The following is a 283,474-nucleotide window of genomic DNA, read 5'->3' as shown; positions in this document are numbered from 1 at the left end:
GGGCCCCTTTGAGATTTCACAACTTGGCTCGAGAGTTGTTGACAGGATTGTCGGAAAGGCGCAGGTGTATCCTTCCACGCCAGCATTTGACTCTCGTGCTCGCTACACATTTGAGAATGGATTTTCTCCGCGAACCAAATATGGTGACTTACAAATAGGTCACTTGGCCGCCGTCAAGCAAACTTTCTTTGCAGGGGCACGGGCGAGCCCATTTTTGGGTTAATGATTATAAAACCTGGAGGATATCCGTATTATAGGTATGCTAATATGTCTTCTAAAGCTCTTTGGGCGTTACATATATGTATTAAAAATACCCAAGCTTCCCGTTTTAGAGAAACAAAACCTTATTGTGCAGCATCAGCCTGACCTTTGAGGCGTTCTGAAGGCATACTCACATATGTCAGTCGTACCGTGCTGGACTTGGCCACGATTCCTCGTGCCTTTCCTGGCCCCCACTGGCCTGCCCTCACGTTGTCCATTCATGCCACCGACTTTTTGCATGACCTATCACTTCCATTCGGCTGTGCTACTGACATTTCTCTCGTGTTGTGGGCAATTTACAGTCTTTACAGTGGTACCCTGATTTTCATTATAAATTTGTTCTAAAACGTCCTCTGAAAACTAAATCAAAGCAAGTTTTCCCATAGAAAATTTCCCAATGAAAAATTAAGAATACATTTTATCGCAAATAATTGTACATTTACCTGCAGAACACTGTACAAAATTATCTTAAATGACAAATGAAATGGAAAAATTAACATTTGACATATTTCTAGGGATGTACGATAGTGGTTTTTTTGCCGATATGCCGATATTGTCCAATTTTCAATTTCCAATTCCAGTATCAACCATATCAACCAATATGTGAAACATCACATACCTCCTGTCGTGAAACACATACCGTATTTTCTGGACTATAAGTCGCCCCAGCGTATAAGTCGCACAAGGCCAAAAATGCACAATTAGGTAGAAAAAAACATACATAAGTCGCACTGGAGTATAAGTCGCATTTTTTGCGGGTAATTTATTTTACAAATTACTTGACCAAAACAGACATTACGTCCTCTTAGAAGGCAAGTTCTAACAATAAAAGAATAGAGAACAGGCTGAATAGGTGTAAGATATGCTAACACAATACTATTCAGCTACACAAAAAATAAACATGAACACAAAAGGTGTCCAGTGTTTATGTAACATAAACAGTTTTTTAATGTATAAGTCGCTCTGGAGTATAAGTCGCAGGAACAGCCAACCTATGAAAAAAAGGGCGATTTATAGTCCGGAAAATACGGTATCTGTTGTGGAGCTAATGGATACAGCATCAGCAATTAGCTTCTTGACGTGGCTGTAAACAACATTGTACAACTCAAGTCATATATTGTATTGTATATTTTGTACGATGTTGCCGCTGTGTTTAATTTTGCAAGAGTGCATGAATTGAAGAACACGTCTTTATTACGTACACAAATGTAGTCACGGGTGAACTGTGTGTTTCACTTTGGGATCATTTTATTTGATTATGAATTGTCAGTTATCAAGTCGTTCAGTGATTCCCCTATGATGCCTGTGCCTAGAAGACCACCTCTTCCAGTCGTGCCAAAGGAGGGGAAGTGTGTCAGTCAAATGTACCGCGCTTTAGGTTCAAGTTAGCCAAGGCACGTAACGATTGGCCTCGTGTGAGTACGTTCTAAATTAAATAGCGATTACAAAGTTTGTGCACGTGTGTGAGGAGTGACACCGTAGCTTGGCTGTCGACACTTGGCGATCAAGGTGTGAACACTGGCATAAATCATCCTCTCTGTGAGAGATGCAGATACTTCAGGGGCATGTCCACAAGGATACATTTTCAGCTCAAAACAGCAACATATTTTATCATTTCAGCCTTTCATTCACATGGAAACGGCGTTATGGGTGGCCTGAAACTGGATATTTTGGAAACGGCTTCTAGATTTAGAAAATCTAAAAACCGCTGATTTCTGAAAACAATGACGTCACCATCTCATTGCCGTCACGTGACCAGAAGTGACAAGCCGAAAAAAATATCTTTTGCTGCAGGGAATAGGTTAGTGAAAGCCGTGAATTATCCATTTATTTTCTTACATTTATTACACAGGGTCAAGCAAAATGATCTGACACATTTGTAGGTTAAATAAAAGGCAAATAAAGTAAAGTTATTTTCGAAAAGTACACATAATGCCTTTCTGTTTCATTAGGTTTTAAAAATTAAATCAGTTCTGGCCGTGAGAGGTCGGGCGGTTGATTTTGATTTCAATGCAAATCCAGTAGCTCTGAAGTTGGTAACCCATAACAAGATGGTGTTTCGAGCTGGTAAAGGATCATGTCTACCAAGATCGAAGTGCAAACGGAAAGCTCGTTGTGATGCAGTTACAGATTCCTATGTTTTGATAAACGTTTCCACAAGGAAAGCGTGATGCTCACCAGTCCAATTCATGGCAGCAACTGAAAAAGAAACAAAAAACAATGGCATTATATGAAAAAAAAAAAGCATTATATGTACTTTTCGAGAATAAAAAAATTTTTTTTTTCTCCTTTACTTTATTTGACTTATTTAACCTACAAAGGTGTCAGATCATTTTGCCTGACCCTGTATATGTTAAACGGCTGTAAAACCACTTTGAACACTTTTATCAGACGGGCATTAAAATTTTCTTACATTTTTCTCTTGTTTAAACACTCTCGGAAAAATTCAAACTTTTGTTTGAATTGAAGTGATCAACCTACTAGGTTGATCATTTCAATTATGAAGTGACTCACGCTTATGTCACTCATCTGACCGTATATATCAACTCAAAAAGTATGACAACACAATCAGTAACTTAACAGATCTGTGAGTGGAGAGATACACTGTCTTGATTTTGGATGCAACACTTGGAGAGTCTTATCTTCACATTTTCTCCACTTCCTTCATCAAACAGAACCCTCAGGACTGGACATGTTCAGCTCCTCTCCTGCCAGGGGTTTTGACACTTGTGTGGAAAAACAGTGTTATTTTTCCCCTCTCTCGCTGTGATCCTTGTGAATCCACAGGATCACATCATGTCCCATCAATGCATGTCTTTTTAGCTTATATATATATATATATATATATATACTGTATTTATATCCAGTTACAAATAGAATAGGGGAACACCACGGTAGTTGCTTAGGAACGATGCAGAAAGTCAAATCATAACAACAAATACCATCAGCCCCCTATCATCAATTTCCATCTGGAGGCAGCAGATAAAGTGAAGATGACAAATTGACTGCACGGAAAAAAAATGCAAGAATGTCATTCAGTAGAGCGCAGACCTCCACCAAGACCAAACAATCCTTATATGCAATCCTAATATAATATAAGCAGCTCCAAATTCTATACTTCCCAACCTACTGTTATTTCTCTTCACTTATTATTGGTTTACTGAGCAGCCAGGACCTGTGTTGCACTTTTTGCTATCATAAAAACACACACAAAAATGTGACACATTTGTAGATAAAATAAAAGGCAAATAAAGTAAAGAAACAAAGTGTTTTTATTTTCGAAAAGTACACATAATGCCATTCTGTTTCATTATGTTTTAAAAATGTAATCAGTTCTGGCGGTGCAAGGTTCGGCCAATTGATTTCCGTTTCAATGCAGATCCAGTAGCTCTGAAATTGGTAACCCATAACAAGATGGTGTTTCGGGATCATGTCTACCAAGATTGAAGTGCAAACGGAAAGCTCGTTGTGTTGCAGTTACAGATTCGAAAAACAATGGCATTATATAGAAACAAAGCAAAATGACATTATATGTACTTTTCAAAAATAAAAACGCTATTTTGGTTCTTTACTTTATTTGCCTTTTATTTAACCTACAAATGTGTCAGATAATTTTGCCTGACCCTGTGTATACGTATATATGTACCACTTTGTAAAGTTGGTGTTGTTGGTGTTGTGTTGTGTTGTGCAGCTGTTGTTTCACCACCCACTACTACTCACTACCCAGTCCATTTATGCATCCAAATATTGTCATTATTATTTGGCCCATCTGTGCCCATGAACATGTTTTCAACGTGTCATCACAAGAGAGAAATAGCTGATAACAGGAGTCTGAGATAAGCCAAGTCAACAGCTTTGTTAATCCTGCCCATAAAACACGTGCCACAGGCCCTTTTCTGGACAAATCCTTTCACAAAACGTCAGAAAATTCTCAAACAATTGCAGGCCTCAATCATCGAAGCTCCTTTATTACCTTCAGGCCTGCTCCTCACTGAGTTTTTATGAGGTTCAAGCTAAGACATCCATAGTATCTACCCTAGGGCGAAAGGTTGTAGGAAAAGGAAGCAAGCAAAGCACCTATTCATAACTGTTAAAAACGTAAGCCTTCCTCCGGGTCTTAGCTGCTGATAGACTTACGTCCATTGACTGATAAGGGGGAGGGGGACGCCTTTCAGCGTGCATTCACCTTGCGGGGCTCACTTGGATGAGGTGCACAATTCTCCATTCAGCCTGAGATGAGCAGAGGCACTGATAAAGGAAAAAAAAAAAAAAACAACGCAGAATTGTGAACGGGAATCTGTCAGCGAGCGAGGGGCAATTTGTCAGGTTTGGAAGTCCGGAGAGAAGCAGAAGAAATACTTTCCGCCGTCTTGGGGGGATGAATGACAGAAAGACAGACAGAAAAGAAAAATTTGGCAGCCGCTCAGAAGCTGTCAGGTACACACGTCCAGTTGAAATGATGTAATAGAGGGTTAGCCAGTTCAACCAGTGGCACCGTGGTGCCGTGCTTTGGGCAACAATAAACCAATTTATTGTTTGTGCATGCAATCACACATTATTCTCACGTGGCTAACTGACAAATTCATATAATCTTAATTATACAATAGCATAATGGGTCATGCTTTTAATTAGTATGACTTTTTGATACATATCACTGTGTCTCTTAGTCTTTATACAGTAATTAAGGTGACATTGCGGGCCAGGTGTGACATGCAGGTTTTACACCCATGCTTATCTTCAGCAAGGCAAAAAATTGTTGATTGCATAAATAAAATAAACAAGGGCATTGACTAACGGTATACTATTTACAAAATTGTATTGAAGAAAATTAATGAAATAATAATTTAATGCAATCACAAACTAAGCAATACCTGTTATGTGCATGTCTTAATGCTTTATTTCTTTGTTAATTAAATATACAATGCGCCTGTTGCAGGTTTTAGTTAAAGTCAAAGTAATACGGTTTTGCCACCCATGCTGTATGTGTTCAGGAAGGCCCAGTTCTGTCTTTTCAAAATCTTGAATCAATCCATCCATTTTTTATGCCGCTTATCCCAATTAGGGTGACTGGGGGTGGGGTACACCCTGGACTGGTGGCCAGCCAATCACAGGGCACATATAAACAAACAACCATTCACACTCACATTCATACCTATGGACAATTTGGAGTCGCCAATTAACCTAGCATGTTTTTGGAATGTGGGAGGAAACCGGAGTACCCGGAGAAAACCCACGCATGCACGGGGAGAACATGCAAACTCCACACAGAGATGGCCGATTGGAACCCAGTTCTCATCTATCACCATGTGCGTCTGCTATATGATATATATAGTATAACTGAAATGGCTGATGCCAACAACCTGTGATTTATAAAGGAAAATATTGAAAATTACCAGGGGCGGGGACGTTGACAGCTTTGGCTGGGCTCGGGGCAGAATAATCTGAGTGCGGATTTCCAGCAACTTTGCTCCTTTTTTTTCTTCTTTTCTTTTCTTTGCTCCTGAATTGTGCATGTTGGTAAACTGTCTCGGCGCTTATTGTCGCAGCGTTATGTGTATTATGTGAATGTATATTGTGTTTTTTTTTAACACCTTAATCAGAACTATTTGTGCATTAGCGGTGTTTGCAGAATTCTTGACTGTATTTTCAAAAACAATAAAGGCTCAAGAACCAGAAATCCATTTTTTGCATTTAATATGGCATATTTTCTCCCTCAAATCAACACATTTTGAAATGAAGCAAAATGATGAATCACATTCATCACACTCCCTGATGCCTGGGCCCAGGACAAGATACCCGTTTGTCTTGTCAACGGCCCTGATCAGGGGCGCCCAAACTTTGTCATACCAGAGCTTGTCATGAGCATGAATTTAACCTTGGAACATTGACAGGATGTAGTTTCCTTTCCAATTGAAACATTTATCTTTCAGTTCATCTTGAGCTGCATTGTTGTCGTCTTAAATAAATGTGCTGTATTGTAGTCATACCCTTTACCACCACAGAGAGGCGTTGTTTTGTGCACTTTGTGAACACTTTCAGAGGACAAACTACTGGAAAGCAATTGAAAACAGACAATTGTCTTGTGTTTATTTATTAAATCTAACAATTCACTTCCCAAATCACAGAAATAATGTATTTCTACCGTGTTTTATTATCCTTGATCTTAAAATGTCAGATAAAATCATACAGGTGCACAACAGTAAGTTGTTTTCTCAAAATGATAAGGCGAAGGTTTGTGCTGACAGATTTAACGCGAGCATTACAAAAGGAAAACCTCCACTCCGTCGTCCCCCGCCTTGTTATTTTGGGGTTTGAGTTACGATGCTTAGATAATGCATCCGTCTTTCTTTACACGAAAAGCTGCTCCTACTCAGCCGTGCAAGCTATATTTACACCCAAGCTAAATTACACAGTGTGCATTAAAACGAGTCAGTGTGTTGAAATGGAATTTGTTTATACAGCAACCGACTAGATTGTAGGGTGTGCGATCGCACCGGGAAGTGCATCGTGAACCGTGTCTCTTTGCCATTTGCATTATGCTCTAAGTATAGTTGCATTTCTTGACAAATACTTCACATCGCACGCATCTTAAATGTTTGTCAAACATAACTGCTGCAAGGCGATTGGTAAACGTTCATTCATTCATTCATTCATTTTCTACCGCTTATCCTCACGAGGGTCGTGGTGGGTGCTGGAGCCTATCCCAGCTATCTTTGGGCGAGAGGCGGGGTACACCCTGGACTGGTCGCCCGCCCAAACAGGGAACATATAGACAAACAACCATTCACACTCACATTCATACCTATGGACGATTTGGAGTCGCTAATTAACCTAGCATGTTTTTGGAATGTGGGAGGAAACCGGAGTACCCGGAGAAAACCCACACATGCAGTCTAGTGGCGGGCGAGTGGTTAGCACGCAGACCTCACAGCTAGGAGACCAGGGTTCAATTCCACCCTCGGCCATCTCTGTGTGGAGTTTGCATGTTCTCCCCGTGCATGCGTGGGTTTTCTCCGGGTACTCCGGTTTCCTCCCACATTCCAAAAACATGCTAGGTTAATTGGCCAGTCCAAATTGTCCATAGGTATGAATGTGAGTGTGAATGGTTGTTTGTCTATATGTGCCCTGTGATTGGCTGGTGACCAGTCCAGGGTGTACCCCGCCTCTCACCCGAAGACAGCTGGGATAGGCTCCAGCACCCCCGCGACCCTCGTGAGGAAAAACGGTAGAAAATGACTGAATGAATGTTCATGTTTCACATAAGGATTGCAAATTACTGTCAAAATTCAAAAAAAGGTGCAGTTCCCCTTTAAGTCCGTTGGCATTTATGACTCCTCACACTGTTAATTAAAAAAAAATAGTTTTGCAGTAATTCATCAGGAAACACTTAAGTCGTTCTCCCCTTTGACGTCAAGCTAGGTCAACTTTGTGTATTAGAGAATGTTATAGGGAAACATCCAAAAAGGTTTAATGTCGAGCTGTACAGGTGCCAGGTAGCTGAATAGTACACTAACCTGTAAGGCCATTGAAGTTAATGGTGGCAGAGGGGAACATTATCCTGCACTCTTGAATAGAGCACTGGCTGCCAATACACGTGCACAACTCCAAATGTCCAAATCACATTATGGCACACTCGCTGTTATTGGTCACAGGAGGAGACCCGCTCACATATTTATGGAGAATGGTTTCATTTATGAAGCGGGTTGTAAAAATTCAGACATTCGGGGTGGTGGAGGGTGAACGGGGTTCTCCTTGAAAATATCTGAACAGCGCCACTTGTTATGTTTAGGGAATAGCACGCAGCAGTTAGCCTCTTAATCTGCATTGATGTGTGTTTGCTTTTCAACGATGTGTGCACGTAAAGCCTTTTCATTTGACACAGCTGGATGTTTTCAGCTGTAAATAAAATTTGGAGAATACTGGCAACATGGAAATTGAACCAAAAGGACAAAAATTAAGAAAAGATGGACACTGCGGCTAAAAAAGTATTTTTTTATGATGTCCGGGCCTCGGAATTTTCCTCATATGGACCCAATTGGTCACCATTAAATGCAGACTGTAATGGTGTCCCCATCCAACAGCAACACATCCTCTCTTAATAATATACTTTTCTATGTTTTTACATTTACGTTGGCCGGAGTATTTATGGTTCAGAAAACTAAGCCATACCATTATCCAGAGGTTATTGGAATATTTTTAAAGACTGATTCCCTACCTCCTTTCTGGCTTAGAACAATATGGCAACAATAAGCTGAGATAAAAAAATCTTACCTTTGAAGTTGGTGCGGTCTGGTTTAATCTGGTTCCTTTACAGATTCCTAGTTTCCTTTCTGGTTCCTAACAATTGTCCATCGTGATGCTTATAAGAGTAAGTTTGAATGGTTTAAATGAGGGTGCTAACCAGAATTCTCCAGTTTGATGATATTAAATTTTTTTAATCGACTTGGCACGAATTGAGAATTGTCTATGAACATAAACAGTACGTGGGCTTATGTTATCACTCGGCACTAGTATGCTTTGTTTGCTGCCTCGATGTTTGTGGAAGCAATTCCTCCTAGAGCCGTAGCTACCATCCTTTATTGAGACACAGTCAATGTTTGTTTTTTGACTTCCTTGATTCTAACTGATTCCGGGAAGTCCGATGTAGTCCGACAAAGACGTGGTCTATCACCGGAACACATTTACAGTACGATACATGAGCATGTCTTATTTATGTCTTAAATGGCTTATTTTTGCTTATGTCAAACTTTTTGGGATAATACAAGTGGGAAGGTAACTATAGGAGTGTTATTACGATTACACATATTACTATTGCATAATACTACTACTTATTAACCGCAATTGTTGATAAATAGGGATAATCAAAAGCAAACATTTTGACATTACTACTTTGACTTTACTTACGCGACCGCTCAAATTTTGGGACCACTTGCAAATGTATTTGTTTTCCAAAGAAAAACAACATTTTTATGCATTTCACAAAAATGTTTTCCATTTCAAACATTTTTATCCATTTCACAAACAATTAAAATGAATCAGATGATTTTCAAAGAAGGATCTCCATTTTTGCATAGAGGCCTACTATCAACAACTGTCAGTCCTCTGCATCAATCTCCTGGTATGGCTGCTAATCCAAGTTCATCATTTTATAAGGCTAATAGATGATTAGAAAAGCCATCTAAAAATCTAAACTAAAATTAAAATCTCTTACCATGCTGTTAACTACTCCCTTCAGAGAGCAGCACAAACTGGGTCTAACAAGGACAGAAAAACGCTGCACAACTGTGCAAGAGAGTGTGTAGTTTAAGACAAAGATGCCTCACAGCTGCACTAAATAGTAGCCATCAAACACCAGTGTCAGTATCAACAGTGAAGCGGCGACTTCAGGATGCTGGACTTCATAGCAGGACTGCCAAGAAAAAGCCATATCTCAGACTGGACAAAAACATTTCCAGGTCATCCCAAACTTTTGAGCGGTAGTGTACTTTGACAACCTACGTTTTGAGTTGTCTTTCTTTGTAGTCGAAATGATGTCAATTAAGCTATTGGGTGATTTCCTTGATGTCTTACGAAAAAGTACAATGACATCCTCCAATCTTCCTGTCAGATTTTGCTGTCGCCCCTCAGTTTAGGTTCAGTACAATATTTATTTAATTTCGTTAACATTTCTACACTTGTGTTAAAAGACATCATTAGCAAGGAAGTCCACTTTACCCACAGTGGGGGATTGTGCCTGCACCATTACACTACCACCACCGTGTTTAACTGCAGGCAAACAACAGTTGACTGTTGCCAGCTAGTTTCCACTAATTTCCAGTAGATAGTAAAGCTGCACTGCTATACAAGCTGTACACAGACTATAATGTCTACCCAAGTTCACTTTTCATCGTATTGTCATTTGAGGTGATGGTTGCTGGAACGTGACGGGTGTACTCACTTTTGTCAGATGAAGTCCATCAAGAAGCTCATTGTCGTTCATCGCAGCATAAAACAGTGTCACCAAGCAAACGTTGAAATCTTACACTTTATTTTGAAATCCTCACAAACCCTGTTGGAAGCCCTATTCTCTGTCAAGAACAGGGAGGATTTGCTGCGCATTAAGTCATTTCGCTTCACTGTCATTTAGCAGGGGGAATAGGACAGAAATGCTCCTCCAGGGGATGAAAGTGTGGAACTGAAACCTAGGACTTGTGTTAATCATGGTGGTCCACAACATCCCTGCGCCCCCTCCCTCAGTCCATCCCTTCCTGCTATACTCTTGTCGTCAGAAGTGGAACCCCTCCATCGCAGACCTCTCCGCCACCTTTCGAGCACGGCAACAGCGCGGCTGGCTGTGATCTAACGGCTATAAAATGCCAAATAAAACTTATGGACGGCCATTGGCAGAGTGCAGGAGCCCATGCAACACAATGGATCATTGTTATGGAATGGATGATGTCATGACTCCGTGCTGCTCTTCTTCGTTTCCCCTCGTTTGTTACAGGGCGGAAGCTCTTTCTGTATCTGTGTGCATCTCTTATGATGTCATGTCTACTTCACTGCCCCTATGCTCAAAACACATTACACGCAGTACTCGCTAAATATCATCACAGTGTCCGTGGATGGATTATTTCCATATGTTGAAGCAAATATGAACATTTGGCCTTTAATGACTGTTGGTTGCCATGCAGCATATAAAACACTAGGGAATTTATTTGAAAGCAAACCATTTATTATCTAGCATAATATTTAAAAATGCATATTTAAAAAATGTTAAAACTGAAATTCCACTGTGTAGTAAATTTTGCATTTTAGAAAATGTACAAAAGTAAACAATGTAAAATTTTTTTTTAAAAGTAATACATACAAAAGCAATAACAGAATGTGCACTGCTATCACTAATAATAATATTGGAAAAATAGTGTCTATATAAAAGTGTCTTTGAATAGATTTTCCTCATAACTTACATAATCTCTTATTTTATATTACCTCACTCACAATGCAAACATAACTAAACAAGGAACATACAATGTAACGGCACCACACCGACTACTTCCTATCGAAATACACACAATTTTACCTGCAAAACAATACTAGCATTAATAAACCGCAAGGTATGCTGAGTAACTTCCTTTTGGGTCTGACAAATATGCATTGATCCACTGTAATTTCCTCATATATTCTCATTTTGCCCAAATAAACTAATATAACATTGCACAATAAAAGCAGTCATAAATGAATTAGTTAAAGAATACACATTTGCTGTAACTATTAAGAAAATGGCTTCCATGTAAATTCTTACAGTTGCTCTAAAGCTCTGTTATAAATGTACTTTAATCTGAAGTTCGGATAAGGTTACTACATTTTTGTTCCATAAATACCTCAGGCTACTATGTAAAGTGCAACATATGGTAGATTTACAGTGGATGACGGAACGGCTAAATAATTCCCTCCCCCAACAGTTTCCTAACCACAAAGCGTTTATCATTCAACACATTTTTTTTTTTTTTGCAAGTTAAGTGAACATTTGGAATGTTGCCACTGGATGTCTTGAAAGTACTGGTGTGTAATAATTCACCTGCAGGATCAGTGGGCAGGTAGTAATTAGGCAAATCAACCTTAAAAGACGTTCCAGTGAATGTCATCGCTATTAAAAATGATGCAAACAAAGAGGTGAAAGGGTTTGGTAAGCAAAGGTGTCTTTGGTAGAACATACTGATTTATGCATAAATCCAATGCGGTTTTATGTCGGGTTGTACCTGGTGAATTATTTTATATAAAGTAAGACATTAGGCATGGCTACTTTCTTCTTCTTTTACTTTCGGCTTGTCTCATTAGGGGTCGCCACAGTGGTTTCGCTCTTGCCCTGTCCTTTACTTCTTCCTCTGTCAGTCCTACCACCTGCATGTCCTCTTTAATCACATCCACAAACCTATTCTTTGGTCTTGCCCTTCTTCTCCTCCCCCCATCTCTGATCAGAGCTGCCGTTTCCAGGTTGGTGTCACTCATGCAAACGAAAATCCTTCCCTTCATTTTTGTTGATGCCCTTTTGTCACAAAGGACTCTATGACACTGTTGACGACAGCAGCCGTGCTTGACATCATGTAGGTATTTATTCCACCTAGCTGCGACTGGCCTTTATTCCTCTGTTCTAGAGTTTATTCCTATGGTTTTGCATGTTTGTCGTACTGACACTCACACTGACTTAAGTATTAGTCAGTCTAAACAAAAACATTTTTTTTGTGAAAATCTATCAAGGGAGCAAAAAAATCAGAACCTATCTATCAGTCTGGAAATGTTTGTAAAGCCATTTCTAAAGTTTCAGGGCTCCAGCAAACCACAGTGAGAGCCATTATTGTCGAAAACATTGAACAGTGGTGACCTTTCCCAGGAGTAAGGTTACAAAAGACCCCTCAACAATATCCAAAGACCTTTAGGCCTCACTTGCCTCAGTTAAGGTCAATGTTCATGACTCCACCACAAGAAAGACAATGGGCAAATTTGGCCCGCATGGCAGAGTTCTGAGACGAAAAACACTGCTGAATAAAACGAACATGAAGTCTCATCTCAATTTTGTCAGAAAACATATTGATGATCTCCAAGACCTTTGGGAAAATGCTTTTTGGAAGGTGCATGTCCTACATCTGGCGAAAAAGAACATTATACCACTGGTAAAATATGGTGGTGGTGGTGTGATGGTCAGGGGCTCTTATGCTGCTTCAGAACCTGGAAGACTTGCTGTGATAAATGAAACCATGAATTCTGCTGTGTACCAAAAAAAGTCCTGAAGAATGTCCGGTCGGTCATCTGTTCATGACCTCAAGCTGAAAGGGTTCTGCAGCAGGACAATGATCCAAAACACACCAGCAAGTCCACCTCTGAATGCGGTCTATCTATTTATCTATCTATCTAGCTGAGCACAGTACATTTCTGTTTTTTGTGTTGTTTTTTTTACTTGATGGAGCCTCACCCTGTAAGTGTGTGAAACCAAAGACCACAGACTTTATCCAAAGCCCTGTCCCGTCTCCCTCATCTCCCTGTGCCATCCCAGTCGGTCGCCACCGTCGGGCCCTCCAACCCACAAGCGAGGACCAGCAGAGCCTTCCACCCTTCAGCCATGCGGCGCTCCGTCACACTGGCGTCGCATGACATTCTTTCCCACAGGCAGCCACATAGTTCCAGCGTCTCCTCATGCGAGGGGGCCTGGGACCGTACAACAGGCGGGGGGCACTTCAAAGGCCGGCCGGCACACAGCTGCAGCCTGTCGCTCCAGCAGCCAGCTCCAGTTTGTAATCATTATTAAAGGCTTGACCTCAGAGGCATCTCTACCGCTGTTCACACCCCCTTTCCAGCCGTGATAACGCTGCATGACGCTCCTCTCAAGGCGACTCCTGTTACCCATCAGTGATGAGGCCGAGCCATTGTTTCACACAATGTTGTTGTGTTGGAGTGTGCCATCCATTGTTCCCATCCCTCTCATTGACATGATAACGACTTTTAGGTACACGGGAAGCTTCACATCCTGGTGACAGTGCTGAGATGGTAGCCTTAATATGAAAGTGATGTGGGATTACTCTTGAAAATCCTACTATAACTAACATTTACAATGTGTGGCGACATAGAGACGAGACAAGACTGAAACAACTTTGTATTGTCCAGAGAGAATATTCCGAAAAGGAAGTGGTCCTTTCATCTGAGAGACGTTGATGGAATTGAACAAAAAAAAAAGATCGTATTGTTTTGGTCACACTGTCCCCACACACTGTGTTTTGGGCTCATTACCAAGTAATGCTAAAATTATGCCAGATAGCTTTTCCGGTCCAGTTTGATATTGTGCAAGATTTTATCATGCCAATGCTTACATGCTAATGTTAGCATGCTATCATTTTTGTGCTCTTTTATATGAACACTTAGCACTCTCATGCTAGCTGTTAGCATGCTAACATTAATATGTTTGCATTGCTAACATTACTCCCAGACATTATTATGTTAGCATGCTAATAGCTAGCATGAGAGTGGTAAGTGTTCATATAAAAGAGCACAAAAATGATAGCATGCTAACATTAGTATGTAAGTATTGGCATGATAAAATCTTGCATAATATCGATTATCATGAATGTGTATTTAAGCAGACAGTGTTAGCATGTAGGTGTTAGCATGCTAACTTTTTACACTTTTAGCCTTTTCAGAGGTAGACACTTATAGAAACACCATTTTTTAAGTTATTAAAATTGATCCATGGCATGTTTTTGTTGTCAAAAAATGTAAATATGTAGATAAAATACATAAATGGACTAATATTAATAGTGTAAGCTTGCCGGATGTCTGTGCTTTTCTCATTGCTTTAAGGGACTGTCGCTGCCTATGCAAACCCTACAAACAGTCGTGCTTGCAACAGCTGACACTTTTGCAAGGCAGCGGGTACAGTTATTATTTTACTTGCTGCTGCGTGATGAAGGAAGACTTTACTGGCACAGTTTACCAGTGTACGCAACGTGTCAAACCTGCTCCCTTGTCTAATGACAAAATGCGGCTGTTCTCGCTTATCCACAACAGCTTTCTTCATGCAAACTCCTTGTACACAATGTTTTTTTTTTAATCAATGAAGAAGTCATGCCAGATGATAAACAGCAATAATTTCCATGCAGGCATTGAAACACCTGTATCTATAGCGCATGGATTGTAAACAGAGTAATCATAAAAGAAACACTTGTACACATCCTGCTGTGACACCGGTAATGTGAGGTGATAACAATCATCAGAAGCACAATGCCCTCACGTGTGTGTTATTCTAAACATCTACAAACAGGTGTTAATGTGCCAATAGCCTCCTTTCCTTTTTATTCCCAATGCAGATGTAATGCTATTGAGTCACTCCAAAACAAGAACAACAGTAATGGCAGGTCAGTCCAATGAGTAGGAGGGGTCTTTAACCAGGTGTGCTCGATAACCCTTTATTAAAGATTCCTCTCGCTCTACGACATCCAGTCAAAGAAGCACATTCGACCACAAACTCCCTGCCGCGCTATACTTAATAATGAATCCGCGCAATAACTCATTGGCTTTTATTGGCGTGGTAGGATGCGCTAACATACGGACGGGTGTTTTCAACGCTGACATTCTCTCAAACAATGTTTGGCGCTGGTTGCACGGGCAGTAAATCTGGGCTGCACCTATGTGTCAGATAGGCGGGTTGCAAGCTACATGCTGTTAATTGCATAGTTTTGCCATGAGGAATGATCTCTTTATGCGCAACATTTACAGTCAACAAATGACAGGCACACATTGTCCTACGTAGAGTGTTTTTAAGCTACCTTTTAATGGAATATTAAGTGTCATGTCATCCATCATCAGGAGATTAGAAAGGCTAATGAATGTCAATACTGCATAGTCTGCAAAATCCTATGGGTTCATCTTCTAGGACAGCCTTAAAGCATGGCCACCTTTGACCTGCTGGTGTTGACACATGACTCTATACACAGGGTAACTTTCAGGATAAATTTCGATGTACTCTGCACAACCAACCAAGGCCGTTATTATAGTATTTATGTGAATGGCTAGGCAGCACATGATGATGCCATCCTAATTGGTACTTTTGTACTTTTTTTAACAGCTGTCCACTTTGTTTCAGACGTTGGTGCACCTTTGATTTGTTTGTTTCCAGTATTTCCCACGGAAATTATTAGATATGGAATTAATCTGTTCCACGGTCAAACTGTGACCACCGTAGATCATACAGTGCAGTGCAAAGAAAAACAAAGTGGCTATTCTTATCACTCGGTAACGCAACTCTTACTGCAGACGTAATATATAATTTATATCATGTATATAATCCTGTCCTGTCTTTTATCTTTCTTTCAATAAAATACAGTAAAAATGGACATATTGCAGACATAGTTGTAAATGCTGATTTAGATTAGATTAGATTAGATTCAACTTTATTGTTATTGCTCATGTCACTGGTACAGGGCAACAAAATGCAGTTAGCATCCAACCAGAAGTGCAATTATATAAGTACCTTGGTATTAAGTAAATGTTTTAAATTTATGTAGTAAATTTATAATGATTAATTAATTAGACTAATTGATTAATTAATTATATTGTATGTAAACGTATTTCTTTAATATTTCGACTCAACTGCAAAAATGACATTATTGTTTGTCATGATATTATGAATCTAGTCTTGTAAAATCACACTTTGTCTTAATATTTTTACTATTATTTAAAAATTACAGCTGTTTTTTTTTTCCTGTGTTTTTCCCTTGTAAATTGTATTATTAATTTTGTATTATGAAAGCTGCCCTGCAATTGACTGGTGACCAGTCTCATCTGAAGTCAGCTGGCATAGGCTCCAGCATACTTGTGTCCCTAGTGAGGATAAGAGGCACCGTAGATGGATGGGATGTGTTGATATTATAATTTTATTCCCATAATATTTTGACCGCATTCCAGTTATATTGTGACTTTCTCCACTCAAATTTGGTTTTGTTTATTTTCCCCTAATATTACAAATGAATATTTCTTTAATATTTCAACTTTTTTCTCTTAATATTTTGATTCTGTTCATGTAAAATTACTGATTTGAAAATTTTTGCTATTTTTCCTTTTTATTTTGAGACCAGCGAACGGCCCCCAGGTTGCACTTTGGACACCCCTGTACTAACTTATGAAACACGCTAAATACAACATATGACAGCACACACAAATGACATTGCATTTGCATTATACGTGCAAATAAAATACATTCATCGCACTTTTTTATGGCACAGTGTTTGTATGTTGTTTTTCTGAAACCTCAAAGGCTGGTTTTGGTCGAATTCAAAAGTGGTGGTGGTGGAAATTGTTGTGGAAGATCAGAATTTCTCTTATTTTATAATGCAAATGTTAACGTGGATGGTGGTTGATGTGGAGTCGTAATAGAAAGCATTCAATATAAACCCACGAGACAAACATCCACTGTAAAGGTTAGGCCACAGCATCCCTGTCGTGTTTCGTGTGTAACATTTTTTTATTGCTTTTAGTACAAGATTTGGCATTCAAACTATGGTTCGCCGTGTGCCAATTAGACGAAAAGGGATATGATCTAATGCACCCTGGGCTATCTCAGCTATTCTGTAGCATCACAGTAAAGACACAACAGGCCCTCTCGGCGTTTAGCGGGCAGGGTGCTGACAGATCCAAACAGATGCCAAAGCCCCTTTTCTGTCCTTCTCTCCCCCCCTCCGTTTTTGTCCACTCTTTTGTTTTGTTGATTTGTTTATTTTTGGTTTCTATACAATCAAGAGCCTATTGAGCACCCGGCGAATAGAGGTGGTGTAGACATAATATGGTGGTGGCAACGGATGAGAAAGGCACCCAGGGACGAGACCCCCCGATCAAGCTGCCTGAGCTGGATGCCAGGAATGGCTCGAGGGGGTCCCAGCGGCACGAGCCTCCGACACTTAACAAGCCCCTTGCAGTTGTGCTAGGCCTTGACCCCGTCTCGTCTTCAAGTGTGTTCGGAGCAAAAGCCTCAGGGATGTGATCAGTCTTATGATTGGACCAGTATCCATGAACTGTATCATGTACCATAAAAAAGTGTTTTTGGGCCCATTTTCAAATGGGTCAGAGCAGTAGATGTATGATGGCATCTTGTTGCGACACCATAGCAGGCTTTGTGTGCTGAGTAACAAGGACACATTCTTTGGCTCACTCTATCTCCTCTGGGAGGCTGCAGGAATCCTGTACGGGAATCGGTAATGTAGGCTGGAGTGAAAGTACACAAGCATAAAATAGAAATGGAAAAAAAAAATTCCAAAAAGTTCTGTTTTGCACCATTTTTAAATGTACTTGTCTCAAAGCTTTTGAGTCATTTAGTGTTTTTTACCGTCCACAACGACTTGCCAGCCACATTGATACACTTCAAAAGAATATACAGTGACTAATGCATGATTTATTTCTTATTTATGTCTTATGTTCTAGACGCTGTAAAATTCCAGGTGTATTCAAGCCAGGGCCTGGCATGCCTGAAATCAGGGAAGAGTTCCCACATGAATACACTCGAGCTTCCAAAGTAGGAAACAAAAACATAATTGACTAAAATATTTGAACAAAACTTCCATCAAATCATCTCCATGCATTGTTATGTGGGACCTCAGTTTAGCATGTTTTGGTGGCTTTTTTGTGGCCTTTATTCAATAGGAAGAGTTGTTGACATAAGTAAATCAGACAGCAGACAGGAAGTCTGATCATCACTTGGTCCCATTTTCCTATTCCCTTCACTATACAGTAGATTAGATAGTGTTACATTCAGGAAACCACGAGTAATTGTCCATAAAAATGTTTGGTTTTGATACAAACTCCCCTGTTAGCTTGACGTTGCCATTGTCAATTTTGGATCAACATTTTCAATACAAGCAAATGTTTTGTTAGATTTAGGAAAATACCTCACACAGTGTGACAGTGTGACAGTGTGATACCCCCCCGAAAAAAATTTTTGAAAATGGAAAATGACAAAATTCACAAATATCGTCTTTAGCATTTAAAGTTATTGGTTATGTGTGTCATTACTAACAGTGGTTGCCTTACTTTTCTGCTTGATCAGTAGTAGAAATACATATTATGCTAGTATTTGTAATAGCCAAGGTACTGTAATAAATTCTAAACCACGTTGACAATGCATGGTATGCTGCATAAGACGATCTATGACAGAATAGCGGGAGAAACCAGCAGCTGACTGGCCAGGATCAACTGAGATCAAAGATCCACAGATCCACAAACCAAAAAATTTGTTGTCGACACGGGTGTCTTCATATGAAAACGCCCTCGCCACAATGATGCTTCACAAATCTGCGTCATTACCAAGAACCGCTCGACGTGCCAGCCAGTTAATGTCGTGGATATTTGCCAAACGCGGACTCCATTGCAAAGTGAGCCGCCCTGTTCTCTGTTGACGCTGGGGAATACACAAATGCCTGCTGAGCGTCGTGCCACACAAGGCCGCGCTTTGGAAAACGTGGCTTTTAATGTTCCTTAATTGAGGGACATTCATCAATTGTGCTCCATCAGCAGAGGCTAAGATGGCCTGTAAGCATCTGCCCACCGTCCAGCTCCGAGACCAGCTGGCCCTCAACCCACGCTCTGCTGCAAGAAATCACTTTTGACTCCATCCATCAAAGCTACATTAATATTCCATCCTAAGCTGCCCGCTGCTTGGACTGCACTCATGGGCTTAATTACACGGCGGCCTTGCCAGTGGAAGGTGACCGCAGAGAGTGAGGCAACTGTCAGTTACCATACACTTATACCCCAACTGGGACTATAGGGACTCTTTCGGGATTGTCTGTCCGCTTTGGCTGGTACATACTTACCGCCTACAAAGGCTGCGAAGGGGGGTTAGGTATCAGAAATCGGGGACAATGGCAACAACTGCGCATCTAATTTAGCTCCTTGTTTATCACAAGTTTGTAATCAGATCCGGCACACAATGGTGCTGAGCACAATGGAATGGTGATCAGGGAGCTATTGTTTTTCAAGCTAATTAGCCCCCGAGTCCCAATCCCGGAGTTAAATGTGGCTACAAGCGGCGTACGCCTCTTGTAGCATTGAAAAAGAACCTTACAAGTGCATGTTATTTCGGGATGCCTTGCATCATGGCCTAGTTATCTGGTCGGTACGGTACACTGCCTTGTAAAACACTACGTTAAACATTGCCTGGACTTAAATGGTTATTGATGGACTGGATGCAATTTTGGATTTCGAATGGTTTCCTCCCACATTCCAAAAACATGCTAGGTTAATTGGCGACTCCAAATTGTCCATAGGTATCAATGAGAGTGTGAATGGTTGTTTGTCTATATGTTGCCAATTTGCTAGGGATCAGTCCAGGGTGTACCCCGCCTCTTCCACGAAGTCAGCTGGGATAGGCTCCAGCATACCCCACGACCCTAGTGAGGATAAGTGGCTTAGAAAATGGATGGATGCATTATTTTTGTATTATTTCTAATGGGGCAATATTCAGTGTTCTGATCGTTCAGTCACCATGATAAGATTTGATTGAAAAATGTTGTTTTTACCAGAATTGCCTGAAAAAGTTACGAGTTTTGTCAGTATAGTCAATCGCCTTGGTCATGTCTCAGCTCATGATAGCAAGTTTATCTACTAACGTTTGCCATCATTGAATGTACAGTACATGAATACCAACAACCAATAACGGCATTCATTTTAAACGAAAATGTATCGCAATTCTATGCAGTTTAACTATTAATTGTGAAAAATATTTTTTAAAAATTGAACAATTCCTGTACACATAATAAAGCTCTTATTGTGACAAGTGTTATAATATTACTGTAATTAAATTATAGAGACGACACTACAATGAAATAATTACAAAATATCGAAACCAGAACATCCACACATCTTTCAAACTAATCAATTTTCTATGCCGCTTACCCTCATTAGTGTCATGGAGGTATGCTGGAGCCTATCCCAGCTGACTTTGGCCTGGACTGGTCGAAACCAAAAGATGTCACTAATAATTAGACAATATGTCAGAATTGTTGATGCTTTTCGAGTATTCCGAGAATAACGTTTTATTGGTCAAATCTAGTCGTTTATGTGCCTTTTCATATCTGTATTGTATTTTTCGATTCATTCATCAATGACGAAATACTATAAAGCTGTCACTGTCAAACATTCTGCACCTTGGGTGGGAACTGTTGCCAGCCCCCTGAAAGGAAAAGTTGGACAACCAACCTTGTGGAAACAACCTTTGACCTCAAAGCATTAACCCCTGACCTGCAACAGGTGGAGACGGTGTCTTTCCAGCCAGCCCGCGCCAAGTGTCAGGGGCCTTTTCGTGACTCCTCTCAGCTCTTTAGACAAATATTATCATTTTGCTGAGGAGCTCCGCAGCCAAACACGGTGTAGGCTACATGTGAGGTCTGATAGCACATGTCAGCCGGGGGTGTCAGTGCTGTGTCTGCAACAAGAAGGGGTCTTAGCTAGGTGACATGCATGTGGAAAACAACTCAAACACCTGTTTAGGACGCAAGACAATGTGTGGGGGGGGGGGGGGTGAAGTGGAGCAAATGGACATCTCAATAGATTCTAGAGACATTTTGTAAAATTCACTTTTATAGAATATTAATTTAAAGCTCATTCTTTTAGCCTAAAATGGCAATTCAATTATTGAATCCCACATTTATCTTAAAATAAACTAATGCAATTCTTTATGTTGACATTCCAATTTGGACTACAGTACCAGCTTGTTGGAACTTAGCATACTCCCTAGCCAAGTGAGTAAAGTATGAGATGATGAAGTACGAAAATAGAGTAGATGTAGGCACTGAAGGTATTTAACAGTATTTAACTTAGTATTTAACTTCCCCACCCTTGATGGAGTCAAATGATTACTGCTATTCTTACTGCAGCTTTTTCGAAGATGGCATTTTTTGTTGTTCAGGTGAAATTCTTGTAAATTTGAATCTGAAGAATTGGAGCCTCTGGACGGGGACAGTGTGTCATTTTAAAGCCATTACATGAAGTAGTGTAATGAGGATGGATTTAGCCAAAGGAAACTGTGTGGGCATGATGATTCAGAGTTAATATTGTTTGAATGACTTAAGTTGATTATGACTGGAGAGTGTTGTACAGGCTGTCTGTCTGTCAGAGCCACTCTTTTTTAACATCAGCGTGAGAAGCAGCAAGAGTCTTGAAGCCTTGGTTCGCTTTAACAATTATTCCTTTCAGAATCCGTCTGGCTTGGCATCTATCAGACTGTTCTCTCTGCAGAGCTTATGTTGATTCGCAATGGAGGCCGAGAGGCACAGAGTGCTCTGTTGGCTGCCGACCAAACCAAAAAAACTTTGATGTGCAACTGTTTGCTTCTTGGGACATGGCGGATTCACAGGCCAGTTGGGAGGACAATGAGGGAGTGTGAGGGGGGGCTCGTCCAATAGGTGTCGGCAATCACCCTCTGCTCTGTCCTCATCACGGGGGGAATGCAAGCAAGTGGTCCCCGGAGAGTCTCTCTGACGTGGCTTTCAATGGCAAACGAGTTTTAATGGAGAGGTCAGCGAGAGTTCCTGACTGCCGGGGGCCGGGGGGGCCAGGTGGCACATCCCAGCGTCCCTGTGTGCAGCTATCCCCAGAATGCGACACAGTGGCGTCGGCAAGTTTGCCTCTGATCAGCGAGGGGAGGGCCGGGCGTCACGGCGCTGCCAAATGCTTGGTGGGCCGTGCCAACTTTCACCCGGGACCACTGCCGTCATCTCTTGGTCAAAAGAACTGCTTATGCACCGCGTAACTCTCAAATCGAACATGGTCTGTTGACGTGACAAATTCCCCTCATGAAAACATACAAAGTGAATGAATTAATTCTAGAATATGAGCAATTTCATTCAAATAAAACCACACATCTTTTTTTGCAGAGTGATCCTGTCACCTAGTGGCCTTTTATAGGTATTGCTTGAATTAAAAAAGCATAATTCATGTTGCATCTTGAACTTTGTTGTTGCTTTTTTGATATGTACCATTTAAGACAATAATAATCACATTGTATGTATTTTCGGCGACACGCTATTTACCTTTATCTGTTTTATTGATATTAGTGTGTGTGTGTGTGTAAGTTGTATTGCTCATATTGCTCTTTGCAACCAGGCCCTTTCCTAGTTGGCAGTGTATTGTAGGAACAGATCTTGGGTTATCATCACATACCCACTGAGCTGAAGTCTCATAGGATTTGCTGACTTAAGAGCCTTTTTAAATGTTTGAACTCATTGGACCACATTTTTAGTAAAAAAAAAAAAAAAAAAAGTCATCCATCCATCACTTTAAATAAACCATTTCTTATTTTGTGTAGTCTAAAGATAGTTAAACAATAGTTAAAGGAGAACTGCACTTTTGGGGGAATATTGCCCATCATTCACATATTTTTTTCACTTTTTTGTGCAGAAAAGGAGTAAATTTGAGCTAGCTTACAATGCCGTATTTGGGATACACTTATTTGGACTATGAAGCCTTGTAAAACCAAACTTTAACAATGTTCCATGCTGTGATCATGCATTAACACGTACACTGATAACGTATAATAGTTGTAGTAACTTGCCATATTTTCATGATTTAAAACAATACCCAAACTTCTTTCCTAGGCTGCGTTGATACGTTGATCCTTAGGTAAAAAATGCTGATGGAAATCGAGCGTCTTGTTGCGTCTTTGTCGTGAAATTGAGTGCTTGGTATCCACTCTTCCGTCTGTGAATGACGCTGAGACTAGTGGTGAGTGACGCGTCTTAGTTAGTTAGTTAGTTAGTTAAGAAAGAAGTTTCAGTAGTGTTTTAAATCATCAAAATACAGCAAGATACTGCAACTATTACATGTTATCATCAGCGTACGTGTTCATGCATGATCACAGCGTGTATATTAAAAAGATGCAACGTGGTTTCAGTTGTTTTTAAAGGGCTTCATAGTTGAAACAGGTGTGTCCCAATTACAGCATTGTAAGCTAGCTCATATTAACTCTTTCTTGGCGCTAGAATGCACAGAAAAGGGAAATAAATCCGTGTTCATGTTTCACATAAGGATTGGGAATGATGTGCAGTTCCTCTTTAACAATCGTTCATCTCGTTTATCCTAGCAAAAATAAAACAGCTTATTGAGGCTGTTCAAATGGGCAAAACCTAAATGGAATGCAAGGCTAATTAAAGTCATGACAAACACTACCATTTACTGTTTAACGATGTCAGAATGACGGCCGTTAAAAAGGTAATTACAATAACAAAGATAGTTGTGTTTGGGCAATTATCCACAAGGTCCTTATTACTTTAATAATAAGCACAATAAAAAAATCTGGAAAAACAACATTTTATATAGATTTGTGATTTGTATTAAAACAATAATGATGTATATGCTATCTATATGTTAGTACATGAAATGGTGCATGTTTTATTATGATGTGGGGGTGGAGGACTATTTTATTGTATGGTATTGTGATCTCTTGTTTAATGACTGGAAATAAAATTTAAAAATGAACAGATTAATTAATAATGTATAAATGAATACACAGTATAAATAATGAAGTAAAAACAACAGAAAATTATGTAATTTTATGTAATTATGTATTTTTGTTGTATGGAATAATAGGGCATAATAATAATAATTAATAAACAATAATTTACTAACTTTTTCTTCGTTTTTATTTTTAAACATCAAAACGCATCTAAACAGCCTCACGTGTTATACAGTGATAACGTAGTGTGGTTTTGCTGCCACGTACAAACAATGCAGTGTGGTGGAGGACGTTTGTTCCATCCTGAAAAGAGACATCACTTGTGACAGGACATCTCGGACAACCTTGCCGCTGTTGACTAATTCAGGGGTCCCATCTACTGGCTGCATTTGTCATTACAACATAGCATTATTGTTGCAATCCTGCTCTTGCCCAACAGATGGCGCAAGTACTGCATGGTTGAGAATATATCTAATATGTATGTCTTCAGTGAATTTTCTTTCCTATTAACTTGTGCAGTGTCGAAGAGTCACTGACTGAAGAAAATATATAAAAAAAATATATATTTCATTTTTTTAAGGTGGAATATAAGTCATTGAATGTCACGTTATATTGATTTTATTGTACAGTATATTTTACAATAAGTTGTTTCTGTATCAGTTGAAATTAAATGACTGGCCACAATATTAGGTACAACTGCTTAACATAATGGAATCCAATGTAAGAGGAGTATCGGGATGCATATAATAATGCTCAGTTTTAATGAACAGAGTGCAACAAGCAAAGTATTCATCAATAATAATTGATTAAAATATTTGATCACGATTAATCACATTTTGTCCATAATTAACTCACAATTAATTGCATTTAGTGCAGCTGGAAATAAGTTTCATCTATAAGTAGGGGAAATTTCTTTGTGGTAAATGATTCGATGTGCAACTACAACAATAATTACATCAAATTGTATGTAAAGCGATATCAATTTGGGAGCTTTGGGCCATTACTTTTTTAAAAAAAAGCCTATTTTTGTATTAGTATTTTTCTTTATTATTAGCATATTAGCTCCTAAACTTGCCCACAGCCGTTCTGCAAATACAAAATGTGAGCGAGCAACATTCATTCATTTTCTACCGCTTATCCTGACAAGGGGTGCTGGAGCCTATGCAGGACTGGTGGCCAGCCAATCACAGGGCACATATCGACAAACAACCATTCCCGCCCACATTCATACCTTACGTCTTGCTACAAGAGCCTGAGCTTTGAAGCTAACGTTACCAATCTAAATATCCTTTTCTTTCTCCATTTCTCATCAATATTTGTTCCAGTTTGTGGCTACAGAGACAACCCTAATAATAATACTAATAGTCATGAATTTCATTTTTTTGGTGCTTTTCAAGGCACCCAAAGCACTTGACGATGAAATGAACCCATTATTAATTCACTCCTCAGTTACACACTTTGGTGGTGGTTATCTACATCTGTAGACACAGCTGCTCTGTTGGTAATATGCTGAAACATGGCTGCCAATTCGCACCTATTGCCAAATATTAATTTGCATTCATACACCAGTATGGGCAGCACTGGAGGCAAGGTGGGTGAAGTGTCTTGCTCAGGGACACAACAACAGTGACTGGGTGAATATATTAAAAACATTTTAGAAAGCACAATGCACACAACATGAAGTCAATTAAAATGCTGAATTTCCGCTAAAGCTCATGTATGGAGTGTGGACCTCATGCTGGTTGACACTGTAAGTTTAACCCCGTGTTTAATAGGTTGTGCTGTGCATTCAGTAATTCATGTAAAAATAATACAAAGCATTATATATAACACTTACATATAGTTTACTGATCTTAGCCACGGATGTGCACAGTTGCATTAATAAAAAAACAAAAAAAAAACTTCTTCACACACAAGACCTCATCATCTGCTTTTTAAAACCCAACCTTCCACCTCAATCGATGAAGGAATTAACATATTCTCCACTTGCTCTGAGCGGCGTTGATGAAACTTAACACCAATCTTCAGCGAGAGTCACTTCCCCTGCAGTGGAACGATGGCGTGGGCGGCTCCCAAGGTCAGCAGAAGATTCTAACTATATTCTGCCCCAAAGGGTTCCGAGGGGAAGGATTGGTGAGGACGCTTGTCTGTGGATGAATATTTAATGAGGAGAAAATATGCTTCTATCTTGTGCGTAGGAATGCACCGGAGCTCCCTCCTTTGTCTCTTGCAGTATGTCTCGCTGAATGTCTACTTAGTCACGACTGACTGGCAAGTGGTCCTCAGATTAACTTAAGTTTTGTCTGTCAACAAGAAACTTGCTTGAGAACCAGTTATAGCGAGGTGTGCCACGGAAGAATAGACTCTGTGCTATCATTAAGGATAAAGATCGTATTGTAACATCTACCCGGACATTGTTAGGATGGTTGGTGAGCATATTTTTCATTGCAAAATAGGGCTGCAGTTAATCATTATTTTCTTAGTCGATTAATCTGAAGGTTGTTGTTTCAGTTCATCGAATAATCAGGCCCTAGACCGGGGTGTCCAAACTTTTATCACCAAGGGCCAAATACTGAGAAATTAAATTTAAAGAAGAAAAATGCATCCCCAGCTTTGTGATATAGGTGAAAATGTCTATTATTCGTTTGAACTTTGGTCTTTGCTAAGGATGTCTGATAATTATGAGTACCAGTAATTAAAATAAAAAATGCTATATGCTTAATATCGGTATCAGATTTTTTTCCGATCATGAAAACCGATATTGAAAAAATTCTGTATACAAAACATGTGTTCATTCCACCACAGGAGATACATATGTCATGTTTCGTTATTGGCTGATATTGATATCGGAAATCGAGAGTTGGAAAATATTGGCAAAAAATATCGGTTTTCGGCAAAAAAGCCAATGTCGAACATCCCTAGTCTTTGTTCTTTTTTTTAAACATTTTTAAAAATATATTTAATATATTTATTTATTTGTTCTTTTTCATAAATCTTTCTAGATGTACCATAAATATACTCATAATATCTTACTTTATTCCAATAATATTCTAGTAGTATTATAGTAACTTTTTCTACAACATAATTTTCCAAATAATTTCCTGGTAATATTTTGAGTTCTAATATTTCAAATTCAACTGTATGCTGCTGAAAAGTGATTATTTTTTCTTCATAATATTCTGAATTATTTTTTGTAAAATTGAGACTCTTTTTTTGGTTTGTATTCAAATATTTTCTCTTTATATTTCTCTCTTTATATATATTTATTTTTATTTCCTAAGGTAATTTTCTTTAAACTTTAAATGTTTAAAAAAATTACTTTCTCTTTAAAATATTTTAACTTAATGGTACTTAAATTATGTTTTTTTTCTTATATTATTTCAATATTATTCTAAAAAAAACAACTTTCCCCTTCTCTTTTATCTTCATAATTTGATTTAATTCCCCTAAAATTACTGCAGATGTGTTTATTTTTATTTTTTATTGCTCTGGTTTCTGTTTTTAAATGTTTTTGTTAAATTATATTAGGCCAATGAAAATGCATGCGTGTCACAAATGGCTTTGGACAAACAGTTTGTGGGTTGGTATGCAAAAATGTTGAGCTCTGTTTTCCAATGTCATAGCTGATGTAGCTGAAAACAAAAAGAGGCTTAAATCAGAGGATATTCATATGTTTAAATAATAAAAAAAAACCCACATTAATTGGATGAATTGTTGCATCAAAAACAAACAGCCCAACCATGCCAAAACAATATCAGCAAACAAGTAATAACCAAGCAGTGTAGTGGTCTCATTATTGATATAGAACAGCAAATTTTTGTATGCATACAAAAAGGTAGTTTACATTCATAAATGTATATAATGCAGTAGAAGTGAGCAATATATCTTATTGAGTAATATGACTGTGATAGCTACACATTTTATTATGAGACGTTCAAGGCAGGCTTGTGCAATAATCATGTGTTTTACTCGCCATCATGTTATGTCACCCGCCAGGTGCATAGTAATCCAAAATAAACATGAAATATATTATTAGACACTGGACTAATCCTTGAAGTTGGTCATTTGTGTGGGGTGTGGATTTGTGGAAGCGTCAATACATACTTGTTAATATTCATGCAAATTACGTCTGCCTGTGACAAGTGCTTCCTGTGTTGTTTTGCACAATTATTTGTGTGCAAATGGGAACAAGCAAAACCAAAGGCAAAGTGCCGTGAGGATTGTTTGGCGTTGTCTCGTTTGCTCAGAGTTCTCGCCTTCATGAAGACTCCTTTCTCATTGTCCCGTGACATTTGGGCACGTGCTGTATGACAGCGGTGTTTGTAGAACAGAGCTGCAAACATCACGAGTGCAATGCTTAAAGTGATGCGCGGTACATCATCATGACTTGGTGTGACAGTCATACCAATGCACGCACTAATGGAATAGGAATAACACTATATCTTTAAAGGAGAGCCCTGAATGCATCTTCGGGGAAGCTGCAAAATGACCAACTCAAAGTTCAGGCATTAAAATAAAAAAATTCTATAACAGCGTGCAAGGCTTACTCATTATTGCTATAATTAAATTTATATTTTGAAGCTGTTGATTTTCAAAATCTGTTCATAAAAAGGTCAAAGAGGGAGTTCTCTTCTACCTTGACATTTCAGTTTGCAGAAAGAAAAACAATGGCACAAGTCTGAATTAATGAATGTGCATAAAACATTTTAACACTTAATGTGTACCAGTGAGGAGAGACGAGGTTGAGAACCTTTTTCTTAATATGCTGCTTTCTTATTTATGGACATGAAATGGTCAAAATACAGTATTACAAAACAAGTCTCAGCGGGAATATAATGCACTTTTACATCACAGACCACAATATTAAACCTATTATTGAATAAATTATTACAGTAATCCCTCAGTAATGTTATAGTCTCTTATTCTACCATATTGGGTAATACTAGTCTAGTCTAAAGGTGACTATGGGGTATTATTGCATGTCTAGTGGGCTCTAATAATATTATATATTATTATTATTATTATTATACATAATAATAAAATTATTTAGAAGTTCTTAAACAGGTTTTCCGTGATCTGTCGGTCCATCGGTCCATCCATTTTCTATACTGCTTATTCTCACTAGGGTCGCGTATGGTCGCGTAAGGTATGCTTGAGCCTCTCCCAGCTATCTTCAGACGAGCCAGCCAATCACAGGGCACATATAGACAAACAACCATTCACACTCACATTCATACCTATGGACAATTTGGAGTCGCCAATTAACCTAGCATGTTTTTGGAATGTGGAATGTGTTTTCCGTCGGTCCGATCTGTCGGTCCGTCGGTCCATCCATTTTCTATACTGCTTATTCTCACTAGGGTCGCGTAAGGTATGCTTGAGCCTATCCCAGCTATCTTTGGGCAAGCCAGCCAATCACAGGGCACATATAGACAAACAACCATTCACACTCACATTCATACCTATGCATGAGAAGAACATTCTACTCTGTCTACTGTATTTATGTAGTAAATATACATAAAATAATACAAACATTTTATTATATAGTACCATGATATAAAGTGATATATTTGCAAGCATTTCCAGTAGTATATTTACTTTTTATTGATTTTATTTTTTTTTTTACCCCTCGTATTACCCAGCTAACCTTGTCTGGGCTGCTGCTATTTTGCGGCCATATGCTGCTGAAGAGCGCACCAATCTATCCTCATCTTCTTGTACAATTATGTCTTATTAACTGGGCGGTTGCTACACAAATCAAATATATAGTCTCCCCCCTCCCCGTAGCCTCTGTGGTCCACACTTGGATCAATAGAGGTGGTCTGGTCACCATCATTAGCTCAACCAATATGGCTGCTTTATGAGCGCTGTCTAAGCCGGGTGATAGTATGCCATTCGTTTATGACACCATATAAGTTTAATGTGGTGCCTCGGCAGTAAATATCCATAGTATTTAGAGCGGGGTATAGTTTAATGACCGCCACAGGTCGCCAAACGCTTTTAGCCAAGGGGCTGACAGTGCGAGCGTGATGCTTCTTAAGCAAAGTGAGAAGACGGAGGAACTTGGCTTGGCCCCGGCTGATTGACCGAGACCCCGGGGACGGACACGGTGTCAAGGAGGCCGCAAAATTGTCCTTGTGAGTCACTAGAGAGGAGCTGAAATGCGTCTTCACCGCTCACGCGCCAACACCCACCATAGCGGCATCCAAGAGTGTAGCCTAATGAGACATGCACAGTAATTAGTCCGGACAAAAGCCTCCCATCAAGCCTTCATCTTCTTTCTGCACATATTGTTTCTCATCGCCTTGCCTCCGCTCTCATATCCTTTCATCTCATCCCTCTTATCACGCCTGCTAGCCTTGGTGCCAAAAAGGATGAAGCTTATTTCAAGTTAAGAAGACAGGAGATATTTCACGGACGAGTAAACAAAAAGTGATAGGGCGGCTATGAAAGAAGACGGACGAACAATCTTTTCAGTGACGGACAGCTCCCGCGTTAACAATTGAAGATTAACCAGCGGTGATTTTTATTTTACCTCCAAGAGATTCCGCCAAGGTGAACGCCGGGCGATGTGATGAAACCTGAGGCAATCTCGGCCTCAGCAGGTGAAAATGTGATAGCCGCCTCCCCGCCTGATTGATGCCAACACGTGACCAAAACAAGCTCATTGTTCAGCAACCGTCCCGGGCGGGACAAATCCATTTGTGTTTGACAGATTTATAGAAAGAGCTCAACTTCAGGGCTCATGCATTAACTTTTCACCTTGATACAAGGAGCGTGTTAGGCCTGCTGGGCTTACCTTCGAGTTATTTGCATGACGCAATGAGGCTGTATTCACTATGGAATGTAATAATCGGTTTATATGTATTTCACAATGTAGCAGCAATAGAACCAGTGTTGGACAGAATAAATAGTGCATTTTAAAGGCATGCAGAGGTACATAAAGCTACTACATGCTAACCACTCAATGTTAATTAAAAACCAGTACGTCACAAAGTTGCCTATAGTTAATGTTTCCTGGCCCAGCGCTAATTTGCGACCCCAGAGGTTAAATGGTAATGGTAATGGTTTTATTTCATTTGAACATGCATCAGATTACAATTGAGTGCATCACATAATCAGTTCACAGTTCCACATGTCCAAAAGGAGTAGGAAGAAGCAAAGCTTATTAAATCCTACCCCTCCATCTGGTACTTTTACAATCAGTAACTGTTACATTTGTTCACTTCCTGCTTTCCTAGTATAATTTAAGTTTTGTTTTTTTATTATTTTATAATTTTTTATTTTTTTGTCTCACATACCGAAGTACGAGGTGATACGACCATGCAATGACATAAAGGGTACCATAGTACTGTCAATATAGTGATACGTATATATAGTACATCATGACTGGTTCAAGACTGTGCATTGTTTGAGGTCCTTACTCAATCCATTCCACTTCAGGTTGATTGTTTTTATAGACGGTGGACCTGGCGACTATAGGAGACTTGCCGTTAATTGGACTGTATCTCAAGATAAGCTCAGTTCAGCGAGCCAATACTGCCAATGTTGGCGGGTGTTTCTCCTCACTCAGAGCTATGATGCTCATTTTTGCTTCCATGGTGATGTTTTTTCTTTTCCTTGGCGCACAACGCCAAAGTATCAGTTTTCTATATTTCTACCGTTCTGAGCTGACCTGTCTTTGTCAAACAGTGCCAAAACGATAAGACCTGAATGGACAAAGCAGTACAACCAAATCAAAGTTCTCAAACCTCACAAGAAGCTGCTCCATGGAGTCTTATCAAGACAACAGGAAGTAAAACCATGCTGAACAAAAACATCACTGTAAAAGATATTCCTTTTCTTTAGCCTATCCTCTCGGCACTTAGGAGAAGATCACACAATTTAAATTGTGTAAAAAAAAAAAAAAATTGGAGCAATATATTTTGTGCCAGTGCTGGGCTCTGCATCGACAAGGAGAGCGCGGAATGAAAGTAAACAGAGCAGTTGTCTTTCCAGAACGCGGAGGGCAAACATCACATCAGCCCGGGGGGGCCACATCAGACGCGCTAACCATCTTAATCTGACCCACCGAGCGCTATCATATACCTTTAGCATCCAAGCTGTATTAGACAACATGACTTGAATCCTACAGGAAATAGTCAGATATAATCTGTAGCTTGTCCAAAAAATGATTCAAACAACACGTCAGCAAAGATGCACAACATAACCCACCCACCAAATATCTATGCAAAATACCCATGCCCAAATTTTCCCCATATTGTGCTACAGCAAGGCATGCTGGGTTGCCGTGTTGCATTCTTGCTTGATTGCAAAATATGGGAAGTAAACAAAAAGGCATGTTAGCATAGTCTTGATAGCCACATTTTACTGCTCATAGCTCATATTGCTGTTGCCGTGGAACTACCCAGCATGCCTTGCAAGCACTTCTTACGCTTCTGCTTATCACCCACGTAGCAATATTTAAAATATGTGATGCATTTGATGACCATACATAATATGGACAGCCCCTTGGCCATATTTTTAAGTCAAAAAGTGTGCCCACCCCTGCTCTAGAAAGTGAAAGTTAAGCTTGTGTGAGTGAGAACAATGCATCTATCCAGTATTTTGCCATCAGTCATATGCAACTGTTGCAGAGAGAAAAGAAGAGAAAAGTTTACTTAGTACTTAGTTCACCCTGTCGACTCCATTTGTTCTTTAAAAACCCTCCAGAGAAAGGTCTTTTGAAATGAAGACAACATTCCTCTTTTAAAAAAATCACATTTGTTGTTATTTTCTTTCTGACAACTACCATTTATTTTGTCCTCCATAGGTCCAGCCATCCCCCACTGTGTTTTTTTTATTTACTTTATTTTGTGGGTGTAGCGCATTCGTATAAAAGGCATTTCAAAGCAACGGGAAATGGTTGCAATAGGGGAAAAAAAAAAACTTCAGCGCTGTAACAAGCGATGAGCTCACACACGCAGAGCTGGTTAGTCATGCGCACGGAAGGGCAGGAGCTTGGAGAAGGTGGGATGAAGGTGGTTGAAAGGTGCCGGGAGTCAAAACCAGTTGAAAGCGGTGATCCGCATTAAGCTGATGGACTGACCCCGTCCAAGAATCATCCTTGCTTCCACTCTAACAACCTCGGGATATTGATCTGCTATCTTCTAATGAATTCTTTTGGAGCAAGTGTAGGAATTTTTTTTTTCCTATCTGGCAACGCTCCATTTGCTGTTTTTTCTTGATCAGAGGCATGCAATTCACTTTACACCTATCAGTTTTCTTTACTAAATTCTGCTTAAAGCATCCGGAACTAACACACAATATAATACTTTAACATTACAGGAAGAAATGATTTTAGTTTTTTTTCTACTTCTCCTGTTCATTCTTGAAAAAAAAAAATATCATGGCACCAAAGATTGCACATTAAACAGAACATGTGCATAAAGTATGGACTTTATTAGGAAGCGTTCGTCTTATGTGTATGTTTTCTATATGCTAGGTATTAATCCACTTGCTTGGTGTACAAAGCCTTCCCTCCACACAAGGCCCCCTTTTGCAAAAGGGGCTGCATTCTCGGCAAATGTGCAAAGGGTCTGCATTGCTGCCACGAGGCATGGCGCACTAAGTCAAAAGGCGGGAGGGAAAAAAAAGAGACAAGTAATTTGACCGCTCTCTCTGCCACTATGAATCGGGTGGTGTAATTCGAACAGCTGCCGCCATTTAAAGCACAGTTTCTTTCTCAACTTTGGGCGTTTTTTTAAGAAATTCTGTTATTTCTTATATTGCACGGCAAACAATTTGTTCACCATGGGTTCATATTACAGTCGTCCATTCCTTTGAACTCCCTCCCTCACTCTATTGCCGGTAAAAAAAAATATTACAAATGGTTAGCGCGCAGGCCACACAGCTAGGACACCTAGGTTCGATTCCCCCCTCGGGCATCTCTGTGTGGAGTTTGCATGTTCTCCCTGTGCATGCGTGGGTTTTGTCAGGGTACTACGTTTTCCTCCCCCATTCCAAAAACATGCTAAGTTAATTGCCGACTCCAAATTTTCCATAGGTATGAATGTGAGTGTGAATGGTTGTTTGTCTATATGTGCCCTGTGATTGGCTGGCAACCAATCCAGGGTGTACCCCGCCTCTCCTCCAAAGACAGCTGAGATAGGCTCCAGAACACCCTTGTGAGCATAAGCGGTAGAAAATGGATGAATGAAATTATCACTGTTTCATGTTTTATCTATTATTTATAATATTTTATTGTATTGGCCTAAAAATACTAGGCAATACAAGTTTTTTTTTTCAACTGTAGTCAACACTGTCCACTAGGTGTCACTAGTGACACAGACTTGATTGCCAATGAAAGGCTTTTATTATTTTATAATGATTTATCTCATAATAATAATAATAATAATAATAATAGTCATCATTACAATAATATGGGCTACTGTTCAGCTAAAACTCAACACTGAATCCCAGACGTCACTTCCGGTTCACACGTCTGGAAGATATTTATTGAAATTTCTTAAATCCCTTATTCTTTCTGATTATTCCTAATATATTGGGTAATATGAGTTTAAAGGTGACTATAGGGGTGTTATTTCACGTCTAGAGGTCTCCAACAATGGTAAAAATTTTTTTTTTAATATTGAATCCTACTTTGCGGAAATTCATTTATCATAGTCAGGTTTGGAATCAGTTACCCGCAATAACCGAGGGGTTAGTAGTCCAAAACATCCATCTAACTAAATTCAGCAAAAATAGCTTGGAATGGGTCAGTTAGGTTTGTTGATGGGGTGATTACAGCTGCTCAGGGTGGCCTGATGCAATAATGTTTTTTTTTTGGTACCAAATAAAATTCCGCTCAGGGCCCCAATTTACCCAGCTAGGGGACACCGCGGTTCAAATGATGGCTTTTGCATTTCACCAATTGAATGGTAATAGCAGAGGAAACTCATCAGAGTTCATTTTAAATACAGCAAACATGTGAATGCACCACAAGTCATGTAGTACTAAAATAAATGTCTGCAATAATAAGTCTGAATAAAAAAAAATCAGGTCATTATGTACCAGACAGGTAGTCAGGTACGTATTTCTGCATTCAGTGTATTTTTATCCAGCCAAAGTGTTATTCCTGTGGAGAGCCGGCTGCCTCTGACTCATAACAGCACCGAGCGACACATCTCCTGACATCTTCTGTGTCTGGATTCTGTTAGCACGGCACAGGACACGAGTCAGTGAACAAGGTCTGACCGCTGAACCGTGCAGTCGGAGATAACTCCCACAGGGGCGGCGGGTGGTGAAGGTAGACCAGGGGGCGGGTTGTGTTGGGGTGTGTGACATGGACTGGGTCAATATGCAATACCAGATTTCCTGACAGCTTGGAGAGCAGTTGACTATAATTCTTGGAAAGATTTCTCTCTTCTGTAAATGATCCAATTAAAATGTTTCAATTAATTACAAATCACCTGGGGCTTTGACTCCTATTGGCCACCGCATAACTCAAACTCTGTGCTGAGCTATAGTTTGTGAGTTCTTGTCAGGGCGAAAACAATTTAGTCCTATTTGACATCAAGAGTCTTTTCCTCTGGAGGAGGTTATCTTTGCCATCCGTGAACCAGACCCGGCAGAAATTGCGTGGATGTTTTGCTCGCCTGCTGCAGATTGAGCAAAGTGAAGACAACAAGCTGCACTCGGCTGTCAGCAGACACCCACTGCAATCTTTGGCTTGCCGCTAATGATGAACGTGTGAGTGCTGTATAGGAACAAACATGTTTCTGTGCATCATGGGAGATACTTTCAGTGGAAGGCGAAGGCTGAGAAATTGGGTGTGACTGATGATGCACCTAGGAATTGGTCTAATCTATGGTCTTGACGTGTGTGTACAACTTGGCCATATCATACTGTAATATCCGCCACGTTGCATTTTAAAGTCAACAAATAATCCACAATCTGTATACACTACCGCTCCAAAGTTTGGGATGACTAGGAAATGTTTTTGTCCAGTCTGAGATATGGCTTTTTCTTGGCAGTCCTGCTAAGAAGTTCAGCATCCTGAAGCCGCATCGTTTTTCTGTCCTTGTTAGACCCAGTTTGTGCTGCTCTCTGAAGGGAGTAGTTAACAGCATGGTAAGAGATTTTAGTTTTAGTTTAGATTTTTATATGACTTTTCTAATCATCTATTAGCCTTATAAAATGATGAACTTGGATTAGCAGCCATACCAGGAGATTGATGCAGAGGACTGACAGTTGTTGATAGTAGGCCTTTATGCAAAAATGTACATCCTTCTTTGAAAATCATCTGATTCATTTTAATTGTTTGTGAAATGGAAAAAAAAATGCAAATGTCAAATGCATGAAAATGTGTTTTTCTTTGGAAAACAAAGAAATTTGCCAGTCATCCCAAACTTTTGAGCGGTAGTGTATGTGTATACAGTATATACTTCACTTTCACTCCCTTCCGCCTTTTTCTTTTTCAAGATTCAGCATGAGGCTCAATGGGAAACAGGGGCTGATCCTGGACTTCCATACAATATTTATTCTTAACTCATTCAATCCTAGACGTTTTTCAAACATTGTCCCTCTCTCTGTCCCTCTCCGGCCATTCTTGATGATTTTGAGGTAGAATATTGTGTTCTAGGGTTATATAGACATAGCATATACCAAAAGTAAGATTCCCATCTTCATTCATTCATTCATTCATTTTCTACCGCTTTTTCCTCACGAGGGTTGCGGGGGTGCTGAAGCCTATCCCAGCTGTCTTTGGGCCAGAGGCGGGGTACACCCTGGACTGGTCGCCAGCCAATCACAGGGCACATATAGACAAACAACCATTCACACTCACATTTAGATTCCCATCTTTCATCAGAAAAAAATAGTTTGTTTCTAGGTTTTTCTGTTCTTTAGTAATCGGCAGTAGAACATAGGTAGGTTTCAGCTAAATATCAGTTCTCACCAAAAAGAAGGGAGAAAAAAGGCTTTTTGTGAAAAGATGAATTTCACGAGCGCTTATCTGCCTACAGTCCATATAAGGAAGTCCGCCCCTCTGTGACATCACAAAGGGGCAGTTTTACCACGCCTTTTGAAACCCAGCGTTTTGAGCCATCCCAAACTTTTTTCAGAGCTCACTTCCAAATGCGCAAACCTCATTATTTGAAACTTTGGCATCGTTTAACACAAAAATATAACATTCTACTACATTTATAGGTCAGAAAAGTGGAAAAATCACAATAGGTCCTCTTTAATGCTAATGGTTATTTCTATGATTTATAACACTACATAACCAAAATGCAGGGGTGTTATAAAATGAAATGCATAATATTTGTGTAATATGTTTTCAATGAGTGGTCAACACACGGTGAGGGGGTACTGGCGTTATAACAAAAGGGTGCAGACAGGGGGTACAGAATGAATCGCTGCCTTAGCAATCTGTCCACATCTCACTGTCGACAGACTTGAGAAAACAAGCTGTGCAATGCTATGAAACCAAGACAACCGAGCAGATAATGAAGAGCAGCAGAGGTGCTTGTGAAGGGTGAGCTCTGTCTGAGGCACATGGATGGAGCCTTATTTATTTATTAGATTCAAGCGCAGAACCCTCTAATGGACGAAGAGGGGTGTGTTCATTTTCAGTTGATTATAATGTATATCCCAGAGGCTGCCATGGAGTTTGGCTCATTAATCAAAGTCAATACCTCCTTGAATGTAAACATGATGTCGGTTAAAGGTGCAAGGGAAGATAAATTAGGCCGGAAATGTGTAATGAGACACAAACAACAAGAGCATTTTATGAAATATCACGGAAAGGTGTTAAAGTTCAAGAGTCTTGCAAACTTTTCTCAGCACTGGTTGGTTCTTGTACTGGCTTAAGCAGGATGTAGACTACTGTAGAAATCATGAAAACATTATTTATTCTCACTCCAAAGCTACATTTGCCTTTGTTTTGCAAAGATACATTATTATTATTATTATTCACCAAATGCAAATACCTCGCTATTATGTCTCTTCAATCTTAAATATCACTGACAATGTTATTTATTTGACTTTGCACATCTGATGTCAGTACCTTTTGTGCTTTTTATGAATAATATTTTCATAATCCATGCCTCAGAGGCACGTTATTATGACTTGAGCTGAGGCAACATTCTTTTATGGCTTCTTCACACTGGAAAGCAAATGAAGGAATTCAGGAGCCCCCAGATCTGGGCTCTGAGGCATGCCGAGGTTTATTGATGACGATTGTTTTCAGGAGTTGAGTCATGTTGTTGTCAGAAGGCTACAAAAATATAAACACAGTCAAACAAATAATGGACACAGTGTGATTCCCTTTATATGCCAGTTTGAAGATATTAAAGGAACAAATCATGCAGCTGTAGCTTGTATGGTAAGATGGTGTATGAAGACTTCTTTTTAACAACTGACTGAAATCCTTCACTGTGGGAAAAACTTGACCTTCCTAGATGGCAGCTGTTCACAGATTGATTTTTGTCGGAGACTAATGTTAAAGCCTTGGAGGTCTACATTGTGTTCTAACTTAACAAATGAACATTTAGCACGCAAAAATGCTTAAAGGCAACAGTGTGCAACATCTTACAGTTGGAAAACTCAAAGACATATTCCTCCTCTTTAAACAGCTGGATGCACATAATAAAACCGGTGGGTAGCTAAAGGTGAAGAAATGCGCCCCATGGGGTGGAATTGCATTAATCTAATGCAGATTTAAAGTCATAAAAACAATGGGATTTTTATGCTGGTATTTTTTTCCCCAAACCACGAGAGAACTGTTCTCTTCGCACTGGTATGAAAATACTGGGTTTAAATTCAAAAGCAGGGCTGCCTTTTTCACCAAACTTGACTGGGCCAGTGCATGTATACTGGGATTGGTCTTCATGCCAGGAATATACAGACTGTTTGCAACTGCGTCAAACTGAGTTCACTGCTGCATGCACTTTTTAGCCTAATTTTTGAAGCTGTCTGCATTTTGACACTTTGCCAGCTGTCGGAGTCTTGATTGTACGAAAACGCAGTGTTCCAAGTTCCTTGCAAAAAATAAGTGGACAGTGAAAATTGGTAACTGAAAGAAGAATGGAGTAAAACATTGACATTCATTCTCCATCCAATGAGCCCAAGATGCGTGCCTAATATGTCAGGAAAAAACTTGGTCGGTGTAGTGGAAATGCCCATTTTTAAAAGGCATTATGAGACAAAGCATAGCATTTTTTCAGGGACATATCCTCATAATTTGTAGATGAAAACAACTAAAAGACATAAATGCACTGACATTGTCATATCAAGCAGGAATCCTCTCACCTTTAAACAACAACAGAGTTGTCACATAGAGCGGTGTGGATTTTGATCCAGGAAGCTATTTTCAGGTGCAGAAATAATGAAAAAATGCATGACTGAAGTGATGGACACAGTATGATAGCAAACAAAAAAAAAAAGGAATTGACAACTAAAGTGAAGCAAATCTCCCTCTTAGATTCCATAGCAACCAGACATACTGAAGTACTGGCTGCAACAGACAGGAGAGCTGGGTTCATATCTCTGTTTGGACATCTCTGTGGGGAGTTTGCATCTTCTCCCCACGCAAGGGGTACTACGGTTTCCTCCCACATTCAAAAAATATGCATGTTGGGTTAATTGGAGACTCCAAATTGTCCATAGGTATGAATGTGAGTGGGAATGGTTGTTTGTCTATATGTGCCTTGTGATTGGCTGGCCAGGGTGTACCCCGCCTCTCGCCAGAAGTTAGCTGGCATAGGCTCCAGCATACCCGTGACCCTTGTAAGGATAAGCGGTATCGGAAATGGATGGATGGATGGATGGTTCATGGAAGACTCTAAATTGCACAGGTTTGAATGTGAGTTTGACCCTGTCTTGATGTGCCCTGCAATTGGCTAGCGACAAGTCCAGAGTGTATCCCACCTCTCACCTGAAGTTAGCTGGGATAGGCTTCAGCATACCCCCGCAACCCTACTGAATGGTTGATGATCTAGTTAAGCAGCTGTGTTGTAGTATAAAAAAGGCAGAGTGCATTGGCACTCAATGTGTGCTGTGATAAATTCTGTTACTTTCTATCCACTGTTGCCACAGCAGTTTTGACAGTAAGATAATGGAAATGGAAATAAATAAGCCTTTAGATACAAAGATAACTATCTAATTCACATTTTAACATGATTAAAAGTCATACAAGTGTAAAAAGAAGTTAACCACTTAACCACACATGGCTTTGACATTGTTTGTTTGGGGGGGGGGGTTTGTGCAAATTTTCCAAAAATGTGGATAAAGTCAAGTCGTCCCTCACCACTTCGAGCGAGTACGTCTATTAGTCAAAAAATGTACACATCAAAATGTATGTATTTTTTTGCCTAAATTAGATATTTCCAAGCATAAGGTGGCCGAGTGGTTAGCGTGCAGGGCACACAGCTAGGACACCTGAGTTTGAGTTCTCCCCGTGCGTGCGTGGATTTTCTCCAGGTACTCCGGTTTCCTTCCACATTCCAAAAACATGCTAGGTTAATTAGTGACTCCAAATGTCGTGTGAATGGTTGTTTGTCTATATGTGCCCTGTAATTGGCTGGCCACCAGTCCAGGGTGTACCCCGCCTCTTGCCCAAAGACAGCTGGGATAGGCTCCAGCACCCTCGCGACACTCTTGAGGATACGCGGTACAAAATGAATGAATGAATGAACAAATATAAGGCATTCAAACGATGCATTCAAAGATGTTGTGATGTCTAGTCGTGTCATTGTAATGTTCAGTGAGACACACAAGCACCAGATCTGATTGCCAGCTTTTATTGCAGGTTTGAATTATCCCTAACATGGGCTTTCTGTGGCAGCCATAACACACAACAATCATAAAAACTTTGAACCCTGACATCACTTTCATAACAACATTCATAACAACACACACAACCAGGAGTCGTATTTATGTTTTAAATTGCTTATCTTTTCTTATTATGTCAGCTGTATTGGGTAATACAAGTGTCAAGGTGACTGACTACAGGCGTATGATTACATGTCTAGGGGGTTCTAATGATATGCCTTTTGTGTGTTTCGGTGTGTTGATCTCTATCTGCTGTATTGTCGACTATGCCTGTGCTGCTGTGCTAAGCGACCCTTGCCCCCCACTGTGTTAATTTTGCGTTTCATAAAACTCCACCAGTTGCAACATGTACATATATAGTATGTATATTGGCGTGTGTGTGCTCATCCTGCTTATGCACAGACACTGTGTGCATGAATGTGACTGACAGCCGCATATAGCAATTTCCATAGACAGTGTCCTCATTTGAATACACCACTTCTTGGGTGATGGTGGTGATAATTACCTGTTGTGCAGTGAGAAGGCCATGTGCTGCCACTGGGCCTTTTTTGTCAGTAAAACTGAGTATTGCTCACCAGGGACCGGTGAGACATGACAGCAGCATGATGACAACTCCTTGCCGCCACGCGGCAGCGTCTGCTATCAACACCAAGGAGGGCCATCACACAGGGAATTCAACAGATGGGATATTTTCAGCAGCGACTTGACAATTTGTGCACAGTGGTGAGACGTCTTTTGACGGCAAGGAAAGGTTAAAGGATATTACAGAGGAGATCAACAGATGCTGGTGTCGCAGAAAGATGTTTTTTTGTGACAGGACAAAGTGAGAGGGGTATTATTGCTGCTTGGAAGTTGGTGATGGCAGACCCTAAAATGAGCGTTACCACATGTGACTGCATCCAAAGTTGTTTATTCCTAAAGCTTGCATGTACCGCTAGGAAGTAGAGATGGTGGTATTAGAATTTGAAGGACATTCATTCATTCATTTTCTACCGCTTATCCTCACAAGGGTCGTGGGGGGTGCTGGAGCCTATCCCAGCTGTCTTTGGGCGAGAGGCGGGGTACACCCTGGACCGGTCGCCAGCCAATCACAGGCCACATATAGACAAACAACCATTCACACTCACATTCATACCTATGGACAATTTGGAGTCGCCAATTAACCTAGCATGTTTTTGGAATGTGGGAGGGAACCGGAGTACCCGGAGAAAACCCACACATGCACGGGAGAACATGCAAACTCCACACAGAGATGGCCGAGGGTGGAATTGAACCCTGGGTCTCCTAGCTGTGAGGTCTGCGCGCTAACCACTCGACCGCCGTGCCGCCCTTCAAATGGACCTATCAATGAAATAAGTATTTTAGACCAATTCTATTGATCAATCTGTAATTAATTAATTGTTTTAAAAATTCATTTATTAATAAATGATCAATGTTTTGTGGTTGACCATGGACTATTAATAGTCAAAACATTGTGAAAGACAAGTCATATGTAGTATTTTGGTCACAAGGCATCAGGGATATTACATTGTTGAGATATTTCTATACTCTAACTGCAAAAATATTCTATTTATTAATAGAAATGCCAACCCACATGGCGACTCCTGGAAAATCAGCCCATCTCCCATGTTATAGATCCTCCCCATTGAAAGGATTCACAAGAATGTTGCCATTATTGTCTGCAGTGTATGTGTGTGTGTGTGTCGCAAAAAAAAACTGCTAATCTTGCTCCTAATCTTGTCAGAAGGTGGCATCTCTGAATTTGATTCGCTGCCGCTCTACCCTTCCTGCCATGGATGTACCGCTCTTCACGCTCCCCAGGTTGCACCGACAAATGGGAGTGAGCGGTTGTCAATTTAATTATGTGTGCCGGCACTGGAGCTACACGGAGCCGTCGACTTGGAGACACAAGCTTCTTTTTATGAACCTTTGTTGCTGTGCAGAGCCAGTGTCATGCATGCCAACCTGCAAACGTACACAGTTGGACATTACTGGGTCCAGCATAGCTCGCTCACGTTTCAACAACAACCGCCAAGACAAACGAGTTTCCCCTCCCCAGCTATCTGTCAATAACATTGGCTTCTAAAGTTTCCACCACCATCAAGCCACGAGAGATAGTCGCTCCTGTCATGTCAAGTTTACTTGAAAAGGGAGGCCAGTCCACCTTCAGAAAGTGTTTTTGGTCTTTCTTGAAGCGGAGCTGCCCTGGAGCTAAAAATGAGAAAGTATTGTGTGTTTTTTCCAACCAAGTTGGTCAGTCCCCTTGCGGTTGAGAAGAGGAGGTTAATAGATGGAGTTGTTGACGCCAGCGAATACAAGCAGTCACAAAGAACGTTCATGAATGACTCTCGTGGTTTTCTGTAGTCAATACTTTGACCAATTTATTAACAATAGAATAGAAATTAGAAAATGATCTATGGCAGGGGGTTCCCAAACTTTATCAACACAAGACAGAATTAATTCTCATACTTTTCATAACTGCATTCAAGACTGGCATGATGACCAGAGAGCTACGTTCCAATCATAAACTGTATAAGGTTGCTAAAATATTGTGACAGGTCAATAACACTCAATAGGTTATTACTTGGGCGTATAAATATTTTTAAATTGTGCAATAACTATTTTACAATAAAATAATTTTTAAAATAATATTTGCAAAAATTAATCATATTTTTAATGACCTCTCAATGCCCACCTGCAATACCACAATAGCCCACCAGGGAACCGCGGCTCACACTTTGGGAATCACTGATCTATGGTATGGGAACAGGAAGTAGTCCATTCCTTGGGGTTCTGGTTGGGGTTAGGGTTAATGTGTTAGGGTTTGGGTGGGTAGGCGGATTTAGTGTTAGGGTTTGGCTTTGAGTAGGATTGGCAATAGGAGAGGGTTGGTATGGGGTTAAGATTAGGGCAGGGATTGGGACACAGTTTGGGGTTAGGCGTAGGTTTTGATGTGTTTAGGACAGGGTTGTGTTTTGGACGGGTCAGGGTCAGGGGGGTCAGGTGCTTATGGGTTTGGAATTAGGGGTTGGACTAGGATTAGGGGGCTTGGTTCAGGAGTTGTGGTTATGGTTTAACAGTTTGGCATGTAGTTAGGATTTGGGTGGGTAGATATGGATTAAAGTGTAGCTGCAGGGATCGAGTTACAGTTTAGGGTTAGATTTAGGGTTACTCTTGGGTCTTACTTTATGCTCATGTTAGGGGTAGAGTGAGATTTTAGGCAATGGTTCATCCAAGTTTAGTATAAATCATTGTTTTTCTAAGCTATCAGTATTATATTTCCTGTGATTTACTTCCTAGAGTACCTACAGTACATGCATTTGCAATACACAAAACAATCTGCCCACTTGTTTACCAATGGCAGCGAGTCAGGGAGAACACTGTTGACACTGATGATGTCTGACATGGAAAGGTAATCTTGTGTGTGCTTGTGGGAACAACAAAAAGGTTCTTTGTGGTCATGTGTGGGAGGTACAGCGCTGGCAACCATAAACCTTGATCGTCATCTGAGACTAACTTTAAAAACAAATCCTATTGAGTACTGCATATGGACCTTTTGGGCAGAAAGTGCCAGGTTTCATTTCCACTCTTAATCCTTGTATTTGTGGATCCATCTTGTAGTTTGAGGCCTTGTGAGGGACGGACGGCGATCATTCCCTTTGATTTCCTCTCTGCTTTGCTAATAGTATTTGCTCCTGACAACATCCTCGCTTACAGTATCAAGTCTTACATCTGAAATATAACAGGGATTTGCCTTCAGGCTTATACGAGTGATTGCATTTGTAATGAAACACTGGTCTTGATATGACTCTCACCATGTCAGTGTGCAAATCCAAAGGCAGGATTTTGGCTTGCATAGAAATCTAATCAATACTACTGCATGTGATCATGATCCAATTTGCCTGCTGCTTGTACAGCAAACACTGTAGCTTCTGGCTTTACTGGATTGTGTTTCTATGTGTAAAAAACAGTGTAACACTCCTTTGTTCTCCCATGCCCATCAAGGCTGCGTCTCAATGAGGCTGCAGAAACCAAAACTCCTTTTCGAAAAGGTCAGAGAGGCAAAAGAAAGGTGACAAGACACCATGCTGTAGTCCTTCAGCGTCTGAGGGAGAATGATGCACACGGTTCTCTTCCTGACCTCAATGACCCGAATGAGGCAAAACGCACACATTGTATTGTTCTGCTTCTTAATGGTTGTTTACAAGCTGTTTTCCACCGTGTCTCAAAACCGTGGAAGCACATTTGAACCTGTTTTGTTCCCACACAGGGTCGCGAAGCTGTCACCCACAGCCTTCCTTCCTTTTTTTTCCCACATGTATTATTTCTTCACTCCTGCTTCGGCGACTGATGCTGATTGAGGTGCAAATGTTTTTTTTCCCCCCACAACATTGATTATTATGTAGAATATTCACCCGAGAAAAGCTTTTAACACCAACTTCACAACACGCCAGCTGTTGTGCAGATACAACACTGAAGCATCGTAAATAAAATGCAGTGTCCCAAAAAGATGCACTTAATATTCCAAAAGACTTGAGAAATGGATGTGCCAAGTGTTAATAGCAAAAGCGTGACGGCAAGAGGGATTTTTTTGGTTTGCCGCTTATTCAATACAAGTAAATGTAAAAAATAGACACATTCCTCTAAGACTTTGTTCATCAGACACAATACATATTGTCACACAAAAACCTAGATTGCAATTGACTAGTTGTGTGTACTGTTGATTGCGGATTTTGAAGGAATTGAAGCAAAATGTAGTGCACTGTATGGCCAGCAGAGGAGCTGTTCAGTCAGCTTGTTTCCTGAAGCACAGTGGAACCTTGGTTTTCATACGTCCTGGTTTTTGTATTATACGTTTTTCCAGAAAAGTTTTATGTTAAAAATATGTCTCAGTTTTTGCACGGCCAACAATGTGCCTAACAAACTAGTCTGTGGAATTGAGTGGCCCAAAGAAACCATCCATCCATGACGGAGTCTCTATGAAGAATGGATAGTGGGACACTATACAGGGTGATTGAAAAATAACTCCTATTTTAAGTACTTATTTCTGAAATATAATTCTTACAAGAAATGAATATAAGAAGAATATAAGAAGTATTGCATGGAGTTTTCTTTTCTCAAGCCTCCTGGGAACCGCATGGAGTGAACTCATGTGGGATGGAAGACATAACTTCTCATATTCGATTTAATTTTAACATATATTTAATTACATCATGGAACATACACATAAAATGTGAACATTTCTTTACAACATTAATATAAATTACATTTAAGTATTTTAGAATAGGGAGTTATTTTTCAAGGCTATGGTAGTTGTGACCGTCGTCTCTTGTCCCTGTAGTCATCCCCTAGCCTGTGCAATGTGGTGTAAACAAATAGTAGTGTAGAAGTGACTATAGGGGTGTTATTTCAAGTCGAGAGGGCTCTAATAATGGTAAGAATTGTATTTAGAAAGTCATAAATAGGTCTTCTTTGCTCTATGAACAACTGTATTTGGTTTTGTTGAGCTTTAAGCTGACTTTAAATTTATTGTTAGGTGGATGCTGATGTGCGTTGTGTTCCCCATTGTACATGAAGTCTGTAGTGACAACAAAACGTTTTTTGACTTGTGCTTTTAGATAGACGCCAATGCAAAACATAGAAAACAAGTGAGATGATTTATTTCCACTTTGAGCCTTGTTGATGCAGAACAAGTCAGAGAAAATACCAAACAACACAGATTACTGTGTTTCCACGTCAATACTCGGAAAATATAGATTCACCGCAAAATATCAGTAAACTATACTGCAATGCAAACTATTACTGGCTAATACTAATTTTACCAGACTTCAATTCTAGGGAGGATTAACTCCGTGGATATGTTTTGCTTTTTTTGTTTTTGTTTTTGGCAACACTAATTCATAAAGCTACCCACATGTCTTGCTTCTCAGGGATTATGTCACATGACCTAATACTGCTCAATTTAAATGGCCCAATGATAAACAATGAAAAGCAGGACATTTTCATCACTTTCTAAAAAAAAAAAAAAAAAAAACATGTGAAAACAGAACGTTTGTTAGCCCTGTTTAACGTTTAATAAATTTAATAGGATTAGCAACGCTTTTATCAGTTTAGCTGTTCTTCTAATAACCTGTGGTCTTAATAAACGGAGCCTAAAAAAACAATCTGGCACTGCTGATGTAATAGCCTGACGACTTTTCTTTGACTTGCATTGATTTGAGGGAGAAATGCCACAATTAAAGCAGCTGTGATTAACTTCGACTGACTTCCGTACATCAGTTGGTCCGTGGAATAATTACTGTAGTATCGCAGATGGAGGTGTTCAATCACCTCCTTCTGCACTCTTAATTACACTTGACATTTTACTCCAAACCTCCAGCTATCAGTAAAATGTCTTCATCATGCAAAATAAAAAAGCGGGGTGTAATTTTTAAGGGCATTTCGCATTCAGATATGCAAATGAGTTACCATTTGCAGCAGAATGCTCTTGATTATCTGTCATGACAAAGAGGAGGTAAAAACTCTGCAACGTGAGCATCTTCATTTTTTTTATGTTGCTTAATCCTCATCATGATTAGCTTTCATAAGATCTGCTTCTTCCTTCTCCTTTTCGCACATGTTGTATTGTGCCAGTGTAAATAAGTGATGAACTTCTGTTTAATACAGCTAAACGTATTCAAAATAAACTAAACTGTTGCCATTAATGAGCATTCAATAAAAAAAAATAAGATAAGCATGCACAACTCAGCCGTTGGCATCATATGTTATAGCATGTGAGCACAGGAGGGCAGTATAGAATCACACTGTCAGTTAGAGCGGCACAAAAAAAAAAAAAAAATCAAATCAGGCTTTTAAAGTATTTGCCTCCATTATGTTTGATATGTGATATTTATTGCACTCAATACCACTTGATATGATTGGGAGCTTCTTTGATGCTCTATTTGTGACATTTGAAAACCTCAAAGGACTGGCCTCTTTTTTTGGTGCCCATGATGTTGTTTGCTTCACATGCGACCAGCTTCTTAAACGGGAATCTTCAGCTCATTAACGAAGTGACTCATTGTTTTGTGTCCTTTCACCGCTCCTGTGTTGAGAACAGGCTTGGTCACAACCCCTGGGCTCAATGCCCCCGCAATGTCTTTCTTCCACCATGTGTGCATAATTCAATAACCCCTCCTCCATGGGACAATTAAGACAATATTACGCCCTCTGCTGGACCTCACGCTCCAGGCTGAGATGTATAAAGGGGTGAGTGTGGAGGGTGGTGCAGTTTTCCATCCCTGCCTGATGCGAAGCATTGGCCGGTCTGACCCATTTTACACTTCCTCCCTGTGGCCCACTTCTACCTTGACGGACGCTCACGCCGTTTTGTCGGCAACCAGCAGGCTGCAACATGGAACCCTGAGTCACATCAGCGCCAGCAGCCGTGCAACGTGGGACACTCATATGGGCTGAGCTTCATTATTAGGGATGGTGTGTGTGTGTTTGTCAGAGTGTGTGCGAGCACCTCAATTACTTGTGTTTTAAAATGGTCCTCCTGTTGTGGCAATGCCTATCTAGCAGGTGAGCGTCGTTAGCTGCCATCATATGCTGAAATAGGGAGAATTGTCACAATAAGGTCCGATTTTTCCTGTATCTACACAAAAAGCAGTAAAACAGCAAACTACCCCACGTAGAATTGTGCTGCTTTTGTTCTTTTACTCCATCCAGTTGAGAGACAAAGTCTCTCCAATGTGTCCTGGTTCTTCCCCGAGGAAGAATTAGAATTAGGAAGAAATGTGAATTCGTCAAAAAAAAACAACATTGCTAATAACAGCTAACGGACACAGGCTATACCTCCACTCCACAACATGGCGGTAGTATTTAAAGTGTCATGAATGGCCAACATCGGGTTCCACTCCAAAATGTGGCCTGGGGGCCATTTGCGGTGCACAACTGTGTTTTTTTTTTTATTAGTTTGGGGGATGTTATAATATTATGGAAATAAAGTCGTAATTTTTGGAGAATAACATTATGGGGAAAAATAACATCATGCTAGTTGCATGAAGCTGAAATATTAAGAGAAAAAAAGACGTTATTTTTAAAGTCGCAATGTGAGAAACAAGCAAATAAAGTTGTAATTTTTGGATGATTATGGGAATAAAGTCATTATATTAGAAAAGAAAGTTGCATTAGTTGGAAAATTTAAAACAAAAAAGATGAAAAAGGTCACAATTTTGCAAGACTAAACTCAAAATATTATGAAAAAATAATGTTGTTTTAGTAGCATAGAGTTGCAATGTTAAAGAAAAAAAAACACTAATAAATGTCCGAATATTTTGAGTAAGAAACAAAACAAAATAATGTAATTTTGTTGTTAGAAAGGTTTAGAAAGTTGGAAAAAAAGGTTACAATATTAAAGTCAAAATATTATGGTAATACAATAATATTATTATAAAAGAAAATGTACCAGGTAGAATTATGTAAGTAGAAAGTTGAAATATTTGGGAAGAATTGTGAAAAAAGGAGCATAAAGTGACTTTTCACCTACCCATATCACAAAGCTGAAATTAATTTTCTTCTTGGAATATATATAATTTCTTACCATACAGCAGCTTGTGTGCATGTGTTCATTACACAATATCAAAGTAGGTTCTTTCACTTTACAACATTGGTTCTGTTGCTGTGTTGCCCAACATAACTTGTGAATAAATGACCATACGGTCAAAGAAAGGCGTTTTCCTTTCCACTTTCTGTGCAGTCAACAGTGCAGGCAGCTGCTTGCGCACACCTTAACAAAAGGAAAGGTCACAAAATCAATAATTCATTAAAGATGCTCCTTCTGGATTGACTGTGCCATTGCATTGTAATCAGCAAGATATATTTATTTATCGTGACGGACTCTAAATCTAAAAATCTCATTTTAAATAAATTGCAATGGCGAATAAAAAAAAAAAAGAAAAAGAGAACAACATGCCACCTTTGGTCGATTTTTATCACCCTCGATCGGCTTGCGCATTTGATTTTGGATTTCTCCCGTAGGAGCCATCCAGGTCCAACACATTAACACAGCCAGCCTCTCTCCATTGTGGAGTAAAAGTAAGGGGAGGAGGAAAGTTATGTTAGTCTTTTCGCGATAGTTTTTTTTGGGCTCTGGACAAGTTTTGTTCTTTGTCGAGAAAAATAAAAAATGCGGGATACTTGTGTAGCCAATGTAGCAAATTGCTATACAGTATGTGCAGTGGAACCTCAGTTAGTGAAAGTTAGCGTACGATATGCTCTCCATCCTGCTGTGTTATTAACCTATTTTTCTCAGAAAATTGCCTTTTTAGCAGCCTATTAGCGTGCTAATATGTGGAACCAGGAACCGTAGTCAGCTCTGTCGCCAGTCTATGACATCATCAGCTGCTGACTCTGTAATTCTTTGCTAACCAACACAGTTATGCCACATATCTCAAAAATGTTAACACAAAATATGTTTTTATCATGTAAATGTCAAATAAAAAGGATGAATGAACATTTAAAGTTACTTTTACCGAGTCAGGCACTACCTGCGTGTCTGGGCATGTGTTATTTCTTGAATTCAGTAGTGTTTCTCACCTTCTTTAACAAATTCATTGGCTCCATTGTGGGTTATTTAGCAGCCGTGGTCAATTAGCAAAACAGATACTATTGGATTCAAGAAATAACTCAAAGCACGGAGATGGTGTCCGTGTTGATCTCACTGCTACACCGCTGTCAATCATACGTAAAAGCAACCTTGAATGTTTATATGCAGTTAGAATTATTTCTGTAGAACTATGAAAACGTGTTTTGTGTTCACATTTTTGGTAACGGATTCATGATATTTACATTATTTCTTCTGGGGAAATTTTTTAAAATGATGTTTCTGGTTGAGGCAGACCTTCTAGAACAGGTTAATGATGTTAACCAAGGTTCCACAGTATATGGATCTTTAGTAAGTAGTGCTTAGTACTCTACATCCACTCGTCTTTGCGTCTGTCTGTGTCGTGCATGCATGCAACGTTTGACCGAAGATGCTGGGATGTTACATAACTGACTCAAGTGCCTCCTCTGATTTAAATAATGCAACCCTGCCTGAGTGGAGGCATCCGGAGGTTAGAACAGTTTAATGCTACAAACCCTCTGAAAGAAAGATTGAAGTCAAAGTCCAGTTGAGCACTTTGTACCAAATGGAGAATATCTTTGCAGGTCTTTTACTTTACCCTAAAAAAAAAACAGTGAAATTCAAAACTGTCAGACCTTTTACTGTGTTCAGATTTTGAGTTCTTCTGTTCTTGTACCAGAAGTTATGGGCACAGCTGTCCTTAGTAAACAACTGACCATAAAGGAGGGCTGTATTTCAGAGGCAACCACATCAAATAAGCAACCGTGGAATATTTGCTTCATCATGTCTTTAAACCATCTTCTTAAACCATCTGCTTCAAAACAACTTATAATGACAATCAATCTGTCAAAACGGCTGTCCAAGAACAGAATGAAGGTACTTTACAGTGAAGATTGTGGTGATTTGATGAATGAGTGTGTCCTTTTTTGTCACACAGGTCATAGCAAAACAATTACTTACTGAAGTACAGTATGTGATAATCAACTAATTGTCTTTATATTTTCTATTGTGATCAACTGGAGTTGAGGGCAATTGTTGGTGTATTGATTAATATGTAGACTAAACAATGACTGGAATCGATCAACTGCATGACAACTGCATGGACTCATGAACTCATTCATAATAATTGAACGTAACAATGTATTTATACGTCTTTTACGTTTTATTGTGTTAAAAAGAGGTGATGATGCAACTCTCCACTAATGCATTTTGCTTCAGAACAATTTTAAGCCATAAAAACGTCCAGAAGGTCCAGGAGTGCAAATTAACAGGCCAATCACACATGACAGGAAGGAGGAAGTGAGACCGCATGGAGGAGTGTAGCGTGCAGATGGTTTTACGAGTGCATACACATAGCTCAGTTCCATCCATCCATTTTCTGTACCGCTTATTCTCACTAGGGTCACAGGCATGCTGGAGCCTATCCCAGCTGTCTTGGGGCCCAATGTGAAAATTATAAATAGTTCATGATGTTATCTTTGTAAATAAATTGCTGTTTTGATGCAAAACAACCCCTTTTTGTGTTGTTTATGTTGGTCGTCGTTTAGATATTTGAGCTGTCACAAAAGCAAAAAATATTTCTGTCAAACTGAAAGTTATGTTTGAAATGTATCTTTTCACAAAAAAGCTGTTTTTATCCCTTTTCTAGTCAGGAACTGATACCTATGTTCTAATTTTGATTACTAAAGAATGGAAAAAGCTACAGACCAAAAGTTTTTTTTTTTTGTTGGTCGGTTCTATGTTTGTATCATAGGACACAATATTCTGTGTGCCTGGAAAGATACTAAGAGAAATTTGTCTAAAATGGCCGGTCCTGAGGGGTTGTCTTTTGAAAAATGGCTGGGATTGAATGAGTTAATGATGGCATAGACATTTTCTTAAAATGGCTTTCGGTCTAAGCGATCTGCTCCAGATGTCACAGCCAACTCACTGCTTCTGGATTAGGACCGGCCAGGTCAGGGGCGATGTCTTCGATGATGTCTGGTCACCATATTGTGGTTGAAGCGTCCAACGCCAGTTCAGATCAGGTTCAGAGTGAAGATCGTGGAAGATCCCCTTGTGTTGGTGGCGTGTTGACTTCAGAAGAAGCGGGAATTGAGTGGGGTGTCTTGCCACTGGATTCTCCAAAGGTTTATGGAACCTGAAATTGGAGTGATGTCGTTTAGCTGCCAGCATCCCAGCCAGAATGGACAGAAGCTCCGTGAGGGTACAGAGACATCTCGTGAGGATCCTTAAGCGTGGGTCACAGTTGTTCTACATGTAAAAAAAGGCAAAAAACACAATGACGGTGCGCATGTGACGTGCTGATTATCGAACTGTAGATTGCCCATTGACCCGCTGCTTGTTTTTTTTTCATGTTGCAAGACAAACTAACACAATTTGTGCATCATCTGCACAGCCAACGTGTCTTTCATACATTGTGCTGGTGTGTCTCTTACTCCTTCATGGTAACCACAACTACATTCTCCACCAACAACAAAAAAGGCAACAATTTGGGGAACACCAAAAATTGCATTGCCAAACAAGGTAAGACACCTTAAAACAATAAGACATAGGGATGCTGACCAAAACGCGGCACTGGTGCTGCCTCATTTTGGGTGCTAATGGTGGCACTGAAAAGACACACGTGTTATATTTAGCACTGTCACAAAATATGTCCCTTATCCAATATTTTTAAGCCCTGGGCCTTGTATATGATAGGATGCAAATGACACCAAAACCTAATAAAACATGTAGCGAACCAACATGAACTCCTCCACTTGTTGATCTGATTGGCATGTTATAAATATCTATCCAGTCATCTTCCTATTTACGTTTTCTTTGTAAAAAACAAACAAAAAAACCCCCACTTTCCATCATTTCATTGCCCGTGATAGGTTTCTGACAAACAAAAACCAATCCGGTGTGTCAGGATTTTGAAAGCGCATCGAAAGCTTACGCCTTCTAAATTTAAATTGGATTCCAACCGCTCAGGTAATCCGGAACAGAGGCCTCTTCAGAGTCATTCATGACACGTTGAACAATACTGTATTAGTTCTGATGATTACTTCTTCCCAGTGGTAAGATCCAAAGAGAGATTTTAAAGCCATAATGTGAGGAAAATGTGTTGCCTGAATCTGTTATGTAATGAGCCGGATCTCCATGTTTCACTAGAGACGTCTCGGTCGCTGTTTTTTTTCTATACTATTTACAAAGCACAAGGCTTTCCAGGGAAATTGTGTTCTTGGCTGAACATTTGTGACCATAAAGATGCAAGCTTACCTTGTGTAGGAACAACACGGTCAGTGTTTTTGTCAGATGTGGAAATGTGCACTGCTGATTTTGTTTACCTCTTGTAGATTGTTTCATGTTTGCATATACGAGAATAACATTACATGTAGTACAGCAAACTCTTGTTTACTGTGGTTAATTGGTACAAGACCCGACTGTGATAAGTGAATTTCTGCAAAGTATTTACAAAAACGGATTTTACCATTATTAGGTCACTTTCACACTCCTATTACTCAATATAGTAGACATACTAAGAGTACATAAGACATGTGATTATGTTTCGACAAATGTGTTCCTATGGGAGCGGAGTGAGTGGAGGACAGGAAGTGATATCAGGGTTTCAGAGTTGAGTTTCAGCTTACAGTGGTTGTGTTTTTATTAGTGATTATTGTTCCTGTTGTGAGATAGTTCAAAACTGCAATAAAAGCCTGTTTTTTGTGTGTCTCGCCAAACATTACAGTAACATTACTGACCTCTAGGGACCACAGTAGAATACTACATACCATTAGCCATTTTTAAGCTTGAAAATGCTTAAATTAGGCAAAAAAACACCTAACATTTGCTTAACTATGGATTTGTGTTCACCAATAATAAGCCGAGTGGTTAGCGCGCAGACCTCACAGCTAAGAGACCCAAGTTCAATCCCACCCTCGGCCATCTCTGTGTGGAGTTTGCATGTTCTCCCCGTGTATGCGTGGGTTTTCTCCGAGTACTCCGGTTTCCTCCCACATTCCAAAAATATGCTAGGTTAATTGGACACTCCAAATTGTCCATAGGTATGAATGTGAGTGTGAATGGTTGTTTGTCTATATGTGCCCTGTGATTGGCTGGCGACCAGTCCAGGGTGTACCCCGCCTTTCGCCCAAAGACAACTGGTATAGGCTCCAGTACCCCCTACGACTATTGTGAGGATAAGCAGTAGAAAATGAATGAATGAATGAATAATAATAGGCTTTATTAAACCATGAGACAGCATGATTAGAGTAGGGAGGTGAAATATGCAGCCGGACAAGATGTGGATGTTGGAGGCGGCTGACCGATCCATGAATTTTGGCCAAGAGAAGAACACAACTTGCGATTTATGGAGTGTTTTATCCAAAGAAACGTACTATATTGCCCCACGGGGATCCAATATAATAAAAGAACAGGATAGGGTCTCTTGAGGTAGGTAGCAAACCACAATTATGACATACGTTATAAATCTCGCAATTGCCTTTGCTGACTCTTACGTCATTCAAATTCAAATCTAGTGCTCAGAAGACAGACCTTGAAGTATTCATTTTGTATGAAAATTGCCCCTGAATCCTCTCATGTGGTGTTTGTTTCCGATGGCGAGGTCGAGCCAAGTGCATTGATTCTAATGTATTATTAACAGAGGGAGAAACATGCGGAAGATCAAGTACTGGCTTCAGAAGGGGCGTTGCAGAATATATAATTAAGCAGTAGCAGAAATCGCTTAGTCGTGTCTTTTTAAATTGACACTACGTTAACAATTTTAGCTCCCTGTGTGATCAAAGAGAGGCTTTGAATATATAGCGGGGTATCTTATGGAAGGAGGTTTGTGGTCAAACCAAGTACTACTGTAAAAATATTTAGTAGGAGCCGAACATTCCCTGGTTGCCCCAGACTTTTGGCTCGCGTGATGGACTTGACGTCAGCTATTGCAGTATGCCCCGTGTGGTCTGTTAATGATTTATGCCATTGCCCCAAACATTGTATATTTCTTGTATTATTTATGGGATATTTTTTAAAGATTTAATTGTGTGTGAACAATCTTTTTTTTTTTTTTGTAATGCGTGTGTAGCAAAGGGAAATCAAGAAGCACAATTAGTTATTGTGTTTGTTTATGTTTGACAGGAAATGTGTTATATTACACACAGATTGAATATTTTAGAATTAAATGTTATAGTTCAGTCCTTTCAGAAAAAATACACATCAGGGGCGTCACTATGTTCTGAGGACAGGGGTGGCTTAGCCCCCCTGGCGATGAACAGGATATGAATGAATGTTGCACACATAAAAAAAAAACCTTAAAAAATATTTAAAAAAAAAAACTTTACCACTTTTGGACAGATTTAGTAGAGATACTTAATTGTTTTAGGCCACCATGAAATTTACACAAGTACACACAATCTACACTGCAAAACCAGTGGACATTCATCAGTGATATAATAATCATTATTATATTATTAATTAGCCTATTATTATTACTATCATCATTCTTCTTCTTCTGATTATTACTAGTATAATACTAATACTAGGCTAGTATTAGCCTGCTTATTGGCTATCCTTGCAGCAAACGAGGGACCATTTTGGGGGGCTTGAATGAAAATGAAAAAAGTCTTTCCTTAAAAGAAAATGTAAAAAAAAAACTAGTTTGTGTGGACATTGCTGTTACAAATGAACACAAAACACAAAGTCAAACTTGACCTTTATTCTCCAAATATACAGAGCAAAAGCATCATAGTCACAGACCAGTACAGTTAAAATACAACCTTATTTTTTCTCTTTAGATACAGCAGGTAGGCCCACTCAATTTAAAAAAAACAAAACAAAAACTGTTAAGTTTGCCCAAAAGAATTCACATATTGACATTGCACTTCCATGTTCACTTTCTCAAACCTGGCTCACTTTTTGTTTTGCAAATAAAAACACGTTCCGTCAAGGCATGTTCTCATTTGAATTACAAATAACTCGTTCATTGTACGCTGCAGCCGCTCCTACTGGGCCTCAAGCATATTCCGTAAAAACCTTCAAATGCTGTTGGGTCAAGTCCATATTTTTCTACTTACAGTGGTACACACACACACATACATACACACACACACACACACACACACACACACAACATACTGACTTGTAGAAAATAAAGTCAATGAGGGAGATTCAGAAAGCACATTGAAGAGTTGGCACTTGTAACAGGCTCCAGTTTCTTATTTTAGAATTTAGTATTATACAATGAGTCTTTTCGGACATGTTGACGAGTGGAAGTGTTCACACTCGATGGATTTTGTTAAGCAAGTATGGAATATAGTGAATAAGGTTACTGACGTCCTGCATATTCTCAACACTGACATTAGGCGCTAGTGTCAAAATATAGGGGGTGTCCCCCCCCCCGCCGCCTCTCCCACTAAAGGTCCCCATCCAGTCGTGTGCAGTGGAGCACAGGCTAGTCTTTGGCATCTCTGAATAATAAATCACTTTGCTGTTTTTTTCTCCACCTCCTATCAGGGAAGGGCAGCACCCCCTTGTAATTGTTCTGGCTCTTTGTGTTTATTCATCTGTTATGCCCTCGCATCTGTGTGCCGCTCGTTGCCAGACAAACAACAACAACCACCAGCCGCAGCGAGCGGCAGTGAGCAGGCGGCCAGGCGTTCACAGGTGAACGGGGACACGGGTCGGGGTGCATTCAGGGACACTGTGTCAGCTGGAGATGGGACAGAGGGTTGGATGAGAGAGAGAGAGAGGTTGTTTTTAGAGGGAAATATGTTGGCTGTCTTCTGATTTCTGATTGAAGTTGCATTGCACAGCCTGTGGGAATGTGTTTCCGTTTGGAAAAATGTATTTTTTAATAAAATTGTTTGGATTATAAAGGTATGGCAAAGTATTCGGGCCAGAGTGAGAGAAAAGACTTTATTTTTGTAAATTTACCACTTTATTCTTAAACTCTCAGATTAGTTTTTTTCTCAATGTAGCCCTAATACTCCTTTGTATAAAGAAGTATTTGGTCACATGAACATAAAATAAAAGTACAATTAAATTTAGGATTTTTTTTTCCTTGAAAGGGGGTGGGGGGTACTTTTTTGCTTTCATTTATCATAATCAAATGTTATGATTGAAAAGTATTTTGATGTTTGGAGACAAACATATTTTATGGGAATGATGTTCCAACTAAAATAATAATAGGGCAAATATATTTTATTATATTTATATTTATTTTATTATTATTTATTATTTTAAAAATCACATACCATAATTACTTTTTTATCATAAAATAAAAATATTTGTTTAAAGATTCAGCTTGTTTTTAACACTTTTTGTAATCACATTTTTTGGTTACTCTGGTACTCTGTAATTCTTTTGAGCCCCTGGTGGGAAAATTAATGTTTATATGATGTATGGCATATGAAGCATAGTGTAAAATAGGTACCAATCTATAAGTAGTTATACAGTAGTTTCTGTCAAATTACTTGTTTTCTGTGTACTTTTTAAAAAATTTTAATATTTTGAACTAATTAATTAACTTTTTGTAGCTCAAATACTCCTTTTATAGCCTCATGACACTGGGCTCTGGGGGAAAATGAACTAGAAGAGTAGCATCACAGATTTATTAAATGTAAGAAATAAAGCTGGACTATGGCTGTGTTTTTTGTTTGTTTTGTTTGTTTCTTTCGGCTTTTTCCTTACGAAGTCACCACAGCAGATTTTTTTCGAGACACATACTCATTTTATAAGTGGAAATACGTATATGCTGCCAATATATTGACCAGTGCAAGGTAGAGATTCCACACAGCGACTGCTCAAAAAGTCATTATAGCGCGGGAATAAAAGAGCGGCAGGCATCTCTGAAAGAGCTGAAGTTATAGATTGCAGTTATAATACCAATAACCTTATACTTCATTTCACTTCAAAGCTGTCCCGGCTAAGCTCTCTGCTTCTCATTTCTACCAGCCTCCTGTGTGTTTTACTGCAAAATAGTCTCCGTCACACCGATAGAGAAACCGCTCACTTCTTTTCATGCACACGTGTGAGAGAAACAAGCAGACTTGATGGGTTTCATGTAAGGAGATAATGATTGTCTGTACAGTTTGGATGTCACAAGGATTTGCTGAGCTTTAATAGTCAAATCTGATGAGTGAGAAAGAAAGAAAGAAAGAAAGAAAGAAAGAAACACAGGAGTGGGGCGGGGGGACTATATACAGAAAAAGACAGCATTTCAAGGAGTTATATACAGTCTGCTAAGTGCCAAGCTGGATTATCAGTGTTGCCTTAAACTGTACAATGGGTACCAATCCATTTGTAAAATTAGAGTCTCACCCAGCAGTGCGCCTTGGATATAATAATCCTTTGTAAAGTGCTTTCAATGACTTGCTTTTAAAGGCTGGATATGACAGTTTTCACAACACAGCCGTTGCCCCCTAAAAATGAGTCATTATTTTCATCATTCGTGAAACTGTGAGCAATCTATAGAGCGATATACTTGCAAGCAACAAAGTTAACGCTCATGGAATTGATTGGAATAAACGGTTCCTGGATTGCAGCAAATATAAAAAAAAACAATCATGATCACATGTTCAAATAAAAAAACAAAAAAAGACAGCATCATCCAGGCCGCTTGATTTTTAGCTATGCTTTTCCCAGTGTTGCTTATCGTACAAACCCAAAAGTCGCAGTTCATTATCACAATAACACAAAGCGCGATGACAACACTTCACTTTGAAACACGGGTAATGAGCGCTTATGTGTCTAGTCGGTCTTTACTCTTAACGAAATGAACAAAATGTAATGTAAACAGAGCAAAACCAAGTCAAATCAATGCATGAGCAGCTATGACAGTAGCATCACATTATGTTTCCAATGCATACACACAGAATTCAGAATTTTGGAAATTTTGCCTCCCTTTGCCTCACAAGATCCTGCATAAAGTATACCACATTACAACATGCTCAGATGGGACGTCAGCATCTCAAAACATTGAATCAGAATGAAAACTTGTTGACCCATAAATGTACGAATATCTATTCAAATCCGTATTTGATATGAAAACCTTTCCAGTGAAACTGACTGAAATTCATTCACATTATTTTTGCATACCGATATAAAAGTACATTTTAACCTATTAATGTAAGATAAATCATAAAAATGATTCAATGTACTTAACCGTATTTATTAGTCAAATCTTCTACAATTTTTGCAGCTTAAAAAAAATAATTCTTCATTCATTTTCTCCTTATGTAATTTGTACTACTTTTTTAAAAATAAATCATAGGGAAATATTTTTGTACACATATTAAATATATATATATATTGACCTATTAACCTAATGAATTCATAATTTTATTTTTTCTGGAAAATTGTAATTTAACAATATTGAATTTTTGCGTTTTTTTTTTTAATTGAAAGCACAATTTTGTTTTCATTATTTGGTAATTTACAATATATTTTTCAAGTAATTCATGATATTCTTTAAAGTACATCATAAGAAAAAGCTAAAAACAATACACATTTTCAAATATTATCATATCTAATATTTATTTGTATTCAGTAATTTATTGTAATATTTTTAGGTAATTCATGGTCAGATATTTTTGAGTCTACTTAATTTAAAACAAATAACATTTGGAAAAACAAAATTCATAATTTCTATGGTGCAGATGAAAAAAAAAAGACATCATTAGCATAAATCCGCAGCCCAAAATCCAACAGCTATATTCAAGACAATCTGTAAGGTCGTACTCAACTCCAGTTTCATCAGTAACACTCACTACGCACTGCAATAACCACAAAGTAAGAATCAGCATGACGGTATGTTTACATATCATTCAACATGTATGATGTTGGACCAGTTAGTTGGACCAGGCTGCAGCTGATAAGGAGTACGCCTGCTTACTCAACCCAAACAGTTCCTCAAGGCCAACTTTTTTTTTTTGGGGGGGGGGGGGGGGGGGGGGGTTTACAACGGCTCGTTTAAGACTCCTCCATAACTTGTCAGAAAATAATTTACAGCCTTATACAATATGTACACTGATAGTGTTTTATCAGAACGTAAAAGTTGGGATTGAAATTGTGGTCTCAGCCCTTCTTTATCTTCTCCGCTTTGTGGCCCACATACAGTACAGCTGTTCCTCTTAAACATGTCTGTGGGCAAGTGGAGAGAGGCCAGTTTTCCTCCACCTACGCAAAGAGACAACTGAGCTACAGTATGAGCAGAGTATGAAAGAAAGGAGGGGTAGTGGTATGGTGGTGAGTTGTGGACTCCCTAAAAACCTTGTGGATGTTCAGTCGTTGTGCTTGACGCGACATGAAAGAGTAGAGGGGAACTGGATTGCACTTTTTGTGTGGTTGTCCTCCATTGCAATTAAAAAAAAAAAAAAAAATCCTGGAGCCTTGCTGTGTCGCTGTCGTCCCAAGTCTTTGTTGGCAAATTTCGATGCAAATTGTGGCACTACTCAAGATCACAGGGGTAGAACCAGGATTTGGGTGATGGATTAAGCAAAAGGAGAATATAAGGCTTCTTGATCCACATTTGAGGACATTGAGAAGTCTGATGAAGTCATTCGCAAACCAACCTCCTGCACCTGCAGAAGTTCAAACCCAAGACTGGTTCTGGTTACACCATCCTTCCCATCCCGGCTGTCAGACATGGGTCTGCATACGCTTCTGGAGGGGCCGGGTTAGGTCTGAGTTCTGCGACGATGACTGCGAGTAGTGGGAGGATGAGGAGGCCGACGCCTTGCTGTCCTTGTCGAACTGCACATAGCCGTCCGGCTTGCTGTAGCTGCTGACGCTGCTGTCGCACTGCGTGTCAATAAATGAGCTGGAATCGCTTATTGAGCCACGCTGGAACTCCCGCTCGCATAGCTCGATGGAGCTGCTGCCCATGCCCAGCACAAAGCGTTGGCTGTAGTCATACAGGCGATTGGGACCTGCTCCCAGGGTGGAGTAGATGTTGGTGAAGGACATGCCTGTCGGTACTCGCTGCTTGCCCAGGGTGCCTGTATTGGTTGGATTTCTTCCATCAGTGGACTGGGTCCCTGCCATGGTTGGTGTCGGGTGCTCATTGAAGGTGTTGACGCTGTAGTAGCCATTTGTGGGGTCCTATTGGGAAAAGAAAATGCTATCATGAAAACTCTTGTATTGACCAAATTGAAACTGGAAAACAACAAAATATTGTTTTTTTTTTGGAGTTAATCTTGTATGAGAAGTACAAGGTTTCTCGCCAACTGTATACTGTATATGCACAGACAAATGACGCACAAACCCATAGCTGATTACTGTCCCAGAAAACCCTGAGCTACAATCAAGGGTGATTGAAACGACCCATCCATCCTGGTTGGTCCTAATGTAGTGGCCGGCATATGGATATGATTACATGGTGTGAAGATCATCAGCTATACTGAGAACCATGAGTGAATCGGCAAAATGTATTTATGTATTTTTTTTTCCATTTCGTAAAAAATACAAATTTGTTTTCAGGACTGTAAGTCGCACTTTTTCATGGTTTGGCTGGTCCTGGTGTGACTTATATTAAAATAGATATCTACTTTAATATGTTTTTAAACTGTTAATTCATACTGACTGTCATGAACAAAAGAGTGAAGTTTACTTTTGAGATCGTTCTTGGCGAGTGACACAGAGAATGAAGAATTCAGTGGATTCAGTGATGTGAAATGAGATTGGGAGCTCGGTGAACTTGATTCCTGGTGACTTGCTTGTTGGACTCGCTGGCTTGTCATGTTAATTTTGCTCAATCAGCCTCCCAGGTATGTACTTTGTGCCCCTGTGTAGCTGAATAACCGATAATGTGTTACATTAACATAGCAGACATCTATTCAGCCTTTTGTGTGTGCGATTGTGTAGTTGAATAATTTGCCCTTCTTGTTTTTGGCCTTGAATTTTATGAAATTTTAAAATATGAGTTAAATCTCAACATGTCAGGTTTTCCTCAGTACATTATGCTTTTTGCTCTATTTGTCCCATTTTTACTGTTTTTTTTTTAATTAAAACTCTAACAATCTTTAGGTCTTCATTCAGGACACACCTTTTTCATCTGGCGTCAAAGCCATGAACAACCGCATCTTTTGTTAAGGTTTTAACTTGGTAGCTTTTTACCAGTAGTAGTGAACATCAGTAGTGAACATTGGTAATTAAAGAGAGGAGTGTTACCGCAGCTGAGACTAATCGATATTTTTTAACATGTGTCATTTGTATTGCAAATGTTGATCCAAAATCGAAGTCGGAAACAAACAGGGAATAAAAGATGCAAGAAGCCAACCAGTCGCAGCATTAACGATGCGCGCTGACACAGCTTCCCAAGCAAGTCTGAGTTTTTCTTCCCGTCACTCACACGCACGCTCCTAAAACTGTGTGTCAAGGTTATTAACTAACAACAGAGCAGTTAAGATGCTGAGTTTGAGGATATTAGCAATCATTGAAGCAGATGAATGAAATAAAATGCAACTGTCTAAGTATGGTGGTACCTCTCGAGTGCAGCAGTCGCAGCATATTAACTGGGGCAAAAAGCGAGTCAAAGAAAATCTTCCATCCAGTCGTATTGTTCATACTGTGCGTGCTAATTGTTGACTCCTCCAAGCTCAACAGAAGCCAGGGTCAAATTGGCAGTAATTACCATTCAAGCTGGAGAATAAATGAGGCTGCACGCCGCCGTGTGCATCACGGCAAGCTGTGACAAACCTCAGCGCTCGGATTTAGTCAGCCCCGTTCTAACCTTAAAATCATGTTTCTCGCTAATTAAGCAAGCCTCGATGATTCATAGTTTGCTATTCGGCGTGTCACTGCAAAGTTCACTCACTCACACACACACACACACACACACCAGCTTTAATTGGACCTAAACACATTGTGGTGTCTGTAGGTTTCATGCGGGCTAAGCACCCAAATTGGCTTTTGTGCCTACAGTGGTGGCACTCGGCACGCTGGGCTGCAGGCGCCACGCTGTCGCCGAGGGTCCAGTTAGGGCATTTGTGTGTATGTGTGTGTGTGTGTGTTGTCATGGGAGCGCATGTGAATGTCAAGCATAGTACGAGGAAAGTCCCAAAAGAAGAATGCTTTTAATAGGGGAAAAATGAAAGCGAGGCAAAGCAAGAGGATACTTGTTATGCTTGTCACTATCAAAAGGAGGACAGGGAGTCTGGCCTTTAGCTCTTGTAGTCCCACCCTTTGGCCCTCACGCTTGCTGCCATTAACTAATGTGGACAAAAGTAGCCCCAGAGAAAGCAAGTCAGCAGGTAAACACGGCAAGAACACACGAGGGAGCTGGTGGCAATGTGCAATTTGTGAAAACCTTTGGGATTTCCTATGAAATGTCCTCCTTAGGGGACAATTAAAGGTTGTTCTCCTGCTTGCAGGGACAGACGGGTGATACGATCTTCGGAAATTGTGCTTTGTGGAATTTGTCTTGGAGAATAAACACCCACTGAATGAATCTGCCCAACTTGATTTACGGCTGTGTTTGGATGGAAAGCACCAAAAGAGAAGTAAACATTCATCTGGCCAATCATTGTCAATGCTGTGTGTCCTGGCCACAGCCTATCCCAGCTTTGTAAGCACCATCTTACAATTTAATTTTATATAAAATAGTTAAAACTGAAATGAGAAAGATGGGTATATTTAAAAAGATCCTATAATCTTGTCAGTCTTTTGGTTAATATGCAGTGCAACAGTGGCAGTAGTTTGTTTCGTGGTATTTTGTGTGTACAAAAGTTTGAGTCCACGGTTGGCATGTTTTTCGGTTAATGTTTCAAAGGTTATTATTGACACTAACCAAGGTTTTACTGTACATACATCTGAGATTTGGGTCAGACTGGGTGAGTCATGATGGACAGACTACAGTGATTTTCTGGTATAACCATATAAAAATATACTGCATAATGTACTGCATATACTTTCTTCAGGTTTATCACAAAGACGATGAAATAAATAAAACAAATCACTGGAACTTGTGCATCCAAAATATATATTAAAAGGTGTTCGCATCGCAAATGTAACTAAAATCTAAAACTGTATGCAAATGAACTGACCTCTGCCTTCATACACAATGTGAACTACACAGTACTTGCATGTTATTTCTGTGTTTTTTCATCAAATTTAGACAATAAAGTGACACTGGTTTAAAGTCAGAAATATGGCATCATCTTCAGGACGTATGTTACCTTTAGGATTTGTACTGATCTATCCATCAAATCAATGCACTTTAAGAAATCCATCATGTTTCCGCAGAAGGTGAAGTGTTACCGTAGTGTTTTTTTTCTCATGTTTTGAACCCTGTGGCTTGTACAGTGATGCAGCTAATTTAGGGCTAAAAGTACACATCCCATGATGCTTAGAGTGTAGCTTCAGGAAGTAGTGAAGTGGGCACTGTTGTTGCGTTTTCAAGTCTTATGCCGCATTTTTTGATCTGACAAATATTAAGTAAATTTGATCAAGAGTAGAAATACAGCAACCATCGGTACTGTAATTTTTGTTTTTTTTTAAATTAAAGTTTGTGAGCTTTTGTGTCGTCAAACAGTGACTATTAACTCGGATGCTACACCATCAAAAACAGGTTTTAAAAGTCTGAAAAGCAACTTTTTCTCAAGTTGAGAGAAACCGAGAGCAACAGCGAAAGAGAACGAGATTAACAAAGTGGGATTAAGAAGAGGACGACTAGAGTGGTTTTCATTCCCAGGAAAAGGATGAGGATGCTGATGAATTACCTTTCTGGTAGGCTACTGTTTAACTAGTCGTATTACACACACAGTTTACATTTACTGGGTGTGGCTTACTTCTTCACTTGTTTTCTTCACCCATTTTCTTACTAAAATAACTTCATTTCACAACACAAAGTAAAGTCCCCTTCTAATGTTCTCCTACTGTTCAAAATTTACTTTTTAATGATGTTACATCAGTGATATGTGCCTCAAGAGCCTATTTGTGAACAATAAACATAGGAAAACAGGCTTTGCTGTGCATCTTAAATTAAAGTTGGGTGGGGACTTTGTAAGTTTGAACATTTTATTTTTCTTCAGCGAATACGCTAACATAGCGTGACATGGTTTCTGTCCTGCTGTCCTACACCTCATCGTTGTATGTGATATATGGCATTTATTACATTGGGCAAGTTGCAATGTATATGTAAAAAGTGGATAAAGGGCTTGGTGGAGACACACACAGCTCATTAGCATTAAAGCTACAGGCACATAAAACAGCGTGGTCCCAGCAGGGCTTACAAAAAGCAATTTTAAATTCGGCTGTCTAAATATGGGCCCCTGTATGATATGCAAATTGGTCTATCATAGTAAGAAAAAATATTGCTTACATGTCTGTTTTTTGCAGTGTATCTCCACTTTCTGTGCAATTGAAAATGTAAATAGTTCTTGTTTTGACAGTAGTGGAGAGAAAAAAATGTAATGGGACAGCAAAAAGGGCTTTAAAGCTTTAAAATGCGCCACGCGGCATTATAGTCGACCGAGGAAGTTGCTGAGAGATAAGCCACACCACAAGACGGGAACCTGCACAGTCTGCCAAATCACTTGTGGATACTCATGGAGGCTCTAAAGCAGGTGCCTCCTTCAGTGCAAACTCATTCATCTATGTCTGCTTATTGGCATGTAAATTGAACCAGCGGCACACATTTATTGCATTGAGCAAAGACACGTTTGGTTGACCAGGTTTTTTAGAAGTCCTCCATATGTGCGAGACATATTGCTATCAAAGGATGTGCGCACACAGCGGAGTTGCTGATCAAACGGCACAGAACTTGGAGTACCATTCTCCTGTTTCTACATTTAGCATCCTTGTCTCTTGTTACCTTACAACAGGGGGCTTCAGACTTGGACTGCGTGACTCATGCTTTCTTTATGCACTGGCACACTGTCATGGTTACATTCCAATATGGGGGGTGATGATTAGATTCATAGATTTGATTGAGCTGCATATACAGTGCATGGCCATTATCAATTAAGGATCAAGGTACATGTATGATGTACAGTTGACTTGTATTCATTCATTCATTTTCTACCGCATATCGTCATGAGGCTCGCAGGGGTGCTGGAGCCTATCACAGCTGTCTTCGGGCGAGAGGCGGGGTACACCCTGGACTGGTGGCCAGCCAATCACAGGGCACATATAGACAATTAACCTAGCATGTTTTTGGAATGTGGGAGGAAGCCGGAGTACCCGGAGAAAACCTACGCATGCACGGGGAGAACATGCAAACTCCACACAGAGATGGCCGAGTGTGGAATCGAACTCGGGTCCCCTAGCTGCGAGGCCTACGTGCTCACCACTTGCACACCGGGCAGCCTTGACCTGTATTAGCATTCATTCATTCATTCATTTTCTACCGCTTTTCCTCACAAGGGTCGCGGGGGTGCTGGAGCCTATCCCAGCTGTCTTTGGGCGAGAGGCGGGGTACACCCTGGACTGGTCGCCAGCCAATCACAGGGCACATATAGACAAACAACCATTCACACTCACATTCATACCTATGGACAATTTGGAGTCGGCAATTAACCTAGCATGTTTTTGGAATGAAACCGGACTACCCGGAGAAAACCCACACATGCACGGGGAGAGCATGCAAACTCCACCTAGAGATGGCCGAGGGTGGAATTGAACCCTGGTCTCCTAGCTGTGAGGTCCTGTATTATCATGTATTTATAAAATAAGTAATTCAAATCTGACTTTTGGTCTAAAATGCCAAATCACGGCATTCTGGCCTTTTTGTTGAAGACAACTCCCCCACCTTTTACACTTTCAGCGCCTCCATGCTGTCATTGATCAAAAGCAGTACCTTAATGTGCTGGTACTCCTTCTCCTCCTCTTGCAAAACCTCCAGCTGCTTCAGAGCAGATTCCTGCTGGAACTCCCCACGATCCACCTGAATGGAAACCAAGCAAAGTCTGAGCAGACTGGTGGAAACTCTTCTCGCCTTCAAAGTACGAGAGAACATTTGAGATGGAAGAATGGTACTTTTATCAGTTGTTCTTCCTGCGGTATTAGTCAGACACCGTCACTCGATGCTGGAAGGGGAGCATTAATAATGCATCCATGAAAATGTTCTCTCCTTAACAAAGTAGAGTTTTGTAAAGTTGGCAGAGCTCATTTTGTCGCAGTGGAAGAATGGGAGGAATCTGTTGCACCAAAGCTTTCTACTACAAATAACCCCGCCCTGGAGCATCATGCACAAAAAAAAAAAAAAAACCCTTAAGACCGGTGTGGCTTCAAAAAGGGTCTTTCCATGTCTGGCAGCTCCACAAGTACACCCACTGTAGGATTACCCTGCCAACACTGCTGCATTATATCGATAAATTTAGCCTCAGCCTTGACTACTTGTCATCTTGTTACGGTCTTACACATAAATAATGAATTCCACAGCTTTGCCCACAATAATGTACATTCATTATGCTAATATCTGCTTAGGAAGCATGTGCATAACAAAGACAAAAAAAAACATGTTGCGATTCTATTTGAAAGCTGCTGAGAAAAGAAGGAATGAATGAAATCACGATCAATATGTTTCCATTGGTCAAAGATCCTCTACATGACAACAATCTAGCTTCAACTGTTTTAAGAACCCGTGCCATGGAAAGGCCAAGACCGTGCAGGTTTTCTCTTCAGCAGGTGATTTAATTAATGAGCTCCTCCCCTAAATTTGAAGGAGGTGTCGACCATTAAAATCACCTGCTTTAGAGATTGGCTGCAAAAAAAACCTGGAGCGTCTCAGCCCTCCATGTCACGAGGTTGACAACCCTGCTCTAGTGTACGAGAGGAACATTGATGTTCTAAAGGACCTACTGCATAAAACAATGCAATCCTGTCTGGCAGGATGTTTTGCAGGTTAAAAAAAACAACTAAAAACCCAACAAGATACACTGCTATTTTTAAAATAATTATGAAAAAAAGGTGTTTTTAATGACATTGCAAAAAAGTACCGAACGCATAAAACCGAGTCAAAGATCCTCGATATAACAGGAGTGTTCTAATGTTTTTATGGCCCTGCATGAAAAGGTCAGTCAAAGATCCTCTATATGACTGCCGTTTATAAGCCCTTACTGCTTAAAACGCTAATCAAAGATGTTCTATAGGGTATTTTTGACAATATAGGAAGGAAAATAATACGTTGTGACACTCACACTCACCATCAGCTGTTTCATGGAAGCATGCTCCTCATTTTCCCTGGCGGCGTTATGGTCTTTGTGCACAATCTCCACCCGGATGTCGTTTTTCGCAGACACCACTCCTTTCAGATCTGTCAGAAACAGATGGCACGTTTATCTCAATAAGCTGCGCAAACACCATTTTGTATTTGTTGACATTCTAATTTCCCCTAGTGTGCTTTGCATTACGACAACATTTTTTTTTCTTCTTCCCATAACAGACCAACACAATACAAAACAATTAATAATCGTTTGTAACACAAGATTATCTGGCCCTGCATACATAGCATATGCAATCTCACACAACCTTGCATGGCGGCTCATTGTGTTTTAGGCACAATGCTGATGATGGTAACTGTCAGATAACAAATTCTTACTTTCTGTTTTAATTTTGCTTGCAAGTTCTCTCTGGTGAGCACAGATGGAGACGGGCAGTGAGGGCATAACCAGGTGCGCTTCCTCTGTAGTATACAGACAATAGACATGCTGAAGGGACCAGTTGCATACTTTTTGCTTGTTTGCTTCTTGGAAAGAGACACTTGCTGACTGTCTCAAACCTGAGTCACTTGGTACATGGATGGGTGGCAGTGAACACAGCGCATGATGCAAATAGCCTGGGATGTGACTGAGCTTGCGTGAAATGAGTCCTTAGCACAATCTGGCTGTGATCTCTGCAGCGCAAAAGATGTCCATCTCAGGAAGTGATCTTCTGTGAAGTGTGACAGTTTTTTTTCTCCAGCTGCCATTTATCTTGGATTCAATAGCAGCTTTTGTTTGATTTAATGAAAAACAAGATCCGCTACGATAGATGGACATTTTGGTGGTGATTGTGAACCCAATGACGCTTTGCCATGCGTGCTTTTCGGTAATGACGGCGGCGGGCGGACATACTTCTCTGTGAGCGGGTACAACAGAATGCTCCGATGGTGCCCATGAGAACGATGAGGGCGACAAAAGCTCCCACGGCAATGACAATGATCACCGCCACAGGGAGGGATTCTGTACAAAAACAGCGACACAGACAGAAATTTGTCTTGAGGAGGACAATATTAATATTTCATGCATACAAAAAAAATCCACAAAGCAAGAAGACCTACAGGGACGTCATTTTATGGACTACATTTAGACAACATGAAGGAGATGTGGTGTTTGCTGCCTTGAACCACTAGTGCCCCATTTCTGGGGGCAACCGGGCTGTGACTATATTGCTATATTAACTCATTTGCTACCAAAGACGTATTTATGTTTGGTTTTTTTTTGCGCAAGAGGCGATGACGCAAGTGCATCATGCATGCACACACACACAGTTCAGTTCCAAATATGAAAATTATAAATAGTTCATGGTATTATATTTGTAAGTGTATTGATATTTTCATGCAAAACAAACCTTTTTTTGTGTTGGTTATGCTGTGGCATATTTGTTTCACTTTGTCAAAGTGAAAGTTGTGCTTTTTTTTGTTGAGAATTGATATTTTGCTGAAACCTACCTATGTTCTACTGCTGATTACGAAAGGTAGAAACTATCTAAGGATGTTAGTTTAATCATACCTTTGGTATGGTCCATGTTCCTGCTCTTAAAGACAATATTGTATGTGTCATAATCCTCTAAAATGGCCAGTATTGGAGGGGGTGTCTTTTGAAAAAACGTCTGGGATTGAATGAGTTAATAATTATAGCATCACTATACCTAGGTTATAGTATTAGTATTAGTATTAGCAGTAAGTAAAGGGTCTTAACCTCAATTAACCTCTGGACATAGAGTCCTGGTGAGGCTGAGTTGGATCAAGTATTGGGAGTGATGCCGTCCCCCAGGCTGCACTGTGGTACTTATTTTGAGAAAAGTTATGTGTTTAGAGTACATATTGTGTTATCATTTTTGTGTTGCCGCCATTATTGTTGCAAGTGTTTTACCTCGCCCTGAACCTCCTCAATCTTTGTGGGGCAAAAACGCAATTTTAGGAACTGAGAAGACATGTCGCAAACAAGCGAACAGTCATGAGACCAGCATACCTCATTAATAGGGCTGGGCTATATTTAAACTTAAACGTAAACAAGCCAAGTTGACGACTGTGCACCATGAGGGATCTATAAGATGAATCAAATGCTGTTGTGAGGAGAAGGGACGTTTGTGTGGGGAAGTATTTACTCGGCAGACCCCTCAGTCATGGGACAAAATTATTCTAAACACTGAACATGCTCCCGACATAAAGTAAACAAGTCGAAATGACGATAAACGCCAGCGACAGTTGGGTGAATCTAGCAGGAATGAGCTTAGTTTTGCATGCTCGTGTGGTTGTGTGTGTGCATCTTGGCCTTGGTGAGTACATTTTCACCATGTTGTGTTTTACAGCTTTAATGTAAGAACTGTTTTATAATGTCAGACAACCGCTTACAGGTTCCGACATCTGGAGCTGATTCCAATCCAATCATTACAACAAGTCACTTTTGTTGCAAATGTTGATTAGAAATCAGAAAAGAACTGAAACGCCAAGCAAACAGGAGGTTTTTTTCATCATTCGTTGGTGGAGTGACAGCTGGGGACCTACTACATATTACATACAAACCAACAGGTGGGGCCAAATGACTTTTCCCCAAGTGAGTGAGAGCTTTTCTTCCTGTCACACACGGACACTCTGTCAATTGACAGAGTGGCAAGTTAGCAAACAATTATACCAGATATTGAAACCTTTTTTTGTCTATGATTCCATCTATTTCAATTTTTTTGACAAAGAAGAGTCATCTTGTAACCATGGAGGCCTGGGGTCAATATGCTAATTATGCTTCCTAAAGGGTAAACATTTGAATACCGTTCAGTTACAATATAATTTAGACTTATTAAAACATTCCCCCCCAAGGCCGGCATATCCAGTGAGCAATCAAGAGTGTAAATAGGTGTGTGTGTGTTAAGCAGAGTTGTGGTTGTGTTTTGTTCTGCATTGGAGGACGTGCAGGATCTCAAACCTGAAGGCAAAACATCTCCATGCGGCTCCGGTGTGTAAAGGTCCTCATCAAACACTTTAATGAGGGCCGAAGTTGCCCACATTTATGACCTCCTTGCAATTTTCCAACTGAAGCCAAACAACCAAGTGCTCTTCCTACACCATTAAAGACTCTTTAATGCCTCCATTGGTCAATGTCACTTTCACATAAGCAGCTTATAATTTATCATTGGCGATAAGTAGAGAGACTAAACAACCTTCCCCGGTGGTACAGAGGGAAAAGGTCAACAGATAGAAGGTATTAATTTTTCTTAAAAGGGTCTCTTAATGAAGAAAGAGAATTTTTATGTGCTTGTTTGGGTTGTTATGTCGGGATGCCTTAACAGCACCACCCTTGGGTGATTATTGAAGCAGCTGTGGAAGAGGCATTCAAAATGTTTCATTCTCTTGACAAGCATAGACGCTGAATGGCTGGTGTGCCCTTGAGCAAGGCAGCTCCGTTGACAAACTAGGGGCCACCTGTGACATGATACCACCCAATTCATCCTTATGTTGTTTACCACGCAGACATCCGGAGCTCACTTTGTTGCCAGATGTGATGACAGACACACACACACACAGACACAGACGCAAAAACACACCACCACCATCTCGTAACATCTCACACCACAAAGCACATGAATTGGAGAAGAGGAAGATGGAACCTGTCGGACCTTGGCTCCCACCTTGTTCCTTAAGGCGTATGATCTCGGTGTCGGAGCCAAAGCTGTTCCACGCCGTGCAGTTATAAATGGTCTGGAAGTCAGCTGGCACGATGTTACTCATGGTCAGCGTGGAGATGACACCTTCCTCCGTGGTGACCGTCTCAACCGTGTAGCGACCGGACGTACCGGACTCCAACACGGTCTCTTTCCAGGACCAGGCCTAAAGAGTAGACACAGCGTGGTGAGTTTGGACGTTTGGAGGAGGATTTATAGGAGAATAGTGACAAGTCAAAAGCAGTAAAGCGACAATAAAGGAGTGGAGGGCTGGAAGCCAACTCAGCCTTCAGTCTATTTAATAAAACGCCTTGTGCAAATGTGTGTGTGTGTGTGTGTGTGTGTGTGTAGCTCTATGGAAATAAATGTCAGTATGTACAGAAGGTCCATCACTCTGGACCAGAATAAAAGACCGTTTGATAGATTGCTATGCCACTGTGTTCAAACATTGGTCATCCGAGATTTAAATCATTTCATCTCTTCAATTGGGTTGATGTTCCCAGTTTCACGTCTATTCCCATTTAGATTTGATTCTTTGCCATAGAACACTATTCCGTTTTTGCTGTTACCTTTTGGGAAAAAAAAGCCAGCTTGTCCCTCTTTAGTCGAGTCCATTGGAATGGTGTTACAGACGTACGAAGAGTTTGTGAACCAACCAATGTGAGCATTCATTAATTCATTTTTTATGCCACTTAATCCTCATTAGGGTCATTGCGGTATGCTGGAGCCTATCCCACCTGGCCTTGCGTGAGAGGCAGGGTGCACCCTGGACTTGTTGGCAGCCAACGTGAACATATTCATTAAAAGTTTTTCCGCACGGTGAACGAGTGGTTAACGCACAGTTTGATTCTCCACTCGGGCATCTCTGTGTGGAGTTTGCATGTTCTCCCTGTGTGTATGTGGGTTTTTTCCGGGTACTCCGGTTTCCTCTCACATTCCAAAAACATGCTAGGTTAATTGGCGACTCCAAATTGTCCATAGGTATGAATGTGAGTGTGAATGGTTGTTTGTCTATATGTGCCCTGTGATTGGCTGGCCACCAGTCCAGGGTGTACCCCGCCTCTTGCCCGAAGACAGCTGGGATAGGCTCCTGCATACCTTAGTGAGGCTAAGCCGTAAAGAAAATTAATGAATTATACGAAAAAAGAAATATGATAGAATGTTGTGTTTCTGTATTACGTTTTTTTCCATTTAATTATTTTGCTTAGGTTTTGTGTAGCTGTTCTCATTATTTAAAAAAAATTATTACAATTTTAAAAACTTATTAAAACTTATTTTCACATGAAAAAACATTACTTTCATGGTATGATAATAATAATAGTAGTATTAGTAAAAAAAAAAAGTTAAAAAAAACATTAGTAATGCATTAAAAAACTGTTTTAAGTAAAACAACTACTTGCTACTAAAAATCATCTAATTGGAATAAAAATCCTAAAAGAAATTTAAGAAGAAGTGCACATGTTAAAATAATAATCAAAATAATTAAAAGCTAAAATACTATCAGAATAATATTTTCTGGGAATATGGATAAAACATAAACATTTTATAACCTGTATGTAGGGTTGAATACTTAATACTTAATAATAATTTTATGTTTGAAGGGATCTAATGATTGCAGTAATTTAGGCGAATCCTTTCATCCTTCAAATATGTTGGAATGTATCAGTTAGGGTGACACCTTGACTGGGAACATTATATTATAGATTCTTCATTATACATTCTTGAAAATGTAACCTCTTCTTTTACTTCCATACACTTTCTTCTTCCCCAAACCTGGGGTTATTATTCTTCAGTGGCTTTTGTCCTAATTGCCAGCCTGTCCCCAATTAGCTGATCTTTAGAAGTATGTCCACAGAGGGTAAGAAAAATCTGAACACACACCTACAGTCTAGTCTGCCTGCATGGAACATGAATAATTAGCACTTCCTGAGTAGCCTGTTTATATAAGGTCCATAAATCCTGATGCCATCCATGCTGTGTAAATCAAACGAACGCCGCTGTTCCAGCTCCTGTTTCGACCTTTTCACGTGGTAACAAATGCTCATCATTAAGCAGTAACGCTGCTTAACAATTTACCTCCAAATGTAACAAGTGGCTGGATACAATGTTTTTTTTTTTTTTAAAGGAATATACTTACAATGCGATCTGGGGGAGGCGTGCTTCGGATAAAACATTTGATTTGTCCTTTCTCGCCGTGCAAGGCCTGTTGTGTCTGAGTGCTGGAGATGGTGGGTGGCCCTGTAAACAACAATTAGGAAAAAAGGCGCGTTATTGGAATGGAAGCATAGAAACATGGAAACATAGGTCTGATTTTAAAAGATGAGATGCAGGGAGGTTAATCAAATGAAGATTCTTTTGAGAGAACTTATTTCTGGAAACAAACAAAACCAAAACAGTCATAATTGAGTCTGCAATCATGATACAATACAGCAAAGTGATGCACAGTTGTATCATTTGTAGAATTTTTTTAAAAATATTTTAATCGATGTAAGCTATTACATTTGAATAGTTAATAGCAACATGGTGCCATCATGCTATTCTGTGGTTGCATATGTCCTAGTTAGTAAAAAAATATATTTAAGCAAACAAATATTAAGAATACGCATTCAAATTGTGAGTGTAATATTCTACATCGTTCACGAGGTAATTGTTCGGTTAAAAAAAGCACCAAACTTGATCGCCTGAACAACAGGCTTTTATTGCAGGTTTTAATATAATAACATCATAACAATAACACAAGCATTTATGTCTTAAATGGCTTATTTTCTCTTATTATCTCTACTATATTGGGTAATGTGACTGTAAAGATGACTTTAGGGTGTTATTTCATTATAATAGTGTTAAAAAACTACAATAACTATAACAATGCATTAGAAATAAGACTGAAGTTCACTTATCACGGTCGGGTCTGGAACCAATTATCCGCAATAAACGAGGGATTACTGTAATTACATTTAATATACGATCATTTTCGAGAAGTTGATTGGTGGCAGCGACCCACGGCGCCCTTAGCGTTTGACTATAGTAGCATGTTTTACGCTATTCCCTTGCTCTTTACCACACAAATATTGCACTTCATTATTTTTGTATTCACTTGTGCTTGGAATCGGAATTGCTTAACTTTTCGCACGATTTCCTACTAAATTCTCCTGAGATTATGATGGATGCAGTGTTCAGTTTTCCGGGACTTTTCATGGGAAAGATGTATTGCGGCGTCTCCTCCCACTGTATTGTCAACCCAAGGACATGCAAGGACTGAATGAAGGGCAATAGACCTCATTCTGGATCAATGTTATTTATTTTTTTGATTAATGGCTTGTTTGATTCCTCCCACCTAGATAAACCTTACTGGGAAGGGCTAGTATGGTACGTCAAGGCGTAATCAGGACAGCACAGACTCAAGGAGAAAAATATTGCCTTTCTTTCTACTTTTGCGGAGAAGATAACACACAATCTACTATGTTTTCCCACTATTGCTTTGCCTGCAGATGATTTGACCTTGAATAATGTAAAAATAATCATCCTCCCCTGCATGAGTGGCATTACATAGGGTTCTTATGACAAACTGTGCTTTATTTAATGTAGCACAGATGCTGCTGCCTTCTTAAATGTCAGGGGCTTAACTCGTATCAGCCTTTGGGTTTCTCTTCTCAAAATTGGAGATGCATCGTTTAAAAATTTCATCAGATCTTGCTTGACGGGGACATTTGAGCCCAAGTGACTGGTCTGCCTGCCATCTGGAGTGGAGGCTGTTCACACCAGGTGACCACGCTTTTATGAAGATGTCACACTTGACTCAAGTCAGCCCTCTCACTTGTTTTTTTTTTTTTTTTTTTGCGAAATCGACAGGCTGACATGTTGCAGTTAATTGGATCTGTATATTAGCTCTTCCAGCCGTGAAGGTGGAGGGTATTTCTTTGTTTGTTAGCAGGCATAGACAAAAGCCACATAAGGATTTCCATGAAACCTTGTAGGATGGCATTTACACACAGGGCTGTGCACTGGGAGGGAAGCTGGGGGGGTAAAACATTAGTATACACACATATATATATGTATTTGGGCACCACATATCCCTGGCGGCACCCCTGTTTAAACCAATAAAGAACTCATTATTTTTAAATCATACATGACAAATGCAGTAATCCCTGGTTTAATTGGTAACTTAATTCCACACCTTATGGAGATAAATTAATTTAATCGAAGTAGGATTCCTTATTTATAAATGAAGTATTTTCATACGGCATAGAATACCTGTTACGACGTTCTACGTATGGTTTTAAATATTACTATAAAGCCGATATATATAGAATATATATAGAAAAATAACCAATATTCAACATTACATTGATATTACACTAATATTACCCATATAGTAGATGTAGCCAGAGAAAACAATCAATTTAAGACATAAATAAGACAAGTGCTCATATGTGCTTCAATGAAGAAGACCTCACATTTGAAACATCAACCCTTTTTCTAGATTTTTCCAACATTTTTTTTAACAATACCATTTGGTTCTCACGATGTCTGCCAAGTACAAATAAAATTTTGTAAAAACATGCAGCCTTTGTGTTACCTGTGCTCTCCTTTTCTGACAAATACAATGGTGCCATAATTCAATACCAAATTTTGACCTCATAAATTGAATTGATTCACCATTTCTGTTTTTTACAAAAAATTCCACTGTGATTTTAGGGTTTTTAGCCCAATGATAAGAAAATCTGATGTTTCATAATTTAAAATAATCCCAGGTTTTGAAATACATGTTACACACTTTGGTAAAACTGCACCAAAGATCAGGAAGTAGAGTATAATTAAAGATGTCTATTAATAGCACTGCCTTATATTTGGGATATTTATACATGAAACAGAACAGGTGTTGCCAAATGATTTATTCCCCAAGTGTGTCAGAGCTTTTTTTCCTGTCACACACACACACACACACACACACACACACATACCAGTGACCAACACCGAAACCGATCTAATTCAAAATATGTCTTGAAAAAGTTGGATTGTCTTATAGTCAGGTCCGGTCGGTGTACAATATAATACGAAACACAACACTAAAGACCGATAAATGACTGAACAACTATTTGGCAGAATTTCACCCTCATTTTGCATGTGAAAAAAAAAACTTTAAGTGACACTTCCACCTCCATCTCCATCTCCTCACTCCTGCACTCACAAAGACAGCGTGCCATTCATTTCATAGAGAATACAGCAAGGACATAATCAAACAAGTCTCGAGTGATGCCTCAGGTTTAAGACATTGTGAGTGGGCGGCGCATGTTGATTAGCGAGACAGTTTGCTTCACTTGCCAACTTCCGCCAAACTCTCTGCCATCTCTCTGACGATTGCAGTTTATCACCTGTCTCTAAATGAATTAACATTTTAATGACTTTGCCAGATGGTGCCTTGGTAAGATACTGGAAAAGCTGCAAAAAGAATGTTGGCACAGTTTGTTTTTTTTGTGTGCGTCTAATGACAGCATTAACACAGTGTGTGTGCATGCTGTGGTTTGTTTGTACATGAAACATGCATGTTCTTCCAGAGCAGGATCAATAGCTTGCAGTTTGCAAAGGGCTTGCAGTCCCGGCTAAAGAGGATCTATTCTATGGATCCCACTTGCAAATGAGAGGCATAATTAGCCTTATCTGCCTGACTCAGGTGGAAAGTATGTAACACTGCTGAGAGCCAAACAGATAGTGGGCAGCACAACACAGCATCAGGAAGGGAGGTCATCAAAGTACGAGGTGCAATTTTTCATTCAATTCATCAGGAGGAGGCGTCAATCTAGTTACACAACTTTGCTGTGGGTGTCAAAAGGCCAGAGCTTACAGTACATTTCCCCTCTTAACTGCTGCAAAATAAAAGGCTTGACATTTTCTCAGGAGTGAACAACAGCTTTGGGTTTTTGTTCTTGTGAGATAAGAGAGAGAAAATAAAGCAGGTACACAAGCAATAAAACATCATCTGATGGACACTTTAAGGAGGAATCCTTTATAATGATGCTGTCAACGTGTAATGTGTGCGTGCCCAAGCTGACAACAAGCGTATGTCTTTAATACTAAAATAGCAATAGGATGTTTAGAGCGTGAGGTGTACATTTCTATGTCAATGCTAATTTAATATTACTTAATACTGCCAAATGGGATATTTTGTGTTGTAATAAGCCTCCACCGCCATGTCACAATTACACAAACCATCAGTAATATACAAACAATGCATGGCATTCCAGAATTGGGCATGAATATTATTCTAAATAAAGCAAGAAACCCAGGTATCGCCCGGTAACCCCTTTATTTCCCAACACCTATGTCTCGACAACTCTAGACTACAAACCTCTACACTACAACATCATCTGCATGAGTAGCTCTGTTTATGTGATGGGGTGTTCAAGCCCGCTGGTAACTTTGAGTGTAAGGCACAGCCTTTCTGACACAAGCATTCGGAGGAAAGAAAAATGCTAACTCCACTATACGCCTGCGAGCTGGCCCTGTGAGGTGAATCTGAAATCTGATTGGTGAAAGAAAACAGTGCTTCTAATCGTGTATGTGACATGGGCCAGCACTGCTAACTCTGAAGGCCCAGGTTAGATTACGACTACATGTTCTCACCGTCATAAACTTGCTATTTCCTTCCCCTTGTGCTGCGTTAAAAGATGTTTAAAGACGGCAGAATTGCCAATTAACAGGGAATGTAAGTGACCTATGGGGGGTTAGGGGGGCTTTGCTGTCACCATTGGCTTTCTAAGCTCAGGTCAAGAGTTCTCCGGGTCACCATTATGCATGCTCCTCCACCTGGACTAATGTATGCACATATAAACACCTGTGGGTGTAATGCATTAAATGCATGAATATGGTCTTTGTATACATAATATCCTTTCGCTCATTCCAGTCTCCTCTAAAATGGATGTAAAAGTAAGCCATGCATACTGTATATATACATATACAGTATATATTTTGTTCGATATAAATAATCAAATGCACGGATGTGCTCATGCCACGTAACCCCATTTGAGGTGCTGACGAGCAAATTCATTGCGAGCGCACGAGAAGAGTAAGCAATATGTATCCATTAGTGACTTAAACGCAAACTGCCTCCACTGCTAGCTGTTTGATTATAATTAAATTATATTCCTCCCCGGGGAAAAGCAGCAATCCTCTTGTCTGCGTGCATCACCGCTGGGAGAGACGGCACGCAGGAGAGAGAGAGACAGACGGAATGACACATGCAATTCAAATGAAGCTGTTAAGGGCTCGGAGGATCACTGCAGGGAAAACAAACAGTAAAGACACATTAGGATGTGCAGCAGAGGCACGTCATAACATGGCCTCCGATGGCGGTGCACAACAGTGGCATGGATTTGTAACAAGTATTGTTTTTACCCATTATTACTTATTATTCAATAAGTATACCAATGATTTCCATGAAACAGGTGGATAGCAGCTTGCCCTCAATAGACGATGCACAACGATGAGCCAATTCAAGAAACAATACAAGCAGTTGATGTTTGCTAAATACAAGGATGAAGAGTCTTGAACCAGTCATGATGTGCTATATATATCACTATATTGACACTTACTATGGTACCCATTATGTCATTGTATGGTCACCTCATACTTCGGTACGTGACAAAAAAAAAAAAAGTCTAAAACCATATTAGGAAAGCAGGAAGTGAACAAATGTAACAGTTACTGATTGTAAAAGTACCAGATGGAAGGGTAGGATTTAATAAGCTTTGCTTCTTCCTACTCTTTTTGGACATGTGGAACTGTGAACTGATTATGGGATGCACTCAATTGTAATCTGATGCATGTTCAAATGAAATAAAACCATTACCATTACCATTGGACTGAATGTAATATTGTGGAGGTTTAGAATGGTGAGGGTGCAGTAGTTCACCATTGGTACAGTCCTGTATAAAGTCTGCGTGGAGTACACGTTTCAGTCTTTGGTGTGCGCTTATTTCATAACCTCCTTTGAAGGTTGGCAGAGTGTCCTCACCATTAACACATCCGAGAGAAATTTTGAGACACTTACTTTTTTTTTTATTTTCGAGCCATTTTGACTGCGTGGAATGACTCCAGGTGAATTTTGCCTGAAGCCGGATATGCATTTTTAAAACATTTTCAAACTGTCATCTCTGTTACCTCAATTAGCATAAAATGGCAGTGCTAAGTAAAAGACGACACAAAATGGCCTATTGAAAGCCAGTGGAAATCCCATTTTCTGACCCTCCATTTATCAATTTGCAGGCTTGGACCTACCAACATCTATGGAGAGCTGCCATTTTTTGTACTTAGGAACAAAAGAGTTAGGTTAAAGGACCTCTTAAAGGTTATTGGAGAGGATGCAGGCTTTATATGCACTTTAGAGGTCCTTACTCTCCACGGCGACAGGGTAAATATCTACAGCGTGCACGGTGTTTACTTTCACAAGTCCGACAATGGGTTTCACCTCCAGCGCTAACTAAAAATGACTTGGAATGCCTCATGTGGTTTGGGAAAAGAATGTCAATTATTCAGGAGAGCAGAAAAAAAAAAACTGGAGGCTTTTGAATGTCAAATGCCATTTGAGGCATGGAAGTGAGGTAAACGCAACAGAGGACAAAAAAGAAAGACAAGACACCCAGATCTCGCTTCAGCAGCGCACAACATAAAAATAATCTGCTATCTCGTGTAGTTCCCGAGCATGCTTGGAATTGTGTTATAATCCTAATTAAAACAATCTGCTTTTTTTTTTGCTTCTCATCGTGTATTCTGTTTACTTATTGCGGCTATAGAACGGCAGGCAGGCCGCGCGTACATTTCAATGACGTGAAAACAATGGAATTAGTTCTGACTTTGCCTGCCGTCATTGCAACCACGTTCATTGTGGTTCATAGAAAGTCCCGGTTTTGATCTGGCGCTGGGGGGGGAATTGTGTGGTATCCCATTCCTTCTGATATGCAAAGTTGACGTCTGGGTGTTGAAAAGGAAAATCTTTACACACCATGCTTTTCTTCTTGATGTATTTTCATCCCTCAAATCAGCACACGCTTGCTTACAGGCAAACTCTTTTGTTAGCTTTCAAAATGGTCCATTGTCAACGTTAAGTATACATCATGTTGCCTGCCTCTAAAAAGAACAACAACAAACCCTCTTGTTCATAACTGGGGTATCCCCACAGACACCTAAGGGCGCACTAACAATGGGCAACCCCAATATAAATACGGTCGCCCCTCGCCAATTTGCGGTTTGGTTTGAATTTTGTGGCTTTCGTGACAATAAATTGTCCTCCACGAGTATAGCGCCTTTCCACCTGCAAGGATTTGTGACACCATTAGCACATTTACCTACCGATGACACAGCATCAGGACCAACTTGGGATTCAGTATCTTGCCCAGGGATACTTCGACATAATCACAGCAAGATTTTGCATGAATTAAACATTTCTAATTGACTAAATGAACTAAAATACAAATGTAAGGCATGTAAAAGACGCATTCAAAGATACGAAGATATGTAGTATTCAACACTGGTCAGTAGATCAGTAGCTAGACTTAAACAACAGGTTTTTATTGTAGGTTTGAATTATCTCACAACAGACCCAATAATCCCAAATAAAAATCCCTAATAAAAACACGGCGTACAGTTGTGGCTGTAACCCACAGCAAGCTGAAACCACGCACTTTGCTCTCCTAGGGAACACATTTTTAGTCTTAAATGGCTTATTTAGTCTTACTATGTCTACAATATTGGGTAATATGACTGTAAAGGTGGCTATGGGGTTGTAATGTCATGCCAAGAGGGCTCTAATAATGTTAAAAACCATATTTAGAAGGCTGTGAACATGTTTTGTATGCTCTAACTGTGAATGAAGAAATCCTGCTTATTCATTACCTACCGAAATTGACTTATCACGACTGGGTCCTTTCCAAAACATAAAGAATCAGAATCAGAATCGCCTTTATTGTCATTGTATTGCATACAACGAAATTTGAGTGAAAATCCACGGTGCATTTTGTAGAAAGTAAAAATAAGGATAAGGAAAAGGATAAGAATAAAACAAGGAATAACAATATGAATAATATAAAAGTGGCAGGTGCTGTTCTAAGCTCTGAGCTAATGAAGTCTTTCATTTGAGGGTTGCCAGGTCTCATACCAAGGCTAATAATCATTAATGATGGTATGTCTGTACAAATAGCTATTATTCATTCATTTTCTACCGCTTTTTCCTTACAAGGGTCGCGGGGGTGCTGGAGCCTATCCCAGCTGTCTTTGGGCGAGAGGCGGGGTACACCCTGGACTGGTGGCCAGCCAATCACTGGGCACATATAGACAAACAACCATTCACACTCACATTCATACCTATGGACAATTTGGAGTCGCCAATCAACCTAGCATGTTTTTGGAATGTGGGAGTACCCGGAAAAAACCCACGCATGCACGGGGAGAACATGCAAACTCCACACAGAGATGGCCGAGGGTGGAATCGAACCCTGGTCCTCCTAGCTGTGAGGTCTGCGCACTAACCACTTGTTTTGGCATCTTAAACCCACGTTCGTAAAACAGAGGGTTTCCGTTTAAAAAGGAAATGTGTGACATGACATCATGTTTGTAAATATACAAACATACATAAGTATTGTTTTTATTTTGTTTTTTATTATATGTGTTTAAATAATTAATAATATATACTAATTTAAACTACTATATATTGACTACATTGATGGACATTCGGCAACCTAACCTGCTGCAACCTAGCCTGCGTCTGATTGGCCATCACTGACTGTATTTTTATATGGACTGACCTTTTTTTCTTTTAACTCTCGTGTGTGTGTGTAGATTTTATTAACCCGGGAGTGTTGATGTGGCCGTCGCCTGTGTCGCTAAGACAGAAAAAGACACATCCCTGTGACTCATGCAGATTAGAAAAGGTGTGAGCATTTCTTGGGAAAGGTCTGCTGTACATGTATAGCTTTATTGCATCGCTGCAAATAGAATAGCTGGCATTTTCATACAAATAAAAACAGTGCCCAGACCAAAATATCATTAAAAATCTGTGGTTGACCTGGAGGGTGTGTGTGTGTATGCACGACAGGTACAGTATTACACTATTTTTCAATATGCAAGTCTTCGGGGTCCCACAATGTGTGGGCTATAGTGCGAGCACACACACACGTTAGGTCAGAGGCGTTATCATGTCAATGAGGACCTCTGCCCTCGTTTAAGACACACACGTGTGTGTACATGTGAACCGGCCAACCGCACAGAGACACATATGAACAATAAAGCTTACCGTTGACAGTCAGGGAAACTTCTTTCTCCCCGGCGCCGACTCTCGGGACCACGGCTCGGCATACATATTTCCCAGCATCCTCCTGCCGCACGGATTTCAGCGTAAGAAGGTTCTCGTTGCTAAGAACCTGCGACAGGAAAAGTATAAATAAAACACACTGTCAATACACGAGACAATTTGAAATATGAAATAGTTATAAAGCAAAATTATAAAGGGGGATGGCAGCATGAGGACTACTGGAGATTATAAAGGGCATCTCTTCTCAATTATTAAAATCCAATTTGAGTTCTGAGCTCAGTGGAATAAAAGAAGGGGGGGCTCCATAAAAGAAAAGGTGGAATGGGGTGATCAAATCTACTGTATAAATAGCATGTGGTCATGGACATGAGCAATATAATTCCACACATACTGTACTACAGTACTGGGGAGAATATACGTCCATAATCACACATAACCTGTTCAGCTGGCATTAAAATATGATTCAATGTGTATGTTTAGATACTGTGGTTACTGATATGGTATTTGTGTAGTATTACATCATCACCATGTGAGCAAAGTTTGAGCAAAGTTAAAGTAGCGAATTATGTTGTTATTCATGTTTTACAGCGCTTAGCTTCTTTTTACATTTGTATGGCCACTAAGAATGTTAAAATTGCAACACGTGAATCGGTATTGTTGTCATTTTATCTGATACTGGTGCCATATTGGTACTTTTGAAGCAATGCCAGTCCATAAAGGGTGAACACTTATATTGTATTTATTGGACTATAAGTCAGAAATAAGTCGTACCAGCCAAAAATATTGGATTTTTTTTTCACAGACCAAGAACAGGCATTTTATCTTAAAAGGCAAGTTATAGTAATAGCAATAAGATGATGAACGCAACATGAATAGGTGGTATGTCAACGTAACATTAACATTATTCAGATAACCGTTGCCTATAACAGAACATAAGTCGTTTACTTACAGCTTGTAATCTGCACAATATGATTTTCTTTTTAAGGGCAATTGTGTTCCGTCCTTTTTAGATGTCTTTATAAGTTTAAAATTGCAGTACATTTTACCAAAAAATAAAATACAGTGCATTGTATCCAGAAACAATTATGGAATTAAAATCATTCCAAACCTTCACAAACACACAAAACAATAGCAAACAAACTCAGTGTGTTTTCCAAATACAAAACATCATTTAGAAACAAATGCATTTTCTTTTTCAAATAAGAAACGTACCAATCAAACAAGCACTGGTTGCAGGTAGTCGATTCAGAATTAATTTAGCACCAAAATGAGGCACAGATAGCCACTTAGGTTTTCGATCTGGTTACTACCGTTTGTTTGATTACTTGGTAGAATATGTGTCTGGATGTTCTGTTTTAATACTAAGTGCAATACCTTAAATGTGCCAGTGGAAACGTAACTAAATGCACTAACCACTCCAGAACCCCTCTTCATCCACACTATGGTCAAAGAGGGATTTCCAGTCCAGGCACAGTTGAAAACAGCATCCGAACCGAGGTCCACCTGCAAGGACTGAGGCTCCGCAGCCATGCGAGGTCCGACTGTTGAGATAAAAGATAGTGAAGAGGCATGTTTGTGCAGTAAAAAGGATGGCTTTTTTTTGTTAGTGGTTACAATAACACTCACAGTAGACATCAACATTGCGGCTGACGTTAGTGCTGCCCAGTTGGTTGGTAACCTCACAGGAAACGGGCTCAGTGAAGAAGGAGTGGTCCACAATCACCTCGTACGTGTCTCCGGAGACCTCCTTTATGATACTTCCCCCTTTGGCCCACCTGGTGAGAGGATTTGAAGGCATGAAGGGGGGGAAAAAAGCAAGGAAAGGCATTCAGTTGTTCCAGCCGTTTTCATGTGAATGGTGCTCTTTCTTTGTGTGAATAAATCATCATTCTCGGGGCAGGTTTTTTTTTTATTGCTGGCTTCAGCATGTTTTTGTGGCAGCCCTCCATGGTGTGACAAGGTCCCTGGCGGGTAGAAGCAGATGGAACGTTTTCCATAAAAGCAAAGCAGAGGGTACATAAGAAAAAACAACAAATCAAAAGTCCAGTCAGGGCAGCACCTCCACTGCAAGCCCCCTACCATCTGGGAAAGTGTCACTTGACACCTATAGTTAAAGGGGACCTATTATGCTCATTTTTTCACCCTTTATATTGAGTCGTACTCCTATAGAGCAGATACACACAATAACCCGCACAGAAAACATTCTTGATTTTCCAGAATCAGCACGTATTCCAGCTGTATTTCCTTGGATTTGTGCTTCCCGCCAAAACTTTTACTTTTTATTTATTTATTCAATTCAGAACGGTAACATAGTATCACCGCTGGTGAGGTAGAAGCTCAGGAGCAGTTGGACTTATAATGCTGCCTCCAACCTCACCTGCTCAAAGAGGAGCACTCATTGTTGGACACACTTTGTCAGAGGCGCTGTTGTTGTGGTGGGGCTCACAAACCGGACAGTGAGTGCGCCGCATGGACGCACAGCGTGTCCGAAATTAATGCACCTACCCCGGCGAGAGCATAGTTTACAAGCTTCTGGCTCCAGCAACAATTTGCCGAATTTTTAAGGTCATGTTCACATAAACAGTCCCGTGTGAAAGGCTGTTTAATATTTTTCTCTTGCTGGGAATCATGAAATATAATAACTTCGTCCTGAGCTTGTTTCATAAACAGAGTAGCAGAGCTTGGGGGAGAGCGGAGAGCTTACAGCCACACCCATATAAGGAAGTCCGCTCTTCTGTGACATCACAAAGGGGCAGTTTTACCATCCTTTTTGAAACAGAGCGTTTTGAGCCATACCAAACGTCTTTCAGGGATCACTTCCAAATGCGCAAACCTCATTTTATGACAGTTTGGCATCGTTTAACACAAGAATACAACATTCTAACTACATTTATAGGTCAGAAAAGGGGAAAAAGCATGATAGGTCCCCTTTAATACAAGTGACAGTAAATGATACAATCGAGCCTCAAAATGTAAACCTCTACTTTGTACAGCCATTAATTGGTTGGTTGACCTGCCAATGCAATTAACACTGCTAATGAGTGAACCCACAAGTCATGCGGCCTCAAAAAGACATCATCTTTTCACGTTATGTTTTCCTTTCCGCTTTCTCATGCACTCCAAATCATTATTAAAGTTTAAAAAGTAACTTAATTATTAATTCTTCACAATGTACTTCTTGTGCATGCATGCCGGCTTGGTACAGCATAGTAGCACGCAGTAACAATGATACTGGTGTCATTTTTTTTTTTTTTTCACACGCTGCCAGTGTTCAGAAGCACAGGGGCTTCACGGTAGAAGAAACTCATTTGTTTCCCATAACTAAACTGGGCCCATGCGTCAGTGAAATGCTATCATTGAAATGAAAAAAAAAAAGATTACTCATTCAATCACTAAGCAAAGTGGAGCAGAATCTTAATTGGACTTTTTTTGCCCTCTTTTTTTTATTCTTCTGATTTTTTGGCAACAACAGTAGCATAGTTCTTTGGTTCCTTGTTCACTTTTTTTTTCTTCCTACAAATATCACTTTAAATATTTGCCCATTTAGCGGTAATACTGTTGTCTGTATCTATATATGCTTTGCAGGTATACATACACAATGTCTGATTAATTGAAAAGCAAATTTTCAAATGAAAGTGTCAAAAGAATGTAATAATTATGTCAAGAGAGATGTATCAATTGCTGCTTATTATATGACAGTGATTATTAAGTTGATTACAATGAAATAATTACATGCGAGGAAGTAATGACACCGATAAGGATGTTGATAGAAATGACTGGTGATGACAGCCCTGCTATCAATCGCATCACAAATTACTGAGTGGGTAGTTTGGGATTTTTTTGTGGAAAGTGTTGTTACTGAATAATTTAGAGATCTCAGGAATACAGATTTGAAGAGAAGAGGGAGTAAAATTTGGAATAATTGGATAAATTGACAGCTATTGTAATACACTATTAAGTTTTCTCTATCCTGCATTATTTATGTATTATACAGTGTTGGTCACAATTTTTTTGTATTTACAGTATTCATTCGTTCAATTTTTATTCCTTGTCCTCACAAGGGTTGTCGGCGTGCTGGAGCGTATTCCAGCTTTCTTCGGGCGAGAGGCAGGGTACACTCTGGACTGGTGGCCAGCCAATCACAGGGCACATATAGACAAACAACCATTCACACTCACATTCATACTTATGGACAATTTGGAGTCGTATTTATCTTTAATACCTGTTCTGTTTATTATTAATATTATTCTGCTTTCCGTATATACAACTATGTTTTTTTGGCATAGTTGTTCCACTAAAGTTTATTCCACCCGTTCATTATCCTCTCAATGTCCGGACAAATCCGTGAGATGTATAACCGGAAGAGTTAACAGCTGTGGAATGGGCAGGTAATGCATTTCCCAGCATGCTTTGCTGTAGTTAAAAAACACTTTTGACTGTCTCATGACTTTTTAAGGTGGTATTTTGTACAGACGGGGTGTAATAGTTAAAGCGCTGCTGGTTGTAGTCATGTACTGGTCTGAATCTGACATCCTTAAGAATGGTTGTGAATTTGATGTTTTTTTCCGGTGATTTCTAGGGTAGAATTAAATTGACCCTGAGTCTTTCTATTCTTTTTTTTGGGGACATGTTGAATTGTGCAGCCTCAATGTAGCTTTGTTAAACACATCCATTTTCTTTAGGAGTAATAGATTGGATGAAAAATACGCTATGAGCGCAAACATCTGAGAAAACAGCCCCGAATCAAGTAATTATTCAATCAGTAGTATAATGTATGGATGCAAGGCCACATGGTTGAGTTGAACCTTAGGAAGGACTTATTTCAGCAACACTTCAACCAACACAACATGAAAAAAACAAATGAATTAGCACCTCATCATGTATTCCTCTTCACAAATTCATTTTAATTTCAACTCCACAGACAGTACTTTAATAGCAAGCAGCCCCACTTGCGAATAAGCGATGTCTGGCAGACATGAGGTCAGTCAAAATCAATTTAGCATCACAACCCATCAGAATCCCAAGCAGCCTAATAATCTAAAGCGTGGCATGCAAATAAATGAGCTTTTGTCGGAGCTTTGTGCACGGTTGTACGCCACAGACATGGGACCTGATTTCCTTTGTTTACGACACTCTCCGGTCTCTAGCGGCTTCTTGTTTATGTCTGAAAAAAACCCCTGTGTCTTCATCAGAGGTATGTTGAGTTGGATGCTTCCCAGTTAACTCCGCTACACATAATAATGAAGATATTCCCACTTTGCCTGATTTTGGCTTTCACATTTCCTGTTTTCTTGCAACCTCTGCTGTCATTTATGTCTTTTTTCCATGTATCCTTTACATTTTTCATATCAGGTCATGTGGGTGATGACAGGGGTCTCAAACGTGCATGCGGAATTTTGGGGACCCCGACCTGACATCAGCATTTATAAATGTGGCCCCTGAACCTCAGGAGAGATGTTCAGACACTTGCTTAAAGGCAGCAGCTCTTTAATTGGGCAAGTAATAGCCAACACTGAACCCTCACTCACTCAATGAACAGGGGGTTGGGGGTCAGCCGACAGAACTGTGTGGTGTGTACTCGCAGGTGCTATATTAAGAGCAGAGTTTTAAGCTTGGGTCTGTTAATGGTAAAAGTTAGATTTATTGAGTGAATGTCATGGTTGTCATCAGTCGCCACTATCTCGGACTCTGCAAGTGTCCGTTGAAGTGGAGGACAGCAAAGTGGTGCAGTGCACACTTGGAATGGATGGCTCTCCCGGGGATGGAAAAGAGGCCATTCATCCAAGAACTACTCTGTCCTTGCGCTTTATCTGATCTGGGGTAGACAGAGTGTATTAGCACTGAATAATAGCCCCACACTGCTTGATCAGCTTCCTGCCCTCCTCTCGCAATGCTCTCCAGAGGGTACGTTTGTGGGTGGGGGCTCTCTCAAGCGAGCATTAAGAGCGCCCCAAAATCCCCAATCTACCATCCACCTCCAAACGCCAATGGTGCGTTGAATGGGGAAGTGCTTATATAAACTGCAGATAAATCTAAGCGGTATATCATCAGTGTGAGTTAGAGTGTGAATAACCTTGAAGTATCAAAAGTCATTGCTCTGTCTGGATATTAGTGAATCTTATTGCCTCAATCACAAAAAGCCAGACAGCTCATTGGCATTGATAGAGACAGAGGTAGGAACACCTGGGGTCTGGTTAGTTAGAACTATGAAATAAAAATATGTCCAAAACATAACAACAACCCTACTGGGACCGCCCCCACCAGAAGTGTAAATAGGAAAGCTATTTTTACAACTGAAGAAGCCTTTTCGACAAAAGGTGAAATGTGTTCCACGTACAAGAAGAGTCCAGTTGCCACTATTCGACCTTTGTGGATTACCATGACCGGGATGACTGAGAATCTACACTCCCCAGTCCAGTATATCACCAAAATATTTTTTTTTCATTTGCATATTTTCGGTCTGCAGCAGGATTTGAACCTGCGACCTCTCTGAACCGAGCCAAATTTACTACAGACTGAGCTACTGCCGCCTCGAGTGATGTTCCAGTTTGGCATGCTGCAAAGTTATGTGGTAAAACTTAACAGTCGGTTTTGGCGAGGTGGTGACTTCAACTTCAACGCTAAAAAGTTCAACTACTGCCGGCTATACCTTGGATAAGTGGGAAGTAGAAACGGTTCATTGTGGTTAATCTCGGCCTGAAAATAATTCTTAGTTGTTGAAGCTGAAGCTTGTTGTTTCGATTAATCAAGTAATTGGTTTGGCCTCGCTGCATGGTGACCAGCTAGGAGACAGGGATTCGATTCCCCGCTCAGACATCTCTGTGTGGAGTTTGCATGTTCTCCCCGTGCGTGCGTGGGTTTTCTCTGGGTACTCCGGTTTCCTCCCACATTCCAAAAACATGCTAGGTTAATTGGCGACTCCAAATTGTCCATAGGTATGAATGTGAGTGTGAATGGTTGTTTGTCTATTTGTGCCCTGTGATTGGCTGGCCACCAGTATAGGGTGTACCCCGCCTCTTGCCCAAAGACAGCTGGGATAGGCTCCAGCACACCCGCGATCCTGGTGAAGAAATACCATAACAGATGATGATTAATTGGATTAATCATCAAATCACTGATTGTTGCATCTCTATTTTTTTATTCATGTCTGCAAATGAAGCCAAATGGAGAGCGCTATTTGATTTGATCGCTCCTAGTTTGTGCCCCCTGTTGTGAAAAATGATGTCATAACGGTTAATGAGCACCAAATATGAGTCACATCTCACTTAACTTTGGAGAGAAGAGCCACTCAAATGGTTGCATGTTTTTAGACCATTATGAAGGGAAAACCCTCCTTCCTTGTGGACATGACACTGCATCTGAGCTACGTGAGCCGGTGGGCTTTGCTACACATCTTAATGTACTCATATCCGTGGTTCGGATCTGAAAGTAAAGTTCTGCCAACTATTCATCAGTCAGGTACAGATCAATAGCAAATCGGCTAAGGTAATATTATGTTGCTGTTAAAATTGCTGTAATATTAGCAAGTCAGCTACAACGTGTGAACCGCTGTCCAACCAGTGCCTCGAAGCATTCATTCATTCATTCATTTTCTACCGCTTTTCCTCACGAGGGTCGCGGGGGGTGCTGGAGGCGGGATACACCCTGGACTGGTCGCCGGCCAATCACAGGGCACATATAGACAAACAACCATTCACACTCACATTCATACCTATGGACAATTTGGAGTCGCCAATTAACCTAGCATGTTTTTGGAATGTGGGAGGAAACCGGAGTACCCGGAGAAAACCCACGCATGCACGGGGAGAACATGCAAACTCCACACAGAGATTGCAGTGGGTGGAATTGAACCTTGGTCTGTGCGCTAACCAATCAACCACCGTGCAGCCTGCCTCGTAGCAATTTATCTTTAAGTGATAGCCAACAATAGTCCGGTTCTAAAGTTTATTGCACAAACTTTTCATAGGATTCCCCTCCTCGATTCTCGTGAGGCCATGTTAATCCCAAGATGTGTTGAAAAGTCCAATGGTGTCTCAACAGGCTTTGGTAGTAGAAGAACACTCAATGCACAGACGGACTAACGGACAACCCAAGAGCAAAAGGCCTCCAGCCATGGATGCTGCCGGTGCAGAGGTATAAAAAAGTAATCACAACTGCCAGTGCGTGTTAGCTTTCGATACCCAAGAGGTGAATTGTACTTCAAGCATTGATCCAGTCTCATAACAATAGAGGTGAAATCTCTTTGCAGGTGCAATAGACATCCTGTCTCTGCTGTGCACCTACACGATCAGATACAAACCCTTGTTTTGCACACCATCACTACCCCTCCACCTCCTCTTTTTCAAAAGGGCAGTATCCATCAAAAAGGCAACATCTCTGTTTTGCCACCTGTGAGTGTGCGGTACATCCGTTTCATTTCCCAGTACCATTATACGATTCACAGCCGGCCAAATCCCTTTGCTATCGATTTCATTCCATTTATTTTTCACCGTTTTTTTAAACTCCCACACAAGAAAAAAAAAAAAAACACATCTCTTGACAAATCAGCTCACCGTTGCGCTTCTCCAGCCTCTGTAACGATGTATAGGCACAATTAGTATCTGCTCATCAGATTTAAAAATAGGAATGGGCAGATTTGTTCCAAGTACACTGTGTATACGACTACTTCATAACACAAGCACATCCTCGTGTGGGCCAAATCACGCAATACACTTGGAACACAAACCAATCTCACCAAAACAGAAACAGCATTACATTTTTGACATATTGACCACAAAGCACAAAAGGCTACACAATCAAATCACCCCACTGCAACACGACACACATTTTATAAGAGCTATACTTGTATTTGTGTTTATATGTGCAGTAAACATGTCAGTCAAAGAGTTACATAAAAAAAAATGATGCTTTTAAAAAGGCAATGAAGCTCAGTTTTGATGGACACTGTCAGACAAGTAGTTGTAATAGTTTACTATCCAAAATTTTAACACCTTTCATTCTGACTGACAAATGATAATACAATAACACCTCTCTGATGGTGTCCATCAAAAACTTGCCTGGATATTTTTGATAGAGCTGAGCTACGGACTTTGTACCAAATGATGTATCAATAAGCAAAGTGTGCAACAGGATATAGGCATTCTACAAAGCCCTTCTTTCTCCACTAAAGTTATATACGTATATATATATATATGAATCGATACAATCATATATACCGTCGTAGAAAGAACCTCACCTGTACAGTGTAACAGGAGGATTAGCCTTTGCAGAGCAGTGGAATCTCACCAGGTTGCCCTCCAGAACCGGCTGAGGCTCCACTGAGAGGTTGACAAGCGGGAGATCTAAAAGAAAGCACAAATATGGAGTAGGAGACGTGTTCTCGACACATAGAGCAGGCTTGTGAATATAAACACATGCACTAATAGTAGGTGTCATATAATAGTAGGCGTAATAATGATACCTATACTAAAGTACCATAAAGTACCAACTAGGCCTAGGCTACTACAGCAGTGATGGAGCAGAGAGTCAGCAGCTAGCTTTCGCACCCACGGTCAGTAGTCGCACCTGTGCTCGTTTTGTGCCATTTGTAGTAGGCAGCGGCTATTAGGTTTGTGGAAAAAGTATTCCGATATTTTTTTAATCCATTAAAAGACGACGATTTTTATAGCATTTGTGCTTTGTGATGATGCTAGTAAAATTACAAAAACAAGATTAGGGAAATGTTTTTTTTTTTGTAATTTAAAAAAAGGCAATAAATGACAAGACGAAAAACACAATAATGTTACAATATTACAATCATTAATTCATGTGTTTTCTAGAAGAAAAGACAATGGCATAATCCATCCATTCATTTTCTATACCGCTGGAGCCTATCCCAGCTGTCTTCAGGCGAGACGCGGGATACACCCTGGACTGGTGGCCAGCCAATCACAGGGCACATATAGACAACCATTCACACTCACATTCATACCTATGGACAATTTGGAGTGGTGGTAATATTGTATTAAAAAATAATAGTAGCTGTTCAGAGTCGTAATTGCCGGTATATCCACACATACTGTATGTAAACAACCGGAAATTGCACAATATAATTATATGTTTATGGAAAATTATGTATAATTATACTCTTAATTTTGCCTGTACTAAAATTATGACTTTAGTCTCATCATATTTCAACTTTATATCTTTTACAAGTACAACTTCATTGCTGGAATTCTATTCTCTTTTTTGGTTTAGTGTAAAATTAAATAAACAGCTAATTAATTCCAAGTCATAAACTGCATTTCCCCGTGCATGAACCTAATTTGTCAGCTTTTCAGGTAGCTAATATAACAGTAATACTACAAGGTGATTTTCTGCTGCATCCCCAGAATGAAGCCATCTCAGGCCATCCACCCATCCAACTAAACCCTGATAAAGTCATGCATTTAAGCAGGAGCCTTGCCTTTTATGATTATTAGGAAGAACATTAAAGGGAAAGTTGACTTTGTAATCAGTTTGAGTAAACGGCAATTTGCAATGGAAAATAACTGAATATTCCACAGTGCAATCTACCACAAATATAACAATGTGCAACATCAGAGAAACATAACAAGCATTCAGATTATGCAAATGGTATAAACAACTTAATGTATCCTAATTGGGAAAGGTGGGTTTCTTTTGAAGGTGCATGTTCATTTCCATTTCAATGCTGTCTCCTGTGGAAGAGAAATAAACCCTGCAGAACCAGATGATGACTGTGCAAACGGGTGACTTAGTTTTACAGCTTTTCTAAACAGATGCTAGCTATATCTTGCAGCAGGTCACAAATGGTGGACATCGTGTGAATGCTTGTGTGTGGCTTTTTACAACTGTAATTGCATTTGCTTTTTTTTTTTTTTTTTTTTTTTTTTTACATGAGTCAATTAAAGAAACAAAATAACCACACAGATACATGTGCAGAGGCAAGTATTTGCCATACACAGCTTCAGCCTACTACAACATCATTACCTTTTGCCATCTGTGGTTGTGGCGGTGTTGTGTTACAGCATCAAGGACAGTAGATTAGTCATTCGGGTAAAGAGCTGGTTTCAGTGTTGATGCTTGTGCTGCCATCTGTTTCAAATGTGCACTGTGTCTTCTGCTCTCTGTGTTCAGCACTTCTAATGTAACAACAAGGGACTGTACTTGGACAGGGATGAAGAGCAGTCAAACAACAGACAAACATTGCTGTTGTGCAGCCAAACAGGACTGTGTGTATGTGTATGGTTGCAAGTGGGGGTGGCTTTAATGCTGAGGGAAAAAAAAAAAAAAAAGATTTTTTAATTTTTTTTACATTTTTCTCCCAGAGGCTGTGCAGATGTTCGGCACTCACTCAGCTGCCACAGAGCTCAAGAAAAGGAAGTGGTCCAGCCAAATGTACTCTTGTGAGAATTTAGTAGGTTGTCATACCAAAAAAAAAAAAAAAAAGCATGCGTCACATTCAAACTGTTTCAAACTGTTTTGTAGTAATGTGAGTGACATTGCCTGTTCTATGGTGGGAAAGTCTAAAAGAATGCCAAACAAACAAATGGGAATGGACAAAGGGGATGGACATGCTGAAAATTCTAAAATAAATTAAACTATAATAATATTTTTAATAAAAAAATAAATTATACAAATAAAAATAAAATATTTGAACAAATTAATGTAATTATTTTAATAGTACAAATAACTATATAAATTATTTTTCATGAATAACTTTAATAAACAAACTATATTAAATGTGGTTTAAATTGATTAATTAGGTAGTCACCAAGTTTTAACATTCCCACTTTAAAATTATATTAACATTTTTATTTAAAATTATAATTACATGTATTTTAAATTATGATTGTCTTTGGTTAATTATAATTATAAATATTGTATATGTACATTTTAATATCTGAATAAAATCTGATCTTAATATTATATTAAACTTCCTTACAACTTATTTAAAATTCCAAAAAAATCAAATCCAGTATTTACAAAAATATATATTTTTTTTACTTCTCTTGTATAACAATGTATAACAACAACAACAACAATCTTGTTTAAAGTACAAATGCATAGTAGTAGACGATGCTTATATATCCAATAGATACTGTATGTCTGCTATAATAGGCTATTAAATGGAAGTCAGCTCAAATGCCCTGAAAAAATGTCATAACTTCTTCAACATGAAAAACTGCATACAGTATTTTCAGTCCATATCGACTTTTTGACAACTAAATGATAATACAACGCATTTCATACCAAATCCCTAGTAAAAAAAAAAAAAAGTCGGATAATGGATTTTGAAAAGTTGCTCCCATGCAGCATTGATTCCACCTCGACTGTGCCAGGTCAGAAATGAAAGCACCATAAACCCTGTAAAGCACAATAAACAATTATGTCCCTTTTGGTAACGATCAGCTAAGTGTATGTGTGCGTTTTCTCTCTGTTAGTCCTTTTCAACGACTATGGGCGCCCATTACACGGCCAAGTGGGTGTGTGTGTGTCAAAGCAATCTATGCTCCGAGCTGCAATGTCAGTCGCCCCGCTGGGTGTTTTTTGCAATGCAAGTGGTTAATTGCGTGGATAAAAATGCGGGCAGAGGGACTCTTGAAAGACGAAAAATGACAGATGCGGTACTGGAGAGGACTGTCATAAAGAACAAATCCAGCCTCTTCCAGCTGAAGAGCAGCAATGCAGACATTACAGAACAGGGGAGACATTGAGGTGGGTCTTTGCTAATAGACACACTGATATCTAAGCCAATTCACACACAAAACGCTGTACTTCAGTCATGCCAAACCTTTTTTTTTTCCTCCTGATCCAGCTGCCAAGAGACTTCCGCGGACACAAATGCACATTACTATCAATCCAGGCACGCGTTAATCTTCTCTTGAAATGACTGAAGCAGACTAAATGACCCATAAAAAGGACCTATCAGGAAGAGGTGGTGCCACCATGACTGTTTTAAAACCTCTGTTACCCTACATGACCCTACAGACTACACTATTGAAAGGAAGCTTGGGAGAAGTCAGTGTACAGCTTGTATAGCAGTGTAGATTTACCAGACACTGGAAATAACACGGCACGGTGATCGAGTGGTTAGCGCGCAGATAGGAGACCAGGGTTCAATCCCACCCTCGGCCGTCTCTGTGTGGAGTTTGCATGTTCTCCCCGTTCATGCGTGGGTTTTCTCCGGGTACTCCGGTTTCCTCCCACATTTCAAAAACATGCTAGGTTAATTGGCGACTCCAAATTGTGAATTTGAAATTATGGATGTGAGTGTGAATGGTTGTCTATATGTGCCTTGTGATTGGCTGGCGACCAGTCCAGGGTGTACCCCGCCTCTCGCCTAAAGACAGCTGGGATAGGCTCCAGCACCTCCCGCGACCCTCGTAAGGATAACTGGTAGAAAATGAATGAGTGGAAATAACATTGGTGTGTCTGCAGTGAAGCGTGGTGCATGAGTGGTGGGGAGAAGGAGGGCGCTGCGGTTCAACACAAATTCCAACATGTATTGTGAGATTCTGAAGCAAGGCTGCAATATATTTTCAGTGGATAGTAAACCCATACCGCTGCACAAACCTGTACAGAGACTACTTTAAATGATATCCAAGTTAGCTGTTTATAGTATTGTCCCTTCACAGGATTTAATAAAATGCTGGCTGAAAGCTGTGGTATGTACTGACATACGGTGTAATATTTTGTGAAAAACAGTCTTGTCGACAGTCTCTTAGCAAGGTTTTTCTTTAACCTTTGACCTTTAAGACACGACAGCAGACTTAATAAAAAACTTTTTTTTTTGCGACTTTAATGTATAAATGCATGAGTTCCATAGCAAGCGGAGCACTGCGGGGGCATCATGCGACAGCACATCAATAATCTAGAATGTTTATTCTTCACTGTCATCAAACGAAGACGAGCAAGGGGAGTGGTTGGGGGGGGGGGGGAGTGGTTTTGGATGGAAAAATGTCTATACAGTTTGATAGGTGTACTGTACGTTAAAAGTGAATACCAGATGGTGTTGTTGGAACAATCCACCGACTTCACGTCTTTTTTTTTTTGTGTGTGTGTATGCGGCGCCAACGTGGATTGTTGTTCTTCCAGCTCGATTTGCAGTCTCTCCAGGTCAGTGCAGACAGCTGTTCTCAAGTAGGATCAGACTCAGACATGAGCGGGCATGGAGGAGCTGTTTGCTGGCCATCTGCTAGTGGCTTGCAGCCTCAACAATATGGGCCCAGCACTGTCATTAGACTAGCTGGCTGACTTCAGGAGGACCACGCCGAGTGGTAACCGCGTGGTGTTGATCACAAGGCGTTGGACCAATTACATGGAAATGATTTCATTATTTCATTTTGGGTCACATGAATGTGAGTGTGAATGGTTGTTTGTCTGTATGTGCCCTGTGATTGGCTGGCCACCAGTCCAGGGTGTACCAAAGACAGCTGGGATAGGCTCCAGCATAGAAAATGGTAGGATTTTTGGCCACATTTTTGGCTGTTTTTTTTTTTTTTATTGGCCCACGCCACATTTGACAAATGTGGAAAAAAGAGCCAAGGTCAAAGTTCATGCCAGTAATAGGCTTTTTCACTTATATGACAAAGCTGAGTTGCCGTTTTTCTTTTAAGTATACATATATACTGTATATAGTATATATCACAGTTAATTGCTTCCACATCCAACTGTGATAAGTGAATTTTCTTATTTGCGTAAAATACGGCTGCCGCTAGCATAGCAAGCTATAAAGCTAACTAGTGATAACTAGTTAGCCTCTCCAATTTACATATTGTTACCTTAAGAAAGGGTTTCAAACAGTGTGGGGGAAAAAGACAAAGTAAGAAGCCATAAACTTACCACTTCCACATGGAATGGGAGGAGAACTTTTTTTTCTACTGTCATGTTGGATTTGCCATGGTTGACTACATGTAGTTTGAAGGTAAAGTAATATACTGGTAATGTCATGTCTCATCAATGCAACATTACTGACGCCTTGTGACCGGAATACTATATATAACTTTCATCCATCCATTTTCTACCGCTTATACTCACGAGGGTCGCGGGCATGCTGGAGCCTATCCCAGCTGTCTTCGGGGGAGAGGCGGGGTACGTTAATTGGTCGCCAGCCAATCACAGGGCACATATAGACAAACAACCATTCACAGTCACATTCATACCTATGGACAATTTGGAATCGCCAATTAACCTAGCATGTTTTTGGAATGTGGGAGGAAGCCGGATTACCCGGAGAAAACCCACGCATGCACGAGGAGAACATGCAAACTCCACACAGAGATAGTACTCGGGTCTCCTAGCTGTGTGGCCTGCCCGCTAACCACTCGACCACCGTGCAGCCCACATATAACTTGTCTTTCAATATTTTTGACTAATTATATATGACATAGTCAACCACAAAACAGTGGTAATTTATTAATTAGTTACTTTTGGAAACAAACATGCCACCGTAAGGAAGCGGTGTTTGAACATGCAATGTAGCAAAAGCATGACACATTATATATACTCTTCTCCTTGCACCAAGTTCTTTTCAGACACCGCAATGATCTCCTAGATTAAGCAGTCAGTGCATGTGGTTCTGTTGCTGGCTCTGCTAAAAAAAATAAAAAAAATAAACAAAAATCCCCAATTGCACATCTGCATGCTCTTTATTAATTAATTAGTCCCAACAAATGGCACATGGCTAGGCTTGTTTGCAATGCAAACACCCAGAGAGAAGCCTGGCAGTGCCTTCATCTCCGACAGACATATTCCCATGTGGGCTGATGCTGATGCTCTGTGGATGTACTAGATATGGTAGCAGAATATTGATGAAGTACAGTAGTGGGCAAGACATGAGGTGGCCATCTTTGCTGTTCTTGTATTGGATCTCATTAGATTGTGTACCTAATGAAGTGTCCAGCGAGGAAGCACAGTAGGATGATTTTTAGTGATTAGTGAAGTCTAAGGGGAATAAGTGAAGTCATGCATCAGGGAGGTAGTCGCCCATCTGCTCTCAATAATTACCGCTGCTTAATTGACTGCTATGGACCGGGCTGAAGTCAGCAGTATATCCAGGATTTACAATCACACTTGTTGGCTTTAAATCCTTCTCATTTCAGTAACATCACCCGTACATGGCGTATTTAGATGCTAATTTGTTTAACCCCCAAGTCGGACAACGCTGTAGGGGGCACACAACTGAAGTGAATGTAAATTGTGAGCATCGAATGGAAAATACTGCTCTTTAAATGCACTGGATATGTGAGAAATTTCCATTTAGATACTTAAAGACAAAGCAGCGGTGAAAAAGTCAACTATATGTTACTCAACTAAAGATTACCAAAAATCGGCACCCCTATAGTGGATCTTTGGATGCTAATTCATTTTTGCGTGCATTGTGACATCCCATGATATGCTCCACAACAAGCTATAATGAAAGAAGAAATACAGTAAACAAAGAAAGACAAGGATGGCAGCTTGTAAATGTGGATGTTAATAATGCACGCTTTCAAATGGCTTTTATGGGAAAGCAAATGCAATGTTTTAATGGCTGATGTTTTATTTATTTTCTTAATTAATATAGTTGAAGTCCCGTTATAATGAAAGCTCATCAAACATTTGGTGCAGCATGTAATGAGAGAGACACATTTCTGATTGGAGGTCATAGAAGACACCAATGTATCCCACCTGGCATTTTCATTTACTCTTGAGTACTGATTGAATTGCAATAACATAGTTGTTAATTTACAGTTTTATCAACCTTTGGTTATTATGCTCATGTTGGTGGTGGGGAGGTTTTTACAGACAGACAGGTTCTCGGGGTGGCCACCAATCACAGGGCACATATAGACAAACAACCATTCACACTCACATTCATACCTATGGACAATTTGGAGTCGCCAATTAACCTAGCATGTTTTTGGAATGTGGGAGGAAACCGGAGTACCCGGAGAAAACCCATGCAATTCCACATAGAGATGCCCGAGCGGGGAATCTAACCTGGGTCTCCTAGCTGTGTGGCCTGCGCGCTAACCACTCAAATTGTCCTATCTTTCCACTTTCTGCAATAACTATTGACTCAATATAAGAACAGGTTTAGTGATATCTACCTGTAGAAGGAGATACTCTCAGGAAAATAGGACGTTAATTGAACATTTACACAAAAATGAATGACAATTGTGACGCATGAGTAGCACATCCTGTTGTATTTATGATGCAAACATATGTTGAGCACTTCCTCTCGTCTGTCTCCCTGGTGTGTGTTATCAGGAGCAGGTGAGTGTGTGCAGAATCCACTCTGGCTGGATGGCTGGATGCTGATTCTCTCTCTCTCTCTCTCTCTCTCTCTTGCTGGCTGTGGCCCAATTCAAGCACAGCCAGAATATTTCAGAGCAGGCAGGCAGGCCATGCATTTTCCATTTTGAGAACATCTCTGAATGTGTCTGAGCCTCTTTCAGCTGGACCGGGAAGGCAAAAACAAAGAAGGTCCCTTAAGTGTTGCTTGGTTAAATATAACACTGGCACCCAGGCAGGTGAACCTTTTGTAGGACACTTAATGAAATACAGAATTTGTTCCAGGAAGCTGTCTGATCTTTGGAAAGACACTTTGGAACCAAAAGAATGCACAGTAAAGAACATAGGCATATAAAAGGGACTTGATTGGGCAGCTTCTGTGGCATATTGAAACATGAGACGGGTGAGTCATGAGTGAGTTGTTCAAAACTTTTTACTGAATGGGGACTCAAGGATCTCCATGATCTTGCTGACTTAATCACCGGCTACCACAAACTAAACTAAAAATAGAAACCAGATAACATGTCACTAATTGCATAGGCACGACAAAACAATTCGCTTGCTCAGCCCGTGAGCTTCAATGACTGACAGGTTCATGGACTTGGGAATGTCCGACAATACATTAAGCTCCACTGACTCACGGGTGGTTGACAAGACCGCGAGTCAGTGCACGGCATTTGACATTATTCAAATGATTTAAAAATTAGCAACACTGGCTGAGGAGGGTTCTGTAGTTTTACAGTAATTTAACAGTAATTACAGCAGTCACTTTTATTATGTAAATCGGAGGAGAATTCAAACTTCAAACTACAGTAAACCTCGGATATATCGGACTCGGATATATCGGAAATTCGCTCACAACAGACAGATAAAAAATAATGCATTTCCAATAAAAATTCATTGCATATATCAGATTTTTAATAACGGATTTCGCCTATTTCGGACAAAATCTCCAGTCCCGTTCCAATGCATTTCCATTAAATTTCCCTCGCATATATCAGATGGCCGCATCGTGGCGCTCCGATTCGCCGAATCGTGACAGGCCGCTATACGACGTCATTTGCAGCGTTTGCAGCGTTGCCTGCGCGTTAAATCCGATATATGCGTAAAACGGACATTTTCCGGTATACGCATATAACGGATTTCGCTTATATCGGACAAAACCAGTGGGAACAATTGAATCCGATATATCCGAGGTTTACTGTAGAAGGGAGGCTTGGAAGGGGAGGAGCTGGCCAGCATTTTGCACAGTGGCACCTCCATGTAGAAGCAGCATAATTCAGGCTTTATTCGTGTGAAAAATAGACATTTTTATGTCTATTTTTCAATTACTCATATTGCGATCCGCAGATGGTCGTGAAATGTAATCCGTTCGAATAACAGGGATTCAGGGTTGCACATTCAGCCAACTTTACTATGTGTTTGTTGGTGCGTCTACATCCTTGTGGTACGTGGTACATATTGCAATTTTCCTCAATAACTCTACTTTCACCTTTGGGGCTGGAACACACTTTTGTATACTACTGCGACCTCGCTTGTTTGAAAACGGACACATCAATATTTACAGTTCAGTCGTCCTTCCACAACATCCTGGTAGACTTTTAGACTGATGGGATTTGCTGTTATTTTGGACAAGCATGAACTTTTACTGCTCTAGTTTTCCAGTATACAGTTATTACCTCCACCAAGGTTGGTATAAAAGCTTTTGGTTGTTTTTGGATGGCTTCGTCTGTAGCGTTTTTGATATATGAGTAATACTGTTTATGGTACTACATGGATGGTGGTTTTCTGTGTCTGCAGCCTGCTCGTATTTGAACAGAAGAGGGTCACGCCACACTTTAAATTGAACCCTCTCACAAAGAGCATGCAGCAATCAAAGCAGTACAAAAATAACAACAAAATATCAGTGCCGCCATTCTTGTTCAAAACCAAGCTGTGCTTCAAATTCCGCTGCTGAGAGCCAAGAACCTTGTAATTGAATAAGGCAGCATGGAAATTAAGCAAATTGATACCCAACACGCGTGAATCAGAGTTCAATTACGGCACTGTTTCATTTTTGCAAGCGGCTTAATTTGGGAAGTGGATGTTAGCACCGGAAAATAAAGCAGCTACGCTGAGTTGTGTTGAGAGCCTTCCCTGCTGAGTCAGTCAAACAGGGGGGGGGGGGGGGGGGGGGGGGGGGGGGGGGGAGCGTGTCAAGGCTAAACCATTTTAGGACGTAGTAACACTAGGCCACCGTTGTAGACTTAGGTCCCCGCTTGCATGCGCTCAAACTGACCCTTCATGCCGCGGCCCGTTTGTTTGTCCCATAACATCTTCTCTGCTGTATTACTGACTTTGTGGATATATTTATTCGTTATTGATTTTGCACAAGGTGTCAGATAACCTGAATTACTTGTGAGAGGAGCAATCGCACTATTGAAACGACTATTATATGCACAAATGTAGTCACAGGTGAGCATGTGCACCGTGTGTTTTCATTTAACTATTTCGATTTATTTTGTTTAGGTCTGCAGAATGAAAATTGAGAGTGCTAGCCATTAAGCTAAATGTCTGGACTGTCAACTAGATGTCTGATGCACTCTTCAAACCCTCAAAACATGTTGGTAAATTCTGCTCTAAATTCGATTTTTATGGACGATTGTCATTTACAACTCATATGACTGCTTGTACAAAACTTACTCAGGGTTATTATTATTTTAAATGACTGTTTGTTTATTATTGATTTTTTTTACTGTACTAAATACATATTAAACAGGTACATTGCGGACTATGCATTATTACACATATTCTAGTTCATGCTTCCATTTTGGAAAACAGCATATTTTGTGGTTTTCCCCAGTGAAAAAAAAAAATCTTAAAAAAAATGAATCTTACGATAAAAGAAGTTTGATCTGAGGTTGTTGAAATGTTTCAATGAAGTTAAAATGGGGGGGAAAGAAATTGCATCACACGGCATAACAAACAAAAAACAGACTGTGTACATATATTTATACTGTTTATTCTGTATATTTTGTATTTTTCGTTTTTTTTAATAGATTTGTCTGCACCTACTTCACCAAAACAAATTCCTAGTATGTGTTTGATCATACCTGGCAATAAACCCTTTTCTGATTCTGATTCTGAGAGGGACCATTTATCGACCTAAGGTTAAAAACTGTAACTTCAGGGGGGCCACAAGAGGTTATGGCGTCAGGCAGTGAGGTTTTACCAACGTACTCTGGCACAGCTGAACGAGCTGGCATCCATTATTCTCACTCATCCAAACCTCACTCGGCTCATGGCGCCAATGTAAGTTGCCTGGTCCTGCCAGCCCCCGTTAAGCCTGGGATCGAGCCAAGGGCCGCAGAATGAGAGTCTGGAGCGCTAGCCATCGAGGTAAAAGCCTAGACTGCCAATTCGATGTTCGATGCGTGGCTCTTTTTACCACAGTCCTCTCACACGGCTACACCAGCTTGCATCTGTTATGCATGGCCAATCGTGCCATGCCATGATGCAACTTCACCAACCCTGCCACTCTGTGGGAATTTTTACTTTTGTTTTTTTTTCAGGAAGGCTAATTTGAGTGCTCCTTCTGTTTTTTGGGAAGATAAATTGCACTTTTAGGAGCAAAACGACACGTGGGATGTACTAGCGACACATCATTACATGCAGGGAGGCTAAATAACAGCATGGGAAAAAAAAAAAAAAAAAAACACAACTGCCCAGATCACAACATGCTTGCCTCTTGTGATACACATTACGAAAAGAAGAGCAGTCTGTCATAATGGCTCTTCTGAATAGCATTTTCTGCTTTATTAGTCATACTTAATGGTGTTGAAGGGGCTGCAAGTGACGGAAAAAATCCCCCATCCTCTCTCTGACTGAGAGCTAAAAAAAAAAAAAGGCCCAAAGTATTCTTGTGCATACTTCTTCTGGCTTTAAAGGGAAATTGCACATGCCCTCATCTAGAAGACGGATGGCCAGAAGGAAGCAATCATAGTGCTGGAGACAGTGAGAGGTAGCAAAATGACAATTGTGTTCATGTTAGATGGATCGTCCCTTTCATATTTACTCATAAATAAAAGGATTCAAATAATCCATCCATCTTCCAGCACTTAAATACAGCAAAGCCACGTGGAAACTATTTGCAAGCTGTAATGTCACCTGCAATCAGATGTGCACTTATTTAGAAACAATTCTTGCCATAAGAAATAATCCAACAAACCGCCCTGCAATTAATCGTAGAGTGCATAACAGTGAAATAGTCAATTAATAATAAAATGTGGAAATAATTGTAGAAAAGCAATTGAAGTGAAACTGACTGCAATATTTGACTGCGGCCAGCAGAGGCGCTGTTCATTAAAATGCAATGATTTTGTTGACCTTCACCGACAATACAGCATTGGTCCCAAATTATTTCCTGCCAAAATTAACTGACAATTACATTAAACACAGCAGCAGGCTAATCCATGCATCATGCTTGTGAATTTTTCAATGCATCAAGCGGAAAATGTGGACACCTCCCCCTGGTATGCTGCCACACCCATTTCGGCGCAGCCCAGTCTACTAGATTACCAAATTGGCAACGCACGGTGGTGTGCTGGACGAAATTACCCCTGCACAGGGTCGCCACATTCTGCCACCCTGCGCCATGAAAAATAGAGCTCTTTGTGTCCATCCTACAACGTATTGAATGTATGACTACTGCAACTGCTTGAAGTACGTTGATGATGCTCGAATTACCAAGAAAGTGCATGAAAAGATCCTTTCTGGTATGCCTCAAAACCCATTTTCCATCCAAAGGAAACAGAGGAAGGGCAAACATACAACCAAAAAACAAAAATGACGTGGTAAAACAAGGAGCTTACGCTGGATGTCGATGGTGACACTGCTCTCCTTGCCGTTGGGGACAGCCTTGTTTGAGGCCTTACAGATGATCTGTTGGCCTGTCTCAATGTTTGAGGGCGACAGGTAAAGAGTGCTCACGGTGGTTTCTCTCCTCCCGTCCCGGAGCAACGTCTGCAGACAGGCAAGATGGGGGAAATATAAGACGTTTGCATAGGTGGTCATGCACATTCCGGTATCACATTATATGTAATAGTCCATTTATTTTCTATTACAGCACATGGACTTTTCACTGCATGGAGTAGGGTCATTTTCTCAAGACGTCACCTTAAAGTGCAGTTTTGTGTACAGTAGCCAGCTATGCTGCCCATATGATAATTAACGTTACCAAGATGGGCTGCAATTCTGCACCATTTAGTGTTGAATAGCATAGTTTTCACTCACTTGTAAAAACATAACAAAACCAGGAACCAGGAAGTTTATAAACACTTGAAATAATATATATTGAATAATAATATTATTAATAATAATATTTCTAATATTTAATATTAATTGTTATTTGTATTAATTATTATTATATTATTATATATCATATTTATAATATATATTATATTTATAATATATTTTTATATGTTTTATTTATCATATTATATTTATAATATATCTTATATTTACAATATTATATATTTTTATTTATTATATTATATTTAATATATATTATTTATTATTATTCATTATTAATAATGAATATTATTAATAATATTTGAAATAACTAGATTAAGCAATTTCAGTGGGAATTGTGTGTGAATGCAGACACACAAAACATGCATAATGAAACATACATAATACAAAATGAATGTCCGGCTAGGGTTGAATTGAAATTGTCCATTTTCAATGAAGGACATGCATACTTATATACAATTAAAAGTCATCTAACATGCATATTTTTGGAATGTGGAAGTAATGCGACGTACCCTGAGAAAAACCATGCACACAAGAAGAGATCATGCAAATTCCACACAGAGATAACCAAAGCAGATTCTGACCCAGATGTTCCAGATCTGAAACATCCTAACTATACATTGCTCATTCATTATGAATAAAAGAAGAATTTCCTGGTGGTACTTAGTGTCAAAAGTTTGAGAGTCACTGCCCGATACCTAACCCTAAACACGTTGAAGCTGTCAAACTGCAAACTGCAGCTAGGAGATTGTGTCAATGAGCCAAGATAAAATGGCAAAGAACAAAATGAATTGCTGGTTAATGCATCACAGTACACCATATAGCGCTCCCCAGTTTCCATGCAAATATGCCCTCAAGAGACTAAATCTGATTGGAATTTCTCATCACAGGCATCTTGTCCTTTAAGGCAGCAACCTTTAGAACTGCGCAGCTTCTTCTTGCTATGAAAAGAAGTAAATGCTTCTCAAGTCTCCCTTTTTTGTGCGTCTTAAGAGCCACGCTCCGCCGCATGGCTTGTCATACTCTGCAAAGAACATCAATCTTCTTTGCAACGCTCATCTTTCTGAGCCCTCCATTGTGGAAGCCATCTGGAATCAGTAGGTAGCGAACGGCGTAGCGCGGGAGGATTCTGGGGAGTGGATGCGAACCAGTGTGGGACAGAAGCAAACCACTGAATGAGAACAAATTGCTTGGGCGACGTGGTCAACCACAAAGTCAAAACACATTTCCTTTAGACGGACTGGCTGTTGTGAAGAATAAAATACCCCACAGTGGCAAAAACACATCATGTCGTTTTTGTTTGGGAAGAAAGGACGGCATGCCTTGACCAGAAGAAGCTTTAGTGAACTTCTACATTTGGATTTATCTTGCAAATCCTAGATTCACAGCATGGTAATTTTCTCCACTTGGACTCTTGGAGAAGACGACTGGAGAAGACCTTTTATGACACTAAAATGCAGAAAAGATTAGCGGAAACATCATTACTGCACTCAGGAGTTATTCTTATTTTGACATAAATGGCGTTTAGTATTTCCAACTCAGACGTTGATGAGAGAACTACCTTGATAATGCCATACATTACTTTGAATTACCTTAATGCACACTTGAGCATACTATTATCAATAATAACTGAAATTGAATTTTCACTTTCATATGAAAAAAACGAATTTGAACTATAGTATTCTTCAAGGTAGCTCTTAAATAACAAAGCGCATGTACGGTATTCATGAAAAACACCTCCAACCTCCAAAAGAAAGGACTTGGAAACCCACATATTAAAAAAAAATACTGTATATACGTACATATTCCACCAACTACAGTATAAGAGATGTAATATAATTGGCAACTGTGCCCAAATCTGATTGTGTACATTGATGTTGTTCAGTTTTTCAAAGTACTTGTAGTAGTACTTTTCTCCGGGTTTTCTCCAGGTACTCCGGTTTCCTCCCACATTCCAAAAACATGCTAGGTTAATTGGCGACTCCAAATTCTGCATAGGTATAAATGTGAGTGTGAATGGTTGTTTGACTATATGTGACTTGTGATTGGCTGGCCACCAGTCTCGGGTGTACCCCACCTCTCGCCCAAAGACAACTGGGATAGGCTCCAGCATACCCTAGTACGACTCTAGTGATGATAAGATGCATAGAAAATCAATGAATGGATGGATTTGTCAGTGCTAGGGATGTCCGATATTGGCTTTTTTGTCCAAAACTGATGTTGTCCAAGTCTCAATTTCCGATACCGATATCAGCTGATACTGATACCCATATGTGTAACATGACATAGTGCCTGCTGTGGTGGAATTAACACATGTGTTGCATTCAGCATGTTTTTAAACACGCTGTATGCAACACAAATACAATACCAACCCATATAATTATCAGTACCGATTATTATATTATATTGGTCATCCCCAGTCAACACGCAGTTCAGCAACTTATGTGTTCTTCATATTCAAGCTGTTGCTGCTGATCAGAGGAAATTAAACTGCTGCCCCCTGCTGGGACAGAAATACATTGCCTACAAGTTTGAAATTCACACAGAAGATGCAGAAGATCTGTAGTTCTGTAGTTCCCGTGGAAGAAATAGAGGTCTTTGGCTGTTTTGTGGTGGAATACAGCTTTTAAAAAACAAAACAAAACATATTTAAGCATTTTCAAGCATTGATGCATAAAGATGGCAATCCATTTTCCCTGTTTGTGTCTACTACATGTATACTGGCTAATATCAATTTTATATTTATCTTTGTCTTTTATCAATTCACTTATTACAGTCGTGTCTGGAACTAATCAACCACATTAAATGAGTGATAACTAAATCTGCATATGTACCCGGATGTTGTTCAGTTTCTCACAGGGCTACATTACAATAGTCAAGACAATGCATGATATGCTATTTGCTACTATTCCTCCAAAACCAATATTTCCTGAAATTATGAAGTGTATTACTTTCTGATACATGGTGATATGAAGTGACATCACTATAGTCAACTTAAATGACCGAACTGCTCAGCCAACTTTAATCCTAACAAGAAGGTGACCTGTGAGTAGCAGATCAGTTGGTGGCTTTAAAAAAATCCAATCAAACGGGATTATCTGCTAATTAAAAAACAGCTGAACCAAATTGATTACCTACTCGATAAAACTTGATGTGCTGCCAGACAAGGTAATTCAGTGCTTGGCCAAAGTGTGTTTACAGTGATGTTATCGTTGTCATTCTAGGTGACGTCAAGTTATAAGATCGCCAAATGTTTTGCTGTAGATGACAATGATTAATCAATTATCCAATTAATCAGCAACTAATCTGGTATTTAGGTCATTTGATTTTATTTCAAAGTGTAAATATCCTATGATGTGAAGCATGGCGACACAAACCACTGTTTGTGTTTGGTTCAAATTGGTTTGGCCCGTTTAGATTACTTGATTAATCAAAACAGCGAGCGTCCAATTAATCAACTAAGAAAGTAATCATTAGCTGCAGCCCTTGTCCTCATGCTCAATACTCAAAACATCAAAACACTGTGTTCACATTTTCTGTGAACAAAGTGTGATGTTTTGTCCAACATCCACTCGGCTTCTTCCCTCCATCCATGTTTTGTAATTTTATTTCCTCCTGCTCTTCATGACGTCACATATAATGGCCATAATGGGATGAAAACATCTTCTCAGGGCATTTGGAGGGGGTATCTGCTTTCTGACAAGTGTTTTTAGCATCTAAAAGTGTCAATCTTGCAGAAAATAACGCTATCTCTGCACAGTTTAGTGTTTTGTTTTCCTGCTCCGGCTATTGGAATCAGGATGTTTTCACGAGGTGGCTGTCATAAAATAGATTATAGAGCAGAAGATTCTCTGATGTGTCATTGGATAAGAGCAGTCTACTGTATAGTGACTGCGTGCATTAGTTAAAACTCTGATGCATTCAAGCATCAGTGCTCTCGGCACAGAAATGCAAATTTCACATGCAACAAAGGGATCCTTCAGGGTCGTCAATGACAAGACACAAGAGGAATTCTGTCGATTTTCCAAGTCGGTTTTCTTCATACAAATGTCTACTTGGATGAAAATAGCAAACCCGATTTTTTTATACAGCATAAAAATGCACTTGCCAGCAAGAACAAGTCATAAAAATGTCATCATTGCTTTCTCCCATGCTTATACCAATAAAGCCATATCACCTTGCAAGCTAAGCGTGTAGGGAGGAGGATTTGGCAGGCGTGGGCATTTTTTTTTAGTACACTGATGGACACCTGGAACAGGACATGTATGATGTATGACATGGTGTATGTCCACGGATCCACTGTGTCATGCTCTAAATGTTATTTTTTTTCTTTAAATGTTCACATATTTCCTCTGTATTTTGTTACTTCCTATAGAGTATTTACTTACCACTGCATGACGTCAGTTAAGGCGTAGCAGCGGGGCACACCTGCCTCCGATCAGCAATGATGTTAAAGAATCGCAAAAATAGTACATGTTTTGATCTGATAAATATGAAGTAACTTTGATCAGATAGAATAATAGAATTGACTACATTACTACAGCTTTTTTCTGGGTCCTGGGTATTAACTCAAAGAGAGTCCGGGTTTACGAAGCATAGCACATTGAGTTTCTTTCCTGTTGCTGATGACTTTTAGAATCAGAGCTACTGTAATTGTGCCAAAAGTTCAAAAAGGGCCTTTACAGGTCAAAATCCATGACCGCATCCGTCTCATCATCGTCATAATTATCGAAACATGAGAAGAAAGATGCATGCAAAAAATCCCCTCACAGCTCTATGCAATATTTCCAATACGGAAAATCATAGATTTGTCATGGTACTGTATAGTCATTAGAGATAAGTGTTCTTGAGGTCTGTGCAGCCGAGCGTGCATCCATCAGCGACATCAGCAGACGTCTTCGTATCTTCCGTCTCTCTGAGAGGAAGTGAAAGGCAGGAAGCGCATCCTGTGCTATTTGCGATCGCTACCTCCACCAATCATTTTATTCAAATAAGCCCGTGGTGCCGTACCACAGTCCCAATCAATGGCATTTATCTGCTCTTTGAAAAAAGCCGATAATGGGATGAGGCAGCCAGGGCACGGTGGTGTAGTGTAGAGAGCGGAGAAGGGAGGGGGGGTGCTCGCGCTCCAAAGTGCTCGGTCTCTTTATGCCATTTGTGCAAATGGAAATGGAACATGACAGCGTTGATTCCATCATTAGCCTTGAGGCTAAATGTCAGAAGTCTACGGGGTGGGGCGGTCAGGCAATCATGACACCAGGCTACTGTCGGAGTGTTGTTGAGTAGGAACATGAAGAAAGGAAATTTCTAAAAAACAAGAACGGTCCATGCTGAAAGAACTGATGACAAAGACAGGCACCGTTACACCTCTAGTTGGAATCAGAGGATTTTGGAAAAGAGTTTGATCAAATAATGAATACCATCAATACACGAATGAAGCGGCACTGATATGTTCCTCGAGATTACCATCTGCTTGTCTGAACTGATTTGTACACTGGACAAAACTTTTTTTTTTTTTTTGGGAAATAGCTTTCAAAGACCCATCTGGATATGAAGGCAAATAACTGGCTAATTATTTAAAGCTAATGCAAAGAAGTTTTTGGTTGCTCATATGTCTAGAACGAGTGGAGAGATTGCATGCACTGTCACCATGAAAGTTGCTCTCACATGTATTTAGTGCAAAAACTGCAAAAAAGTTGAGGGTTTACGGAAGTTGACTTTACTTTTCAGTAATATTCACATCACTGCGCATGCTGTGCGATCCTGATATGATTATGAATGCTGAATGCTCACTAACACATATTTAGATAACACAATTAAAACACAATTTTTAGTGGAGCTCATGAATAATGGGAGAAAATTCAAAAATTATTTGTCTGTAGGTTTTACTTTTAACATTTGATTGTGTAACTTCCTTTTTCTCGTATGTCACACCTGACTATATCTGACTACAGTTAATTGTGATCTTGTAATAACTGCAAATTTCTGATCCCCTGAAGATTTTTTTTTCATTATTATATTATTATTATACATATTATTATGTGAAAATTGCGTCAAAATCGGAACAAATTTATCAAACTCCAAGCAGTCTGATGCTTTTGCATGGAATTCTACTAAACCCACGTGAGAACAGTTTTCCCCATGCAACCCGTATCACATCGAGGTCTCTAAACCTTCGGAAGGACACACACCTCTAGGCTTACCTTGGAGTACATGGCCCCATTTAGGACCTCACCGTTGCGGATCCAGATGATTGAGGCCGCTGGCTTGGCGTTGTCAGCGTGGCAGGTCAGATTGAGCGGATCGCCCGCTCTCAGGCTCACCACGGGCCCACCGCTGATGATGGGGTCCTCGGGCGGAACTGTTGATATAGAGACGCAGAGACATGAGATCGGTGGAGGACAATGGCTGGCTTGCGTATCACTAACAACTCTAATCAATTTGTTGACACTATGACTAGATTTGCTGTATCAGGGCAAAGGGCACCGCTGCCTCACTCAGCAGTTAAAGGACACGGAGAACGGCAAGATAAGGAAAGTGTGAGCTCTCATGAGCATACGACTGATGAATATACTGAATATCACACTCCGAAGGTTAATGGTCAAAATATAGATGTCACGGCCTTCAGATGCAATTTGACGTATAAAAAGCTTTGCATATTATCGTAGACAATCCGCTCTGTCGCTGTTCAATAGATCTGTGCACAAATATCAACATTAATTATACTGTAAATCACTAACCTCCCCCAGACGCACGGCGGCTTTGCATGTGTTTTACTCCCCCATGTTTTTGACAAATACGACGACGAGACGGAAACATCTCAGCAGTGCTATATGCGCGTCTACACGCCATTGATCAAAGTAGCGCTCCTCTTCTACCCATGAGCTGTTTTCTTTTTTCAATCTAACTCAAACTGCAGTGAATTATTGATTGACCCGAATGCTCATTACAATGCAGATCTGGGGCGAGATGAAATCAAAGGCTGTAGGCAGCTGTCGAATCTTTCTACACAAGCGTCATGATTGGAAGGAAGGGCTGTTATGGGTTAGATTTGTGCTGTCAGGCGGCACCGGGAGATGAATGCAAATAAAGGAAATGCAATTTGGGACACTGTTTTGCACATTTAATGACAATACGTATAATTGGGCTGGTTGACAGCTCCTATGAAGGAGAATGTGACGTGCTGCTCGATCTGTGCATACTCTCTTCTTCATTTTTTTTTTATTTTTTAAACTCTTATCTGTGGAGTTTTTAAATGAATTGCTCCATTTGGGGATGCCGACATTATCTATTTTTATTTGTTTGTTGCAAACATTTTTACGACGACTGCACTCAACATGTACCCTGTGGATTACAGTTAAAGTTGCCCCATCCTTTATTGATCTCTCATTGCACATTTAAGTTTATTTTCTAACGCTATATCATAGTGATAATGGAGAGCGATAGCTAATTTGTTACTGATACTTTGTTCACTTGAATCAGGAATACAATAAATATGTACGTATGTATTATGTTTTTATTGTTTATTTTTGGATTGAATTTATTTGTACGCTACCGTTCAAAAGTTTGGGATCACTTGGTGACACTGGTGTTAGATGGGTACTATTTAGTGCCGCTGCCAGGTGACGACCTGTGAGCCGTCTTTGTCTTAAACTACACACTCTCAGATATGTCTTCTTGCACAGTTGTGCAGCATTTTTCTGTCCTTGTTAGACCCAGTTTGTGCTGCTCTCTGAAGGGAGTAGTTAACAGCATGGAAAGAGGCTTTTCTAATCATCTATTAGCCTTATAAAATGATGAACTTGGATTAGCAGCCATACCAGGAGATTGATGCAGAGGACTGACAGTTGTTGATAGTAGGCCTCTATGCAAAAATGGACATCCTTCTTTGAAAATCATCAGATTCATTTTATTTGTTTGTGAAATGGAAAACAATTGTTTCTGAAATGCATGAAAATGTGTTTTTCTTTGGAAAAAAACAAGGAATTTTTCAAGTGATCCCAAACTTTTGGGCGGTAGTGTATATTCAAATATGTATTTTTTTTTTTTAACAATTAAAACAATACATTGATTCATTCATTTTCTACTAGGTACACCCTGGACTGGTGGCCAGCCAATCACAGGGCACATATAGACAAACAACCATTCACACTCACATTCATACCTATGGACAATTTGGAGTCGCCAATTAACCTAGCATGTTTTTGGAATGTGGGAGGAAACCAGAGTACCCGGAGAAAACCCACACATGCACGGGGGAACATGCAAACGCCACACAGAGATGGCCGAGGGTGGAATTGAACTTGGGTCTCCTAGCTGTGTGGCCTCCACGCTAACCACTCGCCCGCCATGCAGCAAAAACAATACAATTATCTAATTTTTTTTTACAAATTTTATTATTTCCAGGCTGGGGCCTTGAGTTTGTCACCTTATGTTATTGGGCAGGGTTGGGCAAACGTTTGACTTGTGGTCATCATAATTTATCCGTATAAGTGTCATACATTCTGTCCCTTTTTTTCAGGAGCACTTGAACATCAGACCCCATGAAATAACGGAATAGAATTACAATAAAACACTATTAAAGAGTATGTGAACATCCCTGACTACCACATGACTCTGACTACTTGAAAGTCATGTTACCAGCTTGTATGTTAAAGGTTTAAATACTTTGGAAGCAACTGGTGGGCCGGATTCAAATGCCTTGCGGGCTGCATGTGGCCCCCGGGCCGTCGTTTGCCCACACCTGTTCTAGGGCTTAAGCGATTGCTTGATTAATCAAGCTTAAGATTAATAAGCAAAGAAATAAATCATTAGTTGCAGTTACTTACTGAATGTCCGCCCCTAACATTATACATACGTAGGCTACGTACGCAGACATGGCAGATAAAGAACGTACTTCTTTTGTTATCTGTATTTTACATTTCACTTTTTGTTTGGGTAAAATAACCCAAAATCAAAAACTGTCTGCAATGTCTTGACTCTGTGTTTTATTGCGAGCTTCTATTTGATTAGCTAGCTTGGGTATACAGTACACCCTCAGGGCTATACTGTGTGTTTGATGCTGTGCGGTGGATCGTAAAAATGTTAAATACCACTCGCTGAAGTTAGCATTTTTCCCCATTTCCTGTCAAACCTGTGCTGCTACAAAAATTCATCAACACACATTCTAGAAAGTAACTTGTTTTCTTTGGATACGGGGGTAAATTGCTTATTAAAGTACCGACCTTGCAGTACATTGTGATTCTTACACCGGGGAGGGCCCATCTTTCAAGTGTTGTGTGCGACTGCTGCATGCAGAGTGGCATTTTGGTCATTTAACAGACATATTTGCATGACAAATACTCCTGCATGACATTACATTGTAAACGACAACACATGCAAATTGCGTTTTTGCTTGCCATCCACGGAGACGTTCAGCTCCGCCACCGTTTGAATGAGCGTTATGGGAAAAGTTTAAGCCAGACAATTATTACAGACTGACTGGACTTCTCATGTTAAGTCAAAGACAATTCCCTCACTGCTTTGCTTTTGTGTGTTTTGAGTTTAAAATGCAGCGTTCATTTAGCCGGCTGCCTTTTATCCGCTCCTCATTAATATGCAGAGGGTTTGTTGGGCAGGAGGATTCTCAGGTCAACGCGAGCAGAGCAGACAACGCTGTGTGTTAATAGAAGCCAATGGGAAAAGAAAACTGTTTGCGAGAATGTGATCACCTTCTTGTCCTCCATTGGCTTTTGGAAAACAAGGTCACTGAGATCTCATTAGTTTGTTCTCCTTTGCGCTATGTAAATACGTCGCGTGAAGATCACGGTGACCCGGAGACGAGCCTAACATTTGTCATTTTAGGGAAACTGAAAAGCAGTCGATTGCGGAGATGTTGTTGAGTTGGTGTGCTGTCAGTGCACACACAGCACTCGGACGTTAATTAAATGTCAAGCATAGAAGGCAGCCATAAAAGCATTTTATGGCAAGATGGCGATGAGAGGATAATCTGACAATGTGTGAACGACAGGACTTGGAAGTCATGACAGCCGTGACACGACTAAATTGAACATACAAATCTTACAAGCCATTTATGGGACAAAAAAACTTGCTGTCAAAGGGAAATAAGCCACATATAAATGTCAGTGGTGGCGCCGCCTATAGGTTGAAAATATGTTAGCACATGTAATTGAGGAATCCATCCATTTTTCAGTACTGCTTATCCCCACAGTGTCGCAGGCATGCTGGAGCCTATCCCACTTGTCTTCGGGCGAGAGGCAGGGTACACCCTGGACTGGTTGCCAGCCAATCACAGGGCACATATAGACAAACAAAGCCCTAAATGTTTATACTTATTACGCTGATGCAGATGGTTCAAAATTACTGACGATAGCGATTTGTCGTTCTGATTTTTCACAAACTTACCGGTTTGTAGACTTATGGCTGTTGGGTCGGCGGAAATGTGATAATTGTCCAAAGTAATAGTATTCCAAAGTCTGAATAATCCAAATATACTTCACGCTTCAAATTACAAAAATATAATAATGAATAAATCATGCATAAGACACATTCAAAGATATTATGACGACACTGTATGTAGTATTATACGATGGTCAATAGGTGTTGGTGATGTTACTGTCATGTTTGGTGAGACACACAAGCACCAGACTCAATCCTCTGAACAACGGACTTTTATTGCAGGTTTGAACGAACTCACAACAAGAACAACCTGTTGCTGATCAATGCTAAGCTAAAAGTCAACTTTTACCCCCAAAAATCGATTCCTATCCACCCCTGACTCAGCGACCCAAGCACCGGAACACATTTACAAAAAACACACATGAACCCTATCCTTTATTTATGTTTTATGTGGTTTATTTAGTCTTCTTATCCCAATATTGGGTGTAAAAGTGGATATAGCGGGGTTATTTTATGTCTAGAGGGCTCAAATAATGTTTATAAAAGTATTTAGAAGCTTGTAAACATGTTCTCCAAGTTAGAACTATGAAGTACAAAACTAAAGACTAGAAATAAGGAATCAAACCTGGCAGAAATGTGCTTATCACGGTCCAGTCCGGGATTCCTGTACTTTCAAAATAAGCCATAGTGAGGGCATAGTAACTACTATAGTGATTTGTTATAAATTGATTAGTCATGTCTGGAGAGTGATGCATTGTGAAACTAGACGTGACTTTAATCACCTTTTGTTATTTATACTAAATAAGCAGCAGACTTTACCTTTATTGTGATACTACTGGTCTGGCCCTCTAAAAATGTGACGACTGATGTAAATATTTACACACCGGCAGACAGAATCGTTAAATGTCAATATGGAAGACAGCCTTGATGGACATTTGGTTTCCAAGTCCTGCCCATGTCCCTGCAAAGATGTTTTGCTTGATAGCGGCCATGTTTTTCAACCAATTTTGCTCAACTTTTGCAGCTATGTGCTTGTTAGTCCCTTGCAGGTGTCTGTCAAATTTCATGGCAAATCTGCGAAACAACCTTGAAGTTACAGCGGGTGTTTTGTAGAGAGTATGAAACTGTCAATCTGACTCATGGTGTTTAATAAGCGCTTCAACATGCGGTGTATTTGTCTGACAAAATAATACCACAGGCGACATTGTTTTGATGTTTCTTTTCAACCTTTTCTATGCAGAGGTGCGGACGGAGAAGAGTTATCTTATATAAACACATGCAATACAACTGATCCATGCCTGCACTTATTATGATTTTTTTTGGTCAAAGCTTGTTTGTGAAATAGCAAGATTACTCAACCAAAATAAAAACTTTGCAGAAACTATTGAACCACTCAGGTTCACAGCAATACCTGAAAGCATAAGAAGTAGTTATATTCTTGTCATTGTGCCTGCTGAGAGAAACTGCAAAAGCTGACCCATAACATATCATTATGACTGACACGAAATTCATTTCATTTCGTCCAAAATGGTCCACTTAGTCCACCTTATTACCGCCAGGTCTGACAGTTATACAGAGTCTAAGCCTTGAACTTGAATCAGCCATCATCATTACTGGGCTGTTTGCAAACTCGGCAGTCCCTAATGGTTCTAAATTAGCTCTTTACTGCAGCTATTCGATAGTCTTGGCATAAGTCGTGTGGTCAGTGGGACAGATTGATTGCTCCTCTTTAATTACAGGGGCTGACTCACTGCAAAAACCAACAGCACTCACTGTATGTGCCTTGTTTCCCCTCCCCCATTGGTCTTATAACGCGACTGCTTTCAGCACTTTCACAAATTTTCATTCTCGGGTGCTGCAATTGGACCCTCCCGCCTACATGCAGGAGGCTGCTGTTTGATAGATCCGAGACAGCAACTACACAAAATAGATGACATGACTTTTTACCTTGTGACAATAAGCAGTAAATATCAACTCCAAGCTACAAAGTATGTGTTTATAGTAAACATTGGTCTATTGTAGTTCATTGGCTCCACACCGAACCGCGGAATGTCAGTTTATGACTTGCTGGCATGCTGCTAATGCTAGCGCTTCTAATACTATTTAGATCCATTCTCAGTCATGGTCGTATTGACACAACCCGAACAAATAGCTGTCCTTGGTTATGCCTGCTGGTAATTAGCAGCTCTTAACCCAAATTTTTATTTGCATTTCAAAGCAAAAAATCAACTGGGAGATGGCTCGCAGAAAAAAAACAAACAAAACACTTATTTGTTGGGACACTTGACACACAATAAGACAAAATACTGACTCCAGTACCTTCTCACTGTCTGGTATTCTCCATATGTCAACTCGCAGAGCCATTTCCTCAACCGACCTTTTTCTTTGGCTATTTCTGCTCAATATTTGTTCCCGTTCGTGGCGCCACAACCACTGCTGCGTTTCCTCAAACTCGCTCGTCAAAAACATAAATATTGAGGCACACAGGCCACACAGCTAGGAGACCCGGGTTCAGTTCCCCTCTTGGGCATCTCTGTGTGGAGTTTGCATGTTCTCCCCGTGCATGCGTGGGTTTTCTCCGGGTACTCCGGTTTCCTCCCACATTCCAAAAACATGCTAGGTTAATTGGCCACTCCAAATTGTCCATAGGTATGAATGTGAGTGTGAATGGTTGTTTGTCTATATGTGCCCTGTGATTGGCTGGCCACCAGTCCAGGATGTACCCCGCCTCTTGCCCGAAGACAGCTGGGATAGGCTCCAGCACCCCCGCGACCCTTGTGAAGATAAGCAGTAGAAAATGAATGAATGGATGGATAAATATATTAACAAGTTAACTTTTACAGCCTTAATTTTTACTTTAGAAATTCATTTTACACACATTTTGGTCAGAAATCAACTTAAGCAACAAAAAAAGTGACCCAAAAGAACTGGCTCTTTTTAGAGAGCAGATTCTCGAAAAAGAGCAAACCTTCCCAATACTGAATGACAATAGTAGATAGTGAACATGGCCTCTGTCCTGATCCTGTAACAGATTATTTGTATTTGCATGATTTCCTAAGGGACAAATAGTTTGCCGAGCATCCATAATGGATTGTTTCTGACATTAGAGGTTCCAATGTACATGAATCACCTATTAGACAAGTTTTACCTTTCAGTGCTAATGTTTCTTCCAAAAATAGAAGTGAATGTGAGGGAACTGGCTGTCATCTTTAGTCAGGTAACAACTTCTGCACTGAATTGAACCCGCTAGGCCATATCTAATTTGGGGGAGACTCCTGCAAAGAAGTATTGGGAGCATTTTGTGAGCACCCCGTGGCGTTCCCAGTGTGTGAGCAATTGAGAAAAAGCAATTTGGAGCTGGGAATGAAGGAGCGAAGTCCCCCCTTCACAAGGAGGGCATAGGGAAAGAAATGCAATGTGGAGCTTCCGCCCGCGCTTTGGCTGACGTGTCCTGAACAACAATGAGCTTCTTGACTTTTCCCGTCTGTCGTCTGCAGAAGAAAGCTCGCGCTGGGCCGTCTGTCACCCTGACTGCGACAGCTTGTTTGTGATAGATCGGGAAAGGAGGCAGTCAAAATGAAGAGGAGGGATGAGGGAATACCCGGTGCAGGTGGATGCAAGGAACATGCGTGACTCACTGGGCCAAATCACCAAAATTGTGTGTGCTGTCATTCTACATCTGTGTGAGAGTTCTTCAGGTGTGCACAATTGCATACAAATAATAAACATGCAGCGTGGCTATAAAAGTGGATTAGGCAGAAGTGCCGAGTGGAAGACTGGAGGGCAAAAACTAGTCAAGATTTAATTATAGATTTAAGAGGAAACAGGCGGAAAACAGTAATCTTTATGTTTAATGCTCATCCTATAAACATGGGGTGCTGAAGGGTCTGAATAATGCTATTGTGTCATAAAAAGATGCTTTAAAAAACAAACCAAAGTAAAATACTAGGCTTTTATTTTGGTAATTTTGGTCCAGGGTGTACCCCGCCTCTCACCCCAAGACAGCTGGGATAGGCTTCAGCATGCCCGCGACCCTCGTGAAGATAAGTGGTATAGAAAATATATTACATTTGTTTTCATCAAACCAAAATACAGTGGTACCTCAGTTTTTGTTATTAATTCATCCAAAAAGTCTGATGAAAACAAAAGTATTTTTTCCGATAGAAAATAATGTAAACCCAATTCATCCATTCCATATATGCAGAAAACAATGCATAAATAAATATAAATCATGACTGGATTGTACAAATGAACATTGAACATAACTTTACGGAAGACTGTTGTGGGCGAAAACAGAAAGTAGCGGAGAGGGTGAAGGATATGGGGACACCATCTTTGTACTTTGTTATGAGTTTCTTCTTGAAATCAATAGTGTTTTTCATCTTTTGTATCAAATTGCTGCCACTTCTTCACACCATTGCAAGGTAAGTAGCATACTGTATTTTAACCGAGAGCATAAACAAAAACTTTCTTTGAAAATCAAATCATAAGGAAAATGTGGCTTTGAAAAACCGACTGTACAGTAATCCCTCATTTATTGCGTTTAATTGGACGATAGACCTGGCCGTGATAAGTGAATGTCAGTGAAGTAAGATTCTTTACTCATAAATGGCATATTTGTGTTGTTACTGCATATAAAAAGTGTTTATGATCTTATAAGTACAGTTTATGACATTATTAGAACCCTCTAGACATGAAATAGCACCCCTATAGTCATCTTTACACTCATACTACCCAACATAGTAGATATAATAAGAGTAAATGAGATATAGTATACGACCAGTCCAGGGTGTAACCCGCCTCTTGTCCAAAGTCAGCTGGGGTAGGCTCCAGCATACCCTCACGACCCTAATGAGTATAAGCGGTTGAAGAGCAAAGCCACAAATTTAAAGCTCAATGTGGTGATCGACAGTTGTATTAGACAAAGCTATATTATGAATATTATATTATAAAGTGAGCATTGTAATATTTGATAAATAAGATGCATGGAAGATGGATATTATGTTTGTTTAAAAAGGCTGCAGGGTGGTAGAATGGCACAATATAATTTTTTTTAAAAGCACATTACCAATTATTTGTGTGTTTTAGATGAAACAATAGTTGATACATTCCTAAAAAAAAACAATGAACACATATTCATTATGCAGTGTTAATTAAACACACCACAGTTTTTCTGCAGTTGTTTTGCAGAGCACACATTGATTCATGCCACTTTTTTTTCTCCAACTGTTGTTTTTTTTAACCTTAAAAAAAACAATACAGTCTGGCTCCAATAATCACACACCTGTTCACAGCCTATCATAGATGTTATCTGTCCATCTTTGTTAGCCTTTGTTTTTCTTCTACTGAGCTTCAGTGTTTGTTTAGACTAATCGATCAACTGCAGGCGGGTACTAGGAAAAAAACAAGTCCCTAAACATAGGCCATATTATAGCACTATTGTACATTAATTGTGTTGCAAAAGCATGATGGCGGCACATGCAGTATAGGGCTCAGCTATCCTTGCAGGAATAGTTGGGGGAAATAGATAGGTGTAATAATATGGTGTGTTTATTAAATATGTTGCAGGAAAGGACTTTATTGCTCTGGTGCAAACAATTTCAACATACAGAACGGACAAAAAATACTCTAATGCTAAATCTTATTACAATAGCTAGGATGCTCATCTAAATAACATGCATAGGGCATTAATTGGAAGAGATGTTGTAATTTCCGAAATGGCAGAACCAATGCTGTATTGTGTATGAATTTGGTGTAAACAACAGTAAGAGACATGTGATACGCACAAGTTTCACCAACAGCTCAGTCGTGCAATAGCGTTTTAATGCACATGCAGAGATATGTTGATGGATCTATATTGATAAATACAGAATGCTAACTACACTTGAAATACAGCTCTTGTCATCTTGTGGCGCTGTTAAAAAAAAATCGAAATTGAGATCCTGGTGGTTAGAAAACTGAATAGAGGTGTTAATTGGAGCACTTTCCAATTCTCACACTCTTAATACTCATGTGTCTATTTACTCTGCGGTTTTGTAATTCTGCAAATACTGTATAAGGGTTTATTATGACTGTTTTGTCAATGCACACCAACAACAAAAGAAACCCTTGAGCGTTAGTGGTTGCATGAATATTTGGCGCCGAAACACAGGTCTAACAAATTAATTAACTCCGCAGGAGAAGGAAAAAACAAATATCCAGCATGCCTCGCGATCACTCTTTAGAATGACAGCTTGGCTATCAATCCCGTGTTTTGTCACAAGGCCACGATCACATTGTTTATCAATCTCAGTTATAAACAAAGCAAAAAGGTCTCCATAGCAACTGGAAATCAAGTTTTTTTTCCCCCTATAATAAAACATGTGAGTTTTGCTTTCTTGTATGGTTAAGTCAGTGACGCTATGTGGCTTTCAAGGGCAACCTCAATAAAACAGAAAGGGGGGGGGGGGGGGGGGGGGGGGGCTTCTGTGTTATGTCCGAGCCCATCACAGTCCAGACTGGAGTTGGCGCAGAGGCTTTTGGACGGATATAATGCTATAAAATATGGAGGTTGGAGTTTTGGATTTATTCTGTTGTGAGCTTGGGGAAGGAAGTGGTTGTGTACTGTGTGTGTGTGTGTGTGCGCACACATATGCACAGGTGTGTGAGGTCGTAGCTCTCTTCCATGTCAATACACACGCTCTGTCTTGGCTGGCAAGTAATTGACAGCTTGGAGTTTGCAGTCACACAGGCCTGGCATATATTTCCCTCCATGCACCGCATCAGCATGAAGCTCCCCCTCGGCACCGTATTCTCCACTCAACTTACTTGGCAGGGGATTTAAACAAACACCTTCCATTAGGGCTTATGGAGGAATGAGAAAGAATGATAAATTCCCCTCGCCCTCAATCAGCTAAATAGGTGATAAAGGCTTCCCATTTCTTATTCCTGATGAAATGCAGTCAACCCTACCACGACACTCCCTGTTGATTGCACTTTAAAGTCATTTATAAGCATTGCCGTTTCTGCCTTTAATTATGAGTATTTGATGAAAGCGCCTCCAAGACTGCTAAAATTTGGAATTAGAGCAAAATCTAGAAAAAGTTGAGCAAGTGGCACAGCCGACATACGGTAAAGTCTACAAAGTAGAGGATTGTTTTATTGATGTTTCACATTGGTTTGAATTTTAGGAACGATGCATTTTATTGGATTCATTTTACAGTAATCCCTCTTTTATTGCAGTCAATTGGTTTCAGACCCGACTGTGATAAGTGAATTTCCTTATACATTGAAAATTTTCATAGTCAGCAGGATGCTTTTGGATTACTATATCTCACAGCTGGCCTGGGAACTCTTTGGTGTCCTCCTGTTGGAGTTGTAGAAGGTGGCCGGGGACCGGCGCGACCCAGACCCGGATAAGCGGGAACCTGGATAAGACTGTAAATAAAACTCATGCTTATGTGTGTTGCTCTAAATGTGTTCTAGTGCTGGGGGAGCTGAGTAGGAGGCGGACAGGCGGTGATGATGGGGGTTAAGAGTTGAGTTTGAGCTTGGCGTTTGGTACTGCAACTGTCGGCAGTTTTAGGGATGTCAATGCCTGTTGTGAGATAATTCAAACCTGCAATATGTGATCTTCCGGGGATCAAGTCGGTCAAGTAACATTACTGAACCTTTATGACCAGTGGAGAAGGTACCCTGGTCATATTCAACCACAAAACAGCATGATTTTTTTGAAAAACCCTCATAGGATGAAGCCACAAAATTCAGTGTGGCGAGGAATGGCTTCTTTTTACGCTTGTGTACCAGTTATGAATGTTACCTTAAATATTACCTTGACAGTTATATGATTTATGCTTGCCCTGTTTGACACTGGAACGAATTAATTAAATATTAATAACTTCAGGGCGGCACGGCGGACGAGTGGTTAGCGCACAGACCTCACAGCTAGGAGACCAGGGTTCAATTCCACCCTCGGCCATCTCTGTGTTGAGTTTGCATGTTCTCCCCGTGCATGCGTGTGTTTTCTCCGTGTACTCCGGTTTCCTCCCACATTCCCAAAAAAATGCTAGGTTAATTGATTAATCCAAATTGTCCATAGGTATGAATGTGAGTGTGAATGGTTGTTTGTATATATGTGCCCTGTGATTGGCTGGCGACCAGTCCAACCCCGCCTCTCGCCCAAAGAAAGCTGGGATAGGCTCCAGCACCCCCCGCGACCCTCGTGAGGAAAAGCGGGAGAAAATGAATGAATGAACTTCTGAAATGGATTTTGTATTAAAAGTCCAAACTATTTGGAGATTGGAAAGTACTAGAATGACACTCAGTAGATGACAGACCTCCAATATGGCTAAACAATTCAGTACTTTGTGCCAACCTTCTGAAAACATTTCTTGGAGTTTTTGGGTAAACCAGATAACTAACTAACCAACGGTGATAAAAATATAACTAATATAATAAGGCAACAATCTGAGATGCTGACACTCAATAACACCATGAGGACAAATGCTAATGTGAGTAAAAGTTTCCAAACGACAAAAAAATAGATTAAAAGTAAAGAATGTGCAAGTGAGCTTTTAAGCTCTGCGTGGAAGTACTTGGTACCAATGATTATTCACTCATATCCATTTGCAGGGCGGCCAAAGAAACACTATGCTTCAATTTGTCTTCCCCTTCTCTCCGTTTCTGCTGCAGCCCTCTCCCTCTTCTACAAATCGTTAGTTTCACTTTTCATTAGGCCGGATCAATAAGGTGGATCAGCCGCTCGTGGCAAGGATACGGTGCTGCAGACACCCCGCGTTTCCAACTCGCGCCTCGTTCGCTTTTTTTGCTCTCTGTTGGCTGGCTGACTCCACGCTATCTTTGAAAGCAATGCTCGCTCCTCCATCCCCTCCAAGGTGGGGAGTCGTGGGAAGCAGCAGGATGCTTTTGTAAGGCCCGATACAGTAACTCCATGCTGGCAAAGTTTAGTAGTGAGGGAAAATTGGTTGGAATTAATTAAGCCAGCTTTTGTATCATGTATCAGAGGAAATATTGCATACCAGAAAAGCTCCAATTCAATGATCACTCACAATCCTTTTGTGAAACATGAACACATACTACTTTCCTTTTTCAGTGCATTATAACACAAGAAAACAAGTTAATTTGAGCTAGCTTACAATGCTGTCATTGGAATACACCTATTTCGAGTTGCGTGGTTTGATATCCACGCTGTGATCATGCATGTGATCAACACGTACACTGATGATAACATGTAATATTTGTAGTATATTGCCGTATTTTGATGATTTAAAACACTACTGAAACTTATTTCCTTGCTGACCGCTAGTCTCGGCGTCATTTACAGACGGAAGAGTGCATACCTAGCTCTCAATTTCGCTACAAAGACTCAACAAGGTTTGCCGTTAGCATTTTTTAACTGAGGACTGAGTCTTGTGCTGGAAGACACAGCCATCCCAAGGACAGCGGACATCCTAAGTTGTCGCTAAGTGTGTGTATCAATGCGCCCTAGGAAAGAAGTTTGGGTAGTGTTTTAAATCATCAAAATACATCAAGATACTACAACTATTACATGTTATCATCAGTGAACGTGTTAATGCATGATCACAGCATGGATATCAAACCATGCAACATTGTTAGAGGTTTTTTTTAATGGCTTAATAGTCAAAATTGGTGAATCCCAGTGACGGCATTGTAAGCTAGCTCGAATTAACTCGTTTTCTCATGTTGTAATGCACAGAAAAGGGAAATAAATATATGTTAATGTTTCACATAAGGATTGTAAATGATGAGCAAAATTCCCCAAAAAAGTGCAGTTCCCCATTAAGAGTTTTTTTTAAGAAAAAAGAGAATAATTATAATAATTAGAAATGCTTCTTCATCCCGTATATTTTTTTAATGTTTTTTTTTTTTATTTTCACAAATATATACAAATATACTAATTCAATTTGCTGGCACATTTTATCTTATTCATTGATTTTATTATCTGGACATAGCAAACAAATCAATAAAATACAAGATGTTGCTGACCCGGAGCTAATTGGAGGCGCTGGTCATGATTTCTTTTGTATATCATAATAATAAAAATGCACCATAATGCAGACTTACCGAGCACAGTGAGGCGGGCAGGCCGGGACCTCATGGCAGCCTGGACAGCCTGGCACTCAAACACAGCATCGTCCATCAGCTCCACGCGCTGGATTCGCAAATGATGTTCTCCTGAGCCGTGGTCGCCAATCACTGTGTAACGGGGATAGCCTGCAGCATAAACACACATATGTGTTAACTTTACACACCCTGTAAGTCAAATACATGAATGCAGAAGATTTGTATATAATAGAAAACCCAAACAAAAATGCCTGTTGTGGGTTAATTGTGTTAATAAAGTCACAGTGCAAACAGGTTTTTATAGCACTACTGGCTGTGTAATGTGTGGAGGTGCTGAGAGAAGACAAATGCTTTGCGGCAACCAGAAAGAGTTAAATTCCACTTGCTTGCACATCGCTCAGTCCAATGATTTGTAGTTTAATAATGCAAAAAAGCATAGGGGATATCTACGAGACGTACATTTCGCACAAGTCAAGCCCAACGGCTTTGGAGATACCCCCCTAAGTAATATTGAAATATGCATTGAGACTGCTTTGCCGAGTGCATCCCTCCATTGGGGTGAATAAGCCCAACAAAGAGCGTGTTTGACGGGGAAGCCAGCTCTTTCTAATATTCCTGGAATTGCTTGTCCCCTCAGATTTATTTCCGTTTTTCTAATTATTGAGAATAGATATGATATTCATAAAAACGCCACCTCAGACTATGTGGCGTTAGATATAATTAAACACCTTTAGATATAGTGTATTATCTCATTGTATTTTCAGTCTAATAGCACTACAACACAACTCGTGGAAAAATACTGTGACAACTCTCGCACACAAGCTTAACTTTCGCTTTCACAACTGCCGTATAGACTTTGTGTACTTTGATTCTGGGCTCTTCATTGATGCTAACGCGGTTCAAAGAAAGACTAAAGAAAATAAAAAGCCAAGACAGTCGGTACTTTTGGAGAAAATCATGCAGTTTTTGTCATGTGGTCTTTAGAGATTGAATCGAGACAGGAAAGAATTTTGATTGAATTTACACCAATTTATTTAATACATGCAGCGTTTACTGGTTAGGATTTAGCTTTGAATCTAACAAGCTAAGTTATTTTGTGTTTATGATTTATTTCAAATATTTTGTATTTATTTTGTATTATTTATTCACTTTTGCTTATTTTAATTTGACATCTGCTGGTCTTGGACTGTTTGTTATCAATGTATGAGTTAGCTTTCAAGCTAGCACGCTAAGTTTTTTTGGTTTTATAGCCATTTTCAAGACATGTACTGATCGCACTGTTCATTTTTTTAGGTTTACTGAGCTTTTTGGTGTCATTCGTCTGGTTAGGTACAGTATGGCATGTGTTTATTGATTAAATTATATTGATAGTTATTGACACAGCAATTAACCCATGGCGTCATTTCCTGTTTGCGCCACCGGAACATACATACATACAGCAACACACATAAATATTTCTTAATCGTATTATTTTCTGTTATTATGTCTACTACGTGCGTAAAGATGACTCTAGGGGTTTTATTTCATTTTTTATTTCAACACAGTATTTAGAAGGTTTCTATTCTCTGACTTTGGATATATTTAAATTATATGCTACTTCAGGGAAATTCACTTATCACGGCTAGAACCAATTAATGGTGATGAAGAAGGGATTACTGTGTATGAACAGGATACATCATCATCATATTTCATGCTAAGGTTGACAAGGAGGTTCTGTTTGTGTCACATTAGCAGATAAGCAATTCATATTTGTATCGGCATTTAAAAGCCGCAGGGGAAAAAAAAAATATGTGAGCCAGCCTTAGAGCAGCTTTGCAAGGAAATACTAGAATCCTATTTTTCACTTCCCTCTTTCCCAAAAGCTCTATAAGTATCAATCCGACAAATTCTGGTGAAGTATAGATTTTTCAGTAACTGCAGTGCTACCTGATAACCACAAAGCCACAAAGACCCCCAAACACCTCTGTTTTTCACTGTAAAGGTTTTTACAGTCTGGGGATACAGTCTGTTCACAAACTGTTCCGTTCCGCAGCAAGTCCTTGGATTTTTCTATTGCAAAAGCAGTCTGCCTGCCCAAAGTCCACTTAATGACGCTGGGTTCATTGAATCCAGTTGTCTTTAATAGAGCATGACACAGGCTTCATTTTATGCCGGAGTGGTGAGTTATAGCCGATTAAGCCACTCTCTGCATTTCATTTCTGCATTTAATCTTAAGGGTTCATACAAGTGGGAGTGCGAAGGACAAAGGAACACATCAACATTAAAGCCCGGGAGATTATAACCAAAGCAGAAAAATATGTCAGACTGAAGGTGATAACGTCTTCTATCTTTAAATTTGGTGACAATGTGCCCTACACTGAGTGAGCTAGCACATTAAAGCGGGCTGTAAAAGTAAAAGGGTTTAATGTAGACCCATCTCATTTTAAAAGCTTCAATTAATAATATTAATAATCATTGACGGGAGAAGACATGTTGCTTTTGCATGAGAAGTGCCTGAAATAGCACACACATCATTATGTGCGCAAGGTCACCCGGATGACCATTCTGCTTCAATTTGAATGGATATTCATTGATGAGATTCAATGCTGTGATGACATTGTGGATCACAAGGGTAATGATCATGACATAATCACAGTGATATACATTAAGTAGACTTTGGAGAGCATATACTGGAAGCCGAACTCAGGCTTAAACGTTGGTTTATTCCTCACTATAAGACGGGTCTTAGATTTATTGAGTTGATGTATACATGCAAAGCAACAGGTGGGGCCAGGAGCTTTTCTTCCTGTCACTCACACACAGCAATGATCTGGAAAAAAAAATATGTCTCTCCAAGATGTTAACAAACAACAGAGAAGGACTTATAGTTAAAAAGTTAAGATAAATGTGATCAATGAAGGACATCCTCTTGTGATTGTTGGATATTTACAGTATATTTATACAAAACCGCAACTTCAAACCAGAGTCTGACTATAAATACTACATTGTCAAAACAAAATATGAGGATGACTCTTAAACTTAATTTCATTTAGCTTTTTGTCACAATAATTCTGATAGTAGCACCGTCCCCAACATGGGATGTTCATGTTCCGGAACATTCCACCATCACTGCTTCTATTCAGCTTTAAATTGTCCAATCCTCTAATCAGTGCCTGTGGCTGTCTAATTAAATCTCTCCACATTATTTGGCTACAACAGGGAACTTCATTTGTAAGGATGCCTAATGTTGGCTTTCTTACCGATTTTGCTGATACCGATATTAGAATGATTTTTAAGTATTTTTCAAATAACAGGTCCTTAAAAAGAGAAGTCGTATACTCAGTTGTATTTCTCAGCTACGGTCCGAGTCTCCTATCTGAGAGATTACGCTAGCACCAAGTACAATACAGCAGATTGCCCACTTTTAAAAGTTTTCAAAGTCAACAAATTAGTGGTCTTACCAGAATCAGAATCGCCTTTATTGTCGTTGTATTGCATACAACGAAATTTGAGTGCAACTCCACAGTGCATTTTGCAGAAAGTACAAATAAAAAATAAGGAAAAAATAATAATATATGTTTTATATTAATAAAAATAAAATAAGGAATAAGAATATAAATATAAAAGTGGCAGGTGCTGTTCAGAATAAATGTAAATATATGTATATCAAAAACAATAACCTATACAGTAACAAAATGTAGAATTGCAGTAAACGGCAGGTCGAGTGGTTAGCGCGCAGACCTCACAGCTAGGAGACTACCTTTGGCCATCTCTGTGTGGTGTTTATGTTCTCTCCGTGCATGCGTGGGTTTTCTCCGGGTACTCCGGTTTCGTCCCACATTCCAATAACATGCTAGGTCAATGAAATTGTCCATAGGTATGAATGTGAGTGTGAATGGTTGTTTGTCTATATGTGCCCTGTGATTGGCTGGCCACCGTTCCAGGGTGTACCCTGCCTCTCGCCCTAAGACAGCTGGGATAGGCTCCAGCACCCCCGCTACCCTTGTGGGGATAAGCGGTAGAAAATGAATGAATGAATGAAAAAGGTAGTATTGCACATATTGTACCTGAATTTCACTTGAATGAATCTATTTCACATAAGTCCCGTATTGCACATTTTGAAGCTTATTGTACATAAAAGTGAGGTGTGTGTTTTAGTAGTGCAATAGTGTTAATTTTTGATTCTTTAATGCAGTGCTGGCTTTGGGAAAGAAGCTGTCTTTGAGTCTGTTACCAAACAATGCGCCTTATAGTTTTAACATAGTGGCAGCGCTACATCAATGTCCCTCATTAGGCCCAGCTTCATTGCTTTCTCTTTAGGTTTTTGTAACACTTTCTCTGAAAGAAACCCCATTTTCCAACAAGGAGTGTTAAAATAAAATACATTCCAGCATCACTAAACGGATCCTGTTCAACTTTAATTTGTCCAATCATGTAATCTGTGCCTGTGGCTGTCTAATTAAATCTCTCTACATTATCCGTCTCCAAAAGGGAGGCCCATTTGCATTTTAGGCGGAAAGGAAACCAAACAAACCATCATCTAATGCACCCCCCAACACACACACACTCATGTAAAGATATGACTAAAAGTGTCATTGTGCACACGGTGATAGATGGTGATGATGACGTACACATGTAGTGTTTGCACATAGGAACATTGATCTTAGTAGTCAGCGAAATTTCAAGAGTGGTAATGTGGTACCCAAACCAAACAATGCAAAATAGGCCCATTAAGGAGTAATGAATCCATTAAGGGGGAATGGATTTGTCTTGAGGCTGGATCAATGATATGTGTGCGCGTTCGTGTGTGTGTGTGTGTAAGCAAACACACACATGAAGCATGGCCTAATGATTTACAGCTTTCACCTAGAACATGTTTCACACAATGTAATCACAAGGGGATAGAAACAGGTGACTGGTGCATGAAAGCAAACACACACACAGACTCGCTGATGAACGTCCACCAACTGTCACATCCTGTTTATGATTCACGTCGTGCATACAAACACTTCAAGTCTCCGTCTTGTACGCTCGCGATGCAACTAAGAATTAATTTGGAGCCGCTTTGTTTGCAGCCACAATCATCATCACAAAAGGAGACGTGTGCCAAATCATGCATATTTATGACAATGATTGCTATTTTCTGAGGGTCTACTTCACTTTCAAAGAGGATATAGGCAGAATTTGGAGAAATGTTTTCCTTTTTTTTGTTGTTTATTTCCACTCATGCATGCTGTTGTAATCACCCAAACCTGTGAATTGGAGACCGATGGTGGCAGACAGGGCACGCCATCGCTTTCTTCACTCGCTTGAATAGCTGAGCAGATGTATATCATTGAGATGCCACATGCAACATTTGCTTTTTTTTTTATAAACGTATACAGCTGTCACTTTTCCTTTCAGCGTGTACATCTTGAAGTAGATGTACCATTACTCTTTTATGGCGCCGTGCCTTGCCTGTCAGTCTATGGAGGCAGGAGCGATAAAAAGGACAGCTGCGCTTCTCTTTATTTCTAGAAATTGTCATCCGGCTCAATACAAGGCGCTCGATCTGCAGCATAGTATATTTTGGGTAAGCTATCTTCTCCAGGCAGGCAGCAATTTCACCTTATATAAGATCTTGTATAGCTTTCATGAGTTTATCAAGGAAATATCCCTTGACATTTTTTTCTCATGTAACTTTCAACTGGTCTTTTATTACTAAATTACGATAGAATATATATATATATTTTATTTTTTTGTTTCTCTCTTTGAATGCATTTTCTTGATGTCTATATGCATTTTAATTCATTTTTATGCTTGAAAATGTCAAATTTAGGCATGCATATGTTTGGTTTTTTTGCTAACAATAGGTTCTATTCAATCATGAATAAAACATAGCTGTTATTTTATAAGAAATTAAACATATTATGAGCCACCCATCCACTTTATTTCTTTACTTACCTTTTCCTATACCCCCCCCCCCCCCCCCCATTAAATGTGGCCCCTGTACTCCACCCTTTAAGTGATCCTGATCACCATAAGCAGATAAAATATTTTTTTAATAGAACTTCCATGCATGTCATTATGCATGGAGTAGTCATAGCTGACGAGCACCACTAATTAGCCAGCTTCAAATACTAACTATGCGCCAGCTGAGCAGCGTGCCATGCTGCGTTCAGAGTGTTGACAGATTCAATTTCATCTCAGTGTTGAAGCAATTTAATTAATAAACAATTTGTTAAATGGTCGGGGTATTCATTCCAATAATTCTTATGGATATTCTTATGGATTCTTAATGTCATCGCTCCAAATGGTTGGAAATGTTTATTCTTGCAATCAGTCAATCAAGTTCAAATAGGCATACATCTTGGATGGATTGCGACAAAGCGGTCAGAGACCCAAATTGAGTATGGCAAGCGGATGACTTGCCAGGGTGTCATCTCTTCAATCGGAGTGGAGTTTTGATTGTGATTTTGAAGCTTCTCCGTCACATATTAGACAGATTTAGGTCAAGCACAATGAGGGAGGCAGTGATGAGTATTTGATTTATTAATAAACATGTGGTGTCATTACGGATATAGCGGAACCTCTAACTTGAATGCCCCTATATTAGAATACAATTGTGTGGACAAATACATCTCAAGACTCGGTTGGATCACATGACCACTTTGGATGGTATAGGCAAATGAGTAATTATTTATTTTTGTTTTATTTAACTGCCTTTTATTACGTGTCATTATACGCAAGTATAGATTATAACTGTGTAAGAGTTTTGCATCAAGATGAAACTCCTTCAGAAACACTCCTTCACGTTCTCATAGGCAAATGAGTAATTATTTAATTTAGTTTTATTTAACTGTATTTTATTACATCTCTTTATACGCATGTATAAGTTATAAATGTGTATGATTTATGCATCAAGATAAACCTCCTTCAGCAACACTCCTTCACTTTCACATAGGCAAATGAGTAATTATTTTAGTTGTATTAACTAAAACAGTTGTGTTAACTGTATTTTACTACGCTCTGTGATTGGCTGGCGACCAGTCCAGGGTGTACCCTGCCTCTCGCCCCAAGACAGCTGGGATAGGCTCCAGCACCCCCCGAGACCCTCGTGAGGAAAAAGCGGTAGAAAATGAATGAATGAATGTATTTTACAACGTGTTTTTATAAGCATGTATACGTTAGAAATGTACATGTTGTACAGACCTCAAAGTGTTTCTTTGCCATTCATATTGTTTCTGATGTAAACACAGGTCGGATGTGTGACATCACAGCATACGTTGTTTCAAATCGCGGAAAATAACTTTGTTTGATGAGGTACCCGCCTACGTGTGGACAGGGCCTCAGTCAACAAGAGTAGGGAGACAAAACCTAATTGTTTCTTACCTGAGAGGTCCCTGCCAACCCCAAGCGCCAGGCCATCTTTGATCCACAGTACAACACCATGGTAACCAGGGATGGAGCATGGTAAGGTCACAGGTTGGCCAGCCACTACCACTAAGTCCTGTGGCTGCTGAGAAAACATGGCCTCTGCACCTATACACACAATCACAGAAGAGAGGGCAGTTTAACAGAAGTATTTTGACATTTGAATATGAATAGGACAAAAATCAGACTCAAGTAGTTTGCGCCCTCCCCAAATGCTTGCTGCCAGTAACTGAAGCGCACGGCATGAAGGGTGTAAAATGAATGGGAAGTGCACCATATGCCGATTTCTACCAAATGTCAACCAGCCACTTGTCAGATGCATGTTGAACGAAGTCTAGAGGGAGAGCTACAAATGTCTTCTATTCCTATTCACCATGCAAAGATACACGCATCCAAGGTGTCGGTGTGATGTCAGCGCTGAAGTTACAGGCTCAGAGACAGCTGTTCCCGCTCAGATTGGTTCATTTATGAAGGATGTCCTCATACCGCCGGGCTGGGCTCCGGTGCATGCTGCAGATAACACCATCTTGTGCTCGTGAGCGGCATACATTAACTCTCGCAGCTCGCACCCGCGTACTCCAGCAGCGCAACTGCTATTAGCTGCTCTCCTCTGCTGCGTATTCAGGCGGAAAGTGGTGTGCACTGAACTCCATTAGAGGCAGAGGTGTGTGTTAATGGAGACCAGTGTGGTGGAGAAGGGTTGAGGGGATGGAGGGTGGTGGTGTTATAGACAAGCTGCCTATCAAAACAATGCCTCCCCATGCACACACAATGAGACACTACAAAACACACATGACAAAACTACAAACTACGGCCCATGGGCCATATACAGCACGTTAAGCATTTTAATCCAAACCACCGGCAAAAGGATTTGCAAATTACCATAAGTCTTGAACTATCAAAATTATTCCAATGGTTTCTAAGCAAGAGACTGCTATCTAGGATATACGAGCTATTATGGTAATCATCAGGACTTCGTCACAGCATCAGGAAGGAAGCAAAGTGGGTGGGGGTCTGTGTGCATAGCATCTGGAGCCCATGCTGAGGTGGTTCTACCGAAAAGTTACATTTTATAGAATGAAGAAGAAGGGATGTTTACATATGCTTGATACTCAATGTTGTCAATGTTATAGTTTATATTAGAAATCCCACTTTCTTAATTAATGTACATTTTGGGCAACACAACCTTCAGATGTTTAAAGTGTCCCTTGGGGTAGCTGATAAAATGTTGTCCTATTTAGTAACTTTACATTTCTTCACCTGAGGATTTATTAATGAAAAAGTTAATTGGATATTATAAACCAAGTCTACTACCCTAAGGTTACATATGAAATGAATTAATTAGACCATTAGCCCTGCCATAGAGATGTGGACGTGAGTTATTGTGTTATTTTCTAGACTTGAAACCTCAATAACTGTTGTGTGCAACACAAACACATGTCGATGCTAACAGGCACCATCCTCCTAATAAGCTTCAAGCTTCTCCATGCATGCACTTTTTTAAAATAAAAAAAAAGATGAAAGCGGAAAACACTGCTAGCAAATTACTTTAATAAGATGAAAACAGAAGCAAACAGTATTTTTTTTTTATGTCTTACGCCTTTATCTTTTTGTATGTATACGCTTTATTTGGAATCATAGTAAATTGCTTTATCATAGCAGCAGACCGGGGACTGGCTTTGTTGTCTCATCTTAAAACCTTTCAAAAGGAAAGACAAAAAGTTTTCACTTTGATTCATGTACTCGGGCCATCGGAGCTGTTTGTCACGCCGAAGATGCAGCTATAGAAAATACACTGTGGCATACCTCTGCACTATTGCACCTTTTATTGTATTGTGACCATGTATGATGGCAAAGTGAGATGCATTATAACTAACTATTCACTGTGCCCTTCAAACCTCAACAACTTTGCTCATGAGCAAGTTGCCTTCCAGCCAGTCAGCATATAGTAAGCTTTAGAGGAGGAATTATGGACACTATCTTGTACTTGATCACTTTTGGCTTTTGTACTTTAGCTGATTTGGAGAAATCTTGCCACGGGCAGCACATTTGCCTTAGAATCACCCCCGGTTCTGAATAAGCATCACCTCTTCAGTTCTTTGTGTTTGAAAAGACAATTTGTTGAGGCACTCCACTAGAAGTTTCTCCAAGTCAATTTTATCCAAAGAGAAACTGAGGATACCCCAAACAATAAGGCTCGGCAGCAAAGTAGAGACGATGGAGTAATATATTACAACATCCGTAACAACGGGGTAAATGCATCTTTGTTTTCCTCATTTACTGCGGTTAATTTTTTTAATTTATTTACGCAAAGTAGGATTCCTCATTTTCATATTGAATATTTTCATAGTTATAGAAAATCTGTCTGAAACCTTTCAAATGCAGTTGTTGACAATATTAGAGACCTCTAGCCATGATATAACACCCCTATAGTCACCTTTACACTCAAATTCCCCAATATTGTTGACATAATAAAATAAAATAACACATAACCTCCCACATTAGTATGTATATTTTTTTTACTTCCTGTTCTGTACAGTAATTCCTGCAATGACTATTGTCTCCTCAATGTAACCTTACCGACACCTACGCTTCTTGTGAATGAATTTCATTTGTATTTCATTTCATTTACTTGAAAATGCTTACTTTAAGCCAAAAAATTTGCAAAAATATGTAGTTTTTTTGCTAATTGAGTGTCTTGAACCAGAAATGAGTCTATAACTGTGAATTGTGATATTCCAACCATGAAGTGGCAAGGTATTACTGTACTGTTGAGCAGATGAAAGCATTTTGGGGGTAATAAATAGACAATTGAGGGAGACAGTTTACCAATGTCTTTTTGGGTGTAAGAAGGCAAATTTCATGCAAAATTTAGCATGAGTTCTATTTGCGCCATCCCTCTGGGACAGTGTAAAATTTTCATTCAGACAGCAAGTTGTAGTCTTTTCCTAAATATAAGATATGTTCCTTCGAAAAAAGTCTGAAATAGTCCCCTATTCAGGGTTTAAACATCCCGTTTTACGTCAGTCATTTCCTGTCAAGCATGATGGATAACACCCACTTCACACCGTGTTTGCACAAGATATTTTCAAGACAAACAAACAAAGCCTGATTATGAATTCATTAACAGTCTCCCAGCTTCTTAATTGACACTAACTGCAGAGGAGGGGGTCAAGATCCATATTCATAGCACTTTATGAAGCATCCTAATGGGGTTTATTCAAGAGTTTGTTCACATAATAAACTGTGAATGGCACTCAGTGGAGCACAGGCCTTCCCTGTAAGACAAACAATGCTAAGATGGATCAGCACTGCATTCTACAACTTAATAAGTAGCCGCCACTTTCATATGCCGGAATACTGTCATACCCGATGTCGCAATGGAGGCCCAACACCTTCATCTTTCTTTTGATGGCTTCCACCTTAACCCATGCCCCATCAATATTTTGTGTAATTCAGCAGAATAACAAAGCAAACGATAATTTAGAGCAGACCTCTGCCAGGGTTGAACAATTCCAATTTGGTTCAGTAGAAAGTGCAATGACAACATACTGTAACTACCTTGGGAAGGTTACAAAGAACCAAGATCAGGCCTGCCAATTTGCAATTGGGTCCTGATTGCATTTGGTGTCACAGAGTGGATGTGTGTGCCCACAGACCGCCCACAGGGAGGGAGGGGGCGGATTAGCGACACTATCAGATAAATGTTTTCCTTAGCAATTTGGATTTGACAAATCATGCATTGTGCTTTGTCATATCCTTGATGGGAGCTTATCCGCCATCATCAGACATCAGCTACATTTCTCAAGATAGCTGCAGGTGTTGACAAGCATCCCCCACCTCCTCCCAAGCCCCTTCAAAATCAAAAAAAGGGGTCAAGGTCAGAGTAGCTAACTTCTTGTTGCGACTTTGTATTCCAAAGTAGCTGTGATGTAACTGCGGATTAAATCTTGGAAGATTAGAAAAAGATGCCACAAACAATCAGACAGCGGGAGGTCGACACAGTCATTATGTATCAGATTTAATACCAGGGTGTTGATAAGCATTATTATCAGTGGGGGGGGGGGGCATTTTGACAAAGTCTTTCCATAATTATGATTATTCGAACATTCACACAATGATTCACCAGTCACACAGACGGGAAAAAGGAAATGTCGAGCACCCATTTAAACAAAAGTTCACCATATTCCATCGATGGAGAATTCAGTGGGTAGTCTGGGAGTCTTTTTCTCTGCACTTTCATTTCTATACTTAGATGTACTGTAGACCAAGGCCAGTTGATATACCAATCTGGAACAGTGTAAATATGGACTCATAAGAGCATATGAGCTTCTTTGTCCGTTTCTTCAAAGTCAATTTTTTATGACCTTGATGAAATTAAGTTTGAAAAAAGGTTGTCTTGCATTCAGGATATGGTGGTAAATGAAACACTGTAATCAAATAAGTATAATATATATTTTTTAAATACAATCTACAAGTTGCTATTTTTAAGAATGTCTCAGTCCGATATTGATATGTGATATCGATTACATATCAGCCAAAAGATCCCCAAAATAGTAATAGATATTATAGTGAGATAAGGTCCAACACTTGCATTTGCTAGCGTGTTCGCAAAGTAGCAAGGGGCAGGAGTGTAGCAGTAAAAAAACATTGCAGCTGAGCGCAAAACTTGTCAAGTGATTATGGTTACAGCAATGGACTCTTCTCATCAATGGTGAAGATCAGGGAAAGAGCCCAGAATGAAAGTACAGCATACCCCTCTATGAAGTCAAAACTAAGCTTGTGCGCCAAGGCAGCGAAAGCCAAGTCAGCGTGAAAGTGAAAGCTAAGCTTGTGTGAGTTGCTACGTTTACAGCAATGGACTCTTATCATCGATGGCGAAGATCAGGGAAAGAGCCCAGAATGAAAGTACACAGCGTACCCCTCTAGAAAGTGAAAGCTAAGCTTGTGCGCCAAGGAAGCGGAAGCCAAGTCAGCATGAAAGTGAAAGCTAAGCTTGTGAGAGTCGCTATGTTTACAGCAATGGACTCTTATCATCAATGGCGAAGATCAGGGAAAGAGCCCAGAATGAAAGTACACAGTGTTCCCCTCTAGAAAGTGAAAGCTAAGCTTGTGCGCCAAGGAAGCAAAAGCCAAGTCTGCGTGAAAGTGAAAGCCAAGCTTGTGAGTCGCTACATTTACAGCAATGGACTCTTATCATCAATGGTGAAGATCAGGTAAAGAACCCAGAATGAAAGTACACAGCGTACCCCTCTAGAAAGTGAAAACTAAGGTTGTGCGCCAGGGAAGCAAAAGTCTGTGTGAAAGTGAGAGGCAATCTTGTGGTGAGTGTGAATGTGCTGAAAGCCCCTATGAGAAGTTATTAGAGTGACAATGCACTGCATATTATCCAACACTGGCACTTGTGTTACCATAAAGAAAAGCCAATTAACAATTTGAAACACAGAAAAAATAAAATAAAAAATGCAAATCGGCGTTGACCAACGGCAGTTGGTTAAGAAATGGGAAGCTACTCCCTCCAGTTAAAGTTTATATTATATATTTTTTTTATATTTATATTTAGTCGGCAGATGAAAGTATACCCAATGGAAGGATCTTATCCAGAGGTGAATATTGCTTGGGTTCGTCCTGGTGGTGAGATTTTTCTAAAACGAGACACACACCACTCATGTGATTTTTCAGTCAATTCTAACAGTCCAAAGTGGATGCAATTAAACATTTACATAAAGCAAAGCCTGGCCAAACGGTCGCTCAGTTCTTCCAAACTGGCCCCAGTCTGTACACAGGCCCATACTCACAAGGCAGGCCAGTACTTTGCATCGTCTGTTGTTGTCGTTTCACTTCAGATAATTTGTTTACCATCGCATTGGCTGGCACATTTTCACATACTCTGAGGTTATTTTCTCCTCAGGGCTAACTGCGCCCAAATTCATCGCTTGGTCAATCAATCAGGCCTGGAAATTATAGTTATGGTCTCACACACACACATCCAAGCCACTTCAGAGAGCAAAATCAGGATGCTGTCTGTGCGCCATGTGGCCACACAACACTACAGCTTAGCCCAAGATAATTATTGCAAACTATTATCCCTCTGGCCCTTTTGGAGGTAGGGCTTTAGAATGAATGACGTTGGATACTTGTGACTATCATTTACATGATGGCGCCAACTTGTATTTAAAATAGAAGTCCCATAGAAATAAACAGCAGGGCAAGAGGATTAATCTCTTAAAAAAAAACAACAACAACATCATTATCTTTCCCAGCAGGAGGACTCAGCAGGTCCATTTGTTTAAACCGCAAGATATACACCTCACAGGGAACTAATAAGCATACTTCCCTATAAGACAGATTATTATTTAATATGTCGCCGTTCCCTTCGCCAACCTTTTCTTCTTCTCCACTGTAGCGGAAAAGGCTATTCTTGTCCTGTCTTGTCTCCAGACAGTGATCAGTCATAAATCCCGCATGCATCCCCTCGCTCGCTCTCCACAAATAGTTCTGATTGTGCAGCCCAGCTTTCCACAGTATAATCAGCACAAGATGAGTCGGTGATGAAATTTGGAAATCTGAACAAACTAGCAAAAATACTGAAGGTATTAGGACTGCAACAGTTATTTGGATCATTCAAATACCTTTGTTACAAAAAAATAGTAGAGTAGTAGATTTAGTTTTGCTTCGAGAAATGACTTACGTCACCAACACGTTTGAAGACGCAGGAAGATTCAAGAGGCTAGAAAACGTGGCAAGACAACAAAAGAGAAGGAAAAGTAATACACCGTGACGTGTATCCATTGTAACACCGGGCTTCACCATCACCACTGTGTGGCAACAATGAAATCCCGGTGGTTGCTGGTGGCTGATGGATTAAACAACGATGCGGTATGATGCACACACCTTTCACAATAAGCTGTTATGTTTTGTGGAAAAGTTACTTGTTTGATTCGCCGTTCGTGCCATGAACGCCATTGCGGAATTGTATTTTTCTCATTTTACGATTTTGGTAATTTGTTATTGCGTGACTGAGTGAATAGTGGTGTCATTGGTTTAAGTTTTTGGTGTGTTACCTTCATTTTGGCCGTTATTTTTTTTCATAATTGTCTCTGTTGGTTGTATCTTTAATGTTAATGCTAATCCTTGAACTGAACTAATGAATGAGCTTTTACCAAAGAGACTCAGGGAACTCTCTTGTGAATGTATTATTTCTCTTTAACCAAGCAAAATATGTTGTTGTTTTTTTTCAGATTACTCGATTAATCAAAAGAAAAATTGGTAGAATACTCAATTACCAAAATATTCCATGAAGAAAGTATTATGTTTGAACTACTTTGAATATACTGTATATATGATTATCGACGAGGCTGCACGGCGGTCGAGTGGTTACATTCCGAAAACATGCTAGGTTAATTGGCGACTCCAAATTGTCCATAGGTATGAATGTGAGTGTGAATGGTTGTTTGTCTATATGTGCCCTGTGATTGGCCAGCCACCAGTCCAGGGTGTACCCCGCCTCTCGCTCGAAGACAGCTGAGATAGACGCGCGACCCTCGCGAGGAAAAGCGGTAGAAAATGAATGAATGAATGAATATCGACACGGGGTTCACACGTGTCATGTTTGGTTCAGCTCTGCTACAGTTGGTTATGAATGTGATCATCTGAACCCTGATCACCAAACTAAACCGCTAAAAAAGCAGACCGAGACTGCTTCAGACATGGAGTTTGGTCCACTTGCAAGTGAACTGGTGCGTTTGGTTCACTTGAGCTTAAATGCGAAAGCAACACCATATTAAAATGACTGCAAAAAATCATGCAGGAAATACAAATACAGTGGAACCTTGGTCTGACAAACAAAGACCGACTCAAACTGAAACTTAAACTGATTAGAATTTTCCCCCGAAGCTGGAAGACAATTACTTTTGATTCCGGTTTCCATAAGCAAGGTTTCACTGTATGCTGTATGTAAGAGAAAATGCCTTGAAAGTGATGTCCCTCTGCTCTCTCCCTCTGTGTGTGACAACAGGCGATGCTGTTGATGGTAGCACTCCCTGTTGCTTTGTCTCGCTGTCCTATTTCTACCTGCCCACACTAGAGCCCTGCTATTCCTGCACACGATACTTATCTGGCCCATCCAGCACTACACAGACGATAAAGGGCCCTCTCCCTTCCTACTCGGCCCAAATGTCCCCCATCCAAACTCCAATCCCAATAAATGTTAATGCGACTGATGCTATTCTCTATCACTGTTTTTTTTTCTCTTTCCTCTTTGTCAGTCCCCTGTTAAACCATGTACAAATAAAACTGCAATACAGCTGGAACAGGATGAGTACACAAGGCTCACCTGGCAAAATAAACGTACAGTCCACCTATACTGTACGACTAAGCTGCTGAAGAGTACCTTGGCCAACCATTAGAATGGGAAATTCCATGTGGCGCCGGGCAAAGAACAGAAATTGCCTTTGCTGGGAACACACCAAAAAATGTCAACCAGCCGCGGAGTGTAGACACAGACAGGACTGACAAGGCTTCGAATATTTGCCAACTGCTGTAGGTGCTATGTGTTATTTAATAAAAATGTTTCCTTTGTATTCCATTCATTTTCATCAGAGGCTGGACTTGGAGAAACTTCCATGCATTATTTTGCCAAGATTTGAGCACCAACTGTGATATGGAACGAGGCCCGATCTTTCATTGAAACTAGGTTTTTGTTACGCTCATTAATATCAAAATGTGAGCCCCTCATTGTATTTGGCAACAACAATGGCAAGCAATTATGAATATTTCATGAAGCTCTATCACTCCCATTAGAGGAGACGAGTGTTGCAGTAAGTTTATCTTTCTCATCGCAGTGTTCAAACCCATCCCTCCTGCTCGTCCCTTTTGTAAAACACACATTGTATGTATGCGGAGTGATAACAAAACAAGCCTATCTGGGATGTGACGCCTGTCATTAGGAGCAAAATGTGTCTGTGGCGATGCAAATTCATAAAGCAGGGAAGACAAACACGGGCGCTGCTGCTACTGCAAGATGTCGTCTATATTCCATCTCTCACACTGTGCATTAGCAGACCATGACAGTCAAGACGAATCGCCTCAAATGATGGCTTCGATAAATTACAAATGGCAACAGCAGGAGGACCTCCAAGGCATGCACTTTATCATTAGCAACGCGCCCAGAGGAAGTGAGATTTCATGGACATCAGAGACTAGAATATCACGAGCAAGAAATTGATTACTACATCTCTTCAAGCTGCATTTTTTCCCCCTAAAACAGCGCCCTGGATTTGGGTTCAAAGGTCATGGAGGCATCTGTTGGAATTAGAGCATGAAACAAATTGTATCTACCTACCAAATGTGCACACATACAGAATAATGTGTGCTTGGTTTAATTAAAAGGAACTCTGGTGCTTCAGCTATATGTGTATGTGTGTATTGTTTAATTATATATATATTGATATATACATTTTTTCCAACTGACTTATATCACCCGCCAAACCAACCAAAAAAAGCTGAAAAAAAACACTGTCTGCGACTGATGCACGATTGTGCCCGTTGTCTTGTGTACCTTGTGTAATTTATGAAACAAGTTTAAGATTACAAGATGCATAATGCAACATATTGAGAAGGGTGTAATATTTTAGCCATATTTTCGTAATATTTTAGCATGTAAAATGCTTGATGCCGCCCTTGTTGTGGCCAGTAAATACAGGTCTGCACAGCACTGTACAGTGCTGCACAGCATGTTGAGGAACAAGTTGTTCAAGTAACTTTGGATCCTAATAAAGCGGGGGCATTGTGACAAACGTCGAGCTGTTGTAAAATTCCCAATTGCACCTTGTACATGAATGAGGCACCGCTGAGGTCCTCTGCTCAAATACGGATTATGACAAAATGTATTTGTTTCATACTCGAATCTGGCCATTGTCCATTGGATACTTGTTAATAACGAGCTCATCCCTAGTTACCATACATTTAATGTTTCCTGCACAATCTTTGTCCCCATGACAAAAATACCGCTTTAAGCGCAAAGCAAACCGCACCAAAATGATCACCAATTATCTTTTTTTTTTCATTTTTAGCCTGGACCCAAGTGTGAACATCGCCTAATGTTGTATAAAACAATATTGTCTTACCACTGATAGCAATTACTGTCTTACTGCAAGTCGTGTGGGTTGGTCTCCACGGTAACTACTGTTCAAAGGGAGCTGCTCATACATTCTAGTTAGCATAAATTGCAAGTCGCATCACCCGACTCCCTTGGTAGGTATTGATTTAAAAAAAAAAGAGAAATGAAGAGACTCATTTTTCAAAATGGGACTACTTGTTTTTAGCAGTACTCTTTTTGCATAATGGGGAAGACATAAAAGGGATGCAAATGAGGGCAAGAGAAGGGGTTTGAGAGATTGGTTGTGATTGAATTGAAAAAAAAAAGGTTCCTTCTGTTTCTTCCACTCCATCCTTGGATCCTTTCTTTGTCAACTTTCACCACATCATTGCCTCCAACCTCTCTGCCACTGGAGTATTTGTGTCGGAGTTTGTTTGCGGCACTCAAGGCCAAGAGTACTATTGTCTCCTTGCAAACACTGAACACACCTGATGATTAGCAATTGGTGCGTGTTTGGGCAAGAGGAGGAAGACCTTGGAGGGCCTACACTGTATCATGCTCATTAAAGGAGACCTATTATGATTTTTCCAATTTTCTGACCTATACAAGCTACAATGTTGTATTCTCCTGTTAAACGATGCCAAAGCATCAGAGTGTGAGGTTTGCACATTTTGAAGTGAGCCCTGAAATAAGTTTTGGATGGCTTTGGACGCTTGATTTTACAGACTTCCACTGACATCAATGTGATCCAGACTTCTTTATATGGGCTGCAGATTGGTAAACGTGGATCTACGGACCCGGAAGTCCTCGGGAGCACTTGGGTGTGTGACCAATCACAGTAAATTAAGCAGACAGTTCGGAATCGGAAGCAGGAAACACTGCAAAATGTGGAAAATCTAGATATCTCTCTGTGTGGTTTTATTGTGTAGCTTCTCTATAGGAGTCAAAGTGTCAAAAATGAGCATAATAGGTCCCCTTTAAGGAATGACGAACATCTCAAATGCAGTGGGACAGTTCAGTTGATAGATACAGCGTTGAGAGGCTTTTAGTCTAATATGACATATAGCGCACCGCCATGTATTGTAGACGAGTGTATCTTTGTTACCGATACAAAAAGCTTCCCTGAGTTGGCAGTATGGTCGAGAAGATCACATTGATACATTCTATGTGTCCAAAACAAAATATAGATCAGATTTCATGGAAAAAAAGCATGTACTGGTAAGTTGTCAGTCAAGTCAGTGAGGAGGCGGAACATATACGGCCCACAGTGGCATTGATTAAACCCTCTAAATCGCAAATAAAAAAAAAATCATGTGGACCCATGGTCACAAGTAAACATAAAGACCCAAAATAACCCACGTTATCGGTGATAATACCCACATTGCATAATAGAAATATTAAATAAACATACAAAGTCTATTTATTTGAAATATTTTGATATATTCATATTTGCTGTTGCAATATTTCTATTGTATCCATAATTCTGTTGCCCGTAAACGTTGACGCAGGGGTCTCACATTTTCTTTCTCATGGGCAGCGATGCAGCTTCGGGGGTGTTAGGTCAGAAGATAGGTACCATGGAGGGAGTGAAAGAATTTATGAGAGGCATTAGAGTCAGATGATTGAAAGAAGAATGAGAGCCCTGCTACCAAGCAGCCTTTCTCAAGGGATGCGGCAGCTAATACTCTCAGTTCTACAGTCGGGGCTGGAATTCTAATTATCCACTTGGAGTGATTAATGGTCTTCTAATTATCTACTATGAAATACATCAACAAAGCTTCTCTCAGAGTCAAATGTGTTGCTAATGATGATGCCTAAAATCGGGGGAACAAGCAAACGTCAGTGAGAGGCAGCACACAGGTAAATAAGAAGCATCTGAAACCATAATAGTGCTGCTAAATGTGTACCACACAAATGTTGAAGAAAAAGAAATCTTTTCATGGCGTCAGAATAAATAACAAATTGAAATGTTCCTCAGAGAAGGAATGCATCGCCATTAACATCAAGGCTTTATGTGAGTCATTGTAAAAAGCCCATCTGACATCTTCCCTACAGTGGAGACATCCATTTACCTCTCATCCTCCACAACTATTTGCTTCCTTCGGAGATGGCCTCATCTCATTGCTCACTGTGGGCTGCTGTGACATCGAAAGAGACCCCTAATCAAAACATTTGTCTTTCTTCCAGCTTGTGCGCGCAGACCGGTGAATGAGAGCTGACACCAGAGGGAGACGTATTTGTCCCAATCAGGGCCTCATCTCCGCGTCCCCGCCGGGTGAGTGTTTCATCTCGACAGGCCACTGATGAATCCACCACTTAGCCTTGATTTGGAGGAACGGCTCACCACCGCCAAAGTGCCAGGTTAAATCACAAGTGACAGCGGCCCGGCGGTGGCCATTACACAAAGTGCCTTTACCATTAATGCATAGAAATGGAGCAAATATCATGTGTGTCTTTTCAAGTGAGTAATTTTCAGATCGTAGTGCAATTATAATGTTTTTTGTGTCCATATTAGTGTTGTATACCTTTGCCAGCGGAGCATAAACATATATAAGGACCTGCTGTAAAATTCAAAAAAGCAATGCAAACACCTTCAGCCACTATGACGTATGAGTTCCATTCCAAACCTCACTGGCTTAGAAGAAGTAATGGAATTGAAATTTAAAAAACAATGATGTGCCTCTCAGTGGAGAAAAATGGCTTTGTGTTACACCACTAGTCGGCCGATGTATTCATCCACCAACACATGCACACGTAACTATTTTTGTTGTGTACATTATTAATAATTTGTGGCACTGGGTAGATAACCACAAAGCGGTGAAACCTAGAATGCCGTAAACCACTTGTATTGCTGCCTCTATTCGAATGGCTGACAAGTTGCCGGGTGTCTGGCCTATTAAAGCAAATAATCCACAGGGTCTTTAATTAGCACACGTTGGGAACATCAACATTCACAATATGGCAGTTGTCTGCATTTGAAGGACATGAAACATCAACATCCAGCAACTTTGCATGCCTCTACATACATTCATTCATTCATTCACGGGGGTGCTGGAGCCTATCCCAGCTGTGATTCGGGCGAGAGGCGGGGTACACCCTGGACTGGTGGCCAGCCAATCACAGGGCACATATAGACAAACAACCATTCACACTCACATTCATACCTATGGACAATTTGGAGTCACCAATTAACCTAGCATGTTTTTGGAATGTGGGAGGAAACCGGAGTACCCGGAGAAAACCCACGCATGCACGGGGAGAACATGCAAACTCCACACAGAGATGGCCGAGGGTGGAATTGAACCCTGTTCTCCTAGCTGTGAGGTTTGCGCGCTAACCACTAGACCACCGTGCCGCCCGCCTCTACATACATGATACATAAATGTTTCCGTGGCATAGCTGTTTGTGTGAAACTAAAGCGGGTTCTCCTCGGCATACTGTCAGTGAACTCATCAGCGGTATTCCAGCTAGATGAGCAGTTTGCTCCTTGTTACAACATTGGTTATGTTACTGCCGTGTTGTGTAATATTTATCAAAACGTTTAATCAGCATGTCTGCCAGTTTCGCCAATTTGCTTATTTTCTGCAGCAGTCCCTGAGCTGCTATAATACAAATGCAATTTAACATGAAAATGGTTTCAAGTATTTCCAGGAGGCCTTGAACTCATTAATTCCTTTTCTTAGTACTCAACATCTACAGTTTAACAACAATTGTCTGATTCACTGGTCACTTCAAGTCGAGGGAAATGGAAGCAGCACACTAAAAAGGCGGAAAGTAAAAGTTCAAGCCAATTAATGGACATGCTAAACACAAAGAAATGTCAGGTCATTTAAATTCTTAATACTTTACTGCTGTTCTTATAAGGTCATGCATTGTTGCTCGGCAATAAGACGCAGAAGATATTGTTTGACCAAATTCCTAGAACCATATAGCTGTGCATGAATAGTACCCGTCTCAGCACGATCTTTTCCCTCGTCTGAGTGTTTATGAGGGCATATTACTACAGTCTTTACCACCCTAAAGACGACAAAGCTCAATGAAGGCTGACTGAGGCGTTTTCAAAGGGGAGATCACTGACGTTCACATTTCATCTCCTGTGTCAGCCTTTCCTTGGGTAGTAGATATTGTACGACTGAACTAATGCCTGTCTGGCTTGCAGGCACAGAAATGCCAACATTTGGTGTTGGCAGTGTGTTTGTTCATTTGTTTTTTTAAAACCTTGTCATTTTTTACAATGTCCAGACAAAAGCTACAGTATAATAGTATAATATACACACAAAAACACCACAATGCCAGAGATTTGTAATTTGTCATTCGGGATGTGGGTAAACAAGAACAATTTTCATGAGTCTTCAACCGAATCCGGAATAGGTGATTGTGACGACTATAAATGTATTCAGGCATTCATGCAGGCCATATCTGCTGCATTAGTGTGCAGTGATGAGGAAGGGTCCTCTTGGCTACAGTAGCTGTCAGCCGACGATCCATTATCAAGGTGAGGAGGATAGAACCGACATGAGACAAGGTACGGGTCTCGACTTTGTTACGACACACCTCCACTAAAAGGATGCTGTCAAGACAAGAATAAAGAGATCCATTTCAGTCCGTCAGATGCTATCATCTTACAAGCCTGCAGAAAGCCATTTCTTTTCAAGTGTACTCTACCTTTAAGTGCATATTAGTCAGTCAGCAGCGATTCTGACCTCTTCATTTTGTTTGTATCCTTCACAAAGCCTTTCTTTGGGATTAGTCCTTGGGCTGCGTTCACACTTGTGGTTTGGTACTCTGGTCTGAACCGAAAATGTTAAACAAAAAAGGGACACTTGGTGGACGTTTACACTCGTATTTCTGGCAAGGGACCAAAGGCTGTGGGCCTTTGCGACATATTGCATGATGTAACTAAATATTCCAAAGCGTAATATGCAGAGTATTATTATTTATTTAAGTCAGACCAAGCAAATGTATCGTTAATGTATTGTAAATATCAAAAAATTGGCTAAATAAGACCACACAGAGCCCTAATGTAGATAAACAGTATAGAAAATGAATGAATGATCTGAAATCAGTTTGTTTCATCCAAACCAAACTTGACAAGTGTGAACACACCCTTATCCTTCCAAATGTCGAGAACATCAGATAGGGTTGAGTTCCTGAGCGACGACTCCATACATCACCAACGAACGTCGGCGTTGAAAGCACAGCAGCATACCCTCACCTCCTCTCCCAGACTTCCACTTTTACAGCAGTAGATCATCGTGCACCCAGACAGCCAACCCCACCACCCCCCCTCCCAGACCCCCCACCTCCCCACCTGCCTCGGACGTGCTTTTGCACTCGCTATCACCTCGTACACACCACCCCTTTCATGGAAATCTCTCAATCAAAGGCTCATTTGCATTTCAAAGTAGCACTTTACAGCCAAGCCGTGGACATAAAATCACATCTGCCTTCAAATAAATAAATGTGTGTGTGTGTGTGAGGGGGGGGGGGGTTGAAAATGGTGTAAAAATGGTGAAAAAGCAAGAGCTGGCAGAAGAATAAGCTTGACATATTTTATGCCATTTACAGTACATTAGCAAATGCCGTAAAAGTGCACAGAGTAGAGACACAGTAGTCATAGGATTTAGGGCGACTTAGAGCAGTAATATAAATGGGAGGGTAATGACAGAAAAAAGGTTTGCCAGCGATGTTGCGGGCAAAAGGCCTGGAAACTAATTGAAAAAGTGTCCGCTTTAACACTTTGCAATTCCCTTTCGTTTTCTAAACAGTCGTTCATCAAATGACTTTGGGTAATTGGAAATCAACGTATCTTCCCTCTGAGGGACAGTACTATAGAAATGGAAGTTAGTAGTCAGTGTACAGCTTGTACAGCAGCAGATCTACTATGCACTCAGAATAAGTCAACACATGGCAATTATTGTCTGAATAGATGGCATCACAATTTTTTGTCTTGCATGTGGTCGAGTACAGTAGTGCTAGTGTCATGGTCTGGTAAACATGAATTCCAACACGTACTGTGGCATTCCGAAGCAGAGCATGAACCCATCCCTTGGGAAACTGGTCACGGTCAATCCCAGTACATGTTTCTTAGCCGGTGAGTAAAGATATCATAATCATCATCATTGCAGGGAGAATTTTTGGCCCCAAACTGATGTAAAAATGGATGATCTGAGGCCTTCATTAGCTGCAGTTGGGAATTAAAGAAGTCCAAAATGTTCATATTTTTTCATACCATATCTTTTCCCCATGCCGACATCTAACTGTACAGATTGAGGCCACCCACTGTGTGCCATGTGATAAAGAAGTCTCACACATCCACATTTACCTCGCCGGTGTCAATCACTGTCACCGCTGAGTTGAACTGGGAGGATCTTTTAAATTGGCGGCGGGGGAATCCGAGAATGAACAGAGAAGTCGTCAGTGGATCACAGGAGAGGCTTGATGCTGAGGCTCAGGTACCTCTCATCTCAGGTTAGCATCGCCCATGCAGCGCTCCTCCTCCTCCTCCTCTCCCTTGCGGAGCTCCTCACCACATCCAACTCAGCGGACTACTTGCTAGACTGTGAAGCCTTTAAAAAAAAGGCCCCTTTCAAGACCACTCATCTCCCTTTTTTAAACACCCCTTGAACGCTTTTTCTGCTGACAGCCTTGCCTGAGGCCATGATTCAGATCCCGTTGGTGCTAGAGCTTTGAACCCCCACAATGTTCCCAATGCTACCTTCGACCCCCTTACCAGAAAACTGTATCTACCTTGTGCTGTCTCATTGTTTTTAATTTCCTATCAACGTGTCCGTCATGCGAATTGCCTGTGCGGGTAAAAACATTTAAACCTCTGGATATTTTGTTCAAATTGCAAAACATTTAAAAACATTTCAAGATTCACACTTTCATGAGTTTGCACAGGAAGCTCAGTGGTTGAGGTCAGTTATTTTGTAGAGTTTGATATTTGCACCCAGACGGTAGGGAGTGAACAAATAGAGTATGCCAATTTTAGCAAACATTTTTCGACTACAGGGGCAGGAGACAATACAGTAGATATGTAACTTGGATATAGCTTAGACTAGTCAGTGTACAACTTGTATAGCCGTATCGATTAACTGGAAATGACTCAACATACAGCTATTATTGATGACGTAGCTGGCAACAGTGTGAGTGTGGTGGCACCGTCATGGTCCGGCTGCATGAGTGCTGTCGGTTCATTGGAGGAAAAACATACTGTAAATTGTGGCAGTGTGGCCTAACCGATCCTCTCTCTTGGTAAATGCAGTGGGGCCCGGGTCTAGAACTACGCTTCTCATACACACAATGCGGGGTGGCCGTTTGTCTCGACCAGCTGGGTTGCAATAGAGAGACAGAGTTGAGGGACTGAAGGGGAAAACAAGGTAACAACGAGCACAGGAAGAACTGTATCACCAACAGTAATAGTGCCATGATGGCAGCGACAATGACGGTAATTATAGGTTATCACATGGTTTGTCTGGTGTCAGGCCAGGTATCAAGCCAGGTATCAGGCCAGGTATGAGCCCGGCACGCGGGGGCATGATACTGGGCCTGATACCAGACAAACCCATGTGATGATCTTATTATCACATACTATTTAATCATGAGCTTATTATCACATACTATTTAATCAAAAGACTATTTTGTTTCCAGAAAATTTTCAGTTTATTACATGTATTATATCTAAACAGTGTAAACACAATAATTGCAAAAATATTTCAACAATAATATTTTATCAACAGTCTTATCTTATCAATGTCTGGCAATTAAAGTTCCATTATTCAAGTTTGGGCAGCAAAACAAACGCTCGTGCGCTGTTCTCTGATTGGTTGTTTCACGGGCACGATACCAGAGCAGCGCGCTCTGAGTGGACAGCTACGGGGGCTGATACTGACATGGTTAAACTCTATATTTTATCAGTATCACTGCACTGGGCTTTGACACAGAATCATTTCGGCCTTTTCCCGTATCATTCATGGGCGGTTTCTAGGGTACAGGGCCAATTAATACTGTAGTATGTGATAATACCTGCTTCCACCCCCACCATCACCAGCCTCACAAAAGCTTCAAGGGTCGAGAAGAGGAAGAGCCAGACAGTGAGATCGGCTAACCAAAGTATGAAGGTTCAGGACACAGCTCATTGGTAATTTCAACTTCAACAGGATAGAGAGGCCAAGCGACCAAGGGAGAGCTGAGAGAACAATAGTAACAACAGCGGTAATAGCCCCATGATGCATTATATAGCAGTCACAGTGAAAACAACAACACCTTGAACAAGTTTTTTTTTAAGTCTAACCGTATATGCTTCCAAGTGTTGGCCAATGATGTTCTTCTCATTTGGAATTCTACAGGGGGAATCTCAGACTCAGTCAACAAAAGACTGGGCTTCATGACAACTTTGGGCTTTGCCTTTATTAGAGTTCATTGGGAATAAAAAGACGACAATATAGAGACAAAATACAGGAAGGAAGTCAGAACACTGCCAAATTCTGGTTATGTTCTCTCCCGAGACTTAATAATACCTTGTTAAAACTGTACAGGATACACAGCAGGTATCCTAAGACTTTCCATTCCTGTCCTTAGTGTGTGTTGATGAATGTTTTGGTAGACTAGCGGGCTATCCACACAGCGAAGTAGTATATTGTTCCAGCCTGTCATCCAATGCAAACAGCGTTCAGGGTACCCTGAAACAGTATTTGTGAAAACTGCTTGTCGTTTCCGTATAGACGAGTGATGTGCTGCTTTTTTGAAAATGATGACATCACTGACTCCTCACCGTCAGGTGACCTGATGTGAGCTTTGACGACAAGCCAATATAATATCTGAATATTTTGAGGGTCACGACTGGCCATAGTTGAGATTCTCTTGGTATTTTATTGTCTTATACTCCCATATAACTCACATCAGTAATTCCACTTTATTGTAAGTCTAGACCAGCCTTGGAAAGTGGAAGACCACGGACCTATACGCATGCATTCTTTCTTCTTCTATAGCAGGAGTGTCAAACTCAATTTACCTGGGGGCCACTGGAGCTAGGGTCTGGGCAAGGCTGGGCCGCATCAGGTTTAAAAAAAAAAAAAAAAAAAAAACGCATTTATTAAAAACAGAAAAATATACAAACTTTTTCAGTGCTTTGGTTCCGATTTTCTACAATAAAAGCTCTGATAAAACATTCCACTGTTCTCAAATATCTTAATTTTTATTTTTTCCTGCACAAAATAAGATGAAAAATAAATAAACAAATCAAGAATAGAGAAAATCAATCAATCAGTAATAAATAATAATAATAAAACGGCAAATAATAAAAACTTAAGAAACCACATATAGTTGGTGGGTAGACAAATTATTTTTTTCAGATTAAAATTAACAAAGCATTATTAGAGCCCTCTAGACATGACAAAACACGACTATAGTCACATTTATACTTTTTTTATTTACAACATACGTATTGCGCAACTGCAGGGTCTTGAGACACATGCTAACTCGCAAACTAGAGAGCTAGCGACCTAAACGGTAGCCTTCAAGTTATTTCCTTTAAACTTAAATAGCCAAAAACTTACCGCTTCCACACATATAGGGAGGATAACTATTAACAGTTATTTAACCTTTAACATGAACATTAATCAAACGTAATCATTTTTTCTGGGTACATGATACCATACAGCATCCATATCAAACTTGCGCGGGCCGCACTAACATTAAACTTTCATATCAAGGCGGGGGCCTCAAACTAGTGTCCTGCGGGCCACATTTGGCCTGCGGGCCACATGTTTGAGACCCCTGTTCTATAGTATGGTGTGTCACGTGGTTCTGTATGCGTGTTTGTTGACATCCCCACACTTGTGTATCACATCGTTTTCACCTCAGTCATGCGTTGCCGCCCGGATGCAGCTATTTACTAACGCAGAGCAGTGTGGATGTAAACGTCTGTCAAAAGCTCAGGAGCATTCCTGTGTGGACAGGGCCTTAAGCAGCTCATCACAGTTTTGAGGACCTTCAGCAGTCATTGTTTGCTTTTCTTTGTAGCGGTTTTCTTGTCTGGTCACTGAGCTGTACTCGTAGAGTTAACCTTGCTTATAACCCTTGGTTGCAGTTGTCGGAGCTTTTGTGCTGTTCCTAGGCAGGAAGCCAGTTGAGAGCTTGGGGAAAGAAAATCTCTCACAAAGCTAAATTCCCCCAGTCACAAATACAGTATGTGTACAGGCTGGAATTACAAGGAGGAGAGTATATCATGACATGTACTGGCTCTTTTGTAGTAATAAGTGGGAATAATGTTAGGGTATTAAAGGTCAATTTAAGCAAGATTCTCTTAAGTCTTGACGGTGCGACCTTTAGGAAACAAATCCTCATGGTGCGACTGAAGGCCTGTTGCAGAAATTTCACCTAAATCAATTCCAAACCTTTTACCAACAATAACTGGCAATATCCTTTTTAAAACAGAAAGAAGAACATTATACCAATGGGTTATTTGTACTGTAGGTATCAATACAAACAATCCACTGAAGTGGATTCATAGTCGTTGCTACAAAAAATAACATAGCTTTACCCAAGAGCTGCTAAATTTTGCAGAGATATTTGGATGACGATCATGCCATGAAACACATTTGCACAAAGGCAATTCTTAATCCCTAAATTTTCCAAAAACAGTCAACCTAATCTCTAGGAATAAAATAACTAGAGCATGACTTTCTCCACACAATGTGAGAATGATGTGCCAAGACAGTGTCTTGAATGTCACCATCCCTCCAGTTTTAATCCTGTTACAGATGCATTTATTGATCAGTGTTAATCCTATAAATTGTTGTGCGCATAACACACTCTCCAAAACACATTTGGTACACGGATGTGTGTGTGTGTGTTGAGAGATTTGAAGGTTGTTTGTCATCCACCGTGGCAGACAAAAACAAACCTTGAGAGGTGTAACTTAGCACCCATGTGGATAGGACTGAAGTTTGTCCACAGAGAACCACAGCACACCTATTGCTTCCTTAAATTGATGTATCATATTCACTGTGAATGTGAGACAGTATTTTTTTCCCCAAGCATCTTATATCCGGCAGCCAGAGATTTAAAAGGAAACGAGTGGGTGGCACTGAAGGACCACTCTTCAAATGGGTCAGAGCTTTTCTCCCTGTCACTCACATAAGACTTACATAACTTACCACTTCCACACGGTATGGAAGGGGGACTTTTTTCACTCTATCATGTCAGAAATGCCATGATTGACTAGTAATGTAAGGTAATGTCTCATCATGTAACATTACTGATGCCTAGTGACCAGAATACTACGTGCAACCCTCGTGAGGATAAGCGGTATAGAAAATGGATGAATGGATGGACTTCCCCAATCGCCAATCCCTTATTGGAACTAAAGGGCTTTTCCGTCTTTCTCCAAGCACATCATAGGAAATGTGTTCACATTTTCTCAATGGTCACAGTGGAGTGTGTTTTTATAATCTCTCAGATTCATGGAAAAAAAAAGAAAACATGACATGCCACAAGTCCACTAATGAACACTTGGCAAACCGGTGTTTTGTTTTTTTTTTGCTGTTTTTTTTCTTTGACTGTTCCTATTAACCCAACTAGGACCACGCAAATCAAAGACATCTTGAGTCTACTCATTATTTATTGGCCATCTAGCAGGGATAAGTATGATTAAAGCAAAGCAAATGAAATAGCATTGAGAAGAGTCATCATGCCATAGGGAAATATATGGCCTTTTTTTTTTACCTTCATGTTTGTTTTGAGCTTTGGGTCACAGATGGCAATTAAATGCCAACACAAAGGCTTTTACACTCGCTGTGAATTTGCCGTGGCACCAAGAGTACGTTCATTAAGGTTTTGCATTTATTAATAATGAATGTTCATCTGTATGAGAGTTTTTATGACTCTGCCATAATAGATTGTGAATAAAAACAATCAAGCAGCAGTAGTTTACATCTTCCATGCGGTGTCCGATTTGCAAAGTACTTCCGAGTACTAATGGGAATGCTGAACTGTGAGCCGTCATGCTTTAGCCGATTAGGACACATGCTAGGGGTGTAATAGTCCATGTATTTGTAAACCGATGTTGTTTTGTTTTTTATGCACATTTGGTACGGTACATACTGTGTTTGAAGGCCAGGAGGTGTAGTATAACTGCCCACTGTCATCAGAATTTCCAAACCATAAATTGCTCTGGACTATTTCAAAATGTATTTCACAAAATTAAAGTCCAAGAACTGGCATTTAATCAAGAAAAGCAAGTTATTCAACAACACAATAGCACACAGAAAATACCGGTGAGGCTGAATAAGCTAAATTGACATCATATAAGCCAGAGAGTCACACAAGCAAGTTACCGGTATGCAAGTTCACCGAGCTCCCAATCTCATAGCAAATTGCTGCATCCATCATCCTCGGTGTCGCTCACCTAGAGCAGAGTTGAGTTTCAGCTTGCTGTAGGTTATGGTCACAACAGTCGCCCATGTTCATATTTGGGTTTATTGTGCCTATATTAATATTGTGCGATATTTCAAGAAGAGTGCAGCACCGCCTTTACCGACAGTGATCGTCATTAGTGTCTCCCACACTACACAACACAATTGGACAAAGCTAGGCAGATAAGATGGGTAAATTGGCTGCAAACTAACTATTAATGCTGCACTTCAGCCAATGTGGGACTTTAAATTTTCTGAAATAATAATAATTCATACTGTTCAAACTTTACTGTTGTTCTTCCTAAAAATAAACATTCTTTCCTTCCGCTTATGCCCACTCGGGTTACGGAAGCCTATCCCAGTTGTCTTTGGGCGAGAGGCGGGGTACACCCTGGACTGGTCGCCAGCCAATCACAGGGCACATATAGACAAACAACCATTCACACTCAATTTGACAATTTGGAGTCCTAGCATGTTTTTGGAATGTGGGAAGAAACCGGAGTACCCGGAGAAAACCCACACATGCACGGGGAGAACATGCAAACTCCTTACAGAGATGCCCAAGGGGGGAATCAAACACAGGTATCCTAGCTGTGTGGCCAACATGCTAACCACTTGATCACCGTGCAGCTCATTCTAAAGCATGATGTAATTTTTTTATTTTGAGATTTTTATTTACATGATAGCAGTTTTCATTTTTCATGTTTATTTTAAAAAAGTAAAATAAAAATAAAAACTGACATACTGTTACACCCACAGTGCATAGAACCATGAAAACGTGCATCCACTGGAACCAAGTCATATGCGGTGGGGCAATTCAGTGTCACTTTAATTAATAGTAAACCCTTCCTCCCACATACGGTATAATCCATCCCGCTTTTTTCACACTCACTACGCCTTCTGCCATTTTTAGTCACAGTTGCTCACAAGTAGGAGAGATTTCAAATGAAATCATAAAGGACACTTAGATTGCCTTTACAAGAAGAGAAGAGGATTCCATACATCACACCCCATTGTGTGTGTGTGTGTGTGTATTGCGTTCATTTCCAGGAAATAGCTGAAAAAGTGTTATAATGAACGGCTGATCTCATCCCCCATCGCTTTGTCTCCAGCTCATAACCACAATGAATATGAACAGAAAGACGGCACCAAGCTCTAATGGCCTTCACTGTATAATGCGACTGATTGGGACACAATTCATATGGAAATATTCATTCCTTCCATAATCCTAAACAAAACATATAGTTCTAGTGTTGGAATTCATAATCCTTGCTAAATGCAAGGAAAAGCGATCAAGAATGTGAGCGTTTAGTGTCTATCAAAGCCGAGCGCAGTGAGTCTTTCGCTTTCCATTCTTGCCAGCTAAAATGTTTGTTTGTGCGCAGGGACTGTAGCAGGAAAGGATTGGAATGATGAGAGGACAGCTAGATATTGAAAGAAGAAAAAGAAGTGAGGGTAAGAGATAAACTCATCTCTGATCTTTAGTGACAATACGACTTGGCATTTTGTCAGGAGGAGTCCATACTGATGAAAGAGTGCATAAATAAAGGATGCAGTGGGGATCTTCGTCGAGCTGCAGAGCGGTGGAAAAGACAGAATGGGGGGAAAAAAGAGAAGGCATGCACGGAAGACAGAGCTCCAGAGTGAACTGTTTGGACACCTCTGGCTACTTTCCCTCGCCCATTACAGAGTCTGGATCTGACTTCACATGTCATTAGTGGCAGTGTAAATCAGCAATTAGGTACACAAATGAAGAAATGTCAGCTATTACCTGGAGCACAACAGGCCGGCAGACCTTGCCACAGAGCATTCCGACACAGCCAGACAGCCTCTCTCACACACACACAAAGGGTCTCCACTCCCTGTTAAATTAGCTTTACTTGGCTGGTTTGGGCAACAGGATCATACCCTATAAAATTGTCAAAATAAGCTGTTTTTATGCGTGAGGGTTCTTGTGCTTAGAATACGATGGTCAAATTGACGTTGATTAGCTGTCATTGTGTTTGGGCTTGTTTAGCATCATATGATAAGCTTCCACTGTAGTTGGGAGGGCAAGGTGACGAGCGGAGAGATGTGCATGTCAGAATTGTCGGCCCATTGAATGGGGAAGATTTGCAATCATGACAGCCAAAACAGATCTTAACAGTTTTCATTAATTGGCAGTAGATTGCCATATTGTCATAGCTACGTAAGAACAGCTCAAATTCAATTATTATGTGCTCATTTGGTGGCCATTGTTATATACTATGCTCAAAAAATGTACATTTAGTTGTGCCGGGCGTTAAAATGAACAAGTAAATGGTTCTGTCAATCTCTATAAAATGGGAAAAAATGCCGGTTTTTGTCACATCTTTTGAAACAAATTAATAACAGAAACTGAAAACCACCTCGGTTAAAAACTGACACAAAATTGTCAGAGACAAGTGTGGATGAATACAGCTCATTAGCATTGATGCTACACCAACGTTCCTAGTAGGAGTGTTCCCAATAGGGCTTATTAAACGTGAAGCTAAATCCCATCATCAAACCTACATTTTGGCCATCACGCAGTGTTTTAGCATCTGAGACGTATTTCAAATAGTCAAGCAAGTGTGGGGACTTTAATGGTGAATTATGATGACCATTTATTTTGATTCTGAAAACAATGATGTGGAAAATACTCTACAGTTGTTAACAACTTGACCAAATGGCTGGTATTTGGTTTTGATGGATGTATTACCTAGTTTTACATTGACCACCATTTATTCACTAAGAACACCTAAGAGCTAAGTGATGTGTTGTTGAAAAAAATGGCTTGAAAAGACGGGCTTTCAAAAATATATGCAGTCATCGGAGTTGTTCTAATTATGCAGCCACCCAAACAGAAGCCCCTCTTATCTGCAGGCAGTCCAGCTTCACAGATTTTCCGTTACGATCAAGAACAGACAAGCCCACACTACAGATATATGTTTTTTTTGTGCAGACTCACCTTGTGCACAAGTTTGCTGCATTAAAGTGTGATAAGATCAAACATGAACGTTTGGTGCCCTAGATTTACTTCATGTCCAAATGTTGGCTCGGCACAGTGACAGATATATAGGATGCTGCGATTGCTGTGACTTCGCTGAGATGGAAGCGTTCGACTGCTACCCTCCAGGGATGTGCTTACTCTAATGCAAGTTATTAAAGCAAACAGCTGCATTAGCCATGGGGGACCCCTCTGTGTGAGTGTGTGCTCCACATAGTCGGGTGTGAAGAGTGTGAGATTGTGCAGAAATGACATAAACATTCAGTGTGGATAAATATGCACGCTACTTCCGGGCTTTTCTCTGACCCTCACGCCCGTACAAAGACCCTGCAGCCAAGGATGCTGTTCCTGGTAATTACATTTATTTATAGTATATTGTCCAGCACTTGTGCAAATGTTGCTGTTTTACACCTACTATAACTACTGTCTCTCAGCCAGGTAACACATTATAATGAGGGCTCATTGTATGCTCACTGCCGTACAACATTTGTGAACGAAAGCACATTTACATCCCATGCGGCACAATCACGTTCAATTGGTGCGATGAAGCCACAAAATTCTTGTCATCCATTTTTGTGTTTTTCTACCACTCCTACAGTCATGTGAAAAGAGTCAGACACATCCGCTGGGTAAATGACAATTGTGGTGCCCTCAAAATGCTTTGGAAGACATGTAATAGATTTTGTTATCTTGCCCAGACAAGAAAACAGGAACCGGAAGTCAGCTCACTCTGTGATGTCACCAGCCGTTGACTCTGTAGTTCTTTGTTTACTAACACAGTTACACCGCAAGTTAACACAACATTGACATGTCTATAAATGATGAATGAATGAGGTTACTTTTGCCTAAAAGGCAACAATGTGGTTGTGAGATCAACACGTACACCGCCTTGGTGACTTATTTCTTGAATTAATCTTGACTTAAATACATTATTTTTTATGGGAAAATGTTGATTTGGTATGGGTACTTTTCGGTTTGACGCTAAACCAGGTAAATAAGTCTTCCCTGTGCCCCTGCAAGGACATTCAGCTCAAAGCTTACAGCATGCTTCTCACTTACTGAAGGTAGCAAAGGCCACAAACAGACAGCAAGAATACGGAGAGATTTCCAATTTCTGGCAAATGCCTTCCTGACACACACACACACTCACATAGCACAATCAGATTTCAACAACACTACACAACACAATAGCCAATATTGTCTTTGTGTCAAGTACAGCCGTAACTCGTTTATCAAGGTTAATTGGTTCCAGACCCGACTTGGATGAGTGAATTTCAGCAAAGTAGGGTTCGGTGTTAATAAATGGAATATTTTCATAGTTCCATAGTTCAATAATCGAACATTACTAATGCCTTGTGGCCAGAATACTACATATTTTAGACCAGGGGTCGGCAACCTTTACTATGAAAAGAGCCATTTCACCCACTTGCCCACTAAAGAAAAATAGCCTGGAGCCGCAAAACGTTGTATGTTTAAAACAACATTGGAGGGAAAAAAAAAGACAAGTTGGAGTACTCTTGCTAGTACTGGAGATAAACTTTTGTTTTTAAATGAGCTCTAATTTATTTTTTAGAATCGTCAAATAACTCATTAATAATAATTAATAACTCAAAGTATTACTCATTTCCCTTCTCATTTCGCTTCATGCTCATTCAGTCACCAGTCAGAACTCAGTCAGGATGCATTCATGGTCTCACACAAAGTTGGATTTTTGTAAACTCATAACAAAGACGTGCATTTTCACCACACGGGTGCTAAAAAATATTCAAGCATTGCAAAGGGAGCCGCAACAAAGAGGCTGGAGAGCCACATGCGGCTCTGGAGCCGCGGGTTGCTGACCCCTGTTTTAGACTAATAATATGTCAGTCAACCACAAAAAAGCAACCATTTATTAAGAGCGATGTACATCTACACTGCTACAAGCTGTACACTGAATACTCCAAATTATATTAAAGTTTCATTTCTACAGTATCGCCTCTTGAGAAGACTGAATAAGTTGTGCTTATGTTCAGCTTGATACCTCCATTTCCTTCTGACACAGCACTCTATTTAGGTTGCAGAAAGCTGGAAGGGCTGGTAGACGCTCAAGATACTCGGAAAGACGAGGGCAGAAAACCACTGTGCAGCTGTAGGCAGCAGCTCCCTGCATATGATGCATCTTTTTAGGCCAAGCCTGGCAGCAAGTGTACACTGCAGCTCCCAAACACATGACAGGCGTGGCATGGAGCATCCCAGATGGAATTGGAGGTAGATGCCTATAAGTCCTGCTGTGAAAGGCATGAAATGATATATCCCCAAAATAAGCTGCCTGAATGACTTTTTACCTCGGCCCGTCTTACTCCCCTTCCTTCTAAGCCTTTGAGAAGAGGCGCTCAAAAACGGTCACTTTTGAAGTTCTGAGTTTTCATGCCATCAGGAAAGGAAAAAAAAAACTCATTCCTCAGGGCTGCGATAACGCCTCTGACCTCGCGGGAGCAAGATGAGACCACCCTGTATATACAACCGTCATTTCACGGAGGACAACTTTGGAATAAACCAGCAGTGATGAGTCGGTCATAGAGGCGGCCCTTTGAAGTTAACGACGGGAGTCGTTTTAAAAAAAAAAAAAAAAATTTAAGCAGTCATTCTTTTCTCATAAGTTTTCCCCCGTTAAAGCCGCACGTGATTGGTCAAAATGTGTGTCTCACCGCTTTGCGTTTCACATTTTGCAGCTTCACTCTATCATAGTTTTTGAAAATTCAGACATTGTGATGATATGTAGTATTGTACACTGGTCACTAGGTGTTCTACCGCTGGAGCCTATCCCAGCTGTCTTTTGGCGAGAGGCAGGGTACACCCAAGACTGGTGGCCAGCCAATCACAGGGCACATATAGACAAACAACCATTCACACTCACATTCACACCCAGTGGCGTCATTAGGCCTATTTTAGAGGGGCTTCATCACTCTTCTTAAGTCCCCCTAAATAATTTGATATTTTTTATTGATTGTTAAACATTTTTTATTGATTTTTTTTTTACAAAATATTCTCTGACAAATTTCATATAATAGGAGAAAAGCAGGCTAATCAGCAATTCAATAAGCAGGCTAATAATAATCAGAACAACCATCCCCACCCACATTCATACCTATGGACAATTTGGAGTCGCCAAATAACCTAGCATGTTTTTGGAATGCATGTTCTCCCCGTGCATGCGTGGGTTTTCTCCGGGTACTCCGGTTTCCTCCCACATTCCAAAAACATGCTAGGTTAATTGGCGACTCTAAATTGTCCATAGGTATGAATGTGAGTGTGAATGGTTGTTTGACTATATGTGCCCTGTGATTGGCTGGCGACCAGTCCAGGGTGTACCCCGCCTCTAGCCCCAAGACAGCTGGGATAGGCTCCAGCACCCCCGCGACCCTCGTGAGGAAAAAGCGGGAGAAAATGAATGAATGAATGAATATTTATAAATGAGGAATTCTACTTAGTGGAAATTCACTTATCATGATTGCATGTGGAAGCAATTAACCGTGGTAAACGATGGATGGCTGTATTGTTAATCCTATTGTTGCATGTACCCCAAAATTGGCTGAGTAAGCATTGATTCCTGCATGACTCTTGACCTTTGCCTGTCTCCTGGTGTGTTTTTTTTTTGTTTGTGTTTTTTATTTAGTTATTTTTTATTATCTGGGGACTTCAGCGAGGCTTGCAAGCCTCTGGGTGTTTCGCCAAAGTGTGGGATGGCTTTGCGATGGCAAAAATCATCATCTTCAGCCTTGGTCGTAAGAAGCGAGCACAAAAGGGGTTAGGAAGATGAGCTTTCGGGCTGCCCCCCCACTACTAAAACAGGGGCTTTGTATGCTAATGAAACTCTGTGTATAAGCAATGGAAGTCGGGAGACAAATGTGCAGGGCATTAAATCATGCCACCCATCGCATTAAAGAATAGTAATAATGGGGAACTCTGAGACATCTCTGGTTATTGATGTGCCTTTTATGACATGCATATTCAAAAGAGAGCGACACTAATGTCTACCCTGTGGCACAGGGAGAAGACGCATTAGAGACAGCAGTCTGTGTTCATTTATTTACAAAAGCGGGGAAAAGTGCTGTCGAAAACACATATATGATCATTTCCAAATCTAATTTTCTCCCTTTATGAGACTTGGAAGAATGTATCAAAGATAACAGCAGCATTAAGACACAATGCAGCGTTATCATATTTTATGTGCGTCTGTGAGAGCGGCTTGGGAAGCTGGAAGAGATGAAGCACTTATCGCCATGGCTGCGAGGGAGAGGGAGCTTAAATTGCAGCAGTTTCTCCTCCGCTCACCCCTGGCCTGATTGCTGCAGAGTTTGGTTTGGAGGAGCCTCGTGCCTCAGGTGCTGCCCTGTCACCCTTGGGCTCAGATGGATCTAAGCCACCATTGGCAGCACTTTGCCTCCATATGCTGTGGAGCGAGCAGGGGGATGCGGGGGATGCTCAGCTGGCTATGTAGAGTGGATCAGTGGAACTGCCCACAGATTTATGGCTTCTTTGTTTTGGATGGCCTTGGGACAATCTTGGCAGCTTGTTGAATCGCATATTGACCAAAACAAATTCAGTGATGGCTCTAGGAATGGGAGAAGGCTAGAGGGACCTGGGATGTTGATATTTATTGTTGCTACATTGGAATTTTGATTTGTCTTTAGTTTATTTATTTTTTCCAATGACGTTACCTGAATGTCAAAAGACGGACTCCAAAGTGTGGCCCACTGCTGTTTTTTATTGGCACTGGGCATAATACTACAGCAAAAAAAAAACTACAGCAAAAAATGAAAATTCAGCAGTGATTTTACAAGAATAACGTCAAAATATTAAGAAAAAAATAATGAGAAATGTGTTTCATGAGGTGAGATTGTGAGAGAAAATAATGTACTTTCAGTGGCATAATGTTGAAATAGTAGAAAAAATATATTTTTATTATTTTTATTTTCATTTTTATTTAATAATTTTGTTCAGTTTGTTATTATTAAATTAATTAGATTATTAAAAAATAATATGATGGTAATAATAGGGGGAAAAATCATAACACTGTATTACAAAAATAAAATGTCGAAATTGAAAGTTGAAATACTTAGACAAAAACAATAACAGCAGACATGGGAAAAAAAAAGCTGTTAACTATACAAAAATAAAATCTAAAAATATGAATAGAAAAAAGCCACAATTTTACAAGAATAAACTTCATAATATAATTATAAATATTATGAGTAAAATTTATTTTGAAGCATAGAGATGACATTCTTTTAAACGTAATATGAGAACGAACAAGACAAAATAAAGTTGTAATTTTTAGAAAATAAGGTTGTGGAAAAAAAATTAGAATATTATGGCCATAAAGTCAAAATATCATTGAATGAATAAAAAGAAAATTTACAAACATTACTAAAGAAGAAAGTTGAAGTATTTGGAAAATAATAAAAAATGTACATTCTCAACTATAGTACAAATGTACATGTGTATAGTACATTTACATGTGTTGTTTTACAAAATATCAACCGCCCTTGCGCCTTTCATTTTTCAGCATGTTGGCCTTGGTGGAAAAAGTTTGGACTCCCCCCGCCCCACACACTATACGGTGCACTCTTGCTCTGCCTATTTAGAATGTCATAGTGGAATTTGCCTCAATGAACCACAGCTCCCCGGTGCCAGCAACACTCGTGCAGCTCCAGGCTTCACTGAAGGCAGAACACAATTATGTTGTTACTCAGTTGCCAGCTATGTAGACAACAATGGCTGTGTTCAGTCATTTTCAGTGGATAGTAAATCTATACTGTTGAAGTACATTAAAGTTTCATGGGTATAGTAGTTCAGAGTTGGGTCAGGTGTCCATCAGTTGTGCTTATGTGCTGTACGTAACTCTTGACTGACCTTCCCCTGAGACCAAACAAGTCCGGCCGCTTTATCACGGAGATGATTTGTCTCCTCTCCCAGGTGACATCACTAGAACAGCATCTGCCGTTCATCAGCAGACACTATGTCCAGTAGCACAGGAAAACTGTCTGCCGCTCGTCTCTTTGCAATATTTGCACCGCACAACCCAAATTCCCAAAGCTCCACCTGTAAGTTCTCAAACAACAGCGCAGAGACGTAGAGCAGAGAGCAACAATGTGATCTCAGTGCGCTGTAGTGTTTCATCAGCTTGCTTGCTTGTTCTCAGGTCACCAAGCTGTGGGGAGTGGCGGGTCGGGGGTGCTGGAAAGCATCATTAAAAGCATATGGGCGGTCTCATAAGAGATGTCAGGTCAGAAAAGGGGCAAGCTTTTATAGACTTAACCTTTGGTTATATGAGTAAAAGCAATCAACATCTTTTGGCTGTCCCAGATGGAGAATTCCTCAGTGTCTTTCCCCCTTCTGTCACGCGTGTCCTTCATTTGCTCTAGCCTGTTTTTTGTTTGTTTTTTTTACATTTTGGTTGTGAGACAGAATAATAAGGCCAAACATTTAATGGATGGGGAAAGGGGTGAAAATAAACAGCAAATTATTTTTTTGCTGCCTGCACGTTGGATTTTAAATAGTCAGATTGTTCCAGCTTGCTGCGTGTGGCGATTTAGCCATGCAGGGCAAAACAATAATAATCATTTTTAAATAGGCTGGAAAAGATAGACATCATGCAGCCATGAGAATGATGTTTTTGAGGCCATGTTTGGATGCCTTGACTAGAATATTTCACCTTTTATTTGAACTGACCCCCATTTTTCATTCATTTCAAAAGTATTGGAACATGTTCATTCATTCATTTTCTACCGCTTAGCCTCACGAGGGTCGCGGGGGGTGCTGGAGCCTATCCCAGCTGTCTTCGGGTGACAGGCGGTGGACTGGTGGCCAGCCAATCACAGGGCACATATAGACAAACAACCATTCACACTCACATTCATACCTATGGACAATTTGGAGTCATGCAAACTCCACACGGTGGAATTGAACCCGGACCTCCTAGCTGTGAAGTCTGCGCGCTAACCACACGACCGCCATGCAGCCCTATTGGAACATGTGACTGACTTAATCTGAATGTGCCTTATATTTGTATTTTAGGTCATTTAGCCATTTTTATGCTTGGAAATGCTTAATTTAAGACATACTACACTTAGCTTAAATAGGAATACTTTTTGACTAACAATAGGCCGTATTTCAAAACCTATGATAGAATAAGGCTGCACAGTGAAGATTGGTTAGCGCACAGGCCACACAGCTAGGAGACTTGAGTTCGATTCCACCCTTGGCCATCTCTGTGTGGAGTTTGCATGTTCTCCCTTTGCATGCGTGGGTTTTCTCCGGGTACTCCGGTTTCCTCCCACATTCCAAAAACATGGTAGGTTAATTAGCGACTCCAAATTGTCCATAGGTATGAATGTGAGTGTGAATGGTTGTTTGTCTATATGTGCCCTTTGACTGGCTAGCGACCAGGCCAGGGTGTACCCCGACTCTTGCCTGAAGATAGCTGGGATAGGCTCCAGCACCCCCTCGACCCTCGTGAGGATAAACGGTCGAAAATGAATGAATGATAGAATAAAGACCCCGGTAGACTAGAATCCACTAGTGCTTATGTTCACACTTTTCATGTTATGTATGTTCAGAAGTGGTGTACTGTATATCATGTCCCGCCATATTCATAAGGTCATCGCTTATGCATGGCAGCCACAGCTTGGATATCGTAGACCTAATGTGTGGACACTTCAGATTAACGAGTGTCAACTGGAGGAGAAAAAGGAGGGAAATACATGTTCAATGACGACAAAAAGGTTTACTGTAATTAACAGGAGTGACTGCGCCCGCATGGACGGACAGTAATCATGTTTGGAAGGATGAGGGGGAGAAAGAGGACGCGGTGACCTGCGAGGGATGAGAGGACGGCATGAATGAAGACCTTCAAGGATGACGTCTTCTCAGCAAAGGCAAGTTGTTTTCAATAATTATACACATAGTAGTGTGCATATTGTAATACATGGGCAAGCTGGAATTTTAAACGTGGTACCTACTGTATGTTCACTGTCTGTCAATGTGGTACCGGGTTTGGGTAATACACGCGATATAACGAGAAGCCACACTATGTTGATTGACAGGTGCGCACAGGTTAACGAGCAAACTCCAAATCAGCATTTTTGCCTCCACAATAGCGCCTGTCAATCACGGCACGCTGGACCGGCCATTATTGACAACCGGAGGGCAAAACAAACAAGCAATCACAATGAGAGCCCATTTGCGCTTTTAGCGCAGCATGTGGGTAAATGCTGAAGAATTTAAGGTATACACACTGTGGTGCAACCTCTCCTCTCGGTGTGAAATGAGCCTTGATGAACTCAGTTGGATGTGATGCTCTCCCTGTTGTCCCTCAATTTACAGCCTGTAATTGCATCCATGCCGCTCACTGGTTCTATTTTTCTTTCAAACACATATATAAATATATATATATACCTTCTTATATACGTATGTATTTTAGTGCTTGTGTCAGAGTTTCTGCCACAAATCGCAGAAACTGAAACCCCCCCTCATTTGTAGGTAGGCCTAATTTGACACCTGCCTCATCATTTGCAATTAGGCATTATGGGATGTAATTGGCCATCTGCCTTTGCCATCTTGTGCTGCTGGAGAAGGGCCATGTTTGTCTGCGGCAACACTTGGGAGATGCCTGTGCTCTCTCGTGACCTTTACACGTAGCATAACGGGGGACGACGCGCAATGAATTAATGCCAACACGTGTTAATGTAACACCTCATGCATACCTTCAATAGCTGCAAAGGAATACGTTAAGTTGATATGTCAAGGGGTTTATGAACCTGAATGATATTTATTATATAAAGGTCATACAGGCTGGAGTCAAATGCCTCAAAAGCTGTGCAAAAATTGACGCAAGACGTCATCTCAGTGAGCATTGATTAACTTTGTAAGTATCTTCAGCTTTTATTTTGGCTTTTTTGGAGTTGACTTGGGCCGCACGGCGGACGAGTGGTTAGCGCGCAGACCTCACAGCTAGGAGACCAGGGTTCAATTCCACCCTCGGCCATCTCTGTGTGGAGTTTGCATGTTCTCCCGTGCATTCGTGGGTTTTCTCCGGGTACTCCGGTTTCCTCCCACATTCCAAAAAACATGCTAGGTTAATTAGTGACTCCAAATTGTCCATAGGTATGAATGTGAGTGTGAATGGTTGTTTGTCTATATGTGCCCTGTGATTGGCTGGCCACCAGTCCAGGGTGTACCCTGCCTCTCGCTCGAAGACAGCTGGGATAGGCTCCAGCACCCCCCACGACCCTCGTGAGGAAAAAGCGGTAGAAAAGGAATGAATGAATGGAGTTGACTTCCAACCACATATTTTATATCAATGTAAACGCCCCTGTTCTGGCTGCTCAGTACAATATGGCTGAGGCATCAATACATCGACTTTAATAGTAAGTTGATGAATGAATGAATCTGCCTCCATCATAAATGTATGATGTATTGCATATGTATATGCATGTATGAGCTACCTGCAGCGGGTAGAAATGTTTCACGCCATCTTGACGGCCCTGTTGTATATTAGACAGACAATATCGGTGAATATGTGACTAATGCAGAGAAAGAGAACATATACGCATTGTCTCCTCAATTATGTTCACCTCCAGTGAATCCCTTGGCAGGTATTGTAATTGCTCTTTTCCCTCTCTGTCAGTCACAGTTAACGGCTCTCTGTTAGCCATATTCCCACTTTTAGCCCCACCTGTGCCCCGTCATCAGCTCGCCATGATGACAGACGCCGCCGCATTCCTGATGACATGCAAGGAAATCTTGAGTGACAGAGGCTTTCATTGCTTCACGGCTGTCACTCAAAGTGCCTGGCCAGTGGGAACGAGTGTTTCCTCTGAGCTTTTTTTTTTTTTTTTTTTGGTCTTCGTACTGTTCGTCCTTAATGTTGACATTGACGAATTGTCCACCCACGGGCCTTAAAAAATAGTTCATATCATAGCAAGTGTTATTGGTGTTCCATCAGTTCTATGATAAGTTATCAGGGATTGCTTATCAAAATTAAGATAGGAGTGAATGTAAAGGTAAATAATGATGAATATGTATGCTACTCGTAGCCTAGATTTTAAATAACAGCAGCAATGGGCAGCCTCCCTGGTATTGCAGAAACATATTAGTTTGAGACATTATTCAGATTTCACCATATTTCCAGCATGACCGTTGACCTCTTGCAGACATCCTCATCTGCATTTTTTTCCGTCTCCCTCTCTACACACTGTGGTAGGTTAATTAGCATAGCTCTCGGAGAATGGAAACACATTCACATCGCCCTGTGAGTTTGTGTAAATATGTGTGGTACTCATGTCAAGTGCCTCTAATGCCGTATTTTATTTTTTTTGTTAACATTACATAAGTTATAGTTTCTGCCTTACCGTTTTAGAATCCACTTTAGTGAGATTCTCATGGCAACAGTAAAAAAAAAAAAGAAACAAAAGATAATTTATCATTAGAACATAACAAACCCGTTTTCAAACTTTTCTGTTTGATGCCAGCAGTCAATGTTGCACTTTGGATGCCAAGGGATACGTAAAGGCTCGGATGAGCGCACCAGGCTGTGCACAAGCAGCCGACTCCTCATCGATTTGTTTCATTTTTGTAGGTTAGCTGGAATCAATTTATTTATTTATTTTTTATTTATTTATCAATACAGGCACAGCAACTCCAGGGCCAACTGAATCAAAGGGTTTTCTTTTTCTTTTGCTAAGATTGTAAAATAAGCACAAAAAATATATATAAATATATTGCAAAGTATTAGCCGGTCTTTCCCACAGTCTGATTCTTTGTGTGAACTCATAATTATGGTATTTGTACCCCTGTGGTTGAAATAAATAGTCCGTCTTTGATCCTCGGTTTATTAAAACTAACAGACTATTGTTTTTTAGGTTTTGCTGCTATTTGTGACTTTTTACATAATGCTCCATGGGTGTGTGAGGAGGGAGAACCTCTAAATATATGACTGATGAAAGGAACACCCTTTTGACTCGACCCAAAGTGGCACCCCCATCCATCACCTGCAAAAAATGCCGAATTTTGAGAGGAGGAGGGGATCCGCATTGCCAGTGACATGTTTTCACCTATTATATTCTCATGTTAAACCATTCCAAAGTTTCAGAAAATGAGTTTTGTGCATTTGGAAGTGAGCCCCAAAAGACATTTGGGATTTCTCAAAAGGTCAGTTTCAATAGGCGTGGTAAAAGTGTGCCTTTGTGATGTCACAGTGGGGCAGACTTCCTTATATAGGCATGGGTATAAGCCTGCGAAGCTCTCTGCCCTTCCCCAAGCTCTGCTTCTCTGTTGTACTCTACTTGTACGGAGTCCATGATTTCCTACCAGCAAAATAAATGCATTTTAATCTGTCAATGGCATTTTACACTGGACTTTTTTGTGAAAATGGGCCAGTATGCAACTGAACCAGCCAACAAACGTTCCAAAATTACTTGGTTGTTGTGTGGAAAAGTCAGAAGAGTCAAGTAGTAAGTAACAGTTTACACTTTAACTGTGTTTATTTTGTGTAAGTCATGGAGCAAAGGTGCTTGCATACAATTGGTGGGCACATTCAATGTTACCGGTGTTGTAGAAAACGCTAAAGGCTAAAATGCTACAGCCACTTACCATTAAGAGACATCTTGAAGTAACCTTTTTTCTTGAGAAACGTCAGACTGTCCAGTCTCTACTTCCGGATCGGATTCGGAATCCAACACATATGCTGTATGTTAAAAGCTGATATTTTTAAAAGATACAACGCCATTTATTATCAACTCCTATCAGCTCCTTCGCAACTAATTAACCAACCATTTTTATTCACGTACCTCCTATGACAATTGGTGTAACCCTGGGGGTATGCGTACCACACTTTGGGAACCTAGGCACTATGCAATAACTATATACAATTGTATTGATTTACATTTGAATCAAATGTGAGCTTTTGCATTTCCACATTTTTGACCACCCCCTGGTATTTTTTAGTGGATCTCTGTATCGCACCTTTGTGCAACCAGGTCACAAGTGTATATGTGAGTTGGCGCCGCCTTCTGGTTGGCATGTACAACTCTCCAGATGCCAAATATAAAACTAAAACATATTGGGTAAACACAATCAATAGCATTTATGTATTTCTTTTCTTACTACAACTCCCAGAATGCACTGGAATAGTTTGTTTGTTGTCATGTACTGCAGCTGTCGCCTACACTGATTAGTAGAGAGCATTGTGCAACAAACGTTGTCAATGTTAAAATGGCCAATCCATAATGAATAACAATAAGTGACTTTCAGGTCTTGACTTTAAGGTCAATTCCAGCGGATGTAGGTATTATATTGATTGCAAAAGAATATTATGTTACCATGGTACAAAGTCCCCACAGCTAAGTGTCCCATGCCTGAATGTGTGTCTGCAATGTGATATGCTGTTTCCTGCCACAGAGGTGGGAGTCGTTGGAGTTTCTGTGCCACCATGACAAAACATGACAGATGTGTTTGGGCAGTGGAGTAGCGGACCTGCCACGTAGCATTAAGCTTACATCGTTATGAGGAAGGGGGAAATCACATGGTGTCGGACATGGTGCTGGTGAGTTCAAATTGAGGAGATGTAACTGAACACCTCACTTGCGTTCGGATCATTTACTTCCGAACGTCACTCATTTTCTCACCTAAAATCCTAATGAAGAGAGGTTTGCGGAAGGTTTGCAGAAGCTGACAAATGAGACGGGTATCCCAACTGCTCTTATCTGCTGTCTGTAACCAATCAGTGAAAAATCAGGCAGCCAATTTTCTATAACATCTGCAAATCTGGTGACAGATCCCTCTTGGAAAAAACAAAAAAAACAAAACAGGCAGCGTTTGATCAATTATGGAATGCAATTATGGAAGTTCTGTTCCCTTTGTTCTCATAGATACTCACCATTAAAATTAGCCATCAGACATCCTGTAAACGCCCATAAAAGAGCTGACGAAGACAGTCTAATGAATCACCTTTTGTCCCTGTTATCAGCTCACCTGTGGTCATTTTTACAGAATGGCAATTACCCCTGATAGCGATTATAACATGGGATAATGTCAGAAAAAAGATACGACTTTGTGAGCAATCTTGGAAAAGGGATGTTTGATTTTCACAAAACACTTTATTGACCGGTTAGAAAGAAAAGCTGGTGTTTCTGCCCTCCGTGGCATGAGTTTGACAACCCTGTTCTAGATCTACTATCGGGACCTTCCCCCAACGAGGCATGCTCAGAACACCTCTCTGGGGAGACTAGATACCTGAGCTGGCTGAGTGGCTCTTTTTTATGAGTTCCTTCTGGATTCTCCTCACCCTATCTCTTAGGGTGAGTCTAGCTAACCCATTTTGTGTGTCTGCAGTCTTGCTGTTTTTGCTCTACAACTTTTGACTGTAGGTGAGAGTATAGCACACAGATCTACCAGGAACTTCACCATGGCTGTCTGGTAATGCGACCATATTACTGCACCCTTTCGGACGTTGTCACGCTCCAACGTTCCAACCAGATACCGAGTTACTTGAACTCGTCCACCTGGGGCAAGACCTCACTCCCAACTCAAAGGGTGAAATCTGCTCTGTTTCGGCTAAGAACCATGGCCTCAGATTCAAAGGTGATGGGTCTCATTCCAGGAACTTCACGCTCAGTTGCAAATTGCCCCAGTAAACACTGAAGAGTCCCCAAAGTGGACATCATCTAAGACTTGACTGCAACTAGAAATTCTGCCCATAAAAAACAGAACAGAACCGGTGACAAAAAGCTTGACTGCACTTCCTGTAGCTGAGGTTTTGACTTAGACTCATACCCTTCCCTGCAGCACTCCGGAATAGACTTCCTCACGGAGGCTGAGGAGCCGAGTTGGAACACATCCTTCTTGAAAATGGGGACCACCAACCTGGTCTGCCAATCCAGAAGTACCGTACTTAATTTTCATGGCAGCATGACAATCTCACAACATGCATTATCCATTCATTGTTTTGCAATATTGATTTTAGAAATCCCACATTTGACCAAGCACGCACTACAACCTCCCGCTCCTAATTGCCGATGGTGGTAATTTGTCATTTTCACAAACAACTACAGAAACACTTTGTGCTATTTATCATGTCACTGGCAGCAGAAAAAAGGGGGAAAAAATCCACACTGCATCTCAAATGAGCACATCCCCTACCCTTCAGGGAAAAAAAAAAACAGACATAAAATCCAGAACAAGTACCAAGACAAACCTTGGACTTCACAGTGTATGTTTTAGCTGTAGATCTCTCTGAGATGAAAAACGGGGAAAAAAAACGTCTGTGTAAAACAGAATTGGAGTCTTTCATTAGTACACGCTGTGATGGTGTGCGCCCAAGATGGACGCTAAATCCTTCTTCTAATCTGGTCTCATCTAAGAAGGAAGGCACATGGTGCTTCGGGAGGAGGGTGTGTGTGAAGTGCAGTTGCTGTCAACACGAGCGAGGTTGCAGCAGAGGTCAGTGCTACTTACGCCCGCTGGGGAGGGAACAGGTTTGGTTAATACTATCAACAGCAATGTCTACTTGACTCCTACTGTTGGGCAACTGTCATTTGTTGCTGTTTCCTGCTTGCTAATTTTCCCATAATTTTAATGTAATAACGCATAATAACGCATAATAATACAGAAACAACTGTTTACACTTAAAATATTATTAAATTACAGTAAATAGAAATGTAAATATAAATATATGGGTGTGGTCTATGGTGACTGGTGTGGTGTTATAATTGCCCTGACATAAAGTCTGTGTGTAATGTGGAGCCCAGTCACAATCACATTGTTCATGCATGTAAACGGTTCCAAATCATCACACCGTTTGACATATAATGTTATGCTTCTATCATTGTGTTTCTTTAAGTCATCCACTTTCATTTCCATGTATACGAGCCAGTGTTGTCAGCAAACAGGTCCATAATTATGGTCGGGAAGATGGTTTCAAACTTTTGAATCAGTGCAGAGCTTTTTTTCAGTCTGACCGTCTTCACAGGAAGTGACGAAGTATGCATCTCATGACAGGGAACGAGAAAAAAAACATGTTTAGATAGTCAGTGTTGTCATAGCGAAGCAAAAGCCTGCAGCTATGCCGTAAACCAGGGGTCTCAAACATGCGGCCCGCGGGCCAAATGTGGCCCGCAGGACACTAGTTTGAGGTCCCCGCCTTGATATGAAAGTTTAATGTTAGTGCGGCCCGTGCAAGTTCGATATGGATGCTGTATGGTATCATGTACCCAGAAAAAAATATTACGTTTGATTAATGTTCATGTTAAAGGTTAAATAACTGTTAATAGTTATCCTCCCTATCCGTGTGGAAGTGGTAAGTTTTTGGCTATTTAAGTTTAAAGGAAATAACTTGAAGGTTACTGTTTAGGTTGCTAGCACACTAGTTTGTGAGTTAGCATGTGTCTCAAGACCCCGCAGTTGCGCAATATGTTGTAAATAAAAAAAAGTATAAATGTGACTATAGTCGTGTTTTGTCATGTCTACAGGGCTCTAATAATGCTTTTTTAATCTGAAAAAAACTAATTTGTCTACCCACCAACTATATGTGGTTTCTTAAGTTTTTATTATTTGCCGTTTTATTATTATTATTATTATATTTATTTTTTACTGATTGATTGATTTTCTTTATTCTTGATTTGTTTATTTATGTTTCATCTTATTTTGTGCAGAAAAATAAAAATTAAGATATTTGACAACAGTGGAATGTTTTATCATATATATATGAAAGTTTCTCGCAACCCCCACCCACCGTCTTCCCATCACGGGGCTGCTTCCATGGTGGTTTTGAATTCCTTGATGAAGGCTGTTTCCCAATGAGATGCTTTGCATCACTCTCATCTGTGAGCTTGTTCATGTATATGCTATATGAGAAGCATACAATTATGTGAGGAATTGCGCATTTTGCTCACAAGGCATACAAGAGATCCTAATTAGACAGCTCATGTTCCACAACAGAGCCATGGAAGGGGTGAGTTTAACACTCACTGCAGCGAGGATGTGACATTTCCCCGGCAAGGGCATATTCACACACCTTTCACCGCTCTCCGCTGTGGGGCAGAGGCTAAATATAATCCAAAGATGTTGAAGTGATTTCACAACAAAAAACCTCTTCTGAGCCACAGTGAGTCTTTAGTGCTCTCTAATTGGCTTGAAGACCTCCTCACCTACTTTGCAGTGTTTTTTTTATTTTTTTTTATTTTTTTTACAGTACTGGGATAATAGCAGCGGTACTGCTAGGTTTTTTTGTGTTGTCTGGGAAAAAGAAATGTCAAGCTGCCTTTGTTATTAATTCAATTCTGCATCTGCTATGTTTCAAATCTCCACTCTGGACACAGTGTTGCAGAGAAACATTGCTTGCTTGCATTCTAGCCTATGAAATATACATTGAAAGAATGCAGCTAAATTGGTATGAGATTCTTAATAGGCCTTTTTTATTGATCGTTACTGGGAACTGAGTTTATACAAGGCCAGATATATGTACAGTATCTAATCCCAGGAGAGCATATTTGCATAGAAAATACAGTATCTTTCCTACCACTCTGCATGAACAAAACAATGTGCATGTACATATCTGTCTGCTCATCTACCAAGAGCAAGTATTGATTGATTCCATTGCTGTTTATATCAAGCACGGCATATTTGATTAGAAGTTTCAGTGACGCGATTCTGATTTAGTTTTCTGAGAAAATGAATTTAAACCGCATACACAGACAGTTCCACACATGTTCCGTGATCAGTATCCATGCCAGGCGCAGCGAGGGCTGGCCGAGAGAGGAAATGCGCCTGAAGGTGTGGCTTCACACCCTCGGGCTGTATTGTGTTCTCAAACAACATGGCCTGCAGTAGCAGGACAGCTCAAAACAACCTAGTAATATTTGCAGGTGTTGTACCAGGTCAAGCCATCATGTTCCGGTGGTCTGCAGCAAACGGCCAGCTTTTTAATCCAAATTGTCCGTCTCAAGCCAAGACCTAGTCCTGCTGGGATGCTGCTTTTATTGCTAGAAACTGAGCATTTCTCCCCAAACAGTCCCTAAAACAATAAGAAAGCAGGGTGGTTGTTTGTTAAACTCCTAATGAATGGACGCTCTCCCTATGAGAAAATGGTAACCCTTAAACACGGCGGGTCAACAATTAATCGGTAATGACTGAGGCATGGATAAGAGGCAGGATTAAATAAGATCTGCTTCTTCCTACTCCTTGTCAGACATGTATCCTGTACAAGTGTAAACCTGTCATGTACAGTGATCCTTAGTTTATGGTGGTTAACTTTGACTTTGAGTGAATTTCTTTAGGAAAGTAGCACTTGTCATTCTAATATTAATACTAATACTACTACTACTAATAATTTCCTAGTTTGAGCGCATAAAACGTAAAAGATCTAATGAAGACGTTGATGTAGCATTATTAGAGCCTTCTAGATATGAAATAACACCCCTATGAGCGCCCAATATAGTAGACATAACAGTAAATAAATAATGTAAGACATAAATCATGGCTGTGTGTGTGTGTGTTGCTAAAAATACGTTCCCGAGAGGAACTGAGTGGCGGGCGGACAGGAACTGATGTTGGGGGTTCAGGGTTGAATTTTAGCACTGTGGCCTGTGTTTTTATTAGATATTTTTATTAGGATTCAGTGTGCCTGCTGTGAGACAATTCAAACCTGCAATAAAAGCCTGTTGGTCTGGCGAACATGTCTGGTGTGTGTGTGTTTCACCAAACATTGCAGTAACATCTTTAGCATCTTTGAACGCATCTTTTGAAAGCCTTATATTGTATGTCAGTTCATTTAGCCATGTGTAATTTTGAAAATGCTGAATTAAGGCAAGAAATACTACACAGCATTCATTTAAAAATGCGTATTACAAGCTGCAAAATTTGAACCACAAAGTAACGAGGTACGACTGTACTGTTAATGTTAATCATGTCTGAAACAAATAAAACATTACCATTGCCATATCTGAACCATCATTTCATTGTTTGTGTCTTCCAAGCAGGTGAAGGTCGTTTGTCCTCGAAAAAACTGCCGCTCATTAAGCTGGCATAAACTGTGCCACGCCTCCTCTCTCCTGTCCGCCGCCGCTTCTTCTAACGAAACTGAACGAACCGCGCTAATCGGTGGGAAGAGGCGACTAAAGCTACTACTAATCCATTCTGGAATTACGGAGAAGAACAAATTAAGAAACTTCAACTCATTATCTGAGCTTTAATTCGCCGGCCCCTCCTGGCGTAATCCCTAAAGTCAGCCCTTCAGTTAATTATACCCCCGTCTCGGATGAGAGGCCATTTATTGTGTTGTGTGCTGTTGTTTTGCTATATGGGGTTGGTGTGTTGAGTGTGCATGTGGATGACATTTTTAGCTGCTGAGGTGTTTATCTTGAGAGTCAGCACTAAAATAGTTAACAAATGTAGCAAAGGCAGAATATGGATAAATAGTATACAGTATACGCTACAGTATAGATATAGTAGATACAATATGTATAGTAAAGTCTGTATATATGTTGTATATATGTTTAATCATCATCATTGGAGGTGTGTTTGAAGGGGATCATGATCTGCTTCAGAATGCCACAGTGCATGTTTGAATGAATGTTTCCCCTCAACGAAGTGTTGGTCCCAGGACTGGCAGCACTCATGCAACTCCAGACCATGACCGTAGCAGCACCATGCTTAACTGGAACAGTAATACAAATGGTTGATAAAAATGACGAGTTCGTTTTTTTGGAAGAAGCAGGAAGCACTTCTGAAGAGCCCAGAACGAATGTAGACTATGTAGTCTATGTAGCAGCTGCCATTGCCCTTTAGCAAGTGAAAGTTAAGTTTGTGTGGACGTTGAGCTTGTGCAGTGGATCTATTGTGTGTCGTCTCCGAGTATGTTACTATCAGTCCTATGTATGTGTTGCACAAATCTGATTGTGCTATGTGACTGAAAAGCTAATTGACAAAATAATAAAATTTTAATAATAATCTACACTAAAATACTTGGATTTTTAAAACTAAAATTCCCAGGTGTTCAATTCCACCCTCGGCCATCTCTGTGTGGAGTTTTCATGTTCTCCCCGTGCATGCGTGGGTTTTCTCCGGGTACTCCGGTTTCCTTCCACATTCCAAAAACATGCTAGGTTACTTGGCGACTCCAAATTGTCCATAGGTATGAATGTGAGTGTGAATGGTTGTTTGTCTATATGTGCCCTGTGATTGGCTCGCAACCAGTCCAGGGTGTACCCCGCCTTTCGCCCAAAGACAGCTGGGATAGGCTCCAGCACCCCCGCGACCCTCTTGAGGAAAAAGCGGTAGAAAATGAATGAATGAATGAAAATTCCCAGGTTTCTTGATGATGTTGGCTATTTTAGGCGAATGGCAATTTTGCCATTTTGTCTGTGATGAGCCAAGACAAAGTCAGCTCAATCAGAGTTAACAAAAAAAAATGTAAAAGAAAAATAAATAATAATAAATAAATCACATGATGCACACTAAATGATTTGCAGCGCTTTGGCAATTCCCCTCAGCTCTGAAAATTGATATAGACAAACTTATGATGCTGTCCCTTTTTCATGAGGGAAGCAGAGAAGCATAAAATGAGATTTGGCACTTGTGTGAAAATGCTTTCAGGTTCAGAAAGGAACATATCCGTGCACCTGAAATATGTGCAACAAGGCATGCTTGTCTTCCAGTACATTCAAACAAATGAAGTCCCTGATAGCTGTATTTCATCAACCACTTACACTACAAGTGCCACTGGATAACTCTTTGGTAGCAATTGGACTGGCACACAACAAGGACACTTTATGACCCTTGTTGCTTGTCGAGACTCAAAGTGCTGCCAGTCAAATCCAAGAATGTTAAAAAGAACTGAAGAATTCTGCGTTTTCATTGTGTTTCTAAATCAAATATTATCGTGTAACTGTATTTGTATATGTAAACGTTCCAAAGGCTTGATAACACCTTGTACATAAATACTACAGCCAGTGGGAGTCATGGCTGGCGATAGTGTCAAAGAGTCGCCACAGCTTGAAAACCTTTGTTAAAGTCGCCTGTTTGGGAACACTTGCTCTCAGCTGAACTGTGATTATGGTCTACCGTTGCACTCCTAAAAATAAATACAAATTGCATGTAGCTGATGCGTCCACCATCCACAGAGAGGATTTCAATGACTCTTCCTGGCTGTGTGGATGGAGTCACATTTGACCACTTTGTCATTACATGGGTGATAAGGCAGCCAAAAGAGAGGCTTTTGTAATTTCAAATATGGATAAGTGGTGGTAGAGGATCAAGCAGGAGCAACGGATGAATAGTTGCATGGAGGGATATATGGACTGCACTTTACAACCACTTCATGTGCATCACTTATGAGGTCTAATATTAAAGCCCTTGTAAATCCTGCTTCCCCTTTTGTTTTTAGCTGCATTTGGGACTATTTGCAAGCTCCGCCTAAATAATTAACCCTAGGCATTGTGGAACAACAGCTCGGACAGTCGCTTGTCGCCCCTCCCTCGCCGCACCACGCTGGGAGAGCATTGATTACTGTGGGGGCCACTCGCCATAGATCTCCCATCAGGCTAATGAGGCTTTGCATGACAGATTTGGTGATTAGGTGAACAGAGCACACTGCTTGTGGCATGTTCTGTCACTGAGCAATATATATCGGTGTTCCCCAGCAGAGCGCTGCTGTCCTCCTATAGGATCTGGGTAAAAAAAACAAACAAACAAACAAAAAATACAGCAGCTTTCATCTATTTTCCTCTATTTTTTAAGCTTAAATAAAAGCACGGACGATGACAAAAATCTAAAAAGGTAGAATACTCCATACTTGGCTAATACTGCAATGAAAAAAAAAGTGAAAGTATTGTTATGACAACTACAATACACTCCCTCGTTTATCACAGTTAACTGGTTCTAGACCGTTCCTCCGTTTCGTTCATCCAGTCTTGAAATTTAGTTTGAATCAAAAACAAACTTTCCGCAGCAGTCCAGTGCCGATTGCTCGCCTCCATTTTTTTTAAATCGAAGAACGTCTCAAGCTGCGTGTTACACCATATCTCAGCATTCGTTGAAAGAACTTACCGGGGAACAGGAAAAGATAAAGTTCAATCTTGCTAATATTTTCTAATTAAACTCGGCACATGTTTTATATAGATATATATTTTCTTTTTTAATAAAACTGGACTTGTGAATAAAGTATAGAAGTGTTTAGATTCTGTTCTACAGATGGCGCTAATGCACACAAAAGCTGCTTGCCAACCGCCAATAAACAACAGAAGAAGAAAAACACCACGAAGAAGAACGTAGTCTGACAACTTTCCGATTGAGCGGGTACAAGATACCTCAATCGGATTGGGGAAAGGAATATTCCACCCCTGTGAATCCCATTATATATTCATTTGGATTGGCACTTTTCTTTCGGAATGAGGTGTATACAAAGGTAACATTCTTTACGTTTGAGCAAATAACCCGAATGCAATTGGAATATTTGGTTCCATGTAAATGTGGCTCTTGTTACAGATGTTACCTCAGCTCATTTTATCCATATTTTTGGATAATGTAGAATGCCGATGCCAGCAACTCATACAGACGTTTGTACAGATCAATAAATAAATATCACGAGGATCTCAATAAAAATTCGAAACCACTACTACAACTATGTGTACATAAATACATGATATAGACTCAGCAATAACTTATTTATAGTTGAATGGAGTTGGTTGTCAAATTCAATTATAAACTTTCTAGTCTTTTCAAGCATCAACAAGCAGAATGGGAGGGGAAAAAAAAACAGCCCTGAAGAATACAATAAAAATCCTTGATCCATAATTCCATCCATAATTAGTTTTCCGCACTGAAAAATTAGCTTTTGTGTGCTTTGGCTCCCTATTGTTCAGCAGTGTGATAGCGTTCATTGTGTACTAATCACAAGGTATAACAGAAGTCACCGCATGCACGCACACGCACACAAAAGACACAACATTTCAGTATGAGGCAATTGTGAGAAAATTTCAACCTGGTTGCAGCCTCGCTCTTGTTCCCCCACCCTGTTAGAGCCGGCCCTGCAGGCTTAATCTGATGCCAGATCAGATGTTATCTGACGCAAATAATCGCGACCACATCCACGCTTCTGCCCAAAAGCTAGAGAGAGTAAATCTGTCTTTAATACCTGAACCTAATTACCTATAAAATCCGAGGTTAATTAAACAAAAGGAGGTTAAATTAAGCGACTGGGATTTAAGTGGTGACGTAACAGATTTAAAACGCCCCCGTCTTTTTGCAACTGAGTCACTATCATACCCCAAAATTTACTTTTCTAGTCAGTCTTGTGTTCATTCATTCATTCATTTTCTACCGCGGGGGGTGCTGCAGCCTATCCCAGCTGTCTTCGGGTGAGAGGCGGGGTACACCCTGGACTGGTGGCCAGCCAATCACAGGGCACATATAGACAAACAACCATTCACACTCACATTCATACCTATGGACAATTTGGAGTTGCTAATTAACCTAGCATGTTTTTGGAATGTGGGAGGAAACCGGAGTACCCGGAGAAAACCCACTCATGCACGGGGAGAACATGCAAACTCCACACAGAGGGTGGAGGGTGGCCGAGGGTGGGATTGAACCCTGGTCTCCGAGCTGTGAGCTGTGCGCGCTAACCACTCGACCGCCGTGCAGTCTTGTGTATTTCAATCAACATCAATGAATCAATGATTAAGCGATTAACAATTGAGGTATTCTTTAACTAATTACAATGAGTATTAATTCTAACTAATTAGAATGAATTAGAATATGTATGACATAACTTGTGACAGTCTGACTTTTCAGTTTAGCCTAAAAAGAGATCAAAACTTGTACGATGTAAAACTGACGTATCAACTAATGGCCATCATAGACGTCTCGAGTGAGCTCATCCTACATTTGAATAAAAGCTTTTGTCTCGCCGTAGTCAACTGTGATCAGCAATAATGTTCTGTCAGCAAGCTCCAGGGTAATGGAGCCACTGCTTAACATGGTTTGGAAGTCGGATACAAGCGGAGAGGTGAATAAGGCTGCACTTGTGGTTTGGTACTCCAGACACAGCAATTATAAAATATACAGTAAATAAGTAAAGTCAGGACTTATCAGGCAGTGCTATTCAGTGACATAACTCACATATTGATTGAATATGTAGGTTATTCTATATTATGCAGCACTTACCAGGTTAGATTTCACAAACAGCTTATAAAATATACTGACTGAAAGAGCACTTCTAACACATTTTTCTTAAATATTTAATTTTCTGCATGTTTTTAACACTGGTCTGCGTCTTTGGTCTGTGTCGCATTGGTTGCATTCACACTTGACCAAACGATAACCGGACCGAGTGAACGTTAATATTTACGTACTAAGTGTTTGTTTGATGTACTAATATAATATATTTTTATCCTATGATTAATTTTGTTACGAATGTTCACTCCCGGGTGGAACAAATTCCCCTCAAACCTTCTCACTGTATCTTCTTCCTCCCTCGGTGGAGTCAATTGTTGACTGAGGTATTTTTGGCACTAGAACACCAGGGATGTGCGTTGTGTATGATATTCTTTCCAAAACTTATGCAACATAGTGTTGATATTCTGTGCCAAATAACTTGGATTTACTGCATTCATGTGACAAAATGCCACAGTTTGCTTAAAAAGCACCGCCTTTTTGCAAAAACGACCTTTTGTGGGTGGATTGACCATACTGTCTTTTCTTTGTTGTTGCCGGGGCTTGTTTATGCCACCTGTGTCAGCAGCAGCAGCCGCTTGCTACGTGTCACCCCAGCATTCTGCAATTTCTGTAGCGTGTGGTGAGAAAGTTCAGCTGTGTATAAAAGAACCTTAATGCCTCTCACCGATGTAAACAACCACGAAAAGGTGAAAAAGTCTCCTTCTGTAAGACAAAGTTTCACCCCCGATAATGGCCCCTGCTGCTAGGTGCCATGCTGATTTCTTCCACACGGCAAAACCGGTTTTTGGTATAATTGTTTTTACATAGAGAGCAAAGGTCCTGCCTACTAGTGGGCTATGTGCCAGAGCTATTAGTGTTGGCTGCAAAGAACCTTCAACACAGAATGTAGCCTGATAATGACTGGATTCCCGTGTAGGTAGGCACTTATTTGTACCACATTTCCTCTCCACCCTGAGTTCATCATTATCAGGTGGAGAGGTCAGTGTATCTCCGGCTCATGACCGCCTCTACATAGTGTGTTGGCATGCAGGGTAAAAAAAAAATGCAACCTCTCCTCTTTCCAGACATTAGGTCTCCCGCTCTCCTACGGAATAAAAGCAATGGCCCGAGGGGGGTCATTTGGATCTGCTGCCCTCATTCCTTGTCTTAGTTGTTTTGCCTTTAGGCCATCTAGACACAAAGTAGCATGGGGGAGTAATAGCCAAGACCAATGTCAAAGCATGCACTAGCAATGGGGGAGCTTCTTCATTCCATCCCTACCTATGTCCGACACATCAGGGCATAGGAAAGCATTGACCTTGCAACTGGTGGGAGGGGAAATCTTGAAGATTTCCATGCAAATATTGATTTGAACATGTGCTCAATTGCCGGGCAAACTTGGTCAAGTATGAACAGTATCCAATTGTTGGGACATTGTGTTCTCGCTCTATTGCGTTTTTGATTTTTTTATGTATTAATTAATGAATGACTGCTATTTAGGGTTGAATGTAATGAAACAAATAATACATATTTGAGGGGCGGCACGGTGGTCGAGTGGTTAGCGTGCAGACCTCACAGCTAGGAGACCAGGGTTCAATTCCGCCGTCGGCCATCTCTGTGTGGAGTTTGCATGTTCTCCCCGTGCATGCATGGGTTTTCTCTGGGTACTCCGGTTTCCTCCCACATTCCAAAAACATGCTAGGTTAATTGGCGACTCCAAATTGTCCATAGGTATGAATGTGAGTGTGAATGGTTGTTTGTCTATATGTGCCCTGTGATTGGCTGGCCACCAGTCCAGGGTGTACCCCGCCTCCCGAAGACAGCTGGCATAGGCTCCAGCACCCCCTGCGACCCTTGTGAGGAAAAGCGGTAGAAAATGAATGAATACATATTTGAGCAAACTTTACGTATTCATGACCTCAAGCATAAAAATGGCTAAATATAATCAGTAGCAGGGCCTGGGAAGTAACATCATGTGGCAAGAGTTGACTTTTAGCACATGCTAGCAGAGGTTAGCAGTGTAGAGAGTGTCCAACAGCAGCTCCTGTGCGAATGTACACTGTATAAGAATGCTCTGCTTGTTAATAAAGTGCATCGTGAGTCTCTTCAGGGTAGTAGTACTACACTTACTACACGATTACTACACTGGTCTCTAGATGTCAGTAATATTACATTGATGAGACAATAGCCACCAGGAAGTATGCTGAAGTGTGAATTTGTCTTATTTATGTCTGGGATGGCTTATTGTCCTTTATTATGTCGACTATATTGGGTAATATAAGTGTGAAAGTAACTATAGGGGTGTTATTTCATGTCTAGAGGGCTTTACAATGGTAAAAGCTGTATTTAGAATTTCATAAACATTGGCATTGCTTGAGCCTTCAACTTGTGAATGGTGCGTATTGCTGTTAAAGCTGAACCATTTATTATGGAAAATCTCCCCTTATTTACAGAACGCCACTGAGAAATGTCCTGGGACTATCCCGGGCAATCGCTGGAATGTGGTTTCTGCAGAAATCCGCGATGAGAATGAATGGATTACACGGAACTAATTCCAAGCTCAATATCACAAGCTATCCTGAAGCCAAGAAAAAAAAAAAGATTCTGATCTCATACTGTTGCTGTGTCCTCCAGCTCTCTGCAGTTGTCTAAGTACCTATGAGACTCTCCAGTGCATAAACCTTCAGTTTATAGCACTATCAAGGTCACAAGTTCACAGGGTTATTTTTCCCACTTCACAGTTTTTGCAATAGGCCGGTAAAACAGCGCAGACGAAGCCTATCCCAGCTGTGTTCGGGCGAGAGGCAGGGTACACCCTGAACTGGTGGTCAGCCAATCACAGGGCACATATAGACAAACAACCATTCACACTCACATTCATACCTATGGACAATTTGGAGTCACTAATTAACCTAGCATGTTTTTGGAATGGGGGAGGAAATCGGAGTACCCGGAGTATACAATAATGGACAAAGATGGGTAGGCATTAGTTAAAAGTCAATGTTTAATTCCAACAGGGAAACAGTTTGGCAGGTATACGTATGCTTCAGTTTATGCTTGAGACATTTTTTTTTTGCAACAAACAAAAGCATTTACGACCCTGTGATTTCATGACATCATAACCTGCGTATGCATGGTGTCCTGCACACAATGCAAGGTGGCCATCTTTATCACGGTGAATGCAACATTCTTCATTTACATTTCAATGGCGGCATTTAAAGGCCGTACAAGTATCCAACACAGCTCTTGTATAATCAGGTACAATTCTGAATAAGCCCTAATTGCGTGGTGCTTCACACCCTATTATTACACAAACACAATATGAACAAAAATGAAGAGGTAAACACAGATTCTGATGCAGTAACAATGATGTGAGGAAGTTTTCAGAAACAGCTATTGTAGTTTGGTAGAGTCGAGTGAATGTCAAAACGGTCATAACTAGGGCTGTGCGATTATTTGATGGGCATCGGTGATAGTTCAACAGTAAAGCTTCACTTCCATTTGGAAGTCGCTCGAAAAGTAAACGGAATGTCCAAACGCAGCGGTGATAGACGTCACGGCTGGCATCTATCTACCTCTGCAATTTATTGCGATGAAAGTTCACACAATGTCGGTTGTGCCGCAGTGGTTTTCAAACCTGCGACAAATGTAGAATATTAATAATAATAATAATAATAAGTAACCATCACGGTATCTTCTGAATGCCTTATGTTTGTCCATACATCCATTTTCTACACCGATAATCCTCATGAGGGTCGCGGGAGGTGCTGGAGCCTATCCCAGCTGTCTTCAGACGAGAGGCGGGGTACACCCTGGACTGGTTGCCAGCCAATCACAGTGCACACTATTCACATTTTAGTTAATTTTTCCATTTTAATGTTTGAAAGTGGTTAATTTAGGTGCAAAAATATGTTCAATTTTCTTAAAGGTGAATATTTTTGACTAATTATGGATCAAAAAGCAGCATGATTTATTCATTGATATATTTTTTTGAAAAATTGTGATAGTGAAGACCTTTTTAAATTAGAAGTAAAATGAAGGATAGAGATTTTGATGTGCTATGTTATATTCAGAGTAGGAGGGAATGCCATGCTTTGGTTGAAATCCCCCCAGCCTAATTAAGTGAAAGATGCTTATGAAGCTTTCAAGTCACCCGGCGACACCCACTAAAGAGCCATCGACTGAGAAAAACGGTGACAGGGTGGATCGACGGAGCCGCAGAAGAATACGCCGTGAGAGAGTATTTACTCGGAACCTGCAGCGTTTGCACAGATGACATCTTAATAAGCAAATGCCCTGTGATACATTTTCTAAGCGGGGTCTCTCAGGAGGACTGAGCACCAGTGCTCACAACTAATTGCTTTTTGCTTTAGTCCACCGGAATATCATACAAGTCTTTTATGAGCATAGATAGATACATGGCTAGATAGATACTGAATATATTAATATTTTCTTACATCTCACAACTTCCACTTGTCATTTATAGCCAGCATAGTCCCCTTTAACAAATAAGACATGACATTAACTCAAAAATGTTGCTCCAGTAGAAAGATCAAATACAACATTGTGTTCCAGAGACTGCTGATTGATTCATCTTTTCCGCACGCAGTGTATCGCTGGCCTTGGATTTGGTCAAAAAGCATCAAATGAGAAGTGACTCACAATAAGGGAACTCAATAAAAGTGATGAAATACTTTTTGCACCCCCCATACGCAGTACATTGAGCCGTTCAGACAACTTGTCTTCATTTGTACGACTAGTGAGCTTTCAAGTGTTTCAGACAAGCCTTGCCACGATGAGCAAGAACACAACTATGATGTTTTCTTCACACTGCTTTTATTTATTTACAGATTTTCTTCCCCTTGTTTATTTTTTGAATGTTCATGAATGTTCATACACATAAAAAAAACAACATAGAAAAGAATGCATCACTGCTATATGTGCCCATTGATGCCTTCTCCGAGCACTCCCTGCATGCAAATTTCCTACCTTAGGAGATAGCCAAGTGGGAGTCAGATCTCTGGAGGCCTGCTGGTTTAGTTGGGGAAGAGAAAGAACTATGTTTAGTCTGCATGAGCTGCCAGCCAATCTGTTAATTAAGCATGCTAATGGTTGTAATTGTAGCTGGTGGTGAACCCAGCTGCTGAGGTAAATGCTAGGTTTAGCCCACTGTTAGTCAGGGTTCACCACGTGTGTCCGCACATGCTCACACATGTTGTGTAAGGGTGGGAAAAATACAGTCTGCTCAGGTAGCGGAAAAGTAAACATTTAACCTAAGGTGCCTTCTTTGCCTCTATGTCATCAGAGCTAATCATACAGAAGGAGTTGACCTCTCCGTGGATTTTCTTTCTCTCTGTGGTATTGGTATGCAGCATGACTGTTGCATATTTACTACTTTTCAAGAGGACTGATGAATTTCAATCGGTTTGTGCAAACACGCTTCTGTTTGTGCAGAAAAATTCAGATTCCTCTGAAACATTGCATAGGGGTGGCAAATGGGTCAAGGAAGAAGTCAGTAAAATTGTCAGTTAGTTTCTGCATAAAGGTGCCAATACCATCCATCCATTTTCTAATAATAATAGTAATACATTTTATTTGTATAGCGCTTTTCAGAGTACTCAAAGACGCTTTACAGTAGAGAAAAAAGAAATAAAAATAGAGTTGAGTAAAAGAGTTGTAACTAAAGAGTAAAAGAAAGTAAACGATGCATTAAAATACAATATCCAAACATTCATTCAGAGCTAAAACAAGGCTAAAAGCGTGGCGGGGCGCGGCAGTCAGGTATAAAAATTTAAACAGGTTGGTTTTCAGTTGTTTTTTGAAGGTGGGAAGGTCGGGGCAAGCAGGGAGTGAATGGGGCCAAGAGTTCCAGAAGGTGGGGGCAGCAATGGAAAAGGCTCTGTCTCCCCGGGTTCGGAGCTTGGTCTTAAAGGGGAGTGCCAGGAGGTTGGAGTCTGAGGAGCAAAGGGGACGCGGGGGATTGTGTAGATGAAGGAGATATATGAGGTATGGAGGGGTCATTTTCTATGCCGCTTATCCTCATTAGGGTCAGTGGGTATGCTGGAGCCTGTCCCAGCTGTCTGAGGCGAGAGGTGGGGTACACCCTGGACTAGTGGCCAGCCAATCACAGGGTACATATAGACAAACAACCATTCACATTCATGGACAATTTGGAGTCGCCAATTAACCTAGCATGTTTTTGGAATGTGGGAGGAAACCGGAGTACCCGGAGAAAACCCACGCATGCACAAGGAGAACATGCAAACGCCACACAGAGATGCCAAGCGGATAATCGAACCCAGGTTTGCCCCATTTCCTGACTGTGTGGCCCAGGTGTCGATACATTCATCATAATTCTATGTTACCTACGTCATCTGTTCGGCTATGAAACTGTGGCCACATGTACAGTATGCGTGCATATCTGGTGTTTTAATCATAACCCATGGGGGGTGCCACTATGTCATTTAGAGTCATTTACCATTTGGGGTGTCCTATTTCGTCATGACTGTACATGTCTATATTGCTTCAACAACAAATGCACTATATATTACAACAGGGTTCCCCAACCATGCGAACACAAATAAAGCAGCAATGATGAACATATGAATTGACACATTTTTTCCAAATTTTGTTTTGGAAATAACTACTGAACGCCTATGAATTTTGGAACTATTACCTAATTTGACAAGCAATAAACAAAGATGTCGTGTCTGGGTCAAAGTTAAGGGTGGAAGAAGTTTCTTTTTTGCAAGTTTTTCCACAATATCATGAAATACATTGTTGCCATCCCCATCCGATGTGGCAAAAACACGCTGCACCCATCACCCACACACATCTATTCTCGTTATTATCGTAGCAATGGTGAGTCTGTATTAATTTTGTGGATTTAATTTGATGTTGTGTTTGAAGACGACAGCATTAGGATATTATAATACATTACTATAAAATATAAAAACCTCGCAGCCACCCTGGTTCCTCAGGGATTTGACACAACACATGCCGGTCCGTGGGGTCAGGGGAGGGCTGTATTTACAAGAACAAAATTGCACAAGGATTCAAATTAAAATGAGTAATATTGTCCGCTCCTGTGTTAATAGTTTTATGTCTAAAAACAACAACTATTTAGCATCCAATTAGAGGCTCTGATTGTCCTTTAATGTGGTTCAGCACACACATACCCACAAGCCGAGTAGACATGTTGCAAATGCAACATCTTCATAACCAGCTGACCTGAGACTTGCGGAGCCGCTAGTGACTCCGGTGAGAGAGGGATAATAGAATTTCCCTTGCCACCTTCCTGTTAATTATAACAAACCTTGGCTCTGAATAAATATTTGTTTAGAGGGCATTGCAATCTCCATACATATTGTACACAAGCCTGCCTTGGATGATTGGGGGGGGGCAAAGGTTGCAAATAAACACTTCAAGATGAATGACAGCAAGTACAGTAGATGTGCGGTAAGAGCAGCTCCTTGAGGCTGCAAAACTCTTTTTTTTTCTTTTTCTGGAACAAAGGCTGATTACGCAGTATTTGTGACAGATTACTTGAAGTAACTCAAGTACTGTGAAACCTTGTCATCGAGCATTGAGAAAGCACTCAGACATGTCTGCAGTTGCGGGAGAAGGGTCTCAATCGTTTATTCAATATCGGTTAGAGTTCTAAAGAATCCCAAGCTTATGCAAGGGATACTTGACAATTCAGGAATTTAGCAAAACTTTTTACGTGAAAACAACTGTTATACTGTACAAGTGTAGACATCTATGAATAGGTGATTATGTTTTGTTATGATCTAAATCTGTGACTAAATGTAGTTACTTTGTCATCAGAATATTGAGGTGTCACTAAAACAAAAAAAAAAATATGGACGTCAGTTCTGCTTTAATTTGTTTCCGTGCAGACAAAGCTCATTTTATCTGTTTTTTGGTGAAAATCAGGTGTTAAAACCACCTTATGTACTACTGATGATTTATAAAGACCCAAAACGGCTAGAAACAAACTCTTTTTTTCTGGTGAAAGAAGAGAGTCTAAAGTTCCAATGTTTATGTCGTCCTAAAACTCAATATTCTGTGGTTCTTGATATTGAAATTTCAGCAAAAATGCCCCAAAACTCTGGCAGTATGGAGTTCTCTTCTTTGAAAATGGCTGACAGTCAATGATTTAATGATGAAAAATGTCACCTGCTGGGTTGAGCACATTCATTGCTTATATATTCCGCTATGTTTACCAACTTTTAAGCACATACGTAAAGGAAGCAGAGCGCAGATAGAGTACTTCCAATGCATTTTTCTTCCATATTAGTAATTCCTGCATGCTTTTTGCTGTCATATTAACACTGATCCGTGTAGCTTACACATGTGAGCATCTCTCAAGTGGTCTCAGTCCACTTCTTTGATGCACACCAAGGTTTGGATGATTACATTCACACTTGACCAAACTGTGCAAGCCGAGCAGAAGCACCAGAGTTCATTTTTTCCCCAAACCAACAGAAGTGTGAACTCACCCTAAATTGCCAATAAGCTAATACTGCTAACAAAAGAGGCACCGAAACACCTTCCCACCCACTACAGTATGTGCAACCTTTTAGAGCTGAAGCCTGATCTTGCACCAAAAAAACCCACAATTCAAATGGCGCACAATAACACCATTTTTTGTTTTCTCCATTATTAGACAGAGATGAAATGTGTGGACATGTAGGGCAGTGAACGCTACACTCCTTTAGCGTTGACACGGTCTCTCTCTTACACACACCACTTTGCTCTGTAGGCCAGGCAACAGCTGTGTTTGGTGCAAGTGGAAGAGCAGCTAATGAACCAAACAGTACACTTGATAATTTACATCTGCTGACACTCTACAGCTGCTGCCAGCATGTTGGCATTAGCTAGCATTCCCTAAACCTGGGCCGAGACCTACAGTAACATCAGGGTAACCCTTCCCCACTGAAACTGTGGTCTCCACGGTAATAAAAAGCATCATTGCATGCCATGTAAAGGCATAAGTGGACAGCATTTGTAAACTTAAAATTAAAACACCATTTTTTTTTTGTTTCATGCAAAACCCATCTGCATACATTTAAATAAATTGCATAAATTATTGCGTGCATTTTGTCACATTCTGTGTGACTTTGTCATACTTCAGTGCACAACCTCCTGTAGCAACAAGCTGCTTGTGCCACCGTCTGCTTTAACGCTCTGCGTCCAGGCTGCACTGTCTGTTGTGTATGCAAAGACATAATTTATAACCAGGTCATAAAAGAAGCAAGCCTCGCTGTCATTGCAAGAGACAGGTTAGTGGTCTCATTCTTCCGCAAGGCCTCATTAGAAGCTTCTCGCAGGACTAACTATGCACTCTACCTCGCTATACTTTGTGTATTCCTCCCACCCCACCCTCAGACTTTTATTGCTTTAGAAAGAGACTGCACAAATCTTAGCAGAGCAACAGGTTGCCGAGCATATACCTCTAAAGCTGCGACGAGACTCTGCCATCAGACAAATAACAAATTGCAGACATAATGCACATGCTGCTCTGCCCACACAGACACCGTAGATAAAATGATGCTCCATCTGCTGCAGTGATGCATCCTGAGCCCAGGCGTGTGTGTGTGTGTGTGTGTGAGTGTGTGCGTAGGGAGGGGGTGGTGGAACTTGGAATTGAAAAATATATGCTTCCAGAAAGTGTTTCCTATAAAACCACCCCCTTAATCATCGACCACTTGTGAACGCTCTGTGTAATGTTCATGGAGATAGAGCCTTTTAAAAGCTCCGACCACCAAAGGATGCGCCGTTACCGACAGCTTACTAAAATTTGCTCTCCTAGCTGGACGGGACATTGACGAGCTGTTTACGACTCTAGCTAAAAATGCTGTGGCAGATGGTTTGTTTTCGCCAATCCAAATGAGAGAGTTTAAAAAGGAAAACAAAATCAAAATGTGAGTTGTGGATTGGCTGGAGTCCCCCATCCCTTAAGGCTCGCTTTTGAAATTCTGTTTTTATAATGAAAAAAAGGCTTCACCACACATCTTAAATTAAAACTCGACATAAGTCATGTCAAGACAGGGGAGCCTCGGATGATGTTGCTTTGACAATATGAATATAATGTTAGCGCCGTAGCTCACATCGCTATATCCTGTCCAACGCCATAATGTCAGGTTGTTGTATGTGATACATAGCATCTATTACATCGGAGAATGTTAAATTCCTGAAAAATAGTGGCAAATCAAACTTTGCAATCACTCTCATGTCACTGATAACGATTGTGATGAAAGGACACAGCATGACAATACATAATTAACGTAAATAACGTTTTACTCATGTGGAGTCATTTGGCCCCATAACTATAGCCTCGCTACTTGATTTGCAGCTGGCGTGTTTTAGAAGCAAAACAGAAGGGAGCGGACACAAAAGGTAGCGATAATTCCAATGTTTCATTAATTATTTTATTAATTAATTAATATTATTAATATTAATATTATTTTTTATTATAATATTATAATAATAATAATTATTAGTTAATAAATTAATTAATTATATTACAACTGAAATTCTGTGCGAATTTTGCTAATACAAATCATTTTACAGGATGAAATTACAGTTCATATCAGAGCCACTCAAAACAGTCAGGGGTTTGTGTCCTTTTTCATATCCAGGATTACATCACCAATCAAAAACACAAAACATTACCCAGTATTCAGTTCAATATCACTATACTAATAATCTCCAGTCCATCTACGCTTTGGTGGGTCCTTGAAGACTTATTTAAAATAGTTCAAAAATGAAGTCAAATGGAAGTACAGAACAGCTACAAGCTGTTCAAACACGTTCAAACACGACATGATAGACGTGTGATGCCTCCATGAACTCAAAATATGACATAACTACAGACAAATATATCATTCCTTTTTGTCATCTTAGCTTTTTCCTCACCCGCTATCTCCCACCAGCTTGATATCTCAATGTAGCCACAAAAAAAAAAAAAAAAAAAGTCTCATCCTTTCTGATTGCAATTTTGTCATGGCTCCTTTGGCAAGCCAGCAAGACGTGTTCCCATCAGCAGCTGTAGCTAATTAGCCGCTATCGCTAGCTCTTTTTGGCTCAGCCTGCGCTACCTCCCTTGGCCCGCTTGCTTGGAAGTAAAAATTATTGGATTGTGGAGATAATCAAGGTTTGGCAAACAAGTTGGAGACCAATGAGGAAAGGAGGGGGGCAAATATTACTGTCTTTCATATTGTGCTAAAAGTAGGTGATTTGCTGATAATAGTGACATTTGTGATTTGGGTTTCGGCAAAGATTGGCCAAAAATTACCCAGAGATTGTATACACTTGGAGCAGCCTTTGCCACATTTTTGTTGTTGTTTGGAGGCTGTTACATGCCATTCTAAAGTAGCCTTAGATGAAGTGTGTTGAAAACAATGGCGTTATTGTTTGAGCTTGTCTGTTGAGCTTGTGGGCGGTCCAAAGGGAAACAGACTTCATTTTCTTTTCTGCTTGGCCCTAGTGCTTGGCATGTCTCCATTTTATATGAAGTAAGATTGTTTTTAGATGGTAAAAAATACAGGGAACCAAAACTTTCTTTTTGAAAAAAGTGTAGGAGACAAGTTCACCATGCCCCCGCAAATTACGGCCATGCCGACAGATCATTCATAGCCCATGAATAACTCCAGAATAGACCTTCAGACAAATAGTTCTCACAGCTTCGAAAAAACGATTTATTTGACATGAAATTGTTGATTCACCGCTACTTTGATGAGGTCAAACTGGTCCATGGCGGAAATTAGATGGAAAAAAAGCTACTTGTAAATGAAATCTACAGTGGTTGCTAAACAAATTCTGTTTTTTACACTCAAAGGTAAGCTTTTATGTGCTTTGTTGGGGCACTCGATTTTGCGGAACAATTTCTCCCTACTCTTTATCCAACATGATGAAATGTGCTTCGCTTTTGAAAATGTTTTTGATACATTTTGGGGGGGGCTTTTTAACTGTTCGCTGCGACCTCAGTATCAAAATATAGTACGACCCAGTCCTACATACTCTTCTATCATGCTGTACTATTCCAGTTATATTTAAACAAACATGACCTTTTCAAGCTGTTATTCCAAATGTAAAACAAGCATACTTTATGTACTGATCATATACAGCATGGTTCTTTGCTGCACCTTATAGCAACATGTGTTACAGCCAAGGCTCTAATGAGGTATGAAGCAGGAATATAAAAGTTTCCTCAGCAGGTGTTTCTTTCCTAATTGAACATATGGAGCGGGCTAATTGGAGTCAAGCAGACATTGCCTTTTAACTGTGAATCAGGTGAGCTAGGATTTTGGTTTAACCAGTTCGACATGCCCACAGGTGATCTTTTATGTGTAAGACTTACACGTCTTCTACAGTCGAACCGCTAAAACGGTCAAGAATTGTCCAACCATACATATATATAGATATCCAGTGTAAAATGATACATATTTGTGACTTGTTGGCAAGTTAGCTGTGTAGCTTAAATGTGTAGAGAGTGGCTGACAGTAGCTCCTGTTTAGATTTTCACTGCATGCGTTCTCAGCTTGTTAATAAAGCTATTGAAGTCCATTGTGACAGTGGCAGTAGAATAGTATTCGAAACTGGGTGTCAGTAATGTTACATTAATGAGACAATGGCCTCAAGGAAGTATGTTGCTGTACTAACTGCTAACATGTGAGTTATTTATGTCTAAGATTGCGTTCTATTATTATGGCTACTATATTGTGTAATACAAGTGTTAAGGTGACTATACAGGTGTTATTTTATGTCTACTGGGTCCTAATAATGGTAAAAAAAACATATTTTAAAGGTCATTAAAAGGTTTTCTGTACTCTAAATATAAATATATTTAATTTATTAATACTGAATCCTACTTTGTGAAAAATGACTTATCGCAATGGGGTCCGAAACCAGTTAACCACCATAAACTGGGGATAGCCATACAGAATGTGGCGGTATTATTAAACCCCAAAGTATGACACTCGCAAATCGAATTGAACGTTCTAACAGAGCTCTATACGTTCAAAAAAATACTGTATATAGATTTAGGATGTTTAGCCAAATCACTACGTAATTTTGTACATACCTTTATGGGAGTGGGAAGCACATGTTTGTAAAATATGAACAAGATTGACTGTAAAACATGGCCGCCATCAAGTAAAATATTTTTGCAGGGGCATGGGAGGAACATAGTAAGTAATTTCTCATCTGTCATTGACCATGGCGATGATACAACTTTGAAGATATCTGTATGACATGTGGAATGTCTTCCAAAGGGCTTCAGACCCCTCGACCCCAGGATTAACAGCGGGATCATTTATATTCATTTATTTATTTGTTGGTCGCAGCTGTCACTGCACATTAACCATCCTGACAAAAACAGAATCTGATCAGAGAGCAAGAAATCACATCAACGAGAAAGGGTCCATTCCAGGGAGCTGTGAGTTGATAAAGTAATAATGAGTTGGATTGGATCATCACTTGGCTGACAAACTTAATACCATTACATAATTAATCCGCCCCTCATCTCCGAAAGTATTCATTTATAGATTTCCGCTAGCTTGTTGGCATCGCCGCTTCCTGTTCTCCATTTAAGCCACTGCTGCTCTATTGACAAATGAGAATGACAAACTACCTCTTTGAGAAAATTCTTCATAAATCACACACAAATTACGCTCTTGTGCATCTCGGCACAACTCCCGACAACACACTTGACGGATCGATGACGCTCGCCACAGGGGGCGTGTGGAATGACATATGTCATTAGGTGTAGGGTAGACGTATTCAAATCAATACTTTTGTCTTGTACAGGAGAAAAATAGACTTCACCTCCATCCCTTGAGGTCTGGACTTGTCAGATGATCACACCTATAGTTGTTTACAAAGCCTCTATGGAGCCTCACCTGCAAAGTGTTGGGAGTGACACACTACAGGGATATTATTAAATGCATTGCAAGACATGCCCTAATGTATTATAGCCTCAGGAATGGAACTCCTTCACAGCCGGAGGACCACCATATTCACACAAGTCAGTATGAGACACTTTTGCAGGATAGAAACTGGCTGCTGCCCTAATTTGCCTATTAAACCTATTTTAGGTTTTTCTTCACCTTAAGGTGCTGATAACAAGTCATGCCTTGGACTGTGAGCTTCATATGTCATTTGTGAAGAAATGTGACAGCGTTATTCTGCTCATCTCAATGTAAAAAGGACCCAAGAAACGGCTGAATGCACCCGAGGCCAACGTTCTTAGCAGTGAAAGCTCCTCATTGGCTTAAATTGATTGTGTCACACTGTCAGGGGGGAGTTGATAAATGGCCCCAAGCTTGGCATTTAGAATAACAAATTTGTCTCAAAGTTAGGGGTGGGGGGAAAGCTTCGATTCAGTCATCCAACTGTGGTCAAATCTCGGGAAAAAGAAGTTGAAGTACAAAGAAGAAGAAAACATATAAAAATCCGATTAGATTACGGCTGATTGTTTTTGAGTAATAGCTCCACACTGTGTTAGATCCCCCAGGCCTGCTGCAACGCATCTGGCCAAAGACAAAGCTAATCGCACAGGACGTGGACGTGAGGGTGTGCGGCGGAAGCGTCCGCCGCGGGGCAGCTACGCTCACGCTGGGTGTGATGTTTGTGTGTGTGGAAGTGTGTGTGTGTGTGTGTGTGTGTGTGTGTGTGGCTTTGATCACAAGCTCATTGTGGGGGTCAGTGCACAAACATGGAGTAGGCTTCACTCCAACTGTGGTTGGCTCTGCGGTTGGCTCGATTTTAGCTGTTGAAGGATGGAATCCTTTGCAATAGCGCCAACGGGGGAAAAAAACAGTTGCCGGTTTGCTTACTTAAGATAAATTGATTGAAATATTTGACCTGATTAATAAGAAATAAATGGACTTTAATCGTACCCATCTAGAGTCCTGAAAAAAATAGGACATCCGATGGGTTAACTCTTGAACCACTGCACATAAATGGGTGAAAAGTTGCCAAAACATGCACCACCACTGTATTGCCAATGCTATTATTTTTCCACCAAATACTCTACAGGGTGGCACTTTTATCATACACTCAATGTCCTCCATAAAACACTGTGTTTCGCTGAATCACCACAAAATTTGGTACATATCTCAGTGGCACTGACAAACACACATGTATAAAACTTTGGTTGAAAAAAATAGTCCCCACCAAAGAAAATGAGCAGAACTTAGCAACTGTCCAACTTTGTCAAATGATTAGATGACATCGGTTTCTAGCACAATTCATGGAGGGGAAAGATTGGTTGGAAAAACATGGTCACCATCAAACAAAAATGTTATTTGAGCAAATGAAACTGGAAAAGAGTACTGCACTAAAATGTAGGACAAAGGGTTGCAAGAAAAGTATGTGTTTTCTACAGCACTACAACTCTAATATAGTCAATAAATGAGTTGTCCGTGCAAATGTAGGCATCATTTGAGACCAAAGTGGAAAAACCTACAGGCATCGCTGATGAGTGAATGATGAGCACATTTCTATTGCTATGCCAACATGTGTTAGAGGAAAGGGATCCGAATAGAAGAAGTCATTTGTCAACTTTGACACCGCGGGGAGGCGTTGTCAGACACCAGTGAGAATATCGAATTAGAGTTGTGAAGGGGAGTACGAAAGTGAGAAAAGGAAGCACTCTGTAGACGGCAAACAGGAAAATGTGGAAAGGGGGTTAGGTGGGGGGGGGTGGGGGGTGTCTGAATAACAAATTAATTAGAAATGGGAGCAAGATAGCTTTGGATGAGCGGCCCGACGGACAGGCATGGGTGAAAAAAAAGCCAATCATGGCGCAGTGAGCTGTGAGCCCCATCCATTATGTGGAGACTGACAAGTTACCAGCAGTCAGAGCAGGAGTTGCACTTAATAAATCAAAGCTGACAACTCTTCCTGGGCCCTATCTCAAGTACAACTTCCCTTTCCACTGTTTCCATTTTGCTTCACCTTCAACCACTGCGTCCAACACCATTTCTGGACTGCTGCTTCCATAAATATGTACGATATTTAAACCGTGGTGGGGACTGAAAAGCAAAACACTTACCTAAATGGACTATCACTACTATAACTATCATGCACACTGCGGCCAATAGTAAAAATAATATCCATTCAATATTCTGTATGGTTGACACCCATTTATAAGTACTGTGGCGACCATCATTAAGGATGTGAGGTGGTCCGTCAAAAATGAAACCAGGTACTGGCGGTCAAACCACAACATTACTTGTATGTAACTGTGAGCTATTGTTATTATTAGTATCGTACTTTTAGATTCAGTCTATTAGCTCAGTGCTTTTTCAGTAATAGCTTCTCTTGGGACACACTCACATAGCACAATCAGAGCTAGGGAACACTTATAGATGACTAATGGAAAAAAATACTGGCATTTAGAGGGTCATGGCAACTGCTTTATATGTTCTGTACACCCGTCACTCTGGGCTCTTCATCGATGCTAGTGTCCGGCTTTGTATTGGTCATTATTTTTTCATAGAGTTTGAAAACATTCTGTGAAAATTGAGTAACTTTGATAGCTTTAACATAACCCAAGGACCACCTGCAAAGTCAACGCAAAAATCATATGTTCACATGTTTTAAAGTCCGGATTCTTCTTTAGTCTGCAACAACTTGAATCACATTTTATATTGCACAACAATTCACAAGCAAAAAAAAACAACAAAATAGTGCCCATAAACTACAATCACCATCAACTACAGCATCTCAGAAGGTGTGGGCTGCAAAGAGGACAAAGTCCTGCTGAATAGATTGATAATTGGAGCAGACACACTGGTTTCACCCCTAAGCTATGGGAGACTGTCTGACACAACTGTCAACTGTATACCTGCAGCATCCACCACAGTCACAGGGTGAGGGATTTTAGAGATTTTCAGCAAACAGACCAACTGATAATGTCGGTCAAAGACAAAAAGGACACAACCAGAACTCAGCAGGATGAGATGGTGAAAGCAACATCATTATCTTTGAAAAGAGAAACTCGTGCAATAGCTTTTGAAACTGTCTTCAATCCGTTGGTAATTAAAAATAGCAATCGCAGGATGCACGATAAATGATTCCAGTGATACAACGTGCATAAACACAACTAACGAGTTTGTTATTCCAGTTCTTGTGCAGGCGGAAAAGCAACACATTTAAACATTAACAGTTATCAGTACCCATATTATAAACACTGAACTTTTTAAAAGACTTCGGAAGAATCATGCAAAGATAATGATGTTTTTGCCTGCAATATGTTTACTTTAGATCTTCATGCTTTGTGAAAAACATCGGGGAGAACCACTTATTATCTCCATGTGTTCCTCAGCAGATTGGTACTCGTTTTGGTTCTACAGCTGCTGAGTATTCAAACCCACATTTTGACTTTTAAACCTTGCTTAAAATTAGAGACATTCGAGCCTTAGCACTACTGCAATAAACATGTAATCTAATGTATTGGACCCATTTGCATTCATACTTTGTAAATATATGTGATGAGTTGAAAAATACCCATCCCAGCAAATCTTGAGTCTCAGCTCAGTTAACATCGAAAAATATTAATTCCACAAAAAAATGTTGACTTTCCTTCAGACAATTTTGTGTTTTTCTGTAATAATACCAGTATTAGCAAAAAACAACTCTCAACCAGGCTACAAATTGTATTGTAGCTTCTACTCGAACGTTGTAAGGATGACGATGAGGTGGTCGATCAACAATCTCTTTATTGCAAAAACAGGCTATTGTTGGCTGAACCATGCCAAAACAACATCAGCAAACACAACTCTTCTCTGTGTGTGCGGTCATCACAAAACTCTAAAACAACACTAACAGAGAATTGAAAGAAACTAATGAAACAAGAGAGAAAAATAACACGACACTGCACGTCACTTTCATAGGAGCAGATCCTTGGAACAGATCATGCTCAAGGATATTGTAGGGACCTGGCAGTTGTGTGTAGTGTTAGACTTAGATTTAGACATAGACAGTCTGACACTACAGGTAACTGCCAAGTCCTTGAATTCAACATCCTTGATTATTTCACGACAGTATTTTTGATCATGTTAAAGGATCTACTCTAATGAAAGTTATAACTTACCAATATACAGTCCTGGCATTCACGTGTAGTATTAAAATTTGATTTTGACGTAGAGAGTAACATTGTAGTATTATATTTAGAGGTTCCTACACAGCCTTATTAGTGTTGTTTTCATTGCAGAAGATCCTTTAACATGCTCAAAAATACTTTACCAACCAGTTATGTCTTGGGTTAAGTCGAAGTTCAAATCCAAGTCCAACACTGCACATAACTGCCGTACAGTATCCTTGAAGATGTTAAAGGATCAACTCACATGAAAGCAACAGTAATTTTTGTTAGTTCCATTTCATTCTTATGTTGTTTTTAATACTGTATTTTATATACTTCATACGGTCTGTGTACAGTATGAGTGACTTAAATGAGTTTCAGTTTACACTAAAATCCGACTTACCATTCATCTTGGGAATGGAACCCAAGCAGTCTCTATACTGTAGCTAAGTTGACAATGACAATATGAACGAATAGAACGTACACCAAAAAGTACGCCTTGTATTTAAATGCCCTCCCGAGGCATCACCACAGTTGGTTTAGGGTTTGTTTGTTTTTGTTTTTGTTTTTTGCTACAGAATGACAATTAAAATGAATTAAAAAAACAGTGTGACAGAGGTGATACTCCTATACATGGTTGTATCTTCCAATCAAAATTAAGGCTTAGAGCATCTATTATCGATTTTACATTTCAATTTAACAGTGGTTAAGAACGTTACTTAAAGTGTGGTCCATATACAGTAGTTAAGGTTGTACTTTGCATGCAAACATATGTAAGAAGCCACTTTCTGCCATCAGCTATTCACCCAAGGCACCACTTGCTATGCATGTACTCCTGAAGAGGAAGAAAAAAAACTTTGTGAAACATGTAGAGACCTCTCCAGTGTGAGACAGGCTGTCACTCTAGCGTGTATGACATTAGCTTCTCCCTTGGTTGAAGTAATTGGAGTGGCTGTCCGTCAGGCCTGCAGGCAATGGGTTAGGAGGGGGCTCAAAGGGGTTGGCAAGGGGGGAACGGTTCACCGGCAGCAGGTATACCCTTCAGAGAGCCTTTCTGATGAGGTCCCGTAAGCTTGGTGCATCTGCCGCCTCAGATAAGCACAGCTCTGATGCCACTGGGGGAGGTAGGGAATGGGAAGACGGATCTTCACTTCATTTCTCCCTTTTTTACACTGAAATGAAGGGTGTACTTCTCCTGGAGTGCTACATGGAAATACACGTGTTGCATGGTCATCCGAGGCCGGGGCGGTGCGGGCTTTACACGACCGCTCTTAATCCGACAGTCCGCTTTCTTGCTCAGAGGATTCCAATGGATTTTCCGCCGTTGTGTAATGTGTTGCCGCCAAACAAGGCTGCGAGTGTGCATACTATCGCAAATCTGATTCGAGAAATGCAAGAAGAATCTACATTTTTGTCAGGTTTGATTCTTCGCTCCTTCCCCACCACCCCATCACCCCCGAGGCCTTGTGACAGACAGATGGCTGCCGAGATTATACTAGTTGGCTGCGCCGCTTGCTTTCTCCCTTAAGTCTCTGTGTTTGATGTTGCAAGGCCAACACTTCCAAAATAATAACAAGCTCTGAGTCTTGCTCATGCCGTGTGACAACGGGAAGCAAACATCTGCAGAACACAAGCACGCTGAATGGCAACAGCTCCAGCGAGAAGAAAATAAAACACTAACCTTGGTCTACAGCGGATGACTTTGCATACAGCAGGAGTTAAGCATTTTTGTGGGGAAAAATGCGAATTGTTAATAAGAAAACGATGCATGCGTTACAGAATAAGGATGTCAAGAGATTTAAACATCACTAGATTATTCGTTCAGAAAGAAACTGTCTCAATAAATTAATGATTCCCATGATCAATGGAAATTGCCATGCTCTTGCGTTGTTTGCTGTCCTCGTCTCTCGTCTCCAAACAGACAGGAAGAGGGTTTGCTGTACATGGTTCAGCACCTACACCAAGGGTGTTCAAAGTGCGGCCCGCCATTTTTTTTTTTTAATTGGCCGCGGGCCCCTTTTAAAAATACAACAAAACTAATAAAACTGAGCAGTGATTTAATTAAAATAAAGTTTAAAAATAGGACACTAAATGATAATAAAGTTGTAATCTTCGAAGTAAAAAAGTTTAATGAAATCATATTATTATGTGAAAAAAATACAATTTTAAAAGCACAAGGAATAAAGTCATAATATTACAAGAAAAACTACATTTCAGAGAAGGAAGTTAAATATTTAGATTTTAGCAGTTGTTGGGCATCATTTACTGTATTTTCCGGACTATAAGTCCCACTATTTTTCATAGAATGGCAGTTCTTGTGACTTATAAATGAAAAAAATAAACTGTTTACTATATTACATAAACACTGGACACCTTTTCTGTTCATGGTTATTTAAAAAAAAAAATGTGACTTATACTCCAGTGCGACTTATGTATGTTTTTTTCTACCTAATTATGTATTTTTGGCCTTGTGCGACTTATACTCCGGAACGACTTGTAGTCCAGAAAATGCAGTATTCAGAAAACGTTATTTTTCCTGTGGTCAATGTCGCACATTAAATAAAGCTCAAGCCCCTGAGGTTCAACCAAACAGCGACCAGAATTTTCAGGAAAATGTTAACTCGCCCAACACATATTTTGCCGTTAGTAAGATTTCATTTCATTTGTCCTTGGCTGGTTTGTGTTTTTCTAGTACCCCCCAAGGAAGACAGAATGGAACACAACTTGGACACAACTGCTGGAGATGGTTTCCCTTAAGTAAATATATGAAATCACATGCATCATTATGCCATATGTATTTCCCTATGCATACATGGAATACGTACAGCCAGTTGCATGAATGCCCGTCCTGTGTACTCTCATCATCAATCCCCCAGTGACATCAGGGATCTGGGTTTCTCAATGCAGTCTGCTAGAATGGCTGCAGGGCAATTACTTCTCTTCTCTTCTCTTGCTGAGGCTATTTTTCACAGATACGCTGAGTTCACGGTCGACACAACACATCTGAGAAAAGCGGTTAAAGTCCTCTGAGTAATAACAAAGCCAGTGTTGTTGTTGAAAATGTAGAAATATTTGAAAACGGTAATGGTTTACTTTACCTCAGCCGTGGGAACATCAGGTGCTTATACTGCGGAAATTGATTAGCATCATGCATTTGTTCTAGAAGGTCCAACGCTAACCCGAATCAAGTGTTCCCATATCAAATTAACCCATTCCGGAAATACAAAAATCTTAACACGAAACACAGTTTTACATGCAGAGAATGCATTTTCATGACAAATGAAAGGGATAAATGACAATTTAAGACTTAATTTGGAAAAACTGTTCATCAGCAAAGAACTCCAGTCGACCCACTGATCACATCATATATGCTTGACCAGTGGGAGAATGACTCACGGTTCTGTTCTGTGATCAAATACATTAAGACTCATCGAGTGCATTAATTAAGTGACAGGATGCTTTCCATGTTGCATGCTAAACGGGAAATATATGTGAACCGTGAACCAAACAATACTCGATCAAAATAGCTTCACTGTATTGAGACATCCGAAAAAGAATCGGAAAATGCAGAGCTTGTTTAGACCTACCCCCTCATGGTTGCAAGTGTTGCTGTCTGATCTGCTGCGATGCACAACAACCATTAAAATGCAAGAGAAGGTGGGCATCCCTTCAGCTCGGGCTCTCCTCTATGTGACTTTGGCTAAACGTCCGCCTCAATTAAATTGGCGTTTCCCGGCAACCACCTGTATGATCGTAAATCCTTTTGAACTAGGGAGGAATGAGCCTCCTCTTTAAAGCGAGGGGTGGTGTTCACAGGGGTACCGTTTCCATTCTACCAGCCCACAAACACCCTTGACCCGCTTGTCACCGATCTGTCACCAGGGCCTGAGTGACGGGGCCCGGCACATCTCTTAACCTTCTTTTAATCAACCTGTCTCTCTGCATCACATTACATACAGAAGGCGGCCGACGGAGGGTGCACAGGGGGCATTCGTCTTTGCATTACGGTCGGACGGCCTCTCCTTGAGGAGCCTACCAGATTCATCAGCGTGATAAAGTAGTGAGTGTGCTTGTTAAGGTGAGCCTTGGGAGGAGAAAAGAGAATGGATAAGGAATCAAAGAGGCAGAGATGGAAGGCAAGCGACAAGAAAACACATCCAAAACAAAATGGAAAGGACACAATTTAAGTGTGTGCATTTGAAATGGTCTTTTGGTTAGCCTTTTTTTGTTTGTTTGTGTAGGCAATAGACTCCCTGAAAATGCTAAAAGTGCTGTGAGACTGCAAGATGTTAGCATAACCGTAAATGATGTCTTATGTTACATCCAAGTAAATCACATTCTCAAGTAAATTTGAAACAAATGGTCATAAATCGGAACATCAGTCAGCATTTTTGTTTAATGGTAGCAAACAATGCTTAAATTGATGTATTATTAGTATTTTCAATTTATTATGCTAGTTTAAGCCAAGTCCCGAATCACTGATGTCAAAGTCCAAGCCAAGTATTTGATGATAAAGACGGGTCCAATGTCATTAAAATTGCGACTTGAGTCCGAATCGAGTCCAAGTTGTGTGGCCTTTTACATCAATGATATTGAAAATGCACCTGTACTTATATCCTAAAAATGGCAGTTTTAACTCTACAGACCCACTTAGAGATGTGATAATCATGGTCAAGTATTTTGATCGGTTCTTTTAAGTGTATAATCAGAACCGATATCCTATGTTATTATTATTATCCTATATTATTATTTTTCACTGAACACTTAGCGACTTATTTGCAAACATCACATCTCCGGGCACTGACAAACAGACAGCAGCTGATATAAGTATGAATTATCACACCACATTTCAAGTAGTAATTAATTAATTCAGTAGTAATTAATTAGGAAAAAAATACAACTAACCTTTTATGAAAGAAATGGTGAGAATTTCAGTTAGCAAGGCTGTGAGACTGGCCGCTAGCATGTCACTGAACGGAGGCTAATATGCTGCTAAAGTTACATTTAAGTTGAAACACATTTTATGAAATAAGGTGTCACAAATTGGAGACCTATGAGTCTCCCATGAGACCAGTTGTGCTAATTTTGTTGGGTGTTAGCATGTAGCTGTATGCAACTACCATATACGTAAACACAAAGTTCTTGAAGTGTTATGTTATAGGTCACTTGTTCTAACTACCACAATACATGACAAACACAGTCCAAACAGTCACTAGCTTGGATTTGTACTGAGAAACTGTCATAGATACCAATGGGAACGCAATGTTCATGTACTGTATCATGTCTGCTTTGATCCATATCATATAGCCCAAATAACAAGTGTGAACACAGCCTAAGAGGACTGAGTTCAGTCCATCCAAAAAAAGAGTCTGAAAACATCCTGCCAGCCTCCCAAAACTTAGATGGGAAGTTCACGCCTTAACAATCTTCAAATCACCTTGGGCATTCCCCGTGTTCTTGCACTTTCTTCAAGGACAAACTTTATCACAACACACACAGAAACACACACGTCATGCTTCAGCACCCCTCGCACACTCCAAAAGGAGGGAATCATTAAAAAACAATATTTCATCCGCCGCGGTCGCATTCACCTTTGCCAGTCATGATCGAAGTAGCGGCTAATTGATTAGCTGCGAGAATGTAAAAGGACTGAAAAGGTCAAGGTATGGCAACATGCAAAGGACAAACACCACAGGCAGCAAAGAAAGGTCACGGCCTCTTTGGCATTTTTTTTGCTTTGAAGAAAAGAGAGAAGTGCATGAGGAAAGCCAGGGGAGGCACAGTGTGAGTAATTTGGGGGCAGACGGGCTGACTTTAAGCACTCAAGCTGAGCTGAAAAACAAGCATAGCACACTCAAGATTGTGTTAATTCATTTGAAGAAAAATAATTATGCAGTGCATTGTTCTTTTCATGTGTGGGAAATAATGTGAAAGGAATTCATGAGTTAGATTTTAACAGTCTTATCATTCATTCATTCATTTTCTACCGCTTATCCTCACAAGGGTTGCGGGGGGTGCTGGAGCCCATCCCAGTGGGCGAGAGCCGGGGCACACTCTGGACTGGTGGCCAGCCAATCACAGGGCACATATAGACAAACAACCATTCACACTCGCATTCATACCGATGGACAATTTGGAGTCGCCAATTAACCTAGCATGTTTTTGGAATGTGGGAGGAAACCGGAGTACCCGGAAAAAAAGCACCATGCACGGGGAAAAAAATGCAAACTCCACACAGAGATGGGTGGGATTGAACTCGGGTTTCCTAGCTGTAAAGTCTGCGCGCTAACCACTCAAACGCTGTGCAGCCCAGTCTTGTCATATAAGTGGAAATATACATTTATCACTGTAAAATAAACCTAAAATAAAACAAATAATAATAAATAAACTACAATTAAAGACAACTGAGTCATTGCCAAGCTAGCCGTTATTATGGCTTAGGCTAGGTGCTGCTCGAGCGTGCAGTGGTAAAACCTCACTTCCTCTGCCTCAAGAGTGACGTTGAGCATTCGGTTGACAGTCGAGTGGTCAGCACTCTCGTCTCCCACCACAGGTGCCTTATGTTCAAGACCCAGCGCGCGCAGTGCAAAGCATGCAGGTTATGCAGTGGAACTTCTGTGGAATTTCTGTCTCCTAGTGGAGCATGCCAGACAATAACTGAGAACTACTGCTATATGGTAATCATTTCCTGACTTGTGGTTGTCGCCACATTTCTTTTTGATATCACTGGTAGACTTCTGTGGGGGCATCATTTTTTTTCAAATAAAGAAAAAGTGGAGATGCTCTACGAGCTAATATTTTGCACAGTGTTTGAACTCTGTGTTGATTAACTTTTGAAGCATATTTTAGTGCACATATGACCCCCTGTTGCTTTTCAGTAGCAGCAAAAAAACAGAAAATGGCTGTGAAATAGGTTCACTAAAATAAAGGACCATTAATACCCTCATAAGAGGGTGATTTATAGCAGGGTGGATTGTATTATGTGGCATGTAGCTGTGTTTACATCATAAATTCACCCACCATCATGCATTACCAATGTAAATAGCCATAAATCCACAGTTTAGCAGCATTTAAAACACATGCATTGTCTGCTACTGAAGTAAGAGCTAATCTGATTTGCAAGTATTACAGTTATTTATCACCGTCGCTGCTTTTAAGCTGGTGTCTGCATCAACCCTATCCCCCCCTAAAAAAAAAAAAAAAAAAAAAGCAATGGTGGTGAAGTGAATTAGTGGTGACAGCCACATCCTCACCAGGGCAGCACAGACACTGCTTGTTAACACACGGCGAATGAAACAAGACTAATGTACATTTCAAGGACAAAGAAAAAGAGTGAATAATTGAAAGGGCTTCTCTCGCTAGGACTACGTGTTAAAAGAGGCTGACAAGCACATCACGTTGCTCTCACTTTTCCAGTCAGTTTCCGCTCTAGTGCCGAGCTGCCCCCTTTGGCGCACGGGCATTAGGCATTCTTTCACGTAAGCTCCATTTCTCCCTTCCCGTGAGTGCCCCGGCTCTATTTTAGGCACAAAGGAGGAGACGGTGTTTATAGTCTTTGATTTACTGATGGGCGCCCCTTGTAAGATGGGAGTCAATCTGCACAAAATACCTGGCTTAGCGGACGGTGGTTAAACGACACGACACACGTTGCTTGGTGTTGCCATTTGTACATTTACCAAGGGGGCTCCCCTGTCCTCCCTACGGGACCTTCCACAGAGCTCTCCTCTCAGGAAGGACGATGGAGTGAACATTTGTGTGTTGCTTTCACAGAGTTAGCGGATACATGCAAACAGTATAGAAACAAGGATCTGCAGCCAAATGAGCTTGGCTGACTGTAACATAATCTGACACCATCTGCCTGGCTTGCAATTCTTTTGCCGTTTTTTTTTTATATCGTTTTTATAAACGTATTTTAGCGGCGCCCCAGGAGCTACATACTGTATGCTGACAAGTGTATATTTCCCAAAGTGTATGAGTTACAGATCAAGGTGTGCTGTAATAGATGTGACACATAATATTAAGACGCGCACCGCACTGTACTGCTTGGATAAGAAAATTCAGGAGGAGGAGGAGGATGACGGCCTCTGATGGTCATTCACTGCTATGAGCCATCAATCAGACCGGAAATGTTGTGAGAGTTGATTGATTCTTTGTGTCATCGTGATGTGACTACAGTTCGATTTAGGTATAGACTGAGAGCCTCTGGGAAAGTTGACCAGTATGTTGCTCGGCAAACTATAATCAGCACAACCGGTACGGTCACGAACCCACAGAGCCACACTTGTTGACTTTAATGAAACTGACTGACTGACTTTAATTTTTAATCAATGTCAGAGGTCCCACCAATTGGGGGAAATATCACGTTGATGTTGGAATTTAGACTGTTTGAAAATTCTTTTCTGTTTTTTTGTGTCTGTAGCTTTAATACTAATAAGATGTGTTAATAATGTGCATACTAAGGCTGCACTGGTCCAACATAATAACAAAAAAATGCCATATATCATTTAGGACAACAATACAACATCCAGCCTTTCATTTTCTATACTGTTTATCCTCACCAGGGTTGTGGGCATGCTGGAGCCTATCCCAGCTGCCTTCGAGCGAGAGGCGGGGTACACCCGGACTGGTGGCCAGCCAATCACAGGGCACACATAGACAAACGACCATTCACACTCAAATTCATACCTATGGAAAATATTTTTTTAACATCACGCTAGGTTAGCTTAGTCCCCCCCCCCCCCAAAAAAAAGGGGATCAAACATACACCTTCCACATCTGTAGTTGCTGGCTGGCAGAGCCCCAGGCTTTATCATTTATTTTAAGATGTGTAGCAAAGCCTGTTTTTTTTTTTTGTCATCTAGCTAGGGACAGGTCAGGGGTGGTCATGACATCATGAAAACACACTATTTTCTAACTTTGTTTTTCTCTTAAAGATGGTCTAGGGACACATATTACTGTTGGAACATCATTAACATGTCAGACAGGGCTTTTAATAACACGGCTAGTTTGAAAAATTTTGTCATTTCTCAAAAAGTAGTTTCCTTGATTGCAAAATGATGATTAGTCACTCAAATTAATGGCCATTTGTCCTGACTGGACGCACAACATGAGCTCATTGACAGACAGGCCTAAAGATCTTATTTATGAGTTATCATCGACTGTATGATGGATGACAAAGAAGAAAACATGAAAAATGCAGAGACATCACACAGCAAAGTACACTCCTTCCACGCAGGAAGCTAGCGACATGCAATTATTTCCTCAATGGCCGACTCTGTGTTTATCAGAATGGTAATGTATGCATAATAACAGGCTCCGCAACGCCTGCAAGAATGTCAAGGCTTTCGACATGTCAATCAAGTCCCATAATAGAATGACAAATAATTATGCACTGCTGTCTTACTAAATGACACACAGAGCTCTCCCCCTCCACCGCCAGCACCCTCACAAGCCTCCAAGCCCCCACAAGGAAGGCCAGAATGTGGTGTGGAAACAAAACTTTGAGAATAATAATGTGAGCAATGAGGAACAATGACACAGAGCAAAGTGATCAACATGTCACAACAAGAAAGAAAATTAGATATAGAAAGTCACTAAAGAGCAACAAGGGCGTCTTCCAGCTGCCAAGATTTGAACATCCTTCCAGCGTGATATTTTCTTTGTTGTCAACTAACGTTAGCTATCATTATACATGTTTTGGACATACGTGTATGGAATACAAATCAGCCTAATTTATACAGCCATGGCCACCGTCATGCCAAACGTGCCAATGTTTTGACTGTAGCCAGTCGTAACAACAGCACGACTGCAAATTGTCGGTTGTGTCAACAGTGAGCCAAAAACAACATCAAAAAACCTTTGTCCTGAAACTCCTACTCGCAAGAACATTGGTGTCATGCAGGTGTGTGGCTGTGCGCCATCACAAAGCAGAGAATCATCACAGCAAAACATGTTGATTATCTTTTTCATTCTCCCCCTCGCATCGTCCTTCTGCCTGGGGTTGAAACTTTAACAAAGTTATGAAGGACAACAAAGAGTTCATGCCAAAGAGCACAGCCGCCACGGCATTAAAAAGGTATGAGCGCCTGCTCGGCTGATTCCTCGGTGCCTCATCTGTTATGGCAACAAAGAGGCTGTGGCTGTCACTCAGCAACTCCGAAGAGCATGCCGGCAAGGACAATGGGAGCAAAGTCTCACCAGTGTAAATCTGTAAACACCGGGGTCACCTGCATAGTTCTTATACAATGGATGCTACCAGCCAGCAGGGGAAGGGAGGGCAGGATGCTGTCTCAGTCTGTATGAGCTAATGTCACTGAGTTGAATTAACCAAACAGAATTGTCCTACAATAATCAATTCTTAATTTCATGCCAAGTGCTTTAGATTCATCCGTGCTGCAAATAGAAGTGAAGTGAGCTTTGATTGTGGTCATTGTTTGGTTAGTGCAATAGAAAACTGAAAACAAATGCAAGGACTTAAAGTTGTAAATGGGGTTGTAACAGTACACCATAATCAAGATTCGGCACATTCCCCGGTTTTAAGGTCACAGGTAGGTTCACTTCCGGTCTTGTCTGAAAACCAGTCAGTATCTGTTGAATACAAACATTGTATACGCCGATCTCAAACATATTGAATGGGTGATATGTCCGATGAGTATGCTGGTCATGTTGTGAATCAAGTAGCCAAGGTGACAAGATCCTAAGACCCATTGTTATGCCATTCATTGACGGCCATCACCGCATGTTACAGCATGATAATGCACAGCCCCATGTTGCATGGAGCTGTACACAATTCCTGGAAGCTGAAAACTGAACCCAGTTCTTGCATGGCCAGCATAAGAACCATCCTTCTATCCATGCATTTTCTATACCACTTATCACTCACGAGGGTCGCGGGCATGCTGGAGCCTATCCCAGCTGTCTTTGGCGAGAGGCGAGGTACACCCTGGACTGGTCGCCAATTAACCAGAACCAGAGGTGACCCATTCAGCATGTTTGGGATTCTCTGGATTGGCATACAATATACGGTATCTGAGGCAAATGGCGCTCAGACAGATGAGCACCACCAAAAACAAAAGTGTTGCATATACGTATACTGTATTCTTCTTTGTCTGTTTACATATGTCACCAGGAAGGTGAAGAGTTCCCAAATAAAACGAGTAAGGGTCTTCAATGTTGGCTTCTCCTTGACACTATCACAGTCATTTTTACGGAGTACACACGTGACTACATTTTAAGGCAGCTCCACTTCCTGTCCATCACTTAATATGTTCCATGTTGGTACCGAATACTCCATCCTGAAAAATCTTATGATGACTACGTGTACCGTTACACCGCTAAACGGAGGGTGTGATATTTGTCATAAAAATAAAGTCAGTTGCTTAGGTTAAACTGGATATAGCACAGCAATCCGTGAAAATCATTTTCTACAAAGATGTTAAGCAGTATGATCCTGCTATGCATTTAAATTACCTCATCTTATAGAGCAGTGTAAGATTCATGAGCTCTGTTGGTGGATCGTCAGAAATATCCAAGTCAGATCAGTATCGGCCTCAGTAAAACATTTATTAACGCTGATTCCTATGCAATGACAATGTTCAGTGCGCTTGGGTGATGCTGATATATGCCATATCGTCTTATACAATTCTAATCAGGCTCTCCCTCCTGAATGACCTTGATTCCTGCACACACACTCACACACACACACACACACACTTGGGTTCAGGACACTGTCTAATCACTGGGGCCAATCTGGTGAAAACAATCACTCAGTTAATTGAGAGTACTTCAGCAGCGGAGTGTATCAAACACACACAGGCTTAGCTTACAGGGACATATTAGTTATTTACCGAGTCATTTCTCTTATCACTTAGGCTTTGTAAACAGCCAATGGGGAGCTAATGCAATCTCCGGTGCTGCCTTCTCTGGTCTCGGATCGTTGCAAAAACAATAAAAAAAAATAACAAATAATAACCCCCGGCCTCAGTGCATTAGCTATGACAAAGTGAGTACTCTACAAGGTGTCATTTGAAAAGAAGTCTATATGTTGTGGCTGTGTTTATATTTGTGGATGTGACATTTGCACATATAGCACAGTGCAGTCCAAATCACTGGTAAATAGTCAATAGCCTTTACTAATTGAAATTAACCAATCTGAGGGACTAAATCCTGTAAAGGTCCCCTATGATGAAATTAACTTAACTTTTTAATTATCTTCTGACAGCAATATGAGTCCAGAGACTGTTTATAAGCGCCAAATGTGAGAAAAATCTATCATCCCCCTCACTTGTTTGCTCTACTTTTGCAAGAAAAGGTACCAAAATGGTTGCTTTTAAATTGCTTTCAAAACTTCTGACTCACCAGAAGCTAAATGTATACCACTTCAGAGGAGTTTTGTAAAAAAAACAAAAACAAAGCAGGCTTCTCTACACATCATTTAAATACAACCCAGGGTCACCTCAGAGACCTTGTTGAGAAATACAATCATACAGGACCTTTAAATATTGTACAATTTGGAATTCAAAATATTGTTTGAATTTCAACACTTTTAATGTAACTTTTAATGTATTTTTAGCTATTTTACAAACACATGACACACTCAAATAATGTGTTTTTTTAATTATTTGGATTTACATTATACATGTAACTTAGAAACACTTGATTTAGTCGCCTTGAAGCAGTCACATTTGTCTAAACCCAAACTGAAACATCACAGAACTGATTTAAAAAAATAAAAATAAAACATCTGACATCACAATGTACTCTGACAAGTAGGAACGAGTCTGCTCGTGTTTTATCAGAGATGATACCAGATATGCACCAGCTACCTTGGCAGAAGCATTCTAATAATAGTGATAACATCTGATAATGTGCAATTTAAAGTGCTGATAACAGAAAAAAAAAAGCATGTGGAACATCTATTGCTTTGCTGGGTGCCATTGTAGAGCTTGAATTGTGTTTTAATGTGATGGAGGTAAAAAAAAAAAAAAAAGATCATCTCTTGCATGATATTGCTGGTACAATGTTCTTATGAGTCAACATTAATATATTGGTGTACAACAAAGAAGGCAATTACTCTATGAATTCAAACCCTCAATACAAGCCACTCCTCAGCAACTCTGCCCTCCGCCACGCACCGCCATCCGAGAAAATGGCTTCTTTTCACATAATACAGAGATAAGCTAGCTATCTCACACCACTATATGTCAAGTGCCATTAGTTTTGCAGCTATTTCATTTTGCACGGCCGATCCATACTCGGTACCTGCTAATGATAAAGTCACTTAAATGGATAGCTCTTATAGCTCGTAGCTGGAGATAATCTTCACCAAAGACCCGTTGTTCTCCAAAGGCTCAGGGTTGACTTTGAAATGATGTTGTCATGGCGCTGAAGAGCAAAAGCGAAGGTCGATTACAAAGCAGCAAACAATTTATGAACAAGCGTACGTATGTGACCGACTACGGCTCGTGCATTGAAACCATGATGAGAGAATATGATATCATTAAGAGGCAAAGAGATTGCATTCATGATCTGCAGACGAATGCAAATGTGATAACGTGTATGTATCACACGCTATTTGACTTCTTGAAGATATATTTCACTCATAGTGAGGAATGGGCAGATTGCAATGTGTTTGCAACATCCCCTGAGAATGCTACCATCAAACGGTGCACCATATGTACACCCATCTAATGCAGCTTGTGCATTAAGATATGATCTTTGTATCTATGCAGCAAATTTGGACACCCAGTACATTAGTCATCCATATCACACTCCAATTCCCTTAAGATGCCTTTACTTATTGCCATAGCAACTTTCACTAAGTACTCCCAACTCACAGTAAAGATTAGGAAGGTGCTTACTCAGTAAACGCTTAAATCCGTGCTTTTCTTTCCATTTGTGATCATCTCTAGATGTATATAACAATTTACTGTGGTGAAGCAAGCATTTATCCCAGTAATTCCCAATACGTCAGTATTTTGTGTGTGGCCCATGCAGAAATAAGGGAAGAGCAATACTATGAATACTCAAAATAAAATGTGTCTCTTTGCTTTCTATGTAACGCAGGAATTATTTTAGATCAAATCAGGAACCAAATGAATCCAGGTTCAAATCTGGTTGAGGGTACTGCGCCACAGAACTCATGACAAAAGGTGTCAGAAGTGGGATTGTCGGCAGTGAAGCCATCCATGCAGTTCCCACTTGTAATGACCTGGGATAGGTTACCCTTGTGGTCAGTGGAAAGATTTTTTGCCAGTTAGGTTCAAATCTGGGTAAAGGACACTTATATGTATATGATGTCTCCGAAATTGTAAAGCCTTCAGATGTTGCTGGTGTAAAATTCATCCCAATAATTCTCAAAACATCCGGATTTTATGTGTGGCTCATCCAGAAATAAGGTCAAAACAACACTATAAATATTCCAAAATGTCATCTTTTTTAGCTATCTATGTGACGCAGGAATTATTTTAGATCAAATCAGGAAGTGACCACACGTCTAACCTCTCTAGTTGAATACCGTCTCAAGGAAATCGCCTTGATGTTGCACTGCATTTAGGTTTCAAGGGCTAATCCCTTCACAGTGGCGGCAGGCTGCTGTTTGTGTGCATATGGAGCAGATGCTGCTGATGTTATTTTTGGCTATGCTTCAGGAAGGAATGTTTAAATGTCGAGTTAATGATCAAAACCGTACTTGGATTGTCGATTGAAGCAGCACTGATCAGTGCTGTAGTTAGGCGAAACCCATGAGGAATATTGAGATGTTTTTTAATCGTATGGAAGCATCCTTTCAAGTAAGAGATACCAAAGACACACGTTTTGGGGTAGAAAAAGCTCTTTGCTATCATCACTTCAGAATTTTTTTTCTGGACACTGCCTGACAGATTGCCTCTGTAGAGTTTGCAGGAGTAAGCTTTAGTTAAGTGTTAGATAAATACATGAACTTACAGTACTTACAGTAGTGAATTTAAATATTAAAGCAACAATAGCTGCAGTGGTATAGCAACCAAATGTGACGGCTTTCTGTAGTCTACCGTAATCCTTCTTAAGTGTAATGCTCTTGGGGTAGTGTTCTTTGTAAGGACATTTGAATCATTTGCTCGTTTCTTCAAGCCTCAAAAGACAAACCAGTCAATTTTGCTCCATAAGAACAAAAATTCAGCGGATTATTGTGAGGCCTTGATCCTCATTATGTGTATTTGAATTTAAAATAAAAAAACAAGGTCACTGAATAATGTAAAAGTGTAAAAATCAGTGATCGTCAATGTTTAATAATCTATTCTTGGAAGATAAGATCATTGTAAACATGACTTGGAATCATCAGGATACTAATAACTACTAGTCTCTTCACAGAGAAACAGTAAACAGGGTTTAGAAATGAGTCTTTTCTCCAGTTCAGCAGTGTCTCAATGAAAGGAAAATGTATTGTGGCCCATGAAGGAAATCAGTCCCTTTCCACAACAGGTATTGTTATGGCCAGAAAGACCTTCAGATAGCCTCAGAAGGAAAGATAAAACAAAATACTGCAGTCCTCTCATTGTTTCACAAGCACAGACAAAGCAGCAGCAGCCTACAAAAGATTGCCACATATTTCATAAACTGTGCTTGTTAAAGTGTGCTTGTAAAACTGGCCGAGAAACAAGATTTTTATTTATCATTTACTGACGACAGATTATCTGCTAAGGAACCGTAATAAATCTTGTTTATATCACTAGACGCTAAAACCTTAATAACAAGGTCAAACCACTTTTTGTTTCTACATTAGAGTTTATTAGTGCCGCTTTTACACTCCGACATTCTCTCTATCGGTGGGGGGGGGGAAGAAAACATGTCAAGTGACCTCTGTAGTGGTCACACCAATCACAAACAGCAGGATTCGAGACGCTGATAGTGACTGAGGTTGTGGTTTGCAGCTGAGCGAATTCATCAGGAGAGGTCAAGGTACATTTTATTCATCAAGAGTCCTCCTCCAATCAAAGTCAACGGCAAGTCAATTGTTATTGTAGGTCCTTCAGAGTGTCCTCTGGCCACAGCACAAGGTCGCTCTGTTCTCAACAGTTTACGAGCAATATTTCCTCCTAGTTGCAAGTAACATCTATCTAATATACACTCTTAAGTATGTAGTTAGCATGCTTTGTTTGCCCAAAACAGTGTCCAACAACGCATAGAGTAGACCAGTGATTTTCAACAACTGTGCCGCGGCACAAAAGTGTGCCGTGAGAAATCGTCAGGTGTGCCGTGAGGAATTATTCAATATCACTTTTTTAATGTTTTAATGTATTAATAATTTTCTGCAAATATTATGTCATTGTCGCGTGTCATTGGTGTAAAGACTGGCAGAGCATTGCAACATGTTTTAACTGTGTGTTACTAACCAATGAATGTTGTATTTTGGTGTGTCTTTTATTCTGTTTACTTGCTTTATTCAACTTCATTCTTTTGTAAAGTGTCTTTGAGTATCTTGAAAAGCGCTATACAAATAAAATGTATTATTATTATTATTATTAATATTCGTCCGTGTGGCAACACGTAGCTGATTGCCTCGTTCCTCTAATAAGAAGTAGTGGTGACATTTTGTAACATTGTTGTTTAAATTTGTATGCGGATCAAAAGGATCTGCTGTGGCGAGTCTATAATCAGGAAAAAGCTGAAAGAAGCAAATAATGTTGGTTATTGGTGTGTCGCAAAATTTTTCCAACGTAAAAAACGTGCCGTGGCTCAAAAAAGGTTGAAAAACACTGGAGTAGACTACTTGTCCTAAAAACATTGTATACGATTTTGTTCCGAAGAGCGCCCATTCAAACATCGATTATTTTTGTTCGGTGTGAAACCTGTGTTGCCAAGTATCATCCATTATCAGTCATCCATTAAAGTATTTCAAAAGTAACCAACATGCACTATTATTGTGATTTGTTGTGCAGTGAGAGAAAGGGTCCAGGGAACATTCTACCTCCCTGTCCAGTAATGTGAGCTTGCTATAGGTGGATTAACCAAGGTCCTAAACTGAGTGCTACAGATTGTCAGGATTTAGAGATTTGGTGGAGAGGGATTGATGGTAGTGCGTGTAGATCGGGGGTGGAGATTGAGAGCAGATGGCTGTGATTTGGTTTATCCAGCCGGTATTGTCACTGATCTCCATCATCCTGTTTCAATTTCTCAGGAAGTGCAGCTCATCTCAGACAGAGAATCCAGCTGCCCCAATCCCTGGCAATGGACCCTGTTAATGGCCAGCATTAATGATCTGTTATTTCTGCAGTACCTCCACCCCTTTCCCTGACCAGTACCAACTCTGATGAAAACACAGCCTCACTAATTTGGTTGTGTTTACACCGCAGCCCGTATTCTACTCACAACTGGCAAACAGACTTTGCTGTTTCTGACAAACTTGATAGTATTCCTCCTCAGGCATCTGCAGAGTCGCAGGGGGCAGAAAGACTTGCCAAAGAGCTAAATTAATTTGAAACTATAGCAAACAGTCAATGTTGGAAGGCAAACAATATTAATCTAAACCATGAACATATGTCACGGGGGCATTTGTTTGCCCGGCGAAGTCCATTAGCGGCCAGTTTCTATCAAGTGCTTCTGTTTGTTCAAAGTCTAGGTCACCACAAGGTCAACCAATCTTTCTCAGAAAGCACATTTAAAACAACTATAATCCAGATGCTGTGTTACAGAGGGCGTGTTAATCACAGCTGAAAAACCCCAGAAAAGTTAACGTGGGACACTTTAAGAGACACGCACATTCACTTTCACATTGACACTATGAGTCATGTGTCACTCAAACACTTCCATCAATACATTCGAATCTCCAACTTTTTTTTTTTATCCTGTTCCACTCTTGTGAGGTCACATTTACAAGATGACACCCTTTCTTAACGTTTCATTACTGTTGCATATGGACGTGCTGAACAGCAAATTCAGTGGACGTGAGTTCTCGTTTTATTGCAAGCCAAGGACTTGGAGCACCTGGTGTAATTTGTGTCGAGGCCATTCAGAAGTAGCTACTGGTGCTATGAGCTACATGAACACCACAGCAACAGATTCAGGTTGAAAAATAAATCAAAGTTGAATGCAAATTGTGCCGGTCTGCAAAGAAAATCCTCAATATGAATTAAAAATTCTCAGTTGTTAATCCCAGTTTTGATATACCGTATAAAATTGTGATGCTACGGTAAACTTTAGCTTTCAATCAATATCCGGGGATGATGTTAGTTTAGTTGGTGGATTATATTTAAAACCAATACCTCAGAAGAACTAATAAAACAATGAATTAACTTAATCATCTATGTTGACGGCACTAGTCTTCTGTGAAAATGGCGTTAGAAGTGTGATCATCAGCAGTGAAGGCGTCCACCCTGTGACAATGTGGGACAGGTTATCTTCATGGTCAGTGTAAAAGTATTTGAATGCTACGGAACCATGTTCATATCGAGGCTGGGGTTACTCAGTTGTGATTGGTGTCAGAGTTGGGATCAACAGCAATCAAGCCATCAATGACATGTTCAGTTTGAATGATACAGTGGTATGAAAAAGTATCTGAACCTTTTGGAATCTTTCACATTTCTGCATAAAATCACCATCAAGTGTGATCTGATCTTAACTAAAACCACCCAAACACTTTTCGGTTTTCATATTTTAATGAGAGTAGCATGCAAACAATGACGGGGTGGGGGGGGGGGGGGGGGATAAGTAACTGAACCATCACATTTAATATTTTGTGCCCCCCCTTTGGCAGCAATAACTTCAACCAGACACTTCCTGTAGCTGCAGATCAGTCTGGTACATCGATCAGGATTAATTTTAATTTTCAAAACTGCTGTAGTTCAGTCAGATTCCTGGGATGTCTGGCATGAATCGCTGTCTTGTGGTCATGCCACAGCATCTCAATGGGGTTTAAGTATCAAGTGTAGTGGCCACTATACAGCCTTTCCAAACCAATAGAACCATGCTTAAATGTAGGTTCAGGGTACCGGTGTATTCAGTGTCCATGACAAATGCTCAGAAGTGCGATTGTTGGAATCCACAATTCACATTTAGGCTGAAAATAAATACAAAATATTCATCTGCATCTTGTATTTCAATTTTTCCAGTGTATCTCACATTATTTACTGAAACCCTGAATTTGTCAAAACAAAACCATGTAAATACACAGATTGATTGTGCTACCTGCCCACATGTGTGGTATCTGTCCACCTTATAAGAGTATTACCTTCCCAGATGTACTGTATTCAGGCTTTTTGGAATTAGTGTAATGGCTGTCAATGCATGTCGTTAATAAAAGTAGTATGTAAAGTGTAGCCACTACTTACGGACATTTTTTCTCTGTGAAAAACTGCAATACCCATGTCAACTCTTCTCGTGGCTGTTTATTTTTTTCCTGCTGTTTACACCAGGTTGCCTTTACCTCATGGTTTTTTGCTGCCCATAGTGTACTGCCTTGGTTGGGTAGTTAACTTTCTTTGGCGCCATTGGTGCCATACATGCAAGTACAGTCCTGGAATCCTGGAAAGTCCTGCATATTATTCATTATTTCGTCTGGCGCTCGACACTTTTACAACATACATCTTGTTAATTTATCTTCACATTCCAAACAAGACTTTGAAGTCAGTCAATCTTTAAACCGTTTATCAGGTGAGCAGATGCTTCACTTTATAAACCACCGGCAGCTTATACTATTAGATTGCATTTTATCGTCACAATGAGATTATACGCCGAGTGAACGCTAAAGGTGAAATAAAAAATTGAAGTGATGTTACATGTGTCACCTTGCCTGCGGTGTCACTCTCACCAGGTTTAGCGTGTGACATGGATGCTCCGTGGGACTATTCACAGCAGTGTGGAGTATATGTCAGCTTGCCACCTCAATACAGACCCCCTGCTTAACATTTCATGCTTGTTCATTGTCTCCGGGGAGTAATATGTGTGTGTGTATGGCTTCGGTGAAATACAATGTCCACCCAATAAACACCAGAGCTCTAAATTTGGAGCTGGCTGCACCTTATAATATGAATAAAGGATCATGATAGGACGTGTCATAACTACAATATCGCTGTGATTGATATTTAGAGTATTAATTAAAGGTGCTGCCATGACTTTGATTGTCAGGGCTGGCTTTTTCTCATTGCATGATATTTTCAAGTACTTCCTTTCAGGCATTTCAGCTCGGAGAAAAAAAAAAAAACTTGTAAGGTCGTGCAACTTCAATGTCAGTTTGTTGGAGAAGTGCTGAAGCACTGTGTTTCTGAATGCTGAAATCAACAGTTTCAATGTCAACAACACAATTCATTTCTCCCATACTGATGACTTTAAGTAGGCATTATTCGGTGCTAAAAGCTAGGCTGTCTTTTGTTCCTTAGATTTACTGGAGTGCATGTCGCCTGTGCTCAGCTTTTACAGTGAGACAAAAGGACAAGAACATTCCAAGCTGCTTTAATGGCTTACAATACGCTTCAAGGACACCTCGGAGCTTTATATGGTTTCCGATAAATAACATCAAAAGTGAAGCCATCCATCCCGTTTGCAGTTGGAATTAGAATGGGATATACCTTTGTGGTCAGTCTAGAACTAGTGGTTGGGTTGTGGAGCCATTTTCAGTGGGTCGTGGGGTCTTGAACGTGGGGGGGTCTGCTGGTGTAGTGAACGACATAAATAGAGGGACAGTAAATATGAGCTGCTTAAGTTGAAAAATGTCCGTAATTTGGGTTGCAGCTTCTCATTGAGGGGTGATGGTGGGTCCAAACGGACCAAGGTTCAAATCTTGGTGAGAGGTATGAGGCAATTAGTTCATTAGTGAGATTGCCAGCAGTGAAGCCACCCATGGTGTTCACGGTTGCAATGACCCTTGAGATAGTTGATACAGTTACAGTTAGTTGATACACTGACACTGGTGTTTGGTGATGTCACACTTCGGACGTAAGGGGAGTGACTGTACTCCATTACTAACTTTAGGTCCAACTGATGATTTTCTCTCCTTTACAGTATGCCTTCATCTCTAACCATTTTCAGCATACAACCATTTCAAATATTATTATCAAAACTGAATATTTTCTTTAAAAATAATTTGGCACCTAAAGGGTTCATTCAGATGTAGTTTGCTATATTTTAATATATTTTAATATTTTATTTTACATTTAGCTTAAACTATGTGATGTCTGTGAACAGTTTAACGTGGGATTCAAATGTTCTACTACTATTGATTGCTTGCCATAGTCAATTCATTTCGAGCTCTTAATAGATAATGGTATAAAATGTTTAATCAGATTAATCACAAATTTTAACACATTAATCATTAAAGCTTTATTTTGCTTCCTCTCATGTGTGGGGAGCTTTGGTTTAACATGTATCATATGTCGAGCGTGAAGATGACTATGGTAGCGCATTCCTCTTGTCTATATACTTTATACCTGTCTTTATTATACCGTGGATGGTTTCTAGGCTAATTTTACAAAGATTAAACATGAATTATGCAAAAAACTAGTCAAGTGATTAAAATGTTTAATCAGATTAATCACATATTTTAATGCATTAATCATGATTAATCACTATTAACAACTAATTCTGAAACATGCATTGCTGTATTTATTGAATAGAAAGATAAATGCTGATATATATATATATATATATATATATATATATATATATATATATATATATATATATATATATATATATATATATAATTTGCATATTTCAGAATTAGTCGTTAATGGTGACTAATCATGATTAATGCATTAAAATATGTGATTAATCTGATTAAAAATTTTCATCACTTGACTAGTTTTTTGCATAATTCATGTTTAATCTTTGTAAAATTAGCCTAGAAACCATCCACGGTATAATAAAGACAGGTATAAAGTATATAGACAAGAGGAATGCGCTACCATAGTCATCTTCACGCTCGACATATGATACATGTTAAACCAAAGCTCCCCACACATGAGAGGAAGCAAAATAAAGCTTTTGCTGGGAAGACACCACAACTTTCAGCATTATGCTAGTGAGGGCTCACCCTGTGACGAATATATTATTTACTTTAGGAAGAAAACATTTTTTGGCGTGTGCCTTGGGAGCTAATTGAGTGCTCTGACAATGCGATGCTTGGCTGGTTCATATTCACACAAGGGTAGAAAATTCAATTTTTGTTGCAGGTTGAGAGCACACAAGGAGAAGTTTAAGGGGAGGAAAAAGGATTTAAGAGTTTTAAGCTGGATCTATGTCTGGCTCAGCTGGTAATGTTTTCAAACAGTGTGGTGCAAATGTTTTGTTTTATTGACCAGTGACTGTGTACAGGCTATGCTAAAACATATTATAATAGTTGTACTGCAGCAAATACATTACTAGTTATCATGACTAATTGCCCACAATGGAACCTGTAGCATCAAGCTTCAGTAATTTTACTTTATTTCAGTTGTATTATATAGACGTTTAAAGAAAAATCTTATGACAGTTGATGGTGTTTTTAAAACTTATAGGCACCACTTGACACAGAACACAGACATCTCCTAATAGCAATAGTGCCCAATAACACATCATTAGCAAGGCCAAAAGTGTCTAAATAATAAAGAGCACACATAAAAAGCACTGTAAATGGCTAATGGAAGCCGAGTTAACATAATTACCTGATGCAAAAGCAGTAAGACAAACATGAATACTTCTAAGTAAACAGAGTTCGAGAAGGAAGCCACTCAGTGTCTCAAGGACTTTAACGAATCACATCCTCACATTCAAAATGGTGCTTAGTATGGTCTTTATGTGCGTGTGCATCAGTGCCCGCGTGTTACTGATTAGCGTAATAGAGCGCCCGTCTTGTTGTGACTTGACCTTTCACTCTTCTGTCCACCGAGCAGCGACTTCCCTGTACTTAAGGAACAACTCATTTGCTACATCCCGCAGTCTAATTGGACGAATAATTAAATCCCTTACCTTGAGCTAATTGGAAAGATTCCTAATTAAACTTCTAAATGCTAAGTTCTCAAGGCGCTGTTGTAAGACAAGTGCACACTGATTAATTTGAGCTATCCAAGCTATTGCCAATTACATCAAGGTGGCATCCAATTAAAGTATTGCTTATAGATGCTTTGTCGCAGCAGTAAACAAACAACTGGAATACGCCAAATATTTCACCAGTGAAATTAATGTTAGTTAATGCCAGTAATCACAATTATTTGTTTTTCTTCCTTCTCTGAATGTCATTTAGTATTATTCACTGAAAAATGTAATGTTCATGGTGTTGTACACAGTAAGTATTATCTGTATATCTATATTTAAAAAAAAAAACAGATAACAATATTCTGATAAAAATTGCAGGTGAATTCTGAAAAATCAATGTTGAAATATCCTCAAAACATGTTCAAATTTATTCAGTGATTGAGGTTCGAACCAGCAACCATTAGGTAAAAAAGGTGTTTCAACCAGTTGTAGTCACCAAAAAAAAACCAAAAAAACCTTTATTCTTTCCCATGCATTCATTTTTGATACCGCTTATCCTCACAAGGGTCGCCAACATGCTAGAGCCTATCCCAGCTGTCTTCAAGCGAGAGGCGGGGTACACCCTGGACTGGTGGCCAGCCAATCACAGGGCACATATAGACAAACAACCATTCACACTCACATTCATACCTATGGACAATTTGGAGTCGCCAATTAACCTAGCATGTTTTTGTAATGTGGGAGGAAACCGGAGTACCCGGATAAAACCCACGCATGTACAGGGGAACATGCAAACTGGGGGGAGGGGGGTATGTGTGCGTTAAGCCCCCCTTTTCATTTCCAATGGGAAAATTATCGCAGAAATTCTGAAATTACAATCAATGTGAGAATTCCTAAATGAGTTGAACATTGTGACGATGGTTTGGCTGATAAAGGGGAGAGTTAATGGAGAAAAAATGAAGTGTTAAATGGTGTAGAATTTTCTAACTGAATTAAAAAAAATACACAAATGGATAACATTTATTCATGTGTTCAAGACTGCCAGCGCTGCCTTTTTGTAGGTTCATATTCTTGAGTGCTACCTGTTTGTGTTTACCATTTAATCGGGTATTACTGAATAATAGAAATATCACGCAGGGAAACACGAGAGTACTGCCAAAAGTGTAATTTGCGTGTTAGCTGTTACTTTAAATCACTCGTCTGTGCTTTAGTGAAAAATAACATTTTATTGACACTCATACAGCGGCAGCGGCTTAGATGTTTTCATTTTGTTTTTGATACTTCAACATTAAGTGTTTTCAGGCTCTGGAATAAAAATACTTTAAATAAAAGACTGGAAGATATATAAACACAAAATGGGGGGAAAAAAAGCAGTTTTAATATTCAAGTTCCACTTTCACCTCTTCCTTCTGTGTGTGTGTGTGTGTGTGTGCGCAAATCTGAAGTGGCAGAGGGATGCAGCTTGTGCCACTGGCTCAAACCTTGACCCAGCAACAACATTCGGGTCGGTCCCAGTCACAGAGGATTGCTCTTTATGCCTGTCTTGATGATCCAGCTTAGTCTGGAGTCAATGGCTGTATGACAACTGTGAATAGCTAACAGTCACACGTACATTTGGAAGTGGTGCACTGTCAATTGGAGAGATGCATGTATATTTTCTTACGTTTTATTATGTGTTATATTATAAGAGTTGTATCCCACTGGGGAAAAACATTGGACTCCGAGTCATTTGTTGTATTGACCTCTGCAGAGAATGTTTGTTTGGAGAATATAGGTCACAGTTCCGGATCAATTTCTTTGTGTTTATAGTGCGATGACAGATACAGTCATGGCCAAAAGTATTAGTATGCCAAAGATATCAATATTTTTGGCCAAAAGTACCAATATTTTTGGCCATGCCTGTATGGCATAAAACCAAATCAGCGGAACTGATACATGGTTTTATCTATCTGTGTAAAAACATTGGCATATTTGGCATGCCAACATTTTTGGCAATGACTGTATGTTCATATTGGGTGAAAAAAAATGAAGTTATTATTATCCTTATTTCTATCAAATGAAATCATCTAGCATCTCTGTTAAGTGTACTTTGCTGCCTTGTCGGTAATGCTGACTGCTGTCAACAAATAAAAGCCACAGAGAGTGATGGTGTGTCGAGGAACAAAAAAAACAAGCTTGTGCTTTGAAGGCAGGGGTTACAAGACTCCTGAGGCCACCCGCAGATGTCTCATTGTCATCAACATGGAGACGTGCACTTGATGAAAGCCCCCCTGCCCCCAATGTTTGCTCTCATGTACGGGATGAACAACTTCCTGCTTTCCAGCCTGATAAATTAGAAACCTGCTTGTTTTTTGTATTTTTTTCTATTCCCTTTGAAAGCAACACATCTTACAAAAGTCCCATTTTCACCCACAGGAATTTTAAAATTATTTTTTTTTAAAAGATGGACTACTTTGAACCTATTAAGTGTGCTATTTTGTTCCGCCACGGTAATTGCTCACAAGGCTAAGCACAGGTTTAAAAATTTGCATTTAAACGTAAGGGGGGGGGGGGGGGGGGGGGGGTATAGCGCAGTTTTACTCCGTGCATGATAAGAGAGAAATTAGCTGGTAGGCATCACAGAGCTGTGCTCAACTCAGTGTCCCGCTTAATGACTCTTAATTCAGTGAGCCCCCTATTCTCTCCACTGTGATGCTGTGCAATTATCATTTAATGCTAGCGCTGCTATTAATGGTGCTTCTGCCTAGCAGTAGGACGATGGTGCTTGTACAGGTGATGATCATTTCACGATGGAAGTGGCCACTTGTGGGAGGACATTCCCCCAATAAACCTGTTTTTAGCGGTGACATTACCGGGACAACTCTCCATCTTTTGTCTCATTTGCGTCCTAGTTGTTGTTAATGATCTTGCCCTTCTGTTATAACATCAAGTCTGCTGTTTTTTTTTTTTTTTTTTTATCAGCATCACAGAGCAAAGTAGGGCAAATCAGAGATCCAAGCATGCCTGGAATAAAAAAAACACTGTTTTTTGTATCTTCCTCTCTGGTGGCGTGATTGTGCCCAGATTTAAAGGACCTTGACATCCCAGTATTCTGTATCAGCGGTCTAAAAATAGTGGGACCTCCAATGTTTTTAGGGACATTTTCAGATTTTTAAAAACATTTTAGTCATAAAACCTCCATTAACTAAATTTGAAACACTTATTTGAAACACTTATATGCTAGGACAACATTAAAAAGCCATATCATTTCAGTATGTGGAATCAAACTATGGAATGGATTGAGTAAGGACCTCAAACAATGCACAACGATGAGCCAATTCAAGAAACAATACAAGCAGTTGATGTTTGCTAAATACAAGGATGAAGAGTCTTGAACCAGTCATGATGTGCTATATATATCACTATATTGACACTTACTATGGTACCCATTATGTCATTGGATGGTTTTATCACCTTGTACTTCGGCATGTGAGACAAAAATAAAAACATAAAATCATTTTTAAAAAATACTTAAAGTATATTAGGAAAGCAGGAAGTAAACAAATGTAACAGTTACTGATTGTAAAAGTACCAGATGGAGGGGTAGGATTTAATAAGCTTTGCTTCTTCCTACTCCTTTTGGACATGTGGAACTGTGAACTGATTATGGGATGCACTCAATTGTAATCTGATGCATGTTCAAATGAAATTAAAACAACCATTCACACTCACATTCATACCTATGGACAATTTGGAGTCGCCAATTAGCCTAGCATGTTTTTGGAATGTGGGAGGAAACCGGAGTACATGCAAACTCCACACAGAGATGGCCGAGGGTGGAATTGAACTCGGATCTCCTAGCTGTGAGGTCTGCACGCTAACCACTAGTCCGCCGTGCAGCACCTTTTATATTTTAAACAGCCAAAGAAAAAGCCAACTGTGTAGAGTAAATCCTGTGATGTTCGTTGAACTGAGTTCTCCCGAGGCATGCTAGCCGCTCATCTTGTGCGGAATTTGGGAATTGCATCTTCCAAAGAAAAAACAAAATCTATCCAAAGTTATTCCTGAACTGAGGTCTCCCGAGCTATGCTTGCCGCCCATCCTGTGTGATATGGTATCATAACATGTGACACCACATGCGAGGACAGTGCATCCTTAGAGTGTGTCACAAAAAAGCCAAAGAAAAAGCTTAACTCATCACTCAGGAATAATGATTTGATTTTTGCCAATCTGAGGTCACCTGAGGTATGCTAGATGGAGTGCCATATGCCGTGATCTCACATGGCGCTACGTGTGATGGTGCGTCTTCTGTTATAAGGGCCACAAAACAGCCCTTATTCATCATCCTTTGAGGTTTGTCGCAGGTGAAAATGCGAAACTATGTTTCAGTATTATAAAGGCAGAATTGAGGTAAAAGTACACGGTGGCAGTGCGGTGGACAGTGTCTGCACTCTCTTAACTGTGCTTCTCTCCCCCCTGAAGATACATCTTTGCCATCAGTTAGTCTGTCATATATTTGCCTTGCTGTCACACAGGCATATGTTAGAGTTGTCCTGTCATGTTTCATTACGTGAACTTTAAGATGCCCCTGACCTGCTTTACGTCGCCGCGGGGTGAGGCAGCCGTGGGTGGGATGATGGGAATGATGCTGGTGTGCCGTGTCCCAGCATGCGTCTCTGGGGGGTCAGGTATAAATGCATGCACATGTGACATGCGGCCATGTTAGTACTTACGCCAGGGATGTAACGACACATGTACAGTCAAACCTCAGTTTTCATATGCACCAGGATTTTTATGATTCGGTTATAGTCCAAAATTTTGCCTCCCTTTTTAATACAATGTTGCACGTGACAAATTAGTCTGTTGTATTTTTCCGTGGAATTGAGTAAAGCACCGTACGCACTGCTGACAAGCTGTTTGTTCATGTTGTATTGAGTATGAATGCTAAATAACCCACCATGGGGCCAAAGAAAGTAGCGCAACTTGAAGGAGAGAATTTGATCTCACCAGGATGTATGGTAAGATTGCATCATTTATAATTACTTCACATGACTGTCTCCATGTATTCTCGATAAATTAGATTTTTTTTCATATTTTGGGTGGTTTCATTAGATTTACAATATTTCCAATGGGAAAAGTCACTGCAAAAACTAAGGTACCACTGTACTCATAATCATATTTTTTGGTATAGAATATCCAGAGGTGTACTGAGTTCCCATAGTGGAACACATTAACTATATATATAACAATAATTATATCTGCCTTGTACTACAGTCACATGTCCACTATATAGCGGTGTCCAAAATGCAGCCATGGAGCCATTTGTTGCCCACAGCTTCGTTTTTGTTTTTCTGTGTATTGTCAAAATACAGTGACACAAATAAAACAACTACAAAAAAAATAATGTAAGAAGAAAAAGATGTTTATACGACTATAATATACTAATATTTATTTTAAAACAATCCGACTGTGTTTTCAAAAAAAAAAAAATAATGTCTTAGTATTTTTACCCATTTTTATGCTGCTGGGTTTAGCCTTTTCTTTTTTTTTTTTTAACTTCCACCCTGCAGTTAAATATTTACAGCAGACAGCAAAAAAACATTAAAAAAGGGAGCAAAAAAAAAAAAAAAGTTCAGCCATTCAGGAAGTTTAATTTCCCAAAGATAAATTAAAATTCAGACAGTTCAAAGTGTTACTCTTTCTTGTCTGTGTTTACTGGAAAATTACCTCCTGGCAGTTCTTTTTTTTTAATGTTTCATTTTAGAAATCATCTATGCTGTTTTTCGTTTTACTGTGCACAAAAATAAACCAAACCATGACCTTAAAACTGAGGTACGCAGCGAACGGCGATTATGGCATATACCGTTACACCCCACATATACGTCATGCTGTATTATGTTTTTGTCTTTCCGAACTGTCATAGCATGCTTCCTTAGCATGCTCAGATTCAGTTTTGCGAACTCTCACTCCGAGCGTGTGACTTAATCAGTCTGACAGACTCTGGATGCCTGGGGAATGACTCTCTCCGCAGTCCTCCTTTCTCCTCAAGTTTACGCTCACCATGACAAACTCACTCTGGCACCTTTGGAAATGCAGTGCTCTCTGCACACACACACACACACACACACACACACACCAAGATGGCGTGTCACAAACATGCCATGCACCGAGCATGCACACAGGTACACATGCGGAAACATGCACAACACCAGACTATCACAATGATAAATATACTGACTTTTTTTTTTTTTGGTGGGGGGGGGGGGGGGGGGGGTTAGCTAAAAAGTAGGACAAGCATCATGCCTGAGGGAGCAAAGTATTATGGCTCCTTTCCCTGAGATACCCGCCTTGTTCCACTTCAAGTGTTTACTCAAACAGCTTCCAAAGGAGGAGGCAATTTTCCTTATTGGCATATTGCTGCTGACATTTTCTGTTCTTGTGAAGTCTGACCATGCAAGTTTATTGGAAAAAACAAACAATGGGTTTTCCTCTACCTGCTCACATTCATTTGGGCTAACTAAGTGGATGAGAAAAAATATAAGCCTGTGGTTAAAACTTCCCCAACATGATTCATCACCTTTAAAACAACACGTGACATATTGTTAGCAATGATGTTCTACTCCATGGATCATGACACCAGCTCAGCCTCATTTCTGTAAGCGACGTCACCGCAGTGACACCTTTCAGCTAAAGCAGAGTAAACAAACGGTAGTCCATTAAAACAGCAGTCATGCCAAAATGTTGTGTTGCTGCTGGATGTTAACAGTATCCGAGTGATACTGCAAGTTTGTTTTATTTACCAAAAGAGAAAGGTTTAAGACAACTTGGCTTGAAAGTACCTATAAACACATTTTGATAAGGATGCTATTCCGCTGGTACACAAAACTGCCTTGCTGCAAAGCATTATACGTACATATTATATGGCCATCTTTTGACAGCGATATGTTTACTGTGGGTAGCAGGGGCGGTGTTGAACATTTATCCACAATTACAAAGAATATAGGCAACAGAGTAGTTTACACTTACCAATCTGTGTTACGACGACCAATTTTGACCAATCCATGTCTTAAGGCTTACTATGTACATGTTCTGCAAGTTCTCTATTTCATCTCCAGAACACATCTTCGCTGTCAACATCCTCTGTCTCATCGCTACGAAATGAACTGCAAGAGCTAGCATAAGAGCAAAATTATTTATTTTTTTTGGTGAATTTACCGTTCGCTTTCAAAAATCAAACAATGTAGAACATAATTAGAAACCATACATAACATATTGAAGCAAAGTTAATGACCCTTCAAGGACCTTCCCACTCAGCTGTGATGCTTCACTGTTTCATTTAGCAATGCAACTGCCCCCCTGTGGCATCTTCTACCACTGTTTCCACCTGTGGATTGAAGAGGAAAACAATGCCTGACAAATCGAAGCATTTAAGACTTAAAGCTGGGTGCAAAACCACATATTTTGCAAGTAATTGTAAAAAAACAAATGTAACCAGGCGGCTAATTTATTAGCTGTTCAAAGTGAGCATGTTAAGATAACCTTGACATTCCAGAGTAATTGCATGATTTAAAAAATACGTAAGTGTGTTTGTGACTCATGGTGTTTGTGTGTTAAGGTGCCAGAAAATGGATTAAATGTAATCAAATTTGACACACCTAGTTCAAAACCGTTAAGAGGAAGTCACCAAGGCATAAGTGCATTAGGAACTATTTCGAAAAAGAAAGTGTCTTGTCTTGCTCTGCATCATTCCTTAACTGTGTCAAAAACTCAACAAATGAATTACTGCAACAACTATTTCACACACATGGATGTACTATTCTCTGAAACTGAACCACAGCTACGCTTGCCCGGGCAGCACTCATGCATACCAGAACACTACCACATTCATGCTTAACTATAGGCAAGACACATTTATCGCTGTTTAGACTATAATGGTTGTGTGTTGAATTATCGGTGGATGGCAAATATAAGGTAATGGTAGTTTTCACAATCATGGCCACCCCTCAGGACATGTGCGTTTTTTACGCAAGGGGGCGCATGTTCAGCAAATGCGCAAAGGATGCACATTGTGCATGGAGCATCAAGTCATTCATTCATTTTCTACCGCTTATCCTCACAAGGGTCGTGGGGGTGCTGGAGCCTATCCCAGCTGTCTTCGGGCGAGAGGCGAGGTGCACCCTGGACTGGTGGCCAGCCAATCATAGGGCACATATAGACAAACAACCATTCACACTCACATTCATACCTGAGGACAATTTGGAGTCGCCAATTAACCTAGCATGTTTTTGGAATGTGGGAGGAAACCGGAGTACTCGGAGAAAACCCACGGGGAGAACATGCAAACTCCACACAGAGATGGCGGAGGGTGGAATTGAACTCGCGTCTCCTAGCTGTAAGGTCTGCGCGCTAACCAAATTACAGCATTCACCCGCTCTCCTGTCAGTCCCTAAACCAAATTAGCTAAATCAGAATAAAAAAGTGAAGGGCAACATTTTCCCAGTCGACCTCTGCTGTACACTGACTACTCTAATGTATATCCAAGTTTAATTTTCAGTATTGTTCCTTGAGAAAAAAAAAAGTAAGAATAATATGGTTTTGGGTGTCCTCATTATTGTGAGATGCAGTATAAATGACTGCATATTAAAAAAGAAACACCTGAAAATAGATGAAAACACCTCTGTGACTGACCTTAACTCCCTTTGGTGGCAAAGAAGAAAAGCAATTAGCTTTATCTGCATTCCCAAATGACAACATGACTCACATTGTGATGCGTGGCTGCTCTCTGAGCCAATGTTTTCACTTTGGCAAGCTGCGCCCTTTAATTATTCCCAATTAAGGTTAACAACTCTTATTGTGCACCTGGCAACTCATTCTCCTATGGGACTCTCAGTCGCTTATGATTTTAGTTTAGAGTTTTCCCCAAGAGATTACGAAATATTTCCAAAGGCTGTAGATGGACAGTCATCCCCCTAGTACCTGGCAAATGATTCTTTTCACCTCATCCTACATCTTCCACTTGGAGCATTTTTCCAACATAAGGCTTGCGGGTCTTCTCTGACCTGCCTGGCTTGATGGATCAAGGGCCCAACTGAACCTTTTTTTTTTTCATTTTTCTGGAAGGCAAAGCAAGGGGAAAATATAAAAAATGAAAGTGGGGCTTTTCAATCTTTCAGTTTAGCATTTTAATACTGTTGTTCTACACGGCTGACACTCTTTCACTCATTCTCCTTGGACAAATTTCATATTTTTTTTCTCCTCTTTCCTTTTAGTTCTTGGCAATTAATTCTCACTCTAGTTCCATTAAACGTTGTTTGTTCCCAAGCAATCTGTTGCTGTAATTTATTAGAGCCGTCAATATGAATGATGTGGTGGGCTCCTCCAAACAGCGGCTCCCCTCCTTTCCTTCCCTCGCTCTCATTTTATGCAAAGCTGCCCTACTTTTTTTTTTTCCCCCACATGGTGCAAAGAGGGAGACATCACAATTAAGGTGGTGACACGGACCCCCTCGTGGCCATGCTCAGGGACCAAATGTCCTGTCTGAAAGATAGTGGCCCTCACCTCCAGGGAGCTCGGGGTTGAATTTGAGTTTGTGTCTCATGTCGTGTTGGGAATGCTACGGCTCCTTGTGAAGACATTCAATCTTTTTTTTTTCATGCTCCCTTGTATCTGTTGTTCACAGTTCCATGATAATTGCTTTGCATTAGCATAGAGGTAAGCAGTTGTACTGTTGCACTACCTTCATTATCTGTAGAGACACTCAAAATAATCATAAAAGGGTAAAAAATAAATTAACAATACAATACTCATACTCACTTTAGTGACAGAAAATAAAGGCTCCATGCTAAGGTAACTTGATTGTGTATAATATAAAATAATAATACAGTAATCTTTCATTTTGCCTTTAATTGGTTCCAAACCCGACCATGACAAGTTATAATTTAACATTTTTAACATTACTAGCATTCTCCAGACATGAAATAACACCCCTATAGTCACCATATTACCCAATATAGTAGACATAGTAAAATAAATACGACTTATGTGACTCATGTGTGTTGCCATCAATATGCTTACATGCTCGGGGAGCTGAGTGAGTGTGGGCAAACAGGAAGTACTTTTGAATTAATTTGTTACTTTTTTACTTACTTTCTTTGTGTGCTTTGTGAGAGTTAATTTAACCAGAGTCAAATCTATTGCTTGTGTAAGCAAACTTGGCCAATAAAGTTGATTCTGATTCTGACTTTGGTGCTCACCAAACATTACAGTAACATTACTGACACCAAGTGACCAGTCTAGAATATTACATGTCATCATTGAATGCATCTTTTGAAGGCCTTATATTTGTGATTTTGGTCTTTTAGGCACTTTTATGCTTAAAAATGCTTAATTTAGGCTGAAAAATGTGCATATTATTTTTTTTCTAAATTAACCCACAACATGATTTATTAATGAATATATATTTTTTTAAACCTGGATAGAGTGAGTTATAGTTAGTTTATACGGGCGCTTGAAAAGAAAGGCTAAGTAGTTTCCCAGTGAAAATGTAAAAGAATGTGTGACAATAGAAAGAAAACATAAAGGTTGAAAAAAAGATACAAAAATGACACAAAAAAAAAACAATGAGGCATAAAGTGCATGCCATTCCCCTGGCGAGGATGCGTGATGATGGTGAGACCCAGGCAATCTTCAGGCGACTTTGTCTCTCATTCGTTCCAGTGTGCCTTTTTATGATGCGCCTGTCGATTTTTCAAGATGAAAGGTGCTGTTTGTCAATCTTCAAAAGACTCACGCAACTATGAAAGTCCCGTGTATTGCAGAGTCCTTTGTATATCCGATATGGAGGTGATGATCAAAAGGAAGTCAGCTGAGGATAAAGAAAAAATTCTTCCATAGGCCTCCAAATGGTTTGCTCCTTTATTAGATTACACTTATATTAAAGCCGACAAGAATAAACATGCTTATCTGCATTACTGGCTGCACGGTGGACGAGTGGTTAGCATGTTGGTCACACAGTCAAGAGATTGTGAAGACCTGTGTTTGAATCTCTTGTGTTTTCTCCGGTGTACTCCGCTTTCCTCCCACATTACAAAAACATGCTAGGTTAATTGGCGACTCCAAATTGTCCATAGGTATGAATGTGAGTGTGAATGGTTGTTTGTCTATATGTGCCCTCTGATTGGCTGGCCACCAGTCCTGGGTGTCCGAAGTCAGCTTGGATACCCGCAACCCTAGTGAGCATAAGCGGCATAGAAAATGCATGGATCTGCATGAACGCCATTTGCAGGATTATGCCAAAAGTTGGATCTTATACCCAAATTATATCTAAATGAATTCCTAAGTCACTAAAACTGTACACAGAACACACCAAAGATTGTCTTGCCCACTGGGGGGGTGTTACACTGACTGAGAGAGACAGTCTGATTGGGAGGGGGAAGTGTTAAAAATGAGGCATAGGGGAATATCCTTTCACATTTTCAAAGATATGTTTCAGCAGCTCAGACGGGGCGTGCGACCAATATTGATGTCTCCACTGAGCATCTTATGGTGTTTAATTTGACTTTCATTTTTACACGCTGTCACCAGACAAGTCCTCCTCACTACCTTGGGAGTCATAATGGAGATTAAACTTAAAGTTAACTAACAAGAACGAACATGGCATTGGTCTTCCTCACAGTGTACATACAGTACAGTACACGACTACATGTTCCTCCACCAGTAACTGGTTCTATACTGCTATTTTATGGCGTACGTAACCATAAAAAGGCAACCCTCTGTACAATCAATATCCATAAAATATTGTAGAGGAGTGGCCTATTAAGTTTTAAACAAACAAGGATAAAAATTAGGCCAGAGAAATGTAATGTCCCTCCCGCCAAGGATTACGAAACCTGGGTCCTGGAAAGTTTGGGATGACTTGGAAATGTTTTTGTCCAGTCTGAGATACGGCTTTTTCTTGGCAGTCCTGCTATGAAGTCCAGCATCCTGAAGTCGCCGCTTCACTGTTGATACTGACACTGGTGTTTGATGGCTACTATTTAGTGCAGCTGTGAGGCATCTTTGTCTTAAACTACACACTCTCTTGCACAGTTGTGCATCGTTTTTCTGTCCTTGTTAGACACAGATTGTGCTGCTCTCTGAAGGGAGTAGCATGGTAAGAGATTTTAGTTTTAGTTTAGATTTTTAGATGGCTTTTCTAATCATCTATTAGCCTTATAAAATGATGAACTTGGATTAGCAGCCATACCAGGAGATTGATGCAGAGGACTGACAGTTGTTGATAGTAGGCCTCTATGCAAAAATGTACATCCTTCTTTGAAAATCATCTGATTCATTTTAATTGTTTGTGAAATGGATAAAAATGTTTGTGAAATGGAAAAAAAAATTGTGAAATGCATGAACATTAGTTTTTCTCTGGAAAACCAAACATTTGCAAGTGATCCCAAACTTTTGAGCGTTAGTGTATGCACATTTTTGCATTTCTGTTCAGCCAACTCTGCTGAATGCTGATATCGTGGTTCAACATGGGTGGAGGTTCTATATTTACCAAAAAGTTAAATAACTTAGCTAAGGAAAAGTACTCTTAGAGGTGTGTAATAATCATCTTTCCATTTAATGCAGAGGATATTCTTTGGGGCCTGTAGAGATTCAACCAGAAACGTACGAGCAATTTGAAAATGAGGCCTTGCAGGGAGTTTGTACAGCTGGGTCCCTGGAAACATCACATTTTTTTTAATGAAACCCAAGTTAATAATTCATGCTCATAACCTGGGGGGGAGTTTGGGGAGCGTGCCCCGTAGGTGATGAGGGGACTGATGATACCTCTGAACATTCCACTATGTGCTAACACCATCATCGCTGGATGCCCTTCTGCATTTTTGATGGCCCGCTGTGCTGCTGTCACACTATATTGAGACGCAGGCTTTGACTTTACTGAAACATTATCACAGTCGAATAGACAGTACAGATTTGGTTTTCTCTCCTTAGACTGAGCAAATTGTGTCGTACAGTGCTGAGGCAAAGCTGGTCGGAGACAAGAACACAATGCGAAGTAATTAAATTAGCATACAACAAAAAAGGATGAATAATCACATTGCGGCTTATTTGCACACACTGTATGCACCAATACTCTATTCAGACAACAAATACGCTGGTATTGAGGATTAGGGCTGCAAGTGACAGATATGCATTCATTTGTGATTTATTATTTAAAAAAAAAAGCTTCCCTTTTGAATTATTTTCCCCAAGCTGTAGATAGATTTGCTTACCTTGGAAGGCATTGTGATGTCATTTCTAGCGTCCTTCAAACATAAGCTCTCAGCTTGGAGACATCATTAAATACTTTGTTAAGGACTAGAACTAGATTTGACAAACATATGACACTGATGATATATTCCCATTGGTGTTTCTGTCATGGGACCTTAATGCCATCTTCCGGGTTAAATAGGTAGGTTATTTTTATATCCTGCTTTATTTGCCAGCTTAAATGTGATGGAACTTTAAAAAGCACCACCATGCATTGATATGTTTTTGGACCATGTAGCTGTCCCTTTAATGGATGCTTGCCAGTGTGGCCGTGCGGACAGTACACGTCACATTGGACGTCAAGTGCACAGTCCAGGATTTAATTTGACGGGTAGCGTTCTCTACTTGCATTCCGCAGAACCAGAAGAGTTACATTGGAATTGTGACCTGTATGAGGTTGAGGTTTACTGGAGTGAGTATCGCGGATACCAGCCAGTATGGCTAAACCGCACTCGCTGATACTTTAAATCTCTTGTTTGATGCACATAAAAGTTCAGATGATCACATTTACATGTTTGCACACCAAATGCGCCAAACTAAGCAAAGACACCAGAGTTTCTTTGATCTGAACCAAACATGTCAAGTGTGAACGCACCATAAGAGAAAGGAATGAAAAAGAATGGACTGATTATCATCAAGCAATGCTAACCCACTGCATTTGAGACCATGCATCAGTGTGTTTTGGTTATTTTTCCCTATTTTATATTCCATATTTTTCAGTGGCTTTTGGTTTCCCATATTACTTTACAGTGGAGTTCATTGTCAGCTCCAAATACAAATGCAAATGGGTATATTGTGCCTCAAAACCGAGATGAGGCCAGTCGGGAAATGCCATTTCATGATCATTCTCAGCAATAACCCTCCTGCCAATCCCCGTAGAATGCATCATATATATATATCTATATATATATATATATATATATATATATATATATATATATATATATATATATATCTGGAGATAAAATGAGACCTAAACTGCATTAACCCCGAGAAAGGAGCCGTTCCAAACTGCCATCATGACCCTGGAGGAAAACCATGGATGCCAGAGACAGTCAATTTTAAAGCAACTATCCCCTGTCTGGACTTCCTTCTCTTGAAAAAAAGATGAGTTGACCAGGCAGACCTGACACCTCAACCCCCCCACATCTTGCCTAATGTCAGCTCTCAAACAGGACACTGTCCACTCGTCAATCATTTTCTCTAGTAACATTATCGCTTCTATAAAGTGCACACAGCTTTTAGGGCTCTCTCTCGCTCTTGCTACTCTAATCCAATCTCCGATGTGGAGTCTGTTCATCATCGTGCACCACAGGCCTCCACATCCCCTCGCGCTCGGTCGTACAGGAAGTAATGGATGGCTTTGCCCGTAGCTCACCCTGAGGGTCTCGAGGTGCTCTTCAACTGTCTTAAGGTTTGTCTTTGCACTGTGCTATTTTCATTTGATTACAGCAGGTTTGAAAGGTTACAGACAGAGGGGTTGCCCTTCCTCATATTGTGAACCAGTCCTCTGCCATTTAGCACTGGAGGGTGGCCAAAGGACAGCAGAAAACTGGAATGACCTCCGTGTTCCTTTGTGGTTTGCGGTGATGTCCCCTGGGTAGGGGGGCGATGGCTACCGCACTAGATTGCAGCCACACTTCAAACTCCCGGCAGCAGAATAACATTTCAAAAGGACAGCAAATGATTTAAACACCTCAAAGTGCATTAGCATATTTCACGTTTACACGGGCCATCAATGTAAATTGTACTTGATGGAATAAAATACAGAATCTGAGAGTGTGACAAGAACCCTCCAGATTCAAAATCCGTGGATTGACTATTGGAGTGGACACTTAAAACTATCACACTCACTTTTTTAAAAATGATTCTATTGTGGGTTTGTGACATCAATAAAGGATAAAAAAATAAAGAAGATTACGAATAACCTGGATTATTGACATGCATTCATTCATTTTCTACCGCTTTTTCCTCACGAGGGTCGTGCTGGAGCCTATCCCAGCTGTCTTTGGGCGAGAGGCGGGGTACACCCTGGACTGGTGGCCAGCCAATCACAGAGCACATATAGACAAACATCCATTCACACTCACATTCATACCTATGGACAATTTGGAGTCGCTAATTAACCTAGCATGATAATTAGGAAATATAGCGGCTGTAAATGAAAATCCAGTTCAGGAAATGGGGGGGGGGGGGGGTGTAAATATTTTGGTGCCTGTATTTTGAAATACAAAATACAAAATACTCGCCATCTCTTGCTATGCTGTATCTTTGGATTTGCTGTAAACACCCGCCCACCCAAGTTCTCTGATTGGCTGAAGACGCGATCTTACTAAACCTCAGCCAATCCTCACCCCCTCCCTTGTCACTCTGCAACACCCTCACACTCTCACTGCGCTGCAGATTAGATATGAAGTCCGTGATATATTTTTAGGCGGCTTCAGTAACGTGCAGTAACGGGTTGTCGAAAATGTTAACGCCGTTATGCTGACAGTTAAAGTAATTAGTTAGATTACTTGTTACTGATAAAAGTAACAGCGTTAGTAACCGTTATTCCCATCACTGGTGGTGATGCACTTTTGTTTGGGGAGGGGGGGGGGTGCTATTCAGGGGCAGTTGGCTGGTTCCGTCTAAACCGTGCAGTCGCCACTAATGAATGGGCCTTTCTTCTCAGTTGCTTTAATTGTCTTCGTGGGACAAGCAGGTGGCTCGGACTCTCTTGTGCCAACTGGAAAAAAAAACAACATGCAACATGGTCACAGGGTATGGGAACGGTGGGGGATGGGGGCATGTTTTATTCTCAAAGCTCTTTCAGATGTCAAAAGTTTTGGCTTGGACTGAGAAGTTTGGAGAGCTTCAAGAGTTTTCCCTGGGAAACTCCTGTATTTTGCCCTTTTTTCCCCCTCCATCCTCCTCCAGTTGAAATGGTTTCCTATTTAAATTTCCTCTCTGCCGCAAGTGACAATGGTGACAATATCCATGCGTGAGAAACAGAAACAGCAAACAGCACATTGGCAACCTTGCAATCGCAACTGGAGTGTTCTGGTTGTCTTACAACAGTAATTCAAAACTGGTGTGTCGGGACCCAAAAGTGAGGCCGCTATCAATGGATTGCTGGTCTCTGCCTAGGTGGGCAACTTTGTCAAGCTTGAGCAGGCAGGGAAAGATATAGAGTGGGTTTTGTGCAACACAGCTGCCAATAGCTGCTGGAGAAGATATAAAGAGTGGACAGATTCTCACCATTGCAGCTCATTTGACTATTTGGGTTACAAATAGACAAGTTTGAGTTGAAAAGAAATTCCACAACTTGAGTTCCACCATTGAGTGCTGATGGTGGGTTCCACAGCCAAACCAGTTGAGAACCACTTTCTTAGAAGGTGTTTCATGTCTGATCTGAGCAGGATCCATCAGTTCATCATGACTAGATAGAACAGCTTGAGTCTGGATAAATGGAATGGATAACTGAGATGACGTTTTCCCCATTTTTTTCCAGAAATATCCCTCAATTTCAAATGCAAATGTTGACACGTATGGTAAGGTTGATTTCATAAGCTGAGGATACGAGTCAATAAAGACATGTTTGAATTAGTAGCATCAATTGGGTTCCAGAATTATGACATACTAAAGCACCCATGCGTGGTGCTTGTTAGGTTCATTGAACTTTTTGGAGAGAAAACATGGTATCAGAAGTGGAAGACTAACCAGAGGTCCCCTAGTGCCTGTCTAGGTAATGCTACTATGCTACATCCTATATATAAAATTATATATGTATCTTATTGTAATGTAAGAACCACAACTCCCCAGTTCCAGCAGCACTCATGCAGCCCCAAACCATGGTGCCGCCACCGGCATGCTTGACTGTAAGCAAAACAAACTTATCTTGTTGTCACAGTATTTAGACCATGGCGGTTGTGTATTTATCATAAATCTATTCTGCTATACAATGTGTACGCTGGCTACTCTAAAGTATATCCAAGTTTAAATTTTATAGCCGAGTCCCTTGATCATACATACTGTAATAAAAGTGTTTGCTTTGTGAGATACTGTAAGAGACACTGCAAGAGTCAGTATCACTACTTCCGCTGGCTTTCCTTTTTAACTGTTCCCTACAGGGCGGCTTAATCACCTCGGTGTCCAGTTCCCATATAACAACCTAAACAGCAAAGGCCTGCTTACAAAAGTCTCCTCTCTGTTATGAAATCACACATACTGCAGTCCTACAATATCCTGTGCATTCACGCTCATGCGCAGGTGACAAGCCTCTTCATTTCTTTTCTGCTTGTACAAATTAAAGGGCTGATTTGCATTTATATTGCCATTCAGAGCTTGCAGCTGTAATGGTCCTGGTAAAGTTGTAAATGCCCAGACATCACACACACACACACACACACATATACACATATACAGTAACAGCGCAGCATGAATACCTTTTCCGTTCATCTATTGTTATGAATTTTTGACAGGGGGATGTTTCAGGATGCATAGACAAGGAGAACAAAACAAAAGTAAGACCAAGAGAGAGGAGGAGTCGGCGGATTATTGAGCTGTCCTGAAGACCTCTCTCCAAACCTTAGGAAGTCATTATCAGATCAGCAACCCAATTTCTCAACTGCCTCCTGCACTCAAGCACCGCATGTATCTTCTTGGCTGTCCCCTAACACTGCCTTTATAGTTATGCCAATACATCGGCCTGTTGTTTATTCTCAAACGTCCAGAGAAATACTGCAACATCCTCGTGTTGTCGTACTCAAAATAGGTCTTGGTCTGGAGACCGGTATTGGAATTGATTGTATTGTAACTCTCAGGGCCAAAACTCTGAAACATCAGTAGTTGACTTATGCATTGAATGATCTGTTTGGGAATATAATGACTGGATGTGACCAGGACTTAACTTTTTCTTTCTAATGTGATGCACCTTACTTGAAGTGTTTACACAACATATATGGTCATTTTTCATTTGAATATGGGAACAATAAACAGCCATAATGTTACATCAATGAACATCCAGCAAAATGTAACACTGGCATCACAGAGAAAGTACAACTTGAGGCTCACCAATTGCAAAATCTAAATCAAGTTAATGGAAAACCTGAGGAAGCCAAAGTATTTATTATCAAAGACAACAAGGAACTGGACAAATATAGAAGATGGCTTCATCTCGACGACAAGAAAAGACCAAATCAAAGACAAAATTATTTTTTTAAAGGAAGTTTTCAATATAATATAAGCTCTCCCAGTTTACTGTGCCGGCTTCCTGACTTCCTGACTGACAGCAGTCAGCAGGTGAGACTGGGGAGCATCACATTAAGCACTGGCGGCCCCCAGGGGTGCGTTTTCTCTTTGTTGCTCTCCTCCTGCTACACTAATGAAGGCACCTGAGGGAGGTGTGGTCCTCTGATGCGGTCTAGAGCTCAACCAGCTCTGACTGTGGAGATGACAGTAGATGTATTTCTTCTTCTCACGTTGAGAGCTAATTTAATCAGAGTCAATTTCCTTGTTTGTGTAAAGCATAGTCTCAGAATTTTGAACTGTTTTTTTTTTCAGACATAAAATATACAGTCAATACAATAATACTTATGATGCAACATTGCAAGCTGAGCAATCAATGAGCAGCAGACAAAACGCAACACTGACATCGCCAAGAAAGCACACGATTTAAGGAAGCAGGGGAAAATTCAAAGCACTTGACCTGCTAAACCTACATCAAGTAGAAAGCCACAGTATTTGTTGATGTCACTATACCGAAACCCTAAAATTGGAACCCTAAACCCCCCCATCAAACTCCTACAAACGGCTTCAAATGAAAAAAAAAAAAGATTGCCTATGTATTAAACTGCAATTTAAAAGTCATTAATCCCTAGTTTAATCTGCCACAAAATGAAATCCTGAGTGAAGTCCACATGCCAGTCCTAAACATTTAACAAGGACTTCCAAGAGAAAATCCCACCTTGCTCCCTGGACTCACGTATGTACATATATGAACGATAAACATACACAAAACCATGCAGCTGCCTGCCATGCCTTCACAGGTGACCCGAGGATCACAACAGCATCTGGTTGAATTACTTAACACTGCCACCCAACAGACATGTAATCCGGGATAATGCCCTTTTGCTGAGTGCTCCAATCTGGATAAATTCATCCCGGAGGAATGAGATCCAGCCGCGGTGTCTCGTGGTGAGAAGAGATGAGGGGCTGGAGGTTGATTGGTTACTACTAAACAGATCTGTTGAGACCGGGGAAGCGGGTATGCACAATAGATAATGAAGACCAGAATAAACAGCTTGTTTTGTTGACTGGCCGAGTGACTATACCACAGCATCTCTCTCTCTTTTTTTTTTTTTTTTAAACGAAGACTCTGAACTAATCACATACTGCTCTGTCTGACCTGAATCCTCGCTGAATCCAAATACGGTTTTGGTCTCAACTGCAGTCAAACTGTACTTAACACTGGGCATTATATGTTTGATGATATTTACGGTATAGTGATATACAGTGGGGGGGAAATAAGTATTTGATTCTTTGTAAGGGGTAAACTCATTAATACTCATTTTCCACACTTTATACTTCATTTTTCTAGCATACACATGACCTCTACTGTAGCAAAAACTATTTTTCCTGGAAACCGCATCTCCTCTTAATGGTACAACCTCTGCCAAATATGAGGAATTACAACTTCAAGCTGTCCACAGGCGGCCTCTTAGATTATTCGCTCATATGTTTACTTATTACCATAAATATCCAACATGGGTTCTTGGCTCAGGGGGATTACAGCGGGTTTAATCTATCGTGCCACAGAAATGAGCATGGTCGAAGGGGGGGGATTTTAAAGCGACCGAGGTGACTTAAACTGGCTGGGCGGCTTGATGGGGCCGGTAGCAACAAACAAACAATTGATGACATCGTCTGTCAACAAGGCAGGATCTTGACAAGCCAGCTGTCAAAGGCTGGCTAAGTCGTAGGAATAAAACATTTTAGGAGATTTTTAGGAATCTGCCCAAGTTGATTCAGGGTCAAATATAGGGAATAGATAAAGCGATGTCACCAATATTCAGGGTTACCAACAGTATACTAGTTGGCACATATTAAATGGTATTTTTTTGGGTATGATTTTAAAATATATATTTTAAAAAATAAAATTTTTACAACATTTTTAAAATTTGTTAATATTTTTAATTGCACATTGTATTTTTAGATATTTTTTTATTTTGGATTTTATGTATTTTGATATTAAAAAATACATTATTTTTTTGTCTAAAGCATGCCGGCCATGTCTATGGAGGGTTTTCCAAATGCTCACAAAGCACAAAAAAGCATGGCATTGCTCAGTTTCCATAATAAACATCTGATAGAAGTAAATAAGTATATTTGAAAGATAATAGATATATTGTGTGTAGTTTCCCTTTATATTCTGGTGACGTGTTTTTTCTTACACATACTACAATGAAAACAAGCAAGTGATTGGACTATACTTGTATTTCCTCAAACTATTGTTAGATCTTAAGCAAACTCATATTCAAACTGACCATTGGAAAAATGTTTGATTAAAGCAAGAAAAAGAAAACATATATAACCTTCCGCCAACTGCACTAAAAGCGGATTTGGAGTGGTCAGACAGTTGTTAATAGACAGCAGTAAATGAAGGGGGGTGTGGGGGGCACTAAGACGTGCTTTCCAGGACTGAGAAACAGCTTAGTGCTGACTGGGTGGTTGAAATAAAGAGTTCCAACGCGAGATATATGAGTGTGAGATAATGAAGCTGAGGGGAGGGAAGGGGGCTTTTTTTTTTTTTTAAGAAGATTGGGATTTGATTCCCTGTGTGGCAGCGACAGCAGCACTGCTTCCAGTGGGCAGACGCCGAGTCAAGCCTTATCCATATCCCTTCAGGAAGATTTCATTTCCCTTAAGGAAAAACAACATCCCAGACTGTGCATGTTAATTTCACAAGTTGTCATTCATGGTAAGGAAAAAAACAAGACAGTGAGGGAGTGAGGTTGAGGACACGTCAACACTGTTTAAAAACACAATAATTTTGGACGCAAAAACAGTGCTTTGGAATTCTGAATTGCAAAAAAAAGTCTCAGATCCTGAAGAAAAACAAAATAAAAGGGCAAGAAAACTGCCTTCCACTCTATTTTTTTTTATTTGTCTTTTGGCTTTGTTCATTTTTCCCCCATTAAATGAATTTTGTGTGTACAGTAATCCCTCGTTTATCGAAGTCAATCGGTTTCGGACTCGACTATGATAAGCGAACTTCTTCCAAGTAGGGTTCCTTCTTTATACTGTAATTTAAATATTTTTGTAGTTATGGTATAGAAAACCTGTTTGACATGAAATAACACCCTAAAGTCACCAACTGTATACACTTGAATTGCCTAATATAGTAGACATAATGAGAAAAAATGATCCATTCCAGATAAATAACATGTGTGTCGCTATAAGTATGTTCCAGTGTTGGACAGGAAGCGACGTCAGGGGTTCAGAGTTGTTATGTCACATGGGTTACGGCTGCAACAGTAATGCATGTTATTATTGTGATGCTAGTATATATTTGACCTGCTATTGTTCTGGTAATCAAGTCTGGTGCGTCTCCCACCAAACAATTACTAACCCATAGTGACTAATGTAGAATACCACATTGGCAATTTGAATGGGTCCTCATTTTAGTTCATTTGGCCATTTTATCCCCCAAAGTCAGTCGGGATAGGCTCCAGCATTGCCCCGTGACCCTAATGAGGATAAGCGGGATAGAAATAACCATTTTTATGCTTGAAAAAGTTTCATTTTACATAAAAATATGTACAATTTGGTTAAATATGCACATTTTGACTAATAATAAGGCCATATTCAATCATGAAGCAGCATTGTTTATTTAGTATATTTGTTTAAAAAAACATGAAGCCCCGCAATTCAAACTGCGATGTGGCAAGAGACAACTGTATATTATTTTGTAATATAAAATATGACTGGACATGTAAATGTCATTTAGCATATGTATTTATTTTATTATTTAATAATAATTTCAAGTGCATGAGAAAGTGTGAAATGAAATATAGCTCTTTTACCACAAGTAACAAGTATATTGCATAACGCAGCAGCAACAGAACCAATGTTGCAATACCCTTATTAGACAGCATTAATATGCTAATGACTTCATTTCACATCATCAGCTATTGATGGTGTGAATCAGAAGCTATTGCTTGTTGGTACAGGAGGTTGCCTACAGCCGCAACCAGAGACTCCAAAAGTAATTTACTTTTGTCGACCAGCCACCTGACAACCATAGGAGACTCAAGTCATGGATTTCACATTGCAGGACATGGTGTTGTTTTTTCACACTCCCAACTGGCATGACAGCTGGTCATATGTCCTCATGTGGACAGAGATAAAATCATACCACCATACACTTAACATTGACGTCTACTGGAAAGCTGTTGTTATTCTTGTCCTCCCTCTCCAGACGCTCACATTTCTCACTCATTGCCTGACAAGAAACCAGAGTTCTCAATCACTGTAGAAACAGATACGACAAGGAATGGAGTTAGCGGAAAGGAAGAGCCAGAGAGGAACGAAGGGGGAGCCAAATCAAGACACCAAGACGCGTGTCACACACACTGGGATAATGTATAGCACAGACATAAGGAACGGGGACAGAGGTGGTGTGGGTTAGTGCTGCGAGATGGACGATTTTCTGGCCAAGTTTGGCCTGAGGATGAATGCGTTCCTGGAGACCGCCTCCTGGATCCCACCGACTCGCTGCTGTATCATTTATCACTGGCAGGAGAGGTGACCGCCAAAAAGAAAAAGGTGCCTTAGATGCAATGGCGACATAAACAGGATGGAGAGCGTCTATGGATCCTCACCGGTGTGGAGAAAAATACAATAGAGTTTCTCATTTCCATGCTCTCTTTGTCTCTCGTGCGGGACAGATTCCCCTTGCCCCCCTCTCACCCCCACGTTCATAAAAACAAGATTGTTTTCCAAGAGGCTTTCTGCTGACACTGACTCGCCACATAAACATAGACGTAGTAATATGCACCACGACTGTCAAGTCAGGCTCCGGGGAAGCACTTTTTTTTTCCCTCCCCTCCCGAGAGGCATGCACGGGATCGTTATCCCATGTTTACCTGGCGGGGTGGGCGGCGCACTGGAGATGTTATATTATGGTAATAACCAACCTCATCTCATCACACCTCATTTTAGCTGAAATATGATGTTTGTCGGGAGGTATAGCCGAGCTAGTGATTGTATGTGAATGTGGATGTGAGGGTTACGAGCTGTAAAAGCTTAAAAGAAAGTGTGCTATGAGTCAAGCTGTGCATAATAAATCCGCACTGTACCTTTAGCTATCAGGGATTTTAGATCAGGACTCAAAAGCGGATCACGGACAACTAGTGAAAAATTACATTCAACTATTAAACATGCGGACAACTTGTTGATTTTTTTCTATATGGAAGTAAATTATTTTGATAGACATCTTCCTCCTTGGTATACACTTTACTAAACTACGTCTTATTGACTTAATACTATGTCATGAAATTGGCTTTGCACATGTAAATGAGTTGTTTTTATAAATTAATAGATGTCAAATCTACCTTGGGAATGATGTCAGGTTGACCCATGCATTTGTTTTAAAATATATACATATATGAATATATAATTATGTGGTACTCCTTTAAAAACAACAGTGTGCTCCTGTCATATAGAGGAGTGATTCTCAACTGGTTGGTCGGGACCCAAAATTGGGGAGTGATCTATTTTTGGTATGTAACATACAACTCATGTCTGACTTTTAAAAAAATAAAATTTAGTATTTTAGTCATCTTATACTTTGTCTTAATTTCTGCAAATTTTATATTTAATGCATTATTATAATTGTATTTTTATTACAATACATTTATTATTATTATTATTATTATTATTATTATTATTATTATTATTATTATTATTATTATTATTATTGTCATTATTATTATTAGTAGTATTATTATTATTAATATTATTATTATCATATTGTGATTTGTATGCATGCATTTATGTTGCTCATCATTTCCTTATTAAAAGGCCTTAATAAATTCCTCTTAACATAGACAACCATTAATTGGGCTTTTAGCAGTACATCCTTAAAAACAGCAGCCCAGCCTTGCCAGATAGAGTTTAGAATAGAATCAAATGGAATCCACTGGAGTTTTTTTATTTCCCAAAACATGTTATGCTTAAAAGACTGAGTCTAATTTTGTATTTTCACTTCACCATCAGCACAGATGGCACAGTCAGGGTGATGGCATTTCAGCAAAAGAACAAAAACAACAACATGAACAACACTTATGTCACCTAGCACATACTGTATCTGGCATCCCACTAGGAGTCTGTCCAGCTTGTGGCGTTCCAAAAAAGAAACAAGCAACAGTAAACTCAGTTTGGGCTGTTAGACATTAGAGTCGATCAGCATTTTCTCTCTGACAGAACATGATGTCAGCAGGAAAGTGTAGCCACAGCAAAGTGATGTGATGGATAAGTGGTGGGCTATAAATCAGCATGAGGAACAGATCAGTCGGCCAAGTTTGTTGTCGACTTACTTCCACATTCCATGTGTTGTACTAATGGCTTTCTTCGGGGTAGACGAGCAGACGTTTAGAGTGAAACAGGTGGCAGCATCAGGACCATTGTGTTTTTCATTCGAGGGCACAGACATATTTGTTACTTATTTCCTCACAACCACCTCATGGCAAACTGGACAATCGGCAAAAAAAAACAATCTGCAGTCTGCAATCTGCATGTCATAATTGATCATTTCTTACTTCTGTAATGTCTTTATGTGATAGGCCCTTTCATGTCGCACAGCAGCAACAGAACCGATGTTGTAATGAGTTCACTGTAAACAACTGTACACCAGACAAATTACCAAGACAACACCTCTTCTTTTACTGATTTCCTGTTGTTTTTTCCCCAAAGACAACCACTGGAAAATCCATTGTCAATCTGTCCAAGAAGTCAACTGTCCAAAAAACGGTCGGAAAGGAGTCTCTTTCCTCCTTCTCTCCCTCGCTTTTCTCTTTCCGCCAGAATGCCCATTTGTTGGACTCAATGGGAAAGGGTTGTCAATTCAAAGCAATGTGGCTCAAGAGTCAACGCTTGACTGGACCGGGGTTAGAGGGCTTATTGTGTGTGTGTGTGTGTGTGTGTGTGTGTGCATGTGTGTGTGCGTGTGACAAGACTACCAAGCTCACAAAGGAGACTATTTAACATGTCAGCTTTGAATGCAATGACAAAGTGACGGAGAAAAGCGCAGACTTAAAAGACAGATGATAGCACATGCAATCAGACGTGACAGCAAGTCAGAAAACCGCACAAGCACGGAAGATGAGACAACTTTGGAATCCTACCGTATCCGAAGATCCGCAGAATCAGAAGAACCCGAAGAATCATTGTGGTTGTTGATGAAGTGTGTGAGAGGGCAAAACCTACAAAACACAACAGTGGAAGTTGGCACAGGCACAAATAACAGGACAGCACAGTGCTCCTTCTGTGGATGCCTGACAGCCCTCCTCTTGTTCTAATGTGTCCGTTTACCAGAGGAAAGCCGCTACAGAGTGTCTTTCGTCCTTCTTCTTCCGTCTTTTTCCTGCCCCTGACAGTCTTCAGAGTTGCCGCTGGTGATATCAGCCTTTCCTCTTGCTGCTGACGGGAGCTTGTGGTACTTTCAGTGTCTTCTCTCACTGGGTCGCACGCCGTCTCGCTGGCCGTCCATTCTCCAGCTCATCAGCCCTTACTCGCCCCCGTCTCTCTCCATCATGCTCTCTCTCTTTAGCTCTCTCTCGCTCTCTCTCTCTACCACAGTCACAAGAGGGGATGAGGCTGAGACTCCTCCCTCTCTTCTCGGTCCCTCTCCCTCTGTCTGTGAGGTGCATCCATCCTCACTCTGGCAATGAGAGCTGCCGTGGGAGAAACATCAGAGAGTGCAGCTCTAATTAGAATCAGAATAGGAGCGGCTTGGCAGTCGAACCCCCCCCCCCCCCCCCCCCCCTCCTCCCCAGACAGACCCCTGTCTTTTTTTTTTTTTTTTAGGATTTTTTTTTTTTTTTGGCTGGGGGATTCCATAGACCCCACTTAGGTTTCCTGGACAATAGATAAAGATCTCATTCAAATTCAAAACCAAAACTGTCAAACTCATTTTAAGAGGTGGCGGATTCTCACAAAAACATGAGAAAATAGAACGTGGAGGTGCTAAATGCCGTATTTTCTGGATTATAAGTCGCTCCGGAGTAGAAGTCACACAAGCCCAAAAATGCAGACTTAGGTAGAAAAAAAAACATACATAAGTCGCACCGGAATATAAGTTGCATTTTTTGGTGGGTAATTTATTTTACAAACTACTTGACCAAAACAGACATGACGTCTTCTGGGAAGGCAAGTTCTAACAATAAAAGAATAGAGAACAAGCTGAATAGATGTAAGATATGTTAACACAATGCTTATTCAGCTACACAAAAAATAAACATGAACAGAAAAGGTGTTCAGTGTTTATGTAACATAAACAGTTTTTTCATTTATAAGTCGCTCTGGAGTATAAGTCGCAGGAACAGCCAACCTATATAAAAAGTGTGACTTATAGTCCAGTAAATACGGTAAATAAATATTTAGTTAGCAAAAGGGTGTACTCGGAGAAGGAGAAAAAAAAATCCCCAAAGACATCAAGGATAAAATCTAATTTTGTCTTTTTTCATATTTTTCTTTAGAAGAAACATTGTATTTTTACTCAAAAAATAAATGAAGCGGAATCTCTGTTAATTAATCTTTATTTTGGATTTTATGTAATCCAAATAATTTTTTAATGTAGTAAAAAAATGTAAAAAAAAATGTAATTTTTTCTGTAGAGCACTTTGAATATACATAAAAACATAAAAAAAACGACTTTGCAGCCGTACTCAATAAGAATGAATGAAGTTGTCATCTTGCATAAATGCATGTCTTGATAAATACTGCTGGTAAACCTTTTACGTTATTGTAGGTGTAACAGAGTACACCACAGAGTACATTGGTAAACCCTGACGCCTTAAGAGTTGCGCTGGACATCAAGCTGACAGCCCGGGCCTTAAGCTTGATGGCTCGTCCTCTCGCCACTCTCATTCCGCTGAGGATCTTGATTCAATCCTGGTTACTAACTGGACATAAGCTGAGTAAAACATGAATCCTGTGGAAAAGATTTACATGAGAGGTAAAATAAAACACCCACAGTACCTCAACCTTAAAAGATGCCCTGGGGAATAACAACAACTCACTGTGTAGATACAGTTACATATTATATTTCTTTTTCTTTTTTGTTGACATTATAGCTGATTGCTTCATCCTGTGCATAAGTGCCATTGCACCCTGCCGTCAACTGCCTGAGCCATTTATAGCAGTGTTTCCAGAGCACATTTGAGGATCTACTTGCCTCTAAATAGGTGGTTATTTTCAATGAAAGGGAGCCATTGGAGCTTCCTATTGTAGTTATTTAGCATTATTATATTGTTTTTATTGAGGTTTTTCTGCACAAGGTTTTTCTAGAGTCAGACAGATGGGAGGAGAAAAAAGAGAAAATTCAAAAAGCAATGAAGACGCAGCATCCATCACAGTGTCATTAAGCCAATGTCAATCTGTCCTGACTGTGAATGAATTGAGCACGATGAATATTATAGTGCCGTCTGTCTCATTCTGATAATATTTGGCAGCTTGAGAAATTTCAGTCATTTATAACCAGGAGTCCTTGATCATGTGGCTTTAGGCAAGTGTCTGAGTTTTAAACAGATCAATAGTGCAGCAAACATTTTATAGCGCATGCAGAGGTAGATGCAGGTACAGATACAGTCATGCCAGTTATTTGCTTCTGTAGACCATGCTATAAAATACAGTATAGGCATGATTCAAAAACATTTACATAATATACAGTGGAATCTTGTTTAGAGTAGGTCCCGGTTAGCATGTTTACCTCTTGTTGCGTTTTTCATACACTGCGTGAGTCCAACCATGTTCTTCGTGTATTTTATCACATGCATTTTATCATTCTTGTTAGCAGCTTCCAAATCGATGGAAACAGGAACAGCTCCGTCACCTGTCCTTGATGTCATCTGTGGTTGACTCTGTAGTTCTTTGCTAACTAATAGAGTGACGCCACATTCAAGTTTTACAGTTATTTTTTTACCAGCTGAAAAAACTTCAAAATGCATATACATATACCTCGCTTGAAGACTTTATTGTTGACAAAGCCGGCTACGAGGTAGTGAGATCTACACGGGCACCAGTGTTTTGTCACACTCTGTGCCACCTTCTTCATCAACAGATGACACACCGTTTTGGCTTATTTTGCAGCTGTGATCAACAAGAAAAGCAGAGACTTAACTACAGAGTCAAACACTAATGACATCATAGACAGAGCTGAGGGACAATGACCTCCGGTCCCCTGCTAACTTGATCGTTTTGTGATTTAAAAAAATGTTGCAAACACAGTCGGGCTCATGCTGCACAGCAAAACATCCAACATGGGAAATGTATGTAAACCAAGGACGTTTTTACAATTTCTGTGTAAATTTTCAACATGAAAGTCTTTTTGGGGCCAAAAACATTTTTACAAGAAAAATGAATGCTTTGTCAAAAAAAAATGTAATAAATAAATAAACAGACCTAAATATAACCACATTTTTAACCACTACGTGATGTGTGATTGAAGAGTTTCAGCTAAAATGAAAGGAAAGGTAAACAAAACCAGCCATGTTGTTTGGTCTAGAGACAATGCCACTGAGGAAAAGACAGGAAGCAGAACCGAAGGTAGCAGAGATGAGGATGCTGAGGTTCACATTGGGTGTGACCAGGATGGATAGGATCAGGAAGGAGTACATCAGAGGGACATTACATGTTAGAGGCCTTGGAGATAAAGTCAGAGAGGCCAGACTGAGATGGTTGGGACATGTCCAGAGGAGAGATAGTGAATATATTGGTAGAAGGATGCTGCCAGGTAGGAGGCGTAGAGGAAGACCAAAGATCAGGTTTATGGGTGTACTGAAGAAGGACATGAGGGGTAGTGGGTGTGAGAGAGACAGCAGAAGACAGGGTTGGATGGAGGAGATTGGTTTGCTGTGGCGACCCCTGAAGGGAAAAGCCCAAAGACTTTGGTTAAAAATATAAGCGCTATACCAGCTATACTACATCTCGATGCCGGTTATTCTCATTAGGGTGGCAGGGGTATGCTGGAGCCTATCCCATCTGATCTCGGGCAAAAGTAAGGGTGCAGCCTGGTTTGGTCACTAGCCAATCACTGGGCACATATAGACAAAAAAAATCACACTCACATTCATATCTGCAGTATATAGACAATTTACAGTCTCCAATTAACCTAGTTTATGGACATGTTCACAAAAACAAAAAGACAAAAATCCTGCCAGAAAAAAAAAAAAATTGAAGCCTTGAAACTATTCATCTGTCATCCTCACACAAACCGCAAACCCCCATCTGGAGACCACAATCTTCATCTTTGATGCAATTACTGGGTAAATAATGCACGTCAAATGCAGCATCAGAAAGGACGTGTACATTCACGAGTGAGAAAGGGCAATGCATCTTGTTTGTCCACTGTTTTCTCAGGCATGCAGGTCAAAAGCTCAAGGAGCACATCTTGCAAAGCACAGCAAAAAAAAAAAAAAATGCAACCCTTAACTAACTCAATTAATTAGGTTGGACTGGAAAGTGACCTTTTATACTTGAAACTTCACTGAATTCAAAAGGAGGAAGTTTTTTGCATCACTTCCAAGATAAACATAATAAAAGTCCAATGAAAAAATGAAAATGATTTATGGCAGTAATTGTTAAGATTTTAATTAAAATTTATCTTGGATGGGGCCAGAAATAATGAGTTCAGGCGGTTCAGTCACGAGTGAAAAAACTAATAATAATAAAGAAAAATAATGGAACATGAATTTCATTTGTTTGCATTCTCCCTGAGCCTGCATTGACAAAATAACCGTCAAAGATCCTCTATATAGGACAGGAACACTCTGCTGTTGCGGAGGATCTGTTCCAGAAAGGGTACTAAAAGATGGGGGAATCTTTTAAGGATTCATGACACGAGCTGTCTGCTGTTTTTAAAGTTTGTTTTGTTTGTTTCTTTCAGCTTTTTTTCCTCATGGCAGAGTCGCCACAGTGGTTCTTTTTTATGGTTGATTTTTGACTTGAGCACTTTATATTCCAGATGCCCTTCCTGACCAATACCAATGATGCTTACTAGTGAAGATTCGAACCCTGTTTGCTCCAAAGTCCAGAACGCTAACCACTACATAGTAAAAAAGATCATCTATGTGAAAGGAGTGCTTTGTTGCGTTTAGGGCTCTACAACAAAAAGACTACTTAAAGATCCTTTACTTGCTAGAAGAGCTTTTCTATTTTTAAGGTAGATGCCAGGAATACCGACCGGCGTTGTTAAGATCGGGTTCATGATTTGACTTTTGTTGAAGTTCATTTCTTTTGCATCGTCCCTGTTCTTGCACGAGATGAAATACATTTTGTCAAAGTGAAACATTAAGATGATGGACAGGCGCTGCGTTTTGATTTAAATACAATGTGACACATCTGTTTATTTCTCCCGGGACTACATATTTGCTGTTAAGATCCGGGGAAGGGAAGAAAGGGGCTGGAATGTGTGAATGTGTGTCTGAGTGTGTACGTGTACACTATGTTACGTGTGTGTTAGCCTCAATTTGTATTTGGATATTAGAAAATCAGCCAGTTGTCTTTCAAGGAAGCACATCCTCCCCGTCTTTGTCAGGCACATCAATCCCTTGAGATGCAACATGCACGGCCCTGATTCCTAAGATTCTCATTTTCATCAAAATCTAAAAAGCAGGAGTCACTGAAGACTTAACAGAATGGAATTAAACAGCACAGTGAGGTGTCGTAGGAATATGGAAGAGGGCTGACAACTTATTGACGAGAGAGCAAGTGGGACAATGCAGCTATGATGCATTGATGAACCGTCAGCTGCTTCTATACGCTGCATTAGTATGCAAATGTGTACCTTTGACATATATGTTCTTATACTTTTATTAAGCTGTTAGATATTTCAGGATCAGGATACACAATTTATTTCACAATATAGTAGATTTAATTGTGCAATATGATATTTACATTTAAGATTTGTGAATTACATTGGAAATTCATTGAAGGGAGCTATGCAACATTAACAGTATAGCAAATATACATTTCTCAGTTATTCACTGTATTTTAGTCCGCATTTATTTGATTTACATTGAAAAAATGCTAGTCAACGATCCTCTAGAAGACAAACAAAGACGATACAAAAAGGTAAGAGGCCAAGCACTGCTGGAACAGCCAGGCAGGGTGGAAAGAGTGCTTACAAAGTGCGAGAAAACAGAGTGACCAGCAACATATACAACACGTTATCAAGCTAGCAAACAAGGCTGGTGACACAGACACAAATCCTTACAGCAAATCCTCATTATGCTTGTACTATATGGTCCTCTAGTTCAGTGTTTTTCGACCTTTTTCGAGCCACGGCACGTTTTTTACATTGGAAAAATCATGTGGCACACCACTAACCAAAAATGTTACAAAATGTCACCACGACCTCTCACACATGCATCAATAAGTCTATCGGAGGAACAAGGTAGGTGTTGCCACACAGACCAATATTACATTGCTCTGCCAGTCTTTACACCACAGACACTCGACAGTAGCCACGTTTTTACATGACGAGTTTTTCTCTTTCCGAATGACCTTTTGGGAAACAATGGTATCCATAAAAAGGAATATTCCAATCTCTTGTCTACATGCGCCGTGAAAATCAACCAGAATAGTCAATGGGTCGTGCAGTAAAACGTAAACATCAACATCACGTGATACCGGCTTCCCCGAGTTTTTCTTTCACTTGTTGGAATAACTCTGTATTGTCAGTTTTTCGTCTGTCCAGTCTTGAAATTTAGTTTGAATCAAAAACAAACTTTGCTTAGCAGTCCAATGCCGATTGCTCGCCTCCATTTTTTAAAACTGAAGAACGTTGAAAAAGTTGGTCAAAGTCCCTCTATATGATATGAGCGTGCTGCTCTGTTTAGAAGTCGGCTGCAAAAAAACATACACCATCTATATCAAAGATGTTCTACACTCTATAACGGGTGTTTTGGTGTTTTCAGGAATATACTGCACAATGCTAGTCAAAGATCCTTCATATGATAGGAGCGCTTTGCTGTTTTTAAGGACATTTTTTTTAAATTGATCTTTTGGTATACATGAAAAGAGTTGTCTGTTGTTTTTATGAACCGACAACAAAACAGCAAGTCTGTAAGATGTACTATATGACAGAAGTAATCTGCTGTTGACAAAGATTTTCAAAGATGCTATTTTTAGGAATTATTGCAAAAATGCTTGTGAAAGACTCTCCATATGACAGGAGCGCAGTATGTTTTTAAGAGTCTCCTGCAAAAACCCAGGTAAAAGATCCTTCATATTTGGCCCACGGGCCGCCAGTTAAATGAGACTCCAGTACAATCATGTGCCGTCAGTCAGTCCTGAGGACTCCTTGGAAATGTGTTCATCGTTTTTTTTTTCTATTCTAGTGTCAACACAAATGCCAAGATAGCTGTGTGCCTGGGAAATATGGTTATCTGCGTCCACAGTAACGTCACTCTATAGAGCCCTAAAATGAATGGATGAGGGGCTTTGCAATTGAAGAGAGAAATTAAAGGCCATATAAAGTATTCCCGACACTGCTAAATCAGTTTTCCTCAGCAATTACAGCCAGATAGTGCTTATTTTATCTGGGGGTGGGTAAGCCGGCGGCGACGACATTGGTGGAGGGGGGCGGCACTCTGCCTGTCAAACAATACAAGCAAAATCTACAGCCTATAGTAAATCTTGAGGGTTTTTAAATATATTTTAATGTCCTGCCTTGTCCTTTCAGTGGCTCACAATCTGATTATTAGTGTTGGAGGAAAAGGGGGGCTAATTGAAATGTCACTCAGCACTCAAGTGTCTTTATTCTCTGAGAGAGGGGAACCATTTATTTGCTTAAAGACATCATTTCCTAAAGCCCAAATTGTGACGTTATTATGGGCATACAGAGTGCAATAGATATAAATGGGCGGGATTGTAAAGTTTCTTTCTATCGGTGACAATGATTAACCTCATCCATCTCAGGTCAAAGTGAGACACAAGTTGTTCTCTGGCCTGTTTAATTAAGTCTGCAGCCTGGAGGTTGTCATGGGAAAACAGAAGATGACCTATTTAAACATTTTAGGCAGCTGGTCGGGAATGATTAGTTCCACATCTCCCCCTATAGTTGAGAAATGGCAGAATTTTAAGATGAACGCAAGTTGTTGATCATCAACGTGTGATGGAAGCGCGTTTTTTTTTACAGAGGCACAATAACCTTCTGGATGTTAATGTGAGTTGAAACATTGTCCGAAACACACTTCCCCCGTTTACCCATTTCCTCAGGATGAACATGCATCAAGATCCCCACGAACTCGATTCATGAACCCGAGTTGGATTGTACCAATGTCATTAATCATGTGTGTACTTTACAGTGCAGATATAAACAAGGGACATTTTTGTTGATTTTGGGGGTTTTGGGACCCCCTAAAAGGGAAATTATATTGTATAATTCTTTCTTTCTTTTCTTAATTTATTTCAGACATGCATACTATGTTACATTATTCTTTCTCACATATACACTTACAATATATATATATATAGTGTATATATATATATATATATATATATATATATATATATATATATATATATATATATATATATATATATATATGTATATATATACATATACACATACATACACACATATATACATACATATACATACACACATATCTACATATATATATACACATACATACATGCACACACACACAACATCTCATTACTACACATGTCTGAAAAGGAGCAGGAAGAAGCAAAGCTTATTAAATCCTACCCCTTCTCCACGCCATAGCAGTTACCAATTCAATATGTGATTTTTTTTGTTTTTCCACACATATAATCACATAATCTTACATAAGACAAACAACAAAAGAAGACTGGGAACATCGGACACCCCAGCAAAACCCCAGGACATTGCTGAAGCACACCACCAACCCCCGCCAGTCAAACCACCTGGCCCCCTAGCCCCTGAGTGCACCCACCGAGTGCCCAGCAGTCCCCGCACACCCTGCTGCCCTCCAATAATAATTCATCTTTCTGTGAACACCAATTGCAGTAGACACCCTTACATAATGGAAGGATGTCCAGGAGTAACTTCTGGTAATGCCACATCATGTATTATCGTTTACAACTTTGTTTAACTGTTACTTAATAAACAAGTGGATCCCCTTCTCCCTCAAACTGCATATCATTACACCATAACAACAGTATTGTAAATATACATTTGTCACGATGGGCATGCACTGTAAAGGACCTGTTTGCAAATAGACCAGTCCAGACTGTGAATAAAAGTGCAATATGATTGTTGTAGTTAATATTTTTCCCCCCAAAACAGTTCCAGTCTCGACCAACCAGGTCAATTGGGAACATACAATCAAATTGTGGCTTTCAATCAGTTTATAACATGTGACCGCTTCAATCGCTCACGTTGATTTACTGCTGATTTACTGTGATTTACAGGCAAACAATCATATTAATGTACATGCTAACAGCCTTGTCTGACGAAATGCAACAATTGTACAAACATAGCAAACACTAATGTTAGCATGGGTATATTATAAACTAACGTCCTCCACTGCTATTTTCCTTATTAAATGTCAGTGCAGCATCACAATGATTCAGAAGCTGCAATTTAATATGTATATCACGACATATTGTTGCTTTAACAACTCGCATTCATCAAACAGTGCCCCACTAGGGAAAGAAACTAATAATAATGTATCTCCTACTGTAACCCCTGGCACTAATAAACATTTCGATGGTATAAATAAACAGCATGGATTATTGTTTAAAGCTTGTTAACCGCTCACATTTTAATTTCTGAGGTCATATGCCACATTATTACAATTGTGCAGCAATGTTGAACCAGCTTCCAAAGAGAACACATAAACAAATCACATTTGTTGCTTCCAATTTCAGGCATTACCTTCCTCATCCTGTTCGTCTAAGTGCTTGGCTGGAGACCAGCAATTTCTCTGTCTTCTGTTCTTTTTTTTTTTTTTTTTAACTCTTGCATATTTAATTACAAATCTGCAGTGAGTTACTCGCTTTGCGTTTTTATGCACTGGTGGGTGGAACACTTGTCATTACAGGTATGACTGAGAAAAAATAAATAAATGCGGGTTCTGCGATTGATAATCAAATTTCACAACAAAGCGGTTTTACAGTAAAAAATAAATAAATAAACATAATTTGCAGTATGAGGTGTGCAGAAGCGTGTGCTTTCAAAATAGCAGCAGATTGCCCTTTCCCTCTGCTCATACTTCATTGAAATCTCCTTGGCACAAAGGCTTCAATCTGGGAAGCGGTACAAACAAAAGATAGATTTACTGGAAAAGAGGTTAAGGTGTGACACACAAACACACACACACACACACACACACACCATACACTAACAAGATTGTCCACACCTGCCAAAGATACCTTTGCCATCTTTCAAACTGGTGAGTGCTTTTACCGTGAACAGATGATTTTCACAGTGACACCAACAACAAAGACTTAACCCGGACAATCGGAGCATTGAAATATCAAAGGCAGTGTATATTTCAATAAATAATGTAAACTGTTTCCAATGTCAGTGATAATATGGGTTAATAATAACATTTTTTCCAATGTGATCAACTGACTTTGGTATAATTTGGTCCAGAGTCCAAAGTGTTGCCATCACAGAGCCTTTAACGCTTTTTGTGAAAATATACACTAACGCTCAAAAGTTTGGGATCACTTGCAAATGTCTTGGTTTTCCAAAGAAAAACAAATTTTCATGTATTTCACAAATGTTTTTTCCATTTCACAAACATTTGTATCTATTTCACAAACAATTAAAATGAATCAGATGATTTTCAAAGAAGGATGTACATTTTTGCATAGAGGCCTACTATCAACAACTGTCAGTCCTCTGCATCAATCTCCTGGTATGGCTGCTAATCCAAGTTCATCATTTTATAAGGCTAATAGATGATTAGAAAACCCATCTAAAAAATCTCTTACCATGCGGTTAACTACTTCCTTCAGAGAGCAGCATAAACTGGGTCTAACAAGGACAGAAAAACGCTGCACAACTGTGCAAGAGAGTGTGTAGTTTAAGACAAAGATGCCTCACAGCTGCACTAAATAGTAGCCATCAAACACCAGTGTCAGTATCAACAGTGAAGCGGCGACTTCAGGATGCTGGACTTCATAGCAGGACTGCCAACAAAAAGCCATATCTCAGACTGGACAAAAACATTTTCCAAGTGATCCCAAACTTTGGAGCGGTAGTGTACATTTCAAGTACCGTATTTTCCGGACTATAAGTCGCTCCGGAGTATAAGTCGCACAAGGCCAAAAATGCATAATTAGGTAGAAAAAAATATATACAAAAGTCGCACCCGGAGTATAAGTCACATTTTTTGAGGGTAATTTATTTTACAAACTACTTGACCAAAACAGACATTACGTCCTCTTGGAAGGCAAGTTCTAACAATAAAAGAATAGAGAACAGGCTGAATAGATGTAAGATATGCTAACACAATGCTTATTCAGCTACACGAAAAATAAACATGAACAGAAAAGGTGTCCTGTGTTTATGTAACATTAACAGTTTTTTTCATTTATAAGTCAGTCTGGAGCAGGCCAATTTATGAAAAAAAGTGTGAATTATAGTCCGGAAAATACGGTATATCTTTCACTCATTTTGCCATCTTGTATGAGTGTGCTTCTGTTAAAATTGATAAAAAATTTCCCTATCAATGCATAACCTTGTGCGCGCTACACTCCTCCATGCTTTTCCACATCCTGCTTTCTGCGAAGCTCTTTAATACATAGGAAAGATGCATTCCGAGCTCTTATCAAACGCACTTCCGCCACCTTTTGCCCAATTTTACAGCTTAAAACATGATCTCTTCTTATGTTCACTTGCCTTTTTGCCTGTTGTGCAGAAAGAAAAAAAAAAACATATATATGAACACATCTTTGTGATCAGGTGTTTGGGATAAAAACAGCGTAGAAATACAGCTTTGATATCAATTTACTACAGTAAGCCGGATTGACTTGGAATTTATCACGCAGTCTTATGGAAAACACCTTTTGTAACTTTGGTGCGTTATGCCGAATTACCATGAAATTTTTTAGGGACCTTTTAGGGACTGACAAGCACGTGTGTAAAATTTGAGCAAGATTGGCTGGAAAATACAGCCGGCATTGAGCAAAACATATTTGCGTAGGAGAGATTGTGGCATCAGTACAGTGCCAATATTTTCACACATAAAAACCATAATCAGCGTGCATAAAGACTAGTGTGTTTTGCAGTAACTCTGTGTGCCTTCTACATGATTTCTGTCTCCAGGTTAAAGCCAATCCAAGGCAAGTGTATGGCAGGTCATCATTGCGGCAAATTTGGTTGAAAATTTAGGGTGGAGATGTCAGAGGAACAAGAGGTCAATTGAGGAACATAACAGACATGTATTTAAATTAAGCTTGGGTTTACTTGTGATGATTGATTGACTTTGCCTCAGATTGGCTCTGACCTGGAGACAGAAAATGACAGAAGGTTGTTTTTGTCCGTCCAATCAAATGAACCTTTAGTTATACCATGCATTAAAATGGATCAATAAGCTGAATAAACAAGGGTGGTCCGATCATTTTTCCATAACTATATTAACTGTCACTGGAAGTGTAAAAAAAAAGTGTCATAGCATAGACACTAATGTTGCGGTATATGTCTTCTGTGTCCATTCTTGCACAAACATAGCGGACTCAAGTGCATAACAGCAGTCGAACCGATGTCCTTTGTACACAAAAGGTATAAAAAATATATACTAAAAAAACACCGGCAGCAGAAACAACGACACGTTCACTCATACAACTTCCTGCCACAATGCACACACAAATTGAATTAATTAGCGTTGTTTTTCCGTGCAGCTGCGCACGGTAAGTGCAGCTTTTAAGGGACACATTTGTTTGTCCAAATGAATCTCGCATAATAATGAGCGACCATCATATTCCATATCGATGTCACTGCGGACAAAAGCGAGCAAAACGAGTGAGCGTGCACTGCTAACGCTGCTCGCTGCGTATAAAAACCAAAAGAAACAGTTGGCAGGATAGCGGCTGCTGACGGGGTCTCTGTTGTGCAAATGAAGCCTGGTTCACCAACAGTGTTGCTGCGTTATTCCGGCTTTTGATAATAGGGAATCTGACTGTGAATACCTCTAATAAATCATGAGCACTGCTTTTGATAACACAGCACAACAACTCAGCAGCTTTACATCAGGGATCAAGCACTTGTGACATCCCCCTGTTGAGAAGCGTTTATTTATCTTTTTTTTTAAGTCTGGTGTTCAAAACAAAGCTGTTGCATTGCATATTTTTGAAAAAGAAAATAGCAGAATCCCCTCCATGAGGATTCTAGTCATGTTCCTCAGGATGTCCACATCTCAACTTACAAGAGGTTTGATATTGGTTTTAACAGCTGAAGTGCCGGATCAAGTGTGTCAGATCGAAACTAATGCCAAAAGGTCTGACTTTCCTCTCCTGGGCTCCCATCATTAGATCTCCTTAAGCTTCCTGGCTCACCTGCACCCTCATTCAAACGTCTCTCGGAAATGAACTTTTTACATTTTAATTTCCCAGATGAAGCCGATTTCGGCTTGATCTTCACACTGGATATGAACCACAAATAACAAGTTCTGCCAAAATGGGCAGAATTATACGAACAATGTCCAATTTATATTTGTTATCAAAGTGTGGCGTTCACGTTACCCAATATATATATATATATATATATATATATATTGCAAAACATGGCAGCACATGCATTGCTGGAGTAAACATTGCCATGTTTTTTCCACTCCTTGGCACAATTGGGGCAATTTCAATAATTTTGTGCAACAGGAGTCAACATTTTCTTGAATTTAAAGATTAAGAAGGAAGACGGCAAGACTTTTGGCTACGTCTGTTCCGAGGAATGAGTGGTGGGTGATGTAAGACGCTTCACTGACACTAATTATAATTTTTTACATATCAGATATCCAGTATGTACGAACTAAGACTGTGTCACATTTGAAAAAATCGGAATTGAAATAAATGAGATACAGGTCACATATGAACAAAAAGTCGGTATTGACCTTTAGCGTGAATATGGCTATTTTTTTCAAGATTTGGATCAAACCAGCTAGTGATGTTAATACTGGACAGGTGATTCTTAGTTTATGACGTTTTGTGGTCACATACAGTACCTGCTCTTAATTTTGGTTTGTAAACACAAGACTCGTTCAAGAACTAATTACTAATTACCTTACACAAAGTTCTACTGCTCTCAACACTGGACTTTTTCCACCATCATTAAAGATAAAAATTGTTCCCAAATTCCTGTACTTGTTCCAACACATTCTGTTTTTAGGCATCTCTATCAGTCATGATCCCCCTTCTTGTAGCTAAAAAAACCTTTAATCAGGAAGGCCGTGCTGCAGCTCTCTTAGGATCAAGCTCACGCTGTCTAATTTAATGTACATAATGTACATGTACATACACATGTAATATCGCTAAGCTCATTCGCGGGGTTGACAGCGGAACTGCCACATGCTCAACCTGGGCTCAAGTAGAACAACGATTCTCAAGGTTCTCCCTGCAGTTGCTCCTGGCTGCACCGTTCCCCCTAAAGATCTGCAATTTCTCTAACAGCCCTGTTTGGAAACAAGCTTGCAAAGACTATGGCTCAAATGAGCCTTCAACTGGCTTGCTGATAACCAAAACCAATTGCTCCCACCATCTACGGCACTTTTACTATCTGGAGAGAGCAATGATTGTTTCACTTTCAGGGCCTTTATAATCCTTTTACAGATTTGACCAAATTTACAGATAGGGCTGACCTGCCCCCTTCTCACGTATTTCATTTTCCATTACCCAGACTTCCTGAATCGCCTGCCCGAGAATTTGATGGACACACTTCTCACCCTCGAACCTGCCCAAAGACGTTCTACAGGTATTTCCACAATTTATAACACCGCAGGGTCCCTTAACACCAATCAGGTTGCCTCCTTGCTTAAGTGGGGGAGGAGGAGATACGAGTGATGATAACAGAAAACCACTGGGATGATAGTCTCACGCTGACGCATCCCACCTCCAGTTCTTTTGATTTCACAAATTCTCAGATAGCAAAAATCTACCCCAACATCATTTTAAACCGCTTTTTCCTCACGAGGGTCGCGGGGGTGCTGGAGCCTATCCCAGCTGTCTTCGGGCGAGAGGTGGGGTACACCCTGGACTGGTCGCCAGCCAATCACAGGGCACATATAGACAAACAACCATTGACATTCACATTCATACCTATGGACAATTTGGAGTCACCAATTAACCTAGCATGTTTTTGGAATGTGGGAGGAAACCGGAGTACCCGGAGAACATGCAAACTCCACACAGAGATGGCCGAGGGTGGAATTGAACCCTGGTCTCCTAGCTGTGAGGTCTGCGCGCTAACCACTAGTCCGCCGTGCCGCCCCCATCTTTGACATGTCATATGTAAACAATCATCAACCTGCCAATCACACCCACGTTTTGGTCATGTCCTAACCTCGGTGGTTTCTGGTGGTCAATTTTTTGTTACGCTCGCTGTGGTGCTTGACACAGTTTTTCCTCCTGAACTCCTGAGCTGCTCTCTTTGGCTCCCCTCCTCGAGCTGCTGCGGGGCTCCCTGTGGCAAAACGTCGGGTGCTGGCCTTTGCTACTTTACTGGCGAGACGTCTTGTTCTTAAGTGGAAGCACCCTCCCCCTCCCCCCTCTTCTCACGACAGCTGGCTTAAGGAAGTCCTTACTCACATTAAATTAGAAAACATTAGATTTTTGTTCTCCAGGAGAGATGGTGCCTTCAATAAATCATGGTGGCCCTTCATGGAATATCTACACATAACAGTTATTCAGCCAGAAAGTGACGAGATGCCTTGCCTGCCACATTTTGTATGGCCTTAACTCCTAATTTACTCATTTATTCTGTTTTAATTTAGGCGTTTATTATTTTGTTTTTGACTACCATGTGGCTACGGTACCCTTGAACATGTTAAAGGATCTGTTAATATGAAAGTGACAGTAATAACTAAGCAGTGTAGTTATTAACCACCACTGCTTCTTTCTGTTGGATTACAACATTTAATGCATGTTAAAAAAGTAATCCAAGACAGCTCTTAGCAATATCTCTTACATATTTAACAGTTTCAATTCTTCCTCTTTTTACCAAAAAATCACTTCCACTGAAAATTAGGATGGGGTATGAATACTTCTGGAATTTATTGGAGGCAGCTTTGATCTCCAGTGTTGTACTTTCTACACATATGTTATCCCCCTCAGGTGTTATTTACCTTGTACTTTTGCTGCGTATCAAAATGTGCATCATCTCCATCCAGTCCCCTGACAGGCACATCTCACTGTCTGCTGTCTGTCTGGATTCAAATGTAGCGTAAACACTGCTGAGTTTTGCTGTCCGCCTGTCGCTGTTATCAGCCGTCGCTCCGTGACGCGTTGCTGTCAAATTCCAAGAGCTGCTGCAAGAATCATTGGAAGTTCACAACACAAACGGCTGCCATGTCCCATGTTTATTTCACTCCACACATCCATCCTAGACAAAGACGCACTTGCTTTAACTGCTTCTTATGTCTCTAGGGAAACTTTTTGTCGGAAAATATTGATATACGCTATTGTGCTTGGAAAAGAGTCACGATTTGAATAAATACATTTTGAGGAATGAGGTACACATTATCATGATTTAACCTTGCACTATTATTTGGGAGCAGCATGACAAATATACTGTATAATGGCCAAGGATGCAACAGTAGCATAGCGTAAAGCATATATGTACTTGTAATTGGATTGTTGAGTTTGGAACAATCAGTACGATACAGATTTGTCTAATTTATTCATTATAAGCAATTTTTACTGACATATAAACCAAACCATCACCTTAAATCATGTGTACGGACTGATTTAATTCGCCAACTTTTCTATGACCGGTGATAGAGCTTGGTCGGCATTGCTGGCAGGGAGTCAGGTTTGTTTCAAGTGATGGTTGGACTCTGCAGCTGATAATGTGGTCCTGTTGGCCTCAGCGGGCAATGATCTTCAGCTCTTGCTGGATCAGTTCACAGAGTAGGTGAGTGTGTTCAAATACCTTGGGGTCTTGTTCATGAGTAAGGGTGGATGGATTGCAAGGTTGACAGGTGGATTGGTGTGGTGTCCGCAGTGATGGGGACTCGGTCTGTCATGGTTAAGTGGGAGCTGAGCCGGAAGTCAAAGCTCTCAATTTACCAGTCTTTCTACATTTCTAGCCTCACAGATTTGGGTTATGATGGGAAGGACAAAATCGCAGGTTTAAGAGTCTGAATCCACAAGTATATGCGTTACATTAACGCCCAGTTTGGACATATAGGAAAAACAATCAGACTGCACTTCCGGAATAACAACAAAAAACAGACTGTGTACATATATTTATACTGTTATTCTGTATATTTTGTATTTTTCATTCTTTTTTAATAGATGTGTCTGCACCTACTATACCAAAACAAATTCCTAGTATGTGTTTGATCATACCTGGCAATAAACCTTTTCTGATTCTGATTCTAATTCTGAAGCATCGGTCAGGAATGGCATCCGGAATATAAAGGGCTCAAGCCAAACATCAGTATGTAGATCAAAAAGATCTGCTGTGGTGACTCCATAATTTCTTTCATAAGCCAAAAGAAAAAAACAAAAATGAGTACAGTGACTCGGCTTTCCCTTAAAGATAGGGTGAGAAGAATCTGGGAGAAACTAAGAGTTGCATTGAGAGGAACATGATGGTGGCTCGAGTATATGGCTAGGATGCTCAAGGACGACTCTCTGGGCAGGAGTTTAGGGCACGTACGACCGGTAGGAAGCCTCTGGGAACACTAAGAACACATTGGAGAGACCATGTCTCTCAACTGGATCACCTGAGAGGAGCTGGACGTAGCTGGAAGTCAGGGTTTTACTGCTTAGGCAACTGTCCCTGTGACCTGACTGTGGTTAATCAGAAGATGGATGGACGTTATAGCAAATATAAAGTTCAATCTCCCGTTTTATGTTAACCATCACTGGTACTTGTTTGTGATGATTTCACCCAAAAAAAATCCTACAAAACTGCCACACTGTGTAGTTGATCCTAGATGATTAATGAGATGAAGCCTTACGACATTTACGCATGATGAGTCAAAGTGGTTCCAGTCCAAATTGTACTATTTTAGGCTGTTTAACCTCGGAGACTGTCCTGTATTGAAACAATATTGGTACTGCTGATAAGAAGACACAGACAAGGAGCAGAAATAAATAAGCTGTGTTCCTTCCTGCTTGTTTTTTGGACATGTTTTATTGGGCCAGTGTAAACATGTGATGTTAAGCATGTTCAAAATAAACTAAGTCATTACTATTACCATTACTGCTGTTGGATCTCGAAACAGAAGCGAGCCTGTCCATTGGGGTTTCCTGCTATGTCTACATCTTATGAATTCCAAAGAGCTTTTTTCCCCACATAATTTCCATTTGCTGTTCCCAGCATCCCTCTTTTTCCTTGATGTACATCCCGAAATGATTGCCTCCTCGCACACAATCCTCCATCCAGCCTCCCTGTCGCTTCCTCTCATCTAGCTCATAATAGGTCTAAATAGAGAGTGACAAGTCTTCCTGGTTCTCTACAAAATTCATGATTAATGTTTGATTAATCATATTTTTTTACCAAGCCTGCTCCTTGGGGTTTTCTGCTATGTTCAAATAAATTAATAAATGAGCCACATTTCCACAACTGAGAGCCTCTGCTTTTTTTCCATCACTCAAATAACAGCCATTGTTTACGACACCTCTGCACTCAAAGGGGCTTTCAGAAGACGCCTCTATTGATTTTTATGTACTTAAATGTTGTGTCTTGTCTTGTCAAGGACCAGGGATTTTTTACACGGTTACATATACCCATGTTTTATTTGGCCTGTTTGGAAGATGTTCACTGCATGCAATCAAAGCATAAAGGAGGTGTTTGCACATCAACTGTGATGTTACATGATACTTGAAACCAGCGCAGGGTATTGATTCGATATTGTGTTTTGCTATCCTGAAATAGAAGCTTTCCTGACGATACACGATTGCATAAAGCACACACTGCAGATTGGCAATGAGGACACTTGGTAAAGTACAATATTGAGTCGTATTCTATTAGAACAACAATCTGGTAATGTGCTACAAATAATTCTGTTTTGAAAGTAGTATTATTTTCATTATTCAGTATTATTATTTTTGAATGATCTCACACGATAATCCCTAATAAGAAAAACTAATAAAACCAAACTGTCAACCCCCAATGTCACTTCCTGTCATCCTGTCACTCCACATCCGAAGGGTTCACATTTAAAGCAACACAAGCCTGAGTCTCATTTGTGTCTTAAAATGTGTATTCACTCTTACATCTACTATAAGGGGTAATGTGAGTGTCAAGGTGACTATAGGGGTGTTATGTAGTGTCTGGAGGGCTCTAATCATGTTACAACTTGTCTTTCAGGTTGCAAACAGGTTTTCTGTCTTCCAATAATATTGATCTAAAATATTAGATTTAAAAAATACGAAATCCTACTTATTGGAATTCAGAAATCATTATCAGGTCTGGAAACAATCAACCACGATAAACTACGGATTGCTGTATTTTCATTTATTGACAGTTCATTGTATTTCATCATGTGGCTCATCATTTTGTGCAATTGAAATGTAATTTTGCATGACTCACTTCTGGAATAACATGCTCTGAAATGGCTGTTTTTGAGAAGAAATGCACTTGATTTGATTCCAATAAAAGTGGGTCGTGAATTAACGACCATGGGAGAATGTGGATTCCAAAATGAGACCAGATGGGACGTCTTGCTCTAGATTAAACTGCCACAAGTTACCGGGAGCCTTAGGAATGGTGCCAAAGATTGTATTTGCTCATTCATCACTGTGCAGTAAGGGATCAGGTATAGAAATAAATCTTGCCACTTTCTTCTTAGGCAAAAAAAGCAAAAAACCTTTAACTCGAAATGTGTTGCAGATGAAGAATTCCTGTGCTTAAATTCTACCAAAAGCTTCCAAAAGATACTTTGAAAGAGCACTGTTGTCGCTTAAGCACAGAAGGACATAATTTTCATTTCTACATTAGTGCATTTGGTATTTTATTTCATTTGAACATGCATCAGATTACAATTGAGTGCATCACATAATCAGTTCACAGTTCCACATGTCCAAAAGGAGTAGGAAGAAGCAAAGCTTATTAAATCCTACCCCTCCATCTGGTACTTTTACAATCAGTAACTGTAACATTTGTTAACTTCCTGTTTTCCATAATACAGTTTAAGGTTTTTTTGTTTTAAATAATGCCCAATAATGCAAATATGACCATACAATGACATAATGGGTACCATAGTAAGTGTCAATATAGTGATATATTTAGCACATCATGACTGGTTCAAGACTCTTCATCCTTGTATTTAGCAAACATCGCTTAAAACTGGCCTGTGTCATTTGAGCTCAAGTGACCCCAAACATACCAGAGTTTACTAGCAAGCGTAGTAAGACCCATCTCTCGGTTTGGTGCACACCAGAGTTCCATTGATCTTGTTCACAATTGACCAAATAACCCTTGTAATCAGTGCATCAGGCTCCTTTTTAACCAAACCAAACATGACAAGTGTGAACCCACTCTAAGTTGTCAAAAAAAAACAAAAAAAAAACAGAACATGTTCTTCATATGATTCATCAGGCTTTTTAATTAACTTCCAATAAAAAATAAAAAAAAAATCTGAAATTACGGACTGCAAATCCCTTTTCCATTTTAATTAACCACAGCTTGAGGAGAGAGAGAGGGAACACGAGGAGAGCGGTTGATGATGATGGGTAAAAGTAGAAGAAGAATGAGAGGAGGAGGAGAGAAAAAAAGTGCTGATCTTAAGTGACTGGCAGTCGCTTTGAGAGAAAATTAGATTAATGTTCTACTGAAAGCAATCACAGTGACTTGAACTAATGAGTTCCAGATGAGTTCTAGGAAGATTTTTGAAGGAAACATCGTCTTTAGAAAGCACCTTGCGCGTACAATTAGAGATGTTTACTTTGCCTAAATGAATCTTTTTTTTTTATACCATTTAGAGAGTGTGTTATTTGTCATGGTAATGTTGCCATCAGATGGCGTCTAAGTGAGTGGATTTTGAACAAAATCCACTCCAGGATGCTGCTTAGCTTCTAATTGGTTTGGATTTTGAAAAAGAAAAAAGGATAACTGTTTCTTGCGGTATGAAAAGCATGGTGACGATAAGGGGGCTGCCTAAGTGCTGCTGGCACTGAGGAGCTGTGGTTAATTCAGGGAGATATGAATTTCAACAGCTGAACATTTTCATGTTATTGTTATTTTGTGCTAGTAGACTTTAAATAAGAGAAGTCAAACATCATTTTTGGTAGGATTTGGTTTTCGCTCAAAATTTTGTCTCACTTTCTGTACGCGATCTCGGTTATCGTACAATAAGATTATCTTCCTTTCCAGAGCTACTGTATGCAGACTATTTGTTTTGCTCTAATCAACCAATCAGAGGATGGGAAAACTAGCTGGCCCTGTGTTGTACATCTCAAAATCTGATTGGTAAAAGAAACAGCCCCATTGCTCATATCATTTAAGTGACATCGGCCAGCAGAACTGATTCTGAAGGCCCTTGATTCTGGTGTGGCAACGCAGGTAAATGTCTTTTATTGCTCCTCTAAAACATAACTTTGTTCCAAAAAACACATACAGAAAGTTCAAGAATTCACAATGCTTCAACCGTGGGAGAGGCTACCAGTTGAAGTACGTCCAGAATTTCATGCCAAGTGAGCGCAATATGGAAAGAAAAGTCTGCAGAAAACAAGACTGAACAAAACAGGAAGTGTGACAAAATAAAGGCATGAAAATCAGAACTAAGAAATCAACTAAGAAATAAGCAACAAAGCCTCAGATTAATCGACTAAGAAAATAAAAGTTGGAGCTCTATTATAGTTTGACATCTAATGATTAAATCAGCCCTAATGACAACAAAAAGTCCTAAATTGTACCAGTAACACAGTAACACAAAAAGAAATGTACTTCCTAGACTTAGTCAGAGATAATTATTCAACCCATGACATGATTCATCGTATGTTTATCCATTTTATGCCACACTTCTATTTTTCTCATTTTTAAGTATATGTTATAAAGATCATTTATTTAAGCGCCTATGAAATATTCAAAAGCACTTAAAATGGGTGCCGGAAAATTAATGATACCAGAATGGTAAAAAGAAAGCGAATACATAAATAAATAAAGAACCCAGCACTGTGTTCACCTTTTTAATCAGTACGCTGTCAAATAATAGCAAGTTGCCTAATAAACTTCAAATAATGAGATATTGATTTGAACCTCAGCAGAGTTAAATGTGATGCTGGGACATGGAAGATGAAATACCAGTCGGTGGGACTATCCACTTTGGAATTAATTAAAAGAAAGAATTCCAACTCTGCAAAGGTTTTCAGTGAACTTTTTTTTTCAACCTTGAAGGTACCATCGGTGGTTTTTCATTCATTTAATAGCTGTCTAAGATCAGACATTTTTTTGGAAAACAACGATGTTTTAGGCCCATTTTGCCCTTGGGGGGAATTCCATTGTGTCAGTTTTTGGAATCACTGATCATCTCATCTTACTTTTACCCTAATTTCCCCTTCTTTCTCCCTCGTCACCCGGCCCAGTGTCAGTGGCGGAGTCGGTTACATGAGCAGACGGCCAAGTTCTTCCCCGCTCTGGGGATGTGGTGAGCCGCCCTTTATCTTTGACATACAGGCGCAATGGATCACCTCCTCGGGGGGCCTGGCGTGGGCAGGAAGGGCGAAGGATGGGAGGGGAAGCTTGCCTCTTTCTTTCCCAATATTCTCACCAAAATAACAACACACATTTTTCTTTTCTAATGTAAATAATCACAATAATGCCTGATGACAAATGGCTTAAACAATACCCCTTATAGGGGACCTATTATGCTCATTTTTTGACCCTTTGTATTGAGTTGTGGACTCTTATAGAGCAGCTACACACAATAACCCGCACAGATAACGATTAACACCAATAACAATTAACGACAAAAACAGTCCCGTGTGAAATGCTGTTGACAGAAAATATTTTTCATTTTTTGACCCTTTGTATTGAGTCGTGGACTCCTATAGAGCAGCGACACACAATATGCACAGATAAAGATTTACACAGATAACGAATAATGACAAAAACAGTCCCGTGTGAAATGCTGTTGACAGATGAAAATATTTTTCTCTCAAGGAGAGCTTGGGGGACGGCACAGACCTTACAGCCATGCCCATATAAGGAAGTCCGCTCCTCTGTGACGTCACAAACTTCTTTCAGTTTTCACTTCCAAATGCGCAAACTTCATTACATGGAACTTTGGTATGGTTTAACACAAGAATACAACATTATAACAGCATTTATAAGTCAGAAAAGGGGAAAAAGCATAACAGATCCCCTTTAAGGCAGATGATTGATGTGAAAACATACTGCTAGCTTCACATGTAAGAATTTTCCTTGGAAATAAATGCAAAATGAGTTGACCTCTATGTTCTCTAAATACCTAGACATTAAAAAATATATTTTATTTGGGGATGGGAGGTAGGAGTGGGTCGTTTTGTGTGCTATGCAGGTACAGATGCATTAGGCTGAAAAGCAGTTATCGTCTCATTAATGAGTCACACAATGTACAACAATGTCAACAAAGGAGTGAGCAGGAACAAAAGGCAATGATGTGCAACAACTTGACTGAAGAAAGGCACCTTGAAGAACTTACTGTTCTAAAATAAGGAAACCCGCAGGGCCAAATTGCCCAAAAAGTAGAAGTCCAAGCGACATGCAGCATCATCACAGCTTGGAGGAAATAACCAACATAGCCAGACTGGGGCGACCAGTTGTCCCACTACAGCTGGTGCAAGGGCCTCTTAAATAACACAAGGGGGAGAAGGCAGTGGCAGAACAGGTGGGGAAAACGTGTAACGTAACAGTTCATACAGTCACTGGCAGGTTGGCAGTTCAAATATTGCTTCCTCTATCCTTGAGCAAGGCACTTGACACAATTTGTACCCAGGGTCGCTCACAAAGAGATGCTTCACTGACTAAGATGCTCTTTATTCCCCATTTGCTTCGGTTAGCAAATGTCCCCCGGAATTACAATGGCATCTCGGCTTTTTTGTATGTTCGGGGGGGTTGCCAATTTTCACACACTCGGTTATAGTACAATATTACGTAGCCCAAACAAAGCACCCTCACATTACTGACTCACCATTTGTGAACTGGTAATTAACCCACCATGGAGAATCAGACAGGGGAATTAACTCTAAGTTGGTTTTGCTGAAAAGGTTTATTTTATTTTTTTTACAACTGACAGTACAGGTTAGCTGTCGACCGCCATGTTACCAACGCTGTTTGGTGCCTGGTACATTGAATTTACATTATTGTGAATGGGGAAAATTGCTTTGGTTTAGGTTAGTTTAAGATCTCGGGAACGGATTAATGGCGCAACCCGAGGTTGTACTGTATTATTATTATTTGCCTCGCTACGCTTTGTCCAGCATTCTACTTAATCACGACCTGAGGCTTTTACTGTCTGCCGTTCATCCCCACTTATTGCCATCTGGCACCGGTGGCTTTGCTTACGCATCACTTCCCCTGGTCAAATTATTTTCTTGGTCTGCGGCGCCATGCACAACACCAGCAGGTACACAGTAAGGTGAACGATGCTTCACACATCGGCTAATCTAAAATAAATAAATTACACTGCAGATTCGATTAAACGGAGTCAGCACTCATCAACTGTGTCTTTCAGTAGCAAAGTTGAAATATGGAACCAATTATCTTGCATATCTTTATATGAGGAATTCCAAAGAGGTCATAAGACTATCATGTGCAAAATAAAGTGAGTAGAATGTCTGCAGAGACAAAGATTATAAAGCAATTGACTTTTTATAGGCGGGGTCTTTATGAAGATTAGGAGAGCGGTTAGCCCTAAAAAGGAAGTGTTTGTAAGAACACTCTGAACACTGAACACCTCAGGTTTGACGAAATGAAAGCAGATATGTTGGAACCTCTAACATCCTGCAGACAACTGCTTCCCTTACATATAATGTGGATTAATTGGGTCCAGATTCACATTAAGATATACCATATGTCATACAAATGAATGCACAGCATTGTCTGAAATAAGTGTGTATAATTGCAGTGGTATTTTGACACCAGTGGTAACTATGCATGCGCATATGTGTGACCAGGTTCCACGGTTTAGTCACACCTACTGTATGTGTAATGTGTGATTGTTATTGCCATTAATTGCCAATCAAATGTGTTAAGCAAGAGGTTATTTAGCCAATTGATTTTCCATGCAGTTTGTCAAAAACATGAGGCTCCTGCCAGGTACGCTTTTGCATACAGACTGAAAGCAGGGAACGGCAGGCTTGGCAACAGAATACATACACCTCGGCTCATTAATTAGCATGTTGTCTCTGGTTTGTTCATTTGAAGACTGTTTGGACACTCGGTGTTGTATTTGTAGCAAGGACCAGTACATGATTGTTGGAAGCTGAAAACACCCCCGTTCTTGTATGGCCAGAATACTCAGCGCTCATTTCATCCATGGAGCATGTTGGGGATGCTCTGGATTGGCGTATACCCTACGGTCACAACAGGTACTCATACCGTTTTTGGACACCCTGGACTCACACCAATGCAGTTTGCTGCCAACTCCAACATAGATGACGGACAAGACAAGTGTTTTTTTTTTTAGAGTAATGATGCCAGGAGACAACTCAATACAACCTGAACAAACAGCTTTGATGGAAATCTAGCTATCTTTACTGTCTTACTAGTCCAGTGCTTACTGTATCTGCCTTTGGGGGTCCAGCCTACACACTCCTCACATTAGACTGAATAGGCTAATAACACAAATCTGCCGGTTATTAGCCTGTTATTCCCTTCATTCATTTTCTACTGCTTATCCTCACGAGGGTCGCGGGGGTGCTGGAGCCTATCCTAGCTGTCTTCGGGCAAGAGGCAGGGTACACCCTGGACTGGTGGCCAGCCAATCACAGGGCACATATAGACAAACAACTATTCACACTCACATTCATTTGGAGGACAAGTAACCTAGCATGTTTTTGGAATACGGGAGGAAACCGGAGTAACCCACGCATGCACGGGGACAACATGCAAACTCCACACAGAGATGGCCGAGGGTGGAATTGAACCCGGGTCTCCTAACTGTGAGGCCTGCGTGCTAACCACTCGTCCACCGTGTAACCCTAACCCTTCAATACAAGTTAAAATACCGAGAACCAGAAGACATTCTGTGATGCCCTCTTAACATGAATGCAACAACATTTTGGTAATGGTTTTCCTTCCAGTTCTCCCGGCACAAGGCAAACCATTCTGACTAATTAGCACCATCACATCATTTCAAATGCATGCTATCATTTCCAAAGGGATACATGGACAAGGTCTGGGTGAGGCATCGTCAGCTGACTGAAGGACCTTGCCTCAGGATGAATGATGGTTGGACATTAAAGTCACGTTGCTTGAGTTTCATGTCTTCTCAAATGGAAACTGCACTTTTTAAGAATTTTGCCCATCAAATACGATCCTCATGTGAAACATGAACATTTTTTTCCCTTTTCTGTGCATTCTAAAGAGAGAAAACTAGCTAACAATGCACATAATGGGGAGCTCATATTCCTCTGATAAAGCACATTTAAAAAAAAAAAAGCTCAAAAAATGGCAACAATGTTCAATTCACATAGCGTGACCTGCTATTAACTAAGCTACAGTGACATTGTTATTGTAGGAGACTTCATTTTGTCAATGAAACTTTTCACACTCGTGCTACATGCTAATGCTGTATGAGAATGGCTTAGTTGGACCTGCCTGGTACCCAGCAACATTATTCCCTGCCTGGGGGGTGTAAAAGCAAAGAGAAGTCTCGGTGGTGGCTCTCATGAAGTCTGGCATGATTAGTGATAGCAACGAAAATGGCGTTCGTTGCTATGGGCAATGTGAAATCAATGCACCCAGGAAGGACATTACAGTGATGCTTAAAAAGACCAAAGCGCGGCAAAATAGTATTACATGTTAACATGAGTGTACTTGTTACTATATCAGGGGTCAGCAACCCGCGGCTCCAGAGCCGCATGTGGCTCTCCAGCCTCTTTGTTGCGGCTCCCTTTGCAATGCTTGAATATTTTTTAGCACCCGTGTGGTGAAAATGCACGTCTTTGTTATGAGTTTACAAAAATCCAACTTTGTGTGAGACCATGAATGCATCCTGACTGAGTTCTGACTGGTGACTGAATGAGCATGGAGCGAAATGAGAAGGGAAATGAGTAATACTTTGAGTTATTAATTATTATTAATGAGTTATTTGACGATTCTAAAAAATAAATTAGAGCTCATTTAAAAACAAAAGTTTATCTCCAGTACTAGCAAGAGTACTCCAACTCGTCTTTTTTTTTCCCTCCAATGTTGTTTTAAACATACAACGTTTTGCGGCTCCAGGCTATTTTTCTTTAGTGGGCAAGTGGGTGAAATGGCTCTTTTCATAGTAAAGGTTGCCGACCCCTGTACTATATGATCATAGCATGTACTATATAGAAAACAATACGACATTGTTGGAGAGTTTAAATAGAGGGATTATAGGTGGAATAGGTGATCCCATTACTTTGCATTATCACAAATTACATTATTATGCACAGAAAAGAGAAAGTTTTTTTTGTTTTTTTTTTTGGGGGGGGGGTGTATGGATAAGGATTGTGGATGATGGACACCATTCCAAAAATAGTGCGGTTTTCAGAAATTAGATGAAGACTAAATAAAACTAAAATAAAGCAAAACAACAAAGTTTCTGCAGATTATTTGTTCATATCGGCAACCAGACCCTTTCATGCATCAGCGGGGAGCAATCCTAGCTCTATGTTTATCATCAAACTTCATCTGTGTCATCAGTTATTTTAGGCTTCTTTGTAAAGAGATGCACTACTGGATATTTAATGTGTCATAAAGTGTATATTTTATCACATTCAAATCTGCTAAAGGTGACAATTAATTCAGTGTGGGTCCACACTTTAGCATCATTCCCACTACATTTAAGACAAAAACATTGAAAAGTTTTTTTTTTCTTCTTTTTTCAAGCAAACCATCGCTGCCAAGAGTTGCTGACACAAATGAAATAGACTTTGCTACTGTAAGGGCACATTAATATGGACACTTGAATTACTGTGACGGTGTGTGGCTCCAACAATTACTGGCAAATTAGGACAAAAATATCTCCAACGTGCCCTGCTGTGTGCAGGCTAAGAATAGTTGGTGGCCAAAACCTCACTCCATACTCATCAGAGAATTAAAAGGAAAAAATAATTGCAATATATTTTATAGTTCAAACTGCACTATCTTGTGACCCAAATAGAATGTTACTTTCCAATGCCTCATTAGGATGTATTCTTTCTTTAACATGCATCCCATTAGCATGCATTGAGTCCAATTATTTCAATGATTTTAAGAAACGGAGGTCTGGACTCAAACTGGGTCATGGGTCGCCAATTCAGAATAAGAAATTCCATAAGATCTCATCAGGCAGGCATAACATTTCTTGAAAATGACTGTGGTTGATTTTTTTTAGAATTAAGTATTTTCTATGTGTTTATCATTAGTTTATTTAAATTATATGTTAGCTTTATGGCAATGCATAAAATATGTTGTTGTATTTCCGTCTTAGGGAGACGGAAATCTTTAGGTTTTGTGAAACAAACAAATAGCACAGACAATGCTCAATGCATTATAGGTCGAACAATTTCTCATAGAGGCCTTCAGGACACACACACACTCACATAGCACAATCAGAGTTGTGCAATACTATGACTCATGGAAAATGACTGGGAGACACAGAATTGACACATTGTTCTCTTAACAAACTTCACTTTCAATTGCCAGGCACACAAGCGTACGTTTCACTTTCTCGAAAAGTGTGGCAGCTGCTACTAACTACATATGCAGCTTCCTTGTTGATACCTCTTCGTAACCTTCAATTCCAGTTGCCATTTTGTTGAGTTAGTGAATGAGATGCAAACAAGAGAGGACGTTTCTGATCAAATATTCATAGAGAACACAGTCGGACTCCTTCAATATATTAACAGAATATCAAAACGCAAAATACAAACATTCATTCATTCATTTTCTACCGCTTTTCCTCACGAGGGACGCGGGGGGTGCTGGAGCCTATCCCAGCTGTCTTCGGGCGTAAGGCGGGGTACACCCTAGACTGGTCGCCAGCCAATCACAGGGCACATATAGACAAACAACCATTCACACTCACATTCACACCTATGGACAATTTGGAGTCGCCAATTAACCTAGCATGTTTTTGGAATGTGGGAGGAAACCGGAGTACCCGGAGAAAACCCACGCATGCACGGGGAGAACATGCAAACTCCACACAGAGATGCCCGAGGGTGGGATTGAACCCTGGTCTCCTAGCTGTGAGGTCTGCGCGCTAACCCCTAGACCACCGTGCCGCAAATACAAACATGTTTAACAGAAAATATAATATACATTAATTAATCACGTAAGAAATGCACCATTATGAAATACAATAGACAAGGAATTGCCACAATTATCATAGCAGTACAATCAGCAATACAAATCACAGGAAATGCGCAAAAAAAAAAAAATAGCCTTACTAAAATTTGCAGTACTTTAAGTGCACACATTAAGAATTCAAGCAGTAGGTGATAATTGATGCACAACTGTGTTTTCTAGTTCATCCTAAATGGAAGAGTGGTGTACTAACTGAGCAAAATGAAGCTTGTTATGTTTCTTAATGCTTTTGGTGTCCATGAATGCATCTCGCCCTGAGTGTTGGTGGATTAGGATGATGTGTCTTGTATGTTGGCGAGCGACCTTACCTGCAGAATATCACCTCCAGGCACTTGTTGCAGGTGGCTGAGGAAGGACAACATAGCTCTCTTTGACCACATTTATGAAGAAGTAAATTGTATAACACAACAGCAACACAACCATTGTTGTAATAGCGTTTAGGGGCAATATCAGGGAGCCAGCATTAATTAGTTTGTAATAAAATACAGTGCGGAAAGTGTGACATGAATTTTACATGGCATTTTAAAGCGCATGCAGAGATAGATAAAGCTTCTGGAGTGCAAAGGAGTGATGAGAATAAAATGAGTGGTAGTGTATTTGCAACCCATAGCTGTCCTTTTTCTTACAGGGCAGCTAAGAAAGGGTAAGAAGACCAAGGAGAGGCAAGCTGACTCAGAAGGACAAAAAAAAATGTCTGGCAGAACAAAAAGGAGTCTGTTTAGATGGACTGGAGGGAAGGGGAAAAGTTGGATGGAGGAAAAGGCGGAAGCAGATAGACAACAGTATGGAATAACAGAACAAACGGGGAAAAAAAAGTGACAAAGGTCAGGCTATGTGTTGTCAGGAGTATTTAGTCCATTCCCGGATTTTAGTCGGCAATTTTGACACCACAACATCCAATATCTAAGATACCATCAGATAGGAGGACGCCCTACACTGCCATCATTTGCACAATCAATGCTGCAGCCATCGTTGGTTCCTTGAGAAATTGCCTAATTCCTGACTGTTTACAGGCCGACTGTTTACATGGAATGGCTTAAAGGCTTTCTCTCTCATTTGCTGCAAGTAAACAAGTCGCCGCCATCTGCCTCTGAGACTATATCTTTCAAACGCACACACAAGCATCTAATCAATAACAGCGCTACCCACACGATTAACACATGGGAATATGTTTGAGGATTTGATTCTTGACTCCGGTGCATGATATTGAACTTTTTCTTGTCATACAGTTTGCCCCATTGCACTTGGGGATAGAAGTCCAGTGTATCACATTATCACAACTCCCTGAAGTTGTACAGCAGTAATGGCCCGAGAATGTTAACAAGCACTTAGTTCCAAATGAGCTGTTACTTCATTATTTTTTTTTGGTGAATTACTCACAGTGGAGTATGTTGTTATGAGAAATTCCCAAATGCATTAACAATATACCGTAACGTCCCCCCGTTGTATAAAAACTAAAACACAAGGCAGTAATCCCCCGTAGTTAATGGGTTTCTAGAATATTTTTGTGGTTAGATCATAGAAAACCTGTTGTACAAGTCTGGTGCTTGTATGTTTTAGTATGTAACATGTATATGCATAATGTATGTATGTTTTATTACAGTAATGACAGTTACCTTCTGACCAGTGTAGAAGACTACAGTCACAATTTGAGCAGAAGGGCGATAGGCGGGGTACACCCTGGACTGGTGGCCAGCCAACCAATCACGGGGCACATATAGACAAACAACCATTCACACTCACATTCATACCTATAGACAATTTAGAATCGCCAATTAACCTAGCATGTTTTTGGAATGTGGGAGGAAACTGGAGTACCTGGAGAAAACGCACACATGCACGGGGAGAACATGCGAACTCCGCACAGAGATGCCCGAGGGTGCAATCGAACTCGGGTCTCCAAGCTGTGTGGCCTGCAGGCTAACCACTCAGTCACCGTGCAGCCTATTAATTATATATATATATATATATATATATATATATATATATATATATATATATATATATATATATATATATATATATATATATATATATATATATATATAGTGCAAGTGCAAACTAGACAGTAGACGTAGACAGTAACCATAACACTTTACCCTTTAGATTAACAATGGGATCATCCATGTACACCTTGTAGATGTGGGGAAAACATTACATTTTGGATATGTATGATTGGATCAAAAGTATCTTTTCTTAATTATTTCAATCATTGTGAATATGCCTGAAAAATCTCCAAATAGGCCAAATTCGGTCACTTCAGTCATTCTGAAGTAATCGAAGCATTTCTTTGAGTCTCCAGCCTTCACAGCATCAAATCACTGAAGCGTTAACATTTTCAGACTGAATGCAATGTCTGCATCTGGACGGTGACACAGGGACGAAAGAGACTGAACAGTCGTCAGTCGACGAATTGTTCAAGAAAATGGGCATCCGAGACCTCAGTCTCATTCAGGCTGGAATTCATTGCACCCTGCACTCTTGGCCCGGGTGAGCTCTCCATGACTTGTCTCTGTCTGACCTCGACCAGAACTCTATTTCCAGATCTACTGGCCCAGATGATGACTTTTACCACTTCAGTGGACACAATCACAAATATAGCCAGGCAGAATGTGTAAGCAGCAGCAGTAGCAGTGATGGTGGTGGTGGTGGTAGCAGTGGCAGTAGGTGGAGTGCTGAGGAAAAGGAGAGGACAAGTGGCAGTTGAGTGGAATGAGTCACTGCCAGCAAGGGCTCTTTATCTGGTCAGTCAACTGAGATTGCAGCCCTTTACATTTCATCTTGTCTCTGGTATTAATAACCATGTCCTCATTGTGCACCCATCCTCTCGCCTATGCATCTTACAGGCAAATACTCTGGATTCTTCCGTTTCCTTCCCAGCACATTTGATAATTATTAATGCTATTACAATAAAACTATATGCACACAAATCATCTTACTTTTAGTAATGTGCGAAAATAATTGAACAAGTGATATTACCTAAACAGAGAGCAATAGTCAGAGACAAACTGACCCATTTACTTCTTGATGCATCTGAGATATACTGCAGTTCTATCGACAATGTAGTGGCATCTAGGCATAATGTAGCGAGGCTCGAGGTGCTCAATTAAGCATTTAAAGCCAGATTATTCACCACCGACAGAGGCTGGTTGCCGAGCCAATAAATTGGCCTATCTTGACTGTTATAGCTAATTTTTTTCTGTCCCAAGGGATTTTCTCACACTTTGCAAATTTTCTGACAGTGCTGGTTCTTTGAAGGAGCCAGAAGTTTAAACCATTTAAACCATCCTGGTTCTGTACCACCACGGGAAACATGTGCATGGCAAGTTTTGCACTCTGGTGCAACATCTTTTTTTGGCTTTTAACGACAAATGCTTCTGTTAGCACATGCAATTGTTGTGTTTGCATTGGATCTGCATGCTGGATAACAGTGCTGGAACTCTTGTTTCTGAGATTTTAGATGCTGGCCGATATAATCCGATACTTTTTGACTGACTGACTGGAACACTGCTAATGCAGGCTTATTAATATTATATTATGACGAACATAGAATAACATTGTACACTTTTCCATTGGTAAGAACCTCATACTTGAGAACAAAACTGATCAGCCAATGAGTTAATAGCATCACACGGCATGTCTGAAACTGTAACTGACTATATACTAGAAATAGAACCCTTTAGGGTTGGGTGTCAAACGGCAGAAGGCTATGTAGAGATGTTGTACTCTTTTGGACCATCCTACGTGTCCCCCTGATCTAAATCCATTTGAAAACATTTGGGGATGGATGGCAAGGGGAGTTTACAAAAATAGAAAATGGACATCAGTTCCTGACAGTGGATGCCCTCTGCTGTCTGACCTTCAGCTCCATGTCCTTTATGTGGAGGTAAGCAGCATAATGACCATCTCTGTGTGATGTTATTGTTTTTCCAAGTGTCTTTTTGTTCATCATTGATAAGATATCCTTATATTATGTGCATTCAAGGTTAAATTTAGTGGTGAATGTGTTTTTCAAAGTTATTGTTATTGTATTATGGCATGCTAGCCATGCCGTATGGTTTACCTTCATGTAAGCATTTCTTTTTTACTTTTCTCCTTTGATTCGCTATTGTGTCTTTAATGTTTCACTTTTGAAAAATATTTGTGTATTTTTACAATGTTTAGAGGTTTAATTTGAAGTTATTATAGTTCATTTTCCTTAATGTGAAGTGTAAATAAAGAGGTTGTGTGTCAGCACAGGGTCATCTCCATCCATCACTACCCAACATCAAAAAGTCAACGCAGAGCCTCAGAGGTGCATCAACCACACCTTTGAGGAAAAGGGTTACATACACATAATGAACTT

The 283,474-nt window shown here is 40.2% G+C and overlaps 1 protein-coding gene and 1 long non-coding RNA gene across 14 annotated transcripts; both read right to left on the bottom strand.

The window, feature by feature from the left end:
* Window positions 1-56,348: 56,348 nt before the first annotated feature.
* kirrel3b (kirre like nephrin family adhesion molecule 3b) lies at window positions 56,349-250,126 on the bottom strand. 13 transcript variants are annotated; one of them, XM_058079996.1, is made up of 17 exons: window positions 249,819-250,126; window positions 249,632-249,709; window positions 134,191-134,340; window positions 126,841-126,990; window positions 112,551-112,720; window positions 105,921-106,071; window positions 93,029-93,134; window positions 85,420-85,568; window positions 85,207-85,334; window positions 83,776-83,902; window positions 74,629-74,729; window positions 72,459-72,657; window positions 69,686-69,793; window positions 69,172-69,255; window positions 68,771-68,886; window positions 67,429-67,515; window positions 56,349-61,733 (listed from the first exon to the last, which is right to left on the bottom strand). In XM_058079996.1, the coding sequence occupies exons 2-17, from the start codon at window positions 249,672-249,674 to the stop codon at window positions 61,272-61,274; spliced, it is 2,331 nt and encodes a 776-aa protein (XP_057935979.1). In that variant the 5' UTR covers window positions 249,675-249,709; window positions 249,819-250,126; the 3' UTR covers window positions 56,349-61,271. The 13 variants fall into 13 exon arrangements, with proteins under 13 accessions (XP_057935979.1, XP_057935976.1, XP_057935977.1 ...); XM_058079993.1 differs by having other exon boundaries at window positions 72,447-72,657; window positions 249,819-250,125; XM_058079994.1 differs by having other exon boundaries at window positions 68,777-68,886; window positions 72,447-72,657; window positions 249,819-250,125.
* Window positions 147,677-149,587, bottom strand: LOC131134575 (uncharacterized). Its single transcript, XR_009131414.1, has 3 exons — window positions 149,438-149,587; window positions 148,997-149,121; window positions 147,677-148,901 (listed from the first exon to the last, which is right to left on the bottom strand). It is a non-coding gene; the product is annotated as an uncharacterized LOC131134575 (long non-coding RNA).
* Window positions 250,127-283,474: the final 33,348 nt, after the last annotated feature.

The sequence above is a fragment of the Doryrhamphus excisus genome, chromosome 8 (assembly GCF_030265055.1).
Source record: "Doryrhamphus excisus isolate RoL2022-K1 chromosome 8, RoL_Dexc_1.0, whole genome shotgun sequence".
Classification (NCBI taxonomy): Eukaryota; Metazoa; Chordata; class Actinopteri; order Syngnathiformes; family Syngnathidae; genus Doryrhamphus; species Doryrhamphus excisus.
The sequence above is the reverse complement of the archived record's forward strand: the minus strand, read 5'-3'. Positions and strand labels throughout refer to the sequence as shown.

Coding starts and splice junctions, on each gene's coding strand:
- kirrel3b (XM_058079993.1), bottom strand. CDS start 249,674: ATGATTCTTCGGGTTCTTCTGATTCTGCGGATCTTCGGATACG. Junction 85,569..93,028: donor CCTCCTGTTACACTGTACAG/GTGAGGTTCTTT, acceptor TCCTCTCACCAG/GTGGGCCAAAGGGGGAAGTA. Junction 67,516..68,770: donor TGAAACAGCTGATGGTGAGT/GTGAGTGTCACA, acceptor GTTTCCATTCAG/GTGGATCGTGGGGAGTTCCA.